General features: G+C 59.7%; 5 protein-coding genes and 1 non-coding gene across 22 annotated transcripts; 4 read left to right on the top strand and 2 right to left on the bottom strand.

Annotated features, from left to right (window-relative positions):
* Positions 1-19,398: 19,398 nt before the first annotated feature.
* Positions 19,399-27,033, bottom strand: LOC113602901 (uncharacterized). 5 transcript variants are annotated; one of them, XM_027071577.2, is made up of 3 exons: positions 26,683-26,982; positions 24,264-24,331; positions 19,399-20,646 (listed from the first exon to the last, which is right to left on the bottom strand). In XM_027071577.2, exons 1-3 carry the CDS (start codon positions 26,839-26,841, stop codon positions 20,001-20,003), a joined length of 873 nt encoding a protein of 290 aa, XP_026927378.2. In that variant the 5' UTR covers positions 26,842-26,982; the 3' UTR covers positions 19,399-20,000. The 5 variants fall into 5 exon arrangements, 2 of the variants coding, with proteins under 2 accessions (XP_026927378.2, XP_053073643.1); XM_053217668.1 differs by having other exon boundaries at positions 20,255-20,669; positions 26,683-26,990; XR_008296443.1 differs by having other exon boundaries at positions 20,329-20,669; positions 24,264-25,577; positions 25,617-27,033.
* Positions 27,030-148,001, top strand: RGS12 (regulator of G protein signaling 12). 6 transcript variants are annotated; one of them, XM_027071333.2, is made up of 18 exons: positions 27,030-27,165; positions 52,133-54,104; positions 66,776-66,892; positions 90,495-90,516; positions 125,619-125,788; positions 126,319-126,411; positions 127,115-127,258; positions 127,976-128,155; positions 128,707-128,860; positions 130,490-130,566; positions 132,493-132,687; positions 132,953-133,026; positions 133,518-133,644; positions 135,652-135,748; positions 137,104-137,174; positions 137,519-137,672; positions 139,045-139,506; positions 147,512-148,001. In XM_027071333.2, the coding sequence occupies exons 2-18, from the start codon at positions 52,230-52,232 to the stop codon at positions 147,736-147,738; spliced, it is 4,239 nt and encodes a 1,412-aa protein (XP_026927134.2). In that variant the 5' UTR covers positions 27,030-27,165; positions 52,133-52,229; the 3' UTR covers positions 147,739-148,001. The 6 variants fall into 6 exon arrangements, with proteins under 6 accessions (XP_026927134.2, XP_053073633.1, XP_053073632.1 ...); XM_053217655.1 differs by lacking the exon at positions 27,030-27,165 and adding an exon at positions 31,950-32,533; XM_053217657.1 differs by lacking the exons at positions 27,030-27,165; positions 66,776-66,892 and adding an exon at positions 31,949-32,533.
* Positions 148,002-150,351: 2,350 nt separating this feature from the next.
* Positions 150,352-158,672, top strand: HGFAC (HGF activator). Its single transcript, XM_027058667.2, has 14 exons — positions 150,352-150,551; positions 151,099-151,276; positions 151,435-151,531; positions 151,775-151,854; positions 152,536-152,658; positions 152,742-152,873; positions 152,963-153,073; positions 153,169-153,343; positions 153,548-153,633; positions 154,238-154,493; positions 156,552-156,691; positions 156,989-157,129; positions 157,220-157,368; positions 158,416-158,672. Exons 1-14 carry the CDS (start codon positions 150,492-150,494, stop codon positions 158,596-158,598), a joined length of 1,911 nt encoding a protein of 636 aa, XP_026914468.2. The 5' UTR covers positions 150,352-150,491; the 3' UTR covers positions 158,599-158,672.
* An 8,045-nt stretch (positions 158,673-166,717) lies between these two features.
* On the top strand, positions 166,718-188,467 carry LOC113599277 (protein Dok-7). Of its 7 annotated transcripts, none has more exons than XM_053217666.1 (7): positions 166,718-166,881; positions 166,953-166,998; positions 174,226-174,456; positions 175,393-175,582; positions 184,313-184,432; positions 186,185-186,304; positions 187,053-187,650. In XM_053217666.1, exons 1-7 carry the CDS (start codon positions 166,828-166,830, stop codon positions 187,498-187,500), a joined length of 1,209 nt encoding a protein of 402 aa, XP_053073641.1. In that variant the 5' UTR covers positions 166,718-166,827; the 3' UTR covers positions 187,501-187,650. The 7 variants fall into 7 exon arrangements, with proteins under 7 accessions (XP_053073641.1, XP_053073635.1, XP_053073636.1 ...); XM_053217660.1 differs by having other exon boundaries at positions 166,720-166,881; positions 175,393-175,593; positions 187,053-188,467; XM_053217661.1 differs by having other exon boundaries at positions 166,748-166,857; positions 175,393-175,593; positions 187,053-188,467.
* A 22,176-nt stretch (positions 188,468-210,643) lies between these two features.
* On the bottom strand, positions 210,644-222,630 carry LRPAP1 (LDL receptor related protein associated protein 1). Of its 2 annotated transcripts, XM_027071745.2 has the most exons (8): positions 222,349-222,627; positions 218,967-219,111; positions 216,159-216,283; positions 215,219-215,339; positions 214,835-214,993; positions 213,820-213,902; positions 212,221-212,397; positions 210,644-210,951 (listed from the first exon to the last, which is right to left on the bottom strand). In XM_027071745.2, exons 1-8 carry the CDS (start codon positions 222,562-222,564, stop codon positions 210,889-210,891), a joined length of 1,089 nt encoding a protein of 362 aa, XP_026927546.1. In that variant the 5' UTR covers positions 222,565-222,627; the 3' UTR covers positions 210,644-210,888. The 2 variants fall into 2 exon arrangements, with proteins under 2 accessions (XP_026927546.1, XP_053073642.1); XM_053217667.1 differs by lacking the exons at positions 210,644-210,951; positions 212,221-212,397; positions 213,820-213,902 and adding an exon at positions 211,189-211,457 and having other exon boundaries at positions 214,847-214,993; positions 222,349-222,630.
* A 30,157-nt stretch (positions 222,631-252,787) lies between these two features.
* TRNAG-UCC (transfer RNA glycine (anticodon UCC)) lies at positions 252,788-252,872 on the top strand. The gene has a single exon. It is a non-coding gene; the product is annotated as a tRNA-Gly (tRNA).
* Positions 252,873-256,092: the final 3,220 nt, after the last annotated feature.

Genomic DNA, 256,092 nt, shown 5'->3' with positions numbered 1-256,092 from the left:
AGGTGGCCGCAGAGTTAGGCGGGAGGTCCCTCCCCTTATATGCCTTTGCTTTGCTAGCACCGTGGTTGTGGCGTGTTAGTGTGTGGGTAACTGCGGGGCAGCAGGTGCAGTTCTGCATTTGTGTTTAGAGATAATTTGCACTTTTTCCCAGCTCCCTCTCTGAGTGGGGGGTCAGTGATGTTTCTGTGTCTTGCCAAGTGGGCACTGCCCGCCTGTCCCGTGGGCTGGAGCGGAATCTGGGCGGTCAGCGGAACTCAGCTGCAGGACCGCCTGGGCCGCGCCCTTCCTGGACAGCGTGTCCTCGGCGAGTTTCTGATTGGTTCTGTAGTTACTGGTCCGTGAAGGGGGGGAAAGTGGCCGTGTCGGTGAACGCTAAGCTATTTGATAAGATTCAGCGAAACAACGTGTTGACACTGAAAACAAGTCAGGAACCAGATGCGCGTGCTTGCTTTCACTGTTATTAGTTAGCGTTGACGTTGATAGCTGATGCATTAAGACAAATGGGCAGGATGCGAGATGAAACGAAGAAATGAAAATTGCCTTATTTTCAGGTGAGATCTTTGTATGCCCAGAAAGCCAAACATACAGATCAAGAGCTCTGTAAACTACCCTGACCCTGTGGCATCCGAGACTGGAGCATTCCATGCACGGTCACGACTGAGAACTACAGGGAATCTGTGAGTGAGTTTAACCAGAAAGGTGCAGGATCAACAGGAAAAAAACTGTGGTTGATTGCTAAATCTGAAATGGTTCCTGAGCATGTGGGGAAACGGCGCACTCCTACAAGTTCCAGAATAAAGTGTCATCACTTTGTTAATATAATTCCAACTATACTTTCAATAGCGTTGTGGTTTTCTCTTTGTTTTGAAATGGAAGAAAATAGTTTTGAGTTCATATGAAAACCGAGAGGGGCAAAGGGCCTGAGGCCAAAGACTGTGAGGAGGCGTGCTCGGCCTCATGTAGCGCCAGGTAATGCGGAATAAAACCGGAGTGAGCCTTCCATTAGTGGTTGAAGCTGGAAAAACGTGGGGACGTGGAAACTCACACCCTGGCAGGGGCAGTGGGAACTGGCACAGCTGAGGCCACGCAGGCCTGCCGCGGCCCCAGCGCTCTCGGGGGCCCTCCACGCACGCCGGTGATTGAAGGCCTCAGAGCTTCTGTCCGCGTGCCTTCTAACCGCCAGCATTAACACCCCATCTAATAAGATGACCTTATTAGAAATCAGACCTGAGACTTAAAAGATCTTAGTCCTTTCAAAATAACAATAAACCCCATGACATGCTAACATAAAAAACAATCACGGGAAAAATGCATTTTCCAAAACAAAAGGGTTTAGCAAGAAGAGTGGCGTTGTGTCACATACCCTCAAATATCCGGCCTGAGAGAAGCCAGCTCCACACTCAGTCTGTTGCGGGATGTGGCTCGGCTGTAAGTGTGCGAGTGTCTGTGCAAAATCCAGGGTCATACAGATAGATGTTTGAAAAAGAGGTCTTCTTTTTTTTTTTTTTTTTTTAAGTTTATTTATTTTGAGAGACAGAGAGAGCATGAGTAGAGGAAGGGCAGAGAGAATCCCAAGCAGGCCCTGCGCTGTCCGCACAGAGCCCGATGCGGGGCTCGAACCCACAAACCGTGAGATCATGATGACCTGAGCCGAAACCAAAAGTCAGACGCTCAACTGGCTGAGCCCCCCAGGCGACCAATAAAAACGACGGATCTTCTAATAACGTGTATGGATCACGCGGACATTCTTTCCCAGCAGGACCCCCAGAGGCTTGTTGAGACGTGGAATCAGCCTACCACGAGCCGGCAGAGCTGTGTCGCAGCAGCAGCCATCCGTCCGTCTCGCGCTTTGGCGGATCGTCATTCGTGCTTCTGGAACACCGTGCGTTAGGCATTTGGAAAATACTGGTTCACCGAGTTATGCCCATCTTCCTCGCCGACACAGTGCATTAAACATCCTCGAAAACTCACTTTTGTCACTGGCGGGGTCACGCTCATAGCGAAGCCTTTCCTGTGGGACATTAAGCTCATGGTGGTGGATGCAAGTCTTTCTGGCCTTGGTGTGAAAGCTAGACGTTTCCATCGGTCACCATGTGAGTTGGTTTCCTTTTGAAGGGACAGCTCCCTTTGCTCATTTCCAAGAGAATGTCCACCAGGTGCCCACGTCCTCCTCTCAAGCGAAAGCTGGGTTCCAGTGAGAAATGTTTTCAGCTATATTTCAGCTGGCAGCTGGAACATTCCGCAGGTGCTTCTCCCAAACGTCGACACAGGGGTGGACAGGAGTGTGTTACACGTACTATCCATGTGTCACAAGGAATATTAAAAGGATCCAGATTTAATAAAATTGAGTAATTTCTTACTGCCTCACCAGGGTCACTCTTCAGGGAAATTGGCATTTTCTGTGGAGAGCATGTGGTGGGAGGGACGTGCCTGCCCTGATTCTTGCTGAGGACCCAGCCATTGGACCCACGCTGCAAATGCCAACATGCTGAAAACAGCGGAGGACGTTTTCTTTCGTGATAATGGAGAATAATCCGGGCCTCGGGGACACCCGGGGGTCCACAGACCACAGGTCGAGAACTGCCCCAGGGAGGCCGGAGTGGGCGCGAGGCCACTGGGACGAGACTATGTGCCGGATCGCATCCTAGGATGCTCCTGAGTGTCGCACAGCTGGGGCAGGGGTGAGGAGGTGGGCTGCGGCCAGTGTGTGTGTGTTGTCCCCATACCTGAAAGTCCCCGTGGGTGGGCTGGTCCCCTGAGCGTGCTCAGAAGGAGGCCCTGCTCCCCTCTACCTAAGAGCGCTTCTGACTGCGCTGTGTGCCAGGAGCAGGGAGTAGTTGGGTGTCAATCAGATCAAAATCCCTGTTCTTACAGGCTTTACGGCGGGAGGTGGAGGGGGGGACGCCCTCAGCAGACAAAATGGTCAGCGCCTGAGAGAGAAGTAGCCCCCGAGGGGCTTCTGGATCGCAACGCACCGGCAGAGACAAAGCCTGCATGCAGCGAGCCAGGCCGGGGCGGGAGTTCGGTGCGGCGGGAGCCCACATTTTCCCGCCAGGGAAGCAGGGTCGACGTGACTGTCCTGGTTTCCACTGGGACTCAGGTCCCCATCGGGAGTCCCCACGCTGACTGGCTGGGCGGGGACCCCCAGGCACCGGCTCTGAGTCAGCGGCTGTCTCCAGGCTGAGCGGTCGCGGCCGAGACACCTGGCGGGACTCGTGAGGGGCGGTGTTACACCCAGACCTGGCCCAGGTCCCTCTCGGGTGGGCCCAGTGGGACCCCGCACCCACCCGAGGTCACCCACCCACTTCCTGAAGGTTCTTTGGGCCAAAGAACAGGCCCAGTCCCCCAGTGGCCCCAGAACCACCTTACTTTCCAAAACTGAAGCCCCGACCAGTGCAGGAGTGTGGATCCCTGGAGCGTCTCCGTTCAGTTTCGGAGGCAGATGAGTCTCGAGGACAACAGGGGGCTCTGTCAGCTCGGTCAGGTGGAGGCACCCCTTGCAGCTGCTGTTGCACGTGAGGCCTGTTGACTGGAGCAGGTCAGCAGCCCACAGCCCGCACTTTCCTCCCAGGCAGTGTCTGTCCCCTGCCCCTGCCACTTGGGTCTCCAGGGACCTCCCCCATCTTGTCATCCACCGGTCAGAGCAGGGGAGGAGGAGGGGGCGGGTGCACGGACCTCTCGTGGAACCACACATGCACGTCGGAAGAGGAGGGAGGAGAGAACCTGGGAGGGAGCAGGGCCATCTCCCCAGGGGCTTGTGGGGCGTCCGTGGCCCGGGCCACATCAGGAGGGCCCTCCAGAGCAACAGCACTCGCTGGGGTGAGGGCACGGGGTGCGTTGACCCTCTGTGAGGTTGGGCAGCCACACGCCCCTCATTCTACATCCTTCGGACGTTCCGACCGCAGCTGAGAGGAGTCGTGGCCGACCCACTCCGGACGTGGCAGAGGAGGCCCTGTGCTTCAGGAAGTGGCCACACCGTCCTTGAAAGCTTACTGTTCTCCTTTGGACACAGCTCTTGTGCGTGTCCCTCTGAGCCAGAGTTTCTGACCCTCGTGTGGCCCTCAGAACTACTGCTGGTCTCCAGTGAACTCCTCTTGGTCACCTGACGTGTGTGTGTGACGTGGTCGGAGTGAGGAGCTGGCCTGCACAGCGCATCTGTCTCCATCCAGCCTTTGTCCCTCAACACAGCTCCAAACCGTCCTGTTCAGGGTCACAGCACACGCTCACAGGAGCCCCGTGTTACCGCAGACGAGCACCCTCCTCCCCTGTAAGGGCAGCACCACGGTCCGTGGGTGGCGGCCGTGGCTTCACGGGTCACCGCTGGTCGTCCTGTTCCAGACTTTCTGTAGGCAGTGACGTGGGGGGTGTCCCCGAGTGCGCTTGTGCACACTAGCACGCGGTTTTTAAGTCAGACAAGATAGTTAACTTGAGGGGGGGGCAAGTCGAGCACAAAAGCCCCCACATTCTGCTCCATGGCTCCCATGCGAGGGAGGGGCCCGGTTCACGTCTCCCACGCAGAGCTGTGTCACAGCGCCGTGCGTGGGCAAGCCTGTCCCTCCACTGCTACTCTTGGAATCTTTCTTAACAGCAAATCGCCCAGGGGCGCCAGGCTGGCTCAGGCCGTACAGTGTGTGGCTCGCGATCTCCAGGTCGTGAGTTCCAGCCCCACGTTGGGTGTAGAGACTGCTAAAAGTTAGATAAATAAATAAGTAAATAAATGAACAAACAAACTTTAAAAACGAGCAAATAAATTGCCCCAAAACGCATGGGTCTACATCTCCAGTCTGTGTTCCGTCCATTAGCAGTGATTTCTATTTTGTGGCAACACATATTGTCTTAACCACTGTAAGTCTTGAGCTCTGATACAATAAATCTTTCGGCTGTGCTGTTCTTTCTATAAACTGGCTATTTTGAGTCCTTAGCATTTCCACGTGATTTCTTAAGTGTAGCAAAATGCACATAAGATAAAACCTACTGTTTTGGCCACGTTAGGTGTCCCGTGCAGTGGCAGTAAGTACATTCCCGTTGCTGTGAGCATCCCCAGCCTCCGCCTACAGAGCCTTCCCTGACTGACACCCTGTCCCCACTGAACAACACCTTCCCCTTCTCTCCCAGCCCCTGACACCCTGCGCCCTACTTCCCGTCTGGGAAGCTGACTCCTCCGGGGGCTCCCTGTGAGCACGGTCGTACGGTGTCTGTACTTTCGTGCCTGACTTGTTTCGCTCAGCAGGTGCACCAGTTTGGATTCCCCCCCACACACAGTGCACGAGGCTCCCTTTTCTCCATGTCCTCACCAACACGTCTGCTTTCTTATCTTTTTGAGGATAGCCATTCTGATGGGTGAGGTGGTATCCCATTGTGGTTTTGATTGGCATTTCCCTGAGATTAGTGATGTCGAGCATCTTCTCATGTTGGCCATCTGTGTGTCTTCTTTGGAAAAATATCTGCCCAGATTTCCTGCCCATTTTTAAAAAAAATTTTTTTTAACGTTAATTTATTTTTGAGACAGAGAGAGACAGAGCATGAGTGGGGGAGGGGCAGAGAGAGAGGGAGACACAGAATCCGAAACAGGCTCCAGGCTCTGAGCTATCAGCACAGAGCCCGGCGCGGGGCTCAAACTCACGGACCGCGAGATCATGACCTGAGCCAAAGTCGGACGCCTAACCGACTGAGCCACCCAGGCGCCCCTCCTGCCCATTTTTTAATTCAATTGGGTTTTCAATTCAGCTGTAGCTAGCAAGTATTTTTATGCAATAAATTCCTATGCGTGACATTGCAGGATCAAAAGGACAGGAATTGTCCAAGATGCCTTCACAAGATGCTATCTGAACTCTGTCAAACCCTAAAAAAGATGAAAACGTCCCTGTCCGTGTCTGAACCAACCAAAGCCTTAATATCAACCTGATTTTAAAAAATAATAATACAAAACAGGAAGATAAAGTGAAAATTCTAAGTAAAATATTAGCAAACATAAGACACGCACAACCAAGTATGCCTTCTTTCAGGAAAGTGGGGGAATTTGCTGTCAGAGAACTGCCCACAGAATTCACCAAACCCACCGAATCAGCATGGGGGAGGTCAGCGGATTGCGTCACGAAGACGGCCCCTTGAAAAGCTCCCCGCATACCAGGACTTGCAGGAAGACGGACACAGATGACGTGCCCATCCCAACCAGCAAAGGAGAGACAGCTACACCCAGTAGGACTGTCACTGTGGGTCAGCATCAGCCAAGGACAAAGTCACGGTGCAAATACTGGAAAAGGAGAGGCAATGATTCTCTCTTTTTGCTAATGACATGATGGTAAAACCAAGAAACCTGAAAGAAAAATTAAAAAAAAAAAAAAAACACTGCTAGATTAATAAGAGCCAAGTATATAAAATTAATACATAAAATTCCTTTTCTCTATATTATTAATAACCAGTTAGAAATGGGAAGACTCCCATTCATAACAACAAAAGCTATGAAATGCTCATGAATAAATGAAACCGGAGAGGACTCTAGTCACATTAAAGAATAGAAAGGACACCTGAACAAAGGTGTGAAACTGCATCCCTGGGTGGAGGGTATCTCTGGGGGAAAGGAGGTCTCTGAGGGGGGATGTCCCTTGTGGGGGAGGATGTCCCTGGGGGAAAGGAGGTCTCTGGAGGGGGGATGTCTCTGCGGGGGGGATGTCCCTTAGTGGGGAGGATTCTGGGGGGAGGTATGTTCTTGGAGGGGGGAGAGCATCCTGATGGAGGCAAGGACATCCCTGGAGGGGAGGACATCTCCGGGAGGATGTCCCTGGGAGGGAAGACAGTCTTGGCATGAGGATGTCCCTGGGTGAGATGTCCCTGAGGGGGTAGGATGTCCCTATTGGGGGGAATGTCCCTGGGGGTTAAGACATCCTTGGGCAGGGAGGATGTCCCTGGGGGGAAGGACACCCTTGGGGGAAGGACATCTCTGGGGGGATGTCCCTAGGGGGGAAGGATGTCCCTGTTGGGGGGTATGTCCCTAGGGGGGAAGGACGTCCCTGTTGGAGGGGATGTCCCTAGGGGGGAAGGACATTTTGGGATGAGGACGTCCCTGGTGGGATGTCCCTGGGGGGAGTGGACATGGAGGGGTAAGACATCCTTGTGGGGAGGACATCCAGAGGGGAGATGTCCCTGTGGGGAATCTTGCCTGAAACGACACGTCCTTTGTCTCCCCACTTGTGCACACGAAGGGAAGTCATTCCACCTTGTGCAGTGCTTGGACTCCTTTCTGAGATGAGATGCTGCCCGATTCATGAATCATCACGTAAAGCCAATTAGCTCTTCAAATGTACTCAGCTGAGTTTTGTTTTTTCATAGATAGCACCAAGCACATGGGGCCACGTGGACTTGCCTTGGAGAGAGACCAGCCTTGGTGGGCAAAGATCCAGAACAGGCCAACTCCCTCGGGACTTGGGATCTGACAGACAGGAGACCCACACGTCCAACGTTCGGTGATAAGCAGTTGCATGTAACAGGCCAGGGAACAGGGACAAATCTCTCATAACCTTCTATCGGGTTGATTTCAGGTGGATTAAAGATTTAAATGTGAAAAGTGGGAAGCTTCTAGAAGAAATTTTGGAAGCACATGTGACCCTGGGGCCAAGACCTCTCTGATGAGACAAATCATAAAAGGAAAAAATGGCCTAATTTGTGGTGGCGGCCAAAAGCCTTAAAAACTGGAGACGCGCAAAGCCTATGGGAGGCGGGACTTGGGACCTGGGACTTCCCTATGGGAAGCTCTCGACGGGGAAGCTCGAGTGTGCACGGGGCTGGGCGCTGGGGCCCGGCCAGGTCAGGGGGGTGAAGGGTGCCAGGGAGAGGGCCGCGGTGTGTGTGTGGGGGGGGGGCGGTTAGCTGTGCCCCTGAAGCCCCGCCCACCCCAGGCAAGGCTGGACTCCCTCCCCAGCCCCCAGGGTTGCCTCTGCCCCCACCAAGAGCAGCTGGCACCACCTCTCCCAGGTCCCTCCACCTCCTGCAGCAGCGCCCTCTAAGGCCCAAGGTGGATTTCTGACGCTGTGTTCTGGACTGTTCTATCCATGCTCTCTGTGCTGGGAGCCACCTTTTCCAGGACCCTTCCGCTGCACAGTTCCGGGGCGGATGGGATTGAAGGTGAGGTTGTGTGAGGCTTGGGAGGCAGAAGTCATGGAGACGCCGTGGTGCTCTGAAGGCTACGCGTAGTAGGGGTGCGAGCGGTCAGGACTCTGCGCGGTCGGGCCTGTGGGTGGTCAGGGATCTGGGTGGTCAGGCTGGAGGTCAAGGGTGTGAGGTCAGGGGTGTCAGTGCACCATTCCACACTCAATTCATTTTTTAGAAAAATTTTAATAGTTACTAATTTTGAGAGAGAGAGAGCAGGGGAGGGGCAAAAAGAGAGGGAGACAGAGGATCTGAAGAGGCCTCCACGCTGTCAGCACAGAGCCTGACCCGGGGCTGGAACTCAAGAACAGTGAAACCATTGCCTGAGTTGAAGTCAGACACTTAATCGACTGAGCCACCCAGGCAGCCAGGACCCAGTTCTGATGGGTGTGTTTTCCCGTTGACATCATCAGTTGTCCAACACCAGCTGAGCGTCCCCCAGATCTGACTCGGTCCGACTCTGGCTCCCTGGAGATGGCGTCAGACCGCGCGGGCGGGGGCTCAGGCCCCAGGGCCGCCCCCTCCCCTTCGGGCTGCAGGACGACTGGCTGTGGAGCAGAGGGTCCCACGACCCCCTCCTCGGGTTGGATCGTTGGCCGGAGCGGCTCGCAGAGCTCGGGTGAACGTGTCGCGCACTGGATCGCTGGTTGATGATGAGAGGATGTCTGTCACCGGAAGAGCGGACGGGAGAGATGCGTGGGGCAGGTGCACAGGAAGGTGCGGAGCTCCCCGCCCTCCCCCGGCCCGTGGCCTCCGCGGCTCCGCGTTCACCGCCCTGGAAGCCCTCCCACGCGGCCCCGGGTCGGCTGGGGGGTGGGTCCCGGAGGCTTCATGACCCTGGCCCGACCGAGGGATCACTGGCCCTGGCCGAGGGGTGTGTCTCCAGCCCCTGTTCCCTCCGGGGTGCAGGGGTGGGAGGGGGAGACCCTCCAGTCACATGGCCGGTTCCTCCCCCAGCCCCCATCCTCGGGGGCTTTCCAGAGGCCACCTCACTCGCACGAGACACCAGTGGCAGTTGGGTGCAAAATCTGGGAATCGTCCTTAAGAAAGGGGCAGGCAGGCATACGGGGTTTTCTTGACATCCTCCTGCTTTTCCTTATTTCCTGTCCAGCAACAGAGGAGAAGGAGGAGATGTGTGGCCCTCCGGCAGCTCTCCAGCACTACGAGGCAAGGTTGAGGAGGAAGGGTGCAGCCCGCCAGAATGGGAACACAGCAGCTCCGGTCTGACCACACCTCTGGGCCACTGCCTGGGCCTGGCTCCTCGTGTGTGAGGGAGAAATAAGATTCCGTCCCATGTTATTTCCAGCCTCTGTTATTTGCAGCCGAACTCAGTTTTCCACAGAGAACTTAGTACCGGCAAGGCAGGGGGGCTAAGTGGAGGCAGGTGATTGGGGGGTGGGGGGATGGTGAGGACCTGCCCATCGCCGGCTGGAAAGCTGGTGGCCTCTGTCACGTCGTGGGCACCGTGTGGTCAAAGCCCACCTTGGCAGGCCGACCAAACTGATCGAGGCAGCAGCGTTAGGGGAAATGGCTGGGAATCGTTCACAAGTCTGATTGGTGCTGGCCCTGTCTGGCACTTGGAGCAAAGTCTGCAAAGGGAGAATGAAGGTGGAGGGAGCCCCCAGCCTGCTGCAGGGAGGGTAGGACACCCTGCCATCCAGGGGAGGGCTCCCCGTGCCCCTGCCGCTCAGGCAGCCCCAGGGTCCTCCTGGGGCTCTGCGGAGCGGCCCCCAGAATTACAGCCCTCATTCTAAGGCATGTCCAGCCCTAGAGCTCTGTCACCACCTGCTATCTCTCAAAGCTGCACTGGGCCCCCGAGGGGGGCTGACCTCCAGGGACACAGCCCTGCCCTCAAGGAACCAGCTAGCGACCAGCATGGGAGGGGCTGGATGGCGGGGATGCTGGGCGTGTCAGGAGGCAGTGAGTGCGAGCCTGAGGCCCAGGCCTTCCCTGCACCTCCAGCTTGGCTCTCTGGGGTGCTCGGGAGAGGTCAGGACCCAACAGGGGGACAGGAGCTGGCAGGTGCGCAGGGTGTGATGGTTGATGTCCCGCCCCCGCCCCCACCATGTGTGCATGACCCCTGAATCGGAGGAGGAGAGAAGCCAAGGCGCCTGGGGCTCCAGGTTAGCTCTGTGCCTGCTGGAGGGTTGAGGGGTGGGGGACGGACACAGCCAGCCCTGCCCCCTCCCGGGCTCTGTCCTTCTGGAGCTGGGGCTGGGGCTGGGTGCAGCGGCCACGGTCAGTGGTAGCACCTCCCGAGGCCTTGTTCCAGGGGAGGGCAGAGGCGGGGCTGGCCCCCACCTGGGCGGGGGAGCAGTGTGAGGGGTGGGCATCCAGACATCCGCCCCTCCTGTTCCTGCTGCCACCTCACCCCACAAGGGTCTGCCAGCCCCGGACTTGTGTTCCTTAACCCCCAGGGTCACGGTCCGTACCAACCTAGGGTCTAGCCCCTCCTTCTTCCGGGCGCCACAGCTAAGGTCTGGGAGAAGCCTGCCTGCTGCGGGGAGGGGGCGGGGGGCTAGATCACCAGAACCCCTTAACGTTGAAATTCAGACTCCAACTATGTGCCTAACCGCCCCCCCACCCTCGTTTTCAGAAACGCCTTCATCTTTTCCTGTTCAGAGAACTTTCCAGAGACTTTCCAAGTTCTGCTTGGGAACAGCGTGGCTCCCTGGGGTGCCAGCTGGCACTGCCTGCAATTATCCTTAAATTACAGGGACAATTTTAATTTCACAATAATTAGGAATATCAACTGCAGCTCAAGCCTTCGAAACTAATGGAATTTTAATGGGCAGCTGCTTAGGTTACAGCCAAGAATAGTAATGCTGCGCCCAGCCTGGACCCAGGAGCCCCGCGCAGCGCTGGCCTCTGGGAGGAGCGGGGGTGTGGGTGGGGGACAGGCCGCAGCTGAACATTCTGTGGGGCCCGGGGGTGGGGGGAGTGAGATTTGGGGGCCTTGGGACTCATCAGTCCCATGGAGCAGGTCCTGCATCCCAGGCTTTGGAGCCCAAGTTCAGGCGTCTCCCCCTGGAAATGCAGCCTGCCCACAGCCTCCCTGCTTGGATCTGAGATCTCCCCTCCCCAGCTGGAGCCCTCCCACCCCAGGTCCCCACAGCCCGCACCCGCAGAAGGCTTCTTCCGAGCGGGATGGCAGGTCTGGTGTGTCCCCACCGTGCCTGGGGCTGTGCTGGCCTCGCAGAGAGCCAGGGGCTCACGAGGTTCGCTGCCCTCCTGTCTCTCCTCTCAGATGGACAGTCCCGCGTCCGAAAACAGCCCTGTCACACGTTTTGTCCGATTTTCAGCGTGAAGTGGTCGGGGCGGTGAGACACCATGGTGGAAAGTGGACATTGATGGTGCCTTTTGGTGGGTGGAGATTTTGCTTTTGAGAAAATCAAAAGTTCATTTTTCCTCTATGGCTGGAACTTCCTGTATCCTGAGAAATCCTGACCAAGGGCCAGAGGGTGTTTTCATATCGGATTCTGGAGGATGTGCTTGTGTCTGGGTCTTTGATCCGTCTCAACTTAAGGCTTGTGCACGATGTGAGTTAGGTGTCCAGGGCCGTTGCTTCCCGGTGATTCCCCAGTGACTCCAGCACCATTTGATACAAGTCTTCCCTTTCCCTCGTTGAGCTTTTCCAGAGCTGTCGTCAAAAAGCAGTTCGCTGAGGGGCGCCTGGGGAGCTCAGTCGGTTAAGCGTCTGTCTCTTGATTTCAGCTCAGGTCATGATCTCGCAGTTTCATAGCTTTGAGGCCCGTGTTGGGTCTGTGCACTGACCGCTCAGAGCCTGCTTGGGATTCTCCCTCTCTCCTTCTCTCTGCCCCTCCCACATTCGTGCTCTGTCTCTCTCAAAATGAATAAATAAATAAACTTAAAAACAAAGTCACTGGGGACACTGGGGTGGCTCAGTTGGTTAAGTGTCTGACTTCGGCTCAGGTCATGACCTCACAGTTCCTGGGTTTGAGCCCGCGTCAGCCTTTTTCTATCCTTTTACTTTCTTCTTTGTTTAAATGTTTATTTATTTATTATTGAGAGAGAGAGAGACAGAGAATCCCAGGCACGCTCCACACTGTCAGCACAGAACCTGATGTGGGGCTCAAATTCACGAACAGTCAGATCATGACCTGAACCAAAATCGAGAGTCAGAGGCCCAACCGGCTGAGCCACCGAGGTGCCCCTCTAACCTTTCACTTTCAGTATAAATGTGTTTTTCTATTTAAAGTGTGTCTCTGTTAAACAAATTATAGCTGTTTGTTTTAATCCAGCCTGACATGCTCTGCCTTTTAATGAGTGTTTAGCCCATTTATATTTAATATAATAGATACAGTTAGGTTAACATCTACTTATCTTGCTAGTTGTTTTCTCCTTGCCTGTTTGCTCTTTTGTTCCTCCTTTCCTGTTTCTTTTGGATTAACTGATTTTAAAATTTAAAAATTTTATCTACTCTGTTGTGTTTTCATCTACAATACCCTTTTGTTATTTTCTAGAGTTTGTTCTGGGGATTCCAATATGGATCCTCGTTTACCTCAAAATACTTTGAAATCACATCATGCTACTTCGTGTGTAAGGTGAAGACCTTTTAACACATAGTTCCATTTCCTTTCTATCTTTTGTGCTGTTGTTGCATATAACTTACATGGACGTATAAAATAAACTTCAAGGGGGGTTGGGGGGATGGGTGGGTGATGGGTATTGAAGGCACCTGTTGGGATGAGCACTGGGTGCCATATGGAAACCAATCTGACAATAAATTTCATAATTAAAATAAAATAAAATAAACCTCAAATACATTGTTTACGTTTTTATTTATTTTGAGAGAGAGAGAGTGGGGGAGGGGCATAGGGAGAGGGAGAGAGACAATCCCAAGCAGGCTCCACATTGTCAACACAGAGCCCAACATGGGAGTGGAGCTCACAAACTGTGAAATCATGACCTGAGCTGAAATCAAGAGCCAGACGCTTAACCAACTGAGCCACCCACGCCCCCCAGCCTCAAATACGTTGTTATTATTTTTGCTTTAAATGTTCAATTGTCTTTAAAGAAATGAAGAAAGTAGAAGTGTCATCTTTCATATTTACGGACATTTACCATTTCTCGTGTTCTTCATTCCTTTGTGTAGGTCCAAGTTTCCACCTGGCATCATTTCCTTTCAGCCTAAACAATTTCTTCTAGCATTTCTTTACAGCCCGAGTGTACTAGCAATGCATTCACCAAGCTTTTATCTGTAAATACCTTTATTTTGCCTTTCCTTTTCAAGTGTATTTTCACTGGGTATAGAATTCTCAGTTGACAGTTTTTCTTCGCAGTCCTTTAGAGATGTTGTTCCTTTGTCTTTGGTTCTCCATTGTTTCCCATAAAAACTCAGCCATTTTTATTATTGTGCTAATTAACGTATGTAATGTATCTCTCTCCTCTGGATGCTTCAACAATTTGTGCCCAAGTGTGTTTTCTTTGTCTTTATCCTGCTTGGCTTTGTTGAATTTGGGGATCTGTGGGGTTATTTTTTAAATAAAATTTGAGAAAACTCTGGCCACTCTTTCTTCCATACATTTTCGCCACGTTATCTTTCTGGGGCTCCAGTCACACACGTGTCACATTACCTGATGTTATCCTACAGGTCAAGAGTGCTCTTTTTATTTCATTCCATCTTTTCTTCTTCTCTGTAATTTAGTCTGAATTATTCACATTGATCTGTCTTCAAGTTCGCCGGAAGTTTCTTTTGCAGTGACAAGAAGCCTAGCCAGTACATTTTTATTTCAGATACTGTGATATTGTAATTTTCAGTTCTTGAACTTCCTTTGAGATTTTAGAGTTTCCACCTATCTTTCCAGATACCACATCTCTTTATCCATTATATCTATCCTTATCTACAAATTCTTCTACAAATTTGTATTATTCTTTTTGCATTATATGTCCGCTAATTTCAGTTACTGGACATCTAGGGTCTACAGGTTTTGATTGTGTATTCTCTTCACGTGTCAGATTTCTCTACTTCTTCGCATGTCTTGTAATTTTTTTTATTCCGTTCCAGACACAAATCAACGGTGGAGACTGCTGTGTAATGTTTTGTTTTTATTCCGTTCTTCTTATTTCCCCCAAATGCGAACCATTTCGTCAGTTTGGGTGAGGGACTTACCAGTCAGATTCCTCCAAGAGTCAAGTTGACTCCAGAACTGTGACACAGCTTTAATTGTATTGAGTTCACCTGTGTGCACCCCACCCCTCTCCCTCCCTTCCTCTGCAGCCTTTTCCGTATTGTCAGAGTTCGATCTAGGAGTCCCACTACAGTTTCAGATCCATGTGGTTCATCTTGGATTTAACCCTGGCATGGCCCTGGGATCCCCGCACTGTGAGAATGTGGAAGAGTAAATGGTTTCACTTTGCTCCCCACACTTTCTTATCACTTTCTTTGCAAAATTTGAGTCAGGGTGGGAGAGGGTAGACTTCTGGGGCTGGCTTATCATTCAAGACCATGTCTTTTCTCTTCACCAGCCCTTCTCCTTTTGCCAGTATGAGAACCAGACTTCTGTTCCAGGCATGGACGTTGGTACCACATCCTATTCTCTAGGAAGAGCTCACCTTTCTCCGGAATTCAGCTCATTAAAATTTCCTTGCGTGTTCTGCCTACTAACCTGATAGAAAAGTACAATAATTTTTTTCCTGGTGTACCCACTGTACCACGGGAGTGAAAGTGTTTTGCGTCCTGCTCCACCCCAGTGGGGGAGAAGAGGTCCCGTTTTCTTTTATTTATTACTCTCCGCATTGAAAGTGCTTAGGCTGGTGGAAAAGACCGACAGACTCGCAAACCATTCTTCTCAGGTGGAGGAAATGCCGTGGATTCTCGTATCCTGAACACAGTTTCCCCATGGTGCCATTTGTCCTGGCTTTTCTTCCTATTTCTATTTGGGATTGTTTGCAGAGGTTCTCAGAAATTAGCAGAACATTGGTGACAGCCTCACACGGCAGCCAAGGAGCAAACTGAACATTCACACTCCTCTTCTGTCCCCATACGTGCTGGGTTAGACCGAATGGGAGTGACCTACCTCCACCGAACAGTGGCAGCAAGGTGGACATTTGATATGGAAGTTGTGACTCATTGTACCTACGAAGGGTCCACTAAATTTTTAAAAATCAAACAACACAATGTTACTGTTACTTAATACTTTATCAAGGGAAGACCGGAATACCAATGCCATCACAGCGGGTAAAGGAATAGGGAAACAAGCCAGAATTTTGGCCGAAAACCCAGAAGCCTTCTCTGTGCCAACTGTGGCACAGAGTCCGAGTGTGTTATCGGGAGACGTGGCTTTGAGGATGCCAGCGGTGATGATACGCTTTGGAATAATTCAAGGATGACATTTGATATTTTCTGCATCTGCCCAAAGATGGAGCATTGTGATGAAACATGTATCATATTTGACCTGATAATCACCCTCAGAAATGCAAAAAGAATGTCAACTAGATGCTGTGAAAACAATTAGATTTAATTTATACAAGACTCAAGCTGCATAGAAAAGTGAACTAGAACATCCTCAGACAAAGAGGAATCATGGTCTTGGGAGGAAAGTGAAACTGATTTCACGTGTGCTCTCTTGCAGCCACTTGGTGTGTTGGTCGCTACTGACAATATTAGGAAAGCTTGCTAAAAAAAAAAAGAGCAGGGGCGCCCAGGTGGCTCAGCCGGTTAAGCGGTTAAGCGTCTGACCTCGCCCCAGGTCCTGATCTCGAGGCTCGTGGGTTCAAGCTCCACATCAGGCTCTGTGCTGACGGCTCAGAGCCTGGAGCCTGCTTCGGATTCTGTGTCTCCCTCTCTCTCTGCCCCTCCCTTGTTCATGCTCTGTCTCTATCTCTCAATAATAAGTAAACGTTAAAAAAAATTAAGCCTTTTTTTAATTGGAGAGAAAATAGCTTTTCTCCACAACAAATAAAAAACTTTAGAAATCCTCCTGCATTAATTTAGCTATTGCTTTAAGGTATGGTGAAAATCTTGCTTTTTTTTTTTTTAATTTTAGAGTTTTAAAAAATAATGTGTTTATTTTGAGAGAGAGAGAACCAGGGAGGAGCCGAGACAGAGGAAGGGAGAGAGAGAGAGAGAGGGGGAGAGAGAGGGAGAGAAAGAGAATCCCAAGCAGGCTCCACGCTATCAGCACAGAGCCTGACACGGGGCTTGAACTCATGAACTGTGAGATCATCACCTGCACCAAAATCGAGTCGGATGTTTAACTGAGCCACCCAGGCACCCTGAAAATCTTGCTGTTATGGTGATTTCTATAATGAAATTAAAGTATCTGGCCCTATTTTCTGTGATAACGTTTCATATGCAACCCCATCGCAATGTTTGAACATAATACATGAAATCTGTGATTCTTTTCCCACTATAAATATTTGCTCTAAGAATTTTATGGATGGCCCTGGTGGCTTCTGCCTCCGCGGAAGAAAGTTTCACCAAATTGAAAATACAACACAAATCATGTGGAAATCTGGATCATAACAAGCTAATTCTAGATTTTGCAGAAACGAACACAAGAAAAGGTACTTTCTGGAATAAGTGTGTAAGCAGTTACGAATTTTGTGTGTCTGTTATTACCCATCTGGTCACAGTTGACCATTAACGGTCTCTAGACATAAGCAACAAAACGGTTTTGGGATTCTGCTGTCGTGTGGTCACCTCCAAAGCATAGCTCTAGAAGACATACAGACGGCCAGTCAGTGCACCAAAAGGTGCTCAACCCCGTTAACCATCAGGGAAACGCAAATCAAAACCACAATGATATGCCGCCTCACACCTGGAAGGATGGATCCTTTCGAAAAAACCCGGAAAATAACACGTGTTGGCGAGGATGTGGGGAAACTGGGAGCCTGTGCACTACGGTGGGAACGTAAACTGGTGCAGCCACTGCGGAAAACAGCGTGGAGCCTTCTTAGAAAATTCAACACAGAGCTACCGGATGCTCCAGGAATGCCACATCCGGGTGTGTCCACAAAGGAGTGGGAGCAGGGACCAGAGCGGATGCGGATGCACCTGTATTCGCGGCATCACCGTTCGCGATGGTGACAGTGTGGAAGGTACCCAGTGTCCACGGACCGATGGACGGATAGACACACCGTGGGCCGGCCACACAACGGAACGATACTCAGCCTTAAAAAAGGAAAGAAATCCTGCCGCCTGCCACCACACAGATGAATCTTGAGCACACGTTAGGATCGGTGAATTAGGCCAGACACCAAGGGACAAACGCTGGGTGGCCACTCACAGGAGGCCTCCCGCAGGGAAGCGGCAGAGACAGGAAGCGGATGGGGGCGCCAGGGGCGGGAGGGGCAGGGAGTCGGTGTTCGTGGGGTGGGAGGTCCAGTTGTGCGGGACGAAGGGTTGCGGGATGGAGGGTGGGCTCGGCTGTGTGTTACGAATGTGCTTAATGCCACTGGACTGGACATTTAACAGTGGTTAAGACAGCAGATTTCGTGTGTCTGTTTTATCACGTTAAACAAAATGGGGGAAAAGACTCATCGCTTTACCTCTGCTTTGCAGTTTTGTTGTTTTATAGGAATTTTTGTCTGGGCGATATTTTACTGGAAACTTTCTTCAGTTTGGGGCCAGACCTAGGAGGAGCGGCGGGGTGGGGGTGGGGGGTCTCCTGGGAGGAGCTGTGGGTGGCTGGGTGGGTGGATTCTGAGCGAGGGAGCAGCAGTGCCCTCGCCACGAGGCCTCACCCCTCCTGTGGCGCTGGCCCCAGCGTCGCCCTGCTGCCCGGGGGCAGACCCTTGGAACCCCAACTGTCACAGCGGGACTGAAGGGGGTGACGTAGTGTCTGAGGTCTTCCCTCGGGAGCACGTGGGGCTGGGGCAGGGCTTGGTAGAGTTCTCTGTTCTCTCAGGAGGAGGAAGGGGGCTTTCCTGCCACAGAGACCGTGTGTTCCTGTCTGGGAACTGTCGTCAGGGCACTGCCCCTTCCAGGCCTGCTGTCAGCACTCAGGCAGCCGCGTCGGTGGCACGCTGGGGCAGTGTTACCAAGGGCAAGAGAACTGGGGGTGTGGAGGGGGTTCCGGCTTCCTTCAAGTGTGGAGGGCGGGCATCCTGCTTACGCGTCAGGTGCCCGGAGGTGGGGGGACCTGGGGCTGGGGGGTTCCGAGGATGCAGGAGTTCCCACGCCAAAATCCAGCAAGGCCCAGGCACTGGGACAGTTGGTCCCCGCGGAAGGGAAAGGTCACACTTTCACCCCAGTAACTCCCAAACCCTCCTCGCCCTCTGCAGCGAGTGACAGGGCGGGGTGGCTGGGGGTGGGGGTGGGGGACCGCCTCCTGCTACGGTCGGCTGGGGGGGCCTGGCTCTTCTGGCCTGCGGGACGGCGGGGTGTTGGGGACACATTGCTCCTTTTCACCATTTAATATTGGGGTCATACTGGTCCTGCCTGGTTTCTGAGGCCGGCTGACCAGGGGAGCGCCCCCAGGTTCCCCACGCTGTACTCCAGATGTCACCACAGAAAGTGCAGGAAGCACGTGGGAAGGGCCCCCTCAGCTCCGCTCGGTCAGCCACTGGGCTGGGTGTGGGGGCTCCTTCCTCCTTCCGCACTGTCTCTGTCTCTGGTGCTGCCGCCAGGGTCCCTGAGCCCCGATGCCACCCTGTCAATCTCTGTGCCCCCGAGGTGGGAGGGAGGGGGGCCTGACCCTCCAGAGGCCAGTGTCCCCCGCTCAGGCCCTCCGGTGCTCGCCCACCCGCCCCAGACTCGGCGCTCCGTGGGTCCCAGGCGGAGAAGGACACACACGAGACCGGGTGGCCCCTCTAACAGCTCCAGCAGCCCTCCTCCGCCCACACGGCTTGGCTGGGCTACTCCTCTGGGGACACCGCAGGCCTGCGGTGGGTCCGCAGCATTCAGAGCCAGCTCAGGGGGGCAAGCGGGGCCGCAGGGAGGGCTGGAGGCCAGGTTGGGGTGCCACACTCTCAAGGACACTGGGCAGGGCTACGTCCACGGCCGCCACCTGTCTCCTGGGCTCAGTCTCCACACCTGTAAATGGGCGCGTGCGGGCTGAGGATGGGGAGGCCGGGGAGGCCTGCAATGTACTCACTGTCGTTTTCCTATTTTGAGATGACGCTTTCTGATTTATTTCATGTTCATTTTCCGAGGAAGGGAGACACTCTCCTAAGCTACATCTCCCCCAAATAGGAAGAGACATTTCAAAGTCGAGTCTGTACAAGAGGGCGATGTTCACACCACGCGGGGGACCCCCTTTCCTGCTTTGTGGACTTGCCCAAGGCTGGCCTGCCTGTGGGGCCTCCCTGTCCCTGGCCACCAGCGCGATCCTCCCTGGAGCCCCAGGAAGAATCAAGTACGTTTCATGCAGGAACAATGTGCTCTGGTTAATTAGTGTATGTTCTGTTTGGTAACGATGTGGTCTATCTAATTACTGCATGTTCTATTTGGTAACAATATCCCTAATTAATACAAGTTCTATTTAGTAGCCATGTACTCTATTTAATTAATTTCATGTGTTCTGCGTAAAAACATTATGCTTCGTTTGACGTATTTCCCCTGTGCACTGACCGTAATGAATTCCAAAACACAGAGGTGCAGCCAGTCGGTTTTGTGGATGTTCAGGGAAGGGGCGGCTTTCCCCCAGGAAGGTCAGGGTGGGCCTCAGGAGGGGGCCTGGAGCCGGAGCATTTCAGGTGGGGGCGGGTGTGAGTCGAGCTGGGTTGGGGGCCCCGAGACCCGCGTCCATCTCCCTGGTGACCCCTCATCTGCCCAAACCCTCTGGGTTCCACATGGGTCTGTCCTTCTCTGGTCATGCCTGCCCCCTTGGTCCTTGTTTTGGGGTCTGCACCCCTCCCTGGCCCACACCGCTGACCGCAGGCCCCCAGATTCACTGTCCCCATTCTGTGCATGACTGCCACTGCCCTTTGTTGTCCCCTCCTCCACACAGCCAAGGGCTCTTCTGGAACAGATCTGCCCAGCCTCCTGGGTGTGGTTCCCGAAGTGGCCCTGCTGGGCCACCACACCTGTACTTCCTGGAGCCTCCTCTCTCCTGCCCTGGACATTGTGTCCCCAAGCCTAGCATGTGCCCAGTGCAGGGGGCAATCAGAAGTGCACCCTGCCGATGGCCAGCTGTGGTCCTTTCTATCCAGGAGCTCCGGGGTGGGGGCCGTGGGACAGACGTGAACTTGACTCCCGTGCAGCATGACAGGATGGAGACAGGTGTGTGTACGGGCCTCGTCTCCCCCCGGGCAGCGTGTGTGGGGTGAGTTGATCCCTGGCAGGTGAGGAAGAAGCCCCCGGGGCGGCTCGCCAGCAGGCCCACTGAGGACAGGAAAGCAGGAGGAGCACGGGCTGGGGAGGGGGAGGGCACCCCGGGCCCAGGCTGAGTCCGTCCACTAGACACTTGACCACAAGCACCCGGTCCGGTCTCGTCTCTCCTGGCACCAAGGGCTTTCGGCTGTGAGGCCCCCACGTCCCGTCTCGTGACTTCTTGGAAGGCACACAGGGCCAGTTGAGGACAATCAGCTTTCCTCCTGCAGAAGACGAGGCCGTGGGACTGTGAACAGGACCAGGCAATGTGTGTGGCCAGCCTCGGGCGGTGGCCCAGGGCTCGAGGGGAGGGGCCCAGTCAGGCTTTGGGATCAAATCCCAGCCCCGTCACCCAGTCCTGACTTGCTACTGCCCCTGTTCCAGCCTCAGTCTCCACCTGCAGAATGGGTTCAGGGGGTGGGTGCAGGGGAGCGGGGGGAACAGGTGTCAGGGGCAGGGTGGGAGCCAGGGAAGCTGACCTGGTGACGTCCACACCAGAGGTGTGTGTCTGAGGGAGGGGCTCATGTGGCCAGGCCTTTCTAGGTCAAGGACAGAATACCCCCCCGGGAGCTGGGGCAACCGGGCTGCATGGAGTGTTGGGAGGACCAGCAGAGACCACACTGACCGGACATACAGAAGGATGGGGTGGGCAGGGCAGGACAGTGAGGGGGGCAGTGAGGGGATAGTGAGGACAGTGATGGGGACAGTGAGGGGGGCAGTGAGGGAGGACAGTGAGGGGGCAGTGAGGCCACAGTGTGAGACAGTGAGGGGACCTTGCAGGACAGTGAGGGGGCAGTGAGGGGGACAGTGAGGGGACAGTGAGGGGGCAGTGAAGGGACAGTGAGGTCACAGTGTGAGACAGTGAGGGGGCAGTGAGGGGGACAGTGAAGGGACAGTGAGGTCACAGTGTGAGACAGTGAGGGGACCGTGTGGGACAGTGAGGGGGCAGTGAGGGAGGACAGTGATGGGGGACAGTGGCGGGAGATAGTGGGGGAGACAGTGAGGGGACAGTGCGGGGACAGTGGGAGAAGGCAATGGGGTTTCCAGCTAATGCTTCCTGCTCTCAGAGCAGGTGAGGTAGATGTGCCCACCTGGCTCCAGATGGGTGACCCAGAGCGCCACATCCTCTCCTCTGAGTTGACCCAGCGCTGCCTGCATCCCAGGGGACAGTAAGGAAGGTGAGCAAGGTGCAAGCCGGTGGGGAGGGGGGGGCGCTGCTGGCAGGAGACCACGCTGGCGGCTCGCCCCCCACCCCCCAGTAGCAAGTCCCACTGCAGGGAGGAGCAGACCAGTGGGGAGGGGGCAGGCACCATGCCCCCAGGGGGAGCCACCCATGGGCCTGGCCAGGAACAAGCCTCAAGCCTCCTCTCCGGAGTCCATGCCTGCTGGGGGCGGTGGGGGGCAGGGGAGGGAGGGGGCGTGTCCCCAGAGACCACAGGCTGTGGGCAGTCACTCCCACTGGTGAGCCGCCTGGTGGCCAGCCGGGGAAGGGGGATCAGCACTCAGCCCCTAGAACTCCCCCCCCCACCGCCCCACGGTGTCCCGACTCCCCCCTACTCACTGGCAGGTGAGTTCCAGGAGCACAGTGAACCCCGCACTGGTGGCCTTGGGGCCTCCTCCCCCGGTGACATTGACCATCAATGTGAGGGTGTGAGCGAGCTCTGGGCCTGCCCAGCTGGGGGTGGGAGGGCTCTGTGCCTCCTTCCCTAGGTCAGTGTTCTTAGTGACTGAGAAGCCACTTTGTGCAGGAAAGCCCCCCTTTTTAATGACAAGGGAAATTGGAAAATGTCTGCACAGAGCAGGGAGCAGGCGTAGAATGTGACACACACAGCCACCGTGTCCCCGCGAGGACCACGGATCGCATCGCTGTCCTTTGGGGTGTGGCTCGGCTTCTGCTGGATGGCTTTGCATCTGAGGGGGCAGCCGTGGGGTCCCAGGACCCACAGGGCCGGGGACTGCTTGGGGGGGGTCCCGCCAGCTGCCGGGTAGCGTCTGTACGATTTTACATTTAGGGGCGAGGGGGACATCCACGGGGGCTGCGGACCCACTGGTGCATGTGCTACGGACTGGGCCCCTCCATGCCAGCCCGGCTCTAACCTCAGGGCAGGACGGGGTTTGGGGTGGCCTGGAGCCAGTGTCTGCTCAAACCCTGAAAGGGACAGTTCTCATAAAGTCTGGGCAGCCCTCTTTTGGGGACAGAGCGACCCTGGAGGCGGGAGACACGTCTACCGTAGAGACCCGCATTGGCGTGAGGGGTCCTCCCGCCGAGGGGTCCCGCCTCCCCTCAGGCCAGCTCTGGGCCCCGGAACAGAACGGAAATGGCCGTGGCTTTCCACCGGGTGGGGGGGGGGGGTGGCACCGCAGCCTCCTGCCCACCAGCTCTCCTCTTCTGCCATCGTGGGAGCCAACCAGCCTCTAGCGCCCGCTTGCCACAGAGCCCCGCGGTCCAGCCCCCGCCCAGCTGCTCACTCAGGCGCCCCCCACGTCCCCCCTTGCGCCCCCGGGACCTCAGCCCGCAGAAGGCAGCCGCCACCACAGCCTGTGGGCGGGCGCTCCTCAGAGGACATTTCTGAGGCTGGGTGACCAGATGCTTTATCGCCCCAAACGGACTCCTAGAGAGAAAGGGGGAGCTATTTATAAGCCTGCTTCGGATCCTCTGTCCCCCCTCCTCTCTCTGCTCCTCCTCTGCATTATCTCTTTCTCTCTCTCAAAAATAAACTAAACTTCAAAAAAAACAGAGGCGAGGCACCTGGATGGCTCAGTCGGTTGAGCGTCCGACTTTGGCTCAGGTCATGCTCTCACGTTTCGTGGGTTCGAGCCCCACGTTGGGCTCTGTGCTGACAACTTGGAGCCTGGAGCCCGCTTCGGATTCTGTGCCTCCCTCTCTCTCTGCCCCTCCTCTGCTTGTGCTCTCTCTCTGTCTCAAAAACAAACATTAAAAAAAATTTAAAAAAATAGGGGCGGCTGGGTGGCTCAGTCGGTTGTGTCTGACTCAATTTCAGCTCAGGTCATGATATCATAGTTCGTGGGGTCGAGGCCTACGTTGATCTCTGTGCTGATGGCGTGGAGTCGGCTTGGGGTTCTCGGTCTTTCTCTCTCTCTCTGCCCCCCCCCCCCCCGCTCCTCCTACTCTCTCTCAGAAATAGATAAAAACATTAACATTAAAGAAAGAAAACACAGATAAAGAATGAAGACCACGGGTGTGTGCCAGGCGGAGCCGTAGGGGTGCCTGTGATGAACTCGAAGTCAGCTTCACTGGATCCTGGGGCCCCCAGACACGGGCCAAACGTCACTTCCGGCGTGTCAGGCGGGCGTCAGGCTTCACAGGGAGTGGGAACAGTGTCCCAGGGCCACGACCAGACATTCTTGTTTTTTTCTGTTTTTGTAAAGCTTATTTATTTCTTTTGAGAGAGAGCACAGTGGGGGAGGAACAGGCAGAGATGGAGAGAGCCTGACGTGGGGCTCGAACTCATGAACTGTGAGATCATGACCTGATCTGAAATTAAGAGTCAGACGCTCAACCCACTGAGCCACCCAGGCACCCCTGGCCGGAGGCTCTTGTAAAGCACCTGACTGGTAGAGGGAACTTAATCGATAAGACCTGTCTTCTCAAATAGAGACTCAGTTTCCCTTTCCACCCCTTCTCAGCATGACATTCCCCCACTTCCAGGGGTCCTGAGTGCCCCGAAGGGATGGGCCAGCACGGAAGCAGCTCCCCCGCCCCACCCCTGCTGCATCAGCACCCTCCCTTCTCCCAGGCATGCTGCCTGCCTGCGTGGACCCGGCACACACGTGCGGAGAAGCAAGACGAAGGCAATGAGAAACCTGCTGCACCACCCACCTCCCAGGGCGGCTCTCCACTCCTCCTCCGTGCTCCGGAAGCCTCCACCGGTGGGACTCGGCACGAGCCTAGAAGGCGAGAGAGCGGGAGGAGGGTGAGGGTGGGGCTTATTTCCCAGCTTTCTCTGTGTGGAGCCGTTCCCCTGGGTCCTGTCTGGCTGCTCCGTCTCTCCCTGTCTCTCTGGGTTGTCCCCACGCTCCCTCAGCCCTGGAGGCGGCACCTGTTCCTTCCACACTGTGGGTCCTGGCTCTGCACTCACTCTCTGCCTTTCCTACAGCTGGGGCTTTGTTAGACTCTTCTCAAATTTCCTCCTGGGACCGAAACAAATAATACAAGGCCTAATGAGGAGGAGATCCCAACCAGGAAGACGCGGTGGGGAGGCATGGAGAGGGGAGACAAGTATTTCTGAAGCCACACAAAACAGGTGATACATTCAGAAGAGAGGGAGATGGGAGAAGGGACGGCGCTGCACAGGGTCCAGGACACAAGCGCGTGGAGGATGGACAGGCAGCGAGTGGCCTGTTTCAAAGGGAAACAAGGCACAAGAGGAGGAGTCAAGGGCAAGCCGGAAGGAGCAGGGGCCCCAGCGCTGGTGAAAGGAAATGAGAGGATGAAAAAGGGACCCTGGCTTAAGCCGGGAGCTGAGACACAGCTGAGACAAGGCAGGGAGGACAGAATCTCAGGAGGCAGGAGGGATACGTGATACGATCAGAAGGGGCTGAGGCCTGTGACTGGGCGGGACACTGCCCATCTGCTCTCCTGCACCTGTCCCCGGACATACAGCAGAGGCAGGCTCGGGTGCTCGTCTCAGTCCACCTGGGTTGCTATGACAAAAATACTACAGACTGGTGAGGGGGACACTCATCAACAACAGAGCTCCTGAGGCTGGAAGTCCAAGATCAAGGCAACGGCAGATTGAGTGTCTGGTGAGAGCTTCACCGGTTCATAGCCAGCCGGTGGCGAAGGACGAGGGAGCTCACCGGAGTCTCTTTCGTAAGGCACGAATCCCATTTGTGGGGGCTCCACCCTCATGACCCAATCACCTCCCAGAGGCCTCATCCCCAACACCACTGCACGGGGGGCGAGGCCGCCACATGAGTTCCCCGGGTACACAGGCCACGGCAGTGCTGCTGTGGAGACAGTGGGCCCCCAGCGCCTCGGAGCTCCCCATTTCTGGCCCCGTGGCAGCTCTCCTGGTGGCCCACCCGCGTCCACCATGCCGGCTCCACACTCTATAACTCTGTCCAGCTAGGTGGTTTATTTGCAACAAGGGGAAGACGCGTACTGACAATATGCTGTAGGGGGAAAATCCCCCTGGCTATCGTTTTGGGAGCTCTGGAGGGAATATGAAACATGGCTTAGTTCTCCGATTTTTCCATTCAACAGAGGGACCGGAGGCGTGATGGCTAGTGTATTTGTCGTGATGATTTAATAGACAACCCAGCAGGCTTCGGCCAGGTCTGAGAGCTGGCTGTGTAATTGAAAGCCAGGACCCAACTAGTCAGGAATCCTGCACTTGATTTTTTTTCCCCACTTAGAGTGTAGGGCAAATGCCCAGGGGACTGTTTCCCCAAAGTACCCTAGCTGGTCATGATGACTACAGAGAAAGTAATTTCCAAAGAAACAGTGATTGCTGAGGAAGAAGACAGTAGGAGGCAGGGGAGAGGTAACCCTGGAGGGTCTCCTGGGTGACTCAGGCAGGAGGGGAGGTTTGGAGCAGTGCCCCTGGGGACCTCCAGGGCAACCGGGCAAAGCCTGCCTGGCTCTCGCACCTGTGGGAAGGACTAGGGGATGATTGTGCTCCTGGGGGGACAACACACTTCTCATCTGCTCCCCTCCCTTATTTCCAGGTGGAATTCAGTCTAGATGCATATCAAGGTCCTCTGGAGAGGGTGCGGGATCCCAGACTCTGGGCGGGGTCATGGAGGAAGCGTCCAGTCGCCTTCAGGGACCGGGCTGGAGAGGAATCGGGGCCAGAGTGGGGGGTCTCGCGAGGGGTGCCCAGGCGGGGGCGCAGTTGGGAACCCGGGCTGGCGGGGGGCGGATAGGGGGCCCAGGAGGCAAGAAGGAACCCTGAGGGGGGAACTCGGGAGTCGGGAGAGGACCCGGGTGGTGGTGGGTCAGGAGGGAACCCAGGCTGGGTGGGGGGATACGGGGCCCGGGAGACGCGAGGCAACCCGGGCTGGGAAGGGGGGAGTCGGGAGGAGACCCGGGGCAGGGACGCGAGAGGAGACTCGAGCTGGGAGGAACCGGGGCGGGGGAGACGGGAAGGGACTCGGGGGGGCGGGTCGGGAGGGGACTCCTGGCGGGGGCGCAGGAGGGGCCGAGGAGATGGGAGGAGACCTGGGCAGGTGTGTAAGGTGGAGCCCGGGGCGGAGGCGCAGGAAAAGCCCCAGAATGGGAGGGGATCGGGGCTTACAGAAAAGAGAGGACTGGGCGGGGTATCTGGAAAGATTCCACCGCCGGAGTCTCCGTCCACCTCCGCGCGGGCAGCGGAAGTCTTGTCCCGGGTCCGGAGACTCCGCCCCCCCATATCCGCCGCGCAGGCCCCGCCTCCGGCTGAGGCCCCGCCCCTCATTTCTTTCTACCCTCGTCCCCTGGAAGCCTGGCCGCGCGCCCAGTCTCTCACCCCTGTAGACTCCGCCCCCGTAGGCCCGCCCCGCCCCCGGCGGCTCCGCCCCGTCACCGAGGCCCCGCCCCACAGGCCAAGCATTCTGGCTCGGTCTTGGACCCGCCCACGTCCTTAGAGACCACGCCTTCCACCCGCCCCGCCCCCGCCCAGACCACGCCCCCCGCCCCCCGCCCACCAGGGCTCCCGCCCCCCCCCCGGGCGGGCTGCGGCAGCGGAGCGACCGTTGCGCGCGCGGGCGGAGCGGATCGCGGCCGGCGGAGCGAGCGGCCGGTAGGTTGCGGGCCGGGCGCAGGGTCGCCCCGCCTCCGTTTCTTTCTTCTCTGGGCGCGCGCTCGCGCTCTCCGCGGCCCGGCCGCCGGCCCCGCCCAGCGAGGCCGAGGGTCGAGGGGGCCTGGGGGCCACCGGCGTCCCGCTCGTTTGGGTCCCCGCGTCCCCGGGCCGCCCGGCCGCCCGCCGCTCTCCTTTTGTTCCTGGGCCCTCCGCCGAGGACTTTGTCGTGGGCCCGGCGCGGGCGGACCCCGCCGGGGCCTGGGTTGTGGGGTCTCCGAGGGGCCGACCGGTCCTTGGCAGGACCAGAGGGTCCCGGTCCGGGGTCGGGGTGGGGGGCGGCGGATGGGCCGAGAACCCGGGCCCGCCGTGCCCACCGCGCTCGCCCAGACCTGGGCCGGAGCCCGGGGGCCCGTGTCTGCGTCCGGTCTGGAGTTTCCTGGTCGCCCCCAGCAGGCGGCCGCATTGTTTGGGTCGAGGTGTCTCCAGGGACCCTAACTCCAGCGATTAACTGTGACAACGTCCGTCAGTGCAGCGGCCGGGCGGGTTTCCCGGTTGTGGGGTGTAGACAGAGCGGCCCAGAGTTGTGGGGTGTGGAGAGACTGACCCAGAGTTGTGGGGTATAGATAGAGTGGTCCAGAGTTGTGGGGTGCAGACAGAGAGTGGTCCAGAGTTGTGGGGTGTAGACAGAGAGCGGCCCAGAGTTGTGCGGTATAGACAGTCGTCCAGAGTTGTGGGGTGTGGACAGAGTGGCCCAGAGTTGTGGGGTGTAGACAGAGTGGCCCAGAGTTGTGGGGTGTAGAGAGAGAGCGGTCCAGAGTTGTGGGGTATAGACAGAGAGTGCTCCAGAGTTGTGGGGTGCAGACAGAGCGGCCCAGAGTTGTGCGGTATAGACAGAGAGTCGTCCAGAGTTGTGGGGTGTGGACAGAGTGGCCCAGAGTTGTGGGGTGTAGACAGAGCGGCCCAGAGTTGTGGGGTGTAGACAGAGTGGCCCAGAGTTGTGGGGTGTAGAGAGAGAGCGGTCCAGAGTTGTGGGGTATAGACAGAGAGTGCTCCAGAGTTGTGGGGTGCAGACAGAGCGGCCCAGAGTTGTGCGGTATAGACAGAGAGTCGTCCAGAGTTGTGGGGTGTGGACAGAGTGGCCCAGAGTTGTGGGGTGTAGACAGAGCGGCCCAGAGTTGTGGGGTGTAGAGAGAGAGTGGCCCAGAGTTGTGGGGTGCAGACAGAGAGCGGCCCAGAGTTGTGGGGTGTAGAGAGAGAGTGGCCCAGAGTTGTGGGGTGTAGAGAGAGAGTGGCCCAGAGTTGTGGGGTGTGGACAGAGTGGCCCAGAGTTGTGGGGTGTTGACAGAGAGTCGTCCAGAGTTGTGGGGTATAGACAGAGAGTCGTCCAGAGTTGTGGGGTGTGGACAGAGTGATCCAGAGTTGTGGGGTGCAGACAGAGCGGCCCAGAGTTGTGGGGTGTAGAGAGAGAGTGCCCCAGAGTTGTGGGGTGTAGACAGAGAGCGGTCCAGAGTTGTGGGGTATAGACAGAGCGGCCCAGAATTGTGGGGTATAGACAGAGCAGTCCAGAGTTGTGGGATATAGACAGAGTGGCCCAGAGTTGTGGGATATAGACAGAGAGCGGCCCAGAGTTGTGGGGTGTAGAGAGAGAGTGGCCCAGAGTTGTGGGGTGTAGAGAGAGAGTGGCCCAGAGTTGTGGAGTGTTGACAGAGAGTCGTCCAGAGTTGTGGGGTATAGACAGTCGTCCAGAGTTGTGGGGTGCAGACAGAGCGGCCCAGAGTTGTGGGGTGTAGACAGAGCGGTCCAGAGTTGTGGGATATAGACAGAGAGTGGTCCAGAGTTGTGGGGTGTGGGCAGAGTGGTCCAGAGTTGTGGGGTGTAGACAGAATGGCCCAGAGTTGTGGGGTGTAGACAGAGTGGCCCAGAGTTGTGGGGTGTGGACAGAGCGGCCCAGAGTTGTGGGGTATAGACAGAGAGTCGTCCAGAGTTGTGGGGTGTGGACAGAGTGATCCAGAGTTGTGGGGTGCAGACAGAGCGGCCCAGAGTTGTGGGGTGTAGAGAGAGAGTGCCCCAGAGTTGTGGGGTGTAGACAGAGAGCGGTCCAGAGTTGTGGGGTATAGACAGAGCGGCCCAGAATTGTGGGGTATAGACAGAGCAGTCCAGAGTTGTGGGATATAGACAGAGTGGCCCAGAGTTGTGGGATATAGACAGAGAGTGGCCCAGAGTTGTGGGGTGTAGAGAGAGAGTGGCCCAGAGTTGTGGGGTGTAGAGAGAGAGTGGCCCAGAGTTGTGGGGTGTTGACAGAGAGTCGTCCAGAGTTGTGGGGTATAGACAGTCGTCCAGAGTTGTGGGGTGCAGACAGAGCGGCCCAGAGTTGTGGGGTGTAGACAGAGCGGTCCAGAGTTGTGGGATATAGACAGAGAGTGGTCCAGAGTTGTGGGGTGTGGGCAGAGTGGTCCAGAGTTGTGGGGTGTAGACAGAATGGCCCAGAGTTGTGGGGTGTAGACAGAGTGGCCCAGAGTTGTGGGGTGTGGACAGAGCGGCCCAGAGTTGTGGGGTATAGACAGAGAGTCGTCCAGAGTTGTGGGGTGTGGACAGAGTGATCCAGAGTTGTGGGGTGCAGACAGAGCGGCCCAGAGTTGTGGGGTGTAGAGAGAGAGTGCCCCAGAGTTGTGGGGTGTAGACAGAGAGCGGTCCAGAGTTGTGGGGTATAGACAGAGCGGCCCAGAATTGTGGGGTATAGACAGAGCAGTCCAGAGTTGTGGGATATAGACAGAGTGGCCCAGAGTTGTGGGATATAGACAGAGAGTGGCCCAGAGTTGTGGGGTGTAGAGAGAGAGTGGCCCAGAGTTGTGGGGTGTAGAGAGAGAGTGGCCCAGAGTTGTGGGGTGTTGACAGAGAGTCGTCCAGAGTTGTGGGGTATAGACAGTCGTCCAGAGTTGTGGGGTGCAGACAGAGCGGCCCAGAGTTGTGGGGTGTAGACAGAGCGGTCCAGAGTTGTGGGGTATAGACAGAGCGGCCCAGAATTGTGGGGTATAGACAGAGCAGTCCAGAGTTGTGGGATATAGACAGAGAGTGGTCCAGAGTTGTGGGGTGTGGGCAGAGTGGTCCAGAGTTGTGGGGTGTAGACAGAATGGCCCAGAGTTGTGGGGTGTAGACAGAGTGGCCCAGAGTTGTGGGGTGTGGACAGAGCGGCCCAGAGTTGTGGGGTATAGACAGAGAGTCGTCCAGAGTTGTGGGGTGTGGACAGAGTGATCCAGAGTTGTGGGGTGTAGACAGAGCGGCCCAGAGTTGTGGGGTGCAGAGAGCGGCCCAGAGTTGTGGGGTGTAGACAGAGAGCGGTCCAGAGTTGTGGGGTGTAGACAGAGAGTGGCCCAGAGTTGTGGGGTACAGACAGAGCGGCCCAGAGTTGTGGGCTGCAGAGAGCGGCCCAGAGTTGTGGGGTGTAGACAGAGCGGTCCAGAGTTGTGGAGTGTAGACAGAATCCCCGGAGTTGTGGGGTATAGATGGAGAGCAGCCCTGGAGTTGTGGAGTGTAGATGGAAAGGAGCCCCAGACTTGTGGGGTATAGGCAGAGCCCCAGAGTTGTGGGTGTAGATAGGGAGCAGCCTTGGAGTTGTGTGGTGTAGACAGAGCAGTCCAGCGTTGTGGGGTGCGGACAGAGCGGCCCAGAGTCGTGGGGTATAGACAGAGCCCCAGGGTTGTAGGGTGTGGTTGGAGAGCAGCCCCGGAGTTGGGTGCAGACAGGGGCTTCCGAGTGTGCCTCCTGGCCTGGCACCTGCCCGGCCACTTTCCTGGGATGAGGCCTTGGGCAGGTGACCGCCCACTCGTGCCTCAGGTCGCCTTAGAGGATGGCTCGGGAACGTGGCCTGCCAGGAGGCCGCTCTTGGTGATGAGGGGTCTGTCCGGGGCCCTGGGAGCGGCCCGTGTCAGTGATGCCGTGGTCACGGTGTGCTGTGGGAGGGGCCCGTGGGAGGCCGGTGGTCCCGCAGGGGGCCGGCTCCGGAGAGGAGGGGCGCAGCGGAGGGGGCAGCACCCCCACCCTGGCCGTGGGGTGAAGCGCACGGGGAGGGGTCCTGGCGTCTGGAACGGGCAGTGGGGGAGGGGAGGAGGAGTAGAGTGTGGTTAAAGTTTTACTGTGGAAACATAATTGTCACCGTGTGAACTTCATAAAAATGCCACCCCACCCGGTGGGTTTGACGACCAGAGACCGCAGGCACGCAGGGCTCGGCGCGGGACCCGGACTTGAGGGACGCTCCTCAGGTGGACGGCCCAGTGCTTGGGTGCCCACAGCGAGGGCCCTGGCCGACGGGCAGTGAGGGACGTGGGCACTTCTGGGGCCATGGGGACCAGGGGGGCGAGGGAGGCCATGGTGGCCAGAGGGAAGGCCGTGGACTTGGGCTGGACGTGTGGGGCGGCCGTGGCGGCTGTGTCGTGGGGTGGGTCGGGGTGAGGAGAGGGGCACCGAGCAGGCCTGCGCGGCAGAGAGAGGGCAGCTGCCGGTGCTGGCAGCCCCAGGGTCAAGGGCAGGCCTCGCTCCCACTTTCTAGAATGAAGGCTGCTGGGAAGGGAGGGCCGGGGAGCAGATGAGGCTGTAGGGCTGGGACTGGGCGCTGGCTGTGGATGCCGGAGGGCCTGTGGGGGGAGGGGCAGGGGGGAGGCTGGTTGAGGCTGCCGGAGGCACGTGGGAGGGACGGGCGTGCTGGGTGCTCCCAGGGAAGACGACAGGGGTTCACTTTGCGATTGTGTGGTCTCCTGCCCGCTGCCCTGTCTGTGTCAGAACCAACCCGGCCAAGCAGACAGTGAGGACGCAGGAGAAAACAGGGTGTCGGGGCGGCAGGCGGTGGGTGCAGCAGGTGCCCTGTTACATTTTACCTTTTCTTTGACTTGGCGAAAGTCCTGTAAACATTTCTTTTTCGAATTAGCGCTTGAAAGAGTTTCCTGTGGCTGCTGTAACAAATCACCACAAACTTCGGGGCTTCCGCATAGGAAGCCAGAAGTCCGAGATGGGTGTCACTGGGCCGAAACTGAGTGACACCTCGCTCCGGGAGAGCCCATTCCATCCCCTTTGAGCTTCTGGGGGCCGTCCTCAGTCCTTGGGCCCCGCGTCCCCGGCTCCCCGGCTCCCTGCCTTCCTCCCACAAGGGCCCCTGCGATTGCAGACCCGGGGCCTCTCCCACCTCCACGTTGTCACACCTCCAAGTCCCTGCTGCCTGTCGGTGGCATTCCCAGTCCGGGAACTGGGACCTGAGTCTCAGGACCAGTGTCCAGCCCCTCCGCCGTGCTCCGCACCTGGTGTCTGGGAGGACCGCCTTTCATCTCACGCACCTTCTGGGGTGGGGCCGGTGGCCCGGGCAGAAGATCGGCCTCAGGTGACTTGTTCTTACTGCTTGGGGGGGTGGGGGGTGGTCACTGCTCCCTTGACCGTCTGACGAAAACTGGAGTCTCTCCTGAGACGCGCGCTCTGTACACAGGCCCATGTGATTTTTACCCGTGATTTCCGGCTTCACTCGTTCAAAAGGTCACCTGATCTGTTGGTCCGTGTGCACCGGGCAGAGAGCTCTTGTGTTAGAGCCTTTCCCACAGACAGCAGGTGCTTTGTGCTTTCTGGCTGTCTTCCGTCTCCCATCCCGTGGCTTGGCTGTCCCCAACCCTCTAACCATGGTGACCCCCGAGGTATACCCTTCCCCGGCTGTGTTCCTGTTCACACAGTCATTTCTAGATAGACACACACACATGCACGCACACGCGCAGATGTGCACACACAGGCGCACCTGCACACAGACGCACACGCACAGACCTATCCCTCCACACAGACACAAGACACCCACACAGATGCTGAGAGGTACACACGCACACACAGATCCCCGCAGAGGCACACACGGACACCTTCCCACAGACACAGAGGCACCCCCAGACACACGCGTGCACACACACCGTGCTACTCACCTTTTTCTGCGTCTTGCTGTCCCTAAACCTTGGTTGTGATCATCCCTCCAGGACGCTGGGTGAAGGGCCAAGACGACAGATTGTCCGCGCCTCCTGCAGTGTCGTCTGAGCTTTGCGTTTTCCCACAGGTGCAGCGGAACCTCGGCTCTCCCAAGGCCCCTCCACCCCTTCCTCTCCCTCCACCTCCCACCACAGTCATAGCTTTTGGTTAAACCTCTGACCCTAGGGATGGTTTGTCACCGACCGGCTCAGGACACTGAGTGCAGCAGCCTTCCCACCCGGCCCTGCCACCCGCCTATTCCAGAACTCTCTCCTGCCTTACACCCCCATTGTGGCGGTGCCTGCTGTTGGGCGTTTTCTCCTGAGGTCCCGCGTCCTGCCCCAGTCTGTTCTGGTCCCGGGAAGGCCCCTGCACGGCTGTCGCCCCGCGTCCCCTGTGCCACTGTCCCTCTGTGTCGGTCCCCGCACCTGGACCCCTCTCTCCACCTGGGCTCACTCCTCGTTTTGCTGAAGGGGGTATTCTGGATAGCTAAGGGACGTTGCATAGATATTACTCTCGTCTTTGGTTCTGAAAATATCTTTACTCCTCAGTTACTTTTGGTTTAGCTGGGTATAGAATATTGAAAATACTGAAAAATATTTTCTCAGTTTTTAAAAAAAAATTTTTTAATGTTCATTTTTGAGAGAGAGGGAGAGAGAGAGAGACAGAGTGTGAGCAGGGAAAGGGCAGAGAGAGGGAGACACAGAATCAGAAGCAGGTTCCAGGCTCCGAGCTGTCCGCACAGAGCCCGATGTGGGGCTCAAACCCAGGAACCGTGAGATCATGACCTCAGCCAAAGTCGGACGCTCAACCGACTGAGCCACCCAGGTGCCCCTATTTTCTCAGGTTTTTGAAGATGTTGCTTCGTGGTCTTCCGTCTCCATCACAGGTGCCGTTCTGATTTCAGTTGTCCCGTCTGTGATCTGGCCCCAGGAGGCTCACGGGGGCTTCCCTTGTTCCCCCTGTGCCCCGAACTAGCCCATGATGGTGCTTGTTCTCAACGCTGTGCCGCTGTGCTGGGCACGGGGTGGGGCCCTTCGGCCTGGGGACTGACTTTTCTGTTACTCCCGTGAGAATTTCCTGCTTTCAATCTTGAGTTCTTTCTGGAACTCCTTGTATCTGGAATTGGGATCTCCTGGCTGACCTGCTAATCCCCTGATCTCTTTTCTCCTCTTGTTGATCTGGGAGATGTTGGCTCAGCTCTTGGGAGATTGTGTCCCATTGTCTCCCAGCCCTCTGTTAGTCCCTTTATCGCCATTGCCTTTTTCCATTTTCAAGAGTTCTGTTTTGGTTTCCCTTTCCTTTTTTTAAAAAAATATCTTGTTCTTTATTCAGAGATTTAGGACCTTCTTTTCTGGAAGATAGTAAACATACTTCAAGTTTTTATTCTGGTTTTCTTTTTTCCTTCTCCATTCCTTTTCCTCCCCCCCATTTTTCCTAAGACCATAAGACCATCTCTTCCACGAGACCAGGGTTTTTTCCTCAATAGCATTCATGGCTGATCTCAAACACCTAAAACTGCCGGGCGCGTAGAAATATCACGTAGCGTTCACATGTCCTGTGTCGTTACTGATGTTGGGTGGGAGGGGTTCGGGGGGTTTCCACCAGTTGCTGAGAAAGGTTTTCAACATCTCCCAACACTGACTGGATTTGTCCGTTTCCGCTTTTTGCTCCTTCAGGCTTGGTTCATGTGTGTGAATCTGTTATTAAGTTGGCACACGTTTGTGGTGATGATTCTGCTGATGAATGGGGCTTGAAGTCTCGTATTAAGTCAGCCCTCCGAGCTTCCTCGTGTTTACTGTTTGCACAGCACAACTCTTCCATTCTTTTACGCTCAGCCTGTTTGTGTCCTTGTGTTCAGAGTCAGCTTCTTATAAAACATACGGTTGAGTCCTGATCGTGTATCCAGTTCGATAGCGTTGGCTTTTGAATGTGAACGTTTCATCCATTTACATTTTTCAGTGTTTAAACATCCCTCCCCCAAATTGAAGAATTTTTTTATTAGCTGATAAATAATAAACACAAATTCCTCCAAAGCAACTTGGGGGTGGGGAATAAATAATATTGGGAATATTCTTTTTTTTTTTTAAGTAGGGTTCACGCCCAGAGCAGAGCCCAACATGAGGCTTGAACTGACGACCCTGAGCTCAAGACCTGAGCTGAGAGCAAGAGTCGGACGCTTAGCCGACAGAGCCACCCAGGCACCCCTATTTGGAATACCCTTAAAAAATTTTTTTTAATTTATTTATTTTGAGAGAGAGAGAGAGAGAGAGAGACAGAAGCCCAAGCAGGCTCTGTGCTGTCAGCTCGAACTCACGAACCGTGAGATCATGGCCTGAGCTGAAATCGAGAGTCAGATGCTCAACTGACTGAGTCACCCAGGTGCCCCATAATTTTTGTTTTGAAAAAAATTAAGAGGGGGGGCGCCTGGGGGGCTCAGTCGGTTAAGCGACCGACTTCAGCTCAGGTCACGATCTCACAGTTCGTGAGTTCGAGCCCCGCGTCGGGCTCTGTGCTGACGGCTTGGAGCCTGGAGCCTGCTTTGGACTCCGTGTCTCCCTCTCCCTCTGTCCCTCCCCGACTTGTGCTCTGTCTCTGTCTCTCAAAAAATAAATAAATGTAAAAAAAAAAAAAATAGAAAAAAAAGAAATTAAGAGGGAAACACCACTATTTTAAAATATTTACTTACACGTCCACCGCTTCTGGTGCGCCTCATTCCTTCCTGCAGATTTGTGTCTCCATCTGGTATCATTTCTCTTCCGCTTGAAACGCTTCAGCGTTTCTTGCCTGTTGAGTGACAAATCCTCCTGGTTTCCATTTATCTGAAACGTCTTTGTTTTCCTTCAGTGTTAAAGGATCTCTTTGCCGGATGTAGAATTCCAGGTTGCCGGCGTCTTCTGGCTGCTGCATTTGTATGAAACGCTGTCACAGCCGTGGCGTCCCGTGGGTTAGGTGGCGACGCTGCTTTCCAGCTCTCGTCTTTGTCTTTCAGCGCTTCTGTTTTGTTTCGTGTTTCGAGGTTTATTTATTTATTTTGAGAGGGAGAGAGAATCCCAAGCAGGCCCCGTGCTGTCAGCACCGAGCCCGACACGGGGCTCGAACCCACGAACCATGAGATCGCGACCTGAGCCAAAACCAAAAGCTGGACGCTTAACTGACGGAGCCCCCGGCACCCCTGTCTTTCGGCACTTGAGTGCGATATGCGTGGGACGGTTTTCTCGGTATTCATCCTGCCCTGGCTTTGTTGAGCCTCTTGGATCTATACGTTTGTAATTTTTCACCAAGTCTGGGGAAAATTCGTTCATGGTTTCTTCAAGTATTTTTTTCTATCTCATTTATTCTCTCCTTGTGGTGTTCCTATTACATTTATTGTTGGTGCTTGATGTTGTCCCACTGGGCATCAGTCTCTGTCCATTTTAAAAATCATTTTTGTCAGTTTTCATATTGCGTAGTTTCTATTAATCGGTCTTCAAGTTAACTCACCCCTCCTTCTGCCTCCAGTTTGTTCTTAATTCCATTTGGTGAGTTTCCACATTTCAGTTACTGCAGTTTTTATTTCTAGAATTTCCACTTGCTTTAAAAACAATTTTTTTTTAATTTAAAAAAAAATTTTTTTTCAACGTTTTTTTTTTTTATTTATTTTTGGGACAGAGAGAGACAGAGCATGAACGGGGGAGGGGCAGAGAGAGAGGGAGACACAGAATCAGAAGCAGGCTCCAGGCTCTGAGCCATCAGCCCAGAGCCTGACGCGGGGCTCAAACTCACGGACCGCGAGATCGTGACCTGGCTGAAGTCGGACGCTTACCCGACTGCGCCACCCAGGCGCCCCTTTTTTAATTTTAAAGTGAGCTTTACACCCAGTGCGGGGCTTGAACTCGTGACCCTGAGATCAAGCCACATGCTGTACTGACTAAGCCAGCCTGGTGCCTACTTTTATTTATAGTTTCTGTCTCTCTGCTGAGATATGTCATCTGTTTATTGTGATCATATTTTGCATTAAAGTTTTCACTTTATATCAGCTGCCTTAAGGTCTTATCTGCTAATTTCAACCCCTGGTTTCTCAGGATCAATTTCTGTGGACTCGTTTTTCTCTTGACTGTGGGTCACATCTTCCCGTTTCTGTGAACATCAGGTAATCCTTGATCATGTGCTGAGCATTGTGGACGGTCCACTGTGGTGATTCTCGTTTCTGGAGAGTTTTGTGTTTTGTTCCGGAAGTTAATTTGTCTTGACTCAAACTGAGATCTCCGCTCTCGTCTCTGCCTTGCGCACTTGGCCTACCAGCTCCTCGCTTCTGCTCCTTGGGGCAGCTCAGGGGCTGGCCGAGGGCCTGGGCCGAGTTTACAGACCCACCTCAGGGCTATCTGTCTTCCAGGCTGCCTCCTTTCTGAGTCATTGAGGTGTCCCCTTCACTTCCAGCCGTGCCCAAACTCTGTTCTCGGCCTTGAAGCTAGGAGGCTTGCTGCCTTCCAGCAGAGTTCCAGCCGTCTGTACGAACGCGTGTCTTACCCAGGGCAACCCGTTCTTTTAGGGGATGACCCCTCTGCTTTCTACCTGCTTTTCACGTTCTCAGGTGCCTTCAGATGGTTGGCTTTCGTATCTTGTAACCGGCCGGAACTTGATTTAGCAGCATAGGAGAACGCGTGAGGCTCTTTGCTTCCCTGCTAGACCTCTTTGTGCTTTGCTAAGTAGCCAAGCATCGATCTTTGGGTTTACTTGTTTCTCGTCAGGAGAATCCAGGAATCAGGGAGTGAGCGCCTCTAGTCTAAAAGCTTTTCCTTAACAAACTCAGGATATCGTAAAGCCCAGGGCTGGCTCTTCTCTGACCTCTCGGGCTGGCGACCCCCGGGGCCCAGCTTGAGTTGCCTGGGCGTGGGGCTCCATCTGAGGCCGGAGCGGAAGGACGCAGACCGCTGGCTCAGGCACCGTGTCCTCCACCCCACCGTCCAGTCAGACCTGGGGCAAAATGCTTTCCGTGCGCGGTTTCCGTCGGAAGGTAAGGTGAAGGATGGGGCCTCTGTGAGGATTAGCTAGGATAGCGTGTGTGTGTCTCACATGGGGGACTTTTGTCGGTGACTGTTGGTGACGTCACGTCTGGGCTTGTGGTGTCGTCATCTGAGTGGATGTGCCTCGGAAGTGCCCAGGTGGGAGGCTCAGACCTTGTGGAGCACATGGAGCACATCTTTTTTTTTTTTTTTCTTAATGTTCATTTATTTTTGAGAGAGAGAGAGACAGTGTGAGTGAGCACGAGCGGGGGGCGGGGTGGGGTGCAGAGAGAGGGGAACAGAGGATCCGAAGTGGGCTCTGAGCTGACAGCAGAGAGCCCAATGCGGGGCTCGAACTCACGAACCATGAGATCGTGCCCTGAACCGAAATCAAGAGTCGGACGCTTCACTGACTGAGCTACCAGGCGCCCCTGTGGCTCCTCTCTGAACGCGGTCAGAGGAGCTGAGCCCAGGACACATGTTCCCCGGGAGGTACTGGGCAGGTGCCCAGACCACCCGCTCCCCAGAGCCCCGCGTCCCTAGTTGCCTGGAGTCCAGCCAGATTCTGTGTCCAGCCAGATTCAGAGTCACAGCCGGTTCTGTGGGGTTCAGCATTCAGCAGCCCGTCGGCTTCCTCGCTGAGAGGCCGGGGCGGCCGGGGCCCAGGGGGAGGAGGGCTCCCTGCGCCCGTCTGTCGTGGTAGTTTCCTGCGGCTGTGGTAACAAAGCCCCACAAACCGGGGGGCTCCAAGTAGCAGGAATTTGTTCTCCTGCCGTTCTGGGGGCCAGAAGTCCGAATCCAGGTGGCAGCAGGGCTGTGCTCCCTTCGGGGCTCTTCTGGGGGCCGCTGGTGGTCATGGGCTGTGGCCACACCGCCCCGTCTCTGCCTCCGTGTTCACGTGACCTCTCCCCTGCCTGCGTCGGACCTCCCCTCCGCCTCCCTCTCATAAGGACACTTGGGATGGCGTCCGGGGCCCGCCCAGATCATCCAGAAGCATCTCCTGTCTCAGAATCCTTAACGTAAGCCCGCCCGCAAAGACCCTGTTTCCAAAGGGGGTCGTTTCCAAGTTCTGCGGATTAGGGCCTGACGTCTTTGGGGCCACCATCAGCCCACGACGCCCTGCCAGGACCTGGGAGGTGAGGAGCCAGGTGGGGTCGCCAGGGGGCGGGGCCTCCTGCCCGCGGGGACCCCCTCTGGTCACCCCTCCTCCATTGCTTCCAAATGGGGTTCTGCCCTCAGCCTCCCCCGTGGGCGGGACCGAGCCTTCCCCACGCTGACGTGGGCACCGGGACTGGGTGTGTTTGTGGCCTGTCCTGTCTTCCTGGGAGTGACAGAGAAAGATGTGGAGAGCAGAAGGATTTCTGTCAGCCCTGCCTGTTCTTCCAGATTCCTGTAGGGAATGGCCACGACTGTATGTGGGCAGGAGAATGTCACGTGGGGAGCCTGACATAAGGCCCATTTGTTGACGAGGAAAATCGTTCTCAGCCTTTCGTAGGTGTTCAGGGGTGAGGCAAGGAGGCAGGCGAGGGCAGGGGATTGACTGAGGGGGCTGGCGGGCAAGTGGACGCAGGGTTGGCTCGTCCCCTCCTGTCCTTGGCCTGCCGCTGTCCACTCTGCCCAAGGAAGCGGCTGTGAGGGGTCGGGAGAGGTGTGGGGGCGGGGGGGGGGCGAGGGGGGAGGGTGAAGGGGGCGGGAACGGAGGTGACAGTCCGGGTGCAGGTAATGGGAGACGGCCGGGCTCCAGCAGAGAGGAGCCAAGGGCTACTGAGTCACCATGAGGGCCTCCCCCTCCTCCGTCCCTTCGGCTAGATATGTCAGACAAAACACCGTGCGGTATTTGGGACATATTTAGACTAAAAAGTTACTCATTTTTTACCTGAAATTCACATCTCACCGGGTGTCCTGTATGTTTAACTCGCTAAAGCCGACGACTCCATAGTCCCGCTGTGCCCGGGTTGAAAAACCACAAACAATAAATATGGAGTAGAGATAAGAAAGGGAAGTCAGGGGGCACCTGGGTGGCTCAGGTCACGATCTCGTGGTTTGTGGGTTTGAGCCCCGTGTCAGGCTCTGTGCTGACAGCCTGGAGCCTGGAGCCTCCTTTGAATTCTTTTTTTTTTTTAATTTTTTTTTTTTTTGATGTTTATTTTTTTCTGAGTGGGGTAGGGTCAGGGAGAGAGGGAGACACAGAGTCCTTGGCAGGCTCCAGGCTCTGAGATGTCAACACAGAACCCGATGTTGGGCTCGAACTCACATACCACGAGATCATGACCTGAGCCGAAGTCAGACGCTCAACTGACTGAGCCACCCAGGCGCCCCAAGCCTGCTTTGGATTCTGTGTCTCCCCCATCTCTGCCCCTCCCCCGCTCATGCTCTCTCTCTCCTTCAAAAAATCAAAAAATGTTAAAAATAAATAAGTAAATACATAAATATTTAAAAAAAGAAAGTCAATTAACAACAGGAAGGGAAAATCGAGATGGCTTAGCCCCCATATTTCAAGATATTGAGCTAGAATTTGTTTCTGGAATGGAGAATAGGCCCCAGGCCCATCAGCTACAGATCCTGGAGGGTCGCAGTTCCTGCTTGGCCTGCTCCTGACTCTCGGCAGTGGCCGGGCAGGTGCCCAGAGCAAGCCGGGCTCCCGGGAGGTCTGCCCGCTGGCTGCGGGGGTAGGTTGGCCTCAGTCTGCCCTTTGGGTCCTGCTGGGTCCTGGCCGTGGGGGCTGGGCGGGGGTGGGCTGCGGCTTCCGGTCCTCCTCTGAGCTCCTGGTCGGCGTGGCGCTTCCGCTCCGTTAGGACTTCTGAAGTTCACGGCCTCGGTGTGTCCTCCCCTCTGGCAGGTGGACCCTGAGTGGATCCGGATCCTGCCTGGCCCCGCGTTCCCCTGCTCGCAGATGGGTCCCGATGCCCACACATGCTCTGAGTGTGGGTGCCGCTCCCTCAGAAGGACGTCGGAATTGACATAGTGCCACCCCTGGGCTGACAGCAGACGCGGCTGGCGTGTGGGGCCCGCCGGTCCGCAGGACAGTTGGGGCATCGGTGGGCATTGGAGGAGTTAGTGGGGTCCGAGCTGAGCCGGGGAGCGGTGAAGGATGGGGAGGAGTGAATTGTCCGAAGGAGTCGGGCCGTGTGGTCTCCCGTGCGTCCCCCTGACCTGCCGTGGGTGGCCGTGCCGTCCGCCAGCAGCGGCTGGCACCGGGACGGAGGCGGGGCCGTCACTGTCACTGTTGAGAACGGTCTTCCTGTGCTGCCGAAGGAGCCGGTCCGCAGCCGCCGAACGAATGAACGCGCCCACGGGTGAGGCAGGCGCGGGACGGTCCTGAGGCGGTGACCACAGGCCTGACCGCCAGGCACACTGCGGTTTGGGCCAGCCTCGGCAGGCAGGCTGGGTCCCCAGAGAAGCGGGCCAGCGTTACTGGTTGGAGATGAGCCCCAGGGAAGGAAGGTGCGGGCAGGTGGAGGCGGGCCTGGTGGCTTCAGGGCAGGTGCCGAGTGAGCGGGAGAAGGCGCGGGGCTGAGCTCTGCCCCGGAGGCCGGGTGACGGCGGGCTGCTGCGGGGCGCTGGGGGTCTGGCTCGCCTCCCTTCTGCCGAGCTTCCTTCCGTAATCGAGGTCTTTCTTAAACTCCTTCTTGTGTGGCGTGAATAAAGGAAGTCACGTCGCGGCGCCCCGCCTCAGTAGCTTTGTGCCGTCCAGCACGGCGGAGGGAGTGCAGAACGACAGGGGAGAATCCGCGGGGCAGGCCGGTGGCCGGGCCCCTGCGTGTGCTCGGGGGACGCTGGTTGTGGATGTGGACGCCCATGCCTGGTGTCGTCCCAGGCTGCAGACTGCCCCACCCCCGAGCCCCCGTGAGCCCGGTAGGACAGGGCGCACTGCCCTCGTGGTCGAGGTCTCACGTGTTGATTTCTCTCTGAGATGAGAGAGCACGTGACGTTTGCTCCTCTTGATGGGTTCGCCCACAGATTTTGCTTGATGTAAACTTTATGTCCCAAAAGATTAGAATCCCTCAGGAGATATATGAGTGTTTTTGAGCCAGTAAAATGGACCTTTGTAATTTAAATGATAGTCTTTCTGCCGAATGTAGACGTTGTCCTCCTCACACTAGGAAAAGGGCCGGTGCTGGGTTAGATCTGCCGCTGGGCACCATCCTGTCCCCGCAGGCCCTTGTGTCTGGAGGGCTTTGGGCACTTGCGGTGGTCGCGGGCCTCCCTGTGCGGCCACCGAGCCATGGCTGGGGCCTGTGACTAGGACTGGGGAGCAGGGGCCGAGGGGGGCTCGGCCGTCCCCCCACCCCCACCCGCACCACCGCCCACTCAGGGCCACGAAAGTTCTCCTGAAGGAGGAGGCTGGGGAAGTTTCCAGCCAGTGTTTCAAGCTTTCTTTATGTAGTCAGTATGACATTAGCGTAACTGTGTCTTCAACTCCATGGTATTTTCAGTGTTTTCGGAATTCCTAATGCTATTAGGCTGCGGGTAGTAACTGTACGTACGTTTTTCTGATGTGTTCCGAGAGACGAGACCTTCAAGTTGCCAGTGTTTAAGCTCTTCTCTCTTTTTCTTATTTCTTTCTCCTCTTTCCTGACTGCTTATAATCGCCCTGTTTCCTGATCCGAGAGCTGCTTTGCTGTTGGAGTGAGTTCTGGTCTCCCCTGCTGATCCCCGCGGGGGGTGGGTGGGGGGGCCGGGTGGGGGGGGCTGCTTAGCGAGGGGCAGGCTCTTCCTGGGGAGTGGGGAGCCCAGCCAGGAGGGCAGACAAGTCGCGCTCTCAGATCCGAGGTCCCTGCGGCTTCGCCTCTTGGTTTCTTTGGACGTCAAGTGCTAAAACCTCAGGAACCGGCATTAAAAAAAGCCCCAAGCACAAAGGCTGCATAATCACAAAATGCCGAGCTGGGGCATTTTCTGTATTGTGCTCTTCTGTTCAGCCTTCTATAAATCAGTCAACAAGCACACACGCTAATCATCCGCGTGGCTGCTGAGCTGCCCCCCAGGCTGGATTGGCGTCACATTGGGGGACGAGGCCACCGAGGAACCGAGATAGACTCTTTGAGGGCCAGGTAAATAATTTTGTGGGTAGAAAAACCTCAAGGGAGGTCAGCGTCTCACGTGCTGACAGTGAAGCGAGAGGCGGCCGGGGGCGTGCCGACGGGCCCAAGCGGAATTAGCCGAGTGTGTTGAGTCATGACTGGGCAGCCTCGCTTTCCTCGTTGGCGCGACCTGCGAGGTCCCAGCGGGGAGGTAGTCATCCGGTGGCCCTTTCCCTCAGCCAGCGTGTTCCGCTCGGTCGTCCGTTTCTCTCAGGTGTGCATGGTACGATTTCCTGACTCAGCACATCACAGATCAGGTTTGAGGGAACGAGTTTTGGAGCGTTAAGCATGCGTTGCTGCCTGGAAACAAATGCAGGCTGCTCTGTGTCGATAGTAGGAGCGAGAGCAAGTCAAGTGAAATCGTTCATGGTTTTGCTCGTCACCGCTGCTGCGTAACAGATAGTCCCTGGCACGTGGTGGCAGGGGACGACCCGCGTTTCTCACCTCGCAGCTTCTCTGGTCGGGACTGTGAGGCTTAGTTGGGTCCTTTGTCCCAGGGCTGTGCCCGCGGTGGTGGCCAGGCTGCAGGGGGGGACGGTCTGCATCCAGGCTCGGCTCTCGTGGGGGCGGCGGCCCCGGAAGATGTGATGCAGCTGCCGGCAGGCCTCGTGACCTCGCCGGCTGGTGGCCTGAGACATCGTTTTTGCCCCGGGGGCTGTTTCTTAGGGCAGCTCTTTACCCGGCAGCCGACTTCCTTCGGCGTGAGTGAGGGAAAGCTGAGGAAGACAAACACCAGTGTCTGTAGTGCTCTAGGACGTGACCTCTCCTCCCTTCTGCCCTGTTTACTAGGGGTGAGGCACCAAGTTCGGCCTGGATCCCAGGGGGAGGGACTGCCGAGGGCAGGACGACTAGGAGGGTGCCATCGACTTGTATCACAAATACAGAGAGGCGGCAGTGGGCTCTATCACTGTCCAGCCTCTGGCCCCAGTGAGCCCCGTCCCTCCCACGTGCAGAACACTCCGCCCGAGACCCTCCCATGGCAGCGTCGGCTCCAAGTCCGGCGTCCCGCCACGTAGACGGACTCCAGGCGTGGGTCAGCGGCCCGGATGTCGCTCCCGGGCACAGCCCCCCGAGTGCACCTGCTCCCCATCCTGACCTGGGGAGGCCGGCTCTCAGCCCCTCCTACAGCGGAGCGTGGGACAGCCGCTGCAGACACACCTGCTGCTGACGAGGGCGTGCGAGGGCACGAGGGTCCTCGGTGCATCAGTGCTGCCTGGCAGGTGTGGAGGTGCCCGGCTGGGTCCCCGGTATTTGTGGAACGGATGCGGACAGGCACCAGCTTGCTCCTTTGTATCAGCAGAGCCGTTGCAGAGCCTCGGGTGTTTAGGGGAAAGCGTGAGATTGTACACACAGAAGGTACTGGCCGTTTTAGAAGAATGTCCTTCTTTCGCCCCCGAGCCCAAGATGTCTTTTAGGGAGGGCACGGGAAATCTCCCTTGCCCGGTCCGTGGGGGGCGTGAGCCCACCCCTCTAGGACGTCCGGGGGCTTGTCGACGACGCGCTGCTGGTGTCTCTCGGGTTCTTCGTGTCAGGGCCACGCCGCGGACACTGGTGGGGTCCTCTGGGAGCATCGCCCGCCGCACACCCGGCTGGCTGGCTCGGGTGAGTTCGGTCTGCGCCTCTGCTGACGCGGACGTGGGGGCAGTGGCCGGACCCCCTCAAGGCAGCCCCGCGCCGGCTCGAGCTTGCGCCACGGGTGAATAAAAAGAAACGCACCCGGCGAGTCCAACAAACGGTACGAACGGGAGGCTGCTCCCAGACAAGGGACACGCAGTTCATCGTGACTGCCATCGCCACGGGCAGACTCACACACAGAATGCCTCGTTCGGCGCCTCCCTTGCCGTTTGTTGACCGTCGCGCTCACAGACATGTTGGGACAGGCTGCTTTTCCTGGCCACCCTTCCCTTGTGGAGCTGCCACAGGAAGTCTCGGGGACGGGTTTACGGCTCGGCTGCTCGCATGAGTACTGGAGGGGGCGGCCACACGTGGGGAGCGTGGCCAGGCTGCGGGCGCCCTGCGGACACCGCGTGGGGACACGGCCGCCGTGACCCTGCCGCAACACCACACCCGGGCCTGCCGGTCAGCCGCCTTCTCCCCGCTCGCGTGTTTGTTCTTCCGCGTGCCTGTGGGGAGCTGCAGAAGCTCCCTGGGCTCTGCCATCCTCTGGTGTTTTCTGGCAGGTTCTGTTCCTTCATACAAGACCTGTCTTCTCTCTCTGAAAGTTTTTATTTTATTTTATTTTTTTAACGTTTATTCATTTTTTTGAGAGACAGAGTGAGACACAGAGTATGAGCGAGGGAGGGGCAGACAGCGAGGGACACACAGAATCCGAAGCGGGCTCCAGGCTCTGAGCCGTCAGCACAGAGCCCAACGCGGGGCTCGAGCTCCTAAATCACGAGATCGTGACCTGAGCCGAAGTCGGACGCTCAACCGACTGAGCCCCCCAGGCGCCCCTCTCTGAAAGTTTGATGGGTCTCATTTCACTTACCCTGCGCAGCATTTGGTGGCCACTTTGTTTGAAGGTTCCCGTTTGTCTGTAGCTCGGGAAAAGAGTCCATTAATTTTTGGACCAAGTAAGCAACCAGGTTTTATTGGGTAAACATTGACTACCACTAATGAATTTAGTCAGTCTGTCCATCCACCCACCCACCCACCCATCCATCTGTGCACCCCTCCCTCCCTCCCCATCCATCTGTCCTTCCCTCCATCCTCCATCTGTCCATCCATCTCTCCATCTATCCCCCCCAATCCCTCCATCCATCCATCACTTCCATGCCCCCCCCCCCCATCTCTGGACCTGTCTCCAAGATTCTCTGAAGAGAATTTTGTTTTCCACGTAATGTACAATTTAAGTCCTACAACCCAAATGCACCCTACAAACCTGGGGAACCCTTTCTGGCTGCCCTCTGTGGGTGACGTAGTGACAGACGAACAGAGAGACTTCTCACCGAATTATCCACGTTTTCTTCCCCTCCAGTCCCACTTGTCCCCTTGGCGGCTTCCTGCTCCAGCCTATTCTGTACCGATCCTGCCCCTGGTCCCCCTGGTCCCCCTGGTCCGCCTGGTCCGCCTGGTCCATCTGCTCCCTCTAGAGGCTGCCCTGTGTTTGGGGTTTTGTAGACTGTTCACTTGCTTCTTCTGTTCGTGGTAGCCTTTTCCTGAGGCCGCCTCTTTGTGCATGTGTGTGCGTCCTGGTTGGGGTTCTGGGAGTCTCTTTGGGACCCCGCTTGTGTCCGCTTCTGCCCATGTGTCTGGCTGGTCACTGAGACAGAAGCAGCTTTGAGGAAGAGTTTGTTTTGACCGTTAAGTTTGAGGTGCCCCCAGACTTGCGGGAGGGTGTGGGTGGGAGATCAGCATGTGGGAGACCCTGGCCTCGAGGGGTCCAGTCGCTCGGGGCGGAGGGAGTGAGCTGGGACCCCCACACTCAAGGCCAAGCAGAGCAGGACCCTGAAGGGGGAGGCGCGGCGTGTTGAGTTTGTTGAGAAGCCAGGGAATGCAGACCCAGCAGAGTCCGTGGGACGCGGCTCCCTGGGCTCGTTGGTGGCCAGGCGAGCATGTTTGCGGGCACGAGGCCGGCCCATTTGCAGAGGGAGGGCGAGGGTAGGAGACAGGGTGCGGAGACCCCAGGAGAGTGAGCCTTGCAGGTGCCGCCGAGGGGAGGAGAGGCGCTGTGGGAAGGTGAGTCCAGCGAGAGCTTGCCTCCTCTCCAGTTCAGGGGGGCTCGGGGACTGTGAGAAGCTGTGGGGTGGCCCACTTGAGAGGGAGCCACGTCACCGCAGGGGAGAAGGGCAGTGGGCGTGGCAGCTTCCTGAGAGCGTGGGGGGCCTGGGGGGGAGGCCTAGGCGGAGAAGCCAACCCGAAGTGGGAGGGTGTGCGCAGGGGGGGAGGGGGGAGGCTGTGCACAATGGCCGCGTGGCCGCTGGGCTGGTGGCACTTGTCTGTTCCCTGCAAAGGAGAGCAGCGGGGGGCCGAAGATGGGTGGGTTTGGGTGGTCCTGAGCGGAGCAGGACCCCTCAGGGGCTGAGGAGCATGACTTCGGGGCGGGGCCCAGGCCCCCCGGGGAACGGTGGCCCCACAGCATGTGCTGTGGAGGAAGCCCGCCGCCAGCTCCTCTGGGGTGGGGTGTCCCCAGGTGGGCGCAGAGGATGTGAGCGTGGACGAGGATGTGAGCGGGCTCCTTCCCGGTGGACGGGAGGCCGAGGGGGAAGGGCAGGGGTCACCAGGGAGCAGGGGTGAGGCCATGGTCGGACAGGAGCCGGTGGGACACAGGTGGCCCTGAGAGGGCTGGCCAGGGTGAGGAGGATGAGGCTTTGGGGTGAGGAGGCCCAGGGATGGCAGAGGCTGGGGGTGGCACAGCTGGTGGACTGCAGGGGGCGGTAGGGTGGGGGGGTGCGGCCTGGGCCCAGGGGAGGCGAGCCGTCCTAGGTGCATAGATGGATGGGGTGGGGTAGGTGGAAGTCAGGGACCAAAGAGGAGGAGTGGGAGGAGGGGGAGGGGGATGTGGGGGAGGAGGAAGAGGTGCTTCTAGCAAAAGGTGTGTTTGTCGCGCAGAGTGAGGTGGTGGGTGGCCGAGTGTGGGAAATGGGTCGTAGCTGTGGGGAGGGCTCTCAGCTGTTAGGCCTTAGGGTCACCCACGAGAGGAGGACTTTGAAGCTAGAGAGGAAAGGGGTCCTGGAGGGAGGAGGGACAGGGGCATGGAGCTGGTGGCACCATTTTGTGGGGCACAGCAGGTGGGGGCCGAGACTGCCCTCGGGTCCCTGCTGCGTGTGCTGTGCCCTCGGGTCACTTGGAGGCGCTCCCTGAGCCGCAGGTGTGCAGCCGGGGAGTCCGCGGGCGCCTCCCAGTGCCCATGTCCCTGAGCCGTGGGGTCTTCCAAGGAAGGGCCCGTTCCCTCACGTGGCAGTCCTGGCCTTGCCCAGGTCCCACCCACAGTCCCGCTGGAGCCCCCGCTGTGCGCAGGCATTGGGTGGGTGGTGGGTCAGGTCAAGGGCAACGGGAAGGGTCCTTTACGGGTGAAAGGTCAGCGGGGACGTTGGTTGGTGGTGCCTGCTAACGGCCCGGAGGGGTCTTGGTGAGCCAGGACCCCACCAGCTCATCCTCGGGCGTTTTGGGGACCTGCCGTGCTGGGGAGGGCGGATCCCACCCAGGTTGGTGTAGGTTTCGGGGAGGGCCGGGAGCGTGTCCTGGGTTCTAGGGAGCTTTCCGGAGGTCAGGCGGTGGGCCGCGAGGATGGACCAGACTGGGTGAGGCCGGGATGCAGGGACGGTCAGCGTGCGTCCTGGGGTGTGTGACTGCGCGGGGGGGATGCGTCGGGTCCCCGTGCACGTTGCGGTGGCTGGAGGTGGCTTAGGGGGAGGGTACGAGGGGCGGGGTCTGCTGGCCGGTGGGTCCCAGTCGGAGGGCGTGGCGCGGTGCCGCCAGGCTCCCGCCGCGGAGGGATCGGGCGTTGGAGGGGCTGTGCGTCTGGGGAGCGCCTGCTGTCCCAGCCCCAGGGCTGCCTCTGCCTCTTCCAGGGACCCCTCTGTGTGGAGACGGAGAGAGGTGGGTTCAAATCCACCGGTGACGCTCACTAGCTGTGCAACTGTAGGAGGTTACTCGGCTTTTCCGTGTGTCCATTTGCTCGTCTGCAAAATGGGAACAGTCGTACCCACGTCAGGGCGCCGTGGCTTGCGGACACGCGTGTTGCTACGTGTAAAGTCCCGAGAACAGCCCTGGAAGGCCCCCCCACCGCGAGCGCTTCCTCCGCGCCCGGCGCTGTGCCCGAGCTCCCCGCTCCTCCCGCCCGATAGTTCCTGGTCTCCGTCCGGCCGCCGCGCACCCTGGGTGCTGTGCTGTGTGGCTTTGGCCTTTCGGCCCCGTGCTCAGCTCAGTGCCTGTCGCACCGCGAATGTGACTCTGGTGGCGCAGTCGTGGGGAGCCGGGGTGCCGTCCTCACAAAACGCCCTCCTGCACGGGGAGGGATGGGGGCCGAGCCGTGGGGCAAGGGACTGCTGGTCCTCCTGCGGGCACCGAGCACACAGCACAGTCTGGGGACTGCCTGCCTCTTCCTGCGCCTCCCTCCTTGGGGCCTGTGGGCTGCTCAGGGCCCGGCCCGTCTGTGGCTTCTGGGTCTGGGACGCTGCCGGCCCCGGCTGGGCACACATGGGACCGTTGTATCCCGACCTCAACCTTGGGGGGCAGGAGGGGAAGCATCCGGGCAGCCGGTGTGTGTTTACTTCTAGGTCCCGCCAGTCTGAGGGATGAGTCGGTAAAGGAGTGACATTGTCACTCGGAGAGACTGATCCTGGTAGTGGGCGCAGTGAGAAGGGGACCGTGTGTCCTACTGTCTGTGCTGCTGGGAAGCTGTCGCTCCTTTCTGGCCTCGATCACCTTTTCTGTGCAAGGAGGAGGCCGGACTGGACGGTGTCTTTGTCCGCTCGGGCTGCTGCAGGACACTGCGTGCGGAGCAGCTTAAACCACAGCCTGTTTGTCACCAAGGGCCAGGTGCTCACAGAGCCAGTGTGTGGCGGGGACACTTCCTGGTTCTGGATGGTCACCTTCTCCTGTCGTTAACGGGGTGGAGAGCAGGGACCGCGGGGGGAGGGGCGAGGTCTCTCTCTCCTCTTTTACGAGGACACCAGGGGGTAGCATTTCAACACCCTGTGAAGTGGGGACACGCCTTCAGCCCACAGCAGCCCACCCAGGTGTTGCCACCTGTCAGAATCACCCAGAAGGTGTGTGGGGTGGGGGTGGGACCTTGTCAAAACAGGCGTCTGGACTCACTAACCCAGAATCTCCTGGCGGAGGAAAGGGACCCAGAACAGGCACCTGCGTGGCCCAGATGGCAGAAATGCCCGTGGCCGTTGGAAACTATGCCCTGTGGTTTCTTCTGGATTTCACTGTCTGCTCCGCTCGTTTCACTGTGAGCTGATGCGGTTTAAGGAAAAGTTAACGTGTAGGCTGTGCTTCTAAAATGTGGTTGCAAGCATGGAGACATGACTTGGATGAATTAGAAGGAGTTAGCGGGACACGACAGTGCGAGTCTACCAGAAATATCTGGGCAGGCCACAAAGAGGACCGTCACCCTGTGTCACGTCTCAGTGCCACGACTCTGGCGTGTGGAGGGATTACAGACGGGTGGCCGGGAGGTCTTCTGTCACCGAGGAGGGCAGGAGGGGCTCGCTGACCCCTGTCCTGGGAGGGGTCACGCCCCCCCCCATGCTGTCCCTGCACCTGTGCGCCCCCCTCCCCCAGCACTAGGCTGGTTGCCTTAGCGCAGGCTCCGTGGCTGCGGAAACAATGACCGCAGCACGACTCTGTTCCCTCCATTCCCTCAGTTCTGGGGGTGGCAGGTCAAAATCAGTGTCACCTGCAGCGGTCACAGTGCGGGCAGGGCCCTTCGTCCTGGGGGCCGCAGGGGAGAGTCTGTTCCCTCACCTTTTGTGGCTTCTAGAGGCGCTCTGTTTGTGAGCTCTGTGGCCCTTCCTCTACCTTCACAGCCTGCTGCTCTGACCTCCACCTCTCTCTGACTCTGAGCCTCCTGCCTCCCTCTGGTGAGGACCCTGTGACCCTGGGGTCTGCCCGGATCATCCAGGATAAGCTCCTGGATGGAGGCTCCTGGAGGGGGGCATTGGGGGTTGGGCACATCTGGTGGGGGAGCACCATTCGGCTTGTAAGAAAGAGGCCCAATGAGAGACCCTAAGACACTATTCTTGGCCAACTTTAATATACGCGTTTCTAGTGATGAATAGCGAATAGTTAGATGTCCATAATACTTAAATGATTAATTTATCGCCACTTAGATATTAAGTAATATGGCAATTTAGAAATAAGTTGTTCTCTTATGACTCTTACCTCCCAGGATGATTTTATTCAAACCCGCGTCCCGCACACCACGTTCTCTGTCGCCACGTCCGCCCCCTCGGAGCAAACCTTTCTGTCCTCCAGCTCCGTCTCTAATGTGCTCCCCTGGCGGCCGAGACCCCACACGTGTTGTCACAACGCACCCCACCTGACGCCCCGGGAGAGGATGCTGGCAGCTGGCGCCTGCTTCCTCGGGACCTGCCCCCCTGCCCCCCTGCGCCCCCTCCCCCTTTACCCTGTGTCGATTGTGCTTCGATTTCACCGGGGCAAATCCCAGCCGTGAGCATGACTGTGCCGCGTCCTGTGTGTCCTCCTCGTGGGGCACCAGGTCTGGGCTGGGCCTGGGACCCTGACGCAGGTGTTTTCTGTGACAACCAGTACTTTTAATGATGAAGTCATCCCCTGGAAGGATGAAGGTTCCTATTCCCTTTTTTGTCGTTTTACCTGTTCTGTCCCGTGGCCTCTGTGGTTGACTGAGGTGGTTTCAGACTGACGTATTTTCCCCCACGTGGTATCTTGTTCGAAGGCAACTAATCAAGGGAGGTGGTGGGATATGAGAGACACAAGCTGACTCTTCCCTGAGGGAGAACTGGTCGTGACGGAGGGGCTGTGATCAAACGGGGGGTCGGCCAGGTCACCCAGGTGCCTTTCTACCCCAGGTGTGTGGCCCGCGCTGCCTTTCGCTCTGGCTCCTCCCCTCCGGTTAAGACAAAGTCGGGGTGGTCGGGAGGGGTGCCTGGGCCTGCGCAGGAGCTGGGAGCCTCCCCTGCGGCGGCCCTCGGACTTCCCATCCGGGCAGGCGGCACTGCCACCGCCCTGTGTTCCTCGGCCCTGAACGGTTGGACAGGCGTCCCTTCCGGGAGACACGCTGTCTGCTCGTGGGAAGTTTCTTAGGCTGACCTGAAGGTTCCCTGTGCAGGCTGCTGCTTCTCTCTCACTCGCACATTTATGTGGTGACCAGAGACTCTTCCCGTGGTGGCTTTTGTCACGAGCTACATTTTTATGTTTAGGAGATACCGGTAAGCAACGGGAACACGGGATGTTTAATAACAGGCCGTTTGTTCTCTTCCTCAGGGCGTCACTTCAAGAAGCACTACAGTAGGCTCAGGCATTCCCTGAGCGCGGCCCCTGGACTAACGAGCTATGCCCCTGGTGTCGCAAGCCCAGCGAGATGTATAGAGCAGGGGACGCGGTGCAGCGTCCGCTTCACGGGCCGGCGCCCCCTCGCCTGAGGAGTGTGGAGGTGGCCAGAGGACGGGCAGGGTACGGCTTCACGCTCTCTGGCCAGGCGCCGTGCATGCTCAGCTGTGTCCTGAGAGGGAGCCCCGCGGACTTTGTGGGCCTCCGGGCCGGAGACCAGATATTTGCCGTCAACGAAATCAACGTGAAGAAAGCATCCCATGAGGATGTGGTGAAATTAATCGGGAAATGTTCTGGTGTCCTGCACATGGTGATTGGCGAGGGCCTCGGCCACGTGGAGTCCTGTTCCAGCGATGAAGAGGTTGGATTTTACGAAGGAAAAGGCTGGCTCAAGCCCAAACTCGATTCGAAAGCATTAGGTATAAACAGAGCCGAGAGAGTCGTCGAAGAAATGCAGTCTGGTGGGATTTTCGATATGATCTTTGAAAATCCTAGTCTCCGTGCAAGCAGTTCCGAGCCGTTGAAATTGAAACAAAGATCCCTTTCGGAGTCAGCTGCCGCGCGATTCGACCTTGGACGTGAAAGCGTAAATCACCCGAATCCCAACCTGCTTTCTAAGGAGGAAATATCAAAAGTTATGAATGACGATTCCGTTTTCAGTATCGGCCCCGAGAATCACGAAGATTTTGCGTTAGATGCGAGTATTTTAAACGTGGCCATGGTCGTGGGCTACTTGGGGTCCATCGAACTTCCTTCCACGAGCTGCAACCTGGAGTCCGACAGCTTACAGGCCATCCGTGGCTGCCTGCGGCGCCTGCGGGCGGAGCAGAAGATCCACTCCCTGGTGACCATGAGGGTCCTGCACGACCGCGTGCGGCTCTGCACCGACCAGGCTGCCGTCCTGGCCGAGTACCCGGCCGAGAAGCTGGCCTTCAGCGCCGTGTGCCCCGACGACCGGCGGCTCTTCGGGCTCGTGACCATGCAGACGAGCGACGACGGGAGCCTGGCGCACGAGGACGAGGGCGCCTTGCGGACTTCCTGCCACGTGTTCATGGTGGATCCAGACCTGTTCAATCACAGGATCCACCAGGGCATCGCTCGGCGGTTTGGGCTGGAGTGCACGGCCGACCCCGACACTGGCGGCTGCCTCGAGTTCCCCGCATCCTGCCTGCCGGCCCTCCAGTTCATCTCCGTCCTGTACAGAGACATGGGCGAGCTGATCGAGGGCGTGCGGGCCCGGGCCTTTGCCGACGGGGACGCGGACGCCCACCAGAACACCAGCACCAGCAGCAACAGCGACAGCGGCATCGGCAACTTCCACCAGGAGGAAAGGAGCAGCCGAGTGCTGGTGGTCGACCTGGGTGCCGGCTCCAGCAGGCACGGCCCCGGCGGCAGCGGCGGCGGCTGGGAGGGCGCGGGCGGGAGGGGCTCCCAGCCCCGGGGCGCCCCCTGGAGCGGGGCCTTCTGCCTCGACCCCGAGGGGGGCCCCCCGTTCGAGGCCGCCCCGCAGGCGGACAGGTGCCGGGACTTCGGTAAGCACCTAGGGCCCGCTGCTCACGTGGAGCTGCCCCCGGCCTCCTCGCGGAGCTCGGTCCCCCCTTCCAAGAGGGGCGCCGCGGGCCATGGCCAGCGGTGGCTTCCGGTCCACGTCCTGCAGGAGTGGCCGTGCGGACACGCCAGTGACCAGGAGTCGTACACGGACTCCACCGACGGGCGGTCCAGTGTGAACTGCGGCACGCTGCCCCCGCCCATGAGCAAGATTCCCGCGGACCGCTACCGGGTGGAGGGCAGCTTGGCACAGGCCCCGCTGAGCACCCAGAAGAGGGACTGGTCCAGGAAGGCTTTTGGGGTGCAGAACCTTTTCGGGCCCCATCGACAAGTTAGAAAGACTAAGGAGGACAAAAAGGTAAGCCCGGTAGGCGCGCTCTACACACGTGAGCTTGATTTCGTGACGCAGTCTGTCCCTGGTGGAGCGGAGCGTGTTAACGGCCGAGTCTCCGGTCCCGGCTCCGTCGGGCTGCCCTGTGCCCCTGTCGCCACCACGGGGTGTGTTTGGTCACGTGCTGCAGGCTCTGTCCTGCCGGGGAGCCCTCTGGGTGCTGCCCCCTCTCTCGGGTCCTGGGCCGGACACCTGGGCGGGGGCGGGTGACGCAGCCTGGGCTGAGGCCCTCCTTCCTTCGGGCCCTTTCCTGCTGCCGGTGCCTAGGACGGTCCTGTCCCTGGCCCCTTCGGAGCCCATGTCATCTGTGGGCTCGGGCAGCACGCCCTTTTGAGGTGAGAACACAGTTTTGTTTTGGTTTTTTTTGGGTGTTAATGTTTTATTCACTTATTTATTTTTTTGAGAGAGAGAGCATAAACGAGGGAAGGGCAGAGAGAGGGGGACAGAGGATCTGAAGCGGGATCTGCGCTGACAGCAGCAGGCCCGATGTGGGGCTCGAACTCATAAACTGCGAGATCATGACCTGAGCGGAAGCCAGATGCTTAACTGACTGAGCCACCCAGGCGCCCCTGAGGTGAGAAAATTCTTGAAGCACAGAGACTGTTGACTTCAGGACAGGGAGCTTCCCAGGGTGTGGATCCTTGCTCTGTGTCCTTCATCTGGAAAATCCTGCTGTGAAAAAAGTGGCAGCTGAACTCAGCGGTGGGCTGGTGGCTCGGCTCCCTGCTCGCCACAGATGAGCATCATGGGGACCCGCCGGGGCCAGCACTGCCCTGAACGTGCCTGTGTCCCTTTGGGGCCCTCTGCCTCCCCCCCCCCCTCCCCAGGAGCTCGGTGTGGAGCACGAGGGCAGGAGGCAGCGTGCGGGACTTTGCTCAGCAGGGGGGTGGCCAGCGGCACTGGTGGGACAGGCCGAGCCACCGTGTGGCGGTCGCTGTAGCCGTGGAGCCGTGTTTCCAAGGCACTTTCCTCGGAGGACTTTCGTGATTGTAAAATTCCTTTTCTGCTTGGGTCCACGTCCTGGTTCTCAACAGTGGAAAATGTCACAACGAATCCCTCCGAGGGCGGCTGGCTGGTGAGGGCAGGGTCCCGGACAGAGGAAAGGGGAGGGGCGGCTTGGCGAATATTCTGCTGGCAATTACACCCTTCCCGTGTCGGAGTTTTCACCCTAAAACACGTTAAAGACAATAGAAAGCGGGAGGAACGGACAGACTCCCCCCCAACTTTACCTCCTCCAGGAGGCCATGGCCACATTTCCACGTATCTGAGGATGGATGTTTGTTTTTATAAACAGTTGTGATCGTGTGGGTTTTCGACTCCTGTTTCTAAACTGCGGGCGCTTGTGGTTCTGCCACAAGCACACCCCATCCCTCGTCCCCCCGCCGCCCCGGGGCTGAACCGCACGAGGCCTGTGTTCTCGGGGCGCGGCCGCCCCCGCCCGGCCCCTTCCCACCTGCCCCTGCCGAGCCGGCTGTGGTGTGGGCTTCTCCCACCTGAGCCTCCTGTCAGCTGGGGTGAGCTGGGAAGCGAAGGCCCGGAAGGTGGCAACCGTTTCCCGAAATCAGACACGTCAGCACCTCTTGGAGCACGTGTCCTACTAGTGCATGCACTCTCCAGCTCCACTGCTGGTGTGTCAGCGCCTGACCACACGGGTGGAAAGAAATGGGATTTGTGCGGCTCTCTGTGGACCGGGTGCCCCCTCGCCCGCCCTTCGTCCGAGGTGAAGGCCCTGTCTACACGCTGTGGAGCTCCCCGCCATCTCAGACCGCTCCCAGTGCAGCTCTGACCTCGGGGAACCCGTGGGGCAGGGGTGCTGTGGCCCCCGTTCCACAAGTGAGGTGACTTGTCCTCGAGGGGCTAAGTGACTTCTCTAAGGTTTAAGGTTTAATAGGACGAAGCAGGGTCATGATTCAAACCGTGGGCTTTTTTTTTTTTTCTAAGATTTAATGTTGTTAGAGCAGTTTTAGTCTTACGATAAAAATTGAGAAAGTGCTGACACTTCCCACATACCCTCTGCCCTGACACGTGCACAGCCTCCCCCACTGTGAGCACCCCCACCAGAGAGCTGCCTCGTTACGACTGACGGACCTCCACCCCCGCGTCATCACCCAGAGTCCCCAGTTCACGTCAAGGTCCCTCTCGGCGTGTGCCTTCCGCGGGCTCGGACACGCGTGTGATGGCAGGCAGACCCGCCGTTATGGTCTCGCCCGGCGCGGCCCACTGCCCTCAACACCCCTGGGCTCCGACCTGTTCTGCCCTCCCCGGCCCCCAGCCCCCCGCCACCGCTGATCTTACCGTCCCCGCCGTCCTGCCTGTTCCGGAATGTCCCGTGGATGGTCGGCCACACGGCGTGCAGCCTTTTCAGACTGGCCGCTTGCCCTCAGTCGTGCGCGTCCACACTTCCTCCGGGTCTCTTGCCCGCTTGATGGCTCGTCTCTTTCTAACGCCAGGTAATATTCCGCCATCTGGAGGGACTGCAGTTTATTCGTCCGTCACCTGCTAAGGCCACGTTAGTTACTCCTGGGTTTTGGTGATTATGAATAAAGATGCTGTTCACACCCGAGCTCAGCTTTTGGTGTGGACATAAGTCGTCAGCTCCTTTGGGTAAACGCCAAGCAGCGCGATTGCGGGAGCCGGTGGCAGATGTTTACTTCCATGAGAAACCGCTGCCGATCTCCCGAAGCCGCTGCACCGCGATACTGAGTTCCCGCCAGCTGTGACCGGCAGCTCCTGTCACTCTGTGTCCTCGCCACGTGTGTGTGTGTCGGTGGGGGGGGGCAGAGTCCTGGATTTGGCTGTTCGGGCGGGTGTGCAGTGGGGGTCGCGCTGTTACTTTGATTTGCGTTTCCTTGGTGACTAAGACGCTGACCACCTTCTCCATGCTCCCCTGTCTTGTGCTTGCAGCCTGAGGCTGGTCTCGTTCTCTTGGCGTGGTCTTTCCCAGAGCAGAACCTTTCCATTTCGACGTAGTCCAGCTGATCGGCTCTCGCTCACGGATTGTGCCTTCAGTGCTGTCTCTGAACAGGCCCCACCAACCCCAAGTCCTCTAGCTTTTCTCCTGTGTCGTCTTCAAGTTTTGTAGTTTTTTATTTCCCATTTAGGTGAATGACCCCATTGGGGTTGATTGCTGCGAAGGCTGGAAGGTCTGTGTCCACGTTCATTTTTCTGCACGCGGACGTCCCAGGGTTCTGGCGCTGTGTGTCGACACCGCTGCCTTCGCTCCTTTGTCAAGACCCGTGCGTGTTCCTGTGAGGGTCTCTGGCTGCTCGGTAGCCATCTCTCACCTTGACCGCAAGCGTGGTGACAGTGAGGTGCTGGCTGTCGTGGCTCAGGCCGTGACGAGAGGCTGAGATAGCGCAGTGGCATCGGTGTGTTTCTCCTGTTGGAAAGTAACAGTCTGGCGCTCACCAGTTGACCCCAGAGGGGTTCTGTGAGCTCGTCAGGCGGGATGTCTTTATCTTTCAATCTTACTGACAAGGACAGTCAGGTTTTTATGCGTCAGGGGATTTGCCCAAGTTCCAGGGCAAGTAAGTGCTGACACTGAGACTGCTCGCGGTCTGTCCCGCATAGACTGGTTTGTGACCTGTCTTTCCTCTGCAGTGGTGATGGGACACCCAGTTCATCTCAAAATAAGTGGTAATGAATGGTGTTTTATTGGGTTCTGCCATAATCTCTTGAAGGTTATCAGTTGCTTTTTACCTTGCTCAAGGGTTTCTCCTTCATTAGCTCAGCCTAATCCCACAGTCTCCCTTGCCGTAGCAGCAGAAGCTTCCAGAGGCTGGGGGGTGGTCTCCTGGTGTCCCTCCTGGAGGCTTGTCAGGATGAGGACAGGGGGACGGGAGTGGGGCGCCACACAGTGGGGGCCCCAAGTTACTCCCATGCTTCTTGGCAGAATTAGGCTGCGGCCCGGAGACAGAAAACACACCAGGATCGGAGCAGGGAAACAGAGTGGACAAGTGCTAACTAGACCAAAGGCAGCGAGCTGCCTGGAGGGAGAGCCCTCGGGGACCCTGGGGCAGGCCCCACAGCAGGGGCAAGGCAGAGGCCAGCAGGGGAGAAGCTGCAAGCTGGGAGGCTGCCCCTCAAGGCCACGCTGCCGGGCCTCGCCTCTGGGTGCTGACTGAGCGCGCTGTCCCCACGGAGACAGTGTAGAAACCCGTCGGAGCCACTGCAGGACTGGGCGGCTGTCCCCAAGAAAAACAGCACAGCACCGCTCACCACCGCCTGGAAGACGTCCAAAACCAGAGCAAGCTCCTGTTGGAACTGTGACGCCTCCCTCCCTCGAGGCCTGGGGGACCCCCCCCCCCCCCCGCCAGCGGAAGCCTGGAGGCCAGCAAGCCATGGGGAAGGGGCTTCCTGTCCTGGTAACAGCAGGAGTGCCAGCCCCGGGGGCTCTGACTCTTCCTCCTGTGGGGAGGCCAGAGGGGAGGCAGAGGCACAGACCGGGCAGGTGGGGCCTGGCCAGGTGGGACCTGAGCCGGTGACACTGTGGGAGAGCTAAGTGGTGTTTATAGGTAGATGATTTCCCGCTCTGTTTACTCTGATTTTCTTTTTGCTGGGTGTCCGTGGCCAGGATGCACTAAGGGAGCGTGTGACTGAGAGAGGGGTTGACGGGAAAGAGAAAAGCCAAGACCCTGAAATGCTGTCTGTGTCATCAAAATGATTCAGTTACATTTAACTCGAATTAAGGATGTTTAATTCTGCTTCTTTGAAAACTGATATCCTCAGACTAACATTAATTAAAGTATCTGGTTAAGTAGCAAAATCCGTTGTTAAACTTTGCACATAATGGATTTGGGAAAATTTTTAAATGAAAAGATGTTATTTGTGATACTACCTAAAGGATTTATTGTTGTTATTTTGAAGTGAATTAATAAAAAATTTTAAACATATCGGTTTAATATGGAAATTGTCAATAGATGACGCCCACGGAGACAAAAGCTCTTGGGGCCTCAGTGATTTGTATGAGGGGCATCCTGGGAGCACAGTGTTTGGGGACCACTGCCCCGGAGAGGCTTGCCGCTTTGTAGGAGGGCCCCACTAGGGCTGAGTCCTTCCAAACTGGCAGTGTTGGTGAGAGCCTAAAAAATACCTTTCTGATCGAATAAAATGAAAAAAAATGCTGAAAAAAAATGCTGTTAACTTCATGCGCTCATTTAAAAGTAGGGGTGCCTGGGCGGCTGTCGGTTAAGGATGCAACTTGGGCTCAGGTCGTAATCTCATGGTTCGTGGGTTTGAACCCCGTGTCGGGCTCTGTGCTGACAGCCGGGAGCCTGGAGCTGCTCCGGATTCTGTGTCTCCCTCTCTCTCTGCCCCTCCCCTGCTCGCTGTCTTTTTCTCTCTCTTGAAAATAAATAGTAAAACATTAAAAAAGTGTTTGAAGTAATAGGAGTTTCAGCACTGTTACCGCAGGACTAATATCACAGTGTCCTAAACGCTGTATGTGGAGCGCGTCCTCTGTGACGAGAAGGTGTGGGCAGGCCAGGCTGGCACAGAGGCCGCGCCTTTACGAGGACCTGTTCCTTCTGTGTTGTGTTGCCATCCCCTGCCCGTGACCCGCGCCCAAACTCCAGGTACAAGACAGTGTCGTGCGGGGGCGCCTGGGGGGCTCCGTCAGTTAAGCATCCGCCTCGATTTCCGCTCCAGTCGTGATCTCGGGGTCGTGAGTTCGAGCCCCGTGCTCGCGAGAGTCGCCCTCTCTCCCTCTCTCTCTGCCCCTCCTCCGCTCAGTCTGTCTCTCTCAAATAAATAAATTAATTAAAAAAAAAAAAATAGCGTCATGCCCACGTTGCGGCGGGCAGGGAGCCACGGCCGGAGTGTGCTCCTGTTCCCACGGTGCCGGGTGGGTCGGCCGAGTCCCGGGACAGCCCCGCTGCAGGGAGGCTGGAAGGTAGTGGTTAGCCGTGGCGTGTCAGGTGTCCGCCCCGCGTGGTGGGTCCATGCACCACCTTGTGGGAGGCTCCCCCCGGCACACGAGGTGGAAAAGGTCACAGAAATACGCATAGCCAATATAATCCCATTTTTGTGTAAAAAATTCAGCACCCCTCAACTAAACCTATGTTTTACAGGCTACATCTGTTTAAAAAAATAAAGTGTACATATGTTTATATATAAATACACGGGAAAACATTCAAAGGAAGTGCTCCAAACCGATAGTGGGAGCTACCTCGGGGGTGGGAGGCAAAACTGGGGATGGGTCCAGGACATTTTGTTTTATCTTCTGTTATTTTCAGTTTTTATTACGGGAATACGAACATATTTTACCTGCTAAAAATAATTCCTTTGGAGAAAAAAATGGTTTTTCTTAATTCTTTTCCTAAGAACAGAGTGCAAGGCCTGGCACTGGATGCCCGAGGCTGGGTTCGTGTGGCCCAGCCAGCGATGGGTTCGGCAGGGGTCAGGCCAGGGGGGGACTGGGCCCGACAGACAGGTCTTGTGCAGTTTCCCAGCACAATGAGAGGAAGTTTTTTTGTTTGTTCTTTTTTTTTTTTAATGTTTATTTACTTTTGGGGGGGGGGGAGAAAGAGAGAGAGAGAGAGAGAGAGAAAGCGTGAGCGGGGAGGGGCAGATAGCGAGGGACACACAGAACCGGAAGCAGGGTCCAGGCCCTGAGCTGTCGGCACAGAGCCCGACGCGGGGCTCGAACTCACGTGAGATCGTGACCTGAGCCGAAGTCGGACGCTCACCTGACTGAGCCACCCAGGTGCCCCGAGAGGAAGTTTTAAAATAGATTGTAAATAAAAGTTTCAGAGAATACTGAAGAGGCCACAACTAAGGCTCCGTGATTTAAATCCTTCTGCAAAGAGCGGCTCATTACCTACCCTGTGTAAACAACGCCCCAAATCGGAGGGAAGGGAAGCAAACAGATGGGCCAGGAAAGTCAGCGGGTGGCCGGTGCCCACGAACCCGACAGTGCAGGGAGCCTCCGCGGGTCTGCGCACCCCTTCCACGCCAGGAGCCCCTTTGGAGCAGCGGAGCGCCGCGGGGGGGAGGAGGGGGGGGGATCGGGGCCCTGTGGGGATGCGGGTCAGGTGCCGGGGAGCTTCCCGGGGAGGCAGGACCGGGGGCTGAGGGACAGAGACACCCCTTACCGCCCTGCTGTGGTTTTATGTGGTTTCCAGGGAAGGCCAGCGCCTTGAGAGCTCAGCGGCCATGGTGCTCCTGCGGGAGTCAGCAGGGTTTGAGTCCCGCAGCGGCGCGTTATGTAGCTTGTAGCTGTGCTGCTCTCTGGGCTTTGTAAACAGTGGTGACAACTTGTTTGGTGATGGCTCCATGTCGTTCCACCGCTGTAGCCGCGACGCTGTCTGCAGCTCCTTCGTCTCCACCGTGACCGCAGCAGTGCACACACTCGCACGCGCACTGAGCTGGCAGAGACGTGGCGGTGCTGCTGCTGAGCTTCCTGCTCACGCCTGCGTCCCCGGCTGTGCGGGCGGAGGAGGCCCCCGGGGGCCATTCCGGTGCTTGCTCACCTTCGCGCAGTTTTTAGTGTCTGCCCTCGTTCGTGTTGACGGGAAACGCCCGGTCTCTGGAGCGGGGACAGATTTGATAACTGCCTCACAACGACCACACTCGTTCCTGGCGCTCGATCCTTACCCCTGGGCCGTCGCAACGGCAGCCATGTCAGGTGTCGCCCTGCACGCACCGGGGTTGTGCTGTAGGTGAGGAGACCTGAAAACAGGAATCGGGGAGCTTATACGCACGCTGAGAGGGGACAGAGACCCTGGCTCTTTGAGCAAGTGTCCTTGGAGACAGAAGGGAGGACTCTGGGTTTTCCCCCCTACGCTTTGCAGTGTAGACAGATGTGTCCAGAGGGAGGGGGACACGACTGGCCCCTCCCCAGATATGCTCACTTCATCTCTGAGATGTGAGGACTGACCCTGGGAGGTGAATCTGTCCCAGAGTTTGCCCTGTCTGTTCCCTCGTGATTTAGCGGCCGAGTCCAAGACCGGGAGACTATGGGTCCAGGTTCTCCGGCTCGGTTTCCCGACGGTCCCGTGCCGCTAGTGTGAGTGCCAGACGGCTCCGCGTCCTTGCCGGAACTCGCCCGCCGGGCTTCTGACTTTCCTGCCCGTCTAGTGGATGTGGAATGACACTCTACAGTGGCTTTGCCCGTGAAGACGTTGCTGAGGGACCTGCTCACACCTGTGCCCACTTCTATTGGGGTGTCTTTTTTCTTGATTTGTAGAAGCTACAGATAACGGCTTCTGATCCTGTGACGATTGTGTCGCACATACACTGACTCCGTTTGTGGCTTGTGTTTTCCGCTTGCTCTGTGGGGACTTGATGAACAGAAGCTCTTGACCTTAATGTCAACCAACTTGTCAGTCTTCTCACGATTTTCAGTGTTGATTCCTGACCTCATCACTATCCCGAGGTCAGGAATATTCTTCTTTTGGTCTTAAGATTGTTTTGGAGTTGGTCTTTGTGAATGGAATAAGGTGGGTGGCAAGCTGATTTTTCCTCTCTCTCCGGATGACTGTGGGGCTGCTGTTACTCACGTGTGCTCTGTTTCCCATGTCCGTACCTCCCCCAGTACTTGACTTTTGAAATTGAGGCTTGGTAATGAGTCTTTGTATCCGAAGCGCCGGAGCTCCTTGCCTTATCTTGGCTGTGCTGAGCCTTGCTCTCTCATGTAAGGTTTTACAGTAAGTTTGTAAAGTCTCCAAAACGCCACTGACGTATTTTTGCAAGTGTATTTTCGTCTGTAGACCCATGGGAGAATTGGCATCCTTAGAATGTTGAGTTTTCCTATCCGTGAAATTGGTATTTCTCTCCATTTACTTGGGCTTCATTTTCTTTCGGTAAAATTTTGTAGCTCCCTTTTTTAGAAACTAGATTTATTTGATTAGATTTATTTTTAGAGCTTCCTTTCTGTAATCAGCTGTGGGACACTGGGGTCTGTGTCCCCGTCCCCTGGCCAGCAGGGTCCCCTCTGGCTCTGCCTCCAGGGGTCCTGGGACAGTGGCCAGGAGGGAGGAGGAAGGTCCAGAGGAACTTCTCTCTCTTCACACGGGAAGGGGGCAGTGGGAGCAGACAAATGCCGAGGGTCCTGCTCGCGGGTGATCTGCTGGAGTGTGGCCACCTCCATTCGGTTCTGTGCAGGGCTTTTCTTCTGTCCGCTCGCCTGTTAAGCTTCTCTCTCTCCTTTACGCTTCAGAAGCCCGCGGGTCTGCGTGCGGGACCAGGTGTCGGCTGCGATGCGGTGGCCCAGTCCCGGCCTGGGTGTCGTCTGCAGCCTCCCGGGCTTAAAACTTACACTTCGGTCTTGTCACAAAGCCACGTGCTCCCTACCCTCTCCCCCCAGATACGGATTTGGAGCAGCACATATGTGAGTTGTGCGAAGGGCTCGCCTCGTACAAGTGTGGAGGCTCCCTTGCTCTAGCAACGGACTGACGCTTGCCACGTGCTCACCTCGGCTGTGGCCGCGCGTTCGAATGGCTGCTGGCTTCCCTTGCCCATCTGCCCTGGGCCCCCTGATGCTGGGCACTTAGGTGCCCGCGTGACTCGTCTTCCTTGGCTCTTGCTCTTCTCCCAGCCCTGTGCTGGGCAGGAGGTGTTCAGAGGACAGAGGGCCCGGCTTCCTGGGCCACTTTGTGCCCCGGGGGCGGGGGGTGGGGGGGAACCAGCAGCCTCGGAGGGGGCCCCAGGGCAGCCCCGCAGCCGGTGCAGTTAGCGGTGGCCTCTGAAAAGAGGGGTCTGGGGGCCACGGCCAAAGGCGGGGTGGCGAAGCAGGTGCCCGGAAGGGTCTGGACGGCAGGGACCAGGCCTCACCCGCTGCGTGGCATCCCCTGAAGGGTGCTGAGCAGGGGTACCGGGCAGGTGTCAGGGAGCACAGAGCGCAGGGCAGGGAAGGGGGAGGACCCCAGAGGAGGCTGGCCACCCCACACTGTCCCTGGGGCCAGGGGGAGCAGTGGTCTGGAAAGAGATGGCCGGGCTCCGGATACATTTTATAGATAGAATCAGCTTTTGCCTACTTTTTGAAAAAGAAATTTCTTAGACAAATTCTTCTCGAGAATGGGTCCCTGCCAGCAGGGAACCAGCCCGGTGAGCAAACAGCGGGAGGCAGAAGGCCGGGCGGGCGTGGACAGTGTCGGAGGGCCAGGGCCTGGGGTGCCGGCCACGAGGCCGGGACGCACCTGGGTCTGAACGGGAGCCACAAGGCTCCCCCCCACCCCCAGCAGTGTCCCCGAGACCAGCATAGAGGCAGTGTACACAGGTCACCCAGCCCTGTCAGGGGACGAGCGGATCCTCTGTGCAACTTGATTTCTCAGCGGGAGCTCCCGGCTGAGCTCCAGCACGGTCCACGGGGGAGGCCCGTTGTGGCTCCCACAGCTTCACCAGGGGACCGCTCAGGGTGACGGCTTTCCACCTGCCGTCCCCTGGGCTCCTCTCTGGGGGTGTGGGTGTCATGGTCACCTCTCTGTGCTCCTGCACCCATTGTCCCTTGTTACACTTAGCTGCTGTCCTGCTCCCCGCGCACAGCACCATCCGCTATGCGCACAGGAAGAGGGAGAGGTGCCTTCGCTGTGACAGCATGCAGACAGACGGCTTCTCTAGCTCTTGGTGGGATGTTGGGGCTCGTGAGGTACTTGTATTACTTCTCCCGAGGACCCCGAGCGGCGGCTGCAGGTGCGACCCTCGGATGTCCCGCCCTTTCTCTTCACACCTGCCCTTTATGCTGTCCCTGAGACAGTCCCTCCCTCCCTCCCTCCCTCTGCCTCCCTCCCTCTCTCTCTGCTTCCTGTCCTCCTTCCTGCCCTCCCTCCTTCTCTCCATCTCCCTCCCTCCTCCCTTCCCTCCCCCACTCCTGTCCTTCCCCTTCCCTCTTTTTCTCCGTCCCTTCCTCCTACCCCCACCGTCCCTCCTTCCCCCTCCTTCTCCCCCTCCCTCCCCTGTCCCTCTTTCCCTCTTTCTTCCTCCCTCCCTGTCTTTCCCTCACCCTCCCTCCCTCTCCGTCTCTCTCTCTCTCTCTCCCTCCCCTTCTGCCCCGTTTTGCTGTTTCTGCCGCTGCTTCTTGGGTCAGTTCTTCCTGCTCCCCGTGGCCAACAGGCTGCCGGTTCCCGAGCTTACGCGCTCTATTTCGGACGACTTCGCTGAAGCATCCGTGCCAGTGCCGTGTGCGGCGTGGCCTTGCCCTGCCTGTCCCGCCGCTGCGTTCCAGCCTGGCCTCTGCTTCTGCCAGCCTGGCCTTCTCTTCTCCCTGGGAGTGAGGCCCTTTCTCAGCCTCCCAGCGGTCCTGACCCGCAGTCACTGTCCTCAGTGTAGCCTCCAGGGGCCTCTGGTTTCTTCCAGAGTGTAGCCCGCAGCCACGGGTAGCCTCTCAGGGGGACCTGTAGACGGGGAGTTGCTTGGAGCCCGAGACCTGTCGTGTGCTCCTCCCGGGCGCCCCGTGCTCCTGTGCCCGAGACCGTGCTGGAAACACTTGTGGAGAGCCCCGTGGCCACACGTCGTAGGCGAAATGAAGGCCGTTGCTATCGACACCTATGTGACTTTTTAATAAAAATGAAAGGATTCAAAATAAGGTGCTCGTTTCTCTGGTTCGGGCCTGAGTGATTGGGGGGCAGGGGTGAGAAGCTGGGTTCTGGGTGTCAGCACAGCGTGAGGGGAGCGGCCAGTGGCTGGAAGGAGTCGGGGGGGAGGCCGGGAGGGGAAGGAGGGAGAGCCAGGGCTCGGTGGCCTCAGGGCCGCTGCCCCCTCGGAGGCCACTGTGGCTGGAGGGCCCCTTGAGTCTGTGTCAGGAACATCGGGTGATGGCGGTCCCGGTGTTAGGCAGCCGAGTGGCCCGGGTGCAGGTGCAGTCCGGGGACAGGGGGGAGTGAGGGCGTGTGTGGGGACGGTTTGGGGCCGAGATAGCCCCCAGAGCTGTACGAGGTGGTGTGGCGAGGCCACCTCCCTGCAGGACGGCCGAGGTTCTCGCGCAGGAGGGCAGAGAGGGTCAGGGCCTGCCTCCCAGCTTGCGTAAAACACGCTCACTTCCTCTGTGCCTGAAATTGGTCACTTTAGGGTTTCTAGTACCCAGGACATCAGAGATTTCAGCTGTGAGGCTTTTTACATTTAAAACGGGAGGCCTTCTCTGTTGGACCCAGATCGCATTTGCGGAAGTGACAATCCCATAATGACAGTGAATTAATTCTGGTCATTTCCCAGAGAAAGAACAAGACGTGTTAATGGCCTGTTGTCTTGTGCACCTGAGTTGGTCTGGTCTTTAGACACCAGCTGACCGTCTGGGGATTCTTCAGTTTCCTCGGATGCCTGTGAAATTATGTAAAAGCATAACGTTTACATTAATAGTTACTTCTCTGGCCACACCCTTTATGTTTCCCCAGTTATTCGTCCGTGGTTCTTCATTTGCTCTTTTGGTGAGAGCCTTTGGGGGCCGGTCAGCCGGCACAACCCGCCTTGTGGTTTGCAGGCGTGAGCTGGGGCTTGTCTCCGGGCGCCGAGCTTCAGGGGCAGAGCAGATGCGTGGAGATCCTGGGGTGACTTTTATTTTCAACTTTGGGTTTTGGATCGGGGTCGTTCGTACAGAGCATGAGATTAACCCGGGACGACCCTCTCGTCTCCACCGCAGGGTGTCAGGCAGAACTCAGCCTCTCTTCCCGAGAAGGTAACGTGATGTACTTTTTCTTTGTGTTTAGGGCTCAAAGTTTGGGCGGGGAGTTGGACTCACTCAGACTTCTCAGCGCACTTCTGCTCGGAGATCATTTGGAAGATCCAAGAGATTTAGTATCACTCGCTCCCTTGATGATCTTGAGGTAATTGAATTTTAGTTATTTTCTTTCCCCATCAGGTTTTTAAAAATGAACGTCGGTCGTGCAGATACACCTGCATCTTCCTGGAATCCCACCCTCACCCATTCCCCTCCCTCCTTCTCCTGCTGTCAGCCTGATCTTCAAGTGTGGGGGGCCTCTCCTGCACATCCGGACCTTCCCTGCCCCCCCCCCCCGCCCCCCGCCCGTGTCTGCGGACCGTCTCCTGTCTCATCGCTGCCCCTCTTGCCCCACTGAGTCTGCGGACATCACCGTGCCTTGCGCGCTGCCTGCTGTGTGGCCAGAGCAGCTGTAAACGTGATAGACGTGAACTGGACTCGGCCTCACAAGAATCACGAGGGAGGGCCTCTCATCGCCCCCCTCTAAAGACAGGGTATTGATGCACAGATGCCGAGTTCTTTTCTTGTATCCATATTCCTTAAGAGATGAATCGACTTGGCTGTCAGAGCGGTTTTAGGACTACAGAAAGGTGCAGAGCCCCCGAGCCCCCCCGCCCCGTGACCCCGGCTGCTCCCCCCTCACACCGGCGTGGCGCACGTCGGCTGACGGGCCGGGCAGACGTGTTCCTGTGAGGTTCACGGCTCGCGTGAGAGGCCGCTCTCCGTGCTCTCCGTTCTCAGGCTGTGGACAGGTGTGTGATGTCACTCCGCCTCCATCACAGTGTCACAGGCGGGGTTTCACGGCCCCAAGAACCCCTGTGCTCCGCCTAGGCCACCTCCCTTCTCCCTGGACCCGCGGCGGCCCCGACCCTTCTGCGGCTCACTGTGCTTTCGGCCTGGCAGTCTGCACAGGGGCCTGGCACCGGCTGTCTTGTTCCGCCTCCCTTAAAACGCCGCCTGACCCGCAGGCTTTAGTCCCGTCCCGTCGTGCTGTGGCGTCTGTTGTGAGCGTCCTGGCCTCGCATCCGCCCCGCCGTGGACGGCCCCCCCCCGGGCAGCTGGAAACCTGCGCACGGGGCCCCGTGGGCACATGCGGAAGGGAGGGCTTCCCAGGCATAGGATGCCGGTGATAGGCATGGCCACGCGCCAGTCTCGGTGACCCTTCTCACGCAGGCTGGGGTCACCGGCGTGTGAGCCCGTCACCCCTCCTCTCCGCCCTTGGTGCTGGCGGGCTGGGAACTTTCCATTTCGGTGAAATGGCGTCTGGTCTTACCCGGCATTTCACTGATGGTGTGTGAGGCCGAGTGGTCGTGGGAGGCTCTTGGGCTGTTCGAGTTTTCTCCGTTTTACATTAGCCTATTCATATCCTTTTCTAGTTTCAGATTTTGTATGTACGTGTGTGTGTGTGTGTGTGTGTGTGTGTGTGTGTGTGTTCTGGACACAAGTCCTTTGTCAGTGAATGTTTTGGAAAAATCTTTGTGGCTTATTCCCACCTTTGTTCAGGGTGTCATTCGTTACACATATGTCTAATTCACCCTTTTTAAGTGTCCAGTTCAGCACCATTAAGAGCAGTCACGGCCTCAGGGCACCTGTGACTCGTCGTTTCTGCTCAGGTCAGGTCCACCGTTCGTTGGATCGAGCCCCATGTGAGACTCTGTGCTGACAGCATGGAGCCTGCTTGGGATTCTCTCTCTTTCCTTCTGCTCCTTCCCAGCTCTCTCTCTCTCTCTCTCTCTCTCTCTCAAAAGAAATAAACATTAAAAAAAGGACATTCACAGTGTTGTGTGGCCGTGCCCACCCTCCGTCCCCAGCACTGAACCTCTGTGCCCATGAAACACTGGCTCCCCACCCCCTCCCTTGGTCTCTGGAGCCCCACACTTTCCGTCTCTAGTGTTTCAGGACACTGGGTCCTTGTGAAAATGGAATCACATGGGCTCTCTGCTTCCGGGTCTGGCGCGTTTCACTGAGCATAACGTCCTCCAGGCTTGTCCACGGCGTGGCAGGCGTCAAGATGTCCTTCCTTTTTATCCACGTGATCCGTCGTGTGGACATCGCACGCTGTGTTTATCCATCCCTCTGACGACGCGCACTTAGGTTTCTCCCACTGTTTGGCGCTGTGAACACGGTTATGCAAATATCTGTTTGGTTCTAGCTTAAAAATTAATTCTAAATAAGATAAGTTCTTACAGACTGATTGACAATAAACTGGAACTAACAGGCCTTGGTTGATTGTTGCTTCAAGTAATAGGTTCGTGTGTGTTTTGATGTGAAACCGGGATGCTTGAATGTTAGAGGCGGAAGGGGTCTTTGAAGCCGCCCTGTCTTCTAGGCTGGATGTGGGAGGGTCGTCAGAGGCTGAGGGTGGGTCACAGAGGCAGGAGGGGGGCACAGGCTGGAGGCTGGAGCTGGGCGGGGGAGGGGGGCCACCTTGCCCATGGTGTCGTGGTAACTGGGGGGCAGTGCAGGCCAGCAGGCCGCGTTTGGTCAGCAGCGGTCAGAAGTGGCTCCGGTGCGGCCCCTCGCTGGGTGGAAGGAGAGAGGTGAGTGTGCCGAGTGCGGGGGCCCTCAGAGCTGTGTGGCTCCCAGGGAAGGGGGTCTCGACGAAGCCCGCGTTCTCGGGTCAGCCTGTTGGCCAGCCGTTGGCCGTATTTTTCTGGGAGAAGGCTCGTTGGAGGGGTCTGAGCCTCCCAGGGGTGAGAAGTGGCCCTAGCCCGGCTCACGGTGGCAGCCCGCGGTCAGACCTCCAGGCTCCGTGGTTCCCGCTCACTTCTCCTCGCCCGAGAGAGAGCACTGGGCCCTCCTGCCGCCCGCCGCCCGCATGTGCACCAGTGTCTGCGCCCTTGATCGAGGGCAGCAGGCAGCGGGCAGCTCAGTCTTTGATCTCTGACCTTCAGATCAGCTCCGCGAGGAGATCGTCATGGTCTCTGTCTTACAGGTCAGGAAACTGAGCCGCAGGGAGTTTCAACGGCATCTTCTAGGCCACGCTAGGCTGCAAAGCTGTGGTCTTTCTACCACGTGTGGGACCTCTCGCTTTTGTTAAAATGGTACATTTGGAGACATAGGAGTGAATCTTTGCTAAGTTTGGTTTTTTTTTTTGTTTTGTTTTTTGCCTAAAGGGTTCAAAACATACAAGCTGCAAATACCTTTCTTGAACACTCATCGCTGGTAAGCCTGTTTCTAAGGGAAGCTTGTTGAACACACTGTCTCTCTGTACTTCTCTTTGTTACTCTTTAGCAGGTGTCCTCGGCAGCCTGGGAGACCGTCCCCAACCTCTTGGTCCTCGCACCCTCGGACGGTCCCCTCCCCAGAGGCACCGGCTTTCACGTCAGCCTTCAGGTGGTGCCTGATCATCCTGGGCCTCTCAGAACATTCTCTCCTCATTGTACCCCGCCAGGGGCCCCTGCCCCCCGGCCACCAGCAGCCCTGCTCCTCTGCGTAAGTCCTGTCTCGAGTCCTCGTCCGGGACACCAGCAGCTCGGATTGGGTCCCCTGGAGGGAGACTCAGATGGAGAGCTCTGCGGGCCTGGGGACCCACATCAACTGGGGTGATGAAACAGTACGTGTGTGTCAGTCCGAATGAGTGGCGACTGCATAAAACAAGAATCACTGTTTTGTTTTTTTGTTTGGTTTAAAAATGTGTCCAAGTAAATCACAGCGTGGCCACTAGTGTGAGCGCTGGGAGGTGAGTGGACTGCAAGCTCCAGGTGATGTCGGTGCTCAGGCAGAGGGTGAAGGTGTGGTTCGTCCTTGATTTTCATAAGGTGAGAATGCATGCTGTCGTCTCCAGGGTAGCCTGAGACGGTAAAATAAAGAGCGCTTTTAGATTGCAGGGAGGAGAAATGGAATTTTAGACACCAGTCAACTCAGCAGACGGCAGCAATTGGAGAGGCGGACGGCAGGAGGGTGGAGAGCTGGGGGCTGTCCACGGAGACAGCGCTGAGTAGAGCCGCGGGGTGAAGCCCCCACGTGTCAGCAGGAACACGGATTTCATTGTCTTTTTACATTTATTTATTTGGAGAGACACGGAGACAGCACGAGGGGGAAGGGGCAGAGAGGGAGGGAAAGAGAGAGAATCCCAAACAGACCCCGCACTGCCAGCACAGAGCGCGACGTGGGGCCTGAGCCCACAAAACCGCGAGATCGTGACCTGAGCCAAAACCAGGAGTCGAACTCTTAACCAGCTGAGCCACCCACGTGCCCCAAGAACATCGCTTTTATCCTTTATTAAAAAAAATTTTTTTTTCATCTTTATTTATTTTTGAGAGAGAGATGGAGTGAGAGCAGGGGAGGAACAGAGAGAGAGGGAGACACAGAATCGGAAGCAGGCTCCAGGCTCCGAGCGGTCAGCACAGAGCCCGAGGAGGGGCTCGAACGCACAGACTGCGAGATCATGACCTGAGCCGAAGTCAGACGTTCAACTGACTGAGTCACCCAGGCACCCCAAGAACACCAATTTTAAATGAATCAGATATACCAGTTAAAAAGAAAAGATTGTCAGACTGCATGTAAAATCTGATTATTTTCTTTACTAGAGACACATCCAAAAGTTAAGGACACAGAAAGCAAACAAAAAACTGGAAAAGAACACACTGAGCAGTACTAATCAGAACAGTGGCAGTCGCATTAATGCCAGTGGGGGCTTTCGGGCAAAAAAGCATCCCTAGAGCTAAAAAGGGAGCCTTCAGAATCGTAAGAGGCAGTGAGAAGTTCTCATCCTGAAGTTTGTATGCATTCAGTAACATGGTCTCCACATACCTAAAGCAAAAATGGGTAGAAGCAGGAGAAGAAGTGGGCTAATTGACACGGCGGGAGGTTTTTTTACACTCCCTGCCTCGCAAGTGGCAGCTGGAGCAGGAGAACAAAGTCTGGAAGAGAGAGGATCTGAGCAGCATGACTCCCAACTCGGCCTCCCGGACGGACGTGCGGCCCTGCACCCGATGGCCCGCTCTCTACCCCTCCTGGACCGTTTGAACGTTGAGCGCGTGCTGGGCCATAAAGCCGGCCTGCGTAGGTGCGGAGGACTCTCCAACAGTGTGTCCTGTGCCACACCCAGCGTACTAGAAACCAGCGACGAGCGGGCGGTGCCCGTACATGTGGGAGTACGCGACCCGTCGCTCCAAGGAGAGTCACTGTGGGGGTCAGGAGTGACGCTGCGGACCTCCCCTCTGACCCGTGGCGTGCGGGTACGGGGTGCCCACGGCGACGTTTGTGGTGTCACGATGCCCGTACGAGAAGGGAAGGGAAGTGGAAAGTCGTCTGGAGGTGAGAAGAAGAGCTGTAAAGATGACACGTGGGAAGGGGAAGCTGGCAGAAATGAGGGCAGAAGCAGAAGTCGGTGACACAGAAATCAGCAGACTAAATGGGCAGAGGAATACACGAAGAGGGGTTACTTCCCAGCTCAATTTATGAGGCCCCCGAACCTTGACCCCCAAACCTGATGTGGACTGAGAGGAGAAGAGAGGAGAGGGGAGGGGAGGAGGGGGAGGGGAGGAGGGGAAGGGGAGGAAGGGAGGAGAGGGGAGGAGGGGGAGGGGAGGAGGGGGAGGGGAGGAGAGGGGAGGAGGGGGAGGGGAGGAGGGGGAGGGGAGGAGAGGGGAGGAGGGGGAGGGAAGGAGAAGGGAGGAGGGGGAAGGGAGGAGGGGAAGAGGGAGGGGGAGGAGGGGGAGGGGGAGGGGAGGAGGGGAGGGGAGGGAGGAGAGGGGAGGAGGGGGAGGGAAGGGGAGGAGGGGGAGGGGAGGAGAGGGGAGGAGGGGGAGGGAAGGAGAAGGGAGGAGGGGGAAGGGAGGAGGGGAAGAGGGAGGGGAGGAGGGAGAGGGGAGGAGGGAGAGGGGAAGAGAAGGGAGGAGGGGAGGAGGGGGAGGGGAGGAGAGGGGCCGGCTGCCCACAGGTGAGCACAGGTGGAAGCACTTAACATCACGACGTAAGTGCAGGTTCATGTTTATTCCATGGACAGGATATTTCTTTTATGCTTGAAAATCAATATAATTGATCACAGTAACAGAGTAAAGTAGAAAAATGATATATCCTCTCAACAGAAGCACGGAAAGCATTTGGTAAAAGTCGGCATCCGTTCATGGGAAAAACAAAAACAAAGCAAAACAAAACTTAACAAAATAGGAATTACAGGGAACTTCCTTAATCTGATGAGGTGATAAAAAGTCCCCATAGCGGGCAGCTTACTTAAGCTTTCCCCTTGAGATCAAAGCAAGAGAAAGACGGATGCTGCTACCATTTCTGTTCAAATGTTTCTTGCCAGTCTGAGTTTACTAAGAGAGTAAAAACGTAAAAACAGTCGATAATTAACAACCACAAAGGAAGGATGAAAACGTTGTCCTCCGGGGCGGCTGGGTGGCTCGGTCAGCCAAGTGTCCGCCTCTCGATTTTGGCTCAGGTCATGATCTCACGATTTCCTGGGTTCGAGCCCCACATCGGGCTCTGCTGACGGTGTGGAGCCTGCTTGGGACTCTCTCTCTCTCCCTCTCTCTCTGCCCCCAGCCCCCGCTCATGCTGTCTCTGTTTCTCTCAAAATAAATAAACTTAAAGAAGTTTTTTTAGAGAAAATGTTCTCACATGGTGTGGTATCATAGGAAATCTAAAAGAATCTAGAGGTTAATTATTAAAATTAATGAATACCCAGCAAGGTTGCTGGGTCTAGTCAGTATACAATAATCAGTTGTGGGTGTGGTTAGAAAATAGCATACAAGATTCCATGCAATTTTTCAAGTTTATTTGCTTATTTTGGAGAGAGACGGAGCTGGCGTGAGTGGGGGAGGGGCGGAGAGAGGGGGAGAGAGAGCATCCCAAGCAGGGTCTGTGCTGTCAGCACAGAGCCTGACGAGGGGCTCAAACCCACGGAACTGAGATCAGGACCGGAGCCAGAACAGAGCCGGACGCTCCCCGACTGAGCCCCCAGGCGCCCCGTAGCAGCCCGGATATCCTTGGAGGAGCATACGTAGGAGGAGGTCCGCCGTCCGCCGTCGAAATGTGTTGTAGTGGAAGCAACTCCAAACAGCGTCCGTGTTGGCCCTCCTCCGTAGGAGGAGGGCGTGCACAGAGGTAGACCCCGCGCCCGTGGACGTGGGCTGTGTGCAGAGCAGGGCCGAGTGTGGTCTTTTCAGCGGTGCTGGAATAAGAGATCCACGCGGGAAAAAGAAAGCAAGAAAGAAGGGCCTCGTGCCCTACCAACACAGCCCAATCCAGCTGTAACGCGGAGGGCAGCACAAGATCATCACCTGAGGGCGGTGCGGGCTCACGGCCTCATGGTGTTGGGGCGTGAGCCATAGAGGCCGAGGCTGATGCTGAGACCCGGAGAATGTCGGGGCCCTTCATGCGTGCAGATACACCACTGCTAGATTAGGGGGGAGGGGGGTGGGGGGAGGCCCCACCAGAAGTGTGGGCAGGAGATTCAGGCGGGTGTTTTACCAGACGACGGCCTGATGGCACGTCACACGGGAGAAGGTTTCCAGCCCTGTTCATCATCAGGGAGGTGCAGTTACGGCCGTGGTGAGGTCAACACCCCGGGAGGGCTGCAGTGAGGACTGACGTGTCCGCAGGAACCGGGCCGGGGCTGTGCAGGTGAGCCCTCGAGAGGAGGCTGGACAGAAGCCGGGGCGCGGGGAGGCAGGGGCGGGGGGGGGGGCCTGTCCTCCAAGTGGGGAGAGGAGCTACTGACAGATGGCGGGAAGGGGGCAAGGTCCTGGTGGGGGGGGGGCGGTCAGGGAATGAGTCAGCCTATAGGAATGTCAGAGGGGAGTCTTGTATGTTTTTGAAAAGGTGCCCATTTTAGTCTTGACCATGGCGGACGGTCACCGAGGAGGCAGTGGCCTGAGAGGCGGGTCAGGGAGAAAACAGCCAGCGCTGTTGGCCCAGTGTGGACAGCGGGGACGTCTCCGCCCTCTAGGTGTTTAGGCAGGTGTTTAGGTTTTTAGGATGTGGACCGACGGTGTTGGCGTTTGTGAGACAGTCCCAAGATGCAGAGGCCCTGAGCTGAGCACGCGCAGGTTTAAAGGGGAGCTGTGCCCCGAGACCGGCGTGGGAGACCAGAGTCAGCTTCTGGGGGGGTCCTTCGTCCAGCGTCACCATTGTAGGCTGTTGGCCACGGGGAACAAGAAACAATTTGCTGTCTGTGCGTGGGGCCGGGCTGATCCACCACGGTCCTGCTCCCAGAGAGGGTCGAGCGGTGAGGGGTTGTGGGTGTGCTGGGTCTGCAGGAGCTCCTTCTGCGGCTGGGCGGGGGCTTCTCTCCTTAGCTGTCTGGACCGGTGACCCAGGAAGTCTTATATGGCACAGAATGTGCAAGGCTGCGTGTGTGACAGGGGGTGAGTGTGTGGGGTCCGCAGAGCGTGTAGGGGAAGGTGCTCGTCCAGCACGGCGGTGACAGTTGTCGTGGTGGGGATTGGACATGGCCCGCGAGCCCCCAGGGCACAGGTCAGTGGAGAAAGGTGGCTCTGGGACCGTCGGTTCCTGTGATTTGGTGCAGGCATGGCAGGAAGGCTCCTGGACTGAGCTGCTTGGCCAGGGCCCAGGGAGGGGCTCGACGGTCAGTAGGGTGAAGAAGAAGGACTTGGGGGCACCCGGTGTGAGGCATGTGGTACTGGGACATCCTGGAAGGAGGCATGGTGGCCGCAGCACATTGGTGGCAAGGTGATGGCGGTGGGGGAGCTGGAATAGGTTTGTGGGCCAGAGATGGGCCCCTCTCAGGAGGGAATGTTCACAGTCCCTCAATGTGTGGGGCCCGCACACAAAGGTCTCGAGACACGCACAGCTGCCTGGGGACAGAAGGGAGGGAGGGAGGGCCAGCCTGAGACTTGGGTGTCATTCTAAGTGTGGCGGAAGCTTCTGGCGAAACTCACAACAGGCAGCTGAGGGAGAGAGGGGCGTGGCGTGTGGCAGGGCAGGAGGGACGGGGCCCAGCCTTGCTCCAGCTGTCAGGAGCTCCGGGGGCTTCAGGAGGAAGGCCCTAAGTGTCTGAGTGACAGGAGAACACGGGGTGGGACCCTGCAGGAGCCCTGGGAGCTGGGGCACAGGAGAGGGGAGGGATCTGGGCCGGGCAGAAAGGCCGTGGTGAGGGCCGGAGTTGGCACCCCGTGGCCCTCAGGCCATAGGCTTGTCCTGTGAGTAAAGCTTTATTGGGGACAGTGGCAGAGTTGGGTGGTGCAGACAGTGACCCACAGACTGGATGTTTATTCTCGAGCAAGCTGGCTGCACCCTAGTGACAGCCACGGTGCCCAAGCTCGCTGTGGCCCCGGGAGGGGAGGGGACCTGGCTGCTGTCTAGACTGTGGGGTCCTTCAGTTCATGGCCTTTCTAGACGGGCCCCCTGCTGAGAGCCAGGCCCACCTGCCCTGCTGCCCCTGGGGCCTCTCTGGCTGGAGCCAGAGCCCCACGGGGAGCTCCCCGCCGCTCCTTCTGGCTCTCACAACACCCCGGCCCCTCTGCACTCCCCCCGGGAGCACTGTGCTGGGGGGAAGGCGGCTGGCTGGCAGAGGGCCCAGCTGTGGTTAGCAGGGACTGGCAGTGCAGGGCCTGGACAGCAGGGGGCGCCGAGGCCATGCATTTTCCTCCCAACTTGTCCAGACTTCTCTGTGGGGGGTGGGGGGTGGGGGTGGGAGCGGCCCCTGCATCTGAGGCTGGGCTGCTGTCTGCGCTCATCTCCCTCTGCCACGCTTGAACCTGTAGAGGAGTGCGTGTGTTCCCTCTGGGTCCAGCTGTGCCGGGATGGGTGGAAGACCAGGGAAGGCATGACGGGTCCGGGGCATTTAGGAGACGATGCCCCTTGCCCTCCCGAGACTGGCTTGGGGCTGCGGCAGGAACCAGTGAGAGGCACCTGGGGAGGCGGCGGCCGCTGCAAGGGGATCCAGGATACGGGAGGAGCTCTTTGGTGGGCCCCTTCACCAGAATTTTCTAGGTGGCCGGGTCTAGAGAACGAGGCTCCTCTCTGCCTGGCTTGCCGGTGTTCCCCCCGGGATGCCCGCTGCTTCCCACCCCCCCCATCTGTGTGCTCTGGCCGGACCCTCCCCGGATATGCTCCCTGAGCTTCCCCCACCCAGCCCCCCACGGGACCTCTGCTGCCATCCCCGAGTGCTTGCACTGCGTTCTCAGCTCAGGACAGACCCCTGGGCTGGCTCGGGGCAGAGGGCACAAAGGCCCTCTGGGCTCCCTCCAGCCCGGTGACGCGCCTGTAGCTGCTTGCCACCTGCTTCCTGTTGTCTGGCTTCCTGGGCCAGAGCACCCCCCGCCCCCCCACGGCCCCCAGCTCTCCCGCTGGGGTGGACCAGTGCCGGCAGCTCACGTGGCCGGGCAGGCCTGGGGTTGGGGGCCAAGGACGGCTCCGACCTCAGCTGGCCCTCTCCCCACTGCCTCTGGGCAGCTCCCTGTCCTGCCGAGCCCAAGCCCGTGCAGTGCCAGGCCACGCCGCCACTGCCACCCGGCGTTTCCCGTCGTGCCCAGACCCACACTTGGTCTTATTAGGGGCTAGTCCCCAGTTGGCCGTGAGTCAGCACGCTCGTCAGAATAGGGAGGATGCGATGGTGGGCGTGTTTGGCGCACTGCGGGAGCCCTTGGACACTTTGACAGCCAGGGAACCCCTCCTTTCCCCCGGAGGTGAGCCGGGCTCTGGGGGCCGAGGGCACCGTGTGGTACGGGCGGGGGTTGTCCCCAGACTGTTGCCCCCGTCCCCTCCCTCTCCTTGCCCTGCGGACGGCAGACAAGGGCAGGCTGACAGCAAATGGGGAGACACAGAAGGCCCCAAAGGGACACAAGAGAGCACGTGCCGTGTGGAGCCGGATGGCGGCGGGCGGCTGTGTGGGCCACACGCGACGGCCACATGCACGAGGTGGGGGTCAGCTTCCTCTGGTGGGGTATGGGCGCTTCCGTCTGAGGCGGTTAGAGTGAGAACAGGTCCGGCACCCGAGCGGCGGCGTGCACGACTCGGCGCCCGGGTGCTGGGTTTCGGGATCTGCCGCGTGCCCTGGGGTGTGGCCTACCAGTCCCGCAGTCCGGCTCCGGGCTCCTGTGGTCACTGGTGGTCACTGGTGGTTGTCCCGGGTCTGGCAGGCCTTCTGGGCCAGGGTGCTGCTGGCCTGCACTCTGGCCTGGAGGCCACTGCCCTCTCCCCAAACCTACAAGTAGTTTAGGCCCCTGGGAGATGAGTGAGGACAATAACCTGGTCACAGAGTCACTGGCTGGCCTGGCCACCTATGAAAACCTTCCAGTGTGTTTTCTCTGAAAGTGTGTGTGCATGTGTGCGTGTGTGCACATGTATGGGTGCACGTGTATGGGTGCGTGTGTGCATGCGTCTGTGTGTGCACACGTATGGGGTGTGAGTGTGCGTGTTGGAGGGTGACATCAGGGCATGCGTGTCCAGCTTGGGGGGGGGGGGTGGCGTGTGGCCTGTACCCACTGGGCCGGGCCAGATCCTGTCTCAGCCTTGCCAGCCTGCGGTTTGTACCACACGGCGCTCTGGGTGCGGCTTCTTCTCTCTTCCCGGCCGCCAGGGGAAGGAGGTGGGCTTGCTGGCCTTGTCTGCCAGACTTGATTTATACCCAGGAAAGGCGACTCATCCGTGTGCCCGCGGGGCCTGTTTGCAGGCCGTGGCCCCCGCTTTCCCTCACACTGGCTGGCTGGCCTGCTTGGGAAAGACGATGAGTCCTGCTCCTATGGCCCGGAGAACAGGTGGAGTGAGCAGGCCGTGGCACTTGGACATGAGGCCCCTCCAGGCTTGGTGGGGCAACCGCGGGAGCCCAGGAAACCCTGGGTGGGGGGGTTGGAGGGAGCTCTCTCGGCTGAGGCTCATTCCCCGCCCCGCCCCATGGAGCAGGGGGGAGGTGGGGCAGCCCGGGGCGCCCCTGCCCACCTCCTGGGGGCCCGGGCTAAAGGCTGCTGCTCCCATCCCCGCCTCTCACTGGGACCCCCCCTTCCCCGTAGTCCTGGGTGGTGCTGTCTCCCTCGCGGGCCCCGGCGGCTCCTGTGAGCCGGGCCAGGCGCTTCCTGCGCTCGGTGGTGGTGTGGACGGCCTTGGAGGCTTCTGTCCCTTCCTAGCCCTGTGCTGTCGGTTCATACTTTTATTGTGTGTGGATCTCTAGAGAAAAGCAGTCTGAAGAAGCTTGGGCTGATGCCCATGGTCTGTAAGATTTTCACCTTTCGGGCAGGCCTTGTACAGTCGTGCATGAAACACAGAGTCACGTGCTCCGTGTTATGGATTCTCTGTACTGAACGCTCACGCACGGAATGCTCCCGTCTCTCCCACGGAAAAGCAAAAGTAAGGATGGGCTCTGCATGGTCAGTGTGGCCGGCTGATGGCCTGACCCCAAACCTGAGGGCCAGCATCCCAGCCTCTTGGCCCTTTGGGCATCGTGTTTGCTTCCTGAGGTCGGCTCCGATCTGACGGTCCAGGGTGAGCTGAGTGCTGGAGCCCGTGCACGTGAGACCGTACCTCCAGGGCTGTAGAGTTTTGGCAGCGAAGAAGCACTTTGTGGTGAGCACTTTACCGGGGAGTCTCCAGAACGTTGACGGGTAATTTTGCAGTGGTACCTAGGTTCTAGAACCCGTTTCTTATTTCTTTTCTGCCCCCTGTGCGTACGAGGACCTGCCGCGGTTCCCTCGCTTTGAGGTTGTGTCAGGCATCTGAAGGCAGACGAGGCAGACACAGCACAGCGATAGATGCCTGAGACGGGTTTTAGGAACGCGGCCGATTCCTCAGGTTGGCACCACACAGACTCGTGCATATGGAGGCTTATAATAGAACCGTCAGCAACTGTAATTAAGGCTGTGAACTGCGCCACGCTGCTAAAAAAACAAATTCTCTGCAGCTGTTGGGCTGACTGAGAATTACCCCTATCAGCTCAAGTTTGATTCTTCTGATTTGGTAGAGGAAATACTTTAAAAATGATCTCACAGCGTGACTTATGTAAACGGCCTTTTTTTTTTTTTTTTTTTTTTTAATCTGAGACAATTGAGATGGAGCCTGGATCCCTGGCAAACCACAGCTTCCTGCAGTGTCCTGTTGCCATGGGTTACAAAGAGAGCCAAGTGGAACTTCATCTGAAATGTCTTTAAACTTCCCTGGCATGCACAGGCATGCTACTGTGTCAAATGGTATAGTTTAGATCTGCGTGCCTGGTGTGGGGCAGAAATCTTCTTGTCTGAAGATGAATTTGGGCAAAGCGTTGTCAAAGGAAACACACATTTTAAGCGATCAGCAGGTAAGTTTCTTGTCATTTGGCAGAATTTTTCTAAGACAACTTGGCATCTCAGTTATTGCTTTGTTTCCAGACTGTTCAGCAAATGGTCGATTTTCAGTGTAAACTTTGAAAGCTCTTCTCGTGCCTCCATCGTGGAGCTAAATGTGAGTCCTGTGGCGGCGAATGCCCGGCTCTGGGACCACAGGACACCCGGAGCGAGGCTGGGCGGTGGGTCGGTCGCGGGGGGTCCAGCTCAGCCCCCGGGGCACCCCGGCTGCTCGCGCTGTAAGTCAGCCCCACAGAGAGCACCAGTGGTCTTGTCCTTCCCGCGGTAATTCTAACAGCTTTTAAAGAGGAGCGAGGGAGCTAATTTGGGGGAAGTATTAAGTTTCAACCGGATTATCCAAATCTATCGTCTTCTTTAAATTGCTGTTTTGTATCTGATATTTTAAAATGTAACGAACTGATTTTGCTTCATACATGTACATAGGGAACTACTGGCAATCCTATTGAATGATTGATTATTATCTGAGCTTATAAAGTTGAACTTACTAGAAAAGTTTTTCAAAAAAGGTTTGGGGAGCCAGGCAAGAGGAAGGTTTGAGATTTAAAAAAAGAATAATTTTATTTTCCTCTTGTGGCCGTGCTGTGTTGATGTAAATGTCACTAATTGCAGGGTACCAGTTTTAAATTCGTTCTTTTCTGAGGGCTGTTTCATTTTGCAGTTTTCGTGATATCTAAGTAGAACCTCAGGGCGGCGGCTGCAGGCGAGCCGGTTCAGAGGTGACCGGTTTGGGGGTGAAATGGAGGGAAAGGGGGCTTCATCCTCCCTTTTAAATGGAAGATAGAAATAGGTCAGCTGGGTCGGTCAAGGAGGAACCTTACGCAGTCAGTGCACGTTTTCATCTATTTTAAAAACACGCAACGTGTAGTCTGAAAAGCCCAGGCACTACTAAAGCTCACCGGAGAGGGTGGGCGGGGGGGGGGGGGGGGGGGGGGGGGGGGGAGGGGGTGGCTTTGATGTTTACGGGCGTGCCTGCCGCGTGGCCGCCCCCGGCAGTCCTGGTGCAGAAACGCCGATGTGTTCCTAGGACCCTGTGCCTCGTCCTTGATGGGAAAGTGCATTTGGGGTATACCGTGTCCTTAATGGACCGATTAACCAGTTAGTTACTTGCACGTACCCATGCACCACACTCTCATCTCAGTGATCTGTAAAGGCAAGTTTTAGGAAATGTTGGTTTTTATGCCGGGTGAGAAAAAAGGTCTCTAAAAAGCTGCCTTTGTACTTGCCTGTATAAATGATTTGGATCCCTTTTGAACTTTTTGCAAGTGCTCAAACTGGCAAATAAGTTGTTCGCATGAGTGTGTTAAAATCTGGGCGTGCGGGTTGTATTTTAAGCAACAGAAAACGCGCAGCTCTCTCCTCCCCGGGGCCGAGGGTGGTATCAGAAGGTGGTGGGCGAGTGGTGGGGGCACCGCAGCTCTTTCTGGCTCGGAGTGGGCCCGTGGGGAAGAGGGCAGAAAGAGGGCCGCTGCGAGGGGGCGATCCTGCAGCCACGCGGTGTGAAGGGGGTAAACTCGGGGGCACCGTGTGGGAAGGCTGGCTCCACACCTCACCAGCTCTGCTGTCTTAGCGCCTCTAATTGCTGGTCTGTAAGCGGGGTGCCCGGGGAGGCCAGCCTCCATCCACAGCGCACGTGGGCTCCGTGAACGCGGCGTGCCTCTCGTGAGCGCCTTTTATCCGGAGGCGGAGAGCTACTTCCCACGGCCGTTGGAGCACAAAGGAGAGCCGGTGGGCGCTGACCCTGAAATAGTGTGAGGCTCCCACCGGCCGGATGAGCAGATCACAGTTTTCCCGTCGTTTACGAAGTGAAGTTCAGCATAAGTAGACTTTGCACGTGTGGGTATGCGCCTCTGTCAGAACAAAGCGAGCCATCAGCCCCGACCACGTCGGGGTGGGCGTGAGCGGTGGGTGCTGGTGAGGTGCGGTGGGGGGAGACACGGAGACCCACAGCCTAGAAGGAACGCGAACTGTCACAAGAAGAAAGCTTCGACAAGCTTCCCGCGTGGACCCGTCATCCCACCGCCGCTGTGGCCCTTCTCGGGGCCGGGCCGCCCGGGAGGAGTGACGGGATCCGTGCCCGGCCCTGCCAGGCTTCCACGCCGATGGGCAGGGCTGCGCGGGAGGTTAGTCACCCTTGCGGCTCGTCCTCCCCTGCCCGCTCATAAAGTACAGATGGCACTGGGCTGCGCTTGGCCGAGGTCTGTGGTTCCGTGGCCTGGAAGCATGTCTCGTGTCACAGATGTGTTGTGAGGTCTGTCTGCCCAGGCAGCTGCCTTCAGGCTGCTAGAGTATGAGAGAAAGAACCTTCCAGAGACCAAGGGGCTTCCACCTCTCCGTGCACTGAGCCCCGTGCAGGATTGAAAACAGGAAGGGCTGCGCTGGGAAGACAGAGTCCCGTGTTCTGTTGAAGGCGCTCGGGGCGGCGGTGGGGGCGGCCACGCTCAGGGCTCCACTTGGCTGTGACAGCGCCCGGTGGCAGGTGCGTGGAGGGCGAGCCAGCCCCGCAGAAAGGCCTGCACAGGCTGGAGGAAGACAGACCCCGGCGGTGAGGAGGGCCGCCCCGGGTTTGCTCCAGGGGAGGTGCAGGCAGGGGGAGGAAGGGAGAGCGGGCCACACAGGCAGGGCCGGCCGCAGCTCTGGCAGCCGGGTCTTCCTTCCCCCTGTCGCGGACGAGGACTCGGTCCCGGTCCCCTCGCGGGCCGGCCAGGTGGGCAGCGGAGGCGGCGAGGGGCGACCCGAGAGCAGGGGCGGGGTCCCCTCGGCCCGGGCCGGCGCACGTGGGGGGCTGAGCGGGCCCCGGAGGCGGTGTCGGGGTGCGTCCACGGGCCCGGCTGCCAGGGTGGCCGTGGGACGGGAGCGAGCGCGCAGGCCTGCCCTTCTGTGGGCCGACGCCCGGCTGGCTCGGGTGGGCCGCACGCAATTGTTTTGCCTTTGCCTGGGTTTCTCCTTCTTTAGCTCAGGCGAGCGGGCTGGCGCTCAGTGCCTGTCTCCGCTCTTGGCCTGTGCCACTCGCGGGGGAACGCGGGCTGCATCCTCTGCGCGGGGGAACGCGGCCCTGCTGGGCTGTCTGTCCCTCAGCGCGCGTGTGCCTCGCCCCACACCTCCTTGGACCCTGACGGCGGGTGGAGGGGGGGGCCGCAGCTGCGTGGGGGCGGTCTGCATGTATCCCACTCAGTGGCTGCACAGAGTCTTCTCTCACTTTCTGAGGCTCTGATTCTGGCCATCTGTGTGAGAAGACCTCCCGGTACGTGTGAGGGAGACTCGAGCTTCTGTCTGCACGTCCTCCCCTCCCTTCTGTGAAGACGTCAGTCGCCTTGAACTGGCAGCTGGGTGACCTGCTGACCGTGTGCCCTGGCTGCTGCCGCCCTCGGTCCTGGGGTGCAGCCGGCACGCGGGCTCCTTTCTCCCTGATCCCGAGAGGGGCGCCTGGCACCCTCCGTCCCAGAACCACCCGTCGGTCATGCTGGTCATCCTGACCAGCTTTCCCGGGGGCCCCGGTTTCCCCAGGACCCCGCCCCCTGGCTTCTCTCCCCAGGTGCCTCCGAGCGACAGCCCTCCAGCCTGTTGCGGCAGCAGGGACCCCGCTGCTGCCAGCTCCCTCTGGATGTGCAGGAGGCGGGTAGGGAGTAGCGTTCCAGTCGGGCTTCTCCCTCGGTGTCCCCTGCCCTTCGCTCTGGCCATCCCTTGAGCCCCGTGCCGCCAAAGCCCGAGGACTCAGCCCTCCAAGTGTGTCCCTGCGTCCTTACTTCCTCACCCCCACCTCGCTCTCTCGCCTGCAGCCCTGGGGGTGCGCACCCTGCCCTGCGTCAGCCCGTCTCCAGCCCGAGGGGACACCGCGCGTGCCCTTCTCCACGCCACGCGCTCCCGTAGCACTTGGCTTGCCCGGGCAGCGGGGACGTGACGTCGACTTGCCGAGGCAGCGGGGACGTGACGTCTTGGGTTCACCTCCAGCCCCCAGCATAAGCACCTGGGGGCGGGGCTGCCCGTTCTGGGCGTGCGGCCGTGTCACACGCACCCGCGTGTGCAGGAGGCGTTCAGTGAGTGCAGGCGACCTCAGCGGGATCCCTCCCCCCTCCCCCCAGGCCCTGCCTGACCCTGAGGGTGGGGCTGCCGGGGCCGATGGAGCCAGCCCGGGAGGATGGAAGGACGCATGGACGGCTCCAGCTTGAGGCTCCGCTCAGCTCCGTTGGGTGGAGGTTTGGGAACCCCCTGAGGCATCTCGGCCTTGATGAGAAAGCGCTTCCCTGGGGTTGGGCCTCGACTTCGCCCGAGAGTGGGGCTTGGATTCCGGTCTCCAGCGTGTACCTGCGTGTCCCGGTCCCGCAGAAGGAGCTCCTCGGGGACGGTGTCTGTCTGAGAGCCAGACTGAGTGCTGCCGCCCCCACAGAGCATTCCAGAGAGGCGAGTTTCCCTCCCCTTCGCTGGCCGTGCTGTCCTGTCGGGCTGCTGAGTCGTGGCCGTCATCCCAGACCCTCTGCCGCCTCCTACCCTGTCTCCCTTAAGCCGGGCCGGCTGGCCCCGAGGGGGGATTTGCAGTCTTCAGTCAGCAGTAAGGTCGGAGGGTTTCTGTGCGAGGTCGGATGTGCACTCCGAATCAATCCCCTAGCCTGAGCGTGGAGGCTGCGTGCCGCTCGCTCGTCAGGGTTTTTGCAGAAGGCACCACGTCAGCCTTCACCAAGTGCTTGACAGGAATATTCACTCTTGAGTCCTTGGGAGGATGCTGTCATTGTGGGTTTGGCCTCATTCGGTCTCTTGTGATTTTATTGGAGGCCGAAGAAGTCTTTGGGACGCACACACCTGTGCATACGTGCCCACGTGCAAACACACGTGCATATCAGGACCCGCACACGGGATGTGCGTGCACACGCGCGGCTCTGAGGCACACTTTAGAGAGAGAGGCCCAGGTTCAGCCGCGAGCCGACTGAGGGTCCCCCACTGCTGCAGCCTCTCCCGGCGGGCTGCACAAACTGTGGTGTGCCGTGCCGTGATGGCTGTGCCCTCGCCCTCGCCCTCGCCCATGACTGTGTCCAGCTGTCCTGTTTGTCACCCGAGTGCCTGTGCCGTGTGTCATCCCTGTCTCCTAGGTCAGAGAACTTCTTTACCGTGAACGTGATAGTTTGAACCTTAGAAATTGCGCCCCCCCCCCCCGCCTTTATGTGAGCCTTCTGCCCAGGTGTCTCTTGGTGGAACCTGCTGGAAAGCCGTAGTGTGTGGGGGGGGGGGTGTGCTTGTGTGCTCACGTGTGTGAGCACAGAGAGGGAGGGGTTGGGATGGAACGCCGTGGAATCCTCGCGAGGGGATGCGCTCCGAGCCTGGCCCTCTTGCCAGGCCGCTGCGAGGTCTGTGGGAGGCCACGCAGGCGTCTCGCCACCGAGGGACCTGGGGGCCGGCCTGCAGGGGCCGACGTGGAGGCTGTGCGGGCCCACTCAGGGGCCTGGCGAGGAGGGCCTCCCTGACAAGGTGCAGGTGGGCTGGCCAGGGGAGGGGACAGCAGGGGCTGGGGGCTTCCCACAGCGGCTCTCAGAGTCAGGGAGACACGGCAGGACCCGCGCGCGCACACGTGCAACTCTGAGGCCGGGCTCGCGCACAGCGTAGATCCGGGAAGCACTTGGGTTTCACGTTTTCCTGTCCATCTTACGTTGTCATCGTCATCCACACCCGTGGCTGGTGGCCACTGACCTGACCTGATAACGCCGAGGGTCGTGGCTGGGTGTGAAGACGTCTCGGCCCGCGGAGCTGAGTCAGGGCGTGAGCCCAACAGGCCCCACACGCGCCTGCTCTCCTCTGCACTCGGCCCGGCGAGGGGTCACGTTAAAACGGAAACGATCAAGTTTTTAAAAAGTCACATAAACATATATTAGATGCAAGTAGAATTGTTAAATTCCTCGGGGTTTTCATCATTTGGGTTATTTACATTCTCTCTGTATTCAGAACATTTGGTGCCTTTGGGCAACTTGCAGCCCTGGTCTCTTCTTTAGGACTCAGATACGACCAGGTGTCTAACGCTTTCTGTGTCTAAGACGGGAAATTTTGTCAGTGGCTCAACATGAAAAACGGATGTTATTGTGTGTTACCATACATCAAAGTGATTTGGAAATGATACAGTTTAATGCTTGCAGGCTCAACCTCGGTAAAGGCTAGACTCATCATCCAGTGTGCTTCGTGTAAATGGTCTAAAACTGTCACACCATTAATTCCAAGTGAAATATGCATGGAATGTGTGTGGTCCAGACAGATTCCCTGCTGGGAATAAACATGATTTCTACTGAACTATCGGGCTTACGAGACTGACCCGAGGAGTGGAGATTGTTTGAACTTAAACCACGTATCTCAAATACTTCGTAAGTTTCTCTAAAACAGACTGAATTCCAGTCTTGCAGGAATGTGCTGGAACTCTTTAGAGCTATACGATTACGGCACATGTTTAATTGGAAGCTCGGAAAAGTGCTGACTTACCGGGACCTTTCTTCCCTGGAAGCTTGGTTTTACGATTCTGCTTCTTTTGTAAGGATCACATGTAGGTATGGGAATTTGGGAAGAACCCAAAAACGCGGGCAAATGAAATCAACTTATTAACACAAATTGTACAGAACAAACATTAGGAATGTTAAGTTGTAATTCATAAAAATGTTTACGGTGGCCCGGGGTCTCCCTACGCCGAGAAATCGGGAAAGCCTGACTTTCAGTCACACTGAGCAGCTGGCTTCCCCTTTGCGGGAGCTGCTCTCTGGGAATGTTCTGTGGGAGTTTCTGAAGCTTTGCCATTTGGGACTGCTTCCCCCCTCCAGCGGCCAGGATGTGCTAAAAAAAAAAAAAAAAAATGCACACCAGGCTTTAAAAGGGTAGCAGGGGTCGGAACCGGACGTGTCATGGTCCTGAGGCAAATAGAAATGATTTGGGGGTTCCCTGTCTTTCCCACTGCCCCATTGTTGGCAGGTTGTCTGCCTAGGCCTCCCCACCCCCTCCCACAATGCGGAGCGCTGAGTGCTGTGCCCTGTGCTCCCCACAGGGCACCTCCCAGACTCCTCCCCGCCGGCACCTGTCGCCGTGGGCAGGCCGCTTCACCTCTTTCGGCTCTCCCCGCTGTTGGAGCGAAGGCCCCTGATCCGTGCTCAGCCTGCTCCCGTGTCCACGTCAGGGGCTGAGGACTTGGGGTGCCGAGCGGGGATCGGCTGACGTAATGGCCCAGCTCTGCCCCTCCCTGGTGGTGTGTGCTTACAAGTAGAATAAATATTGGACAGTAAACAGAAGAGTTAGGTTAATGGTAATTGTACATTATTTACAAATTAAATAATGTGGTCAGGAAAAGTCGTCACCTGTTTCTCCGAAATGTGGGGTGGGCGGGGGACATCTGTGACCTCTGAGCCCTTACAGGCCCCTCCGGGAGGACCCTTAGCACACAGAGCCCACTAGCCCCCGGCTTTCCAGACGCCTGGAACTTTCCTTAGTATTTTAAACTTGGAAAGTACTCTTTGGGCACAGCTCCCCAAACTGGGGAAAGGGAAGGAAACACACGTTTGAGGCCGTGGCTCAGAGATGCTGAGCCCCTCCTGGAGCCTGGTGAACAAGGGTGACGCACGGAGCGCCCGAGCCCCTCTCCCGGAGGACGTGCGTGAGGGGTGCCTGAGGGGGGTGCTCTCCAGGCTGGATGGAGGGTGTGCACCCACAGGACAGCGCTCCTTTCTGACTTTGCTGGCCCGTGTCCAGGCTGGCACCCCCAGGCATCCCCGTGGCACCCCGTGGCACCCTCCCGGCCGGTCTGGCCTCTGAGCTGCCACAAGTGTGACCTTTTCCAGGGCTGTCTTCCAATTCCCAGATTTTCTTTTCAGCCCTACCACTGCTAATCTCTGCACCGAGTGTCGCGTTTCAACTAGTGCAGTTTCATTGTGAGCATCTCATCAAGGGTTACTTGTCACGTCTGCCGCCTCACTTCCTCTTTCCTCCATCACCACGTTGATTCACGATTTCACCTTTATTCGACGTTCTGTGTCAGAGCCTCCCAGCGTCTGAGGATCTGCTAGTTGTTTCGGGGAGCTCTTTCTCTTCCTGGGTTCTTCCCTTGGGTTTGGGGGGATTCTTGAGTTGTGAGCTTTTACTGGGGCAGGCTCACTTTTTGGAACTCCTGTGGGCCTCAGTTGGGCCTCTCTCCTCCCAGGGGGTTTGGGAGCTGGCCATCTTTGCCCAGGAGTCCCGGGGCGTGTGGCCTGCGCCCTGCACTCGATGCCCGGTCCACGCCTCAGTCCCGCCTAGTGGCTCCTTTGCTGTTTATGGAGCAGCAGTATATTGACAGCACATTTGTTTCTATACCGTCTTCACAATTTTTCTGTAAATCTAAAATTATTCTGGAAAAAGAGTATATATTTTTTAAGTGCATTTATTTATTTTGGGAGCAGGGGAGGGGCAGAGACAGGGAGAGAGAGAATCCCAAGCAGGCTTCACGCCGTGGGTACGACCCTGAGATCGTGACCTGAGCCGAAACCCAGAGTCGGATGCCCAACCGACTGAGCCCCCAGGAGCCCCTAAAATACACTTCTGTGAAAAGCATGTTGGTTGCGCTTTACCTGGATCCGTGCGCACTGCCCTGCGACGCTCCGTGACACCCCTCTCTCGTCCAACCTTCTGCCGCCTCTTCTGGCTTCGGGGACGTGCCTCGAGTTCATTTTGGGGCTGGGTGTAGAGATTTGTAGTGCATTTGCTCCATCTGCTAACATCAGAACTTACTTTCCATTGTGAGCACAGCGTGGAGTCAGCCATGGCCTTCATATTTATGAGGTTTACGTTTCAGGATTCGTTTTTCTGGTATTATTATCGATAGCATTTCCGACGTTATGTGTGGCCTTGTGGGTTTTCTTCTCATAATCTCAAGGGAATAATTTGACTGTATGACGTGGTTGCTGGTGCTTTACTGTGAGTACGGAAGGACGGCTTTCCGCGGTGTGTTGGCCTGGGAAGGGGGCTTGCGTGAGGAAGGTCACGCCCTTGGGGGGCGAGGGCTGACGGCCCAGGCGGGTTTGCCAGAGTCCGCGCTCACCTGCCCGTCTGGCAAGATGGACGTGTAAAAACCGGACACACAGCGGTGTGTGGTTTTACTATTGGAAACGTACCGATAAGGTACCAGGAAACAGTTCTGGGGTGTTTCTGCCCCAGGACCCGCGATGGTTTGAAACAGCGAGAAGCCCCTATTCCAAAACCATCAGGACGTGGCTTCCCCGGGCTGTCAGAGGACAGGCCCTTTTTCTGGGGCAGAAGGCCATCCACCCCTTAGCTGGGCCCTTGAGCCTTCCAGGTCTGAGACCCACGAGGTGAGGGGCTCAGAATGGGAGGGGGTCCCCCATCTTGCACGCAGGTTGCCGGGGTGAGGTCTCGGGGGGCCTGGCACTGGGGATGGGCTGTCAGCCGCGCCTTTGGCAAGAGCTTCCTCGAGTCCCGCGCTCAGGTCTCGGCTGCCTCTGCAGAGAGGACCCGAGTGCAAGTCTGTCTCCTTGCTGGGCTCCCAGGACTGAGCCAGGGAGGGCGGCGGCCGCTACTGAGAGGAGCGTGTGCGGCCTTCATCCTGCCGCGGAACCCGAGCTGTGGGGTTTGGTCCCGCGCGTGGTGGAGGCCGGGGGAGGCCCAGCACCAGTGCCGTCGGGCCTGGCCTGCACCTGCTCTCCAGAGCTGGGCCCCTGCTGTGACCGGGACGTCCCACAGGGTTGTAGGGTGTCTCCGCGGGCTCCTCAGTCCCGCCCTCGTCGGCTCCTTCCGGCTTCCGGTGCGCGCGCCCGGATCCTGTCCTTCCTCAGCTGCTCCTCCCGCCTCCCTCCTTCCCCACCTGCCTGCATCTCCCAGGAGCCCTCCTCCGACGGGCCCGTTCTGTTCATCCGACCGCCTGTCCTTTCGGGACCCCCCCCCCCCCCCCAGCCTCCTGCTGTCTTCCTACCGGCCTGTTCTGCCCTTGCCCGACTCGTCGGGTCTTTTCCCCGGTGCCTTTGAGCGGCCCCCCTCCTCTCCTCTGCTCTCACCCCCTGCGGGCACCCTCCTGGCCCCTGCCGTGCCGTCACCCGGGCACCTGTCACCGTCACCGGGAGGGGCCCGGTCCCCGCGGCAGGTGGAGGTGCCAGAGCGGCCTGGCGCGGGCCGGTGTGGCCTGCGGGCGATGCACACCGACGGGCTCCCAGACCGGGTTTCTCCAGCGTGTTACTGATGATGCCAGACGTGCCGGGATTTGTTGTTTTCGAATGAAAAGGATGATGACTTCCGCAGAGCCCCGTGTCCCCGGCCTGCCCGGCTTGGGCGGGGTTCACCCAGGAAGTGGGAGCAGAGCTCCTGACTCACTGAGGTGTCTGGTCGTCCTCGGACGCCCACACGGGGAGCTGGGAGCCCCTCCGGAGGACCTGGCGGCTTGTTCCTCAGACGACAGGCCTGCTGTTGCCCGACTTGGTCATGAGGCTTCATTAACTCATGTCTCTCTCTCTTTTCTTTCAGTCTGCAACTGTATCTGATGGTGGTAAGTCACAATTTCTGATGTATATTTTTATTATTTTTATCGAGTGTTTGTTCACATTGTGAAAGTGTATTTGCCATTGATTCACCCAGAAGAGATGTTTTCCTTGCTTTTCCCCGTCCTCTGGGGGAGGGTTTTGGTCAGGGCTGACTTGGGGGAACTTCCCATGGCTCCCTGGTGACCGAGACACGAGTTCTGGAAGCCGTTTATCGCAGAGACATGTTAGGAACCTGACCTTGAGCGGGTGGAGCCCTTGCGGCCGTCCGGGCGTTGGCTGCAGCACGTCTCATGCCACCTGTGCTGACAAGTTAAAACACGCCGTCTTTTTAACCAGCAAGTGAAGATTTCAAAGCTCTTGCCGAATTTGAGCAATTCTGGAAATTCGGGTGAGACTGAAGTGCGATATGTTCCCTTCTTAGGAACAGCCTAGTGGGTGAGTTGAGGCCTGCGGGCTGGACAGGAGGTGAGAGCCCTCTTCCCGCCTCTGAATAGTGTGTGGGAGCTCTGTCACGGGTTCCGTCCAGAAAGGAGGTGGCCGGGCATGTCCCCTCCCACTGGCAGTTGCCCTGCTGTAACCTCATCATTTTTGCTCCGTGGTGGTTCCCTGTCGCTCGTAATACTCATAAAGTCCTTATGCTCACAAGCTGTGTGTGTGTGTTTTACATGTGTTAATGAATCTATTCTTCTGTCTTTGGAGAGTTGAATTGATGGTTTATCAGAAGGTCTCAGCCCTGTGTTCTCACTGTTTGCTGGCCGTAGGTCTGACGCACACGAGCGGCAGGAACCGGACGGCCGTGGGGCCCGAGGTTACCCCGGTTTTGCCCGGGGGGAGAGAAACTAAGCGTGGTTTCCTCGACGCCTTCTGTTGTCCCACGACTGCTGGCTTTGGTGGGGTGGGGGGCCCTGGACAGGGCTGCTGGCGCGGAGGGCAGGGGGGGCCGGGAGCCACCGCCGGTCGTGGGCACACGCGGAGCACATCTTGAATTACAAACGTGCTGATACCTGAGGTGGAGACCATGGATCCTGAAGGTTGTGTTTGGGGATTTATTTATTTTAATAAAAGGAATTACGTTCCCTTTTCCACATACAGTGATAATCATGCCATTTGATCGGTCTTCAGCTGGGAGTGGGAACCATTTCCTTAATGAAAAGAAAAGAGGACCGGTAACCGAATCCAGGATAAAAGTGGTTTTTATAAAATTCCCTTTCTGCTGTTCAGTTTACCCTTCCTGGTGGAAGATGCTCATTTCTGCAGGAAACTTACAAACGTGAGAAGTTCAGTTTAACCGTAAACACGAGGCCTGATCGGGCTGAGACACTTCCCCCCGTGAGCAGTGGGTGTGGGGGCCCTGAAGTCCACCCAGTGTTTACGAAGCCAGGCCTCCCACGTGTGGGGGGACCCCTGACTTGGGGTCCAGTGTGTCCTTGCTAAGGAAGCGGTGTCCTGGCGGTGGTGGCAGGTGGGGGCCCCCTCTCTGGGCCCTACGGGCCCCAGTGTCTCTGGGGATGGCCCCTGTGCCCCGCGAGGCCCTCGGCGGCAGAGGTGGGTGGGGAAGGGCCCACTACATCTTGAGCACGCCCTGAATTTCAGGAACTGCACCGACAGCCTGTGTGTGTTTTATTCAGTTTTTCATACTTTTATCACTTTTCCATCTTCGATTCTCTTCCGAGCGTAAGAAGAAAACGTTTCTCATTGCGCTTGCGGGCTGGTTCTAGGAGCTCCAGCCCCACAGTCTCCACGGGAGGGGGGCAGGGACTGGGGAGCCGGTGTGGAAAGCACCCCGTTCACAGGTTAGGACGGTGTCCACGTGGACACCCCGCGTGGCTCTGGTGACGGGTGAGTCACTCACTCGCAAGCACGCGTCGCGGCCGCCTTCCGCCTCCCGCGGTGTCCCCGTGTCTCCCCGTGTCTTACAACCTCTCACCATCTAGCCGTGTGGCTTTATTGGGAGGAAGTTGGACGACTTTTGGCAACTTGAGTGTTACCCACTTTCTCGGAAGGAGAGGAGGGGCTCATTGCTGCCGGCAGCCAGAGACCGCCCTGTGAAGGCAGGGCTGGAGGCCAGCCTCCGTGGAGGGCACGCCAGGACCTGGGGTGAGTCCGGGGGCAGATTTGGCCTCGAGGAAAGGAAGAACATTCTAGCATTAAAGAGAGGCTTAAAAATGTAATGACCCCCCCCTCCCCCTTGGGAAGTTATTCAGACACTTGCTCACAGAGGAGGCCCACGGCCCGGGAGCAGAAGCGCAGACGTGGCGGCCGTGGGCCGGTGGGAATGCGCGGGCCTCCAGTGTAGACGCGAGCGGGGCACGTGGGCCTCCCGTCCTGGGCCACGGAGCCCTGCGGCTTTATTGTCACAGAAGCTCGCTCTCCTGCTTCTCTCTCTCTCTTTTTCACTCTGTACCAAGCAGCTTTGCCAGGAGTCCCTGCCCACCCGACTCCTACATCCTCAGAAGGTCAGACCGCGTCCTGCCCTCCCTGGATGTGCTTTCGCGGTGGAGAGGCGTGGCGTGTGAGGGAGCCGTGCGAGCGCCCCCACCCCGGGCACACGGCGGGCTCGCTCGCTCGCTCGCTGCGTCACCCGCGCGAGCCTCCCACTTCTCCCCTCTCCCAGCGTGCTGGTCCCAGAGTCCCAGAGACCCCTTGGGGGCATGTCCCCTGCCGCCTTCTCGTCCCTGCCCTGCATCCCGGCCCCAGGCGGCTGCGGCCGCACCCCCTTCGCCTAAACCGCCGTCCCTTCGAGGTTTGCTCCCCTCCCGACACCTCACTGGCCCCGCTCTCTGCCTGCTCAGAGCTGGGGTGGTGGTGACCCCGTCCTCCCGCCCCGGTCTCACGTGTCCCTCAGACCCCTTGTATGCCAGCGCACTCCGGGTCCCGTGGCAGTGCCTCCGAGAGGCCTGGGCCACTGCCGACCTCCCCGTGAGACCAGCCTGGGCTTCCTTGCCGCCCGGCACTGCTGACGAGGGCCGTCGTGCCGGTCACTCCCCTGTGTCACCGTGCGGCCTCCACGCCGTGGGCCCGGTGCCACGCACGGCGGGCGGCGCAGAGGGCGTCTGAAGGAAGGCGTTCACAGGACGCACGGGTGCGGGCCGGAGCCCGGGTTGGAACAGTGGCTTTCAGAGTTTTCCCTTCGTGGCGAAAGCCTCCGGTCACACAAGCAGACAAGCCAGGAGAACCCCGTTCGATAGAACGCGAACGCAGAGACGGCTGGCTGAGGCTGTGGCCTCCCTGGCGCTGGTGGGCGTCTCCTACCCAGGCGCTGGCCACACGGGGCAGGTCTGGGCCATCCCCTTTGTCCTTGTCCAGAAGCTGCCATCCGTCACCCCTTACTGACAAAGACACACATTTTTTTTAAGGTTATTTACTTATTTTGAGAGAGAGAGAACACGAGCAGGGGAAGGTCAGAGAGGGAGAGGGAGAGAGAGAATCCCATGCAGGCTCGATCCCACGAACCGTGAGATCATGACCTGAGCCGGAGTCAAGAGTGAGACGCTAACCGTCCGAGCCACCCGGGCACCCCCGCAAAGACACGTAGTTTTGAAGTCACTTGTAAACTCCATGCCATAAACTAATAGCAGTTAATTCTGCTAATTTTGATTATTCTTTTAACATCGAATCTGGAACCTTTTTGAAACCAGAAATAATACCAGATGAAAGCCATGTGATCTTTAATTCTTGTTTGCTTTCTGAATGCAGATGGCCTTTCATTTTAAGCCTGCTCTCTCCTGTTTTGCGGTCTGCCCTGTTCAAGCACATACCAAGCAAGACAAGCCATAGGGCGGCAGGAAGGTAGCGGGCGTGTCCCCTGAGTGGCAGGGAAGGCCGCGCACCGAGCTCCTTGCCACCAGGCCGCTGAGGAGCCCCACGTGGCCCGAGCCTATGGCACTGAGTGGGCTTTGTTGCCCTGGGACACGGACCTTGGCTTTGCCAAGTGCCCTGCCTCAGTCCTTGGAGCTCAGTCGCGGGGACACGGGGAGATGTCCCCTGCCGGTTAGTCCCTTTGTAACTGGTGACCAAGAGGCCGTGCGGCAGGTTAGGATCATTTAGTAGCTAATCGGAGTGGAGTGCGGTTAGAGGTGCCGTTAAAAAATAATATTTTTTAAATTATTTTTCTTTAGTTTTGAGACGCAGAGAGAGACAGAGCACAAGTGGGGGAGGGGCAGAGAGAGGGAGACCCAGAATCCGAAGCAGGCTCCAGGCCCCGAGCTGTCAGCACAGAGCCCGACGCGGGGCCCGAACTCCCAAACCGCGAGATCGTGACCTGAGCCGAACTCGGACCCTCAACTGACTGAGCCACCCAGGCGTCCCTAGAGGTGCCATTTTTAGCCCGTCACTAGGGTTACACACGGCAGGGACCTTGGGCCTCGGGAAGGGTGCCGTCTGGAAGGAGGGCTGCCTGTTCAGGCCTCACGTCCTCGGCCACACTGGGTGCCTGGCCTGTGTGCATTCTGGCACGTCCCTGTTACCAGTACCCACACTGCACAGGGGCTTCTTGTTTTCTTTCCAAAATTATCTCATTTTTATATTTCCCAGCTTTATCGAGGCATGGTTGACAAATAAAAATTGTATGTGTTTAAGGCGTGCGATGTGGTGAAATGGTCATTACAGTCGAGATAATTAACATGCCCATCACCTCACGTGGTTCCCTCTGTGTGTTGGCAGGCGGGGGGCGGGGCGAGGACTGTAAGCTTGACTCTCTCAGCAACTCTCAGGTGGACGACACGAGCCTGTGATGTGTGGTCACCGTCTGTACCTTAGATTCCCAGAACTTACTCATCTTTTAAGTGAAACCCTGTCAACCTTGGCCAACGTCTCCCATGTCCCCTCGCCCACCACCATTCTGCCTTTTATATCTGTGCATTGGACTCCACTGGGCCTTGGACAGCGTGGGTTTGAACCGCGCAGGCCCGCTTAGGTACAGGTTTTTTTTTCTCAATAAATGCAGTACAGTCCTGTCAGTGTATCTTCCTTATGATTTTCTTAGTAAGTTTCTTTCCTGTGGCTGACTTTATTGTGAGAATACGCATCTCATACATACAACATATGAAATGTGTATGAATTGTTTATGTCATCGGTGAGACTTCCTGTCAACAGTAGGCTGTCACTAGTTAATTTTTTGAGGAGTCGGAAGTTACGCACGGATTTTCGGATTTTCGACTATGTGGGGACTGGGGTTAGGGTTAGGGCATCCCAACCCCCATGCTGCTCAAGCATCATGTGTATGTTATTATTTTTTTTAAGTTTATTTATTTACTTAGAGAGCTAGCAAGCTGGGGAGGGGCAGAGAGAAAGGGAGAGAGAGAATCTCAAGCAGGCTCCACACTGTCAGCCCAGAGCCCGATGTGAGGCTCGAACTCCCAACCTGAGCTGAAACCAGGAGTCGGACCCCTGACCGACTGAGCCAGCCCGGCGCCCCATCAGGCGTCGGCTGTATTTTAGATCCACGCACAAGGGAGAACGCGCAGCGGCTGTGTCTGGCTCGTCTCACGCAGCGTGATGTCCTCTGGGCTCGTCCGTGTGTCTCAAAGGCAGAAGTCCTTCTTTTTCGAGGGCCGGGTGGCGTTCCACCGCGTGGATGCGCCAGCGTTTCCTTATCTCTTCGCCTGCCTCGAAGGGGCGCAGTTGGCCTGCGGACGGACACTTGTTTCCGTGTCTTGACCACGGCGAGCAACGCTTCAGTGAACGTGGGGGCGCGGACATCCGGTTTCAGTCCCTCGGACAGGTGCCCAGCGGTGGGGTGGTTCTAGAGTTCATTGCCGGGGGGTCCTCCATCCTGTTCTCCACAGTGGCCGCACCGGTTCGCGCTCCCCCCGGCAGCGCAAGAGGGTCCCCTTTCTCCGTATCCTCGCCAACCCCTGTGGCTTCTGGTCTTTTTGATGATAGCCATTCCGATGGGGGTGCGGTCGTCCCTCGCCGTCGTCTTGACTTGCGTTTCCCTGATGGTGAGTGATGTCCTGCACCTTCTCACGCGCCTGTTGGCCGTCGGTGGCTCTTCTTGGGAGAAGCGTCTGTGCAAGTCCTTTTTTCTCCGGTTGTTTGGATCTTTTGTTGTTGAATCACGTGAGTTGTGTGTATTCTTTGGCTGTGACTCCTTTACCAGCCGTGGTCTGCGAGTCTTCTGCGGAGGGGCTCGTGAGCACGTGGCCGCCACCGGGTGGATCAGACCGTCAGCCTTGGCATCTTCTGAGCGAGGCGCAGGGCCTGGAAGAGCCCAGGGGGCGGCCCGGCCGGAGCCGCACACGGTGAGGGCCGAGGAGCCTGTCCCCGGGGAGCCACGCTGTGTGTCAGCCGTGCCTGTCACGGTGCACGCGTTTCACTTCGGTCTTGGTGGCCACCCCATTAGGCAGGTGCAAGCGTGCATCAGAACAGGTGAGTCGCTCGCGCGCCCTGAGATCACGCCTCCTGCGGCTGCACACGTCGACACCGGTGAGCCGCAGGTGGTGCTCCGCCAGGGAAGCCAGACCCCGGAAACGGACGGCGACCCGTTTAGGCGAGAGGCTGGGAGAGCTGAGGCTCCACGGGGGAGGACCGCGTGTGGGAGCACGGCAGCCGCGCGGCACGGAGCAGATGTACCCGACTCCGACGCCACATCTCTCCTCCCAGCGCCTGGCATTTAATACCCACTTTATTTTTACATATTCCATCCTTGAGGAAAACGACCTTTTGGGGTAAAATGAGGCATGTGTATTATAAATACGTCAAGTCATTAAAAAAAAAAGCAAAGGAGAAAACGGTTTTGAAAGATCGACCCAAACCCGGCAAGCCTGAAACAGACGAGTGTCACCACGGGTGTCCCTACAGACAGCAGCTGAGGCAGGTGGACAGGGTGCCAGACACGCCAGGACGCGAGGGCGGATCTGGGCTCTCCCGGGGTGTGCCGTCAGGCAGGCAGGACCGGGCGGGGGGCGCTCAGGCTGCTCGGTGGCTCAGACCCCGTGGGAGGCGCGGCTAGCAGCTCCCTCCCTCCTCCTCTGTTGCCACCTCTCCTGGGTTCCTGGCCCCAGGGTACATTTCGCCGGCAGAATGCGTAGCTGTAACATCATAATTGGGGCCCGTGGCTGTGAGCTGCGGTTGTGTGTGGATCCTGTATGGGCAGGGGGAGAGGTGTGAGGGTCCCGTGTGGATGGGGAAGGGGAGAGGTGTGAGGGTCCCCGTGTGGAGGGGGGGCGGGGAGAGGAGTGAGGGTCCCCGTGTGGAGAGGGGGGAGAGAAGTGAGGGTCCCGGGGAGGGGAGGTGTGAGGGTCCCGTGTGGAGGGGGGGAGAGGAGTGAGGGTCCCGGGGAGGGGAGGTGTGAGGGTCCCGTGTGGAGGGGGGGAGAGGAGTGAGGGTCCTGTGTGGAGGGGGGGCGGGGAGAGGAGTGAGGGTCCCGTGTGGAGGGGGGGAGAGAAGTGAGGGTCCCGGGGAGGGGAGGTGTGAGGGTCCCGTGTGGAGGGGGGGAGAGGAGTGAGGTCCTGGTGAGGGGGGGGGGGAGGAGGGGTCCCGTGTGGAGGGGGGAGAGAGTGAGGTCCCGGGAGGGGAGTGTGAGGGTCCCGTGTGGAGGGGGGGAGAGGAGTGAGGGTCCCGGGGAGGGGAGGTGTGAGGGTCCCGTGTGGAGGGGGGGAGAGGAGTGAGGGTCCCGTGTGGGGGGGGGAGAGAAGTGAGGGTCCCGTGTGGACGGGGCGGGGGGGGGGGAGAGAAGTGAGGGTCCCGGGGAGGGGAGGTGTGAGGGTCCCGTGTGGACGGGGGGCGGGGAGAGGAGTGAGGGTCCCCGTGTGGGGGGGGGGAGAGAAGTGAGGGTCCCGGGGAGGGGAGGTGTGAGGGTCCCGTGTGGATGGGGGGGGCAGAGGAGTGAGGGTCCCGTGTGGAGGGGGGGAGAGGAGTGAGGGTCCCGGGGAGGGGGAGGAGTGAGGGTCCCGTGTGGAGGGGGGGAGAGGAGTGAGGGTCCCGTGTGGGGGGGGGGAGAGAAGTGAGGGTCCCGTGTGGACGGGGCGGGGGGGGGAGAGAAGTGAGGGTCCCGGGGAGGGGAGGTGTGAGGGTCCCGTGTGGACGGGGGGGGGAGAGGAGTGAGGGTCCCGTGTGGGGGGGGGAGGAGTGAGGGGGAGGGAGTGTGAGGGTCCCCGTGTGGAGGGGGGCGGGGAGAGGAGTGAGGGTCCCGTGTGGAGGGGGGAGAGGAGGGCCCGGGAGGGAGGAGTGAGGGTCCCGTGTGGAGGGGGGGAGAGGAGTGAGGGTCCCGTGAGGGGGTGTGAGGGCCCGTGGGAGGGGGGAGAGGAGTGAGGGTCCCGTGTGGAGGGGGGCGGGAGAGGAGTGAGGGTCCCGTGTGGAGAGAAGTGAGGGTCCCGGGGAGGGGAGGTGTGAGGGTCCCGTGTGGAGGGGGGGAGAGGAGTGAGGGTCCCGGGGAGGGGAGGTGTGAGGGTCCCGTGTGGAGGGGGGGAGAGGAGTGAGGGTCCCGTGTGGGGGGGGGGAGAGAAGTGAGGGTCCCGTGTGGAGGGGCGGGGGGGGAGAGAGTGAGGGTCCCGGGGGGGGTGTGAGGGTCCCGTGTGGACGGGGGCGGGAGAGGAGTGAGGGTCCCGTGTGGGGGGGGGAGAGAGTGAGGGTCCGGGAGGGAGGTGTGAGGGTCCCGTGTGGACTGGGGGGGCAGAGGTGTGAGGGTCCCGTGTGGAGGGGGGAGAGGAGTGAGGGTCCCGTGTGGAGGGGGGGGGCAGAGGTGTGAGGGTCCCCGTGTGGAGGGGGGGAGAGGAGTGAGGGTCCCGTGTGGAGGGGGGACGGTGGGCGGGGGGGGGAGAGGAGTGAGGGTCCCGGGGGGGAGGGGGGAGAGGTGTGAGGGTCCCGTGTGGACCGGGGGAGAGGAGTGAGGGTCCCGTGTGGAGGGGGGGCGGGGAGAGGAGTGAGGGTCCCCGTGTGGAGGGGGGGAGAGGAGTGAGGGTCCCGTGTGGACGGGGGGGGGCAGAGGTGTGAGGGTCCCGTGTGGAGGGGGGGAGAGGAGTGAGGGTCCCGTGTGGAGGGGGGGGCAGAGGTGTGAGGGTCCCGTGTGGAGGGGGGGAGAGGAGTGAGGGTCCCGTGTGGAGGGGGGAGAGAAGTGAGGGTCCCGTGTGGACGGGGCGGGGGGGGGAGAGGAGTGAGGGTCCCGGGGGGAGGGGGGAGAGGTGTGAGGGTCCCGTGTGGACCGGGGAGAGGAGTGAGGGTCCCGTGTGGACGGGGCGGGGGGGGGAGAGGAGTGAGGGTCCCGTGTGGAGGGGGGGGGGGAGAGGAGTGAGGGTCCCCGTGTGGAGGGGGGGAGAGGAGTGAGGGTCCCGTGTGGACGGGGCGGGGGGGGGAGAGGAGTGAGGGTCCCGGGGGGGAGGGGGGAGAGGTGTGAGGGTCCCGTGTGGACCGGGGGAGAGGAGGCCCACCCTCAGCCCTTCAGCCAGCCTTCTCAGTGTCACTCTTTTACTGGGTCTCACTGGCAGGTTCCTGAGCCCACAGGCTCTCTTTTCCTCATGTTTCTGCTTCATCGAGAATCAGTCTGTTCTCACCATACTTAAAAGGCAATTTGGTCGCAAAAGTCTTTTTTCCTATGACATTAATTTGATTTTCAGGCATAACTTTACTCTTTTTTACTTTTTATTGATTCCATAATAGTATTTCTTGATCTTGTCCTCGATTTGTTTTATCAGTGGTGTTTTCTCTCTGTTCTCTCATAGAACAGGAAGAGTTTTAACATTGTTTAGGTCGTGTTTCCTTCTGGACCAAACTTTGTCTCTGTCTCTTGCATGTTATATGTCTTCCCTCATCCATGGGCGCATCCATCCATCCACCCACCCACCCGTGTATCCGTCTGTCTTTCCATCCATCCATCCATCCATCCATCCATCCATCCATCCATCCATTCACCCATCCATCCATTTGTCCATCCATCCATCCATTTACCCGTCTGTCAATTCATCTTCCCATCTACTTATGTCAGCAGGCCCCCATGACCTGGATCGCTGTTTTCTGGCAATGACGTTCTCAAGCCCAGAGAGGCTGCAGCACTGAGTCTCTGTATCCTACCCGCGCCCCGCCCAGGCAAGATCCTCGGTGCCAGCGAGGAATCTACCCCCAACGGTTTATGCTCGACTTTCCCCACGTTCCCCATTATCCTGCCTTACTGAGAATGTTTGGGGTCTTGTAGAGTCACCTCCTTTCCCAGGACAACTGCTAGGCACTCAGGGGTGGGCCAGGCATAGAACCTGTCACAAGTGTTTTGGTTTTTTTTTTTCTTTTTTAATCTTTCCTTGGCTTTTTTACCCCTCCTTTTTTTTTTTTTCCTTTCTCCTGTTTGAAGCTCACGGCAGGAGACTGCGTCCTCCTTTGGTTGCTGTTGTGAAGTTTGTGTCTGATTTTCAATCTGTCCCTGGAGGGGTGGGGAAAGGGGAGCCTGCGGGCCTGTTCCACGTGCCATACGTCCCTGGGGAGCTGCCCTGTGCAGGCTTGTTTTGTTTCTAAGTAGAACTTTGTTCTATAGAACAAAGTTAGGAAATGAAAGAGGAAAGTAGGTTGCTATAGATGAGAGTTTTGCAATCCTCCTTCTCACCTGCTCCTCTGGACGGGCGGTGAGGGACTTGGGTCTGGCCACTCCGTCTCCAGGGCTCAGCAGGGGGCCCACCCACTCCTGAAAGTTTGAACACACCTGATGAGGGCTGATCACAGCTCACCGGGCTGTCCGTGTCTTTCCAGGCTCTGTCCCCTCCTTCATCCTGGCTGGACACCCAGTGAACGATGGTGGGTGTGGCCTAGATCAGACCCAAGGGAGCACCCCCGTTTCCCGTCTCTGGGGTCTCTGCTTCCTCCAGCTCTCCTTGTGGCTCTTCCTCGAGGCTCTGAGTTCCACCGGCTTCACATTCATAGTGAACCTTGGTTTCCAGGAGTGACTCTTACTGTCTCGGGTGCTTTGGATGTGGAGAGCCTCTGCTTTGACCTCTTCCTGCAACTCACAGACGGACTCCCTGTTGCTTCTGCTTGTTCCTGGAAAGAAGCGGCGCCTTCTGTGAAACTCCACACGCGTCAGGATCCCATGACTGGTGCTCCCTGGGCTCCTGCCACGTGGAGCCACACGGCTCCCGGGCCGCCCTCTGGGCACGTCCCCTCCGTCTGTGTCATGCCTTCTCCGCCGTCTGGGGGATCGCTGTGCAGGCACAGAGCGTCAGGCTGCTTGCGAGCCCTGACAGGAGGTGACCCCTGCCAATAGAGTGACTGGGGGCTAACCTCCGAGCGGAGTGCTGGAATCTTGAGTGTTTGTGGCCAGTGGACCTGTAGTCTATGAAATTATGGAAGAGAAAGATGTAAAAGGTTTCAGAGTAATGCCGTGTGTTTTTGTCTGGTTTTGGTGAATTCCCACTTTCCTCATCAGAAAGGCGGTGCAGCCTAATTGCACATTTTTCAGAACTGTTTGCTAAATAGAAGAGCTGAAATGTTAGTTTGTAATTTGCTGTGCGAGAGGGGCTGTTTTAACCAGAACTCTTTATTTTGGTTTAATACATCACATTCCTTATGGTTTGTTTTAGAACTGAAAAATTATACCCAGAATAACAGAGTGTATTTATAGGGTATGAAGTACTAAGTATTTGTAAGCACCAGTCAGACGGTAGGTTTTAGTTTCGGGGAAGCACGGGGACTTGCTTTCTGCCAAGATGCCTTCCAGTGTGCTCGTTGCCTTCAGTTCTGCGAGATGTTTGGAGAGCGTTTTTATTAGTAATTATTTCTGTTGCGATTTTTTTTTTTTCCCCAGCGAACAGAAGTTCAAAGTTAATAAAGCCAGTGAGCACATACCTGCCTCCCGGAAGTGATACATGTGACCATTTGGGCATATTTGCTTTAGACCTTTTTTCTCAAGCATGAAAATCACAGGGGAGGCCCCCTCCCCCCCCCAACCCATCCATTCCTCGTCCTCCCCGAGAGGCCCTCCCTGGAAGCAGGCGTGTGTCCTTCCTACGCCAAGGAAATGGATTGCTTCGATTCTTGGTGGAAAACGCCTCTCTTAGGAATCTGTAGTGTGAAAAGAGTGGAGCGTACGGACCGTTTCAGTGAGTCCTCTGTTCCCGCCAGGGGATGGTTAGCGCTTCTGGGCCACTCAAGTTCTGCCTCTGGATCTGGGAGCTGGGGCTGCGTTCCCTCGTGCAGATCTGACTGTGCACTTGCGATCTGTGCATTTTTCTGTGCGTGCTACACTTTCATAAAGAGTCTGCTGAAGAATATTGTTTGAAATGCTGGAGGGCTTTTACCAAAGGACTTTCAAAATGGTCTAAAAATTCTAGTATGTTCACTCTCAGAATATTTATAAAGTTGCTGAGAGAAAGTATTTTATAGATTGGGTCAGAAATTTGGCTAGAATAATGTAGAGGAAAGTTTTTGGGGCCCCCGGGTCGCTCAGTCAGTTAAGCATCCAACTTCGGCTCAGGTCACGACCTCGCGATTTGTGGGTTCGAGCCCCACGTCGGGCTCTGTGCTGACAGCTCAGAGCCTGGAGCCTGCTTCCGATTCTGTGTCTCCCTCTCTCTCTGCCCCTCCCCTGCTCACACTCTGTCTCTCTGTGTCTCTCAAAAATAATAAACGTTAAAAAAAAAGTTAAAGTAGACCCTGAGCACCCTTTTCCCAGGGGCTCTCCTAGTAGAGCAGTTTTTGTGCAAATTGGGAAAAAAAACCCTTATCCCCGTGGTAGATAAACTGTAAGAATATAAAGTGTGTGGTTCTGGGCATACCACTTAGAAAGCTTTTAAGATCTTCTCTTTATCACTGGTTTTCAGCAACTTACCTACGATAATTCTTGAGTTGGCTTTGTTTGTGTACCTGCTTTTGGGGATTCGTGAGGATCAGGTATTTCCTACTTGAATCAGAAGAACATTGGCCCCTTGAGCTTTTCCTACCGCCGTGGAGACATGTGCGTTTTCAGCCCTTCTTTGTCTCTCCTATGCTTCACCTTTGTAGATTCTTTAGCTCTGTCTTCAAGTTCACTGTTCTTTTCTTCCACAGTGTCTAATACACGTTAATGTCATCCTGTGACGCACCCGCTTCAGAGGCTGTGTCTTTGCCTCAGCAGCACCCCTGTCTCTCCTACGGCCCGTCATCTCTGTCCTCGCTGCTTTCCTAACACCCTTGAGCGTGTTTGCAATATCGCTACGTGCCTTCACGTCCTTGGCTGCTGACTCACCATCACTGTCGTTCCCAGGTCTGTTCTGTTGCCTGGTTACTGGTCACATTTTTCTGCGTCTTCGCTTGTCTAGAGATTTTCAGCTGTGTGCTGGGTTTTGTTGTCTTCCTTTGAAGAGTATGGAAGTTTGTTTAGTGGGCAGGTAAGCTATTTGTGGGTTGGTTTGATCCCTTTGAGGCTTGTTTTTAGGCTTTTTTAGGGCAAGTCTAACGTAGCTTTTATGGTGGGCTCTGTGAGCCACACTACCTAAGCCTAACACAGGTGGGGTCTCCTTCGAGGGGCAGGCATTCCACAAGGACTGGCTGGGACTCGGAAATCCCCCAGCCCTGTGAGTTGTCTAGCCTCATGGGGTGTCCCCCCATACCCACACAGTCTAGAACTCAGCAACAGGCCCCAGGGTCTCCTGTGAGCTCTCTGCAGCCCTTCCTGTACTGGCTGATGCAGCCTCTGCAGGGCCCGGCCACCCTGGGCTTCCCTGAGTCTAGTCTCTTCAGCTCTGAGCACTGAGCTCTCTTCAGCTCCGTGAGAGAGCCATCGTGCACTCGGGTCCCCCTGCCCCAGGCTGTACTTTTGTGCAGTGCCCCCTGTGGGTCGCTGGACAGCCCCGGGGCTCACCTCACTGATTTCTTTTCCTTCAGGAATCACCGTCTTATGGTAACTGTGGTCCAATTTTTTGAGGACTGTTGTCGACATATTTGGCCTAGTTTTCTAGTAATATGTGGCTAGAGGGGAAGCCTGGCCCCAGTTACTCCGTCGTGGCCAGACATAGAATTCTCGTGACAGAATTTTTTCACTATAATGATGGGAGATGGTCTCTTAAAAATTCTGAACAGAACTCAGACCATGACGCTTTCTTGCACAAGGAACTTCAGTGATTTCCCATTACCTGTAGGGCAACAGCTGCCCTCACAACCCAGAACAGGCGGGCGGTCATCACCCCAGCCCTGTCCCCGGTGTATCCAATACCTGGCTCAGTCTCAGGCACTTGGAACAGCCAGTGAATGAGCGAGCACCTAATTCTGGAATCCAGCAAGCTTTGGCTAGCTTCACATGCGTGTCATATTCTGGTAGAATTTAGCGGCACCGGAGTGAACCAGTGACGTGAATGAGGAAGCCGTGCCCTGGCTCTACCGCGGCGGGACCCCTGTGGCCGTCCTAACTCCTTATAACTCGGCTCTGCCGCCCGTTTGGGGGACATCCTTTGTGGCCAACACCACCCAGTTGTCTCCAGGAATTAGCGCAGGGAACCCCAGAGGCCCCGGGAGGCGCCCTTCCTCTGACCGGAGGTCTGGCGGCCGCGCTCGCACTTGCCCGCGGAGCAGCGTGTGGACAGGAGGCCCGTGACGGGTTGTCCTGTAGCTTCGGCTCAGGTGTGTTGGCGCTTGGCCTGTCCCTAGCGCTAGAAGCAAATCTGCGTGCCCCTCGCTTGTCCCGGTTCGTTGGTGCTGACAGGCTCCTGTGGATGTTTTAAGTGCAGCTGAACCCGACGGTCCTGACACGACGTCCTGTTTCCCCAGCTTTACGCAGGCCTCCCTTCGAGTTGGCTCACGTTAGTCAAGCTCCGGCCACTGAGGCAGCAGTGACTTGTCTTTAAGAATTCGCTGTGGAGAGGGGCCGTCATTTGGGAGGAAAGGGTCTGCCCCAGCTTGGGTTTGGCCGGAAGAGGAAGGCGAGGAACCAGGGCCCCTGCCCCGTGCCGCGCCCGCTGTGCCCTCGGCCCTCTCTGCCAGCTTCGCTCACGCTTGGCCTCCCCGTCCTCAGACCCGTGTTGTTTCAGGGCGCACCGCTGTCCCCTCCAGCAGATCGTGTATGCCGGTCCCGTCCCCCGGTGCTGGGGACACGCCAAGCACAGATGCACGGTTACTGCCCCCCCCCCCCCCGCCCCGCCTGATAACATCCGCTTGGAACACAACACAGGACAGTCACCTGTGAGAGTTCCCCATTTTTTCCCCCCTAACAACAAGTCCCAAAACTCAGTCTTGGCCAATTTGAATATATTACATGTAGATAACAACTCTAGAAAGGAAAGCCGATGACAGAGTCTAATGAGAATCATTTGTTTCATCATACCAAGTTACATTTTGCATTAAATGGTACTAATTGGGAAAGTCCGCTTTTCCTTCTCTTCTCCCGCTTCGTGATTTCGTTTCATTCAGACGCTTCAGATGTGTTTCTGTGGCAACTGTTCTTTAAGCCGTGAGAACTTTCTGTTGGAGAATCAGCCACATGCTGCAGGTGCGTCGTGGCCTGAGGACTTTTCACAAAGTGAACACACTGTGTTACCAGCACCCGGAGGCCCCTCGGGCCCCCTTTCAGTCCCTGTGCCCAGCGCGGACCATTAGCCCCACCGCTGACCCCCTCGGGAAGCGCTGCCTGTTTTGAACCTAAAAACAACGCATCCCCGCGTTGCGCCCTCCCCAGTGCCCGGCTCCTTTCGTTGAACTTGAGGTTCGTGAGTTTTGTGCGTGTTGGGCGTGTCAACAGCTGTGCGCTCTCCTCACCGCGTGGCGCTATCTTACGAGCACGTCACTGTCCACGCACCCACGGGACCGTCAGTGGTACCCGAGCGGGTTCTGACTGTTGGCTGCCGCCAGGGGCCCTGCTGTGGCGCGCCTGCGTGGGCAGGGCTCACGGATGACACCCGGGGGGGTAGCGTTTCTGTCGTGGCAGGCTGGGTCGCGTGCTGGTGCGTACCAGGCGGGACACACAGTGTCCCCAGACGACTTTATGGCGTGTGTGCTGACCAGCACGTGTGGGGTTTTGGGTGTTTCCCCCCCCCCACCCCCCGCCACGTTTCACGTTGTTTGTTTCAGCCCTTGAACGGGGATACGGGCACCGGATCGGGGTTGGTTTGCGCTTGTGGCTCCCTGGTGACTAATGAATTGAGCACCTTTCACGTTTTTGGCTGCTTGGATATCCTCTTTGTGAACCGCCTGTCAGGTTGTCTGCCTTTCCTTATTGATTTCTAGAAAAATTTTTTAAATATATTCTAGAAATATGTTTTGTGTTGAGTTTACGTGTGCAGGGAAGCCCGTCTCCACAACGCACCTGATCATTCCCCTAGCGGAGTCTTTTTGCTGACCGGAAGGTTTTAATCTTGGGGAGCCTGGGTGGCTAGGTCGGTTAAGTGTCCGACTTCAGCTCAGGTCATGATCTCTCACAGTTTGTGGGTTCGAGCCCCACGTCGGGCTCTGTGCTGACAGCTCAGAGCCTGGAGCCTGCTTTGGATTCTGTGTCTCCCTGTCTCTCCGCCCCCCCCCCCCCCTACACTTGTGCTCTGTCTCTCTCTCTCTCTGTCTCTCTCAAAAATAAATAAATGTAAAAAAAAAGATAGATAAAAATTAAAATTAAAAAAACTATTTTTTAAGTTTTTAATCATAATATCCAGTTTATCATTTTTCCTTTCTGGTGATGCTTTTTATGTCCTTTTAGAGCAGGCCTTGCCCTTCCCCTGACCATGAGGGTAAAACCATTGTGTTAGTGTTTCACACTGAAATCTCAGATCACCGGGAACCAGTTCCTTCCTTGTGCCCAGTGCGAGCTAGGGGACGACACTCCTTCTCCCCCGCCCGAGACCCAGAGGACCCAGCCCCACGTGTGGCCACGCTGCTCCTCTCCTCACTGAACCGAAGCTGCACCCTTATCAGGTAATCATATATCTGCGCGCCCGTTTCTGGCCCCTGCCTTTCGTTCCAGTGGCCTCTTTGTCTGTCACTGGGTTGACGCTTCCTGCTGTAATTACTGTCACTCTCAGTGCGTTCTGAGACCTGGCTTGTAGTCTCGTCCCTGCGTGCCTCCGGGGTTGCCGTGGCTCTCCCAGGCCCTTCGCATGTTCTTGCAGGGTTTGGAGCCGACCTGTAAGCCACTGGCGGTCTTGGTTTTGGGGTCGTCTTCCCTTCTGTCCGAGCTGGTTGAGACCTAGCACTTCGGGAGTCTGTGTGTGATGCTTTCCCTGGAAATGTTACTAGAAAGCCACAGACAGCCGTTGGCATTAAGACAGCTGGGCTTAAGAGAATTGTTTTGCAACTATCCACTTGTGAACTTCAGTACATGGCCACTCACTGCTTTGCCCCGGCAATAAATGCTAAATCTGGTTTGGTTGGTTTGTCTTCTAAAAACGATTTCTTTTAGATGACTGGCCCTTTGAATATCTACAGCTAGGATTCATTGAGATGATTTCAGGCTAATGCGTCACCCTCAAATAGATTCCATTGTCCAAAAGAAGGTGAGGGAGAAGTCTGCAATGTTCGTGACCTCTCGAGGGTTTGCACGTAAGGTGACCTGTCACATCAGAGGAAAGCCGGTGGGAAGGCCATGCCTGCCTCTGGGTAACTGGCAAACTGTGGTCAGTGTGATGCCAGTTGGGGAGGCAGGGGTGTGGGGCCCGGCCCAGCCAGAGGTCGCATGGCCAAGCAAAGCCCAGCCTGAAACCTGAATTGGGCTTCGCCCTAGTGCAGGTTCAGGGAGACAGGAGGAGTCAGGAAAAGCCGAGAAGGGGCAGCTGGGAGCAGCGGGAAACCTGAGAGAATGACCACCATGGAGGGGGAGTGGAGTGAGGAGAGAGGGTCCCAAAGCCGACCCCTGGGTTTCCGCTTGGGTGCCCGCGGGGATGACCATGGCATTTGCAGGGACAGGAAGGAGTGGCTGGGGAGAAACGGATGCGGGGGGGGGGAGTTGGTGATAACCAGGGTTCTGTTGGACCTGGGGTTTTCGAGATGCTCGTCAGTTTCCAAGGGGAGGTGTTGTGTATACAGTTGGATACGCGAGTATAGAGCGCAGGAAAGCTGGGCCTGGAAACCCATTTGGGGGTCGCCGGTGTGATGGTGGAATTGAATGCCTTGGTAAGCTTGGAAAATTAAAGATGGTGCAGGGAAGAAGGGTCTCAAAGCTTTGGGCCGAGCGGGGCCTGGAGGGGTGAGAGGCAGCGGGCCCCCGTCACTGGCGGTGTGCCTCAGTTCTCCCAGCTGCACGGTGGGGGCCTGGGACCAGTGTCACAGAGTTCTCGTGAGCAGCGGGGGACTTAACACACGGGGCTCACGTGGAGCACCACCCGGCGTGTCATCAGGAGCTGCCTTCGTTAGTGCTGCTGTGGCCGTTTGCATCGCACTTCAGTGTCATTGAACATTGGAAGGAGACAAAACTGCCCAGAGGGGCCGGCAGAGGAGGAGCCTCGGACAGGTCCTGAAGAAGATGGGAGACCAGTGGGAGAGAAAGCCTCAAGCGGCACACACTCTCCACTCTCCACCTCACCTGTTAAAAGTCCACCTTTAGGGGCGCCTGGGCAGCGCAGTCGGCTAAGCGTCCGACCTCAGCCAGGTCACGATCTCGCGGTCCGCGAGTTCGAGCCCCGCGTCAGGCTCTGGGCTGATGGCTCGGAGCCTGGAGCCTGTTTCCGATTCTGTGTCTCCCTCTCTCTCTGCCCCTCCCCCGTTCGTGCTCTGTCTCTCTCTGTCCCCAAAATAAATAAACGTCGAAAAAAAAAATTAAAAAAAAAAAAAGTCCACCTTTAAAACAACACCGGCAGATTGAAATACTTAAATGAAAGATCTAGCAGGCAGATACTAAGAGGAAAAAAGCTGGTATGACAATATTAATCTCAGACAAAATGACTCAAAGTGGAAAAAAATATGTAAGAAGAACAAAGAGGGGCTCTGTGCGCCACAAATAGGGCATCTCCTTCGTAAAGCAAGCTGAGGTGGGACCACAATACAAGCGGACACGTGCTCCCAGGGGGGCGCCTGTGACATACCTTTTCAGAAACTACGAGATTAACAAAACACAGTAAGACTACAGAGTATTTGAATGAGAAAATGGAAAATAAAATCTAACAGGCATATGTCGAACTTTATACCCGATAGAAAAAATACTTTTTTTGCAAAGGTGTGTGAAACAGTCACCAAAGTTGACTCTATCCTATGCCAGAAATGTAGTTGCTACGAACTTTAAAAATATTTATAGCCTACAGAGCACATCTACTGACAGCAGTATAATTAAAAAGATGTCAATCACAAAAAGACAGCAAAAAATAATCCAGACGCTTGAAAGTTCAAAATTTTACTTCCAGATAATCCATGGGTCGAGGAGAAAATTAAAAGGGAAATTGCAATGCAGTTTAGAGCCGCCTGGAGATTGTGGTGCTCCGTATTGACAGCAGTGGGACGTAGCCAGAGTGGTTTTCGGAGAAAACTTCCTAGCGTTAAATGTATATATTGTGGAAATGAACAGTTAGAAGGTACAGGAGCTAATCTTTCAGCGTAAGAAGGGAGGAGAACAGAAAAGGAAATACATGAAATGAAGGTGAAGGAAATAATGAGGCAGAAACTAACCATTTATTCATTTAGCAATTATATGTTGAGCTCTTCCTTTCTCCAGCCTTCCTCTAAGACCTGTTCTGAGCCCTGGGGACACACTTGTGAACAAAACAAGATCCCTGACTTCGTGGGGCTTAATTACATTTGGTGGTGGAACATCACAGGCACAGGAACAGATCGCGCCGTGGGCTGTGGTAATCGAGTGAAGGAGTCAAACCATGTGACTATCACAATAGAGGCTAGAAGAGTATCTGATAGCATCACCCACTGGGATTTTTAAAAGTTACACTTGACAGTTAAACATCAGAAGCATCCCATCAGAGCGGGGAATAAGGCAAGGATGTTCCCTGTCTCAGCAACTATGTAGCATTGTGTTGGGGATTCCGGCCAACACGATTAGGCGAGAAGAGGAAATAAGGTCAAAAGACTTGGAGAGGAGGAAACCAAATGATCATTATTCTCGAACGATATTAGCATCTAGCTAGAAAACCCAAAGCGCATCAATGTGCTTGGCCAGACCTTTCAGAACTAATGGAATTAGTTTCTGTTAGAAAGATAAAAACCAGTAGCTTTCCTAAACGATATACATTGTTTCTGTGGGGATGTGTATATGTTGGTAAAAGCATTAAAAATATTGGGAGGAATCAACCTCAAATTAATAAGATGGGTTTCCTCTGGGGAGGGGAGTTAGGGCCAGGATTTTAGGTGATGATTAACCGCGATTTTTATATTTATGTTTAAATTTTTTAAAGGAGAAAATAAATCGTGCATTAAAACCGCAAGATATATGTAATTGGAAGTTACGTGCCTTTTAGCCTGTACCGCAGCACTAGCTCACATTTGGGACACACGACCCACTTAGTCAGCCAGTATTACTGAGTGCCTCCTACGCGCCCGGTCCTGCTCGTCACGATGCTCGGCCAGCAGTGGGGTTCTCCCAGTATCCCTGAGGTCAGTACATGGCTCTTACCGCAGTTTCGCACAAGGGTGAGTACCTTGCCCAAGCCGGGAACCGGGCAGCGTGAGCCCGGGGACCACCCTGTGCCTCACCACACCTGTGCCAGGTGGCGCCGGGTCAGAGGCCCCTGCTCCTAGGATAGAGCTTGCCACAGCATGGGCCTCCAACGAGTATCTATTGAATAAACGAGAACCAGGGGCAGCCCATTTACCTCCTGTTCATCTTCGCTGTCCCCACCCGGCTTTGGGAAGAAAATGTAGAGCGTGGGCTCCCGTATGGTGGAGCCCTGATCATCTGCTCGTTGCGTAGGAGGGTCAGGCTTCACGGGTCCCTGTGGCCGGCCCGCGAGGTGGGCCCCTCAAGTCTTTAGCACAACCCGCTGGAAGACGGAGTGCTGCTGCAGCCCTGGGGCCCTGCCCACCGGCGGTCCCCACTGCGGAGGAGGGGCAGGGGAGCGCCAGCCCTCTCTGCGTGGACTTGCTAAGGCCCCCAGGGAACATGGGGCCAGCGTGGTGACCGGGTTTGGGGAACGCGGTTTTGGACAAGTGACTTTTTAAGTTTGATCGTTTTCTTTTTCTTCTTTAAAAAAGTTTGAATCCAAGTTAACATATAGTGTAATAGTGATTTCAGGAATAGAATTTAGTGATTCATCCCCTACATATAATACCCAGTGCTCATCCCAACAAGCGCCCTCCTTAATGCCCATCCCCCATTTAGCCCATCCCCCCCCCACCCACAACCCCGCCAGCAACCTCAGGTTCTTCTCTGCGTTTAAGCGTCTCTTATGTTTTGTCCCCCTCCCTGTTTTTATCTTATTTTTGCTTCCCTTCCCTTATGTTCATCTGTTTTTTATCTTAAATTCCTCATATGAGTGCAGTCCTATGATATTCGTCTTTCTCTGACTGACTTATTTCGCTTAGCATGATACCCTCCCGTTCCATCCATGTAGTTGCAAATGGCAAGATTTCATTCTTTTTGATTGCTGAGTAATACTCTGTTGTGTGTATATATATACATATATATATATGTATACATATATATGTATATATATACACCACATTTTCTTTATCCATTCATCTCTTGATGGACATTTGGGCTCTTTCCATACTCTGCCTATTGTCAATAGCACTGCTATAAATGTGGGAGTGCATGTGTCCCTTTGAAACAGCACACCTGTATCCCTTGGATAAATACCTAGTAGAGCAATTGCTGGGTCGTAGGGTAGTTCTATTTTTAGTTTTTTGAGGACCCTCCATACTGTTTTCCAGAGTGGCTGCACCAGCTTGCATTTCCACCAACAATGCAAAAGGGATCCTCTTTCTCTGCATCCTCGCCAACATCGGTTGTTGCCTGAGTTGTTCATGTTAGCCATTCTGACAGGTGTGAGGTGGTATCTCATTGTGGCTTTGATTTGTAGTTCCCTGATGATGGATGATGTTGAGCATTTTTTCATGTGTCTGTTGGCCATCTGGATGTCTTCTTTGGAGAAGTGTCTGATCATGTCTTTGGCCCATTTCTTCACTGGATTATTTGTTTTATGGTTGTTGAGTTTCATAAGTTGTTTATAGATTCTGGATACTAACCCTTTATCTGATATGTCGTTTGCAAATATCTTCTCCCATTCTGTCGGTTGCCTTTTAGTTTTGCTGATTGTTTCCTTTGCTGTGCAGAAGCTTTTTATCTTGGTGAGGTCCCAACAGTTCATGTTTGCTTTTGTTTCCCTTGCCTCTGGAGACGTGTTGAGTAAGAAGTTGCCACAGCCAAGATCAAAGAGGCTTTTTCCTGCTTTCTCCTCGAGGGTTTTGATGGCTTCCTGTCTTACATTGAGGTCTTTCATCCATTTTGAGCTTATTTTTGTGTCTGGTGTAAGAAAGTGGTCCAGGTTCATTCTTCTGCATGTCGCTGTCCAGTTTTCCCAGCACCACTTGCTGAGGAGACTGTCTTTTTTCCATTGGGTATTCTTTCCTGTTTTGTCAAAGATCAGTTGGCCATACGTTTGTGGGTCCGTTTCTGGGTTCTCTGTTCTGTTCCATTGACCTGAGTGTCTGTTCTTGTGCCAGTACCATACTGTCTCGATGGTTACAGCTTTGTAGTATAGCTTGAAGCCTGGGATTGTGATGCCTCCTGCTTTGGTTTTCTTTTTCAAGATTGTTTTGGCTATTCAGGGTCTTTTCTGTTTCCATACAAATTTTAGGATTGTTTGTTCTAGCTCTGTGAAGAATGCTGGTGTTTCTTTGATAAGGATTGCATTGAATGTGTAGATTGCTTTGGGTAGGATCGACATTTTAATGATATTTGTTCTTCCAGTCCATGAGTGTGGAATGTTTTTCCTTTGTGTGTGTGTGTGTCTTTTTCAGTTCTTTCATAAGCTTTCTATACTTCTCAATGTATAGATTTTTCACCTCTTTGGTTAGATTTATTCCTAGGTATTTTAGGTTTTGGTGCAATTGTCAATGGGATCGATTCCTTGATTTCTCTTTCTGCTGCTTCATTATTGGTGTATAGAAATGTAGCCGATTTCTGTGCATTGATTTTATATCCTGAGACTTTGCTGAATTCATGAATCAATTCTAGCAATTTTTTGGTGGAATCTTTGGGATTTTCCATATAGAGGATCATGTCATCTGCAAAGAGTGAAAGTTTGACCTCCTCCTGGCCGATTTGGATGCCTTTTATTTCTTTGTGTTGTCTGATTGCTGAGGCTAAGAATTCCAATACTATGTTGAATAACAGTGGCGAGAGTAGACATCCCTGTCTTGTTCCTGACTTTAGGGGGAAAGCTCTCAGTTATTCCCCATTGAGGATGATATTAGTGTTGGGTCGTTCATATATGGCTTTTATGATCTCGAGGTATGCTCCTTCTATCCCTACTTTCTTGAGGGTTTTTATCAAGAAAGGATGCTGTATTTTGTCAAATGCTTTTTCTGCATCTATTGAGAGGATCATGTGGTTTTTATCCTTTCTCTTATTAATGTGATATATCACGTTGATTGATTTGCAGATATTGAACCAGCCCTTCATCCCAGGAATAAATCCCATGTGGTCGTGGGGAATAGTTCTTTTACTGTATTGTTGGATCCGGTTTGCCAGTATCTTGTTGAGAATTTTTGCATCTACAAAAATTCATCAGGGATATTGGTCTATAGTTCTTCTTTTTAGTGGGGTCTTTGTCTGGTGTTGGAATCAAGGTAATGCCGGCTTCATAGAAAGAGTTGGGAAGTTTTCCTTCCATTCCTATTTTTTGGAAGAGCTTCAAGAAAATAGGTGTTAACTCTTCTTTAAATGTTTGGTAGAGTTCCCCTGGAAAGCCATCCATCCCTCGACTCGTGTTTGCTGGGAGAATTTTGATTACTGGTTCAGTTTCTTTACTGGATATGGGCCCGTTCAAATTTTCCATTTTCTCCTGTTTCAGTTTTGGTAGTTTATATGTTTCTAGGAATTTGTCCATTTCTTCCAGATTGCCCATTTTATTGGCGTATACTTGCCCATAATATCCTCCTATGATTGTTCGTATTTCTGCGGTGGTGGTTGTGATCTCTCCTCTTTCATTCGTGATTGTATTTGATTGTTTTCTTTGGAAACCATAGAAGAGGCATGGATATTACATTGTGTTTAGTTTCACGTCTGCCACGCCACCTTCGTCAAAGCGATGTGAAATCATAACTGCCCTGGAAACCCCCAGCTATGGCCGCACAGTTTATGCCTGACATACGAAGTGGGACGTTTCCTTCGTCTCCGTATGGCCTTCCTTGCTCTCGCAGGAGCGGTCCCTAGGTGCTGCCTCTGATGAAGGACATTTCCTGCCTCAAGCCTCCTTCATGACTGTGTGTGCTGGAGGCTTCTCCTTCCTTGAGGGCCAGCCCTCCAGCCCCAGGCCTGTTGGGGGAGGTACCCTCGCCTCATCTCTACCTGCCACCGCCTTGGTGCAGGCTTGGGGCTCCTGGCGGTGCCTTTAGTATTCCGTGTGGGCGGCCCTACCCTGGCTGTGGGGACAGTTTAGCAGCATTTTGGGTCTTCCTCACGGAGCTCCAGATTGGGGGTCCCTGGGCTTCTGCGTTGGGCAGTGTGCTGTAGACAGGGACAGGATGTGGCCGGGAGGTGTGCGGTTTATGTGTGGCCGTTGGGGCGAGGGAGAGAGAAGGCTGCCTTCGCGCAGTGTACGTGTCTTGCCCATTGGAACGGACGGAATTACTTTCACAGAGAATTAACGAGTGAGCGAGTGAGGCACAGGGTTTAGGTTGAAACCAGCGGAATAAATGCATTTGATTAGGGCTAATCTTTGGGAAGTGTCCCGTGTCCCTTTTTGGGGGGTCCTGGAGGCTCCCTGTGGTCAGATGCCACCTTCAGTCTGCCAGCCACGTGTGGTCGTCGCGGGTGGCCCTGAGACCGGAATCCTGAAAATTCGGCGTGACGGGTGACAAGAGGCACCCGTCTCCGCCTGGCGCCTCACACTTCCCACGCTGACCCTTTTCGGTTTCTGTTCTGCCCACTCGTGTGGCCTCGTGAGCTCTCCCAGCATTTCCCCCCATCTGCTTGGCATTTCACTCTCCAGAAGGACTTGTGTCATTTCAGACGTGGAAAGTGTGCTTGCTCTGCTCTGCCAGAAAGTGATAAATCCGACTTCGGGTACTGACTCCAGGATAGACTCAGACTTTAGATTTCGGCTTTGGGCCCACGTGTCTTCATGCCCCTGAAGTTCCATAAGAATCGCGGGGCTGTGCGATCTGGCTGTGGAGGCACCGGGGGCCTCGCCGTTGGAGGGCACGCCTGTGGTCTTGGCCCTGTCCCCGGCCACCGTCGGGCGGGCCACGGGGCGTCTTCTGACCTCAGCAACTCTGTTTGTAAAATGGGCTGATTGAGTTAGAGCAGTGATTTCTAGACATGTCTTGAGGAAGCACTGTAGGTTCCAAAAACATTTTATTCCGATTATCAGTAGGGCTCAGTCGTTACCGGCAGGAGTTTTCCTGAAGGAGAGGAGCTGTGCCAGGCGGAGCAGAATGGGGCCTACCTGGGGTCTGTCCCACCTGCTGTCCTCTGTGCCCTCTCCCTTCCTCGGCCAAGCCAGACCACCCAAGAGGACTCTGTATACGGTTTCTTTCAAAAAAACGGCCCTGCTGCTCCACATTTGTTGGCAACTGGGGAATGAAGTGAACACCCAGGTCCGCAGGGTGGCTGTTGTGGTGGGGATGATGTGACAGACTGGGGTGTGCGGCTGGTGGGGACGGAGCTAGGGTGGGAAGAGAGGGCGGGGGGCAGGCAGGCAGCCCCCCACCATGCTGCCACGTCTCCGTGCACAGCTCAGACAAGTTCCAGAATTCTAAATCCAAGCTGGTCTTTTGTGTTGTTGGAAGTGGGCTAATAGAATATAGCTTATTTAACAGTATGTTAGCTCCACTGCGTTTTCAATATTTAGATACACAACACAAAGTCCTTTATTTGTGCTTTGGCCCCAAACCCTGCAAATGCTAGTTTCTGCCCCAAGGAGAAAATCAAGAGGCCTCCGAGCCCATCCAGTCTACCACATCCCGCCACCCAGAGACGGAAGGACCGTCCTGGGGCCCGAGGCTCCCCCCGGGTTTCCCCCTGCAGCTGAATGTCATGGTTATAAGTGACCTGCTGGCAGGCATTCTCAAGGCCTGGTGGCTTGAAGATGGACAAGTTCACTTGGTGGTCAAGCTCAGGCTTTAAAAGGCAGGCGACCCGATCGTAAAACACAGTGAGTCTTACGCCTGAGACTGTGCATTTGACTCGATGTATCGTTTGTGTAGAAAAGGATTACAAACAAAGAGGGACCCTACTTAGCGGGTTTGGTTTTTGCGCTCGTAGGAGTTAGTCGTTCTTAAACTGTCTTGTAGAGACACTGCAGGTGTATTCTGGGCCCGAGCAAATGAGGAATGTGTCCAGAACAATGGGAGCCCAGCCCCCGCTGCTGGGGAGAGGTTAGAACATAGTATATAAAACATATAAAGTGTAGGAAAGGAGAGTGCGCTCGGGGTCGGGTCAGAGTTGGAGGTGCCCGTATGAACTCACGGCTTTAATAGCTGTAGAGATAAAGGCAGAGACGCCTGCATATCAGTGTGGGTAGGTGTGGTCCGTTCCCTAGCTGTGTCCGCTGCAAAGTTCTAGAAGCAGTGAGCCTGCCAGTGGAAGCCAGTACCCCTTGTGTGCAGATCTTGGTGCCTAAATTACCACTCTTCGGTACAGGGGACCAGCTGTCCCTTTTTTTTTTTTTTTTTTTTGGTGTTTTTATTTATTTTTGAGACAGAAAGCACAGACTGGGGAAGGGCAGAGAGAGGGAGACAGGAACTAAAGCGGACTCCTCACTGACAGCAGAGAAGCCGACGCGGGCTCAAGCCCGTGAGCTGTGAGATGATGACTCGAGCTGAACTCGGACACTTCGCCGACTGAGCCGCCCAGGTGCCCCAGGAACCGGCGATCCTTGAAGCGAAGCCTCAGTTGCTGGGCGGGAGCAGGGCAAGTACAGTGAGCCTGGCCCAAGGTTTTGTTTGTTTGATGTAAAGTATATTTATATTATGTATTTTGAGAGAGCGAGAGCAGGGGAGGGGCGGAGAGAGAGGGAGACAAGAGAATCCCAGGCAGGTTCCACACTCAACACAGGGCCCAGCACGGGGCTAGAACCCACGAACCATGAGATCACGACCTGAGCTGATATCAAGAGTTGGATGCTTAACCGAATGAGCCACCCAGGCGCCCCTGTTTGTTAGTTTGTTTTAGACTTAAAAATAAGGAAACGCTGAGGCGCCTGGGTGGTTAAGTGTCCGACCTCGGCTCAGGTCGTGGTCTCACAGTTAGTGAGTTCGAGCCCCCACATCGGGCTCTGTGCCAACAGCTCAGAGCCTGGGGCCTGCTTCGGATTCTGTGTCTCCCTCTCTCTCTGCCCCTCCCCCACTCTGCTCTGTTTCTCTCTCTGTCTCTGTCTCTGTCTCTCAAAAATGGATAAACATTTAAAAAAAACTAAAAAAGAAAAAAAACCAAAACACTGAGTTCCTGATGAGGACTTACCAGAAAGATACAGATACCGGCTTAAAGAGAGGCAGAGAATTAAGAGAGACAGAGAGAAGGGAAAGAAAAATACCCAGATATTTGTGGATTATAAGCCATTGAATGAGGTAAAACTCCGCGGAACGCCTACTCGTAGAGATAAATGAATTTGTAAACGTGGGGAGGACAGCTCTTTGTTGCTGTGGAGTTGGCAGCTGGGGGTGGGGGAGGGGTGGTGGCCACAGGCTGGACTGGGAACAAGGTGTGTGCATCTCGTCCCAAGGGAGACCGCAGCCCTGCGGTGGGGAATCTGGTGCCCAAAGCAAACATGACCCGCGTTGCAATGCACTGACATTACGTGCTTCCCGATGAGAGGTCCCGAGAAGGACCTATGTCACTTCCTGAGGATTCCTGCCAAGTGATGGGGAAACCTCAGACGGCCCAAACTGAGGGACAGCCTACAAGATAACTGGCCTCGGTGGAGATCTGGAAACACGGCGGCTGGGAGTTTTTAAAGAGACCTGACAGCTGTGTGGTTCTGCACTCGATCTGAGCTGGGGAGACAGCTGGACGGGACTCTGTTGATGACATTGGAATAGAGGCCGTGTTGCACTTCCCAATTTTGATAGTTGCGCTGTGGTTGTGACAGAGAATGTCCTTGTTCTTTGGAAATTCACACTGAAGTATTTAGGGGTAAAGGGCTGTCTCCACCTGGATCTCCAACAGCTTGGAGGGTGCGTGTGCGTGTGTGTGTGCGCGCGTGTGCGTGTGTTCAGAGAAAGGATGGGCACAAGGAGGAGAGGCAGGATGATCTAGCAAATGGGCAGAGTGTAGACAGATGTCCAGTGAATCTGGGTAAAGGGTGTGCTCTTGTAACCTTTGTGCAAGTTTGAAGTTATAGGAAAATAAAACGTTTCCCCCCCAAGGACGGCACGTAGAGCCCTAAGAAAGGGGCAGTTTCAGAGCCTGGCCCATCCCGCTGTGGCTTCAGTGACACTGGCGTCTTGTGCTGGCCTGGTGCACACGGGGGCCTGGGGCCCGGAGACACGGGGGCCGGAGAGGAGCAGAGTCCAGCTGCTGTGGCGGTCCCCGTCCCCATGGGCTTCGGAAACGTGAGGGCACAAAGGACGTTGACAGGGAGGCAGGAGCCGTGGGCAGGCTTCATCTCGGTGCCCTCCTGGAGATGTCGGGAGGGATTGGACATCCGTGTGGTGGGGCCGTGTGTGCACCGGTGCATCCGCAGGAGGGTCCGCGGACCACAGCCCGGAGCCACGTCCCGCCCCCTGTGGGTCGTGCAGATGAAACTCCAGCGACGCAGTCCCGCTCTGCTCTGACCCAGAAGTGCGGCCCTTCATTCCCCAACCGGTACCAGGCAGTTTTTGCTGAACGCTTTCTCCTTTTTAAAAGATCGGTCTGTTTACGGGATTTCCAAAACTTTCAAGATACGTCGGGAAATACGAGCTCGAAAGCCTCATGATTAGTATGAAAATCTACAGGTATTTGTTCCCTTTACCACCGCCGGTTTAACAGAGCGCAACCCCGGAAGGAGAGCAGCCTGTCGCCTGTCGGAGGGCCCTGCCGTGGGCACGTGGCCCTCCCAGCACACAGCTTCTGCAGCCGGGCTCGGGCAGACTAAATAATTCACGTTCCGCGAGCAGCAGCAGGCCGAACTTCTCGCTGTGAATTATGCATGCGTCTTCAGGCTGCTTTGTGCGAGGACACTATTGGTTTCCTCTGCGTGAGCCTGGAGGGGGAGAGGCGCCCCTGTGGGCCTGCGGCCTGCGGCCTGGGGTCGCTGGGGAGTGTGCTGACCGGCCTCCTGGGGGAGCGTGAGCTGGGAACAATGTCTCTGTGTGTGGCCCGAGCCTTTGCCCGGGGCCCCGGGGGCCGTGCCGCCTGACCCTGGTATGGATTCGGAGGGGTGGTTTGCGGTGAATGGTTGGAAGTATTTGGTTAAGTGGCATCACAGTGGCTCTTATCGGCTCCACCCAGGTAAAGTCCCTCTGGTCTGCGCGCCTTGGCTTCTTGTCGGGGGCTGGCTGACAGCCTTCAGGTATGTCTGCGGAGGGGGGCTGGGTCGCTGGGGGCAGTGACCCCGCGCACGGACCCGGACTCGCGAGGTACATACATGGAGGCGTGTGAGATTGCGGTCTGGTCGGGCGTGCGGTGAGGTGGCACCCAGAACCCGGTGTGGCAGAATTGGCCACGAAATTTTAGTACGAGGGCACTGTTGACCCCATTTGTGACACGAGTGCCCGGCCAGCTTGCAGGTGGTGGCTCTTCTAGCTTTTGGCCGGCCTGAAACGGACTTCAAAAGACCTTTCTCTCCAGGAAAGCGTTTCTTCGGCTCCACCTGGTCCACTGACAGAGGAAGACAGCAAAAACAAAAACAAAAAGAAAACAAGACACGGGAAACGCTGTGCAGCATGACCCTCCAGCCCCGGGGGGGGCTCCGTGGACCCGCCTTCTCCTTCGGTTAGCGTGGAGAGAGTCTCCGGCAGGGAGTTCGGCGCTGGCTCTGCCCGCCTCCCGTCGGGCCCGGGGCTGGCAGGGACCCCGGCATGGCAGGGCTTTCGCGCCAGCTCTCAAGATGGGTTCTTGCAGAACTGTGCCCTGTTTTCCGTGTGTCGAGAACGGTCCCGGGGTGATCTGGGGGTGGAGCAGAGGGCCGGGTGCCTGGCCCTGCGTGGTGGGGACGCGTGGATGGTGCGGGCACCTGCAGCCCGCGTGAGCAGCACCTAGCGCGGCCACGCTCCGGGTGCCGGCACCGCCCCCCCCTCCGGCCCCGGGCCTCGGCGCCCTCCTGCAGGAGCCGGCCTTCCTCACAAGCTTCTGGGAGATCTTTCGGGTAGAGAACTCGGCCTTGACGTGCTCTGTGTGGCCCGCGGTTGTCCCCACTTTGCAGAGCAAGCGTGTTCCTCGAGACCGGGCCGTCAGGAGAGAAATGGCCACGTCCAGGCCTCCATCGGCGTGTGGCCTGCCCCGCGGGTGACCGGGAGCGTCCTTCAGGGTCGTGGTGTCCCGTGTCCCCTCCCTGAGCTCCACCGGTGCTGGGGCTGAGGCCCAGCAGGCATTTGCGGTGTTTCGATGAGGGACAGACAGAAGGGGCCTCAGCTTTCGGTCCCGCGGTGCAGGGAGCCTGGCGGCAGGATGGCTCTCCCCAGCTCTTCGGGGTCCTGTGAGAGCCGGGGCCCGGGGCCTGCGTGCCTGCAGAAGTGGGTTTTCAGCCACCGTGACTCTTCCCCTCATTTCCTGCACACGAGTCTTCCCGGCCTCCCTCTCAAGGGACGGTCCTTGCCGGCGACCCCAAGGTGTGCCGGGGCAGCGGCCCAGCCCCTCGTGGGGCGTGACACGCGGGCTGGCCAGGCGTCAGGGTTTTCCTTCCTTTAACTTCCAAGTTTCTTTCTCCGCTAGACTTTTACGGTGTCAGTCGTTGATCTGTGAGTCTTAAAAAAATGAGGATTGGCCGGGTCTCCTAAAAATGAGCTTACTCAAAATACGGGTCATCTGTCACTCTGTTCGTTCGGCAGTGTCCTTCACTTGTTCACTCTCGCCCTCGGCCCGCAGCCCAGCCCGGGGCGCGGCGACAGGCGTCTCTCCTCCCTGCGGTCCGTGTGTCTGGGGAGCAAGGAAGGCGGGTGTTCCAAACCACTGCTGCTTGCGTGCCTGGAACCCAGACACCTTTTTTATTTGAGGAGCAAAAGCGCCAACACCCGTGATGGATGGGGTTCGGGTGCTCTGTCAGTTTGCAGCTCATCTACCTCTTTGCCGCCCTGTCCTCACGACCCCGTTTACCTGCATCCTCCCAGGGACCGAGCTCAGGGCCAATGGACCTGTGAAGGAAAAAAGTGCCCTCTTGACCTTCCCTTATTTTTCACTGCCCCCTAGGATGTATGGTTCACACTCTGTGGCCTTAGCACCTTTCCTGGCCCTCGCACATTTCCCCTAAGCCCAGACATACCAGCTGTGGGGCTGTGAGCCGTGCCTCTTCTGCCCCAGGGCCTTGGCACATCTGGTCCCTCACGGAAGGCTTTTCCAGCTCCCCTGAGGCCAGTTACCTCTGTCCACCCTTCTGTTCCCAGTTCAGTCAGCCCTTATTGCCTCAAGGAAAACAAGCTGGAAGAAGAGTGTTTTGGTGCTCGTACTTAACAGACTGGGTTTTTAAAATTTATTTTTTAGAGAGAGAGAGAGCATGAGTGAGGGAGAGGGGCAAGGGAGAGAGAGAGACTCTTAAGCGGGCTCTACACTCAGCACAGAACGTGTTGCAATGCTTGACCCCACCACCCTGGGATCATGACCTGAGCTGAAATCAAGAGTCGGACACTTCACCGCCTGGGCCACATAGGTGCCCCGTTAACAGACTGTCTTTTTTTTTTTTTTTAACTTTTAATGTTTATTTTTGAGAGACAGAGAGAGCATGAGCGAGGGAAGGGCAGAGAGAGAGGGAGACACAGAATCCGAAGCGGGCTCCAGGCTCCGAGCCATCAGCACAGAGCCTGATGCGGGGCTCGAACCCACGAACCACAAGATCATGACCTGAGCTAAGTCAGACTCTCAACTGACTGAGCCACCCAGGCGCCCCTAGACTGTTTTAAAAACTACTTCATTTTGTGAGAATCGCCTCATTTATGAACGTAAAATATAGCAGAAAAGCGCCTCAGACCCAACCAGTTAGATACAAGATGCTTGTAGTTTAATGTCATCTTTAGCTCCTTGTGGGTGAAACTAAACACGTCTGCACATGGTGGTGAGCATCTGAAGCCCCTACTCAGTGACTGTCCACACGGTCCTTCCACTTTTCTTTGCTCTGTTGGCCTTTCTCGTGTTGATGTGCAGGTGGCCTCAAATATCGAGAAGATTAGTCCCTCGTGTAATGGGTCATGGGTATTTCCCCACACTTTGTCTTTTGACTTAGTTTATGGTGTTTGTTTCATGTTCATTTCTGACTGAGGTACAGGCCACACGGCATTATGTTAGTTGAAGGCGTACGACGTGGTGACTTCACGTCTGCGTGGGTCGTGGCACGGTCACCACGGTGTCGTCACCGCCTGCAGTTCCAGAATCTTATCTTGTGACGGAACTTTTGAGATCTGCTCTCTTTACCGCTTTCAGAGATACAGCGTGATGCTGTTGGCTGCGGTCGTTGTGCTGTGCACGACATCCCAGCACTGTTGTGTAACTGGAAGCCTGTCCCTTGTGACCCCTCACCTCCCTTCACCGCCCGTCACCGTCGTCACAGACCGCGGTGTTTGCGTGGCCTGTGGATCCGTCTTGTCCCTCGCCACTCCGGGCTGTGTCTTCTTGTCCACAGTGTCTCCAGTTTGATTTTCTGACACGTCAATCTTTGGTCCAGGTGAGATTTATTTCAGTGTGCCGGAAGGGATCCGACTTGATTATTTTTCAGGTGGTTTTCCAGTCGTCCCAGGACGAGCCGTGCGGCGCCAGCAGGGCGGGGGTGGTGGAGGGGCCGCCCCGCCACCTGGCCCTGCTTTGGTTTGTTTTTCCAGCGTTTCACGTGTAGTTTTCCATGTGAACTTTTACACTCAGTTCATCTGGCTCGGTTTTTTGTTGTTGTTGTTGTTGTTGTTGTTGTTGTTGTTGTTGTTTTTATTGACAGAGTGTGAGCAGGGGCCAGGGGGGACAGCGGGAGAGAGAGAACCCCAAGCAGGATCCGTGGTCAGCACAGAGCCCAAGGCGGGGCTCGATCTCACAACAGTGAGACCATGACCTGAGCCAAGGTCAAGAGTCAGATGCTCAACCAACTGAGCCCCCCAGGCGCCCCTCAGCTTGTCCTATTCTAATAAACATCTACTGGGACATGTATTGGGGTGATATGTTGATCTAGGGAGAGTTACCACGTGTGGGTCTTGCCCTCATCGCTGTGGTTACTTGACCCAAATCAAACAGAGCCAGCGAGTCTGTGTGGCCTGTATCGCGTGAGTGTAAAACAGCCAGTTTTCTGCGTGTGGGGGGGGCGGGGAGGGGGCGGTTCTGTGCGCGGGGACTGGTTACCAGGGTGACGGTGGAGCTGCCGAGTGCTCTGGGGGCCGTGCTGGGACCCCTCGCGGCTGGCCGTGCTGTGCTAAGAGTGTAGCAGGTGGTGCACACGGGCCCTGGGGTGAGCTTCACGTCTCACACGCGAGCTCCGGGCCTGCCTCAGGTCCGGGAGAGCAGTGCGTGCACTGCACCACAAGGCTCACACGTCCCATGTGCGGCTCTACGGAGCCACGGAGAAGTATCCCAGCTGTCTTTCTTCCGACCTTGTCCCATCTCGTCTCATTGACGTGTTTTCTATAGCAGTTTAAGTTACTACTCTTTGACTTTATGTTTTTCTTTTCTTTTCCAATCCGAGTGCTTCTTCAACTTTGAATGTCCTGCCCCAGTGGCCCCGAGCCACCAAGCGGGTCTGATTTGACCGACCCCGGGGGGTTGCCTTCTTGGCCCTCCGCCCTCTGGGCCTCCTCGAGGCCGTCTGGGCTGCGGTTGTGTTGTGGCGCCCGCGGGCGTGGCCTGTGCCCACTGCTCCCCGTGCGGCCGCCGGTGGGCATCAGAACTCAGGGCGGCTTCCCGCTGCCCCGCCGGCTCTCACTTTCCCCGTGTCCGGCCCCTCGGCAGCAAGGAGGTACGTTTGTACTGGTGGGCTTAGAGCCAGAGCCGCCCGGCCAGTCCCCTGGGCTCCTCCCGCCGCCAACCCCGGGGGCCGACTGCACGCAGCAGCACGGGGAGGGGCACGGGGCGCAGCGCACGAACCCTGTTGCATCAGTCAGGGTGCTCCTCTAGACTTCCTGCCCTCCTTTCCTGCATCATCTGGGGTCCACAGGCTGCGGCCTGGCCTTTGGTCTCCCTGGTGTTGGGACCGGGGGTCGGGGGAGCAGCCCGGCATGGGACCGTGAGGCAAGCTGTCTGCACAGAAGAGAGCACGTCCGTGGCACGGTGTGCGTCTGGCCCTGCTCCCAGCCAGCCGGCACCCGCCCCCTCGGGTTTCGCCGACCAGGCCTGCCAGGTGGGGGGGAGGCCCAGCCCGCTGCTGATGTGAGGTGGGAGACGGTGACGTGGGGCTCCCCAAACACTCCCCTGCCCTTTGTGAAGGGAGCGGGCTATTCGGGGATTTCGCGTAAAACGTGAGGGAACCCAGGCTGTTCGGGGCTATTTTGTCGACACTCGGGAACCGTGGTGTTTTCTGCGCCGGGCCGGCTTCTCACCGGCTGTCCCGACAACACGCGTGGTCACGGAGTCGTGGTACGTTTGGAGGGTAGGCCACGCATTCTACAGGGAGACCGTGTGCAGGACGGGACACACACGTGTGCTTGCCCACGGCACGCATCCCCCCCACCCTGGCACAGAACCCCTTTCACTCTGCTCGCCCGCCCATGGTGACCCGGCACCTCCCGAACTCACGGACGGGGTCGCCCGGGAGCCCTGTTGCGTCTGCGGCGTGGGCTTGGCACGCCCGCTCCGTGTGTGTGCGTGTGGCCGCATGAGGGCCGGGTTCGTCTTGCCCTGTGCCCTGTGCCCTGTGCCCAGGCCAACGCTGGGCACGCTGTAGGCGCTCGGTGCGTTTTGTTGGCTGAGTGTGTGTTTTAGAGCAGACGCCCGGGGAGAGCCCCTGGCGGCTGCCCGGAAGGCCGGGCCAGGCGCTGCCGGGCGGCGTGGAGGACGCATGTGCAGGTGGGGTCTGTGCTGGTCCCGCAGAGCTGGCCGGCGCTGACCTGAAGGACCGCGCGAGCGACCACAGCCTCAGCAGCAATGCCAGCCTCCCCAGCGTCCAGAGCTGCAGGCGCCTGCGCGAGAGGAGGGCCGCCAGCTGGGCCGTGTCGTTCGAGCGCCTTCTGCAGGACCCTCTTGGCGTCCGCTACTTCTCTGTGAGTAGGGGGTGGTCGTCATGGGGCCTGGGGGCCGTTTGCTCCCTCCGCCGGGGGCTCCTCAAGAAGGACCTGGGGCGCACACCCCAAGGTCAGCAGCGGTGGAGTCTCCGAGCGGCCTCCCGCGGGGGCCTCCCCCGGCCCCCTGCTCGTCGCACGGGAGACCGGGGCTGGAGGGGGCCTCTGCCCAGCTCGGCCCTGGCTCTGCGTGGCGGGTCCCCCCGCAGCAGCGAGCACGGAGCCTCCTGTCAATGCTTAGCGGAGCTCCACGTGGGAGCGTGGCTGCTGGGAAGGGTGTCCTGCCTTTGGGGGAACAGCGGCGAACACCAGCACGGTCCTTAAAGTGCGGGCGGCTTTCAGTCTGTGGTCCGCGGCCCTCGGGGAGGCTGGGGAGAGACGCTTCCGGCCCCCGGTGTCTGTGGAAGGCAAACCAAAGCGAAGGGCGGGAGCGAGGCGACAGCTCAGGAGGAGGGCGGGTGCCGGTGACGGGCTGGTCGCACGTGAAGGCTAATTGGTGGTGTTTTTCTTAGGATTTCCTAAGGAAGGAATTCAGTGAAGAAAACATTTTATTCTGGCAGGCCTGTGAATATTTTAACCATGTTCCTGCACACGACAAGAAGGAGGTAAGTTTGCTCACGCCTGGGGAGTGGGAAGGTCTCGCCGTGGGCTAGACCCCAGGGCGGTCTGAGGTCGACGTGACTGTGTTCTCATGGGGTTACCGAGAGACGCTTCTTTTTCAGCATAACTTTCCCAATACGTGTGATGTTTAATTTTGCCTGAACGTGGTTGACGTAAGCGCCTGTGAAACTTCTTTCCGCGGACGTGCTGTTGCTCCGCGTGTTGGAAGGGGACTTAGGTCCCCGGGCAGGAGCACGCCCTGAGCGTGTGCGTTTGTGCGGCTCCACTGCCCACGCCTCACCTGCCACGAGAGAAGCCCCCACGGGCGCCGGCCCTGGTCCATGGTGCGGGCCCTCCTTCCCGCCGCGGATGAGGCCTCTTATGTGCCTGGCACACGCCGTGTGGCACGGATGAGTCCCCGCTTGCTGAGACCACATGCGTGAAGCACCACGTGCGGGACGGCCCCTCGGTGCCCCAGGGCCCCAGCAGCGCCCGCTGGAGAAAGTCAGGGAGGAGCCCGTTTGCTGGAAGGTTTCCTACCGGCTTGACCTCCGTTTACTCAAGCAGGCAGTATTTACTGGGCCCTAGGGAAGTGCGTCTGCACCGCTGGGCCCGCGTCGGGCGTTTGGAACGTGGAGACCAGCAGCACGCTTGCACGTCGGGGGAGCCCGCGGCCCGTGCTTGCCGCCCACACCCGTGTCCTGTCAGCTCTCCTACAGGGCCCGCGAGATCTTCAGCAAGTTCCTGTGCAGCAAAGCCACCACCCCCGTCAACATCGACAGCCAGGCCCAGCTGGCGGATGACATTCTCAGTGCTCCGCACCCCGACATGTTCAAGGAGCAGCAGCTCCAGGTAACTTTGCCTCGGTTCCCCGCAGGGACTCCTCGCCAGGGTCCTCTCCGCGGGACCGCGTGCCCACAAGCGGGCGGCCAGCCCGAGGGGGGGGTGCCCACGGAGGTGGATGTGAGGGGCGGAGCCCTGTGTCTCCCACCAGGCTTGTCTCGGTTGGGGGGGGGGGGGGGCATCGGTGGGGCCGTGAAATAACCGGCCACGAGCCCTGTCTGTGGTCGCTCAGACGCACACCTTTGTGTGACGTCTCAGGTCCGCGGGTGCCGACGTGTGTGCGTGTTCCGAGTTTTTTCCAGTTCCGGGATGTCACTGTGATTAACAGGGTGCAGCGTCATTTATCACAATAACGAACGTTGTTTGTCAGGGCGCATGACCCACCAGCCTCCTCAGGGAGCACGTCTGTTGCTAAATCGTATGAATAACGTGGAAAGTGGTGGAGGAAAGTGTTTCCAAGGCAGTTCTCGCTTCCTTCAGATTCCCAGTTACGTCTGGTTTCACTCTTATCTAACAAAGCGGGGCCTGTCCAGGACTGCCCGGGAGATGCCCGGAGTCTGCTCCTGGTGCCGACTTCCCGTGAGTGGTTGGGGTTCACGGAGTCGGAGAGTGAGGAAGAGGCTGGCGTGGCCTGAGCACCCCTGTGCGGCGGCCGCGGCAGGTGGGCCCGGGGGCCGAGCGCTCCAGTGGCTGGTCAAGCTATAGCGTGCCGCGTGTGCTCCGTAGATCTTCAACCTGATGAAGTTCGACAGCTACACGCGCTTCCTCAAGTCCCAGCTGTACCAAGAGTGCATCTTGGCCGAGGTGGAAGGCCGCTCGCTCCCGGACGCACAGCAGGTGCCCAGCAGCCCGGCCTCCAAGGGCAGCGTCAGCTCGGAGCACTCCGGCGTGTCCACGCCCAAGAAGGTGCCCGTGCACCCGCCGTGTCTTCTGGGCGGATGGGAGTGCCAGGGGGTGGTGTGGCTGGGGCGGGGGGGGGGGATGGGGAAGGGGTAGCACGCATCGCTAGATCGCTAGGACCCAGCCGTCCTGGGATGCATCCTGTGCCCGGGGCAGGGGGCAGGGGGCAGGGGTTCCATTCGCGGTAGTGCTGCCCTCCGGCTGTCGAAGGGTCTGGGCCATCCCACAGATCCGCCTACAGCCCTCTTCAGCTTCCCTTCACACTTGACGTAACGTTAAAATAATGTTATGCTGGGGCGCCTGGGTGGTTCAGTCGGTTGAGCATCCGACTTCGGCTCATGTCGTGATCTCACGGTTCCTGGGTTTGAGCCCATGGGCTCAGAGCCTGGAGCTGCTTCGGATTCTGCATCTCCCCCTCTCTGCCCCTCCCCTGCTCATGCTCTGTCTCTCTCTCTCTCTCTCTCTCTCTCTCTCTCCCTCCCTCCCTCAAAAATAAATACACATTTTAAGAAGTTTAAGTAATGTTACGCTATTTTAACGTCTCTGTTTGATGATAGTTGAGTGGAAAATCGAGATCAGGAAGATCCTTGAATGAAGAGCTGGGGGATGAGGACAGTGAAAAGAAACGGAAAGGAGCGTTCTTTTCCTGGTCCAGGACCAGGAGCACCGGGCGGTCGCAGAAGAAGAAGGAGCACGGCGACCACGCAAACGGTGTGTGGTGGCGGATGGGGGTGGCCTGGCCGGGGTCTGCCGGCGGTGTGCAAGGGCACGTCCGGGGCACACGCAGAACGCGGCTCTGTGTCCGCGGGCGTGGCCCTTTGGGGGCAGGCCAGCCGGAGTGAAACAGTGTGGCTTCAGTGCCGTTTGCAAAAGGGGGTGAGGGTGCGTTCCAGCCCACTCCCCACTCGGCCAGGGCACCCTGCGGGCGGGGGCCTGGCGTGCCATCCTCTCCGGCCCTCCCGGTAGGAAATGGGGGAGACGAGACAACACAAGTGTCCTGCCTTCTCTGCACCCAGACAGCCTCTTGGTTTCCTGCCTGGGCGGCTTTCTAGGTGTGTGTAGGGGTGTGTGAGCCTTTGTAATTTTTTAAAATGTAGTACCATAGTTGGGGTATCCCACATTTTCAAAATTGTAATTCTGTATTATCGTAGATGCTGTAGGTCCCCCGTTGTAGATATTTTCTCCGTTGGCTTCTTTCTTACGTGTAGCTCAGCAGATAGTGACAGAGGGACGGGCTCCTCCTGGGAGGCGGGGCAGACGGTTGAAAGCAGCTTCTGACGAGGCAGAGAGCAGTCGACAGTTTACACGGGCCGGGCAGGCATGGGGCGGAAAGGGCCTGCAACGGCGTTGATGGAGGGAGCACAGGCAGGGAGCACTGGAGAGGGACAGGTGGTGGCAGCCTCCGGGACGGGGCCTGTGGCGCGCCAGGCGGCCTGCGCAGTGTACGTTCTGTGTCCTTCTCAGAGCAGCCGGCGAACCGAGTCCGCTTGCGCCCATTTGACAGACTGCAGCAGCTTAGGAAGGTTGTGGGCTTGGCACGGGCACCCCAGTGTTCCCGGGGTCATGCTGTGGGCGGACAGACTTGCAGAACTCAGTCAGCGAGAGACCGTCGCAGGGGCAGGAGCTGTAGTTAGATGGGGCTGGGGACCCCTGAGAACCTAGAGACAGCAGGGGCTGCCCCCCCAGGAGTCTGGGGTCCCTGCGCCCGGCAGATCTTTAGAGAGCCGTCTGGAACAGCCTCTAACCCTGACTCCAGGGCGCTCCCCAGGCATTCCGACTTGGTCGTCTGGGGATCTGCTGCCTTGGCAGGTGGGCCGGTGGTTCAGGAGGGCAGCGGGACCAGGGACCGCGGTCCCCTGGCGCCCTGGCCTGCAGCTGCTGGCTGTGGCACAGCGGCGTGACTGGGGAGCGGGGCCGGTGTGTGTCAGTTCTCGGGATCTCTAGACTAGCCAGAGGTCACGGCGAGTTCAGTTGGTGGGGGCGACGGGGCGGTCGTTGGCTCGCTTGAGCACCTGGCGGGAAGATGGGAGTCAAGCGTGAGCAGAGGTGCGGTCACTGGTCGGGGTGCTTACCACTGTCCATTTAGGCCCAGAAGCCACGTGTCGAAGTGAAAATTCCACGCCCCAGGAGCGTGTCCTTGTGTGTCTGGGGGCCGGCTACGGCCAAGGGCAGAGCGGAGTCTAGCCGAGGGGGGTGCCTCTGAGAGGCCTCTCCGTGTCCCTGGTCTGCTTGGCCTGAAAGGGTGAGGTTGGGGATGTGACCGAGGAAGGCGGGCCCTGTATCACGTGCAGAGGGGGAGAGCTGGCCTCCGGTGCTGAGTCACTGTGTTTCCCCATCAAGAACCCCTGCACGCCAACGGAGGCCTGGGTCGCCGCGAGTCACAGGGCTCCGTGTCCTCCGCGGGGAGCCTGGACCTGGTAAGTCACCGCCTCCCCCCTCCCAAAGGCCACAGTGGATTCGTGAAATCCGCCTCCGTGTTTGGCCACGCAAAACCCCCACTCATGAAGCCGAACAAACGCGGGTGCCGCTGATGTGGGGCCGGGGCTCCTGGGCACGTGGGGACGCGGGGGAGGGCTGCTGCTTGTGCACTAGATTATTTCTGGCTTTATTGCTGACGTCTGCTCTCATCCAGCTCCCGTTGTGTGAGCCCCACTAAGAGCCAACAGGGCTTTCCGTTGGTCTCGCGTGTGACCGTCCCGTCACCTCCTGCCTCCTCGCACCTGTGCTTCTGCTCGCGGGGGCTACCCTGAGGGGACCCCCGCTCCGCCCTCACCCCGGCCCGTGTGGCAGGCTGGCTGCTGGTCGTGACCCTGCTCTCAGTCGGCTGGGGGCACCTGCTGGCCGCCAGCTCTTATCTCACAGCGGGCGTGGAAAACCTCCTGGCTCGTGCTCGCAGAGTATCCCCTCCTCTCCAGGGACACTGTGCCGCAGTTAGAGCTGGGAGGGTTGAGCCAGTGAACCGCCCAAACTCCAGCTTAAGAAACAGAGAACCTTCCTTACTGCGCCTGCATCCGGGGGAAGGGAGTAGCTGGGGCCATTTTATAATCAGCCTACCACCTACGGACTCCGTTTTCTGAAGCGATGTCAGGGCCACAGAGATTTTCAGGAGGAGACAGCCACAGCAGAGTGGCGGCCGAGGCAGGCGGTACGGTAGAAGGACACGCAGGAGCCCTTTGCGGCCGGGACACGCCATTGACCCGCAGAGACCAGGGGAGACGTCACGGATAGACCTGAGGTCTGCCGCGGGAACAGGGCCACGGGCTGGCCCCTCGTCCACGTCCTGCCCGCTCGGGAGCCCCCACATCCGGGTGTGGGTCCTGGTACCGGGACCGAGTGCTGAGTAGCCATTTCCTGAAGCCCCCGACTTAGTCCGTGAATAATGGCAGATGATGAAATCACAGACTGCCGTTTCCGAAAGCCTCGGCCCGCAGTGCCCCGGAGCCCGCCTCTCCCCGCCCGACCTACCCCTTCCGCGCCGGTGTCTCGTTGCTGAGGGCCGTGCAGGCCGGCTGGGGCCACGTCCTCACCCGGGGAGGGTGTCGAGCGTCCTCTGGGCAAAAGGGCCCCCGAGGAGGCCCGGTCCTGTCCCTCACACTGGCCCGGGGCGAGGGGTGGTCTGCCAGCCGCTAAAGGAGGGCGGAGCCGAGGCTCCTACTGTGCCCCTCACAGCCCCGCCCCCTGCACGTCCAGTGCCGAGCCTTGCATAGTGTGTGGGACTGTCAGGACACAACGCCCCTCACTGGCTTCTCTGACCCGATGGCCGGTGTCCGCGGGAGGGGTCGTCACCCCTCGGGTGCGTGTTCCTTCCTGCGAACCTTTGCCCGCGCTGCCCTGCTCCCTGCCCCGGCCCCGGCCTCGGGGCCCCCCCGTGCCCTCCACAGTCCACAGTCCAGTCCTCTGGGAGAGGCCTCCGGTCGTGGGGGCTCAGGTGGGAAGGGCCAGAAGGATAAGGGGGGCAGCCGAGGGGCCTCCCAGACCGGGCGGGGCCTCAGGCCCCCCCGCGTGCATCTGGCCCGCCTGGTGGGTCCCCAGTGCGACCGCCTGCGAGGCAGGAGCGGGCTCCACAGGGCGGCCCCGTCTGCTTCCAGCTCTGGGGCCAACACAAGCCCCCTGAAAACAACACGCAAAGGGCCCATCCCGTTCAGAGCCCAGCGGCTCGTTAAGCCCGGCCCTTGTGAGTGGGTCACAGGCCAGGAAGGACTAGAGACAGCTGCCTTCTCGTGCGGTACTTAGCAGCCCCACCCACTTGGTCGGCTCCTTGGTGCTGGCCAGAGGGTGGGGGGGGGGGGTGCTTCTCGGGGTGCCTATGCACCCATCGTGACGCTTGTCTCCCGGCTCCCCAGTCAGAGGCCTGCAGGACCTCGGTGCCAGAGCGGGACAAGGCGGCCAGGCACTGCAGCGTCCAGCTCCCCGACGGGACGTCCTGCGTGGTGGCGGTCCAGGTGGGGCTGTCCATCAAGGAGGTCCTGGCTGGGCTCTGTGAGCGACACAGCCTCAACGGGGCGGCGGTGGACCTCTTCCTGGTGGGCGGGGACAAGGTACAGGGCCCTCGCCACGGGGTCTGCCCGGGGGGTGGGGGTGCCGGCGGGTCTGTCTGTCTGTCTTGCTGGCCAGAGCTGCCTGGGCCCTCCGGTCGCAGGGACGCGTGGCGCTGACTTAGCTTGTCTGCGGGGCCGCCTTCTCTGAGAGGCCGCGTGGGACGCACGACTGTCCCGCTGCAGGCAGGACGCGGGGGCGCGTTCCGGGGGTGTTCGCCCGCCCCCGCTCTGACTCGGGTCTCTGTTCTTTCCACGTGTTGCAAAGCCTCTGGTGCTGCACCAAGACAGTAGCATCCTGGAGTCTCGGGACCTGCGGCTGGAAAAGCGGACTTTGTTTCGGTACGAAAAACGCCGGTGCTGTTCCACGGGGTCTCCTGGGCCACACGTCCGTCTCTGGGGGCGTCCCTGCCAGCCCTGCGTGCACGGCTGGGAAGGGAAGGCAGGCACCCGCTTTGTGGGGTGGGGGGGGAGTGGGGTGGGGTGGGGGGTGGCGGTGGCCACACTGAGTCCCCAGGAGCCCGCAGCCGGTCACTGTCTGTCCTGCCTCACAGGTGTCCCCTGGGGTGGGCAGGCGGGACAGCACAGTGCTGGCCATCCGCCAGGACGGGCCCCCTCTTTGCCCGGGATGACAGCCCACTGAAAACCTCGGAGACGCCCCTCCCGGCTTCCTTCTCGTGCCGAGGGTGCCCCTCGGCCCCAGCCTGGCACGAGCTGCTGAGCCCCAAGGTGCCGCGGGTCACCTGTGGGTGCCACGTCATCCCGTCCTTGAGAAGGAACATCTGAGTGTATATTTGCAGCAGATGTGTTCGTGTTCCCCCCCCTCCAACCAGGCTGGATCTGGTCCCGATCAACCGGTCAGTGGGACTCAAGGCCAAGCCCACCAAGCCCGTCACGGAAGTGCTGCGGCCCGTGGTGGCCAAGTACGGCCTGCACCTGAATGAGCTGGTGGCCAGGCTGGTGAGTGACCCGGGGGGCTTGCGGCTGAGTTCCCCACGCGGCACGCCCAGCGCCTGCTCGCTGTCGTGGCTTGCCTCTGGCACCCCTCACACGGGTGTGTGAGACCTTGGTCGGGGCTGGGGCGGGGGGGTGGTGAGGGGGGTGCGGCGTGCAGGCCCGCCTCTGGAGCTCCACGTACGTGCGTGTGTGACCTGGGGGCACGCCAAGGCCCTGGGGGGCGGGTGTCCTAGTGAGTGGAAATGCTCCCTGTTTACTTACACCTTGATGGTTCCCAGGGAGCTCTGGATGATAGCTGAGATGTGGTTTGGGTCCAGAGAAACAAAAATGAGAAACCAACCACTGAAAAGCCCTGGAATCTCCCCACCGTCTGCAGATCTGATGGGCTGGCAGGGAGCCAGGGGCACGGGTACGTCCCGCACCCTGAGCAGTTGCCAGGCTTTGGCAGACGGCCTTGGGTCCCTCTCGTTTACATTTCCTGAGACCTGAAAATGCGCCATGTCCAAGCAGGGCACCCGGGGCATAACGTGAGCAAGTGAGGGAGACCGCACGCGGGGACAAAGAAGCCGCAGTGAACCAGGGCAGGGTCCTTTCCCCCTGTGGCCAGATGGTTTCGGGGGGACGTCCTGGGGCAGGAGGCTGGCACTCCCGCGGCCCGGTCTGTGCCGAAATCACCGATGTGTTGTGGCGCATTGTGCCCGCTTACCGTGAAGCGTGGTGGTTAATGGTACAGTGTTCGCCCTGTGGTCTCTCTTCGTAGAAGGAACTTTATCAGAGCAATCTATGATTTCGAGTATTTGGAGGATTTTAATGGTCTCTGAATTGGGCCCCAGATCGTTCAAGAGCTTTGAAATGAACGAGGGGGCCGTGTTGCATTGTTCACCGGGATCCTGAGGGTAGCCCGGGGCCGCTTCCCCAGCTCGGCAGGGAGGGCCGCCGTCGGAGTCTAGACTGTGCCGGACGGAGAGGGACTTGGACTGGGCGCCACCTGGCCTCCTGCTCTCACTCTGAGATCCTGAGCTAGCGCCTCACTGCTCTCTGCCTCAGTCTCCCTGTCTGTAGAATGGGCTTGTTTGCTGGGTGAGCTGCTTTCTGGCTGCTGAGACCCTCACTGGGAAGAGAGGGTCAGCCGCCTTGGGTCTCGGGCCATGGACACTTCTTGTGGCATGGCTTGTGACAGATGTGGCCTCGCCAGTGAATACGGCCACCTAGGCGGGGAACATGGAGAGCGGGGCAGACCCATCAGCCGTCGGTCCTTTTCCTCGGGTCTGGCACCAGTCACTCCGACTTGGCATCTGGTCACTTTAATTGTCCTCTCGACCGACGGAACTTAGGAAGGCAAACTGCCAGTTCCGATTCCTTTCTTTGAACAGTGGCGTGGCCTGGGCAGCAGGGTGGTTCCCCGAGGGGAGAAGGGTGGGCCCCGTGGCCACAGCTGAGGGTGCCGCCCGGGACCTCAAGCGGCTCTGCGAGCTGTCGCCTCTGCCTGTCTGCAGAGGAAACAGTTTGCTCTCGCCCTTCGCCCCCCAACCGCCTCTGAGGGTCAGGGAGGCGGGGTTTGACGCTCGCCTCATCAGGTGAGGAGAGGTGTGCAGAGTGGATGCGACGTGTAAGACGCCGGGTCTGTGGACTGAGATATCCGCCGCGTTCCCCGAGCGCTCTCCCCCCCCCCCCCCATCCTGCGTCTTGTTCCACGAGCTGTAGGCCAGCAGCCCTGCGCACGCACATCCCTCGGACCGCAGGCGTTCCCCGAAGGCCAGCCACTGCTCAGAACCCGTGTTACCCACGTCGGCGGTGTGTGGCCGGCCCCAGGTCGGTCCCCTGCGTTGCTGGCTGGGCACCTACCAAGCGCCCTCTGAGGCAGCCCTGCCCAGGTGATAGGGCCTGGGGGCACCTGGCACGTGACTCCAGCAGGCCCAGCACGGCCTTCCCGTCAGCGGCTGGAACACACACAGCGTCCAAAAAGTTCTGACCCGGGGGAGTCACTCCCTGCACCATCTCTGCTTCTAGAGTGGAGAGAAGGAGCCCCTGGACCTCGGCGCCCCCATATCCAGTCTGGACGGGCAACGGGTCATCTTGGAGGAGAGGGAGCCCTCCAGAGGAAAAGGTGAGCGAGGCCTCTGTCCCCAGCCTGCTGGGGTCCCCCTTGCTCTGCCTCCTGAAAGCCCCCACGCTGCTACCCCGTGGTCTCATTCGGGGCCTCACAGGGCAGGATCCAACCCCAGCCCGGTTCAGCCCTGACCGCGGGCGGGAGGCCAACAACAGGGACCGGGAGCACGAGGGCCTTGCTCCAGGAGCCACGCGCCTGCTGGCACAGCTGAACGCATCCTCTCGGCCGCAAGAGGGGTGGGTGACAGGCCTGCCAGGAGCCCCACGGGATTGCTGCGCAGGGTCCAACGTGCCCCGTCCCCGGGCCGTAGCCACAGTGCTCCCTCCTGGGAGGCCTGGAGGTGCTGGGCCCGAGGGTCACAGGCTGGGTCCCCCCCGCCCGGTGCCCAGCCTCGGGGTCAGCAGTCAGTCCTCCACGCTTCGCCCCAACGCCTCAGGGGCCTGCACTCTCCTCAGAACACCCAGCCGCCACCTAGGCGCAGGGCAGTAGGAAGCATGCCTCCCGGAGAGGGCTTTCCAGAACCGTCTGCTGAGTCCCCGGGCGCAGAGATACTTTGCAAGGAGCTGCCGGATGCGACTCAGGGCTGCGTCTTCCCTTTCCCAGGCTCCCACCCGGCGGGGGCGTGTTCTGCTCTGAAATGTAGTTGGGCTCACAGGTCTCGCCCCCCACCCCGGGTGGCCTCCCTGACTGCAGTGTCCTGCTCCTCTCTGCCCCCTGGTGGCGGAGGAGGGATCTTCCGGGCCCACCCTTGGTCCCGGAGAATGCTGCGCTCTTTCGGGGGCCTGGTGGCCAGACGGGGTGGGGTGGGGTGGGGTGACGGTGGCACCACAGGCGGCTGCACCCAGCGTGTTTGCAAAGCTGCTCTCAGGCAGGAGCGCTGTTATTCCTCTAGGTGATTCCGGGCCAGCGGAGTGGGCTTTGGACCTCTGGTGCCGGCAGAGGCCGGCCTGTAGCCCTGACTTGGGGCAACAGCCATGTTTGAAAATAGATCATAAATGTGAGAATCTTCTGCTGTCTAAAGAATTTTCATGCCAGACAGTACCTGAAACGAGCCTTTCTTTCACCACGTCCAAAAAGTCCCCATAACTGTAGGGTGGAGCCACCATTCTCCCCCCCCCCCCCCCCGCCATCTTGCCCCCGACGCGGTGGGTGGGGGACGGTGGTCTCTCGTCCCTTGTTCTGAACCGGCATTTTGGCCTGTGTGTGCATATGAAGTGAGGGATCTTGAATAGCTTTGGCTTCTCGACAGCTTTCTCTCGAAAAGATATAAATGTGATTATGTTTAAACGTTCAGGCGGACTTATGATTCACTGTAATTACAAAGCTTATCTCATTGTGTTCGGTATCCACAGATAAACAGAAAAGTGCACCAGTCAAACAGAATATAGCGGTAAATTCCAGTTCCAGAAATCACTCGGCTACGGTAATTCCCCTCTGCCCTCGTCCACCCGGTTTCCTCGCTCCTGGCTGGCGCAGCTCAGGTCGGGCCCCTCACGCCCCTCTGTCTGTCGCCCGTTCATGCCCAACAGCTCTCTGCTTGGGCCGGCCCCGCACCCCTGCTCCCCTGCAGGTGCCCGGCTCCCCCTGACCCTGGGCCATTGGCTCTCTGTTCCCCTGCGTTGGGGGTGGGGTGTTTTTGTAAACTTCATCATTGCGACTGCTTTTTCCGCAAGGCACGTAAAGCGTGTGTCGACGCGATGTGTCTCAGGGGTCCTTTCTGTCTCTAACTGATGGGTTGTGTGTACTCTGACTTTCCTTCTAATGCAGGGAGAGGAGAGAACACTAGGCAAGTCTAATTCTATTAAAATAAAAGGAGAAAATGGAAAAAATGCTAGGGATCCCCGGCTTTCAAAGAGAGAAGAATCTATTGCAAAGATTGGGAAAAAAAAATATCAGAAAATTAATTTGGACGAAGCAGAGGGTATGTGTACTTTTTAAAACTTCCGTGTTTTCTAGTGAATGCGATGTCAGTTTTCCAGGGCAACCGTTAGAACTTTCTCTGAGTTAGTGACATCAGAAGGATGCTGTCCTGCCTTACCCCTGCATCAGCCTGTGGCTCTCGGTGTAACTCTTCCCTCTTTTCAGACTGAGTATCAGGCCCCTGAGGAGCCAGGGACTGCCCTTGAGGGGCACAGCAAGCGGTCCCCCAGGATCTGTCTGCACCCCGCCCTCCCCACTTGTATGAGGGCTCAGCTAGTGTCAGAGGGCCCCGGCCAGAGTCCCCACCAGCAGGGCGGGTGCCAGGTGGGGAGGAGGCAGCTGGGAGGGCCCTGGGCTCGCTGACCTTGCCGGTCAGAGGCCCTGAGGAAGGCGTGTGCCTTAGCCTGTTGGGCTGGATGCCCTGTACTCCCCGGGCCTGCAGGGGAGAGAAAGGTGGTCCAAGAGACCCTAGGAGAGGTGATCTCTTATGGAAACTCCTTTTTCTTCTGAAAGCCTGTAACAGCAGAATCAAATCTAACAGCTGTTACAGCGGCCTGAAGTTTGATCCAGGGAGGGCCTCCTAGTCAGCTGGGCTCCCAGCTAGCTCCCCTGTGAAGGCCAACCTGAGCCTGCTCGCCCCGCCTCCCCCGGCCTCCATTGGCCACCGAGGAGGCAGAAGTAAGACACACGCCTGCTCACTGCTGAGAGTCTTTACGATTTGAGATCTTAAACTCCTGGTCATTTTTTGAAAACTAAGAGTGTAATTTAAATGCTGGAGAAAGCTCAGCTTAGACTCTGTCTACTTTGGACGGTGAACTCCAGTGACGGCTGGCGGAGGCCCAGGTAAGAGGGCAGGAGCTCTGGAGGAGGCCAGGGGCAAAGGGCAGGCTGTCCACAGCCTCCCCCTCCAGGAAGGTGGGAGACAGACCACCTTCTGCCAGAAGGTGGTGACCCCTCAAGGCCCAGCTTTCACACGCTGCCGTCTTGGGGGGCCGCGGGCTCACTCGTGCCTCCGGTGCCCCCCCCGCCCCCCAATCATCAGGAGGGTCCGGGCCTCCAGGTGTAATCGGAGTGTGGGCGACAAACACATCACCAAAGCCGTCCGCACACAGCACGTCCAGCAGGTGCTTTGGTCTGTTCGGGTCTGGACTTCACACAACTTAGTTTTGGGGCCTCCCCTTAGTTTGGGGCCTCCCCGCAGTTCTGAGGGTGCAGGTGGTGATGGAGGGCGGCGCCCGGTCGGCCCGTGGCCTGGAGTTCAGGGCAGTGGGACAGCCCACGACCAGAGCTTTCCAGACGGTGAACTTTTTGCTGTGCGTGCCCAGCTCTGAACCTCTCTAAGACTGGGTTGCTGTGGGGTTCTTTTCCAATAGAGTTTTTTGAGCTCATTTCCAAAGCTCAGAGCAACAGAGCAGACGACCAGCGCGGGCTGCTAAGGAAGGAGGACCTGGTTCTTCCCGAGTTCCTGCGTCTGCCCCCCGGCCCCTTGGAGCTGGCCCTCCCCCCGCCCGCCGCGGCTAAGGGCCTCGGCAAGAGAAGCTTCACCAGCAACGGCAAGGAAAAGGCTCCCCGGGCCCAGGAGCCGTGGGGGCCCGTCCGAGACTGCCACGAGAGCCCGGGGACGAGCCCCAGCTCGGCCGACAGCCCACCTTTCAGTGCCCCCCAGACCCCCACGCCCCACGCCCAGGAAGCCGAGGCCGGGGGCGTCCAGACCATGGAGGGCGAGCATGTGGCCGACCTGACGCTCACGGGGGAGGGGGACATCAGCAGCCCCAACAGCACTTTATTGCCGCCAACCCCCACCCCGCAGGACTCGGCCGGACCTCCGAGACCAGGTACCTCCAGGTTTGACCCCCCCCCTCACCTTTGAGTCTCTGCTAGTCCGCTGTCCGCCCGCTGTTGTCCACTCAGTTTCCAATAAAAAAAGAAACACTTATGGTAAGTCACCCTCTACCCCAATCCTCTAGCTGATGAGGCGTTCCGGCGTGGCCGCTATCGTCACGGTCCCCGTGGGCCGGCCGCCTCTGCCTTTCCTTTAGGAGCACGTGTGCGTGTGTCCGGGACGGGTCACAGAGGGGCTCAGGGCGAGCGGGCGAGGCCGCGCGATGCTCCGGAAGTGGTGATGCATCTGAGTGGCCCCCGCCTGGACAGACGGCGGTGCTCTCCCACCAGCCTCCTCCTCGCTCCCGGGTCCCCTGCTGCCTCTGCGCAAGGTCTGGGGAGTTTCTGAAAACGTACGTGCTGTTCTTAAAACGTGCATAGCTGGCACTTTTAGCGTTTTAGTCTCGAGACTGGAAACCAAATAGCACTTGTCTTGAGCAAGTGGTAAGGCCCCGTGTGATTCGGAAGGGCATCCAGGTCCTCTGTAGGGAGGGCTGCGCCCGCTCGCCCGACTCCGTGAGACTGCAGCTGTGTCTGGCCCCCGTGGCCGGGCCGGGGCTCGGGAGTCCTGGGGGTTCCCGGGCCTGGAATATGCACAGGTGTCCTCCAGACGGATGCTCGAGTTAGCGGGTGTGGAGGTGAGCGATACGGCTGCCCGCGAGCCACGAGTGTGAGGTGTATGAAGCAGGGCTCCTGGCCTTCGGAGCAGCTCCGCCCCACTCGGAACCGGTGTCCCGAAGTGTGTGCATGCGTCACCGGCCCCCGGCCCCCATCCCTCGTCTCTGTGCTGTAGATGAGGAGCCTTTTCAGTGGACACTGTGATAGGGCCACTGGTGGCTGTCCTTTCTCCTCTGTGTGCTCCGTGATGCGCGGACACGGGCTGCGGTCGGCTGTTGGGGGTGACACGAATGCCAACCTTTGCTCCGGCCCCTTGCCGACGGCCGTCCGACTTGTACCGCGGGATCAGGGGGCCGGGGAAGCGCCTGTCGTGTGCGTTCTGTAGATACGTACATATCGGGGCACTTTGGAGGGCACGTGCCACGTGGGCAGGCTCGCCGGGCACCTGCCCACTGACTTCGCACGGACTTCGAACGGACGCCAAACCGGGAGAAGCCTGGTCCCTCCCCGTGTCGCGCCTTCGCACGTCTGCGCTGCAGCTGACTCTGCCTCTCTGCTCTTTGTTCCGAGTCTGTGTTCTTCCAAGAGTAATAAACTCTGGGTCTTGTCATCGGACTGGCTTAAAGCTCTCTTCTTTTTCTCTTGAGCGTTTCTTTCCACTTTCAGTGGGTTCGCCTTGGTACAGTGGCTTAGACAGATGTGCCACTCACTCAGGCGATGCTCTTGAGCGCCTCCTGTATATCCACAGACACAGCTGTTTAGCGGTGAGCATGGCGAGGGGGCAGTTTGAATGAGGGCCCCTTGGGGCAGGTGCGGGGAGATCCGGCCCCACACTCCGGCCACACGGTGGCCTGACGGGTAGGGGCCTCCTCTCCCCGAGAGCACCGATGCCATCGGCGGGTAGTTAGGCCTCCCCTGTCTGCCATCACCTCCAGGAGATGAGAGTCGGGCGTCGTGTGGTAGTCAGTCACCTGGAGCCCGCCGGGCTGGCCGGCCCTGGGTGGGGCTGTGCGCTCCGAGGCTGCGTCGCGGTGTCCCGCCCGCATGGTTCACCCCGCTGGGGGCAGTTTTCCACGGAACCACCATCAGCTCGGGAAGTGCACCCAGGCCAGCGCCCTCCGTGCCCTGGACGTGGCCCCCGGGATGTCACAGCTGCCCTGTGCTGGGCGCCTCCGGCCTGTGGAGCCAGGCCTCCCCAGCCACCCCCCCCCCCCCCGCCGCCGCCGGCTCTTGGCTCCGCTGAGAGGGAGGGCTCCGGCCGCAGGGACGCGGGCCACGAGGGGTGGTGAAGGGTCTGCGGCCACCCGTGTCTTCCTGGAGCCGATGAGCCTGTCTGCCGGGACGGGGCTCGGGCCTCCTCCTGTGCGACACGTGCCAACCCAGCTTGACGAGGGCCAGCCTCGTGGGGGCCTCCGAGCTAGGCTGTCCGTGAGCTCTCTGTTCATGAGGATCTCCGGCCCCACGACAAGCCTGTGTCGGGTGCCTCCCTGTTGGGATGGAAGGAAGCCCGCCCCCGAGATTGCTCCGTCAAGTGAGCCGACAGCGTCTCTCGCTAAGCACTGAATTTTCTCAGCTCGGAGGACAGGTTCCGCCTCAAGTCGCTCTCACAGATTCTAACAATTGCCGTGAAATACTTTTAGCTGCACGGTGGCCACTGTGGATCCGCGCTGGAGACGCACAGTGTGCTGATGCCCCCGCAGCCCAGGCTCCCCAGCTCACGGCCACATCCAGGCCACCCAGCCGGTCGGCCAGCGGCCAGCCACACACCCCCAGGCAAGGGGGGTGTCCCTCTGAGGACCACACCACCCGCCCACCCTGGTCCACAGTCCCCAGCACCCTTGCACCAAGAGGCTGTCTGCGCCTGCGTGGCCAAAGCGTAGAAGTGTTCAAAAGGACGCGTGCACCGAGAAGGGAGCCCGGTGCAAAGCGCCCCTGCCTTAGGCACAGCCTGAAAATGAAGTCTGTGGTTGCTTTGAGCCTAATTCCCAAAGACGCCCCGGGAGTTCGTGGGCGCCCTTGGGCGCTTCCTGTCCTGCAGAGGACCGGTGGGGGGCTGTGTGTCCTCGGGTCCCAGCAGGAGAGTGAGATTCCCAGGGTAGGCCCTCCGTGGCCGTGCACAGGGTGGTGCCGGCCTCTGACTGGTGTGAGAAGATGCCCACGTCCACATCCTCACGGAGGGCGTTGGGATGTGCCCTGTGGGGCACCTGCTTCCTAGTCAGCAAAACGATCTGTTGGAGTGAATCTTCGGTGAGAGTGCTCAGAGCCGGCAGGGCACTGGCAGCCCCAGCAGCCCCTCCCTCAGCCCTCCCCCACCCTCAGGTGGTACTGGACCCTTGGCTGGGATCTGCTCGTGAGAAGAGGGTCAGTGGCCAGGAACCCCAGGGAACAGGGCTTGACCGTGTGGTATTCGGGAGAGGTCTTTGCGAGGAGACATCTGGAGCCGCTCCCTGATGGTCTGGGCTGGGAGAAATCTCTCCTTATCTGCCCCCGTGTCTGAGTGACGGACGGGCCAGGAGGGCCCCACGCCCCCACCCCTCACCCAGGCATGAGGTGGTCACGGGAGGAGCCCAGGTTTCCTCCTCATCGCTGTCTGGCCGTGCTGGCATTGGGGGTGTGGGTCAGGGTCCTGGCTGAGCCCCTTCGGGCCCCTTTCAGGAGGCCAGGCTCCCGGGGACCCCACCGGCCAGCTGCCCTTAGCAACTGTGGGACCCCTCGGTGACCACACGGGCACGGCCAGTGGGGCTACGCACCCCTCCCTGGAAGGGGGCCCTGCTTGGCCATTCCGGCCCGGAGTCTGGGGGGTTCAGGTGTGAGGGGACGCTGCTCAGCGTCTGAGCAGTCTGGGGGGCACAAGTGGCTCACTTGGACACCTCGCTCCACTGTTCCAGTGTCCGGGGTCCCCAAAGGCACACAGTTCTCGGGGGCCCACAGCTTACTTACCAGCGGACAGCTGGAGCTCTCGCTCCACCAACACATAGCCCATCCAGTGGGGGTCGCTGTGGCCCAGGAATGTGGTTTCCATGGGAACGAGCTGAAGAGTTCATCAGAGGCCTTGTGCACTTGCTGGGGGGAGGAGGGGCCACGCCCTTGACCTTGGCAATGAGGGTCGCCACAACCCTTGTCGCGGCTGCAGGCCCGGGAGCCTGTCTGCACATAGCTGCTCGGTGGTCGGCCCCCTCGCCCTCCCCAGCCGTAGTCCTGATGTGTCACATCTGCTCAGTCCCAGGTGATGTGGAAGCCCTGCCTTACTCCAGCCGTGTCCACGGTAGCCACAGGGAGGCCTGGCATGGCCTGGGATGGTCCCAGGGCCCCACCCCACCCCCCCACCACCCCCCCCATCTCACCCTCCCCCCTCCCCCCCCCACCCCCCGCCGCCCCGCCCCACCTCTGCGCTTACTCTTTCTGAATGCTCTCTCCAGTAAAAGCCTGTCCCTTCCGTCCGGGTGACCAAGGGATCCCCCACACTGAGCACACCTGCCTCCTGGGGGGGCAGACAGCCCAGTCCTCCCCAGTACAAACTGTGGCATGCATGGAGGTGACTGGCTTTCTCAGGGATACGTCGGTGCTGGGGGCCTGCCACCAATCTCAGGCCACGAGTCGGAGGGAGCCCTCTGCCGGGGGCCTCGCCAGAACACCCCTTTCCAGGGGAGTGTTCTGGCGCTCCGGCCCCGCTCTGGCTGGGGTGGGCCCAAGCAGACCTTCCCCAGCTGGATGCCGGGCTGGAAGGCTCTGCAGGCTTCCCAGGGCCGACTGTGTTTGCCCAGCCCCCCACAGCCCCAGCTCAGGCTGTGACAAGTCCGTCCTCCCGGCTGCTGAGGACGAGATGGCCCTGGGACCCCCGCGGCACAGCCATGCTCGGTGACCCGCCTTTTCTGTGCGTCCTTCCCACCATGCCTACATAGGTCTGCTCCACGTGACTTCTGGGTCTGAGTGGGAACCACAAGCCGCCAGGGGCCACCTGGGGTTGGCACAGCCAGAGCACCTGCCCACGGCCCCCCCCCAGGACCCCACGTCCACGCCTGCACCTCACGTGGCCCCGGGACTGCACGGCCCCCATTCTCCCTGAAGTCGTCCCCTCCCCCCACTGCGTGCTGCTACGTGCAGGTGCTCGGTACAGGCTTTTGCTGAATGAAGACCCTTAGACCAGTAACCCCCTCCCCTCCCAGCACATCACGTAGTCCAGTGGGCCTGGGGACCCAGTCAGCCTCTGTGAAAGTGGTGGAACGGGGAACCCGGGGCCAGCAGAGGGCTGGGAAGGGCCAGGGGCCGAGGTCTCCTCCCTTCCCCCTGAATTTGCTAGTTCAGCAGCGCCCACGCCTCCTCGGGCTGCGGGAGCTTCTGGGGGGCAGCCTCACAGGTGATCCAGAGAACGGGCACCAGAAGTCCCAGCAAAGGCTCTGGAGGACAGAGAGGATTCCTCTTGGCCAGGGAGGGCCGTGGGACAGGCAGCTGGGCTTGGGTCCCGAAGGAGAGCTTGGAGGCGGCCGAGGGGTCGAGCCAGGCCTCTGGGTCCGGCCCCACTCTACAGCCCTGTGCCCTGCTGTCCCCGAGAGGAGGGGCCCGGCTCTGCTGTCCCGGTGTCCTCACTCGGAGCCTTGAGAATCAGAACAGACCTGGCTCTGTTGGCACAGAGAATGCCAGCGGAGAGCGGAGGGGGGGCCCAGGGACGGACGGCCCACGGACGGCACGCGAGGGGCAGGGGAGCTCCCACCACACCAGATTGCAGGGGGAGCTCCAGCAGGGTCACGCTCGGAGGGGTCAGCCAGGGGGCAGGGTCTCCAGTGCCCTGAGAAAAGGAGGGGTCGGCAGAGCAGCCCGAGTGAGCGGGAGACCAGGTTTTGGGTGTTTGAGGGACACGGGACAGAGGACCTCCATGAGCCTCGCCGAGCGCGGGCCTCGCGCACGGGGCAGAACGAGGTTCCCTTTGGAAATGGCAGCCGTGTGGCCCTGTGGGGTCCTCACAAGGGCCCTGCCGGGAAAGCCTGCTGCACGGCCCCAGGGTCCTGCCCTGAGTCACAGGCCCAGGGCCACCCCTCCCTCAGGGCAGCAAATCTGAGCAGGGCGGGCTGGAAGGGCCTGGCCTGTGGCCACCCTCCCTGTGACACTCGTGTCCTTGACCTGTGGACCCCCCCCACTGCCCTGTCTCCAGAACCAGTCACTCCTTCCTCCCCATCCTGAGCCCACTGAGTTGCCCAGGGGCCCGCGGCCAAGACCTGACCGCCACCCACCCCTGAAGCTCCCTGTGTTCCCAGGGGGTCTGTATGGGGCTGGACAGGAGAATGGGCTCCTGAGCCCGTGTGGGGCCACAGGCCCTTTCATGCCCTGGACAGATGCCCACACTGGGGGCAAATGATTACGGGGGGCAAATCCCTGCCTCTCTGCACGCCCCCAGTCCCAGGAGAAGAATAACGTCATCCTCCCCAGGCCCTGCGGCCTGGTGCTGGGGCTGTGGGAACGCAGTGACGCCGGGACGGGGAGATCCCAGCAGGCCCCGGCAGGGTGTCTGTTGAGCACCCGAAGGGCTGTGGCGTGTGGACCCTCGGACCTTCTGGAGGGCAGGCTTTTTGGAGCTCCACCGACCCCCCAACTGCTCTGCCACCACTGGACCTGCCTGAGCAGGATGGGCCTCGAGCAGCCCTCTGTGGGTCGGGGGTGACCCACGCGGGCCAGGCGCCTGATGCCGATATGCGCGGAGGCCCCGGTGAAAGGCCCTCCTTCCGCCTCCTTGACTCGTCGCTGAGAGGTCGGGCTGGACGCCCTCACGGAGGGTGGGAGGGGGGTGCGTGCCTCTGCCTGCAGCCCGGACTTGCCCCGGGGTGGGGGGGTGGGGGGGCACGCGGAGGCATCTCCAGAGGTGTGGGGTGCGGTGGGGTCATCCCCACTCTTGCTTGTAGGCCTTAGAACCAGGGAGGGAACAGTCTTCCCCTCCACGGCAAGGCTGGGGAAACGGAGGCCCAGGGACGGGCAGTCAGCGGAGCAGGACACCGTGTCCCTGGGGGCTGTGCTCCTCCAGCCTGTCCACTGTGGGCCGGGGCTCGGGGCCTAGGGCTCCCCCTGCCCCCCACAGGCACCTGAGGGTCCAAGGTCACCCCTGCACATAGGACAGCACTCCCGCCCGTCCCTGGCCAGACAAGGGCCCTAGAGTCCTGCCTGCGCAAGTAGCCCTGGTGGCACGGCTGGTCCCACCCCGAGGGTGAGCCGGGAGCGTGGTGAAGGGGGCCGAGGGTGTGGCCAAGCACACCCACGGCCGCCCCAGGCTGGTCCCCGGGGGGCTCCATCCGGAAGACACACTTCTGCCCTCCAGTGGCCCTGCTGGGAGACGTGACTGCCCCCCCCACCCCCACCCCCACCTCCAGGGTCTAGAAGCTTCCGAGGTGGTTTCAGGCAGCCCGGGGGCAGGGGTGGGGTGGAAGGAAGGTGACAAGGGGTGCCCAGGACCTGGAGGACAGGCTGGGAAGGACCAGACTTTGTGAGGGTGAAGACGTGTCCCCGAAGCAGCAGTCCGGAGGACAACCAGGTGGCCAGGATGGGAGGACTTGGGGCGGAGCGGGCGGCGGGGGGGGGGGGGGGGTGGCGGCCAGGAGCCAGGCTTGGGCCCCTGCCCGACTCTGGCCTGAGCCCCAGCCTGCGGAGAAGCCCCACACTTAGGTCCACAGGTGGAGGCCGGGAGCACCTGGCCTGAGGAACAGCCCCCACCCAGTGCTGGGTCCCCCCCACCAGCCTCGGGAGAGCTGCTCCCCGGAATCCCCTGCGTGGCCAAGGGCCCCATCCCACCCCCCACTTCCCTGAGACCCCCCCCCACCCCGGCCTGAGGGTGAGCCCTACAGACAGCCCCAGCAGGAGGGATCAGGGGGCCACACTCGCTCGGGCTAGGGGGTTTGGGGACCTCAGCAGGTAGCTGACTTCTGTTCTCAAGCCACAGTCGGGCCATGGGAGGGCCACGGGAGTGTCTGAAGGGCACAGGTGACCCGACGCAGGGTCCCCACCTTTGCCCTCCCCCTGCACCAGCCTCTTAGGACTCAGGCCCAAGCCCCCGGGCTGGGCCCTCCACACCATGCGGCACATCTGCTGAGAGCCCCCCGCCGTTCTGGGTGGCGGGGGGCCCGTGAGGGCCTGGGGGCGTGCTTACTTAACCAGAGGTTGAGGTCGGCGCCCTGCAGACAGCTGTCTGCAGGGCAGACCTTCCCGGCACTTCCGCCCCAGGCCCAGGGCGCCCAGGGTCACGGATCACCTGTGCCTATGTGACGAGGGTGGTGCAGTCTGCCGCCCTGGGTTCCTGCTGGGCTCCAGAGCCCAGGGCAGGGCAGACTGGTGACAGTCTCTCTCTTCTCCCCGTGACAGGAGGCGGAGCGAGAGGCAGCCAGGGCCTCCCAGTCAACACCATCATCGACGTGGACCGCGTTGCTGGCTTGGCACCTGGGCCAGGCAGCAGCATCCCCAGGGTGCGGACGGGCCCCCAGAGGTCACGGGCCGGTGGGCCCCTGACCTCGGACCTCCGTAGCCTGAGCCCCGTCCCAGGTGGGCCTGCCAAGCCCAAGGCCGGCCCACACCACGCGACCTTCGTCTGAGGCTGCCCCGAGGCCCGACCCCGCGTCTGAGCTTCCCCACATGGACACGTGTGCAGAGGCCCATGATCTCGTGGGGACAGCCCCATATCATCTTGAGGGCCTTGGAAGGGCCACCTTGGCCGCCACACCTTCGGGAGCCAAACCAGGAGAGGGCAGGGGGCCCGGCCTCGGATGCTGGCCACAGCTGGCTCAGTGGGTTCCTCGGACCCTGTCCCCTGCTGCCCCTTGGCTCCAGCCTTCCCTCAATAAATCAACTTTGGGGACCCCCCCGAGTGTCAGCCTCATGCTGGGTGAGGGGGCCAGAGACCCTGCGCTCGGGAAGCCATTGTCTCGGGGGCTTATCAGGGGAGGGGTTGAGAAGAAAATGGCTCTTGGTGCTGAGGTCAAGGGTGGGCAAAGAGAATGAAGGCGACCTAACGGGACCCAAGGTCGTGGTGCTCCGGAGCGTGAGAGGAAGCGACCCTTCTGGGTCAGGGCTCCTGGTCACGTCCGCTTTGTACCATGCCCTGCGGGTCAGTGCGGGGCTCCTTCTGGGGCCACCACCGGTGGGTGGGGGCAGGGCTCAGCCTGGGAGACCCATGGACGGCGGGGCACTGGGCTGCTGTGGCTCCCACGCGCAGTGGGGACTCTTCAGGCGGCCCCGCCTCAACCCCTGCGCCTGGCCCCAGAGGGGTGGTCTGGCGGGGCCGTCTGCGGAGGAACCGCCGAGAGGAAACCTGACCGCCCAGAAGGCCTGGGCGCAGCCGGCCCGAGGCCGTGGTGAGTTTGGCTACAGAGCGGCTTGAGCCTCATGGGGCCGGGGGCAGGCCAGGCCATCGGGCAGGGCCACCGTATGGTGCTGGCTGAAGCAGGGAGAGACAGTCATCGGCCCAGGTTACCTCAGCGGAACCCCAACGTGGAGCAGCTGAGGGGCCCGGCACCCCTCCCTCCAGGGTTGCTGGGAGGAGCCCAACTCACGAGTACTCAGCAAGCCCCCCGGGGTGGTTCCAGATGCTTGTAGGGGGCAGCGCCCAGCGAGCAGTGCTCTGGATGGGGCCTTGGGAGGGGTCAGAAGGGAGAGCAGGGCCCAGCACCCACCCCCCAACGCTCACCCCTCTCCCCTCCCCCCCAGGCACCCACCACGCTCCCCATGCCCCCCTGGACCCCCGCACCCACCACGCTCCCCCCACCCCCTTCACCCACCATGTCCCCCCCCACCCCCAACACTCACCCCTCTCCCCTCCCCCACCCCTGCACCCACCATGCTCCCCATGCCCCCCTGAACCCCCGCACCCACCACGCTCCCCCACCCCTGCACCCACCACGCTCCCCCCACCCCCTGAACCCCGCACCCACCACGCTCCCCTCCCCCCAGCACCCACCACGCTCCCCCACCCCTGCACCCACCACGCTCCCCCCACCCCCTGAACCCCGCACCCACCACGCTCCCCTCCCCCCAGCACCCACCACGCTCCCCCCACCCCCTGCACCCACCACGCTCCCCTCCCCCCCGCACCCACCACGCTCCCCCCACCCCCTGCACCCCGCACCCACCATGCACCAGGCTGGGTGCGCACTCAGTTTCCACTCTCCCTCCTTTTGTGCAGATGGCAAAATGGGGCCCAGAGAGAGAGTGGTCTGGGGGCGCACAGCGAGGTGGCCACAGTGCCCAGCTGATCCCTAGGCCAAAGTGAGGGCCGGCCCTCGCCTCCTCCCCTCCTCCCCATGTGGGCCACTGAGCTAATCTACAGGGAGCCCGGGGCGGCTCTGCCTGGCGCCCTCCAGTCACGCGTTCTGGGACTCGTAGGGGTGGGGAGGACCTACCACGGTGGTGTCCAGGGGGCAGCCCGCCCCAGGTCCCAGATGGAGAGCGCAAGGTGCGTGCAGACCTGGGCAGGATCCTAGGCCATGTCTCTGTGGCCTTGGGGGGCCCTGGGTGCCTGGCTGGGGCTCTTCTGGGGACCTGAGCCACCCAGAGATAGCTGGCCCCAGCCAGAGCTCAGGATGGGGTGGGGGCAGACCCAGACACAAATGGGGACAGCGTCACATCAGCTAAGCTGTGAAGGGGAAGCCCAGGGCTCAGGGAGTCCAGGGATGGGAAGGCTTCCTGGAGTAGGTGCCCCGGGGGTCCAGGCCAGGCGGGGGAAGAGACATTCCCAGGCAGCTTGCAGAGTTAGGGCAGGGGGACTGCCGGCTCCGGTGCTGCCCGCCTCCCCAGCTCTACTCCCGTGAGAGCCCCCACCCCAGGCTTATCCTGGGAGGGGCCAAGCTGGAGTGCTGAGGACAGCAGGGGCCCCTGTCCTGGGCTCACTGCCCGCAACACTCAGCCCAGCGCACACACCCTCCTCTGGGCTAGCACCCGCCCCCCAGGCCTGGGAGGCTCAGCACTCGAGGCCACTCTGGTCATCGATAGTTCACTAACAGACCGCAACCAGCCCTGCGGAGAGGCGGGGACCGGATGCTGGGGACCAGATGCTGGGGCCAGGAATTCAGGTCCCCACTGGCTGTGTGTCTGAGGGGTCTGAGGATATTGTCAGGTCCAGGACTAGAGTGGCTGATGCCAGAGGGACAGCTGGACCAGGTGGGGAGAACGGGGCAGCAGACACGAGGACCATGTGGGGCCGGCACTGTGGCAGCCAGGTTAATCATTGCCAGGTGGCCTTGACCCCCCACCTGCCCTGGCCGCTCTGTTTCCGCCTCCTGCTGCCCCTCACGCCAGCTCAGGAGCCACGGGGCGCTGGGCCTGGGTTCCCAGCCTTTGCCCCCTGCCCGGAATGGCCCTGCTCCTGCTGCTGCTGCTGGTGCCCTGCGGGGCCCAGCCCCAGGCTGGCAGGGTGAGCGCTGAGCCCGTGGCACGGTGGCCGTGGCCTCCCTGTGCCCACCCTGGGTCCTGGGGCCGGGGTGGGCTGTGGAACGTGGGAGGGCTCCAACTTGGTGAAAGCTGGCCTTCGGCGGGTGAGGTGGCATGCTGGCTGGCCTAGGGGGCCTGGGGGCCTGGGGATCTGACCTGCTGGACCCCCGCCCGGGGGCATCAGGGCCACTGCCTTGTCTTTGGGTCCCACTGTCTTGGGGACTGGGTGGGGGACCTCTCAAGGTCTCACAGCTGCTGTTTAATCCCCCAGAACAGAAGGCAGGGTGCCCCAGCCTAGGCAGATGCCAAGCCCACCCTGTCTAACCCTGTGGGCTCGGCAGGAGGGAAGGGGATGGGGCCGGGCTGAGGAACTCAGGACGGCCAGCGTCCCCTTGGTTTCTCCTCTAAAACTTGAGAGCCACCATGTGGAAACCAGGCCGGGGACTGCGACCGGCCCAGCCAGCAGGGCCTGAGTGTGAGGGGCGCCCATCCCACACCGACGCGATCTCAGCCCTCTTTGCCCTTCCCAGAACCTTACAGAACCCCCAGAACCTAACGCCACAGTGACCCCGGGGACCCCCACGAACCCCGTAACCTCGGTGACCCCTGTGACCCTGGCCACGAGTGCTCCAGAGACACAGGGACCCCGTGGTAGGGGGCTGAGCCCCCCGCCCAGGGCTCCCTCCAGCAGCAGCCCTGGGAGCCCAGGTGGGTCAGGAGGCCTCCCGGAGGTGGGAGGCTGCACCCGGATGGGCGGGCTGGGAGGGGCTCGGGGGACTGCTGGAGAGTGGGGTGTGCGGTGTGGGGTCAGGAGGTGCCCAGCACGGGAGCCCCTCGGCCCTCGGCCCTCTCGCCTCCCCCTGCAGTGCTCACAGAGGACGGGCAGCCCTGTAGCTTCCCCTTCCGCTACGGTGGCCGTATGCTGCACACCTGCACCTCGGAGGGGAGCGCCCACAGGAAGTGGTGGGTCGCCGCTGGGGACAAGGCCCGCATGCACAGACCGTCCGCCCCCCCTCCTCCCGGTCCCCACGGCCCCTTGTCCAATCCGGAGACCCTCCCACCCTCCACACCCCGCCCCCAGACAGCCTGGCCCCCAGCAGGTGTAGGGAACGAGCCCCAGGGCGGTCAGAGGGGCCACCCTGTGGGCATCACACTGGGGCGGGCTGATCCCCGGCCCGGGGGACCCAGGTGCCTCCTCTCCCCCAGGTGCGCCACCACTCACAACTATGACCGTGACAGGGCCTGGGGCTACTGTGCGCAGGCCTCAGCGCCCAGGGAGGGCCCAGGTGGGTGCCCAGGGAACGGGGTGGGGGCTCCTGAGCCCAGGCTAGGAGGGGGCTGGGGGCGGTGAGCGCAGGGGAGCATTATTAGGGCAACGTGCCGATGGGGCAGGGGCCAAGGGGACAGAGCTGACCTGGAAACGGGGGCTTGCTTGGAGTACGTGAGGGAACTTTGGGGTTGACCCCGCTGCAGCCCTGGGGGGCTGGGAGAGGACAGAGGAGTCATCAGCCCAGGGGCCTGCAGGAGTGTGGAAGGTGGGACCCCTCCCAGACCGGACCCTGCCTTCTCCGAGCCACGGTGCTGCCTCAGTCATTGCTGGGACCAAGGCGCCCCCTGGTGGTGTGGCTGGACCATGCGGCTGCACAGTCAGAGTCCTGGACAGAAAGGAGGGCCCATAGGGTCGACGGGGCACAAGGGTCCCAGGGCACACAGGTGGGGACGGTGCTGTCTGACGGGACACCGGTACAGGGCCAGAGGCCCGCTTGCCCAGGGTCTGAGTGCTGGGCAGGGGTGCTGGGAGACGGGGGAAGGTCTACGCCCCTTCCCGGGACAAGGGCACCCAAGGAACCCAGAAGGGGCACCTTTGAGGTGGTGGGTCCGATGAAGGCCCTGCAGTCCTTGGCAAACAGAGAGGGTCACAGGGTTTGGGGTACACCTGCCCCCTACACCTCCCCCCGTCCCCCCAGCTGCCCTGGATCCCTGTGCCTCTGGCCCATGCCTCAACGGGGGTTCATGCTCCAACACCCAGGACCCCGAGTCCTACCACTGCACCTGCCCCATGGCTTTCACAGGCAAGAACTGTGGCACAGGTGAGCAGGGCCACCGGGGCTTCTGGCGGTGGGAGGGTGGCCGCCCGGGTGCAGTGGGGTGCAGGGCACTCTGCGACCCCCAGAGAGATGCTTCGATGAGACGCGCTATGAGCACTTGGAGGCGGGCGATCGCTGGGCCCGAGTGATCCAGGGCCGAGTGGAGCAGTGTGAGTGTGCGGGGGGCCAGATCCGCTGCGAGGGCACCCGCCACACAGGTAGGCCATGGCAGGGGGCGGGGCTCGCCGGGTCCCCCAGCGATAGCGCCCTCAAGGCCTGAGGCCTAGCTTCTGAGCCCTCCCCCCAGCTTGCCTGAGCAGCCCGTGCCTGAACGGGGGCACCTGCCACCTGATCGTGGCCACCGGGACCACCGTATGCGCCTGCCCTCCGGGCCACGCTGGGCGGCTCTGCAACATCGGTGAGTGCGTCCGCCTGTGGCCTGCGCCCCGGGGCCCGGCGTCGAGGTGACGCGGCCTGGGGCCCCGGGCTCATCGCCCACCGTGCTGCCCACAGTGCCCAGCCAGCACTGCTTCGTGGGGAGCGGTGCCGAGTACCGAGGCGTGGCCAGCACGGCGGCCTCGGGTCTCAGCTGCCTGGCCTGGAACTCCGACCTGCTGTACCAGGAGCTGCATGTGGACTCGGTGGGCGCCGCGGCCCTGCTCGGCCTGGGCCCCCACGCCTACTGCCGGTCAGCACTGGCCTGCCCCACCCCCCACCACCTCATGCGACGTGGGTGGGGTCTGTCCTGGGGCAGAGGTCAGGCCCACGGGGCCCGGGGCCACTATGTCCACCCCCAAGCGGAACGCTGCTGGGGAGGGGGCGTCAGGGGCCCCACCCTGCCGGGTCCTCCCACCCCCCTCACCGCCCGCCCACCCGCCTCTCCACGCGCCAGAAACCCAGACCAGGACCAGAGGCCCTGGTGCTACGTGGTGAAGGACCGCGCGCTCTCCTGGGAGTATTGCCGCCTGGACGCCTGCGGTGCGCGAGGGTGGAGACCCCCGTGGGCCTCCCTGCTCCCCTCCCGCGCCTGGCCTCCCCTCATTGGAGGACCACTGCCCCGTCTGGCAGATGGGGACACTGAGGCTCACCGGAGCAGGGCGTGGCCAAGGTCATGCGGCCAGGGGTCAGAGCAGGTCCCCTGGGGTGGCTCCCACTCAGCCTCAACGGGGCCCCCGACGGCCCCCAGAGACAGGGAAGTGCCGAGCAGGGGTGCATAGTGTGGGCAGGGGGTCCAGCGGGCACCCCTGGGAGTGGGCAGGGGGCCCCGTGCCCCAGGGCCGTCTGACCCTCCTGGGCTCCCAGGTCCCAGGCTGCTGGGAGGGACAGGAACACCTGCCAGGTTCCCTCCCACCTTGGTTCCCACAAAACCCTGTGATTGGGTGTCATTTCCCCCTCCTGCAGAGGAGGAAAGCTGGGTGCCTGTGAGGGCAGAGCTGGGCTGAGCCCTGGACCCTCTTCCCGATGAGCTGCCTGGGGTGGGCTGGGAGGCGTGGGGGGGGGGGGGGACCGCCTGGGGGCCTGAGGATGGCAGCCGGGACCCATTCTGGCCCGGGGTGTGCGACCCAGTGACCTGTGCTCCCAGAATCCCTGGCCAGAATTAACCCCCTACCCGCCGAGGTCCTGCTGAGCCAGCCTGAGCCTGCCTCCACGGGACACCAGACCTGTGGCAAGAGGCACAAGAAAAGGAGCTTCCTCCGGCCACGCATCATTGGTGGCTCGTCCTCACTGCCCGGCTCCCACCCCTGGCTGGCCGCCATCTACATCGGGAACGACTTCTGCGCGGGGAGTCTTGTCCACACCTGCTGGGTGGTGTCTGCGGCCCACTGCTTCTCCAACAGGTGGGCGCCTCTGGCCAGGACCCCCCACTCCATGCTTCATCCCATCCACCGGTCCCCCTCCCGCCATCTACACTCCGCCCTCCCGGCCGCCCTGCCACCGTCCATCCACACCTCTGCGCTCGCCAGCTGCCGCCCATGTGCCCGTCCACCCTTCCCCCCCCATCCTCCCACCTACCCGTCTGCCTGTCCTCACCCACTTGACGCCGCCCGTCGCTCAAGTTCCCCCACGTTTCCCCACCTGCCCGTGTAACCCCCACGTCCGGCCCCTCATCTGACCGTCGCCCCACTGACCCAGGAGGGACTCGGCAATCAGCCCGGTGCAGGGCGTGGAAGCTGCAGAGACCAGCCCCACCCCTGCGCCCCGGGGAGCCCCGGCAGTCCTGCGTCGGGGGTGAGGCGGGGCGGCTCTCGGAGGAGTGGCCCGGTGCCGAGAGGGCGATGGGCGGGGCCGTCCTCTGTGAAGACCCCGCCCCTCCCCGACCCAGACCCCGCCCACCCCGCCTCCCTCCGGGCCGCGGAGGCCTCGCCCACTCAGTGAGCCTGCAGGCGGGCTGGGGCTCCGGCCGCCACTTGCGCAGTAGGGGTCCAGGGCGTGGGGCCCACCGGCACACACCGGAGGAGCAGGAAAGACCAGCCCCTCCCCAGCTTCCACCCGCTGTGATGGGGACAAGGTTCCCCATCTGGGGGTCCAGACTGGGAGGCTCCCCCCCTGAAGGGAGGCCAGTGGGAGGGGATGGGCCTGCCGGTGGCATCCCGGGGATTAGGGGCTGCGGGAGGTTTGGGGGGTTTGTCAGTGTGAGAGTCTGGCACTGAGCCCCCCTCAGTCAGCCAGGGACCATGGCACTGGTGGGGGGCAGTGGGCTCAAGTCAGGCGAGGGTTTAAGAGGCTGGGGCAGGGGGTGCGCCTGGGTGGCTCAGTCGGTTGAGCCTCCGGCTTCCGCTCAGGTCAGGACCTCATGGTTTGTGGGTTTCGAGCCCCGTGTGGGGCTCTATGCTGACAGCTCAGACCCTAGAGCCTGGTCCGGATTCTGTGTCTTCCTCTCTCTCTGCACCTCCCTCGCTCATGCTCTGTCTCTCAGCAATATGATTAATGTTAAAAAAAAAAAAAAAGAGGCTGGGGCAGGAGAGCAGGGGCCCACTCCTCCCATCCATGGCAGGGCTGGGGAGGGGCCAGACAGGGGCAGTGAGGTAGACAGGGGTGTTAGAGGGGGGTTCCTGGACTCCCAGGTGCCCCTCAGGAGGGGCATGCTCCTTTAGCAAAGGGCAGAACCTGGCACCCAGAGCTGGCAGACAGCCTGCTCCTCCCTGCCCTGCACTTGGGCCAGCCCGGTCCTCCTCCTGTCCCTGGAGGCCTGGGGGCTCCAAGCCCTCAGTTCACTGGCCATCCACCCTGAGAACCCACCTGAGCAGGACCCAAGAATGGCCAGCTCTGGCCCTGGATTGGGTTGATGGCCTTGTCCAGAGGCCAGGCACCCAGCCCTACTGTGTGCTGAGCATCTGGCCGGCTGCCCGTGGCACAGGAGCCCGTCTTCCAGAAGGGCCTACGGCCTGGGACAGCCTAGTGGCCAAGGTCCCACAGTGGCCTGGAGCTGGAGTCCAAGGCAGGAGGGCCAAGCCAGCATGAGAGCTCACCGCTTCCACAGGAGATGGGAAAACAGAGGCCCAGAGAGGGGACCGAGAAGCTGACCATGGGGGCCCAGGGCTGTGCCCAGCAGGAGTGAGGGGCTGTATCTGGGGGCCCCCACAGGCTAGATAGAAGCTGGGTCAGGGCTACCAGGCAGGGCTGGGGTCTCCACCCACTCAGGCCCCGATCAGCACGGCCCCCATGCCCCCGTCTGCATGAGGTCCCCAGAATTACTAAAGGTTGTGTGTGTGTGTGTGTGTGTGTGGCCAGAGCCCAGCCCTCTCCTGCCCCTGCTCAGCCCCCCAAGGGCTGCAGGGGGCCTGCACAGTCCTGGATCTCCAGGACGCTTGAGCCATCATGGGTCATGGGGAGAGCCAACCTCCGGGGCCTGAGGGGAGGGCCCGGGTCCTGCTGTCACCAGCCGTGTCGCACAGCCCCCGCAGGGAAAGTGTCTTAGTGGTCCTAGGCCAACACTTCTTCAACCAGACAACAGACGTAACGCAGACGTTTGGCATTGAGAAGTACATCCCTTACCCCATGTACTCAGTGTTCAACCCCAGTGACCATGACCTGGGTAAGTGAGGCCTGGGGCTCGTTGGGGTTCAACAGGCCAGAGCCAGGAGAGGGGCAGGGGTAGGCACGAGGCCGACCTGGGGAGAGGGGCATGGAGAGAGGGGGAGGGAGAGGAGGGGGGAGGGGAGGGGAGTCGGGTGCAGGGCAGCGAGGGTGCCTGGGACGGCAGAGTGGCCTTGGCCTGGTGGGAGGAGGACCCGGGTCTCCCAGTGCACAGCCCCTCCGTCTCTGGCACCACCCTCTGTCCGGCAGGGCCCCCCCGTGTCCCAGGCTGACCTCTGGTCTCTCTCCTGCCCAGTCCTGATCCGGCTGAAGAAGAAGGGGGACCGCTGTGCCGTCCGCTCCCAGTTTGTCCAGCCCATCTGCCTGCCTGAGCCCAGCAGCCCCTTCCCCGCCGGACACAAGTGCCAGATCGCCGGCTGGGGCCACCAGGATGAGAGTGAGTGGGGGTGGGAGCATCGTGGCCAGGGGTGTGGCGGCCCCCCCCCCCCCCGCAAGCCTCACCCAGCCTGAGGGCACCTGTCCACAGACGTGAGTGGCTACTCCAGCTCCCTGCGGGAGGCGCTGGTCCCCCTGGTGGCAGACCACAAGTGCAGCAGCCCCGAGGTGTATGGGGCCGACATCAGCCCCCACATGCTGTGCGCTGGCTACTTCGACTGCAAGTCTGACGCCTGCCAGGTGAGCCAGGGCTCTCAAGGATGCCGGCCCCCCCGCCCCGGGTTGGGGGGGGGGAGCTCAGAGCTGAAAGGGACCTTGACTTGAAGAGCCAGCAGCGGAGCCGGGCAGAGAGTGCCCCTCCCAGTCAGTGGCCCGCACCCCCAGGCTGGGCATCCACTACTTCTGGAGGCTGTCCCTGTCCCAGCCGGCAGGGAGGAGCCCCTCTCACATGATGGGGAGGCTGAGGCCCAGGGAGGGGCAGGGTCTCAAAGCCTGGACGTGTCCCAGTTGCCCAGCCACAGGTGGGCACGTGACACTAAAGGCCAAGTCCCTTTTCGTCCAGAGTTCCTCCAAGTGGGCTCAGTCGATCAGCCCGTCCCCAGAGCTGATTTATCGAGGGCTCCACGAGCACTGTCTTGTTCAGGCTACACGTCAACCCTGAGACGGAGGAACAGCTTTACTTGCCATTTTATAGACGGACAAACTGAGGCTCAGAGAGGTCCTGTCACTCTTCCCAGGTCACACAGCTCAGAAGCGGCAGGGTGGGGGGGCCTTGACACTGGCCCACATGATTGGACGAGCACCTTTGGGGGGAAGTCAGGATGGCTTTCTGCACGAGGGGGCATTTGCACTTATTTGGAGGACTGAATAGGAGTCTGCCAGGTGGCTGGGAGGGCATTTCAAGGGGGGGACTGAGCCTGAGCCAGAACACGGGGACCCCCTCCCACCTGGTCCGTGCAGGGCGCGTGCTGGCGGGCCGGCTCGGGAGCCCGATTGAGGAGCTCACTGCTGGGCATGGGGCTGAGAGGGATCCATGGCACAGGTGCAGTCACAGCGGCCCTGGAACCCGGTGACCTCGTGTCTAGGAGGCTGGGGGAGGGGGGACAGTGCTCCACCTGAAACACCCTTGTCTTCTGTCCCCCACACGGCAGCAAGTCTGCATCGGGAGCTCCTGGGAGTCCTCACCAGAGGCTCCTCTGGAGACATTCTCGGGCCTGGGGCTCGGGAGGCGGGAGCAGGAGCACCTCTGTGCTGCTGAGGGGCTGAGCCGGCCTGCCTCTGCTGCAGGGGGACTCAGGCGGGCCCCTGGCCTGTGAGAAGAACGGCCTGGCCTACCTGTACGGCATCATCAGCTGGGGCGACGGCTGTGGGAGGCTTAACAAACCTGGCGTCTACACCCGTGTGGCCAATTACGTGGACTGGATCAACGACCGGATCCGGCCCCCTAAGCGGCCTGCGGATCCCTCCTGAGGCACCCCACCCCTGGCGTGGGCGTCCCGCCTCTCACCGCTCCCAAACTCCTGCAATAAAGATGTCTCTGCGAACCTGGCCCACGCTGTCCGTGCCTCTGCCCCCGGCTCAGCCCTCCGTCCCGGGCCTTGACCCCCGGCCCACGTCTGTAGATGGCGTGGCTGAGGGCCAGGGCTCCCGGAGCCAGGGCCCCACCTTCCTTTGCTCAGTGGAGAAGGGAGCCTGCAACCCCCCGGGAGGGGTCTGGCCCCAAGACCTGGGGGCGGGGGGGGGGGGGGGGTCAGGGCAGGGGACTTAGTCTGGAGCCTGTCCAGAGCCCGAGCTGTCTCTAGCCACCCCACTCAGGCCACCCCCAGGCAGGTAGGGCTGGGGCCCAGGCACCCCCCGTTGTCCCAGGGCGGAGTCCAAGCCAAATGGGGCATGGGACCTTAAGACTTACGGCAGTTCGTTTGAAATGGCTGCTGGCCCTCATTTTCCTTCAGGAGGGCAACCTGACTGCAGCCGTCCCCAGGGGGAAGGCCAGGGACTCCCTCTGAGGGAGACCAGCAGGCCCAGAGACCGCCAAGGGCACCCAGGGCAGTGGGCCACTACTGCTAGGTACCTCCAGGAGCCAAGCTCCTGCAGCAGCTGGCCAGGACACCTTGGGGAAGGATTCGCAGATGCTGGGAAGAGCCCAGGATTCCAGGCAGAGAGAGAGAGAGAGAAAGCGGCAGCTGCAAAGGTCCTGAGGCAGGGGTCGTGGCTTGTCTGAATCAAAATAAGGAAGTGTGGTTGGAGACCGGAGGAGGCAGGGATGGGGGGCTGATGTGGGCTGCAGTGAGGTACGGGGTGTGCCCTGGGGTCCCTGACGGGGCTTCGGCAGGGTGGACACGCAAAGACCTCTGTGGCCAGGGGGAGAGACCTGGGTGTGGGGGCAGGACAGAGGGGAGCTGCCGCCATAGCCCTGGTGCCCAGCAGCGCGTGCCTCAGGGAGCCGGGGGGCCCTGGTCTCGGGGAGAGGCCGGGGGATGACCCCACATTCAGTGCCTCCACACGGTCCTCCACGCAGTCCCCACCCACCTCTCCTGCTCCTCGACCTCCAAAGCCTCTTTCTCCCCTGTCGTCTCCACAGCCCCCGCCTTGGACCACGTCTCACCACCTCTCTCTGAAGTGACAGGCCAGGGCTTTCTGAATGTCACTGCCCTCCTACCTCGGAACCTCCCCTAATCCCTGTGGCCTGACCCCACCTACCTCCCGCCCCTCTTCTGTCCCCGCCCCGCCCCCCAGTCTGTGCTCTGGCCACTCTGGCCTCCCTCTGTCCATGCAACTGACCGGAGCCCTCACTCATGCTGTTTCCACTGCTTCTAGAATGTTCTCTCCCAGGCCACTCCTCCCCCTTTCACTCGGTGGAGCTCAGGTTACTCGTGGAGGCTGCTCCTGAGAGGCCAGGCTAGTCGGGTCCTGCCCCAGTCGTTCCCGTCCTCACGTGTGCACGTGGGTGCAGAGGACATGGGCTTTGCCAGCCGCCTCTGCTCTTAGCCTGTGTCAGGACCGTGTCCCGAGGCTAGGCGGATACAGCGGGAACAAAGGCAGCTTTGTCTTCCTCCTGTGACCTGGTCCGGCGCTCGGCCTCTTGCTGACGTTGGTTTGCCAGCGATCCGTTCCCGTACCGAGAGAGGAAGACGCCCCAGAGTCCCCTTCCCTGAGACTTCTCGCACTAAGCTCTCATTTGCCCAAATGGGGCCCCAAGGGCACACGTAGCTGCAGAGGAGGCTGGGACGGCAGGGGACTGGGTTGTCATGACCAGATCAGACACATCACGATGGGCACGCACCGCTCCAAGCAAGACCAGAGAAGAGAGCCCGGTCCTGAGCCCTGGTCCCTCTCCCCACGGCCCCTCCAGCTGGCCGAAGCGCCCTGCTGAAGCCCCCACGTGTTGGTCCCAGCCCAGGGCGCGGAGTCTGGTTGCTGTCGCCACAGGAGCTCCAAGCGTGGGGAATGTGGGGCCTCCGGCAGCCTGTGCTTGGCTCTGCCCCACCATAACCACCCCCCCCACCCCTTCTCCCCTGTGGGTGTTGGCCTGGATCTGTTAAAGAGGTGGCTCTCGATTATAGACTGTCTAGCACGAGGCCGACCTTGCATTTCCCCAGGAAGCTGATCTCCGAGGACAGCATCAAAGGGCTTCTGTGCCCGCTGGGTTATTTAGGACATGGGGGAGTCCCCGCAGCAGCTCAGAGGAGGGAGGAGAGTGAGATTGGGATATCGATTTCCCTGGCTCCCTCCTTTTGGGGCCACCTCGATGTTATAAGTTGAACTGTGTCCCCCTAACACTTGTATGTTGAAGTCCTAACCCCCAGGACCTCAGAATGTGATGTTACTTGGAGGGAGGGTCTTTACAGAGGTGATCAATCAGAAATGAGGTCACCAGGGTGGGCCCTGATCCAGTATGACTGTGCCCCTAGAAGGAGGGGAAACGTGGACACACACACACACACACACACACACACACAGAAGTGCCACAGTGGAAGGTGGCCTTCGACAGGCGGAGGGCAGAGGCTTGGGGCAGGCCCTCCTTCACAGCCCCAGAAGGAACCAGCCCTGACGATTATCTCGATCTTGGACTCTGGGCTCCAGAATTGTGAGACCATTGATTTCTGCTGTTTCAGCCCTGTCTCTGGCACCTTGTCCTGGGGCCCTAGAGGACAGACACACCCAGATCCCTTGACTGAAGGTCACCGCTCCTTTCAAAGATGGGAATGACCGTCGCCTTCGTGGATTGGTGACCTCTTCCTCTGGCCTAGAGGCGGTATCGACCCCACCCCACCCCCGTCCAGCCCTGGGCCACCGAGTTACCCTTGGTGGCTCCCCTCCAACACCACCTGTCCGATTATCCTAATGCTGTGCCAGCCTGTTGGGACCCTGGCTGATCCATGCTGCCTTACTTTTTACAAGCTTTTTGGGATTTACTCTCATTTTTTTTTAGGACTTTATTATGCTTCTGAGTGAGATCGGCCTTTCTTACACTCCTTGACTCACACAATGACTTCAGGAGTATCCCTTCTTTTATCGTTCCCTGGAGGACTCTGGAATGATCTATCTTTGAAAGTTTGGTAGAATCCTGCATAAAATTCCCTGGGTCCAGAGTTTTCTTTACTACTGGTTCAGTATGTCAGTAGTTGCTGCACTGAGGATTCTGTTTTTTCTTGCACCAGTTATAGGAGGCCGCACTTTTATGAATTTGTCTGTCTAAATTGTCACATTTGTTGCCGTGGAGTTGCTGCTGGTGTCCCCCGTCACTTAATCTCAGACGGACCAGAGCCCTGACTTTGTGTCAGCCACCTCCTGGCCTCCTGCGCTGCGGTCGAGAAATCTGCTTTACATCACTTGTTCTTTCATAAGGACCCTCCGTCCTCTGGTGGCTTTTAGGACGCCCTTCTCTCCGACGTGGGGCTCCTCCCTGTCTCCTACCTTGCTTGCTGTCTGTTGGAACCTCACTCAGCTTGAAGGTGGCTGGCACCCTGCCTGGGTGGTGACTCAGGGATCCAGCCTCCTTGTATCTGGAGCTTCTGGTGTCCGGTGAGGCTTGGAGTCCACCCCCAGACACTTTTTCTGTGTCACCACTGACCTCGAAACTCAGGGTCCTGATCCGACAGTCATGTACTGAGCTCACCATTCTGTGGGCTGGTAACTTGGCGTGGGCGGGGCTGGCCGGTACTCTGGGCGGGGCTGACCAGTTTTCTAGGAGGGGCTGGCTGGTTCTCTGGGCGGGGCTGGTGAGGGCGGAGCTAGCTGGTTTTCTGGGCGGGACTGGCCACTTGGCATGGGCGGGGCTGGCCACCTGGCGTGGGCGGGGCTGGCCGGTTCTCTGGGTCGGGCTGACCAGTTTTCTGGGAGGGGCTGGGTGGTTCTCTGGGCGGGGTTGGTGTGGGCGGAGCTAGCCGGTTCTCTGGGTGGGGCTGACCAGTTTTCTGGGCGGGGCTGACCAGTTTTCTAGGAGGGGCTGGCATGGGCGGAGCTGGCCGGTTCTCTGGGTGGGGCTGACCAGTTTTCTGGGCGGGGCTGGGTGGTTCTCTGGGTGGGGTTAGTGTGGGCGGAGCTGGCTGGTTCTCTGGGCGGGGCTGGCAACCTGGCACGGGCGGGGCTGGCCGGTTCTCTGGGCGGGGGCTGCCTCATTCTCACAGCTGGAGGCATCAGTGAGTCTTGGGCTATTCTGCTTCTGGGAGTCACCTGGCTGTTGGCTCCTGCCATGGGGTGACTAGGCCACGTGTCGCTTCTCATCCAGTGGGTCAGCCTGGACTTGTTCGCGTGGTGGAGGCTGGGCTCCAAAAGAAAGAGGAGCGGATGTGAGCATTTCCATTGTGCTTCATTCATCCAAGCCAGCCATATTCCAGGTGGACAGACAGATTCCAACCTCAGTGGGAGGAGGTATAGGGTCACACTTCCAGGGTGCGGGTGTGGCGGGAGGAGTCACTGCAGCCATTTGTTCAAACGATCTCCCACATTGTCTGTCCCAGCTCAGACTGCCACCAGCTAGGTAGGGCTTAGACAACAGGAACTTACTTCTCACAGTTCTGGAGGCTGAAGTCCTAGATCAAGGTCCGTCAGGGCCGGTTTCTAGTGAGGCCTCCCTTCCAGGCTGCAGAGGCCACCTTCCCGCTCCGCGTGTGCTCTGAGAGAGGGGACATTGCTGTGTCTCTCCCTCTGCTGGGAAGGCCACAGTCCTGTGGGATTGGGACCCCACCCTTATGATCTCATTTAACCTTAACTGCTTCCATAAAGACCGTATCTCCAAATACAGCCACGTGGGGGGTTCGGGCTTCAACCCAAGTGTTTTGGGGGACATGATTCAGCCATGACACACCCCTCATTGTGGGGTGAATGTAAAGTGTGGGAGATGGTGCCAGGTGCCCTCGGCTGGGCCTGGAAGTGGGGCTCATCTCTTCTGCCCAGACTCCACTGGCCAGGACCCCTTCGTACAGCCCCACCTATCCGCAAGGGGCGGGTAGACACAGGGCACGGTGTTTGCCCCTGTCAGGTGGTTCCGAGCCCCTGGAGATCCCAGATGAGGCAGCCCGGCCCTGGTCCCGATCGTCGCTGTGTGTTTTTGTGAACCCATGATCATTTTCAAAGACCCTCACACACAGTCTCACGTAGGGGCTCATCATCATAATATGAGGCAAGAAGAGGAAAGGGAGACCAGAGAGGAGGTCACGTGACGGTTAAAGTTCGTTTGGGTGGTGAGTGAGTGGCAGGTGCAGTGTCTGGAGCCAGGTCCTGTGGCCCAAGTCTGTGGCAGTGGCAGTGGCAGTGTCCCTGGCCGTGATGTCCAGCAGCAGCACCCCCGGCCGTGTGGTCAGTCAAGGGATGACCACACGTCATTAACGTCACTAGCGGCCATGGGGTTCTTGGGAGGGGCCAGCCATGCCCCGTGGCCGTGAGTCCAGCTGTGTGGTGGTGCTGGGCCGGGGCGGCATCTGGTGTTAGGAACGTGGCTGTGCTTCCCTACCACCCTGCCTCCCAAAGCTCCTGCTGGCTCTCCAGCCTCCCCTGGGTTCTACTAGAGGCCTGACATTCTTCCAGCAAATTCCTTCCTGCTCCAGCGGCCAGAGTCAGTTTCACCCAGCAACCGGGGCTGGAGCAGCTAAAGAAACTGTCTCAGTCCCCTTGGACTGCCGTACCAGAATGCCACAGGCCAGGGGGCTGTTTCTCACAGTGCTGAGGCCAGGAGTCTGCGACGAGGGCACAGGCAGTGTCGGGTTCTGGCGAGAGCCGCTTCCTGGCTGCGGAGGGCCACCTTCTTGCTACGCGCTCACACAGCGGGGAGAGACCATCTCCTTGCGTCTCTTCTTACAAGGACACTATAAGGACACTACAGATCTTCCCCAACTTACGATGAGCTTGCCGTGGAAATACTAGAAGTCCAAAAGGCACTGAATACGTCTCCCTAGCGAACGTGGTGGCTCAGCCTGGCCTGCCTGTCCCAGGACACTCACATCAGCCCACAGTGGGGCAAAATCATCCAGCACAAAGTCTGTGTTAGAACAGTGTCGACCATCTCACGTGTCTCATTGAAAGCGAAAAGGGTTCTGTGGGTGTAGACGGTGGTCAGTGCACCGATTGTTCCCCCTGGTGACTGGGTGGCTGCCCGGGAGCAGCTGGCCAGGGGCCTCGGGCCTTACAGACTGTGCCTCACAGACCGCTAGCCCGGGAAAAGATCCAAAGTCAAAATCTGACGTACAGCTTCTACGGGATGTGGATTGCTTTCCCCCTGTCCTGGAGTTGAAAAATCCCAAGTCGAACCATCTGTAATTGGGTCATGGGAGCTCTACTCTCATGACCTAATCGTGTCCCAAAGGCCCGGCCTCCTAGCTCCATCCCACCGAGCAGGGGTTTGATCTTCAACACGTGAATCTGGGGGGACACAAACATGCGGACCACAGCAGGAACGGAGGAGCAGAGAGGCCCGAAGTCTGGGAGCAGGAGCCGGGCAGGAAGCTCTCCCCGCTTCTGCAGCCCCGGCGGCCACGTGGAGGGGAGGAGGCTGTCTGTCCTGCTCCAGCCCGCATTTTCCGGCCGGTGCGGGAGCAGGTGCAGCTGCCAGGCAGGGCAGGAGCCTGGGTCTCGGCCAGCGCTTGGGAATGCAGCAGGGCCCTGCCCCTCCCTGCAGGGATGACCGAGTGCCAGGCGCTTGGGGCGGCGGATGTGTTGCTGGCCACAGCCCCCAGCCGCCATCCGGCTCCACGCCGGCTGTCCCACGCCGGCCCCTGGGGGCCTGAGACGTGTGGGGGCATGAATGGGGCTCTGTGGCTAGGCAACTGCTCCACAGAGGGCGGCTGCTGGCTGCACAGGTGATGTGGGGGTGGGGGAGCCGGGGGACGTGGGAGAAACAGAGCCGCTTCGGGGCCTGGTGTGACCCTGCTGCACATCGGGCCCCAGCCAGACGGCACCCCGGCATCCCATTCGAGCCCGTGGCCCACCGGGGACCCACCCTGTCGGGTCCCCAGGGGCAGCGGGAGCGTGTGCCCAAAGGGGGTGAGCCTGGCTCTCTGCACCCGGCATGGCCGCTGCTCGGTGGGGACTCCGAACCAGGGCTTGCCAGGCCCTCCCCGCTGCTCCCCCCTCGGCTACAGACTCTGCTGACCGGCTCAGTCCTGGTCATGAGACCCCCTGCCCACCGCTCTGACATTAGATCCCCCTCAGTGAGAGGCCCTAGCCCGAAGGGCCTGCACAGGGCGAAGGCTCGCATACATGCCCCACAAACGCCGGCCTCCCTGCCCGTGCCGATTGGAGTCAACGGAACAGTGTTTATTCCTCCCCACCCTCCCTGCCAGAACATAAACTCCCTGAGGCTGGGAACACTCTGCGTTTCCTTGCTTTCCCAGGGCACTGCCCCGTCCCCTCTGCTGCTGTCCCCCTCATCCTGTGATGCTCCTGGAGGCATGGGCATTGGAAGCCATCTTAGAAATGGGGGCAGATGTCCAAAGTGTAGGCCTGCCGAGCCCCCCAAACTCCCTGGGCTCTGGAAGAACCAGGGGCAGCTGGACAGGGTTTACAGGGTGGAGGAGGAAAAATCCAGAAGCTCAGAGCCCCCCCCCCCCACTCCTGCTGTGAAGGGGGCTCCTGGTGGGTCTTCCAGGGAGCAGTAGAGCCGGGTGTGGGGGAGACCACGCACAGAGACCCGGACGCCCCCCTCCCCCCGCAGCAATCCAGCAGCCCCACCTGCACTGGGGTCCATGCCGCCAGGGGACTTGAATGGACTCCCCCTCCACTACCGTGCCTGGGAGAGGCGAGGGGGCCGGAGGGCTGGGGGGCGAGGCGGCCTCCTGGGCCCCAGTCGTCCCAGGTCAGTGGGTTGTCAGGGGTGTCTGGTGACAGCCCTGGGGCGGTGGGAGGGGCAGGTGCCGGAGGGTGAAGCCAGGTGGGGGGAAGACGCCCCGTGAACGTGTCTCCAGTTGCCAGGTCGTGGCCTCTGCTTTTGGACGAGAAGCCACCCCCACCCCGCGCCCCCATCCGGGCCCCGACCCAGGCGGCCGCGTTCCGGAGGGCGGGGCCGCAGGTGGCCGCAGGTGCCCCGCGGGGCCGGCGGCGCAGGGGGGAGACCGGCGCCCCGCCCGCGCCCCGCCCCCGCCGGCCCGCCCCCGCCGCCCTGCGCCCGGCCCGCCCGGAGCTATTTTGAAAGTGACCCTGGGCCGGGCGGCCGCGGGGCGGCGGGGAGAGGCGCGGCGGGCGCCGCGGGAACCATGACAGAAGATGACCGAGGCGGCGCTGGTGGAGGGCCAGGTCAAGCTGCGGGACGGCAAGAAGGTCGGGGCGCGCGGCGGGCGCGGGGCGGGCGCGGGGCGCGGCGGCCGCTTACGCTCCCTCTGTCCCCGCAGTGGAAGACTAGGTGGCTGGTGCTGCGCAAGCCGTCGCCGGTGGCAGGTGAGCGGGGCGCGGGGCGCGGGCGCGGGGCGCGGGGCTGACGCGGGGCGCCGCGGCCTCGGGCGCCGGCCCGGAGCGCGGCCAGCTCGCCCGAAATAGCCGGCGGCGCCGCGCGGGCTGTAACCGGAGAGCGCCGCCGCCTCGGCCTGCTCCTGCCCGACGCCGGGACCCGCCGGCGCCCGCACCTCCCCGGGAGGGGCCTGCGGGGCGGCGGAGGCTGGAGGGGTCACGAGTGCCGGTGCGGGCGTGCTCTCCCCTCCCCCAACACGCAGCAGGGAGCCCCGGGGGGGGGAGGGGCCAGCTTTGTGCGCCCTGTGGAGGGGGGTGGGGGCGAGAGGTGCCGCGGAACCCAGTCTGGACACTGCCGGCCGCGCTGACCCGGGGGCGCTCCCACCTTCCCCAGGTGGGCAGAGGCTGGGCCACCAGGTGGGAACTGTGTTGCCTCTGTGCCCGAGAAAAGAAAAGTCTGCCCTGGCTGGGGGGAGCAGCTCTGGGGGTGAGGGGGTGGGGGGGGGGAGGCCAGGCCCGCGCGGAGAGCCCCGAACTTGGGCTTCTCATTCTTGTGCTTCTGGAGGCTCGGGAGCCGTGTGGCTGCAGCTGTCTGGGGAGACAGGTGCCCTGGAGCGGACCCAAGCACCCTGGGGTCTGTGTGGGGTGCTGGGGGTGTGAGTGCACGCTGCCTCACCCATGTGGGACTGCTGGGATGTCTTCCCGGGACGCCTGGGGTGTCTGTCATTTCCCTGGAAGGGGGTAGGGGGTGGGGGGTGGGCGCCCTCCCTGGTCCCCCCTCCCGGGTCCCCTCCCCCTTCCCTGCCCTGCGCCTGCCCACAGTTGCAATACGAGGGCCTGATTTTGGTCCTGGACACCCTCTTCCTGCCTGGGCCTCGGCTTCCCCTCCAAGGGGTCCCGGGCTTGACTCATGTCTCGTTGAGCCAGTCAGTTCTTCATGCAAAGACCCTGTGCCTGGTGCCCCGGGGGTCTTGTCCAGGGGAAGCTCCAGGGCGGCCCGGTAGAGGAGGCATAGGGGTGGGGACACCGAGTGGCCCCTGGAAGGCAGGGAATGGAGAGGCAGGCCCAGGCTGGGGGCAGCGGGGCAGAGGCCCTCGGAAACGTTGAAGAGGCTCGTGGGTGTGGGGGGCTGGCGGCAGCTTGCTTGGTGGGATGGGGTCGGGGGGGAGCAGGGGGGGCCTGCACGGCGCCACCTGAGGAGTAGCCCCACAGGTGGTCTCTGTGGCCTTCCTCCCTCTCTCACGTGGGAGCGTGTGATTTGCAGCCCCTGGGGGTGGATTTCACCTCAGGATCCAAGAGAGCTTCCTGCTGGAGCCTGGCGTGGGCCTGCCTGAGGAGCGAGGGTCCTTCTGCACTGCGGGGAGTGTGCAGGGGTCCCCGGCATCCAGAATCTGGGTCTGTAGGACTTGGTGTCCATGGCGCCTTGCCTGGGCTCTCCCACGTGCATAGGAGAGGTAGGAAGTGCGGGGCCGGTGTGGAGAGCACCTCAGGATGTGGGGAGGGAGGAGCCTCCCGCAGAGGAGCCAGCTCTGGATTTGAGGGGGGCCGTGGGAGGAGAGAGCGCAGGACACCCCAGGCGGGGCCTTGCGTTGGAGAGCCCCTGAGCCCCGGCAGGGTGGGAGGGGATTAGGGGCAATGGAAAGTGGGCTCCCTCCCGCCCCTCTGAGCCGTGCATCTATTACCTCGTGTCCCTGAACCCAGGATGGCCCTCCCCACCCCCATCCCTGCCCGCAGTCCTGGATGGCAAGGACCCCGCATCGCCAGCCAGAGGCAGTCTGGTGGGGGCTGTGAGCCCAGCTGCCGTGGGCAACACCCGGGGCCACGCAGACTCACCGGGAGCGGGGCCTCGGCACGTGCGCCGTGCGGCTGGCAGCTTCTCTGAGGTGGGCCAGGCACCAGGTGCTGGTGACGGGGAGGGTCTGTGTCCCCCGGGAATGGGCTCAGTCCCAGGCCGGACAGGCAGCCCGGGACAGAGTGTGAGTGGTGGCCAGCCTTCCTGTCCCCGTGGGGACATCGAAGAAGGGGCCTGGGATCCCCACAGCCCCGGGTTCAGGACCGGGAGTTAGGGAACCCCGAGCTCAGATCTCAGTGCCGCCCGCACGCACCATGTGACCTGGACCAGTCCAGATGCGGCTCTCGCCGTGCTCCCGGCTGAGGGCGCATGTGTGGCCCACCGGGCAGGAGGGCTGAGCACCGACAGCCTGCGTGTCCCCGCTGATGCCTGTGCTCTCTGGGTGGCCCGTCCTTGTGAGCCGCACAGACCTGCACGCCCCCCCCAACCCCCTCCGGCACCGTGAACTGTTTCCTTCCTGGGTCGGATCCCAGACGGGCTGGGCCCACACTCCATCCTGGGCCTGAGGCTCAGCGAGGGCCCTCCCGGCTTCGGCCCCATTCCCGGCTGCTCCCAGCTGCCCCCAGGCTGCCGCCCCCTCAGCAGGGGTCCCCTTGGGCTCTTCCAGCTGCTGTGCTGAAGGCACCGTGTCAAGGTCACCGTGACACGAGGGCTGAATCCAGCAGCCACTTCTGCCGCGTCTCGTGGGCGTCCACCTCCGTCTCCACCCTCTGGGCCGGCCTCTCCCTGAGCCTGGAGGCCCAGAGGTTTGCCTGTCCCCAGCCGGCCCTCCCCGAGGCTCTCCGGCCCTGGCCGCAAGCGCATCTGAGGGCTCATGACCCCACAGTTATTTTTACATCTCCAGACGCCCACGTCCAGCCGCCTGCGTGTGCGGTGTCCGATGGGCCTCTCCAGCTCACGTGTCCAGGACGGAGTGGCCCAAGCCCCGCCCCCGCAGCCCCCTCCCAGGGCGTCCCCTGCCCCCCTGCAATCCAGCGTGATGGCTGCTCTTCCTGTCCACGGAGAAGTCCTGTGGGGAAGGTCCCGTCAGGCTGTCATCATGGTTAATGCAGAGCCTGACCCTGGCCCCCTCTCCCCGCCCAGCCTGGGCCAATAGCACCTCTTGCCTGATCAGCCGCAGGAGCCTGGAGGCTTCTGCTCTCACCCCAGGCGTCTTCTCTGGGCGCAGCCAGGCTGAGCCCCCATTGCCTACAGCCCCCAGGGCTCACCAGGCCCTCCTGACCAGCAGACAGCGTGGACCACTCTTCCCTCCCTCTCCTGCCCGCAGGCCCTCTGGGTTCCTACCTCTGGGCCTTTGCACTGGCTGTTCCCTGTAGCACAGCACCGATCCCTGCAGGGCTGCTGCACTGGCTCCTTGCATCACTTGGGAGTCATTTTTGTTGTGCCCTCTGAGAGAGTCTTGGCCCCGCGTTGGGGCCCCCGCAGCCACTGCCATCCCCTCAACAGTACTTCCCATGGTGGCCTCCTTTGACCCTGTCCCCTCTTGGGTGTCAGCTCTATGAGGGCTGGGCTCTGTCCCCCGGGTCCCCTGTCTGCTCACAAGCACAATGAACTGGGCCGAGGGCTTCTGGGGAGACGCACCAGCCTGTGGCACAGGCTGGGAGGTGTGGGAAGGCTCTGAGGGGTTCCGGCAAGGCGGAAGTTGCTGGAGGACAGGGGCGGACTCAGGGGCGAGCCATCTCCCCAGTGCCGAGTGATGCTGTGGGGCTGTCCCAGGCCCACGCTGAGGTCCCCTGCCAGGCCACCCTGAGCTCGCCGGCAGGGTGGTGAGGCTGTGTTAACACCTGGCCCGGGCCCGGTGGGTGGCGTCCATCCCGCAGACGGAAAGCGGGGGCTCTGAGCGCTGGGGGTGGGTCGACAGTCGTGGACAGGGTCAGCCAGCCTCCCACCCCGGCCGTGCACAGGGAGGGGCCCGGCGGCCACAGCAGTCACGTGGAGGTGTGCGTGTAAGTGTGTGCGTGCGTGGATGTCTGTGTGTGTTGTGTGGCTGAGTGCACGTGTGTGTGCGCCTGTCAGCCCTCGGGGCCTTGGTTTACCTCCTTGCCTCCTCTGCCTCCTTTCACCGTGATGGCCCCACATGCTCCAGGGAGCCGCCCGCTGCCCTGGGCCATGCCCTCTCTGGGCTCGTGGACGGCTCTGTCTCCCGCGCCTGGAGCCACGTCACAGAGACCCTTCAGCCCTCCTGCTGTGAGCAGGGTGCACCCGGCCCGCGTGGACAGGAGCTGGATAGAGGCCCTTCCAGTGGGTGGCCCAGTGTGCTCCCTGAGCCGCTGACCCGGAGGCCTCACCGCAGGACCCGTCCCTCTGGGCTTCCCGTGAGGGGCGCGGCTGTGGGCTGCCCCGTGGGGCTGTCTGGCGGGGGGGGGGGGTGCGTTCCTCAGCCCTGTGTCTGCAGGGTGCAGGCAGTGTCAGTGCCCCCCCACACCGGCCGACCCTGCTTTGTCACGGGCAGGAAGGGAGAATTTCTGTTCCTCTGGTGCACTCCTCCCCCCCGGGGGCGGGCTTTAAAAATAAGACCAACTCATTGCCCTCGGGGCCGTGGCGGGAGCAGCTGCAGTCGCAGGGCTCCATGGGCCGCATAGTCACCGCGTCCACCCAGCCCCCTCCCCACGGTCCCAGCCGAGCTGCTGGGGGGCTCGGAGCACTGAGCATGGGGTGGACCCGAGCTGCTCCGGCCGAGACCAGGCCGTGGCCGTGGCCGTGCCCGGCCTTTCCGTCCACGTTTAGAAACGCGAGCAGTGACTTGGAGGACGTCCCAGGTTCCTGGGCTGCAGAGACCCGCTCTCTCATGGTCCCCGGGGCTGGAGGTCCAAAATCAAGGTGTCGGCAGGGCCACGTTCCTCGCGGAAGGCCCTGGGGAGGCTCCCACCCGCCTCTTCCAGCTCCATCACTCTGCGACGGTCCTCACGTGGCCTCCTCCTCTCTGCGTCTGTCCTCTGGCCTGTGCCTTGTGAGGACACTCGCGGTTAGATCTGGGCTCCCCCGGACGACCCGGGACCACCTCACCTGGAGGTCCTTAACTTGACCAATAAGGTGGTGCTCCCACACTCTGGGGTCAGGCGTGGACGCGTCTTCCGGGGCCTGATCGGCCCCCGGCGGATGGGCGAGGGTGCCCGCGGTTGTGTCCATACGGGACGGGATGGCGGCCGCTCAGCCCCGAGGAGATTGGACAGGCTCGGGGACACGTGTGGCGCTCACACGCGGGCCCCCAAAACCCGTCCCATTGGGTGCGCAGGTCTGGGATGGGGGCGCCCGCCCGGCCGCGGGAGGCAGCCGGAGGGCGTGGCCCTTGTAGCCACCTCGACTCTAGCCCCGGAGTCGGCCGACCGCAGCCCCGAGCCACGGCGGGCCGCTTGCAGTAAAGTTGTATCGGAACACGGCCACTCACTCGCGTGTTACTCTGTTGTCCTCACAGTCGGGCCACCGCGACGGACCTTGTGTGGCCCATGAAGCCAAACGGTTACTGTCTGGTTCTTTACAGGAAGGTGTGCTGACCCTGCTTGTGGCTATGTTCCTGGGAGCATAACTCCCAGAACAAAGGAGGTGACAGTCTCGCTCTGCCGTGCAGGTCGGGCCGGGCCTAAAGTGACAGATCACCCCGCACCATCCTCATGCGGGGCACCGGGGATGTCACTGTGCACAAGCGGAAGGGGGCCTGCCTTCAAAGAGCTCACCCGCGGGGCTGGTGGGAGTGGGGACAGCAACCGGACAAGGCACAGACCCGGCTAGAAAAAGTGCTGTGAGGGACCGCGGAGCCTGCTGCAGGGACCGGGTGGCGGCTGCTTGTCGGACCAGGGACCGGGGCTGTGGGGGCCCCGGGAGGCGGGGCTGTCCCCTCACATGTGCTACCTCCTCCCTGCAGCCCTCCCTGGCTCCCTTTGTCCCGTGCGGAGGCCCTTACCCAGGCTCTTTCTTGGCTCTGGGGCCTGACTTCTCTGGTGACACGTGAGGGGATGTGTCTGCAATGACACATGTCCTTTGCAGCCCGTGTGCCTTATTTCTCTGTGGCCCGGCTGTGAGCTTCCAAAGGGAGTGGGCCGAAGCCACAGCCTCTTCCCGGGCTGGTCCTGGGAAAGAACACACACCAGAAGGCTCAGGGGAGCACGTGGGTTTCTGTGGCTTCTGGGCTTTTCCCCCTCAAAACGGGAACGTGTTTGCTTTTTCCTGATGTGAGCGTCTCAGACACGAAGGACGGGTTTGCAAGCGGGACGGGCAGCAGGCTCACGGTCCCCCTGACTTTGCGGCCGCTTCATGCCGCAAGGACAGAGGTGCGTCGGGGGCTGACGCTGCCCTCGGCCCTGACCAGGGAGGTCTGTGGACCCCCGTGGGCCCTCGGAGGGGCCGTTGCTGTGGTTTGCCGGGCCTCGCACGGCAGGAAGCACGTGGCTCACAACCGTGACTTGTCCCCGATTCGGCTGCAATGATCCGTGTGTGTCGAGTTCTTGCGGGATGTGGTGGTCACGTGGGTTGGGGGGGGCCTACTCTCAGAGGCCAGAGTGGGAACATCACTGCGCCCCTTCCACGGGGTCCCCACAGCTTCCTCCCCCACCCTCTCCGGCTCTCGCCAGGGGCCTGATTCCTCCAGCTTTCTCGTGGGATTTGGGGCATCTCACACTGAAAGGTGCCTCGGCGTCACGTCGGGCCCCCGAGCCCTCCACCCTCACAGAAGAACGGGTGGCCGGGGCCCAGGCAGGTGGGGACGCTCTGTTAGGCAGGCCCGCGGGGGGCCCAGGGCCATCTGATCCTCTGTGGCGTGCCTGGACCGGTGCAGGTGGACTGCGTGGGCGCCGCGCCCAGGGCCGCGTGCGGCCTCAGCGGCTCTGGCTTGCTGTCCCGCTGGGATGACGGGGCCGGCGACCATGATACTGAGGGAAAACGGGGACTCTAGGACCGAGGCGTGGCACCTGCCAGTCTTGCGGGCGGGCTGGCATGGGGTCCGGCAGTGGGCCCGAGGGGGCAGTGGCTTCCTCCCCGAGGGCTGGAGTCCAGCGCACCCCCTGGAGGACGAGAGACCCAGGAGGTGCACGGGAAGGGGGCCCGTCCCCGCAGGCCTCGGGCCACAGCTCCCGTGGGCCCGGCGGCCCCTGAGGGTGGCCCCTGTGGGTCCCAGAGCCTGGGGCAGGGTGGGTGCCCTGGTGGGGGATGGGGGTGGGCCCAAGTGTCCCGGGCCCACTTCTGCCCCTGTGGCCCGTGGGCCGTGCAGGGTGGGCGAGGCCCCTGGAAGATGAAGAGACTGTGCCTCCTCTGGGCGGCTGGGTGGCTCGCTTGGGGTCGTACCTCAAAGCCGGGACTCTCCGGGCGGGGGACGCCGGGGGCTTGGGGCGTGGTGTTGCCGGCCCACCGTGCCTCGTCCGGCGCCCTCGCAGACTGCCTCCTGATGCTGGCCTACAAGGACAAGTCTGAGCGAGCCAAGGGCCTGCGGGAGCGCAGCAGCCTGATGCTGGAGGACATCTGCGGCCTGGAGCCCGGCCTGCCCTACGAGGGCCTGGCCCACACGCTGGCCATCGTCTGCCTGTCCCAGGCCGTCATGCTGGGCTTCGACAGCCGCGAGGCCATGTGCGCCTGGGATGCTCGGATCCGCTACGCGCTCGGTGAGGGTGAGTGAGGCCAGGGCAACAGACCCCGCGTCCCGTGGGGCCCTCATCCACAGGCCGCAGGGGCCGCGATGCGACTCCAGGGTGCGATGCGGGAGGGTTTGCCAAGCACCTGCCCGCCCCTCCCCCCCCCCAGGCTCTGCGCTTGGGGCCTGTGAGGGGAGGGGCGTGGGGGGAGCAGCTGGGGCCCCGGGACCTTCCGAGCTCCTGACTCGATCCCATCAGAACTAGAGCCGTTACCCCGAGCGGGCGCTGGCCAAGCAGAGGGAGCTTCCACAGGCCTGCTGTTCGGCCCCTCCCCCGCCCGGAGCCAGGTTCTGGGGGAGCGAGGCCACAGTCAGCGTCCCGCTGCACCCCGCTGGGGGCGCCTGAGCCAGGGAGGCGGGGTCGCCAGGCCGGGCCCAGAGGAGGGCCCGGATGAGGGCGGGCGGCCCTCACAGCGGACGCCAAGGAGCACAGCCTTTAGAAACGTCAAGATCTCGCACAAGCCAGTGATGAGCGCAGTACCAACATCTGGGGGGAGGACAGGTTGCAAGCCTGCACGGCCCTTCCCCTTCCTTCCTGACCCAACCCGGAAACCCTGAGCGGCCTCGTCTTTATTCAAACCTTTGATACTTGGCTCCTCACGGACTTTTGCCTTAATTTTTATTTGCTTAAAATAATCGTTACAGTTTCACTGGTCTCTGCCGCTGAGTGTTGGGGGCCCAAGGAGGGGGCTCTCTCCGGCTGAGGCCGAGTCCGGCTTGTGAGGACGGGGGGGGGGGGGGGCGTGGGCAGGGTGGCCCCCCCAAGGGCCTGCCTGCCTCCAAACAGAGGTGGTGATGGGTGCCCGGGCCGGGAGCTGAGGGCATCCTGCCTTCAGGACGGACGCCTGGGAGCTGCCCCCTCTGCCGGGCCTCTGCTCCCAGTGATGCCCTCTCACCCCTGCCCTGCCCTCAGTGCACAGGTTCCATGTGACGGTGGCTCCAGGCACCAAGCTGGAGAGCGGCCCCGCCACCCTTCACCTCTGCAACGACGTCCTCGTCGTGGCCAGGGACATCCCTCCGGCTGTCGCGGGGCAGTGGAAGCTGTCTGACCTCCGGCGCTACGGGGCCGTGCCCAGCGGATTCATCTTCGAAGGCGGGACCAGGTGTGGGTACTGTAAGTATGAGGGGCCGCTCAGAGTTCGGCTTCACCCCAAAACCCTCGGCCTGGAGCCGCCCGCCCCACCCATGTGCTCGCTTGGCTGGCGTCTTGGAAAAGTGGTGGGCGAGGCCAGGTGTCTCACAGCCCAGTGCTCAGCGCTGAGGCCACCGAGGAGGGAGGACAGACCCTCCGGCTGCAGCCCACCCGCACCCCTGCAGCCAGGCCTGCCTGTCACGACGCATGGCCTTGTGCCTGAAGTCACAGTGTTCGGACTGAGTGAGAAACAAAAAAAGGGGGGAAGAATGAATGTGTGTGTGGGGGGGGGGGTATGCCGGGACACGTGTGGACCAAGGATGCCCCGTGGACACACCATGCCCGGGGGTGGGGCAGGGGCAGGTGAAAAGCTATCCCGATGTTACAGATGCGCCCCCCTCAGAGCCCCGAGGGCCGCCGGGTGTGCTGGGGGGGGGGTAGCTGTGCGCCCCATCTCCGTTCAGCCTGGGACCGCCCCCGACGGCGATTGGGGCCCGCTCCCTTGCGTGCTCCACAGAGGGGCACCAGTCCCCCACCCCACAGGCTCACGTGAGGGTGACGACCGCAAGGGCTCACAGCAGGGTCTGTCACACGCATTCGGCCAGGTTTGGGTGGCATCCACCGGGCTCTGGGACCTGGGTCCTGCCGGGATCCCCCCGGTAGAGGGGCTGTGCTTGGGGCCGTGCGCGTGCCGGCCGGCTGGGCCCTCGCTCTGCAAAGGGCGGGCAGGGGGGACCTGGCCGGCTGGGGCCATGTCCCAGCGGGTCTCGAGGTAGGGGCCGGCCCTGTGTGGCAGGCAGCCTGCGGGGCCCTGTGTCCAGGAGAAAAGTCGTCAGCTTCAAAGACCAACGAGCAGGTGAGGCCGGAGCCCTTGCTCGGGGCAGCAGGGCGTCTGTCGCTGGCTGTGGCGGGTCCGCGGGCTGGGGCAGTTTGGGCGGTGGCCCCTGGAGCCCCGGGGTGGGCCCAGCTGCCGGGGAGCCTCCTCTGGGCCGGCATCGGGGACAGGTGAGATGCCTGCTGTTGCCCCCTGCTGGATGCGCCCTTGGGACCCCTGGTTCTGGCACAGTGGAGGTCCCAGTGCTCTGGGGTCTAGAGCGGGGCGGGGGGCAGAGGACCCTCACCCAGCTGTGTGGGTGGTCAGAGCCGGGGGCCACGGTGCACTGGGTCTCCCCTGAAGGAGGGGGCATTATGTGGGGCTGCTTTGAGGACGGGGTGCATGCCGCCCGGGGGTGGTGCCGGCGTGTGCCCCCAGGGAGGCCGGTCAGGAGGACCAGCCGTCATGTGATAGGACGCACTGACGTTTTCCCTCCGAGGCCTCAGAGCGGGGTGGGCTCCCTCCTGCCGATCAACAGCGCCGGACGTCGGGCCTTGGCTCTGGTGGGCAGAGGCTGCCGGCAATGCAGTGGGGCCCTTCTGGGGCCGTCCTGATGCTGTTCCCGGGCGGGCCGGACGCCCACCCCGCTGTGGGACGCTGACCCGGGAGCGCAGACGTGCTGGGGATTCAGGCTTCCCTGTTGCCCCCGGCTGTGCGGAGGCCGCCGGCCAAACGCCTGGGGGGACAGGTCCCGTGCGGCTCTGTTATCAGGGACAAGTTCACACGGCTCTCCCTGTGTAAGCTGGGCTTTACGCTGTCCTCGATCCAGGGCTGCGGGTGGAGGGACGGCGCACCCCTGCACGTGTGCTCAGACCACCAGGCCACTCAGGCCCGGGCGTCCTGGGGGGAGGGAGGGTAGTTCAGGTCCAGGGCGGGGCGTGAGTCGGTGTCCTGGGGTTGCCGGACCAAATTATCCCAAACTGGAGCCTCAGAGCAACAGAAACGGTTCCCTCACGGTTCTGTCCCAAGTCAGGGTGTGGGCCCGGCTGGCTCCCTCCAGAGGCTCCAGGGAGCCTCCCTCCCGCCTCTTCCGGCCCCTGGAGGCCGCAGGAGGCCCTGGGCTTGTGGCCACGTGACTCCAGTCTCTCCTCTGTTGTCACTTGGCCATCGCCCGGGGCCTTCTCTTCCGACTCCATGGGACTCGAGTCACCGGATTTAGGGCCACCCGACAATCCAGGATGCCCTCTTCTCGCCTCCCTCGGTTATGCCTGCAAAGGCCATTTTTTCAAATAAGGTCAAGTGACACATTTTCGGGTATAACCTAGCCTTTGGGGACACCATTCAACCCATGATGCGAAGGCTCTAGAATTTGGATCCTGACGGGCCCAGGGCCCTGGGCGCATTTAATCTGGAGGACAGAGAGCTGGGCTGGAATCATTGGGGAACCTGGGAGGTCTGGGGTGTAAGGAATTCACATCGTCTCCCTCCCCTGGTACAGCCTGAGCCCGGCCCCCGCGCCCCCCAGGACCACATCCCCTTGGCCCTCGGCCACAGACAATTCTCCAGAGAGCAGGAAATTCTCAGAGAGCTGAGACATTTGGTGTGACTGTCAGGGGTGGGGTCAGGACCCTGGAGGGTGTGGAGGTGGGGTCCTGGCCTGGTAGGCGAAGGGGGGCATCAGGCCGGGTACGTGGGGGCTCTGTGTGGCTCTGGGTACCTTCTAGGTGGGCATTTTCTCTCTGTGGCCTGCACGTGGACAGTGGCCTGTTCAGAGTCAGATGGGAGTGGGCTTGTTGGCTGGGAGTCCAGGGTCTCCCAGTGTGGCCTCTCTGTCTCTGGGGACGGCCCACGGTGTGTGGTTAGGGCTTAGGGGTGTGAAAGGGAATGGGAGAAAGGGGGCCACCCAGAGCCCAGGATGGGCATGTGAGCTGGGCCTGAAGGCCGGTGGAAGTATCCAGGAGGGGCCCAGAGGAGGTCTCTGTCCCTTGCATTGGCGGCCCCCCCCCCCCCCCCCCCCGGTCAAGGGCATCTCGATGGCATTTCCGCATCCACGTGAGCCAGCTGCATTTGCAAAGGATCAGGGTCCTTGGATGCTGAGGAATTCAGCAGGTGTCAGAAAGGTCCCCGAGCCTGTGGCAGAGGCACGTCGTGGACGGTGACCCTCAGGAACACCCCGCCCATGTCCTGGGAGTGGCCTCCGTCTGTGCTGCCCCTCCTCCACTCGTTCGCCCGGCTCTCTGGGTCCAGCTCACTGCTTCAGTCTCTTGGGGCACAGTGAGCATTTTTAAATGACTTTCAAGCGAGTAAAGGACGAAGGCTTAAACCGGGAGAAACTCTCTTGCTGTGTATTTAAAGCACCTGTGCTGTCCAGCTGATACGTCATCTCGGCCTCCCTGGGATCTGGTGGTCTGAATGCCGGGTGGTCCCGGCAGAGCTGGCTGAAACCCTGGTCTCTGAGCCCGGGAATGTGGGCAGAGGAGGGGACGTGTTCGGTGGCTTCTCCAAGCCAAGTGGGGGTTGGGGCTGGGGAGCACGTGGCCAGGCGGGGAGAACTCAGAGCCCGTATGAGACAGGTATGAGATGTTTCCGGTCCCCAGGGCGGCTGTGGGTGGGGCACAGACTCCAGCACCCCAGAGGGGACCCCGAGTCCCGCTCTTTCAGGGGGAGATCCCTGTGATAAGCCCGACCGGCCCCCTGCATAGACTGGGGCGATGGGACCAGCCCCGCCTTCTCCGATGGCTCTGGGTCAGCAGGTCACCGTTGACACAGTGTTCCTGGTGGCAGAGAGTCAATCTGAGTCTCCCAGCCTTGGCGTGGCTCTGGGAGGACCTGGGCTCCGTGGAAAGAGCAGGGCCTGGGCTGGCGTCTCCACCCAAGGCTCCTGGCCCACGGCTCAGCTCCGTGTCCCACAGCAGGGATGGGGAGGACGCCGGCCGATGCCCTCTGCTGCCCTCCCACAGCAGCCCTGAACACTGGACCTGGGGCACGGGGGCTGCCTCTGGAGGCTGGCAGGGTGCCTCTGGCCTCCTGGCTGCTGGGTCACTCAGGACACCATTTGAGAGAAAGGGCTGATGGACAGAGCCCTCAGCTGGCCCCGGGGAGACGCAGAGAAGTGGAAGATCCCAGACCTGCCCTGAGGAGCCTCTTACCTGAGCTGGGAGTGCCCAGGTACCCAGTGTGGCCGTGGGGCCAGGGCGGCCCGGCTGCCCGAGAGGAAGGTGGGTCACCGAGGAGCGGCCTCAGCTGGACCTCGCAGGAAGCTGGGCGTCGAGGGAGACAGGCCACCCCTATTCGGGGACGGAGCCCAGGGCCGCGGCTCACCCGGCAATGTCCCTACACTCTGCCCAGGGTGGTGCTGGGTCCTGCCCGGGCCGTTGTGCCCCAGGGACAAGTATGCGTGTGGGTGTGTGCGCGTGCGTACGTAGGTGTGTGCACGTGTGTGCGCGCGTGCACGTGTGCGCGCGCGTGGGTGTGTGCGCACGTAGGTGTGTGTGCGTGTGCGCGTGTGCGTGCGTATGTGCGTGTGCACGTGTGTGTGCGCGTGTGTGTGTGCGCGTGTGTGTGTGTGCATGTGCGTGTGTGCGCACGTGTGTGCGTGTGTACGTGTGTGCGCGTGCGTGTGTGCGCGCGTGCGCGCGTGTGTGCGTGCGTATGTGCGCACGTAGGTGTGTGCACGTGTGTGCGTGTGCGCGTGGGTGCGCGCGTATGTGTGTGCGCGTGGGTGCGTGCGCGTGCACGTGTGCGCGCGTGTATGTGTGTGCGCGTGCGTGCGAATGTAGGTGTGTGCACGTGTGGGTGTGTGCACGTGTGTGTGCGTGTGTGCACGCGTATGTGCGTGTGCACGTAGGTGTGTGTGCGTGTGTGCGCGCGTGTGTGCGCGTGTGCACATGGGCGTGTGCGTGCGTATGTGCGTGTGCACGTGGGTGTGTGCATGTGTGTGCGTGTGCGCGCGCGTATGTGTGTGTGCACGTGCGTGTGTGCGCACGTAGGTGTGCGCGTGCGTGCGTATGTGCGTGTGCACGTGGGTGTGTGTGCATGTGCGTGTGCAGGGTTGTCACAGCGATCGGGGCACGTGCCGGGCACTTAGCGGGAGTGGCTGCCAGGACGTTAAGTGCCCTGCAGGGTGGGCTCCGTCCTGCACTGGTGGCTGTGAAGAGGGTGCGGGGGGCCCCCTGGGCACGGGCAGGACAGTGCCTGCTTCCTGGAGGAGGGCTTTGTTCTGTTTGTTTATTGGGGCAAAACATACATAGCGCAGAATTTACCATTCTAACCATAGTTAGGCGGACAGCTCAGAGGCATCAGGTACATTCAGGGTCATGGGGCCGTCCCCACCCTCCATCCCAGAAGTCTTGTCTTCCCCGGCTGACACTGGCCCCAGTGAGCGCTAACCCCCGTGTCCCCTCCCCCCCGGCCCCTGACGCCCACCGTCCACTTTGTCTCGATGACCTGGCTCCTCCTCGGGGCAGTGGGACCACGCGGTATCCGTGCCTTCGTGAGCATCATGTCCTCCAGGCCCATCCCCGCGGTGGCAGGTGGCAGGGGGTCCTTCCTCGAGGCTGACATCCCACTGTGTGGATGGACCACGCCGTGTGTGTCCTTTCCTCTGTCGGTGGACTCCTGGTTTCTTCCTGCCTTGTCTCTTGCGACTAATGCCGCTGTGCACGTGGGGGTCGGGTGCCTCTTTCACATCCTGCTTGCAGCTCCTCCTGGGGCCCCCAGACGTGGGATTGCTGGACTGGACGGTGGTTCTGTGTTTGAGTTTCGGAGGCGCCCACACGCCATTTTCTGCAGGGGCTGCACCAAACGGGTGCGTTCCCGCTGGCGGTGCACGGGGTTCCGGGTCCCCCACCCTGCCTCATCAACGCCCGTTTTCTTCTTTTTTGTTTGTTTTTTTAAAATTTTTAAAAAATGTTTATCTTTGAGAGAGAGAGCATGAGCAGGGGAGGGGCAGAGAGAGAGGGAGACACAGAATCTGAAATGGGCTCCAGGCCCCAAGCTGCCAGCACAGAGCCCGACTTGGGGCTCAAACCCACGAACTGTGAGATCGTGACCTGAGCCGAAGTCGGACGCTCAACCGACTGAGCCACCCAGGCGCCCCTTTGTTTTGTTTTCAATCACAGTCTTTCTGGTGGGCAAGATGACCGGGTGAAATTTACAACTTGATTTCAAGTGAACTCCTTTAGTTGAACTTTGATCCTTCCTCCCAAAACAAGGGCAGAGAAAAATGAAATTTTAATCAGTAGAGGTTTGACTCTGTTAGGAAACCCACAGGCCATGGGTATCTCACAGGTGAAAGTCTAACAACCAGGCAGGTCTGGTGCTGCCTGGACAGAGCTTTCTAGAATCATCTCCGCACGGAAGTCCTCCAGATGCTTTCCAACGCTCTCTCCCCGGTGGGACTTCACCGTGTGGTCCTTGTCTCTGCGGAGCCAGGATGCTGACCTGCTGGCAGAGTCAGGACACGGGAGGTCATCTGAGGACTAACTTCCAACGGGCATCAGCCCACAGAAGTGGGAACATGGCACGTTTGGATGAAAGAGTGTTTTTTTCCCCTTGGAGCTGGTGGCCCTTTCCGTGGGGTGCAACACCCATGCCACTGGGGATCGTGGCTGGGGGTGATTGCATTTGCCAAGCCTGTGAGGTCTGCCTGTGGCCCCTGGAGCCCGCAGTGTCTGCCCACAGCAAAGGGCTGGCCTCCCGCTCAGCAGACTCTCCTCCCCGTCTCCCTGTGTTGATTATTGCAGAGCAAGGGACACCCCAGAACTCGGTGGTTCTTTCATTGCTGGTGACCCTGTGGGTCAAGGGTCTGGGTGGGGTGGCTCGTCCCTGCTCCGTGTGGCAGACAGATCGCTCGGGTAGTGGCATTCGGTGGGCGGCCCTGGCCGGAAGGCCCAGGATGGTCGCGGACACGGACCCTCGGGTGGGGCTTTGTGGATGGGGACGGAAGGCAGAGCAGGGGTTGTCTCCATAGTGGCCAGGTGGCAGAGTGGCCCTACGTCCTCCGGCCCTGCAAACAGGCAAGCAAACGAGACTTGAGCAACGCTTTCAGGGGTCGGGGGAGCGGGGTCGGCTTGCCTCTTCTTCCCTCTTTCCATCCCCACCCCAGTGCTGGGGGTCCCCTGGGCTGGACACTGGGGCCCAGTGCCTTGGAAGTGGTCCCTGCCCGTAAGACACCAGGCTGGGCGGCCAGGACAGCACCCAGATAAGGGGGTGTCACAGGGGACACCCCAGAGGAGGCGCTCCCCGAAAGCGGCCCCGAGTGAGCGATCTGGGGTCAGGGGTCCGGAAAGGCAACGTTAGGTACGCAGGGTCCCGACAGGTGAGGTAGCATTACAGGGGGCCGGGGGTGTTGAGGGACAGGGAGGTGTGCCGTCCACCTCAGGGGGCTCCGGGTGTCCCAGAGCCTGGGGCGGGGGAGGGGAGCCCAAGTGCCAGCCAGCGGTCCGCGCCCCGCGAGCTGTGTCCCGGAGGCCTCGCCTCCCTCGGGGGCGGGAGACGTGTGCCGTCCCCAGGGAACCTCTGGCGTCAGCCCGCTGGCGTGTGTGGGGGTGGCGGCCGGGCTCCCAGGCCTCACCGGCTGCGCCTCGGGGAGCGTGACGCTCAGCAGACGCCTGGTGGAAGGCTGCCGGCTCCGCTCCCCTCGTAACGTGGTTTTTTATAGTCGGGGGACTGGCTGTGCCGTGACCTCTGCCAGCTGACTGTAAGCTCGGGATTAGAGGCCCGGCCCTTTGTGCGCCGGCGGCCCGGCCTTCTTCTCCCCGGCCCCTCAGCCACTGGTGGGGCGCGAGCCGGCGGCTGGCAAGGCCCAGCTCGGGGGCCCCTCCGTCCGGCCCGAGGCCCCGTGGTGCCGGCACGTGCCCTGTGGCCCGGCGGCCTCTCTGGGCCTCAGTTTCCTCATGGTTAAAGCCGGCGTGTCACCTGGTCCAGGGGCGTTGGACGGATGGAGCGCCCACAGCTGGAGGGCGCTGCCCACGCTCCCCCCCCCCCCAGCCCTGGTGCAGCCTCGGAGGGGCACGGGGGCCCTGCCACGTGTCGGGGCTGGCCTGCGTCCCTGGGAGCCCGAGAAGGCAGGCCATGATGGTGGCCGGCGGCCCACGCATCCCCCTGCCCACCCCGGTCTGCCTGTAGCCAAGGGACGGGCACACCTGCCTTTCTTTGGGCGGCGGGCAGAGGGCGGGGCTGAGGGATTCCTGTGCGGTGACACCAGCCGAGTGTCCACGTGGCCCGCTGTCCCCATTCACTGGGCGGGTGGTGAGGGATTTCATTCACCCTGGCTGGGTTAGGCTGCAGGCTGTGCTGACTCACGCGGCCTGCCCTCTGCTGGTGGGGGCCCCGTGGGCAAGACCTCAGCCCCAGCCCTCACGCCGTGGCCCAGTTTCCTGCCCCAGAACAAGGCCGGGAAGGGGGCCTGTGCGGTGGGGGGACGTGTCACCGGCCACAGCGGCGGTGGCCACCTCGATTGTGGGGCGGGCCCAGCTCTCGCATCTTCCTCCCCCTCAGAGCAGCCCTGGGTCGGGAGAGCGGGACGGGGCACCTGCCGAGGTGGAGGTCTCCTGGCTGCGTTCTGGGATGTGGACCCTGCCCCAGGCGGCCCCTGCGGTACCAGGGGCATCCTCACTGGTTTCCTCCCGTGGCCACATCCTCCCAAAGCAGCCCAGCTCCCCCTGCTGGCCCGTGGAGGCTGGCAGAAAGAGTGGGGACCAGGCTTACAGATGCAGCGAGGTTCCCAGGGCCGCCCGGACGCGCCATGTGGGTTTGTCGGCCGGGGCCCGACAGGGGCTCTCCCTCCCCGCGTGGCCGTCTTGCGGGTCTGCTCCAGGCTCCCGCGCCGTCCCTCCTGGCGGCCACTGGGCCTGGCTGCCAGCAGGGTCTGTCCCCACCCTGCAGGGGCCGGAGTCTTCTTCCTGTCCTCAGCCGAGGGAGAGCAGATCAGCTTCCTGTTCGACTGCATCGTCCGCGGCATCTCCCCGACCAAGGGCCCCTTTGGGCTGCGGCCACTTCTCCCAGGTGCGTGTGGGAGGGTGGCCTGGGTTGGAGGGGGGACGCTGGGTCCGGTGGGCTGACCTCGGTGAGGGCTCACGCTGCCGGACTCCCCGGGCGACCACTCGCATCCCCGCTGCCCTTCCGGGCCAGACTGGGGTGGGGGCCTGGCCCCACACGACTGGTGCTGTGGGTTGAGGTCAGGACGGGCCGGGTCCGAGCTGGAGTGGAGGCTGCTTTGTGAGGTTGCCTGGTGTGCGGAGTCTCAACTGGGGGTGTGTGGCTGGGGCGCGTTCGTCACGAGCCCTGGGCTGGGGTGGAGCTGGAGCCCAGAAGGGCCAGGCTTCCCCAGGCAGGGCAGGGCTGGACCCCTAGGTTCTGGCCTCTCTCTCCCACTGGAGGAAGGTCTGCCCTCCCCTTGGGGCCAGTGTGGAGGCCTGAGCCCAGCTGCCGCGGGAGGGGCAGAGGCTGGTCCCCGAGGCCACACCGGGTGGCCCATACACAGGATAGCCGGGGCTCCCCGCAGCCCCGTGAGGTGGCACTTGTCCTGCTGTCCAGGTGGGAGACGACAGCCCCTGGTCGTGCAGCACGTGGTCAGTGAGCTCACATCTGTGGCCTCCTTGTGCGGGCAGCACAGCCAGGGTGCGGCCCCTCATCCCACCTCCACACCCCACACCGGCCCAGCGGGGATGGGCTGGGGACCCAGGGGGTAGCTCCTGTGGCCTGAACCTCCACAGTCTGGGCTCCGCTGGATGGTGTGGTGGCGCCCTCTGCTGGCACCCTCCTGCCTTGCAACCACAGGTGTGGCGTAGACGATAGATGTGGATGGGCGGGTGTGGACAGGACTGTGGATGGGCAGTGTGGACATGGGGTGTGGACAGGACAGTGTGGACGGGCGGCATGGACAGCAGGGTGTGGACAGGACAGTGTGGACGGGCGGTGTGGACAGGATAGTGTAGACAGGACAGTGCGGACGGGCGGCGTGGACAGCGAGGTGTGGACGGGCGGTGTGGACAGGATAGTGTAGGCAGGACAGTGTGGACAGCAGGGTGTGCACAGGACAGTGTGGACGGGCGGTGTGGACGGACCAGTGGGGTCTGCCCTGTGCGTCTGGCTGGAGTTTTGTCTAGGCCCCGCGATCACCAGGCTCTCCTGACATGCAGTCTCCACTGTGTCCGCAGCTCAGGCCCCGGGCTGTCCGGGGTCCTCTTGCCTTGACCCTGCTCGGTCGGAGCCACGTGGACACCAAGGCCCAGGGAGGCTGGCCTCCTCATGCTGACAGTTGGGAGGGTAGGGCAGGGTCCGCCCCACCCTGAGTATACCCTGCGCGTTCGTGGCCCGGTCCCACTTTGCAGATGTGGACGAGGGGCTCGGGGAGCCCGTCTGATGCCAGTGTCTTGCTGCCCCAATGGCTGCCAGACAGGAAGTGGTCAGGAGGACACGCGGGCGTCCCCGCCCCGGGTGTTGCCAGGACCCATGCCCCCTGTAGGGGCCTGTCCGTTCCGGGCACGGGACACACGCTGGTGGCCGGGGGCCTGGAGGGGGCAGGTCGGGTGCCCTGAGACTGGTGTTCAGTAGCTGGCGAGTAGGTGTAGGGAGAAGCTGGGACTCCTGGGGGTCACCTGTGGCCCTGCTGTGGCCTTGGGGCAGAATCAGCACAAGCGTGGCCCCGGCGGTGCTGGTCCCCCGTGATGTCCTGGACAGCATGCGGCCTGCGGCTGGGGGTCCCGTGGGGATGGGGCTGAAGCCACGTCTCTGCTGACTCTCCCTCTGCCGCAGACCCGAGCCCTGGGGGGACCCCCACCGCGGAGGAGCGAGTGGCCCAGGAGGCCCTGGAGGCCCTGAAGCTGGAGAAGCGGCTCAGCCTCCTCTCCCATGTGGTCCGGCCGGGGAGCGGAGGTAGGTGGGCCGCACCTGCTGCGGGGAAGGGGTCGACCTCTGGGCTCCTGTTTGTTCCTCCCCTGTGCTCATTCGTTCATTCATTCCTTCTGCTGTGCTCACTCCTTTGTTCCTTGCTTGTGATGCCACACACACCACTTGCCAGCCTGGGCCCTGAGCAGAGGCGTGGTGCTGCCTGAGAGCCGGTGAGAGCTGGGTCCGAATCCCTGCCGGCCACCAGCCACGTGGCCTGACGAGGCCGTGGCCTCTCCTGCCTCAGCTTTACCATTCGTGCTGAGACAGAAGGGCCCCTTCTCAGCTCCCGGCGACTCTTGGTTTTCGGAAAAACAGACAGAAGGGGCTGGCGGCCAGCCAGGGGCCTGCCTGGGGGTGGGGGTGGGGAGCCCGTCTGTCCTCTCTGACTGCTGCCAGTCCCATGCCGGGCACCGGGAGGACCGGGGCCTCCCCTTCCCGTCCAGGCCTGCCCCCGGAGGCAGTCTCAGTCTGTACCGAGCAGCGACCTTACGGCGGCTCGTGTCGGTTCCCGGAGGGTGGTGGCCAAGGGGGCGGGAGGAGGGCACAGGTTGTAGAGGGGGCTGGAGGAGGTGAGGGGCCTGTTGTCGGGCAGCGGCCTGACCCGCGTGAGCCTCCGGGCAGAGGGGGAGCCCGGAGAGGGGGTGCTGCCTGCCGTCGCCCCCAGCCCCCGCCCCCTGAGTCTGCCCGAGCCCCGGAGCAGCCTCGACAGCCCCGCCCCTGCCCTCTGTCTCAGGGGACGACCGCAGCCTGTCCAGCTCGTCCTCGGAGGCCAGCCACTCGGACGTCAGTGCCGGCAGCCGGCTCACGGCGTGGCCCGAGCAGTCCTCGTCCTCGGCCAGCACGTCGCAGGAGGGCCCAGGGCCGGCGGCCACCCAGGCCCCCGGGGAGGCCGCGCCGGGCGCCTCGAGGCCGCCACCCAAGCCCCTGCGGCCGCGGCAGCTGCAGGAGGTCGGCCGCCAGAGCTCGTCGGACAGCGGCATCGCCACGGGCAGCCACTCCTCCTACTCGGGCAGCTTCTCGTCCTGCGCGGGCAGCAGCCTGGACGTGTGGCGCGCGGGCGACGAGTTCGGGTCCTCGCTCAGCCTGCCGCCCGCGGCCGGGGTGCCCGACCCCAGCCTGTGCGCCTGCCCGCCGGGGACGGCCGAGTACCAAGTGCCCGCTGCCCTGCGGCCACATTATGACACGCCACGCAGCCTGTGCCGGGACACCAGGGACCAGACCGCCACCGCACAAGGCAGCCCCGACGACGGAGGGGCCGGGGACTTGGGTGGCCAGGTGTCCGCGGGGTGTCCCTCCGGCTGGCTGGGCGCGAGGCGGCGGGGACAGGCGGCGGAGGCCCCGGGCAGCGAGGCCCCCGGCGGGGCCTGGGAAGCAGGCAGTCCCCACGCGGGGCTTCCTCCGGCTTTCTTTTCCACTTGTCCCGTCTGTGGAGGCCTCAAGGTAAACCCCCCTCCCTGAGAGCCGTGGCCCAGGCCCGCTGCTGCGGGGGGCTGGTTCGTCTCTCCCGACAGGAGGGGAGGGGGCGCCTTTGTGCTGCTGGCGGAGCCAGCCGCTGTGTGGCGCGGTGGGGAGGGCACAGCGGCGGCAACCCCAGAGCCTCCTCCTCTCTGGGCGTGAGGCCTGCAGGGGGGGGCCCACGGGACTGACCGGGATGCGGCCGGAAGTACGTTCTGGAAAAGCGGGGCAGGCCGGGGGCTGGCAGAGTCCCAGAGCCCGAGGATCAGGTGCTGGGGGCACAGGAGGGTGCTGTGTCCTAGGTGGCTCAAGCCGTGCCCTCGGGGTGAGCAAGGCTGGGGGCGCCCCTCGCTGGCCTGTGCCACTGCCTGCCTGCTGGACGGCCACTCTCACACCTCAGGTCCGTCCCCTCCAGTGCACAGCCACCCCGCCCGACAAAAGTTAGGTCCCCCTGCAGCCGCCGCAGACCCCCGGTTGCCGGGTCAGGAGCACGGCACGTCGTGCCTACGAGAGCTTTACCGATCTGCCCCGCCCCGCCCCTCCTCTGCAAGGCAGCACCACTGCTGGCCCGTCCACCAGGGGAGGAAACTGAGGCTCAGGAGGTACAGGGGCTTGTAGGGTCTGGGTGTCCACGGCTCACCCGCCAGCCTTTCCCTGAAGCCGCAGCCTCCGGGGTGAGGGCTGGGCCGGGGGGCAGGGTGGTGATGTCCCTTCCATCAGCTAGCCCGGCAGGGCCAGCTTGCCAGGGGGCCCCTGTGGAAGCTCTAGAAGCTGCAACATCCTCCCCCGCCACCCCCTGGCTGAGTTCGAGGCTGGAGCTCCGGCCTCCGGGGCCCGTTCCTTGGCATCCGGAGGGCACGTGGGCGCCCTCCGCGTCTGTCTGCTCGCCTGCATGGGGTGCGGCTGCGTTGCCTGGTTTGTCCATCGCTCTGCGGCTTCGTGCACCTGCGAGAGGCGGGGCCTGTGCGGCTCCGGGCTCCGGTTGGCGCCGTCCCGCGCTGTCCGGAGTCACCCCCATCGGGAGGCAAACAGCTCACCTGTAAATACATGGCTTTGTACCGTCACCGTCGGCTGAAGACGTTGGTCGCTCTTACATTTTTGAAGTCTGACGCTATTTGTAATACATCCTTAGACTGGAAATAAAATTTTCTTTTCTTATGGTCTCGTTCTTTTCCGTCTGCTTGTCCTCTCCACCTCGCGCCCCGGCCCTCCCGGCGGGGCCCCGGTCTCTGAGATCTGGGGGCCTGTGGGTCACAGGGAGCAGCATGAGGCCTCGCCTTGTAGTGGCCTCAAGTCTGAACGCACCAGAGACCCGAAAAAGGAAAAGCGGCTCCCGACAGCCGTGTGTGTGTGTGTGTGTGTGTGTGCATGCATTTGCACGTGTGTGTGTCGTGCACGTGCAGCGCGTGTGCATGTGTGGTAAGTGTGCTGCGTACATTTGCATGCATGTGTGTGCATGGCGTTTGCACGTCTGGTGTGGAGCGTGTGCACGTGTGTGTGTGTTCACGCGCACGCATGCGTCGTGTGTGCTGTGATGTTTGTGTGCGATGTGTAATGCACACGGGTGTGGTCTGTGTGATGCGTGTGCATGCTCCTCTGTCCACTCGCGACCACAGTGAGGGCCTTGGTGGTCACACAGGCTCAGGAGTGGCTCCCTGTGTCCAAGTGAGGGCTTTCTGGGCTAGTGAGTCCCAGCTCTGAATCTGGGGCCCCCACCCCCTGCCGTCTCCCCCCTTTGGTGGCAGAGCTCCAGGGACCCCATCTCACGCCTGCACGCCCTGCCCTGGCACCCCCATCTCTGCCCTTGCTCACCACCCTGTTGGCGGGGGGGGGGGGGGGGCAGCTCTGCAAGGGGAGCCGGGAGGACCCAGGTCCCCGTGGAGGCCGACCTGGGAGTTCTGGCCGGGGTTCCCGCCGCACCACAGTGCGAGGAAGGCCAGGCTTTGGGGGCTGAGCAGCACCCCGCCCCGCCAGCTGGGCCGCCTCAGCCCAGTGACTACACCTTTCTGAGCCTCAGTTTCCTCCTCCATGGATGGGGACAACAGTCCCTCCTCCCCTGGGCACACGGAGAGGGTCCAACGAGGTGACAGACACAAGTGTGCAGTAAGTGCCTGTTAAGGGGAGCTGTCACCAGACACCCCATCGTTCCCCCCGCCCCCGAGGCACCCCGGCCAGTCTTGCTGCAGGACAAATAAGGCTGTGACTGGCGTCTGTTCCTGCCAGGGCCCCTCGTCATCCGGGCTTGGGCCTGCTGCCCCCGACGGCCAGGCTGGACAGGCGTCCCTCCACCCAGAGCAGACAGAGGCCCCAGTGGTGGAGACATTCGGCCCCTCCCCACCACACCTACCCCTTGCGGGCATCCTAGCTCCGGACTCCCGTCTCCTGGACTGAGACCGCTGGGACTTCAGGGGAAATCCGTTTGGGAGGCGAGGCAGGAGAGGCAGGCTGAGCCAGGTCGCCCAGGGGTGGGGCTTTGGCCGGGGGCGTGGCCTGGGCCGGTGGCGGCTTAGACATCTTGTGTGATGGGGTGACGCGGTGGGGGGGAGCAGGGCCCGGCCCTCCACAGCCGTGTGCGTCAGCCGCCCCGCACCCCGGGGTGGTCCTGTGTGTGGAGGCACAGGGGCCTTACCCGGTGGGGCTGGGCGCAACCAGAGAGGGCAGATGCGGACCAGGAGCCCTTTCTCCTGGTCTCTCTGGGGCCGTGTGCACCAGGGGGTGAGGGGTCCTGGCCCCCAAGGAGGGGGAGGTAGGTTGTCGTTTGTTCATTTTCCACGTTGCTCGTCGCGTCCCGCCCATGCCTGGGGCTGGGTTTGAGCCTGTACCTGCGGGTCTGGCCCCTGGACGCGGGTGGGGCTGTTGGCACTTAGCGACTGATCCTGGCCTCCTGTGGGCAGACGGCCAGCCTCCTACGTCGGAGGGCGGTGTGTGGGGACTCCTGGGGGGCAGCTGGCCTCCCGTCGCAGTGCTGGAGGTCAGACGCGCCCTGCCCAAGCTCCAGGCCTGCACAAGGGCTCTTTAACACCAGGTGATGGGTTAGACCAGCTCAGCGTGCTCAGGGGTCCTCGAGCCTGGCCCAGGACCAGGGTTGGGGTGCCGTGTCTCGAGTCTGTGGCACCCAGCTGTGTCCCCGGGAGCAGCGTTTCGGGCCTCCGCATCCACATTCCCATCCGCAGCTGCCCACCAGGCCCCACCGTCGGGCTGTGATCCCCAGACCGCTGGCGATGCTGGACCCTTTTCGGTCCCTTGCCCTTGGCCCTGGCGGCGGCTTGTTCCTTGAGGGCTTCCGGCGATTGAAGCCCAGGTGGCAATGGATGTGCTGTCGTGGGCCACTGTCCCTCCCTCCCGGTCAGAGTCTGTCCTCAGCTCCGAGGCCACCAAAGCCCCTTCCTCCCCCGGGCCCGCATGTCGAATGAGGCGCCACCAAGAGGCCCCTCAGCTGTTCTGGGGGATCTGGCTCATCTCCTGTGGCCTCCGTGGCCCCCCCCCCCCACAGGCGGCCGCTGCTGGCAGCCGGCAGGTGGCGTCTGGGGGGTACGGGTCCCAGCCCCTGCGCGTCTGGTGGCCTCACGCCCTGCGGCACAGCCCCGAGCAGAGCCCGTAAGCAAGACTGTTTATCACAACAGGCGGCCCGGACTCGGCCTGGGGGCCACAGTCGCCAACCCCTCTCCCCAGAACAGGGCAAGCGGGTGTCGGGGCTGGTGGGCCAGCTGAGGTCCCAGGGAGATAAGGAGTCTGGGCCTGTGTCCCGGGTAGGTGGCCCGACCCCGGCGCCCCATGTCACACTTGGGTTAGCGTCCTGCTTCTCAGGCTGGGTGCAGGATGAGTGTGAGCCGGACGGACTGACACATGTTCTCTTTGGTCCAGGGAGCAGCTGCCCCACCCCCTGGGCTTCTGATGACGCGTTCAGGTAGGCCCCAGCTTTGCGCCGCCTCGGGACGGGGGAAGTGAGGGTCACGGTGGCTGTGGCTACGGCCGGCCAGAAACCGCACCCGACGGGGCAGCATGTGGAAGAGGGGCAGTGGTGGGAGCCAGGCTGGAGGGGGCTGTGGGCGGTGGGACAGCAGTGAGCAGCCGGGAGGGGCCCTGGCCCCAGCGGGGGGCAGGCCCGGGCAGTGAGGGGAGGGTGGCGTGGCTGAGTGTGGCCAGCTTGCCCAGGGGGGTGTGTGGATGGAGCGGGCAGGCCCGGGCCGCCTTGGAGCCTCAGCCTTCGGGAGGGACCCCTGTCCTTGAGGTGACGGAGAACAGAGGTGAGGGGTCCCAGTGACAGGCAGGGAGTGAGGGGAAGACTTGGGGTCCCCCAAGCACAGTTAGAAGGTGAGCCCTGGGCAGAAGCAGGCTCTAACTCCGGGAAAGGCCTGGGAAGTTGGGGGAAGCCGAACTTCCGGCAGGTTGGCCTCGGGCAGGGTGGGGAGGGGTAGCTGGAGGTCAGGGCTCCTGACCTTGTGCTCTTGGCAGGGCCTCTGGGCTGGGGGACCCTAATGAGCCCGGATTCTCCACCCTTCTTTGGAGATACAGGACACCTGTTGGGGCCGTTGCCTGCAGGCTGACCCGGAGGGGACGTCTGGGGGCAGGAGGGGGCGGGCAGGGCCATCGGCAAGCAGGGCCCACGCCAGCTGGCCTTGGGGCTCCCTGGGCGGGGATAGGGTCCTGGGGGCCACCTCTGACCATACCGTCCCCTGACATCCACTCACAGACCGTCCTAGACACCTCCCCTGCTGTCCAGCTGCCTCCTCATAGGGGCCTGTGGCCGCTGGTAACCCAGGCACGGGGTGTGCCCACAGCAGCAGCAGGTGGGGCTGGGGCACAGGTGTCAGGATCTGCTAGAGGATGTGGGCCCTTCCCACTGAGGCCGGGGGCTGGGGACTGGGGCCCCAGGTCTGGCAGGGACAGAGACGAACTGGGCCCAGGGTTGTGTGGCCAGAGCCTTGGTGACGGCGGGGGCGCCCAGGGCAGGCAGGACTGGGCCTGCCGTGCGGTCGGGGGGATAGGGGGGCAGGGCAGCACTCATCGATGATCTGCTTTGTTCCGGAAAGCATCTAAGGAGATTATGAGATGGTGGGAGCGGCTTGAATGCAAGGAGCAGGAGGGGGGCGGGGGGTGAGGGGGGTGAGATGGGGGCAGAGTGGGGGGGCAGCAGGGAACCAGGGGGGAGCTCACAGTTTGCAGGGGGTGGTAGGCACAGCACCCCCTGTCCCTGACAAACACCAGTTAGAGGCCGAGGCCAGGAGGGAGCAGCCAAGGACTTTCTAGAACAGTTCTGGGCTTTCTAGAACCTTCCACCCTTCTCCTGCCTCCTACCCCCAGCAGACTGTGAACTGGAGAAGACATGAGTCTAACCCCAGAAGTAGCTGCGGAGTCTCAGGGGCTTGTCCACGTGACCTCGGGTCAAGGCCCAGCCCCCTTCTTGGTTTCGAGGAGCCCCTGTGCAGAGGCCGGGCTTCCTGCCTAGTCTCCCCTCAGATCCCTTTTCAGCCCCTGAGGGGCTCTCCCAGCTCCACCCAGGCCTTTGCCTCTGCCTTTCACCTGTTATTCCTTCTTGTCCTCTATCCCTCGGTACATGCCTCCTTCTCCAGGCAGCCTGCCCTGATTTCTCCTGGCCTCACCAGTCTAGGTGTCTCCCCCATCCTCTCGGGTTACGTGGGGGAGGGTCTGCATCTGACCCTCTGTGTGCCAGTCCCCTCCCCCCAGGCTGGCTGGGGGAGAGTCCCACACTGTTGGTGTGCAGAGCCCACGTGGACATGGTGTGGCTGGGCCCTTCCCTGGTGCCCGCGAGGGGAGAGGGCCCTGGCCCTGAGCCACCTGCCAAGGCCACCGTCCGCTGGGAGGAGGCTTCCTCACCTGTGGTAGATTCTGTGTGCTATGAGAGCAGCAGGGCCACCGAACCCCTCACCTCGGAGCTGAGATCTTCCGGGGACTGAAAACAGCCTGTTCTTCGCTTGATAAGTGCACACACGCTCTTCAAACTGCCAAACAGAGCAGGCCTGGTGGCATGACCTCGCTGGGCCCCGAGCAGATCCGGGCACCAAGTGCCCTAAGCCTGGCTTAGAAGCTGAGTGTGCGCAGGGCCCTCTCCCTGTTCCTCGGGATCAACACGTCCTGCTTTGCCCAAACCAGGAAGGTGGCCACCCCACGTCCAGCAGGAACCTGCCTTCCCTCCTCGAGGACCCTGGTCAGCTCGGTGCAGCCAGAGTCAGTGACGGCCGTTGCCTGATGCTCGGGCCCTCCCTCCCCTTCTCTGCGGCGGGGTCGTGGGTCTTCCTCATCTGGGAACCATCCCTGCTCCCAGTCTCCTGCACACCCCGCCCCGCCACGTACAGGCCTCCATGGGGGTCTGGAGCCTCTCCTGGGAGCCCCACGCCCTCCAGGCCTGCTCATCAGCACTGACGGGCGGCCCCATCTGCATGTGGACCCGAGGTCTCCCTGCGGGGTCAGTGAGAGGAACACGGGAGCAGTTTTCGGGGCTTGGAAGGCCGCGGGCATCAGTGTTAATGTGTTTTATATCAGTAAAGTGGGGGCAGCATCTCGAGGGGGTCCCACCCTGCACTGCAAGAATGGGGGACCCTCGGGGGCCCCCAGGCCGGGAGGGGCAGGAACCGTGTGACTTGCTTTGGCTCATGGAGTCTGGTGAGTGACCCCACACGTCTGGGCCCAGTCTGGTTCTGCCTGGCCACCACGTGCTCCTGGCCTTGGCCAGGGCCCAGGGTCTCTGTGGCCCCAACCTCCCCACTGGGAGCAAGCAGGCAGTATTGTGCCCCCCACCCCTGGCCTTGCTGGGGCAGTTAAAGGGCAAGAGGGCGAAAGGCACCCGGGGTCTACCTGCTGAAGCCCCCAGCCCTGTGTTTGGCTCCCTTGACCCGCGGACAGCAGCTCAGAGACAGGATGTCCCGTGTGGCTTTCTACCGCCTTTATCCGAGGAGCAGGGAGCTGGCCGGCCCACCCCATGTGTCTGTGCCCTGAGGGGACCCTGAGGACAGGAGTGTGGGGGAGTCTGCTGGACAACAGCCAGACAGGACATCACCCTGGGTCCCCTGAGGCTGGGGTCCTTCCTTGTGGCCCGGTGTGCAGGGCCATGGGGCCAAGTCAGGTGCATCTTGGCAGCCCGCTAAGGGGCCGCACTCCCTTGTCCCCTGGCTCGTGCCGCAGCCCCTCCAACACCCTGGGTGGGGGTGGGGGGGGTACAGAGTGAAATGGGGGAGGAGCAGGGGCACCTTTCTTGGGTAGGGAGGACTTGAAGTGGCTGGGGCCAGCCCGGAGGAGTTGGATGGGAGAGGGATTTATTGTGGAGATGCACTGGTACAGAGGGGGTTCTCTGAAGCCTGGAGCCAGGGAGTGACCCAGGAGGACAGCCCAGGGGGTTGAGTGTGGGTGGCGGGGGGGGGCTGAAGATAGAACGATGGGTCACTTGACTGCAGTGGCCACAGGGGCATCCACGGGGACATCCACGGGGGCAACTCAGCAGTGATTAGCCCACTGCAGGTGCAGAGGCACAGGGAGAGGGGCACACCCTTTCCAGCTCAGTGGTGAAGGGGGGAGAAAGGAGGTGCTGGGTCCTGGAGGGACGTGGGTGCTGGGCAGTTCTGGGGGAGTCCAGGAACTGGGGGCCAGGAGGTCCCCCAGGCTCAGGGTTGGGGGGCACAGGATGGGAGGGGTGCCGGAGTGGGGGTGGGGCACTCTCGGGGTGGGGGAGTCTCAGGATAGGAAGGGTGCCGGAGGGGGGGTGGGGAGCTCTCGGGGTGGGAGGGGGACACAGGATGGGAGGGTTGCCGGAGGGGGGGGTGGGGAGCTCTCGGGGTGGGGGGGGCACAGGACAGGAGGGGTGCCGGAGGGGGGGTGGGGAGCTCTCGGGGTGGGAGGGACGCAGGACGGGAGGGGTGCTGGAGGGGGGGTGGGGAGCTTTCAGGGTGGGGGGTCGCAGGACGGGAGGGGTGCTGGAGGGGAGGTGGGGAGCTCTCGGGGTGGGGGGGGGCGCAGGACAGGAAGGGTGCCAAAGGGGGGGTGGGGAGCTCTCGGGGTGGGGGGGCGCAGGACGGGAGGGTTGCCGGAGGGGGGGTGGGGAGCTCTCGGGGTGGGGGGGCGCAGGACGGGAGGGTTGCCGGAAGGGGGGTGGGGAGCTCTCGGGGTGGGAGGGGGCACAGGATGGGAGAGGTGCTGGGGGGTGGGGAGCTCTCGGGGTGGGGGGGGCACAGGACAGGAGGGGTGCTGGAGGGGGGGTGGGGAGCTCTCGGGGTGGGAGGGACGCAGGACGGGAGGGGTGCTGGAGGGGGGGTGGGGAGCTCTCAGAGTGGGGGGTCGCAGGACAGGAGGGCTGCCGGAGGGGGGTGGGGAGCTCTTGGGGTGGGAGGGGGGCACAGGACGGGAGGGGTGCTGGGAGGGTGGGGAGCTCTCGGGGTGGGAGGGGGGTGCAGGACGGGAGGGGTGCCGGAGGGGAGGTGGGGAGCTCTCGGGGTGGGGGAGTCGCAGGACGGGACGGGTGCTGGGGGTGGGGGTGGGGAGCTCTCTGCCGAATAGTCTACCAGGTCAGCCCAGCCCTCGGCCGCCCCCGGAGACTCACTGTCCTTTCTCCCCGCAGGAGCCGCGGGGCCTGAGAGACCGTGGGGGGAGGCGCCCCCCTACGTGAACATCCCCGTCAGCCCCTCCTCCAAGACGCAGCTGCACTACATGGGCCTGGAGCTGCAGGGCGCCGGCGCGGGGGTCCGAGGTGGGTCCCCCTCCCCCCCCCCGGGGGCTACAGCCCCGGGGGCCTGGGGGGCCTTCCCCTCCGGGGGAGCTCCTCCCCCAACGCCCCCAAGTCCACGCTCCTGCTGACTGTGTCCCCTGAGGGCGTCACCCCACCTGCCTCCCAGCTTGCCCCCCCCCGCGGGAGGCGTGGGCCCCGCGGGGCTGACCCGAGGCCGGGGCTGCTTTCAGGGGCCGGTGCCTCCCGCTACGCACAGATCGACATCACGGCCACCGAGGCGGCCCACAGGGCGGGGGCCCAGCACGCACAGACCCGGGAGGAGCGGCTGCCCGAGCTGGAGCAGAGGAGGAAGGGGGCCCCGCGGTGAGGACGGCTCCGCGCAGAGCAGGCCTCCCTCCTGAGGGCGGCGGGCGAGGGCACGGGGGGCCCGTCATCTTTGCCGCATCCCCGGTGGTCTGGGCTCCGTGACGGCGGTCTCCTGGTCGCGACCCCACGCGCTCCCCGCCCCCGCGGTCACTGGCGCCCAGACCCAGCCTCCGTAAGTCACGCCGGAGCTCAGGCAGGTCAGGAAGGGCCATGCGTCCAGGCGCCAGCTTGCCGCTGGTTACCTGGGCGGGCGCCGCGTCTCAGCCGAAGGGGGCCGGGGAATCGCAGAGCAGTTTCCGTGGCGCTGGGACACAAACTGCCCCCGTTCCACGGGCGAGGTGGCCACCCGACTGATGACAGACATGTCCTCGGAAAACACGTGTCCCCAAGCCCCAGCAAGGCCAGACCAGGCCCCGCCTATGCCGAGCATCCTGCCTCCATTGCCCCGCTCTGCAGCAGCCTCCAGCTGTGCCCCCTCCTGGGTCACCCCGGTCCCGTGCCGGGTGACGGCACCAACGAGTGCTGGGGGCAGGAGGACTCTTCCACCTTCAGACCTGTCAGGCTGCCCGCGTCGCCCCCACACGTGGTCACCTGACTGCACGGCTTCTTAAGACCCATTACAGTGAGTCATGTAAATAGTTCAAAATTGTTAATGTTCTATTTTTAATACGCACATTATTTTCCTGAAGGATGAGGTGACTTCTTTCTTGTGCTGTGTCTGGAGCGGGCCGTGGCTTCACTTGACCCTGGACATGGTTCTGTCATCTTGAGACAGCACAGGTGCTCAGGGCCGAGGTTACCCCCGACCTTGGCGGGTCTGGGTGGGGCGTCCGTAGGTGTTTCCTCCCCGTGGTTCCTGTGGCCTTGGGGAAGTTGTGTGGCATTTTCATGGCTCAGAGAGCTGGAGGGGGTGGCCGTGGCTCCACTGGCCGATGGGTATCTGGGTGTTGGGAAGTTTCCAGACATTCCCGGGGCTTCCTGACATTCCTCCTTAGGCATGAAAGGGAAGCACCGGGCTGGGCCCTCTGACCCTCATCTCAGAGATGAGATGGGGTCTGTTCTGCCTGACCAGGGTCTCCACCATAGCACCCTCAGATGCCTCCCATCCATCCACCCATCCATCCCATCATGCATCCATCATCCGCCCATTACCCATCACTCGTCACTCATCCACATCCATTCATACCCCTCCCCCCCACCACACCCCTGATCCACTAAGGGCCCAGCCAGTACAAGGGTAGCACATGGGGCTGACCCTCCGTATGTCCTCCTCGGCTGAGATCCCTCAGGTCGGTGGGTTTCCCAACACCAGCACCCTTTTCCTCGCCCGGTCTTCTGAGCTGACACCTGACTGCTGGGGAAGCTTGTGAGTCAAGGCAGAAGGAAGGAGGCTCGGCCCTGAGCCTCTGGGGCAAATGTCCTGGGTGGGATGCAAAGGCCTCAGGGTTGATCCTGTGAACAAGTCAGGCTCTCAGCCCGAGAGGCCCCCACTAGCACGCCCTGAACAAGATTCTGGGGTAGACGTCCCTTTCAAATTACAAGGTGGGGAGCGAAGCATGGCCTGCACACCGCGGTCCAGGGTTCCAGCAGTGAGGGGTTGCCCTCTGGGTGGGAGGGGCTCAGATGTCCGCACACATCAGCTCCGGGACAGGCAACTCGGGGTCCTGGGCCTTACCAGCGACCTTGAGTGGTTGGTGTCTGGGGTCCACTGTTACTCAAAATGAAATAAGGCTGCTGTGTTTTTGTGACACTGAAACAGGGTCGTGGATGTGTTAGGCATTCACAGCTCCCCGAGGGGCTCAGCCACCATGAGCGTGGGTGAGGAAGGTGTGCTTTGGCAGGGAGGGCCTCCGCCGAGGCCAAGGGTGACCGCCCTCCAGCCCAGGAGGCCTCAGAGTGTGGGGGGCTCAGCCAGCTGTGGCGGCCACACAAGCAGAGCAGGGGGACAGCCCCCCGTCCTTCCAGAGCCGTGAAGGGCTGCACGGCGCTCAGTGGCCAGGGCCCAAGACCGGGGTCAATCTGGCAGAGCGGCTGCAGCTGCCAGAAGGCGAGGTGCACAGGCCACTGTGTGGCCCTGGAGGGGTTTGGGGGCCCCTGTGTAGCCGAACCCAAGTTCCATCTGCCGGAAACACAGCAGAGACGATCTCTGAGACGTCAGGTTTGCAGCAGGAAAAGGGGTTTGTTCAAGAGGCAGCCAAAGGAGGAGACGGGAGTGGAGGGAGGGGGTGTGAAGGAGGAAGGGGGTGGCGGTTGGGGGGCAAGCCTCAAATCCACCTCCTCAAAGGAGGGGGGTCGGGGGAAGGCAAAGGAAAAGGTCTGGGTAGAAGCTGCGGCTGTGATCAGTCCCATTAATGCTTTGGTTTGCCACTTTCACCGGGACCCCAACTCGAGCCCGGGAAGGGCTGGCTCCCGCCTTTGTGGAGAGGTGAGAGACGACCCCGGCCCGGATCCCCGCAGCCTGCCCCACCTCCCTGTCGCGCCCTCGGGTGCCCTCTGGCCTTTGCGGGCTCAGGCTGGGGCCCTGCGGCATCGCGCACGCAGCTGGAGGCCGGGTTGGGCTTAGTGTCTTAGCTCTGGGACATCCGTGTCAGATGGGAGACCTCACCGTCTTGGGCGCACAACCTGGCCTCGGTTTCGGGTACAACACGGATTCGCTACTTGTGTGTGCCGCGAAAGCGTCACCACGGTGCGGCCATCCTTAACCGTCCATCTCGGCAGAGTTACCAGATTTCCCTTTGCCTCCCTTAGCGAACATCTCCTCCCTTAGCGACTTTCAAAGATACAACACAGTGTTGTCAGCCGCGGTTCCCGTGCTGTGCACGTCCCCCCACCGTTGCGTCACTGGACCTTTGTACCTCTTGACCCCCTTCACGCGTTTTGCCCGGCCCCACCTCCCGCCCCACCTCTGGCACCTATGAGCTCTGCGGTTTTTCTTCAAGATTCCACATGTGAGTGAGAGCATACGGTATCCATCGTTCTGACTTATTTCGCTTAACATAACGGCCTCCAGGTCCATCCACATTGTCGCAAATGGCAGGACTTCCTTTTTCATGGTTGAACGGTATTCGTGTGTGCGTGTGTGTGTGCACGCACACACGCACTACGATCTTAACCCACTCATGCATCAACGGACACTTAAGCTCTTCGGTTGTTTCCGTGCCTCGACTACAGGGGCTAATGCTGCAGTGGACATGGGGGGGCAGGTATCTGAGTTGGTGTTTTTGTTTCCTTTGGATAAATACCCAGAAGAGTCATTGCTGGATCATGTGGTAGTTCTTTCTTTTTCTTTCTTTTCTTTTTTCTTTTCTTCTTTTCTTTTCTTTTCTTTCTTTCTTCTTTCCTTTTTTGAGATCTGAGGAGGGGCGCCTGGGTGGCGCAGTCGGTTAAGCGTCTGACTTCAGCCAGGTCACGATCTCGCGGTCCGTGAGTTCGAGCCCCGCGTCGGGCTCTGGGCTGATGGCTCAGAGCCTGGAGCCTGTTTCCAATTCTGTGTCTCCCTCTCTCTCTGCCCCTCGCCCGTTCATGCTCTGTCTCTCTCTGTCCCAAAAATAAATAAACGTTGAGATCTGAGGAACCTCCATCCTGTTTTCCACAGCAGATGCACCGACTTACATTCCCACCAACAGTGCACGAGGGTTCTCTTTTCCCTGCATCCCCACCAACACAGGTTACTTCCGGGCTTTTTTATAATATCCATTCAGGCAGGTGTAAAGGGATTTCTTGTTGTGGTTGTGATTTGCATTTCCCTGATGATGAGTAACGTTGAGCATCTTTTCACGTGACTGTTGGCCATCTGTAGGTCTTTGGGGAAAAAAGGCTATTTAGGTCCTCTGTTTTTTAATGAAAATGTTTTTCTTTTTTTAATGTTTATTTACTTTTTTTTTTTTTTTTGGGGGGGACAGAGAGAGACAGAGCATGAACGGGCGAGGGGCAGAGAGAGAGGGAGACACAGAATCGGAAACAGGCTCCAGGCTCTGAGCCATCAGCCCAGAGCCCGACGCGGGGCTCGAACTCACGGACCGCGAGATCGTGACCTGGCTGAAGTCGGATGCTTAACTGACTGCGCCACCCAGGCGCCCCAATGTTTATTTACTTTTTGAGAGAGAGCGAGAGTGTGAACAGGGGAGGGGGAGAGAGAGAGAGAGAGAGAGAGAGAGAGAGAGAGAGAGAGAGAGAGAGAATCTCAAGCAGGCTCCGTGTTGTCAGCATAGAGCCTGACTTGGGGCTTGAACTCACGAACCATGAGATTATGACCTGAGTTGAAATCAAGAGTCAGATGCTTAACTGACCGAGCCACCCAGGAGGCACCCCCCCCTCAATTTTTTTCTATTAAGTTGTCTCAGTTATTTATATATTTTGGATATTAACTCCTTATCAGATAAGGCTGTCATTTCATTTTTCTTGATGGTCTCCTTTGCCGAGCAGAGGCTTTTTTGTTTGATGTAGTCCCACTTTTTTTCTTTTGCTTTTGGTGTCAAATCCAGAAAATCACCACCAAGAGTGATGTCAGGGAGTTATTAGCCTGTGTTTCCTTCTAGTTTTACGGTTTCATGGTTTACTTTCAAGTCTTTAATCCATTCTGAGTTAGTTTTGTGCATGGTGTGAGGTAGGGGTCCAGAGGCTGTCCCGTTTTCCCAAACCATTTATTGAAGAGACAGTCCCTCCCCTATTGTATTCTCATTTTTGTATTGTATTCTTAGCCCCTCTGTTGTAAACTAATTGACCATTTAAGTTGTGGGCTTATTTCTAGGCTCTTTATTACGTTCTATTGATCCATGTGTCTGTTTTTATGCCGATGCCCTACTGTCTTACTACAGCTTTGTAATGTAGTTAGAAATCAGGGAGGGCGATGCCTCTAGCTTTATTCTTTTTTCTCAAGATTGCACTGGTTCCTTAGTCTTTTGAGGTTCCATACAAATTAGGATTTGTTCTATTTCTGTGAAAAATGCCATTGGAATTTTGGTAGGAACTGCACTGAATCTGCAGAATGCTTTGCGTAGTACAGACCTCTGAACAATAGCAATTCATCCCATCCGTGAGGACAAAGTATCTTTCCGCTTATTTGTCTTCAAGTTCTCTCATCAATGTCTTATAATTTTCAGTGAACAGGTCTTCTGCTTCCTTGGTTAAATTTATTCCTACACAATTTATGTATGTGATGCAATTATAAATGGGAGTTTCTTAGTTTCCCTGGCAGCTTGTTATTATCCTGTGACTTTACTGAAATTAATTAGCTTTAACAGGGGTGCGTGTGTGCATGTGTGTGTGTGTGTGTGTGTAGACTTTAGGGTTTTCTATATACGGTTATCATGTCGTCTGCAAATAGTGAGTTTCGCTTCTTCGTTTCCAATGTGGATGTTTTCTGTTTCTTACCTGACGGCCGCGGCTAGGACCTCCATCCGTGCTTGAATATGGTGGCCGGCTTGTCACATAGGGCCTCTACTGAGGACACCTCATCTTGGAAAAGCAGAATATGAGGGACTGCCCACCAGTAGGAAAGCGGTGAAAGCAATGTGTAGCTGCTACAACAAAAGGCTGCTAAGTGCCCGGATGGGAGACCCCACGAGACGCCGGTGGGGAGCAAAGCGGGGTGTGCAGGGGTGTACGAGCAGCCTTCCGTTTGTTCCCACGCCTGTACACACAGGTGCTCACTGGAAAGGACCCAGCAGGAGGACCATGCCCCTGGTCTCTGGGAGGGGGCTGCAGGAGGGGCAAGGGAGCCTCGCCAAGATGCTAGGACACACAGATCAGAATAAAGAGTGATTCACACATGTGTCCCCCCCACCGGCCGAGGGGAAGCTGAGGCCCCTCATGCCAGGTCTTTCCCTTCTCTGTCCCAGAGGTGAAGGTGCTCCCCCATTTCCCCACACCTCCTCCTCACCATCCCTTCACACACTGTCGGTCTGTGTGAACAGCACCTACGGTGGGAATGCCTGCGGCCTCCTTCTTCTCAGCGTCCATTCTGCTGTGGTCCCGACCTCGAGGTGCCACCCAGTTGTCATGGGTCCACATGGACACCCAGGGGCCCCGCCCCACCATGGACGATGTGGCTCCAAAGTCCCGAAACGGCCTCTGGGAGTGGGCACTCGGGCGGGCCAGGGCGCGGCGGGAGGGAGCGGTGGGTCGGAGCCCGCGTGTCCCGGCTTTCCGGGATTTGCCACGTCGCCTCCCGAGCTGGCTGTACACGCACACCGAGAGAAGAGCCCTGAACGGGCCGCCGTGGTGCCCAGGTGGCACCTCACGGGTCGCTCCCTTCCCTCCCCCTGTCACTAGTGGGACAAATGCGCTCACTGGGCACAGGGACTTTCTGTCCTTGAGTTGCCCACTTTGGTCTTTTGCTCTCTCCTATTGAGTTATCGAGAGACAGTAACACTGGCTTGAGGATGTTTAAGTATCTTGTACCGGAGAGCCATCCCACGTGATTTCAAGCCAAACCTTCCTACCAGGATTGTGACACGGACAGCCCCGCCCCCGCCCTTTCAACTCCACAGACACTCGCACCAGGTCCTTTGAGCCACCTCTGAACCCGGGCGCGCCGGACGTCTGGGCTCCTCATCTCTAGACCCACACCCCCGCAGCCCGTCCTCACACTAAGTGCACACCTACCTCCTTCCCCTCAGTGCATTTACGCCGGGATTTTGGTCAGATCAATATTCCAACGGCATGTTCTGTCGGCACGTGAGGATTCTAGCTCCACCGCAGGTTTTCCGGAGTGCCACTCCTCACGGTCGCCACCGCACGCGCTCGGCTGTCCCACGGCTGCGTACATCTCAAGATAGTCCAACGTAGGAGGCTGCCCTCAACTTTATCTTCTTGAATGAGTCTCTTCTGGAACGTTCTGACCTGCTCCCATTGGGAGCCTCCTGTGCAGCTCTAACCCCCTCCCCCGCCCCCCCCAATCAATGTCTCTCTGGGTCGGATCCCTTTCTCCTGGGTCCAGTGTCTTCTTTCCTGACTTGATTCTTCCTTTAAGGATCGCTTCCCCCGGAAGGAGCCGAGGGCAGGGTGTGAGGGCAGGTCTGAGAGCCTATGTGCTCAGGAAACGTCTACCTCCACTTTCACGCTTACTGTGAGCTTGGCTGGGTGTACGATTCTAGACTGGAAAGGGGTTTCCTTCAAACTCTTGACCGCGCTGCTCCGTGCTCCCACTGCTGGTGGTGCTCCCAGCACCACTCTTCATTCTGAGCCCCGTCCTCCTCTCCGCGGGATACTCAGAATCTTGTCTCTGCCTCCACTGCTTTTAAATTTACCAGTTATGGGGAGCCTGGTGGCTCAGTCAGTTAAGCATCCGGCTTCGGCTCAGGTCATGATCTCTGGGTCCGTGAGTTCGAGCCCTGCTCGGGCTCTGTGCCGACAGCTGGGAGCCCGGAGCCTCCTTCGGATTCTGTGTCTCCCTCCCTGTCTTCCCCTCCCCTACTCACACCCTCTTTCCAAAAACAAATTTCAATTACTACTTTCACATCTTATATTGGGGTCTTTCATTCTGGAAAGTTGCTCTTCAGTTTCAGGGGCTTTTCTTGGACATTTTGAGGTCTCCTCTCTGGTCTCTCCTGGGTCCTGCTCCTCTCCTGACTCCTGGGCCACCGGCTTGTCCTTTCAGTTTGTATGTGATTTTCCATCTCCTTCTGTGGTTCTTTGTGTGATGCCCTCCTTTTTCACATCCGTTTGGGGGTTTACTTCCGCCATCAAACGTACATTCCCTAGAGCTTGTCCCTGCTTCTTACGCACTGTATCATTGCACGGATGCACTTTTCTCTCTCCGAGGAGTTTCTCAGTTACAATTTACAAACAGAAAGCCACACCAATCTAAAGTGCACAGCTTGGCACACTTTTACACATATATGACCCATGCCCCCACCATCCAGGAGATAGAGGGCATTCCCCATCACAGAAGTTCCTTCCGGCACTTTCGAGGCCACGCCCACCCCAGCAGGTGACTATTTTGACCTCCTTTCCTAGCAATTGACTCTGTCTCTTTCACATTCCTCTTCTTTCGTTCAGAATGTTGAGATTCCTCTCCATTGCTACATTAGCTGTTCATTCTTTTTAAGCTGCTCCCACACTGGAGCTTTTCTGCCTGTTGTGTGGGACTGGATGAGATGAGATAAACTTGAACGCAAGTTGCACCACATTCTTGTACAGGCCTTTGGTGGACATACCCCCTTAACTCTCCCGCAAATGCACGCGATCAGCAGGGCACACGGTGAGCGAACGTTTAATTCCAGGAAGAAACTGCCAACCCTTGCCGTGGACTCTTCTCATTTCAGTTGTCCTCGTGGGTGTGTAGGGCTGGCTCCTCCCATGAATTTGCATTTTTCTGATGACTAATGGCCTTGATCACCTGTTCATGTGCTTGCTGGCCACCTGGATGTGTCCTTTGGTGAAGGGCCTGTTGAAGTCTCGTGTCCATTAAAAAAGCGGGTGTGTGGAATTTTGGACCTGGGCCCGGTCTCAGACATGGCCTTGAGACCATTCCTCATTCTCTGCTTGGCCGGTTGACAGTCTTAATGATACACCTTGACGAGAAGTTTCTGATTTTGAGGAGATGCAATCTTTGTTCCTTTTTCTTTTATGGTTGGAGCCTTTTGGGGCCTGTTTTAGAAGTCTCTGCCTACCCTCTGGTCAGAAAGATGCTCTCGTTTTCTAGAAGCTTCCACAGCTGGGCCCATGGATCGCCGTGGATTATTTTGCATCCCTCTGGTCAGAAAGATGCTCTCTTGTTTTCTGGAAGCTTCCACAGCTGGGCCCATGAATCGCTGTGGATTATTTTGCATGCTTCTGGTCAGAAAGACGCTCTGTTTTCTAGAAGCTTCTTCCACAGTTGGGCCCATGAGTCGCCGTGGATCATTTTGCATCGCTCTGGTCAGAAAGATGCTCTCTTGTTTTCTGGAAGCTTCCACAGCTGGGCCCATGAATCGCCGTGGATTATTTTGCATCCCTCTGGTCAGAAAGATGCTCTCTTGTTTTCTGGAAGCTTCCACAGCTGGGCCCATGGATCGCCGTGGATTATTTTGCATCCCTCTGGTCAAAAAGATGCTCTCTTGTTTTCTGGAAGCTTCCACAGCTGGGCCCATGAATCGCTGTGGATTATTTTTGCATGCTTCTGGTCAGAAAGATGCTCTGTTTTCTAGAAGCTTCTTCCACAGTTGGGCCCATGAGTCGCTGTGGATTATTTTGCATCCCTCTGGTCAGAAAGATGCTCTGTTTTCTAGAAGCTTCCACAGCTGGGCCCATGAATCGTCATGGATTATTTTGCATCCCTCTGGTCAGAAAGATGCTCTCTTGTTTTCTAGAAGCTTCTTCCACAGCAGGGCCCATGAACCGCTGTGGGTTATTTTGCATCCCTCTGGTCAGAATGATGCTCTCTTGTTTTCTAGAAGCTTCCACAGCTGGGCCCATGAATCACCATGGATTACTTTCCCCCAAACATGAGTTTCTCCAACTTCATTTACTGAAAAGTTTCTCTCCTCAAACTAGAAGTTTCCAGTTCTTTCCTCCAGAATCTAGAGGTTCTATTTGGTTCTTGGGGTCTGTTAGCTTGTTCTTGGAGACAGTTCTGAGTCTGTCCTGTATTCCATAAACAAACAACGACAGGACTGCTGTATCCCCAAGCATTGGGATCATCATGGTCACTCCAATCTGTCTTCAGCCTGTGGTTGCCTGTGTTGACTCCCTTCTTCGTGCCTGATTATTTTCAACTCTGCATTTGTGAACAATTATGCTTGGGTTTGAGAACTAGGGCAGTTCCTTCCAGAAAGGGTTCTTTTAACGTCTGCTGGCCCAGAAACACCAGACCTGCTGTTTGTGGTCTGAGGCCCAGGACCCAGGCATGGACTCTGGCCCTCTAGTCCCCCCCTCTGCACAGGAGCCAGCCAGCCCCCACTTCCTGGGGCAGGCGGACGGGTCCAGGTTCGTGTGGAGGCCCTCCTCTTAGGCACCCACCGCCCACCAGCTCATGGCCGTGGATGTCCACATCCGCAGGATGGACGCGGAGTCTCGCACTGCACTGCCTTCCTGGGCTCTTGTGGTTTGTCTCGCCCTGGTCACATCTTCCCAGGCTGTCCCATTTCCACCGCTCCTCAGGAGGGAGGCCGACTCCCGTGTGGCGGCTCCTTGCAGTGAGTTAGAGCCCCTAGCCCAGTCACACTGTCACCTGTGGTTGCACATTTGCCCGGAGGCTCACTCTGACCATGCGCCCCCCCCCCCCCCATTTGATGTGTAGTATTTTCACTGACATTCAATTAAAAGTATTTCCTAACTTCAAATAGCATTTCTTCTTTGGCCCACGTGTGTTTTTAAAGTTCCTAAATGTTCTTAAATTGTCTCTTTGTTACTGAGGGCCTCCTTTGTTGCACTGAGGGCCAAGAACGTGATCTGTATCATCTAACCTTGCTGCTAAGTTACTGGAATCTTCTGTGTCCTGGTACACGGTCAGCTTTTAAAATGCTCGTGTGCACTAAGCACAGGTTCTCTCCAAAGGGCACAAGGAGATCACACCTGCTGTCTGCAGTGCATCTGTGTCCTCCATCAGTGACCTGAGCTGCTGTGCGGAGAAGCTGGCACAGGGGTGGCGAATTAAACAGAAATGAGACATAGAGGGTAAAAGCCAATGAAAGAAAACTAACCAACAATGGAGGGAAATCAGCGAAGCCGAAGCCGGCTCTGGGGAAAATGTCTAAAACTCGACAAAGCCTCGGCTAGACTGACCAGGGGGTGGGGGGAAGGGGGGACAGCAGAATCCAGCAGCAGGAACAAAAATGGGGCTCCACCGCGGACCCGACAGGCATCAAGGGAACAACTTTACGCCAACTGTTTTGACAACTCAGATAAAATTGCTCAGATACAGCCCTGTATCTAGCCTTAAAAACCGAGTTCTTAATCAAACTCTTGGCACCAGGGACACCGTGGGCCCAGGAGGCTCCAGCAGGAAGGCTGGGGCACGTCAAGGGGGAAGGAATGCCACTCCTGCGCCGGCCACGGCAGAGCCTGGCAAGGGACGCTCCCGGCTCGCCTCAGTCCGATGTGACAGCAAGTGTGACGCACTTCGCGCGGCAAGAACAAGGCCCACGGGCCCGTGTCCCTCGGGGGTACATGCAAGCGAAGGCATGGCGCTCGGGGAGAAGCAACACGAGAGGGCGTGCGGACATGCGGGGATCCGGGACGCAGGGCGTGAGGTCATCATACGAAAACCACAAACCGAGGTGAGCAGACACCACAGACAGCGGCATTCGGCACGAAACACGCGGGGAGAAATGCAATGAAAACGTGCAGCGTCTGTGTACAGAGAGACGCAGGGCGGGCTAAATAAACGGGGCACACACAACGCGAGAGGCTCGAGACTCGATGCCAGGATGTCGATTCTCCCCGGAGCGAGCCGCGTACTCAAGGTGACCCCGTCAAAATTCTAGTCGCTTTTGCAAAAACCAAGAAGCTGACTCCAGGATACACACGGAAATGCTAAGACCCGGAATGAATCTTTAAAAACGGGAGGGAAACGCACACCCCGATTGCAAGCCCTGTTCTAAAGCTACCATAATGGGGACGGCGATAGCACCAGGACCGTCTAGAAATAGCCACACCTGTGTGTCACTTCAGTTTTCACAAAGGCACCAACCCAGGAAACAAAGAGGAAGACGCGTGTGTGAAGAGGGCACTGGAACATAAAGAAGCAAGTGGCCACCCGGCGGCAGCCCGGCACCAGGCCGCCCTTCAGCGGCCGAGGGCGTGCAGTCAGGTGCAGGGCCCCGCTGGACGGAGCGCACACGCGCAGCGAAGCGCCTCCTCGCGGTCGGGCTCCGTGTGCGGACGGTCGAGCGCAGGCAGAAGCGAGCTCCGGGGAGAAAGGCGGGTTCGCCCGCGGGCGGGGGGCTCGTCCTCGGGCACCTGCAGCCGTGAGCGCACACGGGGCAGATGGACGCGCGCCTGGGCTGCGGGGTGCGCGCGCCCCCTCCTCGGCGCTCGAAAAGTAACCAAACCCTGGGGACGGGCCACCCCGCCAGCGGAGCCCTCCAACACGCAGCCAGAACGTCCAGTACACTGGACCCCAAGCCTCTCGCGCCGTCCTGCCGGCCAGTGGCACCGCGAAAGCAGTCGGGGCCATCCTGCACGCTGGGGTGAACGCACCCCGCGGGACCATCGCTACCACCAGAAGCCTGCAGGGCGCATGCGCACACGGGGACGTTCACCACGGGGCTCCCAGCCTGTGTTACCACCCAGACCCGGAAACAACCCGACTCCAAAACCTCCAAGCGCACCACGGAATACTACGCGACAGCGGAAAGGTACACGCTTCCGTGAAATGATATGATTGCATCTCGACACGCCAGCTAGAAGCCACACTGCCCCCGACCCCACACAACTGTGCGCTCTCATTTCTTGCCCATGAAGTTCAAACAGGGAAGCCCAGCTTTACTGAAATCAAGAAAGCGATGCCTGGCTCAGAGACAGACTGGGTGGTTCGAACAGCAGGCGTCTGTCAGTTCTGGAGGCCGGAAGTGACCATCAAGGTGGGGGCAACGGGGTTCTGGAGGCCTGCTTCCTGGACCACAGACGCAGACTTCCTGCTGCGTGCCCGCACCGTGGAGGGCCAGGGGGCTCTCGGGGGCCTCTTTTTACAAGGACCCTGGTCCTGTGTGCAGCTCCTCCCTCGTGATCTGATCACCCCAAGGCCCCATTCCTGACACCCTCACCGTGGGAATTAGGTTCTGGTGTATGAATGTGGGGGGGCCACGTGGTCAGCTGTAGGAGAGGAGTGTAGTGGGTCATCTCCACTTGACCTGGGGTTGGGTTCCTGAGCACCCACTCGGGAGGACTCCTGGGCCCCGGCTGGGGCCCGACACAGCACTGGCTTCCTCCAGTGGCAGAGGCAACAACAAACCATGAAGACCCGGCACCTCTGACTGGAGGCCAAGAGCTCCCTCAAGTCGGTTTCTTGGATGGTAAACTGAGTCAGAGGTCCTATTCTGTTTGCCCCCATGTCCTGGGCCCGACCTCCTCCTGGGCCCTGCACCCCACACAGGGGCGCTCAGAATGTGTGTGGCCTGGAGTGCGGAGGCCTGGCGACCGGCCCTTCTCTCGGCCTTGGCCGTCACCTGAGCCGTCTGTCACCTTGCCCTGCCCTGCCCGTCAGGCCTGGCAAGAGCCGTGTGCGCTGTGTTGGGAGGGCCACCCCGGCAGACCTGGTCAGGAGATACGACAGGGGCCCAGGGTGAGGCTCCTGTGCGGGGGAGCACAGCAGGAAGGCCCGCCCCTCGCCCAGTGGCCCACGCAGGAGCCTGTGGTGGGGCCACCCCCCTGCTCAGCTTTACCGTGTCCTGACACACCCAGTTAGCACGCCACCCTTGCACTGGACTCTTCCCGCAGTGACGGCCAAAGGGATGGACTGTTTGGCGGACCCCAGCATTCCCGCTGAGACCCGGATGTGGCTGATGTCGCGGGGCAGCACCGGGGTCAAGCCTCTTCCAGGTTCAGCTCTGAGAAGCGTGTCAGGTCCCTGTGTGGACCGTCTGCCGTGAGGCCAGAGAATGGTCCCGCAGAGCCATCACCCCCGACACAGTCAGGCACTCGTGCTGGACACGGAGGCCCCGTGGGCTCGTGGGCTCTTCCCAAGTCCAGCCACAGAGGTGGGCAGGGAGATGCCGGCTGAGCCCCCAGCGGGCCTGGGCCAGGTCACCCCCAACTCAACTCCAAATCGTCAGAGCAGGGGGACCGTGGCCCTGGGGCCCCGGGCCCCTCCCACATCACGTAACAGAGAAGCCGGGGAGTGAGGTGTGGGGGCAAAAGAGAAACAAGACGCAGGTGCAGTGAGACCACCAAGACGCGCCAGATCACGTCAGACGATTTAAATCCCGCGACATGTTTTTCCGGACGCGGTATCTCCAGGGGCAGATTCACGAGTCCGACACGCCCCCATCGGGCACTCGGGGAGTCGGAGCCGTCCTCCCGCACCACGGACGCCCGGCCAGTCCCCAGCACGCCTCCTCCAAGGTTCTGTTCGCGTCAAGCGCCGCCACGGAGCGCCCGGGCCCGTCCTTGGGCGGACCCCGCCCGGCGCCCCGCTCCTCCCCGGCCTTCAGAGTTCGTTGTGGCGTGCTCTGGAGATGCGGCCCGACAGGTCCTGGAAGTGCTTCTTCACCTGGAAACGAGGGCAGTGTGAGCCCAGCGGCAACGCGCCCGACAGCCACACGCGCGGTCTTAAAAGTGCAAACCCCTGGGCTTCCTGCCTGTCTCAATTTACAATCCCACCCATCCGGAAGCGGCCCAAACCAAATCCCAAAAGCAGCGAACACCGGCTGGGACACCACCACCAAATACTAACGACACACAGCGGGAGACAGATCACCCCGGAAAGCAAGAGAAACGTATCTGTCGTCCACCCCGCTGGCTTTCAGAAGCGGCTCCCTCTGGGAACCCGCCGTCGGCCCCGGCCCCACGGGGTCCATTCCGCCCGCTTCCCACCCAGCACGCGCCCTTCTCCCACAGCAGCGAAGCTTGCCTGCCCTCCCCCACGACAGCGGACTCCCCTCCGCAAATTCTTGCCCCGCGATGTCACTCTGGAACCGACCTCCCCTGCGGGCACCTGCCTCCTCCCCGACGCTGCACCACACGCAGGCACAGACCCACACACACGCTCGGTGCCGCTTCTGCCCTATTTCACTTAAAAGTTTGAGTGTGAACAGGTAGGACACCGTGCGGCTCCAGACTCAGAGGCACAGAAGAAGATCCCTCCTCCCTCCCTCCCCCCAGAGACAACCCATCCCATCTGTTTCCAGAGTGTTCCATACGTCCTAGGAACAGCCTAGGCTCGAGCCCTCCTCCAAGCGTCCACACTGCCCTGCTGCCTCTTTTTCCTGTGGAGTCTGACCCAGGGGCTCTCCTCTGTCAAGAGCCCAACCTCCGTGCCTGGACGGGCACGTGATTTGTAGGTCACTGGGAACAACCGAACTGGCCCCAGTGACCTCACTCTGCTCAGGCCACCTGCCGCTGCCCTGGGACGGTTCCCATCCTCATGAGACCAAACGAGGCCTCCACACGCACCACACCAGATTCTCAGGGGACCCCCTGCCGCGAGCACGCGAATGTGCCAAAACCACTGCCCCACACGCGCGGGCCCTCGCTCACGTCCCACACAGGGTCACCCGATCGAGTACGAGTTGGTCCACAGGTGTCCCTGGCTCTAAACAGGCCCAGAGGAGAGGGCTCGGCCCTGCCCCGGTGGGAGCAGGCGTGTGGCTGCAGCAGGTGCCCCCACCAGGCGCCCCGAGGCGCCGACGACCCCCCCCCCCCCCCCCCCCGCGGAGGAGGGAGCGGTGCACACGCGGGGCCAGGGAAGCTCTCCGGGAGGCCGCAGTCCTGGTGCGGACGTGACGGTCACCTGCCGGCCCCCCGCAGACCGCGCGCCCACCTTGTAGCCCAGCTCCTTGGTCTTCTCCTCCAGCATGGCGTATTTCTCTTTGTTCCGGCTCACGTGCTCTTGGTCCCCGAAGCTCTCCACATGCTTCAGTTTCTGGTGAGAGATTTCCAGCTGCTTCTGGTAGTGGTTGTGCTTTTCAATTTTGGCTTCAAAGTGCTTAAGCTCCTCCTAGAATAACGTTTGAACAGCCGACTGTCCCCCAGCGGACTCCCCGGGCAGACCTTCCCGCTGCCCCAGAACATGGGCGGCAGCCACCCACGTGGGGCACGGACCCGATCCCGCTGGGGATGGGGCTCAGCGCGGGAAGCAGGGGGCTGCCCCCTGAGGGCGCACACACCGAGCCCCTCCACGTGCAGCCTGACGGGGCAGCTCCAGGGGGCCATCCCCACTGCCACCTGATCGGGAAGGTGGAAGGGGAGCACGCCCACGGGCGGAGGCGCCCGCCACAACCTGACGGCCTTCGCGGGCCACCTGCCCACACCTGGCACCTGCACCCCGCCCTCAGCGAACGGAACCTGCCGGGCATCTGGCTCCCTCTGGCCCCGACCCCACATGCAGCCTGACACCTGGGGCTTGGGCTTCGACCACGACTGCACTGCTCGGTCTTCTCCTCTGTCCCCGCAGCCGTCTGTCCCTTCTGGAGCAGCCACCATCTTGGGAAGGCTCTGCGACACTGCCCTTCCTGCCCCTCCTGCCCGCGCAGCGCTCTCGGGTCAGGCTCGCTGGCTAATCCCCCACATCCTGATCTCGGCTAACGGGTCAACCCCTTGGGACCTCCGAGGGGGGGGGCCAAGCGCCCTGCCCAGGGCCCACGAGAGCCAACATGCTTCCCTCTGAACTGGGCCGAGCTCCACAAGGACGGGCCTGCCCACCCAGCTGCAGACGGACGCCGGTACAGGGACCTCTGCTGGGCACCCGCCGCCCTCCCTGCTGCGTCTCCTGCCGTAGCGTCCTGGTTCTCCCGCCCGCCGAGGACTCCTCGGAGGCCCCCCTTTCTGCCCTCCCTGACCCCGGGACTGTGGGCCCACCCCGCACACATGAGCTCAGCAGCGGCCTCCAGGGCCCACATCTCGGAATGGCCTCTCACCCCACGGGCCCTACTCAGAGCCCCACACCCCCAGGCTCCTGTCCTAGCGACAGCGGCCTCTCGCCTGTGCCCTTCTGATGCCCGACCCGCTGGCCTGTGGCGGCTTGGTCACAGCACGACCCGCAGAGGCGACACTCAGGGAACCCAAAGGCCTTTCCCCCCGGGCCCACTGCCAGGGCCACAGGCAGGGTCTGACGTTCTCCTCCCGGCCTTCGTGACCCGCGCGCTTCCTCACCAGCCCTCTGTCCTCAGACCCAGCGCACCCAAAGCTGAGCCGGACCCTCCATCCGCTGGAGGCCAGCGCTGTGCAGACGTGAACACGGAGGTCCCACATGGCTGCCAGCCAGCACGGTGAGGGACGCGGGGGACAACAGGGAAAAGAAACCTGTGAAAACCCTGGCCTGTGTCAATGCCGGTGCGGGGAAGAGTCTCGCCACGCCAGCCCGAAGCTTAAAAGGTGCTACCGGGAACCGTGAGCCGGCGTCTCCCGGCACCTTGCTTACCCGAAAGGACTCCAGCTCCTTCTCAGTGAAGTTGGCGGACTTGGCCATGTCCCACAGATCTATCACTCGGGGTTCCTCGAACTCTGGCAGAAAGGCAGAAGCAGGCCGGGTGACTCTGGCGGCACCCCCCATAATGCCCGGGGCAGCGTGCACGTCTGGACATGCGTGCGTCCGGTGCCCTCGGGAAGCACACTGAGCGTTGTTCCCATGTGCGTTCAGTCTGTGGCTCAAGGCCCCGTTAGCACGCGGCCCTGGCGACGCTCTCACTGCCCCGGGTTGCACACGAGCATTAACCCGCACCTCTGACAGGGAGGGTCTCCCTTGGTGCACAGCCACCTCGGGCAGGAGTCGGGGGAGAGGGCGCGGGAGTCTTGGGGCCTCTGGGTCAGGACTGTTGTCAGGCTACCCACGGTTCTGGGCTGAAACTCAGGCCACTGCCTGTCCTGTCTCCAGGGCAAAACCAAGCACCTGAAAGGGACCCCTGACCCCAGCCAGCACTCCTGTGAAGACATGGCGATGGGGGCCCTGCTGGGCCAGTCACCTGTCCTCCAGCCCTGGAGGAAGCCCGGAGCAAGCCAGCCTCAGCCGCCTGCCCCTCCCTCAGCGGCCCCTTCCTGCCTGAGTGTTCTCGAAGGACCGGGCGGACCACAGGGGAAGCAGAGTGGTCGGTTGGGTCCCTCCTGGGAGGGAGTGGTTCAGGCAGGGAAGGGGAGGGGCGGGGGCGGGGCAGGGCGGTGAGGTCAGAGTTACCAGCACCGCATGGGCGTGGGTGCCCCAGCCCCGGCCCGTGTCCCCGACCTGCCCTGCCGCGTCCCCAGGTCAAGGAAAGCACCTGCCACGCCGACGCTCCCCGAGCCCGTGACGGAGAACACACGGACGAGCCAGAAGCCTGGGGAAAGGGGCACCCAGGCAGGGTTCCCGGCCGTGCTGGCTGTGGGCCGGCGGACCAGCGCGGGGGCGGAGCATGCGGAGGGGTGGCGTGGGACCCGCCCCTGGGGACCGCCCGCCCGCTCACCGGCCTCGGAGCCGTAGCCCCGGTGGCTGACTTGGCGCAGGCGGTCGTAGCCCTGGTTGATGGCGCGCAGCCTGTCCTTCAGCTCCGCGTGCTTGCTGTGCAGCACGTCCTCCTTGACGCGGCTCACGTCCAACGGGCTGATGACGTTCTCCCGGGTCTCTGCGCGGGACAGGAGCCGTGAGGGGCTGGCGGCGCCGAGCCCGCTGCCCAGGACTGCCCTCCGCAGGAAGGACCGTCTGTGACGCACTCGCCCGCGCCCCCCGGGCAGACCCCGGTGGCCCTCCGGGAACTCTGGGGGTTGCTGACTTCCGGGGGGGGGGAGGGGGGAGGACGAGGGCGGGGCCGCGTGCAGGGGTGGCTCCGCGGTCTCGCGCGCGCGCGCACCTTCAGTTCTGCTCAGGGCGTCCAGCAGGACGTTGTACTCGTGCACTTTCTCCCTGTGGTGCTGGAGCTCCCGCCACAGCTTGGCCAGCTCCTCGCTGGAGAACTTCCCCGAGCTCTTCGCCTGGAGGAGCGCGCTCTGTGAGCCTGCCCGCGCCCCGGCCCGGCCCCTCAGACCAGGCGGGACCCCCGCTCCCGTGCCAAGTGTGCGCGCGTCCTCTCCGCGATGACCGTCAGAGCAGGGGACGTGGCGGGAAAATACAAAGCAACGTCACCAGGCTCAGCAGAGGGGTCACGGTCACCAGAGGTGCGGGAGCGGCAGGATCCCGGAGGAGGCGACGTCCCCTGCCCCGGGGAGGGACCTCAGGCCAGTCACCTCCTCGCCACCCACCTGCCCCACGGGGCCGAGGCGACACGGTGGCCACAGCTAGCGCGAGAATCCCGATTCCTGGCCCCACTCAGTGTAGTCCAGACAGAAGCTGGGGGATGAAGGGGTGGAGCCGCGGCCACCGCCCGGTCCCACCGCCTGCACCTGCCCGCCCCCGCCCCCCTCAGGAGACCGAGGGGGTGAGCGCCGCCCCGGCACGCCCGCCCCGCGCTGAGCGCAACTCTCTGGACCAGACACCACACAGGCTCAAACCCCAACTACCCGGACACAGAAAACCACAAAGCCGTGTCACGCGTGAGCCCGGGTGTTCACGAGTGATCGGCCCGCTCTCCTCGCTCCGGCAGCTACACGGCTCGTGGGATTCCCTGGCCGGGGACCCAGGAAGGCAGGGAGGCCTCATGGGAAAACAGCCTCATGGGTCCACGAAGAAACCACTGCCCCCCAGGAGTCCCTCTCAATGAGCTTCCATGCAGACAGAGACAGCCCCAGCAGCTCCCCTTAACTCTCAACGCCAGGGTGCACGTTCTGGGGTTCTCGGGGAGCCCCGAGGGGTACCTTGTGCCACAGCTTCTCCAGCTTGGGGTCTCCCAGGCTGTCGTCCTCGGCGGTGTCGCTGAGGTAGTTGCTGTTCACGGCCTGGGCGTCCTTCCTGCCGTCCAGGCCGTACTTGGCCAGGATCACTAGGAGAGACACAGGTGTTACGTCCGGCCACCGGCCGACTGGCGCCGAGAGGACCCTGGGCCCAGGCTCTGCACACCTGGCCACAGAGCAGTCGCAATAGCCCCCGAGCACGGGGAGGAGCCAACGGGGAAGGAGGGAGAACCAGCCTCCCAGGTCCGAGCGGGGACGCCACATCGGACCCCCTCAGAACACGTCACATGACTCTCAGGCTGCATTCAGCACCCGGAAGGCAGAGGGTTCTGGATTCCAGTAGTGCTGGGTTCAGCATGAACTGGAGCCAGAGACAAGCATTCAAGCCGGAAGAGGCCCCATGGACCAGGAAGCCCACTCACGGATGAGGCCGCTGGAGCCTTGGCACGTCCCCGTCGGGCACCGGGGGACACTGTGGTGGCCATGGTGAGGGCTGGGCAGCAGAGCGGACAGAACAGGACCCACCCGTCCAAGACTCAACTTGGGACAGGAGGGCCCTCCGTCAAAACCAACGGCCTGGACAAGGCGACGGGTCCGGTGTGGTTTGCTCCCTAAGGTGCTGGTGCAGGGCCAGGGTCACCACGAGGCCAGCGAGCCTGGGACGGACCCGGTTATGCCTGGTCCTCCCTTTCCTGTCTCAAGTCCTGGTCCGACACTGCACTTTGTGGTCCCCTAGGTGTGGCATCAGCTCTGCTAATGGCACTGGGATGGGGGGGACTGAGGGCACGCGGAGGCTCCCGGGCCACCTCCAGGATGCGGCCAGCGGCCTGCGCAGGGGGAGGCCTCCAGCTCGCCAGTCCGAGGAGTCCTTCCACCACATCACCTCAGCATGCGAGCAACCCGTGCCACCCACGCAGAAACAGATGGCTCCACCGGGACTGGACCCCATCGGGGCTGGGAGCCGCACCCAGGAGGCCACGGAGGCCGGAGGGAGACGGGGGCCGGCCCACCTTTCTACGCCCTCCCACTCTTCTGCCTCAGCCCTGCGCCATCCACTGGGGGCTGCTTCCTTCCAGACAGGAGGACGTACGAAGGTTCCCGGGCCCTCCAGTGCCTTCTCTCCTGCTGGTAGCTCCAGGTCAGGCCCTGGGGAGCGGCCCCCCAAACACCGGCTGGGGGCAGTCATGCCTAGTGTCCTCTCAGCGTGGGTTGGTTTTTTTTTTTTTTTAATTTTGTTTAATCTTTATCTTTTTTTCAGAGACAGTGTGAGTAGGGGAGGGGCAGAAAGAGGAGACACAGAATCTGAGGCAGGCTCCAGGTTCCGAGCTGTCAGCACAGAGCCCGACACGGGGCTCAAACCCACAATCGTGAGATCATGACCTGAGCTGAAGTCGGCCACTCAAATGACTGAGCCACGTAGGCGCCCCTTGCCTTGGCCTTTTATGTGTCTTGCCACGTTCGAGTGCGGCCACATGTAAAACAGTAGTTAGACTGCTTTCCTCACCGCAGAAGCATATGCACAGTATGACCCAAACAACCCACAGGGGTCTCATGGGGTTAAGAGATGCAGGGTAGCTGGGTAAACATCACCAGCTGGGTCAGAAAACCCTGCCCTCAAATCCTGCGGTGCTCACGGCTGTGACTACAGACAAGTTACCTACCCTCTGAGCCTCTGTCACCTGTGAGTAGGGACGGGAAGTACCTCAGAGAGACCTGAGTGGACACAGAGCACCTGGTCTCAAGAAAGGACTCGTTTCCACAGAGGACGAGCATTCCACGTGTTTCCAGGCCAGCCTCCCCGCGTGAGGGGTTGGGGGGCGTTCCTGGGCAGCCTCCGGGCCCGGCGACACACGGTCCTGCAGCCACGACCGTCCCCGCCCCAGCGCTGCGGGGAGCTGTAGCAGGCTCAGACTGGCGAGGGCGCCCACGTCCCAGGGCAGGTGACAGGCCAGGGCGCCGTTGGCCTCCAGGCTCGGGAGCGAGCAGGCGAACAGGGACGTGACTCCTACTCTCTGCTCTTTGCTACAGTGACAGCAGACCGGTCAGCTCGGAAGCAGACCCCAAGACACAGCCGATGTGGGGCACCCGGGGCATGCAGGCGGCGAGCTGAGTCATGCCAGACAGGAGGAAGGTGACCTCTCAGCCCCGAGGATGCAAGTCTTTTGCACAGTGGGAGACGGAGGCAGATGCCCGCTGTCTCTTCTGGAATACATAGTTGCGGCAAGCAGCTCACTACGTTCCACCGGAACTGTTAGAAAATTATCTTTGGGGCGCCTGGGGGGCTCAGTCGGTTAAGCATCCAACTCTCGATTTCGGCTCAGGTCATGATCTCATGAGATCAGGCCCCACGTTGGGCTCTGTGCTGACAGCGTGAAACCTGCTTGGGATTCTCTCTCTCTGCCCCTCCCCCCTCAAATTACAGAAATACACTTAAAAGAAAAAAAAGAAATTATTTTCAGTACAGACCTGAAATCTACTTCCCCATACCTTCCAGACTCCGGGAACCTCCCTATGGACTCTGCCAGGTGACCATGGGCAACTCGGTGGCCCCGGCCTCCTTCCCAGGCCACGCAGCTCCGGGGCCGTCAGCCGCCAAGTGCCAGTGCGTCTGGGCACCCCTGCCCTGACTCTCCCCGCAATTTGCCGAGAGCCTCCCCAAACGGCCCGGCAGCCGTGTCCACGGCTGAAGGCCGCTCCACGGAGGACCCGCCCCGGACCACGTCAGAATCGGCGGCCAGGGCTCCCCCCACACAGAAAAGGAAAGGAAGATACCGCTGAGGTTGCGTAGGAGCTTGGCTGCTCTCTCTCCGTCTGCGTCGAGGCCCTCAGCCTTCAGCTTCTTCCAGGCGAACTCCTCTCTCTCTTGCATTTTCAGGTCTGCATGGAGCTCGGACAGTTTCACGGGGGAGAGCTGGAGCTACGGAACGAGAGCAGAGGGTTTCTGACAACCGGCCACAGGAAGAACCGGCAGGACAGCCCCGGAGACGGCGACCCGAGAGAGGGTGGCCAGGAGACAACAAGACACGAGCAGCAGGAGTCAGGGTCCCGGGCAGTCAACACGTCCCACGTGCTCCCGTTCGAGAACCTCAGGGCACTGCCGCCCAGAGGGACGAGGACCACTGGCCTTCGCACGCGGAGCCTCGCCAGCCTCACCGGATGTCCACTGCATGGCATGATCTAGAAACGCCCAGTAAGGGCCTGCCCACCGCCAGCGGCTTGAGCCCGGGGGCTGCCAGTTCCTCCTGAGGACACCACCCCGGCGACGGCGACGGGCTGGCTCCTGCACCAGGACGCCCCGCCTCCCACCCGGACGCTGGGGGCCTCCGTGGGGCCCCCGATACGGGGGTGGGGGGGATGCAGGGACAGAATGCAGAGCACGGGGAGGAAACCTTTCGCTTTTCCTTGCGTTATGTAACTAGGACAGAAAATAAACCGCGACTAGGGGAGACCGGCTCCCTACATTACGGACAACGTCCACATTAAAAGAAAACCAGTTAGTGAACGAGGCTCACGGATGCCCCCACCCGCAAGCCACTCTCTAATGACACCACAACTACAAGAGGCTCTCGGTGCTGTCTCTCTGTTCCCTGACCCAGCCTGGGGTGAGGCGGGATGAGCCGCGCGGCTGTCTTAAGTGGCCCCGAGGCTCCGGAAAGAAGCCCAACCCCCAGGAAGGCCAAGAGGAGACCCAGAGCTTGCTCCCGCCTTTCCCAGGGACTTGTCAGCTCAGGCCCCGTCCACCGGCTTGAAAAACAGCCAGGGAAAGTTCCTCAGGAGTAAGAAGATGGCACCAAATGAATGGCAGGGCCTAGGGCAGGAAACTCTTCCAACTCTCTAGAAGTTTCTTTGATCCTGCTCTGTGGGTTCACTGCCTCCTTTGCTGGCTGTCCTGGGGCAGGCACTAGTCTCCCCGGGACCCACACCCCTAACCACCGCTCCCAAGCCCAAAACACTTCCTTTCAAAGCCTCTGGTGTGCCCCCACCTGGATGCCCTAGTCTCCTCAAATGGCACCCGCCTGCCCTCCCGAGCTCCACCCCAGGCCCCGTGGTCACCTGGATGCCCTCTGTGGACACTCGCAGGAGAACGCCACGCCCCTGGGGAGCTGGGGCTGCAGCCTTGCCTGACCTGCGTGCCTCCCGGGGCGGAGGAACAGGACAACGGTTTGGGGCACACTGATTTCCCAGGAAGGGCACATCGGGCGCTGGGTGGTGAGGAGTTGGGAAAGGCAGGCCTGCAGTCCACCCAGGCTGAGGACACAGCACCAAAGCCCAGGCACCCACAGGGTCTCCCCTCTGCAAGCACAGGGCTGTGTGCATCAGGACCCACAGCTAAGGACGGCGAGGGCCTGGCTCCCGGCCCAGTGCCGTGTGGATGGTGCAATGGCACTGGCGTTCCTCTTGGGGACTTCAGGGGGAGAGGACCGGAGTGTTCTCTGACCGCCAGCCGGCTCCACTGTGGTCCCCACTCACCTCCTACTTTCTCATCTGTCCGCCGTTCCGGGACCCTAGGGGGAATCAGTGGGCCAACATCCGGCCAGGAGCCCCATGAGCTGCAGACTCGGGCCCACCTGTGCGTTAGGGTCACGCCCCCCATGTGACCGCACTTCAGGTTGGAAGCCTTTGGGGGCCTGAATTACGTGCTGCATCTCACAAAGATCAGTTCTGATCTGGTGCCGCCCTTCCTCCCAAATACCGAGGCCTGTTGAGTTCAGTGTGGGACGTGCCACGTGTAACGCCCCAGACACAGCAGCATCGAGTCCCACTGAGAGGGAGGAAAAGGGGGGCACCTGGGTGGCTCGGCTGGCTGGGTCTGACTCTTGATTTCAGCTCGGGTCACGATCCCAGGGTCGTGGGATCGAGCCCCGCGCCGGACTCTGCCCTGAGCTTGGAGTCTGAGTGGGATTCTCTCCCTCTGGCCGCACCCACCACACTCCCAAAAAAAGTTTTCAAAAAAAGAGGAGAAAAGGAAAAGAATTCATATGCAAACAGCTGGCACACTCCCCAGATTATTTTACTCTCTTTAACTTAGTTAAATGTTAACACCTCACATGGAGAAGAACTAGTTAGCAGAAAATCAAATGCAAAAACAGGACCTGTTCAATATTAAACAGGTAAGTAAATCATCAATAATTAAGAGACAAGCAAACACACAGGAAGAAAGCCACTCATCAGAAACAGGTGATAGGTCTACGGCATACGTGGGGAGGATGGTTTCACAGCTGTGTCCCTAACTTCAAACTTAGCAAGATGAATACATTAAATGCGTAGTTTTTCATACGTCAGTCATATCTCAATAAAGGGGAAAAAAGCCACCTGGAACCAGGGTCCACTCGAACCTCTGCCAGAAGTGACTGTGTGCAGAGCACCATTCAAGGAGGTCTAACAGCTTCTGAGCTGCTGTCAGGACAGGGACCTTAGCTTGCCCTTCCTAAGTCCTACCTGGAGCAGAGGAATGTGGCGTGCAGAGAACAGGGGACAGGAGACTCCATCTCCCCTCCCCTTCTAGCCCTCCCACCTCTGAGGACAAGGCTTCAACACGTTTTAATCACAAGACCAGGATAAGAACCCGATAGGAACACTCAGAACGGGGTCTGGCACTCCGTGGGTCTGCTCAGGATGTGTCCCCCCCCCCAATCCTGTCCCGTGTCCCCCCACCAGGACACCAGGCACCCCTGAGCAGGGCCAACACCGACCACAGAGGATCAGTGCACACGTGGCTCCTGCCCAGAGGCACCCACCAGGGCTCCGCTCAACCCCAAAGCTCCAAGGACAGCCCTCGGCCACCCCCACTGGAGTCTTGCAACACTGGAAGATGTCACAAGACCACAGCGGTGGACACAAGTACCCTGGTTCCCATCCCCCAGGCTACAGCTCTAAGCACTGGCCTCCAACGGGAACTGGACAGTCTCACAGAAAGTCAAGACACCGAGGTGGGATGATGTAGCACGAGTGCCCCGGTCAGGTCTCCCAAGACCGGAAGGGAGTTTCAGGGTCTTCCCAAAGGACCCCCACCCCCAACCGTGGCATCTGCGTGCCAAGGCAGGAATCACAGCGCCAGCGCGGGCTGCGGCCCCCTCGGTCGCAGGAGACAGAGAACGCCCCGGCCCCGCGGCCCCAGGGTTACAGGTGACAGGATGTCCCGGCCGCCGCTCACCCGCTGGGCCTTCTCCCACAGCTGGTTGAGTTTCTCCATGCGGAACTCCCCGCCGGGCTCGCGCTGCGGCGGCGGCTCGGGCTCGTTCTTCTCCCGCGAGTACTTGCCGCCGTGGCCCGCCGCCGGCCAGGGCCCGAGCAGCAGCAGCAGCAGCAGCAAGAGCGGCGGCGGCGGCGGGAGCCCGCGCGACCCGACTCCGAGCCTTGACGACGCCATCTTCCTCCTCCGCCAGCCGAGACCCCCTGTCTCGAGCCCCAGAGGCCCCGGCCCCGCCCCCGCCGCGCGCCGGTCCCGCCCCCGCCGCGCGCCGGCCCCGCCCTCGCCGCGCCGCGCCGCCTCTTGGGAGTTGTAGTCCCTCCTTGTGCGGTCGGCCCAGGCGAGGCCGCCGGCGGACTACGAGGCCCGCGAAGCCCTGCGGAGGCACGTGAGTGTTTCCTAGACAACCACCCCGCGGCCTCGTGATGCCGGGCGCCCATGCTTAGGCGGAGTGCGACTTGGGCTGCCCTCCCTGGGTTTGCGAGGTTGAGTGAGGGTCGAGCCCTGACCACGCGCGCCGCGCACTCCAGGATGGCCCCGGGCCCCTGTCCCATCTGCTCCGCAGGGAGAGTAGACAGTTCAGAGATGGGGACCCTGTCTGGCTGAAACTTTAGATATGTTCCCGTGTCAGCGGCATCGACAGGGAGCCTTCCTTGTGGGTTTCCTGGAAGGTGGCCCCTGCTTGGCGGTCAGGACGCTTCGAACCACCCAGCCCACTCCTTCACTCGACAGAGGAAGACAAGCTGAGTCCCAGGCCGGTCCAGGTGTCTGGGCTTCTCATTCCCGCCCCGCCGAAGCCTTTCCCCCAGACTGGGGGGCGCCTGCACCCCAACAGTGTCTTTGAACTGCATCCCTAACAGTTAACTCCGCGCACTTTTTCTGTGTTAGAGATGCGTGTGTACCTGCTTCATTTCTCCCCACCCTGTTACAGCAAAGTTCACCCTAAGGAGCCCGCGTGTTGGGGTTGGGTGGTGCCCTGGAGCCAACCTCAGGCCGCTGCCGTCAGGTAGCTTGAGGTAGATGGTTGAGTAGGGGCACCAGCTAGGGGCTTCGGGGCTTGGAGAAGGGGCAGGGTGAACCCATCTGCTAAGAAGGACCTGAAAGGCCTCCCAGGGTGGCAGTGTTGTGCCTTGAAGGGAGGACATCCCCATAGGAGGGAAGAGGAGGACAAAGGAAGGGGGTGGAGAGTACCTGGGCCTCTTGGGAGGAATCCTGCCTCCGGTACTTTACAATTGTGCCCTGTGTTGTCCGAAAGGGTCACGGTCAAGGAGTGCTTTGCTACCCTTCCCGCCTGATGCCTAGCATCGTGGGAGCAATCATTTCGTATGTCTTGTTCAGTTGTTCAGTTTTGTTTCCAACAAAGGTTAAATTCAGTCCCTGTGCTCCATTCTAGCCAGAACGCAAGTTCCAGCTGCTGTTAGCATTTAACGCACTTATCCTGTTTATTAGTTAGCTTAGGCTAACTATTATAACAAACTCCAGAATGCATAAAGGCCCCAAGAGGATAGAGGTTTTTTTTCTTTTCCCTGTTCAAGACTGATCAACAGTCAGTTGTCCCCTGGGTGGTGATAAGGGGACCCAGGCTGCCCCATTGTCAACACGGGGCTTCTAAGATTGCTTCCCCATGGGCACAAGGGGAGAGAGCACAGAGGGTATCACAGGGGAGGGAGTCGGAGAGCCAGGCCTATCACTTTTGCTCACGTTCTACTGCCTAGAAGATCTCATATGGCCACCTCTGTTAACAAGGAAACTTCAGCTTGAAAATGGAGTCGTAGTAGGCCAGGTCACCAAACCAGGGCTGAACATCTAACCTAACTGCAGTGCCAACCTCCCCCAGAAATGTAGTTGTAACTGGTCAGCTAGGAATTTTCGGGTCAGCACTAGTGAAATAAAACTCCATCCTCCAAAGGATGTTGAGGTCAAGTATGTAGTAAGACACCAGCCCTTCGCCTAAGGGAAGGTGACCTCGCCTGAAACAAACCTTTCTTTTATTTTGCTAATAACTTCTTGCCCTACCCTGCTTCCTATAAGCAACTCCTTTGTACTCCGTCTTTATTTCACCAACTGATAAGTGAAGGCCACAAGATGGAGTTTGACTTGCCAAGTCACCTAATTACTGAGCCGCCTCTCATCTGGATAGATTCAAGATCTCCTTATTGGCCTCTCTGCTTCTACCTTGTTTCCTGAGGAGTCCTGTCTGGATACAGCAACCAGAATTAGCCTTTTATTTTATTTTATTTTATTTTATTTTATTTTATTTTATTTTATTTTATTAGTGTTTATTTCTGAGACAGAGAGAGACAGAGCATGAGCAGAGAAGGGACAAAGAGAGAGAGACAGAGACAGAGACAGAATCCGAAGCAGGCTCCAGGCTCTGAGCTGGTCAGCACACGGGGCTTGAACTCACGAACCCGTGACATCAAGACCTGAGCTGAAGTCGGACACTTAACCAACTGAGCCACCGAGGCGCCCCCAGAATTAGCCTCTTAAAATACAAGTCTGATCAAAAGAATTCCAGACCAACATTCCTCACGGACACGAACACAAAAATCCATAACAAAATATTAGCAAATGGGATTCCACAGTACATAAAGAAGTTTGGCTTCATATTTGTAAATGGGTCCATGTAATTCTCCTTATTAATAGAATAAAAGAGAAAAAAAAACCAATGGGTAACATTCACAAATAAGCAGAAGTGCTCGACGAGCCCAATACCCGTTCGTTGCGATAAAACCACTCAGCAAACTAGCGACGGAAGGGGACCTCCTCAGTTGAATCCGGGCATCTACAAAAAATGCAGAATGCACATCATACTTCATTGGGGAAATGTTGAGCACTTTCACCTTGAAAAGAATGTAAGGACGCTCTCCCCCGTATCCCTAATATTCAGCACACTGCCTCATGCCCACGAGAAAAGCCAAAATTAGTTAGGTCCACAACGTCGTATGCTGAGAAAAATATGAACCCACTAAGGCTCTCATACTTTGCCGGTGGGAGTGGAAACTGCTCACCCCTTGGCAAAACCCTTTGTCAGTTCCTTATACAATTAAATACCTATTCTATGACCCAATCCAATTGGCTCAGTTCTATGAATTTGTAACCGGGGTGCAGGGGTGCGAGAGCACCCGACTCGGGGGGTTCCAAACAGACCAGGTTTGGCCACTCGGCTGCTGACAAAATCCAAAGGCAGAGAGGTGAGTGGTGGGGAAACAGGAAAGGGATTTATTGCAGGAGGACAACACTTGGAAGAAAGCGGACGAGGGGCTCAAACACTGTCTCCAAAGTGCTGGAGATACAGCCAGGTTTCTATGAGGAAATTGTGGGACAAAGGTTGGTGGGTCCATGAGGCTGGGCAGTGAAGGTCAGGATGATCATTGTCTTGGGGTCAGTGGCCAGGGTGGGGGGAGAGGAAAGGCGGGGTCTTACTAGCCCCAGGGCAGCTGCTATTGCTTGAGGGGAAATTTTGGTTCCCATCAGGATGCTTTGCTTCCTGAGTCCTTTGCCTGAGTTAAGAGCTGAGCTGGAGGGGCGTCTGGGTGGCTCCGTCAGTTAAGCATCTGACTCTTGATTTCAGCTCAGGTCATGATCTCACGGTTTGTGGGTTGGAGCCCTGCATCAGGCTCTGCACTGCGTCAGAAAGGAGCCTGCTTGGAATTCCCTTTCCCTCTCTCTCTGCCCCTCCCCAACTCATGCACATGCACTCTCTCTCTCAAAATAAATAAACTTAAAAAACAATCTTTTTTAATTAAAAAAAGAGCTGCGCTGGGAAGAACACATCAAGCCTAGTGATTCCACTCCTAAGTTGCCCAAGATAAATCAAAACATATATCTATAAAAAGACTGTACAAGAATGTTTTTGGCAGCTTTATTCATGACAGACAAAGATTTTAAACAACTCAAGCGCCCACCAACAGGAAAATGGTTAAACAATTGTGGTAGACGCGTATAAAAAAAAGAAAAAATGAAAAACGAACTGCTACGTCGTATGGACCAGTCTTACCATTATGAAGAGTTCAATAAGCCAGAAACAAAAGGGAACACTGGATATGACTGCATTTTCTGAAGTTCAAGATCAGGCAAAAATAATCTATGATACTAGGTATCAGAACACGAGTTGCTCATGGTGGGGTGGTGGGTGGTTGGTGATGAACTGGAAGGAAGCACAAAAGAACTTTCTGGAGTGATGGAAATGGTTGATATTTTGATTGAAATATTGGTTAGAGGGGTGTATATATTTGTGAAAATCCATTAAATTGTATGTTTAAGATCTGTGGTTTCATTATGTATAAAGTTTCTCTTACGACAAAATACACACGTGCACATGTACAGCAGGGACTGAATCATCCTGAATGCGGACGGTAGAGGCTCCTGTCTTCTTTCCCTGCTCAGCTGGGTCCTCAGCCTCCAGATCGGAGATTAGAAGAAATGTTTCTGTTGAGTCAGATCATCTCAATAGGAAAGAACCGAAGATATTTTTTTTTTAATTTTTTTTCAACGTTTTGTATTTATTTTTGGGACAGAGAGAGACAGAGCATGAACGGGGGAGGGGCAGAGAGAGAGGGAGACACAGAATCGGAAACAGGCTCCAGGCTCTGAGCCATCAGCCCAGAGCCCGACGCAGGGTTCCAACTCACGGACCGCGAGATCGTGACCTGGTTGAAGTCGGACGCCCAACCGACTGTGCCACCCAGGCGCCCCGGAAAGAACCGAAGATATTGGCAGCAGAGTTAACCCAATGAGGTCCCACCAAGATCACTCTACGCTGAGAGGTCCTACGTCAACAAATCTCATGCAAGCATGCAGGGTCATGGGCAGTCAGCTAAGGATTCGTGCAAATCTAAGGACAGCTCCTAATGTGGAAGAGAGAGGCAGAGACACATACAGATAGAGGGGCTAAAACAAATAGGCAATAACAACAGAACAACTAAGAGAACACGAAAACCGCGCAGGGAGAAAAAAGGGGCAAAAGTGACTATTGTTACCCTCACAGAGACAGGAGAAGGTGTGAGATCCACAGAACACACACATGCACGCACACACAATTGTAGAATTACATGTAACATATGATGTCTTAGAAGGAAAATATGTATAACTCAGAGAACAAGAGCAGCTATTGGAAACTACAAACATGAGAGCAGAAATAAAGACCCAAGTAGAATATAGGAAAATAATATTGAAGAAATCTCTGATAAAGGAGATTGAAGGAAGGAAGAGAAGACAGATAGGAAAAGAACAGACAAGAAGAAACCCTAGATTTCCAATTCAGGAGACCTGGAGCTTGATTAACAGAAGTTTCAGAAAGAAAGGAGAGAGAAAGTGAGGAGCAGTAGAACTACTGAAGAAATAATTCGAGACAAATTTCCAGATCCGGAGGACAGAAGTTGCCAGGTTGAAAGGACCCATCAAGTGCCTTTCACAATGAATAAAAATAGACCCACACTGAGGCAGATTAATGTGACATTTCAGAACACTGGAGGCAAAAATAAAATTTCATAAGCTTTTGAGGAGAAAAATCAGTAAACGGTATAAAAGAACCTTCAGACTTTTTGATAGCAACAGTTCCAGTGAATCTTAAATTGCTGAAGGATCACGACCTGTGACCTAGAATTCTATACCCAGCCAAACTACCAAGAAAGTATGTAAATATCAACAAGAGTCTCTTAATAAAGATATTCCAGATATGCAAATGAGTTGGCTCAGGCGGTTAAGCGCCCAACTTTGGCTCAGGTCATGATCTCACGGTTCATGTGCCCATGTCGGGCTCTGTGCTGACAGCTCGGAGCCTGGAGCCTGCTTCCGATTCTGTGTCTTCCTCTCTCTCTGCCCCTCCCTTGCTTGCACTCTGTCTCTGTCTCTCTTAAAAAAAAAAAAAAACATTAAAAAAAAAATGGATACGAGGCCTAAAACTCGCAGGGAGAGAGAAGCCACAGTAGAACCAAAGCCTTCTTCAAGAGGCACAACCACCCTTTTCCCACACCCCTGGCCCAGGCTGGATGCGGAGGGCTCCGGGTGGAGCCGAGTGAGGGTGAAGGGGTGTATGTCCAGACACAAACATGGTGCCAGGGAGCCCCAGGGCGAGGGCCCTCGCCTTTCAGGAGGACGGACAGCTAGGCTTTCCTGTGTTGCAGAAGAGGTGCATCCAGGCCGAATGTGTCACCTGCTAAAGCAAGGGCAGCTTGCTTGCAGGACGTCTCTCTGAGCAAAACAAATGGCACGACTTCAGGAGGCGCCTTGTGGCAAGGTCACCCTCAGCTGGCTCCCGGCAGGAGTGAGGCCCGTGGTAAAACCCATGACCCTCACTGCTTCCCACTGCCATCTGCCTCGCAGACCCGAGGACTGATCTGGGTCTGCCCCTTCTCCCTCTGGATGTCAAGTTCAAGTCCCCCAGGCCAGCTCTTGTCCTATAGCTCTGGATACCCCCTTCTCTGACCCCTTGTCCCACCACTCCCTAGCCCCTAAAACCTTCCACAGTGCCCTCTTGAACTGATGACCAGCCACGAGCAACATCCCTTTTTCCTGAACCTTTTGTCGGAACGTGCCCTCGACCCTGCTCTAATGGAAAACGGGTGCTCGCTGGTCCTTCAAAAACAGCACTGCTCTCTCTCTAATGCTTCTCCCTTTGTGGTCCTTGGTGGTTCCCATCCCCAGGTGGGTGATCCCTCCACAACCCTGGCCTGCTCTCCTCTGGAACCCCAACTATGCCAGTCACCTACTCTCATGGCCACACACCAGGCGTTGTGACTGTGACTGTGAATTCTCCCTGCTCCCTATACAGAGTCTCAAGCACCCACTCAGCAGTCACCACCCTGTCTCTGTCTGGTTGACTTGCCCCGTGCCCAGCCTCAGCAACTTCAGCTGCTGGGACTCGCCACACCCCAATCTCACCAACTGCTGACCCCCCTCACCATGTGTCTACCGCTTATCACCCCTTTGTCCACCTTCTCCCCTGCCAGCTGCCATGGCGGGCATCCAACACTGCTGGCAACAACGTCCAGTTCCTTGAGTCTTCTGTTCCTCAGACCAGTGACCCAAGTTGTCCCCCCAGGATGTGGACCACAGGCTGGCCATTTTTGCATCTTTGTTTTGTGCCTATGTCTGCGTCCTCTTCCCTCTGGACTGTGTGCTCTCTGGGATCAATTGTTTTTCTTGCATCTCTGTCTCCCGTTGCCCAGAATTGTTGCTCAGTGAAAGTTTGTGGAAAGGATGGATGATGGATGAATGGATACATGGGTAGATGATGGATCGACGGATGGATGGAAGGATTGAAGGGTGGGTGGTGGATGGATGGTTGGATGGATGGATGGATGGATGGATGGGTGGATGGATGGATGGATGGGTGGATGGATGGATGGATGGATGGTTGGATGGGTGGATGGATGGATGGATGGATGGATGGGTGGATGGAAGGATCGATGGATGCATGGGTGGTGGATGGTGGGTGGGTGGATGGATGGTGGATAGATAGATGGATGGATGGACGCATAGATGAAGGGCTATGGATAAATTGATGGAAAGACAGAAGACAGATGGATAGATGGAAGGATGAAGGATAAATTCCTCCCTTGTTCCCAGCTCAGTCCTAGAATAGGCTGCCTTTTCTCAAAAACTAGGTGCCACATCCCTGGTGACAATGGAAAAAGGAATGGATGGTGAAGATCTCATACCCACTTCAGATCCAGAACAGGCCCACGAGAGACTCAAGTGGGATCTGCTGGCCAAAGGAGGCTGGTTGAGGTTGGCAGCTCTAAGCTTCCTTTTCCAGGCTCCAGACGGTCCCCCACTCCCCCTGCATCCAGTGCTTCTGCCCATTCAGGCATCATGTTCCCAAGGAGGTGGGGGCTGGCCTGGAGACGCCTTCCCTAGGCAGGTAGCTGTGGAGGGGATGTGGGGACCCCTCCCCTGTGTTCCCCTGGGCCCCTGTACCAGTGCCCCTCGCCCTCCCTGGAGCATCCTGTGCTGACCGAGCCGGGAAGCACCCCACCCGGGTACCTGGATATCGCTCGGTTGTTCACCCCACACAAGGACAATTAACTTGTCCGCTATAAACGCCCACTTCGTAGTTCCGACATGAAACTCCCACCAGGCTGAAACTTGGTGCAGAACAGCAATCACTGAAAATAGGCTTTAAAAAAATTGACGTTCTTGTAAGAGTTCACCCTCCTCTGCGCTCCAGCCTCCCCCAGGGAGGCACATACTTAGGTCCTTTCGTGTGACTCTGACTTTGTGATGTGAGGTGCACTTGAAACGGCTCTGGGCCCAGCCCCGCCGCCCCCCGCCCCCGACCCACCACGCCGCCAGGTCCCCACTGTGCCGCCGGGTCTCGGGGTGAACCTGTGCTCGGTGCCCCGGCCGCCGCCACCTGGGCGCCAAGTGCTTTACGAAGCAGCCCGGTGCCCAAGGCCCTGACTCAACGAGCTGTGGAATGTGGGGAAGGGACTTCGTTTCATGACGACGGAAGGGAGGGACATGTGCATGGTCTCAGGAAGCTCACACCCCTTCCTGGGGCCGTGTGCCCATCTCCTGGATGGGAACAGGGCTGCCGGCCTCCTGCCCACGAGGGAGGCAGTGAGGGCTGCGTGGGCTGCGAGGGGTGGGCTGTGTCTGGTACCCTGCTGGGAAGCATCCTGTGAGGGCGGGACTGCACCCCCAGTTCACAGGTGAGGAAATGAAGGTCTGGAGAGGGGAGGTCGTTTGTTGGCGGTCAAACAGCTGTACAGGTGCAGAGGCAGGATCTGAACCCACGTCGGCCGATGTCACCCGGCAGGCGAGGGTGCGTGACGGTGGCGACTCTCTCCGACCTCCTCCTGCCCCGCTGCACCCCGTTTCTAAGTCCGGCTTCCATGGTGTTTGCCGTAAACCAGGAGCCTGTTCGTCCTCAGGGCGGATTTTGCCAAGCGCCCCCTGTGTGTCAGGCACGGGATTCTCTGCCCTCACGGGGCTCCCCTTCCAAGGCAAGTAGGCAGGAAAATGCAAGTTCTTGTAAGTGGTTGCCAGCTGGTATTGACAGCTGTCGTCTCAAGACGGAGGGAGTCGCTGTGGATCCCAGACCCGGACCTTGAAGAGAGTGCTCTGCATTGACACTTGAGTCTTGGTCTCTAAGTGGAGGTGCCTGGCCGCCAGGATGGCTCTGAGGGCCCCTCAAGGGGCGCAGGTGAAAGCGTTAATAGCAGTGATCATGAACTGCATCAGGACCCCTGCCTCCCAGGGAGGGTCTGGCCCTGGCTCCAGCCCGGTTAAGAAAGCTACAGAAGGCCACCGGCCCCCGCCACCCCCTCCGCACCACAAAGCCCCGCCTTCCCCTTTGTGCCGTAACCGGTAGTGGCTTTTTGTCACCTTCTTTGTGGTCTTACACCACTGGTGGCACCGTGTAGGGGTGCACTTTATGGAGATGGAATCGTGCCGTGTGTGCCCTTTGTGCATTTTTCTTCCTCCGTCAAAGTCCCGTCGGTGAGACTCACCCACCTTCCGAGCAGCGCTGGTTCCTGCGCTCTCGTGGCCCCCGAACATCATTCGGCCTCGGGAACACACTGCATTCCCTTCACCCTGTCCGCTGGCCGTCTGGCTTGTTCCCGACCTCGCGACTGTCAGCAATGCTGCTAAGGACAGGCCTGTAGAAGCTCGCGCCTTGTCGGAGTACGGAGAGTTCACATAGACTTGCTGGGTCACACGGTTTGCATTTCTTCGGGTTCAGCAGATGGGGCAACGGCGTTTCCCGAGGGGGTCAAAGGACGGACGACCCATGTTCCTGCCGGCCCTTGATGTCCTCAGGCCGTCCCCACCTAGTGGTTCTGCAGTTCCCAGTGGGCTCGCTAACAGTTCCGGCCGTGATACAGGCACACGCTGGCTCATCCCGGCCAGCCATTTGGATTTTCCCCCCGGGAAGATCCCACCCGAGGGCTCTCTATTTTCCCCCTAGTGGTTTTGCCTTTTCTCGTTGATTTACCAATCTCTACTTCAAGATCATGAATACATTCTTGTATGTTATCTTCTGAATGCTTCACTTTTTATGGCTCGGTCTTTAATCCAGCTGGAATGCATTTTTGAGGGTGGATTTAGGTGGGACCACAATTTCTCATCCCCCATTACACAAGCAATCTGTCGTCCCAGTGATGTTTACCGAGATGCCCTCTCTTTTCCCACCACGGGGCCGCGCCACTGTCGTCTTAAATCAGGGCTCCACGCAGACAATTGTGTTCTGCTTGTTTGTTAGTCTTTCCCACAGCGACCCCACACTGTCTTGATTATGAGGGTTCACGACGTGCCCTGGCATCTGCAGGAACATGTCTTCTCACACCTTTCCTGGCTTTGTGTTTGAGCTGTTGTCGTGCTTTGCAAATGTCACCTTCAGTGAGGTCCCCCTCAGCCATCTGCTAGTTCGGCAAACTCTCCCCCACCCCCCGCACCCCCAGCAGCCCACCTGCCCCTCACCCTGCCCCGCTGTTCATTTTCCACAAAGTCTATTACCTTTCGGCCATGCTGGGTAAGCCGCTTCCTGGGGTAATGTTCCTCGAGGGTCTCGCTGCTGGGACGAAACCTGTACAAGGCAGGGTCTCTGATGAGTGTATTTTCTGATGTATCCCAAGTACCAGGAGCCGTAAATGTTTGCTGAGTCGAATTTGTATTTCCATGTAGATCTTAGAATCAGAATGTTAAGTTCCACAAAAACTTAGGTAGGATCTGGATAGAAATTTCTTTGGTTCATTTTTTTTTAAATGCTTATTTATTTTTGAGAGAGAGAGAGAGAGAGAGAGAGAGAGAGACAGACAGACAGACAGACAGACATAGTGTGAGCCAGGGAGGGGCAGAGAGAGGGGGAGACACAGAATCTGATGCAGGCTCCAGGCTCTGAGCTGTCAGCACAGAGCCTGACGTGGGGCTCCAACTCATTGACTGTGAGATCATGACCTGAGCTGAAGTCGGACGCTTAACTTACTGAGCCGCCCAGGTGCCCCCCAAATTTCTGTGGTTCTATAAATTGATTTGGAGCAAATTAATGAATTTGGGGAGAATCTGTATCGAGTCTTCTACTCCACAAACATGGTCTCTCCAATTCTTTAGATCTCCTTTAATGTCTCTGGTGATGTTTTGTAATTTTCCTGGTAGTGAAACTAACTTTTACCTTAGTTCTAGATTTTTGATACTTTCGCTGCTATGACGTCTGTTTATGAAACTTGACGCTCCCAACAGCGTTGCTACCACACAGAGATAAAGTTTGAGTCTTGCACATAGACTTTGTATCCCCCGCCTTTGCCGAACCCACTACGAACGATCGTCACTTCTCCGAAGACTCCTTAGCGCCTCTTACACACACACACACACACACACACACACACACACACGCGCGCGCGCGCGGTCATGTCCGGAGAACAAAGGCGGTTTTGTCTGGCTGCGCAGGCCGACCGCCGCATCCCGGCTGATGTCGGAGAGCAGCGGGCGCCGACGGGCCTCTTGGTTTCCTTGCCAATCCGACAGGGAACGCTTTCAACATTTCCCTGCTAACTTGGACCGGCGCTCCAGGTTTCCGGGAGAGGTCTTCGCCGGCCCAGCCGCGGCCCCTGCTCTAGGTCGGCAGCTCTCGCAGAAATCGCGTTTTCTGAACGCTTCCTCGGTGTCTACGGAGACGGTCAACACGTGAACGCGCGAACCTTCCTTGGTGCCTGAGCGTCGGCGTGGTCTGGGGAGGGGAGCGCAGCTCCTGGGGGGGGGGGGGAAGGGAGGAGGCGGGGCGGGGGGGGGGAAGGGAGGAGGCGGGGCGGGGGGGGGGGAAGGGAGGAGGCGGGGCGGGGGGGTGGGGAGCGAAGATCACAAGCACCCCTCCACCGCCAGGAGGCCTCCCGCAGCCCCTCCCTTGCTGCATTTTCTCGCACAGGTGCCTCCCTCGTGATCCAGAGCCTGTTCCCGACCCACCCGTTTATCCAGGGACACACGGACCAAGCTGCCGTCTCCCGGGTCCGTGTCACCCTGGGGCCGAGGAGCGACGACTGGGAAAGCCGCATGCGCAGAGCCTGCTGGAAGTACTTCCTGGCCAATCCGAAGCGGTTCCACTGCCCTACCTTTCGTTTCCCGGGAAAAGCACTTGCTCCAAGCCTGGCGCCACCCCCCGCGGCCCTCAGAAGCTCAGGCCTCTCTTCTCCAGGGATCTGTGACACCGAGCTTAGCTTTCAGCGGCATTGACCTCTGTGTCACCACGCAGTCACCTTTATACATGAAGACCCAGCACAGGACACCCCTCCAGCATCACGACCTGGAGGCGCGGGGCAAGGGCGGAGATGGGGAGCTGGGGCGAGCACATCCGTGTGCCCCCCGAGGCGAGCACGCAGCTTGCGGATGTGCGCAGGCCTAAGCAGCCCGGCGCGCATCCACACCTGGTCAGAACGGAAGCGCCGTGGCCGGAACAATGCGCCACGCACCACGCCTTTGTGCGCAAGCGGGACCCTCCCGCGTGGGCGCCAGATCCAGGCTGGGCGTGGGCCGGGCCCTGCGTTCTGCACGTCCCGACCACGCAGGAGAGACAGCGCGCTTCGACCAGCCACGCTGGAAGAAACGCAACTGCGGTCCTGTTTCTATTCCTTCCGTGGAACGTGACGCAACACTGTCGTACGCTGAGATGACTGAGAACATGTGGCCAAGAAGCGCAGGAAAAAGGATTATAGAGACGGATCAGGCGGCTCGTTGATGCAAAGACGCCGTTCCCTCCACGTTTTGTATGTTTTGGGTTTTCTTTTCTTTTTTTTTTTTTAATGTTTATTTATTTTTGAGAGACATGTGGCACAGGCAGAGGTAGGGCAGAGAGAGAGGGGGACACAGAATCCGTAGCAGGCTCCTGGCTCCGAGCTGTCAGCACAGAGCCCGACGCACGGGGCTCGAACTCACAGACCGGCGAGATCATGACCCGAGCCGATGTCGGACGCCCAGCCGACTGAGCCCCCCAGGCGCCCCATGTTTTGGGTTCTCTAAACTTGGGAGTTGTCTTAGTTTTTTTTCTGACTCTGAATCAACGTCCCCTCTGATGCCTGGCTTCCTTTCCATAGGTTTGTATTCTTTTCTTTAGAGGGAGCCTTGCGTCGGCTCCGGGAGCCCCGGACCAGCTTGGCTTCTGTGCCTGCCGCTGCCGGCTGGGCCACGTGGGAGTGGCTGTCCTGGGATCCTGCCTGGAGGCGGCCACCTTCCCTCTGCGCCTCCCTGCCTTCCTTGCCAAGCCCTTGCCAGGTGGACGGGGGTTATAAGGAGCCGAGCTGGGCCAGGACTGTGCTGGAGATGCCCCAGCTGCAGAAGGGGTCAGTAAACGGGACCCCTTTACCGTGTTTACTGCACGGTAAACGGGACAGTCTGGCTCCTGATCATTTCTTCTCAGCTGGGGGCAGTTTTGCCCCAGCGGACAGTTGTCATCGCCTGGAGATGAGTTGATCATCGCGTTCGGGTGGAGGCTGTGCTGCTGATCTCTCGGGGTAGAGCAAGGGACACCGCTAAGCGTCCGGCTGTGGCCACGGCAGCAGGAGCACGGGCTGGGGAGCCCCGGTGCAGAGCCGAGGCGTGGCTGGTCCCAGGGCTGTGGAGGCTGGAGGTGCCCTGGCCACTCGCCTGGCCTGCTGGCCCCAGAAGCAGTCTGACTTCCCTCGGGGGAGAGTGTGGTGGCGGGACAAGGTCCTTGTTCCCATTTCACAGGTAGGAGGGCTGTGTCCGCTTCCGTGGCCGGCCCAACACCACAGCTCAGGGTTTGAATCCCAGTTACTCTGCCCAAGAATGGTTCCTGTGTGGGGGGAAACTCGACCTTCCTAAACCATTTTTATGTTGTACTCTCAGCTTCTGGGAATTCAGAAAGCAAGTTACCTTTCCCCACTTTACAGGTGAGGAAAATGGGCCAGCCCAGCCGGCCGCCAGCCCCCTGCCCTCCCAGCCCTGTGCCCCGGGTCCTGGAGACCCTCTGAGCTTGGGCCTCGAGATCCTGGTTCAGGACCCTGACACGGGGGAGCCGCTCGGATCTCTCAGAACATAGCACTTGGCTGATTGGGAAAGAAAATTACCCTCAGGAGGTCTCGGGGCCTTCTTACGTCTTCCAGGGGTGATGGAATTAAGTGTAACACCCAGGCTGCGGGACGGCCGTGAGGTGCTGTCGTAGGGGGAGCAGGATGCGGGTGCGGTGGAGGTCCGTCTGGGCCCACCGGTACCCCCTGGGCTACAGCACACTCAAGGCAGGGCTGAGAGGTCTCCCTGCCTGCTCTAGCCTCCAGGCCTGGCTTCCCCATCAGGGTTTGTCGGCCTGTCCGAGGCCTGTCCGCTGCACTGCCCTTGGGCGCAGGGCTGGGGTTTGCGAGCAGGGGCAGGTGTGGGCTCTGTTCTCCTCGGCTCTGCAGCCAGGCCTCGGTTTGCCCATCTGTAAAGGGGGATGGGCTGTCTTCCCGTCTGTGCCACACCGGGTGCTTAAGTGTAAATCATGCATCAGGGGCCCTGAGGTGGGGGCGTCTGGGCAGGCAGGGTGGTTCCTCCAGAGTAGCTTCAGGTCAGGGAGGGACTGAGCTGGGGGTGGGGAGAATGTAGCTCCTGGCTGGGTGGAGGCTCCAGGGCAACACCAGGACCCCTCGGGGGTGGGTGGGACCCCTGCCTATCCCTGGCTGTGCCCTTCCAATGACTCGTGAGTGAGAACAGCCTGGGAGGGAAGGCCGGAGGGGCTGGAGGGAAGTGGGGGGGGGGGGCAGGCCCTGGTGCTGGGGGGACCTTGGGCTCCTGTGCTCGCTGCCTGAGTTCTGTTCCCTGGCCCCCGGGGAAGACAGCTCTGTTTCCCTTGCAGTGGACGGGCCGGGTGGATGCTTCTGGAACATGGTGCCAGGGGCCAGGGAAGCTGGGCACGTGTGGGTCTATGAACCGTGATACGCACGCTTCTGTAGAGGCAGGTTTTTTTTTCCTTCCAGCCTTTCACGAACGAGTTCAAAGCTGACGGTGAGCGGTGGCACACTAGTGGCTGATCAGCTTTGGTGGGAGTCTACACCCTGGAAAGAGGCAAACACTACCAATCGGGCCTTTCCCCACCGAGAGCTGGCTGAGTTCTGGGAACTGCCCTGAGCCCCGCTCTTGGCCCCGGGGAGGACGCGGCCCTGCAGGGCTGCCTCTGGGGTCTGCCTGGTCACCCTCTTTCCCGACCGAAAAAGCCCAGCCCAGGCCAGCCGGCCAAAGATGCCTGCGTGCGTCTCACATCAGAGGGCGCAGAGGCCTTGCTGCCCCCTCTCCTGTCCACGGCCCCTGCTCACGCTCCCTCTCCTGGTGGGTTGGGGAACGCCAGAGCCCTGTCACCGAGCATTCCTGGGGAGGCAGCTATGGCAGCCAGCCTGGGGCACCCCCCCCCCCCACCGCGGCCCCGGAGGAACGTCTCCTCTTTACTCGTGGTAAGCGTGTGGCCCCGTGTGCCGTGAGCGAGGCGCCCCCTCCCCCCCCGCAGTCTCAGAGCCTGCAGCCCACCCCTGCTGGGGGAACCCCTGGGGCCCTTCACTGTCCCTGCTCACAGGAAGACGTGGCCAGTCTGCGGGCAGTGATGACTGGGTTTGGGGCAGGGGACCCTGAGCTTGTGGGGGAGGGGTTCTTCCACGCTGGGGTCCTAGTCCCTTCGGCTCCCGTGGGCCCCAAGTTCATGTGTCTGGGACGTTACACGGGGAGGGATTGGGGCAGAACCCAGGATTAAGGTGGGGGGCGAGGTCTCTGGACCAGAAGGGGGTTCTGTTCCTGCTGTTTGGGGGTTGGCGCCAACAGCTGTGATGTCCCGCTCTGCCCGCTCGGTGGTGGTTGTCTCGCGGGGCCATCCTTGGGAGGGGCCTCCACTTACCCCCCTGTGCTTGGGGGCCTTGTCTGTCTGGGTGCGGGGAGGGGTGGCGCCCAGCTTGTGTCTCCTGGCCCCTCCCTCCTCTGCTCTCCTAGGCTCTAGCTCTGTCCTGAACGTGCCTCCGCCTGTCCGCTCGTTGTCCTTTGACCCACGGCTCATCTGACAGAGCTGGCCAGGAGTCGGCCGCACGTTCCCCATGTCTCCCCGTTGCCTTGGCTTACCGTTGCTGGACCACATGCACTTGTGTGCAATGTCTAATTTTTTTAATGTTTATTTTTGAGAGAGAGAGAGAGAGAGAGAAGAACGTGAGTGCGGGAGGGGCAGAGAGAGAGGGGGGGAGACACAGAATCGGAAGCAGGCTCCAGGCTCCGAGCTGTCAGCACAGAGCCTGACGCGGGGCTCGAACCCACGGACCGCGAGATCATGGGGTCCAACGTGGGGACGTGGGGCTCCATCCCACGAACCGTGAGATCGTGACCGGAGCCGAAATCGAGAGTCGGACGCTCAACCGACGGAGCCACCCAGACGCCCCCGGAGGGCTCTGTCTCTACCTGAGAAGTCCAGGAACTTTGTCAGCGGTCCCTCTCGCCCAGCCACACACCCCGGTGGCTATTTCTTATCGTGCTTCCTTGAGGCAGGGACTGGAACATTCCAACCCCCACCAGAAAAGCCCTGATAGAGACAGCAGGCCTAGAACACCACACCCAACGTCCCTGTTCCTGCCCACGGTCATGGGCTGAACGCCTCCGGCCCCACCTGCGACCACGCTCCCTGCCTGCTCTCCTGCCCGTGCCCCCTGAACCTCTCCCCTAGGAAAATAGCGTCCATCCTGTGGGCAGAGAGGTCGGGTGTTAAGGCCCGAGCCCGCCGCCTCCCCGCACACCCTCCAGCTGCTGCATCCGAAATACCTTTCTCCCCTCGTCTTGTCCAAGACCTGGTGGCTCGAGTTATTGGCTTCTCTTACCATGAGTTTGTCCGAGTTCGCTCCGCGACAGTGTGGGCAGGCCCAGCCTGGACCTGCGCTCTCTCCCTGCCCAGCCCCCTCGCGGGTTGGAAGCAGGTGGCCAGGGAAGCACCAGGGCTCACCGCTCATTGCCCGAGTTAGCGGCTGGGGTGCATCTCTCCGTGGCGGGGTCCTGCCGTTGACCATTCTGGCCCGGCCACCCAAGAACAGGGCACGCACATCTCCCTTTATTTCAAGGAAGCTTTCTTGAGTAATAGTTTAAACGTTTGTTCTGACTGGTCACACTTTGGGGGAGGATGTGGCCTTGGTGTTCGAGTACCCCTTCCTGTTCAAATTTGAGCAACAGGGGCGCCTGGGCGGCTCCGTCAGGTAAGCATCCGACTTCGGCTCAGGTTGTGATCTCGCCGTTTGTGAGTTTGAGCCCCGCGTCGGGCTCTGTGCTGACAGCTCGGAGCCTGGGGCGGGCCCGCTTCGGGTCCTGTGTCTCCCTGTCTCTCTGCCCCTCCCTCCCCCTCTCAAAAATGAATAAACATTAAAAAAATAAAAACCAAAGAGACGTGAGCATCAAAAACGAGCACGACCTCCACTTTTCCCAGGAGCGCTACCTTCGTCAAGATGCAGAAAACTCAGCAGACGAGCATTGCCACGAGCTGATGAAACTTGGGACAGAATATTCCAGTATGCCTTTGAGCTCCAAAGGGAGACCACACAGAGTTCCACGGAAAAGCGGAGGGCACGCTCATTTTTGTTGTTCGTGGCGGCGGGGACCGGCCAGGAGGGCCCGAAGGAAGCGTCCAGGGCGACGGTCATGTTTTGTATCTTCATGGGATTTGCATTTGTCAAAACTCTCTTAGTGATGCACTCTGATATTTGTACGTGTCCTGTTGCGGGTTGAATCGTGTGCCCCCAAATTCGTATGTAGAAGTGCTAACCCCTAGCACATCAGAACATGACATCATTTGGAAATAGGTCTTTGTGTGTGTAATTAGCTAGGACGAGGTCTTACCGAAGCAGGGTGGGCCCTAGTCCCATACCACTGGTGTCCCTATAAGAAGGGGACATTTGGACACAGACACACGGACGAAGAACACCGTGTGGGATGAAGGCATAGATTCAAGGGGATGCGTCTACAAGCCAGGAACGAACCCCCAGGAGCCGGGAGAGGCCCGGGGCAGCCTTGGCGGGAATCGGCCCTGCCCACATCTTGACCTCGGACCCCTGCCTGTTCAAGCACTTTGTACTTAGTAACCGCGGCCCCAGAAAGCTAGCATGGTCGCTGCTTGTAGACTCTAGTAAAGGCTGAACTCCAGGAAATGATAACATGTGCCGAATTGTTTAGAGACGGAAATCAGGTGGATTGATGGGTAGAGAGAGGGATGGACAAATGGACAGAGATGAGATACAGCAAGTTTAAGAGGGGGTGACAGTTTGGGTGTAGGGCATATGGGTGTTCAGCGAATGATTCTTCTCTTCTGCACGCTGGAAGATTTGCAGGATAAAACGTTGAAAAAACCTAGGCGTTTAACTAGACATTTCAGGTGTCTTTGAATAACCAAGCAAAATGACAACTATCTGAGGGGAGGGGCTCTCTTTCTCAGTCAATGCTGCAGTGCCCGTGGGACACGCTCAGGCACTAGAGTGACCATGAGATGGGTCCCTGGGACAGAACCAGCAGAAGGCATGCTTTTCCGTCCTGTCCTTCTCCAAATGTCTCCGCCCGTCCCGCGGCCTAAATGGTGGGAGCTCCAGCAGCCATCTTGCACCGCGAAGTGGCTTTGGGGATGGAGGCCGTGCACTGAGGATGGGGAGGACCAGATGGCAGGATCTGGGTCCCTGAGGCCATTGTGGAGCTGCCACCCTGAATCGGTCACCTTCACACTTTTTTACTTAGGAAGGAAATGAGTTTTTATCCTGTTGTGTCTCTTTTGTTGTGATGGGTCCATTACGAGCAGCCAAACCAAAGCGTAATGGCAGTCACCATAATCATGACCGCGCTCCTACTGGAGGGGCAAACTGAGGCTCGGAAAGGCGCTTGCTTGAGGTCACACAGCTGGAAGTGGTGGGTCAGCCCAGGTCTGCGTGGTTCACTGTGTCTGCCTGGTACTCCTGGGACCCCGGGCCTGGGGGCCACGCGGTGGCTCTCTGTGAGTCACACGATGGCCAGTGTGTCTGGCAAACCACCCCCAGCTACTGAAGTCTGGCTGGAGGGGCCCCCTGGCTTGGGGACAGAGCACCTGCTCAAGGGCAGGCTCTTTTCCCCACCAGCTGTTGAGTGGGTTTTATGAGAATTCCTTCCCTCTCCTCCTTGTGTTTGGACGGATTGAGAAGTAAGGCCCAGGAGACAGGTAGATGGAGGACAGGATAGCTTTATCACTGATAAGGGTGGGCTCAGCATGGGACCCCCAGCCCCCCCAAAACACACACAGACGAGCTTAGTGATGACAAGAGCCTTCTTACCTGGCCTTTTCCTGGGCAGACTCAAGCTTACCTGCCGCACATGGGGGCGGGGGAAGCAGCCTGGGGCAGGCAGTCCGCAGGGACGGCCTGGAGACTGAGCCAGTGCCACGGTCAGTCCTTCCTGGGGCAGCGAGGAGCCCACGAGCCACCTCCTGGTGCTTCGGAAAGGGAGGCGTGCCCTCTTTGTGGACCCAGGTGGGGATGCCGGGGTTGGGGAGGGGGGGGAACCGTTGGAGACAAGGGGCTGTTCCTTGTGGCAGAATAACTGCTGTGTCACTTTCTGGCCTCCACGGGGGACAAGGATGTGCACATTTAGTGGCACCTGCTCTGTGCCCCTTACACCGTTTACACCGTCGTCGCGATGGTGGAAACGTGCCGCCTGCCTGTGCTGGTGGGCGTAGCTGCACGTGTAGCTTCTGGGGTCGCCCTGGAGAACCCCCTTCTCTTCCTAGACCTTCAAAGCCATGGCGGTGCCCCAGGAGCATTTTCATCACTGTGTAAAGTGTCCGGCTTTCGGGGACCGTTCATCCCTTCCTGTGCGAGCGCTTGCTTTGTGCCAGGCCTGAGCTGGGACCTGAGGAGGAGGCTGGGTCCCCGCACAGAGTGACGGCCGTGAGGGACACGGGGGAAGAGCTGTGAGCACTTGGAGAAGGACCCTCTATGGGGGGGGGAGTCACAAGACCCCCGTCCAGCTTCCCAGGAGCACAGCAGAAATGAACACGGTCGGCTCTGCAGATGTCCATACTGAGGTGTGGCCCTGGGTCATTGTCAACCCCGAATTTCTGCTTCTGGTAGGAAGTGAGAGCAAACGGGAGCGAGAAAGCTGTGGGCACCACCCAGGAAGAGCCTGGGGCAGTCCCAGGGATGGGTGTTGGGGGTAGGCCCTGGGGGTCACCTCAGTCCCTCTGATGCCTGGGTTGGTCTCCCATCACCACTCAGTAAACTCCCGCTGTTCTCTTCCTAGGGCTGAGATGCAGGGACTGACAGCGATCGCTAGGTGCCGTGCTTTACCCCACGATCTATCCGTCCACTTACCCATCCCTCCATCCACCCACCCATTCATCCCTCCCTTCCTCCCTCCATCCCTCCATCCGTCCACTTACCCACCCATCCACTCCCCCAACATCCATTCACCCATCCCTCCATCCACCCACCCGTTCATCCCTCCCTTCCTCCCTCCATCCCTCCATCCGTCCACTTACCCACCCATCCACTCCCCCAACATCCATTCACCCATCCCTCCATCCACCCACCCATTCGTCCCTCCCTCCTTCCCTCCCTCTGTCCATCCCTCCATCCATCCACTACCCACCCATCCACTCACCCAACATCCATTCACCCATCCCTCCATCCACCCACCCATTCGTCCCTCCCTCCTTCCCTCCCTCTCTCCATCCCTCCATCCATCCACTACCCACCCATCCACTCACCCAACCATCCATCCATCCATCCATCCATCCATCCATCCATCCGTTTATCATCCACTCACCCATCCACTTATCCATCATCCTTCCACCATTCCCCATCCATTCAGCAGTCATTTACAGATCACCCACCATGCCAAGGTGCTGGGGGCCCAGTAGTTACTCAGGATATCCACTGCTCCTATACTGTGTATTGGGCTTCCTGCTGGGGGGAACAGACAATTAGCAGCTGGTCTCCAATGGTAGGAAGCATATAAAAGAAATAAAATAGTGAGATGGGATAGAGAGTTGTGAGGTCCCTGAGGGGCTCAGTAAATAGCCTGCTCTTCTGTTCTGAGTCCTGAACCCATGGAGAAATGAGTCAAAAAAGCAGTAGCTGGAAACCTCAAAACTTTTACTAGGCTGATTTCTTCCCCAGGCGAAGCAGGCTCAGTGCCAGCATCCATGAGACTTTTAGGGTCATGGAAATGTTTGAAATCCTTTGAAAAGCAGAAGAAAACACAATCCAGCTTAGATTATATTCATCTCTGTACCAACACAGTTGTGAAATGTATTTTTTGATGTTTGCATTGAAAGTAAGGGAGCTACAGAGGTCACCATGTGGGTTTGCCCTCTACTCCCGACAGAGGCTGGTCAGAGAACATTCCTTAGTGTGAAGGCCAGGTGGGCCTCCCACCCCAGCATAAGACGGCGTGCGGTCGCTGGCTGAGCAGCTGGGTGAACCCCGCCCCAATTCACCAATGCATGGGGGTGGGATGAGAACAGGGAGCAGAGGCGGGAATTAGAGTGACCCATTTTCCTCCGTAGAGGGAGCCTCGGGAGCTGGGGAGAAGGGCCCCAAGCTCCCCACCATCACCGCTGCAGTCTGCTGGGAGGGACGCCTTCTGCCTGTGTCCCCAGCATCTCGCAGTCCGGGCTCAGTCCCAGGGTTAGCGAAGCCGGCCCCAAGGGCCCTTTGTACCAGGGCTGACGATTTGTGCCCCTGCCTTGTGTCTGCCCCACTGTCCCCTGCGTGGAAGAGGTCGTGCAGTGACAACACAGAGCCTCCCATAACAACTTGGAGGCGTCCAGCCTCCACGAACACGTCTCTGGATGGAAATAGTTCCAAGATGGAATCCCACCAACTACTGGTCAGAGACGTTATGTGAAAATCCATTTTCTTGCTGTCAAGGATGGAAAGCCAAAGCCCCAGCCTTTTGAGTTAAAGTCCCCGATGACCTTATCCAAGCTCCCCGTTCCCCGCAGTCCCGCAGAAGGGGCTGGGGCCGCTGCAGCAGGTTCCCAGGGATGTGTGTGTCTCTCCTGAGGATGTCGGCCAGGCCCCGACACAGGGGAGGGCGTGACCGCTTAGTGCCCTGGCCACCCTCCTTCTGGTGGCCTTTCTGACCGTTCCCAGAGGCTCTTACAGCTGGGGTTCAGCCGCCGGGTGAGGTTTTGGGGAGGCAGAGGTCTCTGCCTGCTGTGTCCACCCCCAGCAGACGTGTGGTACCCTCGGGGGCTGGCCTTTCCAGCGGCGGCTTCCTCTCCTGGGCACAGCTCCCGGGGGTGCCCACGGGGGAGACAGTGCGCCCACCTGCGCAGGAGCAGGGTGGTGGGCAGAGCGGAGCGCCTGTGGCTGAAGAGGCCCGCGGGGCTCCCTGCCTGGGGGACCCACCAGAGGGTTCCAGCAGGAGACTGTTGACGGGATTGTTGACTTTTGAAAAGCATTATTTTATACCGAAAAGGAAAAACTTTATGTTTTAGAAAAAGGTTAGATTTAGATCAAAATCGGGAAGATAGATAATGCCGAGATTTGTCACGTCCAGTTTCCCCATTACTGCCTTTTGTTAGCATGGTATATTTGTCACAGTTAAGGGCCAGTATTGGCGTGCTATTATGAACAGATTTCCTTTGTTTTTCCCTAATGTCCTTTTCTGGCCAGGATCCCGTCCAGGACGCACACCTCCAGCCACTGGCCCTCAAGCTCCTCCTGGCTGTGACGTCGGAAGGTTTTCCTTTTGGTGGGACCCTCGGTCTGTGGGTGCAGAATGTGTTGGTGGCCCTCGGGGCTTGTGGTCTGGGGTTTGTGGCTCCGGGTACCCAGCACTCAGGCTGTGACTGAGGACCCCAGTCGGTTCTGGCCGTTCCCCTCTTTTGCATGTGGTTTGCATGTCGTGGCTTATGTGTGGTTTGCGTGTGATTTTGCGACTCCCAGTTCTCTCTGCTGGTGGAGAGAGAGGCCTGGGGCAGGACAGACGTGAAATGGGGACCCCTGCATTTGCCTGGGCGACCCCACAACTCCCACACTGCCCCTGCTCTGCTCCCACAGCCTGTCTGTCTGTGCCGCTGCCCTGTGCCCCTCCTCAGGACTGATAGAGCCTCGAGGCAGGAGCCGGGCAGGGAGGGGCGTGGGGAGCACTGCCACAGCCTGGGCAAACCTCCCCTTTGTCTTCGATGGGTCTCCCGTCCGCTCTGATGCATCTGGACTTGGATTTACTTTTATTTGTCAGTCTTCCTTCCTTGGGATTCATATCTTTAAAATATTCAGGCTCTTTGGGGATCGCTGCCTCCCTTTCCAGTGCTCCCCTCCCCCCCCCCCCCCCCCCCCCGCCGCCCAACCCCTGTCTCCCCTTCATGACTCCTCCTACAGGCCTTCTGCCAGCTGCCCTGTGCCTGGGGCTTCCCCGGGGCTCTTCTTCCAGCCACGGGAGTGGCTCCTGATGGGGGTTTATGTCCCCGGGGGTCACCCCTGACCAGTGGCGGTCCGGCGCGAGGGCAGCGCCCTCATCTGGAGGCAGGACCAAGTCGCAGGTGGACTTTGCACTCTCGAACCACTGGGGGATCCCTCTCCCTCACAGGGTCCCCCGAGCAGGTGCATAACTGCTCACTGCTGCTGGAGCGGGGGTCTGCTCACCACCGGCTCCTTCCAAACTTCCCTTGGACCCTGGGATGTGCTGGCTCCAGGCTTCTCAGCTTCTCTCACTTTCTCTCTCTTTGCCTCTCTGCGCTGCATTCTGGGCAATTTTCTTCAGCCGTATGTATGTGTCTGTCTTCGTCATCTGTCATCTGTCTATCCACAGAAAGGGAGAGAGGGACGGGCGGAGGTTTGCAGACAGAAGGGAGGACAGCCCAGATGCGGTGTCCGTGGTCGACGTGACGGCGAAGTGAGAATTCTGTGGCTGACTTGTTAATCCTGTTTCGACTTTTGAACCGTGTGTACATTTTTCACGCTCAGAAAATACTATTTAATCGACAAGGGTGAAAACCTCTAAAGTTGAATCCCAGCAGGAGCCGATGGACTTGAATAAAGTGAGGACAAACCTGGAAGGAAGAAACCGCCGTTTGCTTTTCCGTGCCCGGTTCTCCAGCTGCCCTTTCCGGGCTGGGTGCGCTGGAAGGCGCAGGGCTGGAGGGACGAGTGCGACAGCACCGCGTGCATTCGGGGTCCATCGCACGAGAAGGCAGAGCCTGTCCTTGGGGACCAGGGCCCTCTCGTGGGCGGAGGGAGATGCGCACAGAGCCCAGAGCTGGGGAAGGAGAGCCCGGGCGCTTGTGTTTGAACCCGCGGCTGCGGAAGAACTCATCACGGGGAAGTAAGCCGTCCCGTGGCCCCGAGGCCCGGACGGAGCGCGCCGCCCCGCCTGAAGCCAAGCCCTCCGAGCAAGGCCAGGGCGCCAGGGGACGTTTGTGCCAGCCCTGGGCCAGGGCGAGCCCCGAGCATCTCGGGCAGAAGCCTCGGAGACTGACGGCGACACGTCCCCCAGACGCCAGGGCCAGGCCGCGGGGCTCCCGGTGGCCGGGTTGGGGAACTACCATGATGGACGATGGACGCAGAATGGAAAGTATGCAGGAACCCGCACAGGCGCTACACGAAGGACCCTGTTCCAGGGCGATGGCAGCTAATGGTCGCGGCCTCGGTCCCCTGCCACCTGCCGCCCCCACGGCCGGCTCGTCTCCGCTCGGCGCCTCCACGCGGAAATGGGGACGCGAAAGGTCACGGCACCCTCCGTCTTCCAGGTGACAAGCGGCAATCTGTGTGCTGTTACAACGTGGGATTCCTAATCCCCAGCACACGGGAGCCACTGAATTTATGTCGTGTGAGCAAGGAGGACGCCCAGCGCCGAGCCTGGAGGGGGGAGCGGTGCGGCACCCACACATTCCAGAAACAGAGACCCCGAGCTTGAGCCCACGTGAAACCCGTCAAAACCGGCGGCTTCAACCGCCGTCTGTCTTACCCCGTGTGGACTCTGAGCTGATGGGTGGCTTCTCTGGCCCGAGGGGGCTTGCTGGCCTCCGTTTGGCCCGGCTGGAGCCGCGGGTGTGACCTCCCTCCCTCGTCCACGCTGGGCAGCCGGCCGGCGGGGGCGGGAGGGGACGGCTTGGTCGGTGGCCCCCACGTGGAGGGGTCCCCGGAGCCGGGCAGAGCGAGCCCTGGGCCTCTAAGGGCCTCCCACGTGCTGGTGCCCTCTGGCTAAAGGGGCCTCGCGGCCAGGCTTCGTGCAGGGGTGAAGGAAGAGACCGCATCCCGACGGAGGAGCAGCTGGGTGGCAGGGCGCGGGGAGGGCTCTGGGGCCCTGCTGGCTCCGTGCACACACGGGTTAAGTGTCTGCGTGCCCCCCCGGCTCAGGGCTCGGACCGCGGCTGGGGTACCTGCTCTCGGCAGGGCTCATTTAGTGGGGAGACGCACGAGGTGGACCACGGGAAACCTTGTGGACCTCGGCTCCAGCCCAGGGTCCGGCTGCAATCCGGCGACACATTTGTGCTGACGCCATACTTCCCCCCCCCCCCCCCTCTGGCCCCGCGGCAGGGACACGGAGGCAGGCCCGTCCCTGAGGGGCCCTTCTGACGGCCAGCTTCGACTCGAGGACTCCCCAGCAGCCTCCTGGGCCATCCTAGACCGCGTAGGGCCTGGCAGGCTTCCAGCCGACCCACCCTTGGAGTGAGGTCACACTTCTGTCCCCAACACCTCTTAGGGGTGTTTCCTTCAACAAGGCCTGACGCTCTGTACCCACCGTGGTGTCTGCCTCTCACAGACCCTGGAACACAGCCCGTACCTGAGAAAGCGCAGCGGGTGACGGGCCGGGACAGCGCGGCCACCACTCGACCCCCCACTCCCGCCCCTCCCTGACTGGCACTTAGCACCCAGCACCCGAGGGCCCGACACACCTTCGTGTATTTCATTCCCACGCGGTGAGGGTGGGCCCAGCGGGGAAATGCTGGTGCCTGAAGGGTGCTGGCGGGGGGGACGGGGGGCGGTGGCATGGAAGCTTCTGGTCTCCAGGCCGCTGTGGTTTTAGGCAGGGCTCAGAGCGGGAGCCTCAGCAGAGACAGATTTAACGCCGGGAAGGAGATGTCTGCACACTCGGAAGAGGGGGTGCGCCGGGTCCCTGCACCTGCCCGGCACACTTCTGAGGGCGCAGCCAGCCGGCCTGCCACAGCCACCAGCCCAGGGTCACACCCGCACGGCTGGCACCAGCCCCCGGGGTCTCCTGCGCACTTTTGTGACCACGTCTCCAGTCTTATCATGAAAATCGTAGGGACGTGGGCCATACCGGCCGGGGATCCGCATCGCGGCCTCTCGGAATGGCACGCATACTCCACTCGCGGGGAACCCGACCCGACTGCGACGGCGAGGGGCCTGGCCCGGCAGGTGACGGCACCCTACGGCTTACAGAGCCCTGTCCCGGCTGTGGCCTGGCTGACCGGCCCAGCGCTCCCCAGAAGACAGGCTGGCTTCGATTTCAGGGGAGGGACCTGCGGCTCAGAGAGGGACGGCGGCTTCCCCAAGTGGCCCGGCTGGGCCCGCGCTCCTGAGCCCAGACGTAGCAGTCCTCCACTGCCGCCCACCGCCCCTCCCCCGGAAGCCTTGCGTGTGTGGCTGGGCTTGTGAAGCGCTTGCCCTTGGGGACCCTTCTCTTTGGGGACAGAGTCAAACCCTGCCACGTCCGGGGTAGGGGCTGTTGTTCCGTCACCAAAGAGGGACGGGTGGGGAATGTGGCAGGGATTGGCCGAGCCCTGGTAGTTGCGGGGGGGAGGGGGAAGAAGGAGAAGGTGGTTGGGGAGGTGGAGCTGGAGAAGAAGGGGGGTGGGGGGAGGGAGGAGGAGGAGGCAGAAGGGGGAGAGGAACGGGGAGGGGGCAGAAAGGGGATGGGGAGGGGCAGAGGGAGGGGAGATCTGGGGGGCAATGCCCAGAACTCGCTGTCCCCTGGACTCTCCAACCTGCCTGCTGGGTAGCCGACTGGCTTTACCTTGTACACTTTCAGGGACGGGGAGCTCACCACCTCACGAGGCAGAGGTTTCCAATAGCCAATCGTTCTGTCAGGAGTCTGTTTTCCTGCGGCTCCCCCAGAGGCCCCCACTGTGCTCACTGGCCCCACAGAACAGTCTGCCCTCTTGCCCGACTGTTATCATTATCCGCCTCCCTTTTGTGTCCCATGGGTCCCCAACTCCCCTGAGACAGGAGCCTGTGCAGGCCAGACTGCCTCAAGGGACCCAGATCCGTCTATTTGTGGCGGGAAAGGTTAGTCGGCTCTTGGGAAATGTCAGAGAATAAGTCAGAGCTGGCCAGCGGCGAGGCCCAGTGACGCTTGTCACTTATGAGTCTCTCCCTTAATCAGTGGAGGAGAAAAACAAGCCGCGAAGGTTTTCCATGGCGAGCCCCAGAGAGCAGAGCGTTCTCTCTGAGTCTGAGCTTGTCTCCAGAGAGGAGTCTGGCAGAAGCTGCTGACCCTGGCCCCACGTGGCAAGGGCCGTGTCCGGGGTGGAGTCCCAGGCGCCCGGGCTTGGGCTGGAGGACTGGAGGGGACACAGCTGATGAAGTGCATCTACGCCGTGACACCACGGAGCAGGCCGGGGAACAGCCCAGGGAGGGGCAGGCGCTCACTCCAGTCAGAAAGCAAGTTCGCGGAGGAGCCAGGACTGGGACCCGGGACCTCAGAGGGACACTGGTCTGCTAGACTAGAAACTTATTTATTCACTACTTCACCATCCACTTGCCTAGCCAGCCACCCATCCATCCATCTACTCACCCATCCACCTCTCTATCCGTTTATCTGTCCGTCCATTCGTCTATTCATCCATCCCTCCGTCCGTCCGTCCGTCCGTTCGTCCATCCGTCCGTCCGTCCATCCGTCCGTCCATCCACCAATCCATCCATCTACTCACCCATCCACCTCTCCATCCGTTTATCCATCTGTCCATCTGTCTACCCATCCATTCCTCCGTCTGTCCGTCCATCCATCCATCCGTCCATCCATCTTGTCTATCCATCTGTCCATCCGTCCGTCCGTCCAACCGTCCATCCGTCCGTCCATCCATCCATCCATCCATCCATCCATCCGCCCATCTGTCCATCCATCCGTCTGTTCATCCGTCCGTCAACCCGTCCATCCATCCATCTGTCCGTCCATCCGTCCGTCCGTCCATCCATCCGTCCGTCCGTCTGTCCGTCCATCCATCCATCCGTCTGTCCGTCTGTCCGTCCATCCATCCGTCCGTCTGTCCGTCTGTCCATCCGTCCGTCTGTCCATCCGTCCGTCCGTCCGTCTGTCCATCCATCCATCCATCCGTCCATCCATCCATCCGTCCATCCATCTCTCCATCCGTTTATCCGTCTGTCCATCCGTCCGTCCATCCATCTGTCTATCCATCTGTCCATCCGTCCACCCATCCGTCCGTCCGTCCGTCCAACCATCCGTCCGTCCGTCCATCCATCCATCCATCCATCCATCCATCCGTCCATCCATCCGTCCATCTGTCCATCCATCCGTCTGTTCATCCGTCTGTCCATCCATCCGTCCGTCCGTCCATCCATCCATCCAATAACTATTTACTAAAGGACCAGGTAGACAGCGGACACTAGAAAGCATATCTACAACCCAAAGGAGCTCCCTTTGGACCCACAGGCATCTCAGCGCTGGGAGGCATGGGCCCCGCCCTCTTCTCTGCCCCTCCCCCCTCACTGGGCCGCTTTGCCCCCACAGAGATCTGGGATCACGGGTGCAGTGGTAGGTGCCTGGGACCTCGTGCCAAGGCCTCCAATGTAAATCCGGCTCCTCCCCCTACTTGCCATGTGACGTTGGTTCAGGATGAGGGCCGTGGGCTTGGCGCACGTGGGGCGTGGCCAGGCGCCCCGGCACGGGTGTGCATTCGCGGAGTGCGTAGTCTGCGGGGGCGATGGACACAGATGTAAAACCACAGCCGTCACGGGAGCAGGAACGTGGTGACCGTGACCTGATGAAGAGGGGCAGCTCTCCATCGTGCACAGACCCGCTGCCACAGGGGAGCCCGGTCAAGCAGTGGGGCCATCCCCTAATGCCGCTCAGTGCCCATGCCCTTCACTCGTCCCCAGGGCCCGACAGGAGCCAGGTCTGGGACAGTGAGCTGGCCTGGGAACCCGAGCCGGGCAGTGTGCTCTGCGGTCCCCGCCCGGAACACGGCAGGCAGAGAAGCTGTGGGAAAGGGGCAGGTGCCAGCCCCGTGTCGGGGATCATGGCCTGTTGGCTCTCTCTGATGAAGCAGTGACCACTCGTGCCTTGTCCTAGTGAGTCAGCCGTCCTCCCTGAAGGGTCTGGCCTGACTCCCTGGGTCCCAGGGCCCCTGTGTTCCCTCGCATCACAGTGACCTCCGTCTGCTCCAGGTTCGCCTGAAGCCCCCTGTCCAGCCCGCCCCTTCCTGAAGGACACCAGGCTTAGTGGCATCGGGAGCTCCAGCTGCCCTCCCACGATCCCACGGGCCGTGGCTGGTCCCGTGCCTAGAGCTGCCTGGCCCCTCTGCCCGCCTTCAGGCCACCTGCTTGGGACGGTCCCAGGAGGACCCCTGGGTCATTGGAGCCTGTATGTGGTAGGCGCTTAGTGGCTGTGTGCAGAGCAGATGCACTGGCTGGGGGGAGAAAGCATTGCTTGAGCTCCTACTGTGTGCCAGGCTCTAGCTTATGTGGTTGGTAGGGTCCATGGGAGGGGAGTTTTCAGAGAGAGAGAGAGAGGGTGGAAGAGAGTGAGAAAGTGGGGGGAAAGAGACGGGGGGGCAGAGGGAAGGGGGAGGGGAGGGAGAGAAGGAGAAGAGGGGAGGGGGAGGGGAGGAGGGGGGCAGGAAGGGGAGGAGGGAAGTGAAGTGCGTTCTGGACACACGGGATTGGCGCCGCTCCCCAGAAGCCCCGCCCCCCGCTTTGGAACCCGGAACCTGACTCCCGTGACGATGATCATTTCCCGGCCTCTAGTGTGCAACCCCACCCAGGTGCCTCTTCCTCTTCCTCTGCGGGTTGGGAATTTGGTACGTGTGGGACCACCCCGGGGACTCGGCCACTGGCTGGGCTGCGGGTGGACGCGTGCCGCTGAGGTCCCGCTCCCCGTGCTCGCGCCGCTCGGTCGCACGCCCGCTCCGCGTTCTCAAACAGCGCTGCGGTGCACGCGTGACAGGTGCCCTGGAGCCGCAAACACGTCCGCGCCGTGCACACCTTCCACGCGACGGAGACCGTGGACTGCGTTTCTGAATTGCAGGCGCCGCTGTGGCATCCCGGCCCCTGATGAGACGGACGGTCCCTGCACGTCCTCGCCAACGCTTGGTTTTGTCAGATTTTAACATTTTGGGGAACCTAGTGATTTTGATACGCATTTCCTTAGGCACCACCGAGGTCTGCGCCTTCATTTCCTGTGTGCGGTCTGGTGAACAGAGAGAAGTAGTCTTTTTTGATGTGGCCCAATTAATTCCTCTTTCTCATTACGGTGTGCCCTTTGTGTCTTGCTTAAGAATGTCTCCCTACCACGGGGCGCCTGGGTGGCTCAGTCGGTTGAGCGTCTGACTTCCGCTCAGGTCATGATCTCGTGGCCGGTGGGTTCAAGCCCCGCGTCGGGCTCTGTGCTGACAGCTTGGAGCCTGGAGCCTGCTTCGGATTCTGTCTCCCCCTCTCTCTGCCCCTCCCCTGCTCATGCTCTGTTTCTCTCTGTCTCAAAAATAAATAAAAACATTAAACAAAAAATTTTAAAAGAACGTTTCCCTACCCTGAAGTCACGTCGTTTCCACCCCCCATCCACCCCCCACATGCCTTTCCAAACAATCCGTGGATTTGTGGTTCACAGTTAAGTCTTTCATCCACCTGGCATTGAATTTTGTGGACAGAGTGAAGCAGGAGGCTGAGTGATCGTTTCTCCTCTGTGGATGGTCTGGTCTCCAAAGTGCTTGTAAGGAAAAACCTGCCCCGTCTCCGTTGATCTCCGTCTTCTCCCACCAGCAGGCGAGGGACGCGTTCCTGCTGTTGGTGTTCTTCACTGTCTCCGGGAAATGCTGGGATCTGTGGGGCTCAGCCTTCTTCCTGGTCATTCCCCAAGGGTATCTTGGCTCTTCCCGGTGCTTTGTAATTCCGTGGAAATTTTAGAATCAGGTTGTCAAATTCTACGTGTGCACACAGGCACTGGGGATTGTTGATGGCCTTGCATTGGCTCTACAAATCACTTCTGGGGGAAATTGATGTCTTTACGATATTTTTGGGTCTTCCAGTCACACACCTGTTTTCTTTCTCCGCTGATTCAGGCCTCCTTTAGTGACAGGTGACAGAGTTTCATTTTTTCCCCTCCGTATCTTGCGCATTAGGGTCATTGCTACAGATTCCGTGTTATCAGCATTCTTATACATGGTATCTGTGATGGTTAATTTTATGTGTGCAATTGGCTGGGCCGTGACGTCCAGAGAGTGGGTCAGGATGTTTCTGTGAAAGGCGCATTTTGTCTGAGATTCACATCAGAATCTACAGACTCGGAGTAAAGCAGACTCCTCTTCACAATGGGGGTGGGCCTCATCCGATCAGTTGAAGGACTCGATACAACAAACACTGATCTCCTTCATGGAGAAGGGAGGTCTGAGACAGCCTTTGGACTCCAAGTTCCCAGCCTGCTCCCCAGCCTGCAGATTTTGGACTTCTCAAACCTCCACGATCTTGTGAGCCAATTCCTTGAGATAAACCTTTCTCTCTATACGCACCTCTGTGGGCTCCATTTGGGCTGAAAACTAACGCAGTATCTTTTTAAAGATTCAATTTCTGAGTGTTTGTTGGGGGCATATAGCAGTGTAATAGATGTCTGTGTTTTGATTTGTCTCCAGTGAGCCTGCCAACGTCACTTATTAATTCGGATGCCTTATTCATGGACTCTTTTGGGGTTTTCCACGACACGATCTTACGCCGCTGTGCTCAGCCACTTTCTTTTCACGTCTCCTCTGCCTCATCCTCTCCCGCCTGCCGAGGGTCCAAGTAGATGAATGCCAGAGCTTCTGTGCCAGCTCCCCTTCTCTTGTTCTCTGTCACATGCCTTCTGTCTCTGTGACTCGCCACACAGCAGTCAGGACGATGTCTTTAGAGTCTCCATCTGTTCCTTTGCTGTGTCTCGTCTGCGATTAAAGGCATCCATGAAGTTTGCATCTCCTTCGTTACATATTTTCGGTCTACGAGTTTTTTGGCCAGGGTTATTTTTCAAATCTTTTTCATGTTTTGGTTTCTCATTGTTTGTAGCTCACGATGCCATTATCTGAAGTCCTCAAGGGTCTGCCTGCTGTGTTTTTTCCCTCCTGCCCATTCTAGTTCAGGGGGCCTTTCTCCTGGTGTATTTGGGCATTTTTGATTATAAGCTGCTCGTGGAAGTGAAATTCTTTTGTGGTAATTCTTTGAAGCCTAAGATGAAGTAGGCCTGTGGCGGGGCGGGGGGGGGGGGGGCTGCATACAGTTGTGCGGGCTGTGCACTGCATTACTCTAGGGGCATCACTAGATGAAGTACAAGTCGGTGGTGATCCCGGGGTGTGGAGAGATTTGTGTTTGCTTCTGCTGGGTGCCTAGAGGCCTGCCAGCCCAGCTCCACTCTGATGTAAGTTGTTGGACTGTGTGAGTTTGTTTTTAATTGAAGTGTAGTCAACCTACAGTGTTATATTCATTTCACGCGTTCAGCATAGTGATTTGGCAGTTCGTTTCGTTGTGCTGTGCTGACCGTAACAAGCGTGCTCCCCATTTGTCACCCGACAGCGTGACAGACTCCCTGTGATGTATCTCTGATCCCTGTGACTTATTTTATAACCTGAGGTCAGTACCCCTGAATCCCCTTCACCTGCTCTGCCCTTGCCTGCAGCCCGTATCCTCCGGCAACTTCCAGTTTGTTCTCTGTACTTAGGATCCTGTGTCTGGTTTTTGTTTTACTTTTTAGATTCCGTATGTAAGTGAAATCACACGGCCTCTGTCTTTGTCTGACTTATTTCACTCAGCGCAGTGCCCTGCACGGACCCCTCGAGTCTTATGAGGTCAGCCTGTGAACCCGTCACAAGGGCTGGCTTGTGGTTCCAAAGTCTCAGTCTCGGTCGTGGGTTCTCACCCTCCTGCCCACGGACCAGGGCCAGGACAGTCCGGTTCAGTTCCTTGCTCTCTCGGTGGAGGTAAGGGAGTGGAGGGAGGGGAAGTTGGTAAGGTGGTTAAATTAAAGAAATTTGCATACGGTAAAATGCGCCACGGGGTGGCCCTCCACTCGCCCCGTTCATATGCCCAAGCCCCCACCCCCGGGTGGCAGTGTTTGGAGACAGGGTCCTTGCGGAAGTAATTAAAATGAAAAGCGCTCGTAAGGGTGGGGCCGGATCCAACAGGGTCAGTGCCCTTCTGGGAAGAGACACCAGAGAGCTCTCTCCGCGTCTCCGCCAGGCGACCGCACAGCGGGAGGATGCTGGGTCCACCCGGGAAACGGCTCTCACCAGAACCCGGCGGCCGGCATCCCGACCTCAGACCTCTGCTCTCCAGAACCGTGAGAAACAAAATTCGGCTGCTTCGAGCCCCGAACCTGGGGTGTTTCGTCTCGGCCGCCCGACCCGATGGGGACAGTGGGGCGCGATCCTGCAGGTTCGGACGGGGGCAGCGAGCTGTGCGTCCGGCAGCCCCGCCAAACAGAGCAGTTCTGCCGTCTCCCCGAGTCCCCACGGATCCCTTCTCCGTGACCGTCATTTTGCCTTTCCAGGATGTCACAGAGACGGGCTCACGTGACATGTAGCCGGCTGAGTCTGGCTTCCCCGGGGTGGTGTTTAAGGTTTATCTTGCGATTTTTTTTGTATCC

This window comes from Acinonyx jubatus, chromosome B1 (genome assembly GCF_027475565.1).
Source record: "Acinonyx jubatus isolate Ajub_Pintada_27869175 chromosome B1, VMU_Ajub_asm_v1.0, whole genome shotgun sequence".
Taxonomy (NCBI): domain Eukaryota; kingdom Metazoa; phylum Chordata; class Mammalia; order Carnivora; family Felidae; genus Acinonyx; species Acinonyx jubatus.
Note: the sequence above shows the minus strand (reverse complement) of the source record. Positions and strands in the feature narration are given on the sequence as shown.

Coding starts and splice junctions, on each gene's coding strand:
- LOC113602901 (XM_027071577.2), bottom strand. CDS start 26,841: ATGAGGGGCGGGGCCTCAGCCGGAGGCGGGGCCTGCGCGGCGGATATG. Junction 24,332..26,682: donor CGCCCAGTCCTCTCTTTTCT/GTAAGCCCCGAT, acceptor CTCGCCTTCTAG/GCTCGTGCCGAGTCCCACCG. Junction 20,647..24,263: donor GTGGAGAGCCGCCCTGGGAG/GTGGGTGGTGCA, acceptor CGTCTTCTGCAG/GAGGAAAGCTGATTGTCCTC.
- RGS12 (XM_027071333.2), top strand. CDS start 52,230: ATGTATAGAGCAGGGGACGCGGTGCAGCGTCCGCTTCACGGGCCGGCG. Junction 127,259..127,975: donor TCAAGGAGCAGCAGCTCCAG/GTAACTTTGCCT, acceptor TGTGCTCCGTAG/ATCTTCAACCTGATGAAGTT. Junction 133,027..133,517: donor GAAAAGCGGACTTTGTTTCG/GTACGAAAAACG, acceptor CCCTCCAACCAG/GCTGGATCTGGTCCCGATCA.
- HGFAC (XM_027058667.2), top strand. CDS start 150,492: ATGGCCCTGCTCCTGCTGCTGCTGCTGGTGCCCTGCGGGGCCCAGCCC. Junction 151,855..152,535: donor AGCGCCCAGGGAGGGCCCAG/GTGGGTGCCCAG, acceptor CCGTCCCCCCAG/CTGCCCTGGATCCCTGTGCC. Junction 153,344..153,547: donor GGCCCCCACGCCTACTGCCG/GTCAGCACTGGC, acceptor TCCACGCGCCAG/AAACCCAGACCAGGACCAGA.
- LOC113599277 (XM_027058747.2), top strand. CDS start 174,084: ATGAAGAGACTGTGCCTCCTCTGGGCGGCTGGGTGGCTCGCTTGGGGT. Junction 184,433..186,184: donor GCTGCGGCCACTTCTCCCAG/GTGCGTGTGGGA, acceptor CCTCTGCCGCAG/ACCCGAGCCCTGGGGGGACC. Junction 186,305..187,052: donor GGTCCGGCCGGGGAGCGGAG/GTAGGTGGGCCG, acceptor CCTCTGTCTCAG/GGGACGACCGCAGCCTGTCC.
- LRPAP1 (XM_027071745.2), bottom strand. CDS start 222,564: ATGGCGTCGTCAAGGCTCGGAGTCGGGTCGCGCGGGCTCCCGCCGCCG. Junction 216,284..218,966: donor GCTCCTACGCAACCTCAGCG/GTATCTTCCTTT, acceptor TGTCTCTCCTAG/TGATCCTGGCCAAGTACGGC. Junction 214,994..215,218: donor CGCCCTGAGCAGAACTGAAG/GTGCGCGCGCGC, acceptor TGTCCCGCGCAG/AGACCCGGGAGAACGTCATC.